Here is a 208,530-nt window from a genome sequence, read left to right on the forward strand (position 1 = left end):
GGTGTTCATGTGTTTTCCCTTCATTCATTTTAACTGGAAAAATAACATGTTCATTGTTAAAGAAAAGTCAAGTCGTATAAAAGTGCACAGATTAAAAAGCAAATGATCCTGTCCATTCCTTAGAGGTAACAGTTTACTATTTACCCATCTGGATTTTTCACTGAAGAGTGTTTTAAGCAAGAAAGTGGCATGATCAGATTTTGTATTAAAAAATCACTCTTGGTACAAGGGAGCGGAGGGGGTGGCTGAAGGCAGGCAGACTCCCCCAGTGCCTGCGGCAGGTCTTTCTTTCAGAGACCACAGGAGCCTGCATGGAGGCGGTGTTGTAGAGTGGAGAAGAGGGCACCTGGCTCCTCATCGGTGGAAGGGTGACAGGGAGGAGTCAAGGATGATTCCTTGATTTTGGCTTAAATTAATGAGATTGGAAATATGGAAGAAACACAGGTTTGTGGGGGGAAATTATAATTTTGGACATGAATTTGATGTGACCATGGGACATTCAGGCAAGGAGGTCCCAGGTCTGGGGCTGAGGAGAGAAACCTGGTTTAAAAAAGCAAGTATGGAGAAGACTTCACGTGATGTGAGATCACTCAGGGAGAAGCAGAGGAAGGCATACATGTAAGAAATGCTCAGAGATGGGGGCCTTCACAAGGAGATGAGGAGGAGCCGACCTCGGACGGGAGAGAGGAGGGCTGTGTCGCAGTAGGTGAGGCAGGACAGACTTCAAGAAGGATCAGAAGTGTCCAATGCTGTGAGGGAACAAGTCATCTGACTTAAGTGAAAACGAGCTTTGGTCACCATAGTAATCAGGGAGACTTACTGGAATGGGTTCAGTACATCATTCATGTATATTATTAGAAATGAACAGAAAGGAATACAACACAATGTCAACAGTAATTATTTCTGAGAATTGAGATTATGGATGATAGCTATTTCCTTCTCCTCCTAGAAAAGAGACGAGGGGTAAGGGAGGAAGAAGAAGATGTAATATTCATTTTGCAACATGCAAAAAAGGAATAACATTTTAAAATTATATTGGTGAAGCAACTTTATTCAAAATGCTCAAGCATTTAAAGTCATAAGGGAAGTCGCCAACTTTATGGGGAATATGGCAGAAAATAATATTGCTGTTACATATTACTAACTGCTGTTTTGTAAAAGCGTCCCATGAAGCATGGCGGGAAGCTTTTTGGTTCCCCCAGACATGCCACAAAGCTCAAAAACCCGTGGCTCAAAAAGTTTGGGTGGTCCCCAAACTTCAGCCATTTAAGTCCATGATTTCTGTCAAATCCCTTTACCACTAGTCTTACTATTTAATTAACATTATACTTAAATAGACTCATTTTTTAAACTTAAATGGATCCGTTTATAACACAATAGTAAATAGAAAATAATTATCATAATACACAGACGGTAACCGAAAACTAAGTATACTGAAAACAAAACAACTGTTAGTAATTCTAGCAAGATGCTCCAGCCTGAGGCCCGAACCAGCTCTCTGGTAATAAGGAGCGTGTCTACGAGAAACAGCGAGGAAACCAGTAGGGCTGGTGCTCAGTAAGCAAGGGGAAGAGCAGTAGGAGATGAGCCAGAAAGTCAGGGGTGGGCGGGGACCACATAGGGCCTTGTGGACCGCTGTGAAATTGTAAACTACTGGAGAGTTCCATGCAGAGGAAAGACCTAAACTGACTCAGGTTTAAGAGGATCCCTTTGGCACCTTTGCATACAACAGGCAGAGACAAGGAGACCAGTTGGGAGGCTGTTGTCAAAATCCAGATGAAAGATGATGGCAACTTGAACCAGGCTGGAGAGGAGTAGGTGGTTCTGGTTATACTCCACAGGTAAAGGTTTGTAGATAGACTAGATATGAGGAAATCAGGGAAATATAAGGGTGAATATAAGGATAAATTTAAGGTTTTTGGCCTGAGCAGCAGCAGAACAGACCTGTCATTTCCTGAGACAGAGAAGACTGTGGAGAAGCAGATTTGGCGAAAGACCAGAAGTTGGGTTTTGAACATGTCAAGTCTCAGATACCCATCAGACACCCACATGGAAAGTTTGTAGATGCTGGATGTGCAAGTCTGTACGTTAGGGGCTAGGTCTAGGCCAAAGATTTAACTAAGAGTTGCTGGCCTCTACAATGTATTTAAAGGCAGGCTGGCTGAGGTCATCAAGGGGATGAATTAGATAGAAGAGCAGGGGCTGAGAGGCTGAGCCATGGGGGCACCCCACCAACTAGAGGTCAGGGAGAATATGGGGAACAAGCAGAGGAGACCCAGGAGACCAGGAAACCCAGGAGTGGTGGCCCAGGAGACCAGGAAAGAAACAGAAGCTGATGTTATCCTGGAAGCCAAGTGAAGAAAGTGTTCAAATAAAGAGTAATCAGCTGTGTCAAATGCTGATGGTGGTCAAACAAGGAGATTGAGAACAGACCATCAGATTGAGCAGTTCTGGTGGAGAGCTGGGGTCAAAAGTATGTCCACAGTGTGTTCAAGAGACAATGGGGAAGACGAATGTACTTAGATTTGCCACTCTCTTTCTGTTGATTTTAGCATTGTTTAGAACCAAAAGAAAGGTCTGATTTTTTTTTTCCTGACAAAATTAAGTATAATTGAATATTAGTTCTGCTCAATTTATTAACTGATTAATTCAGGTTAATAAAATAGCTTTTTCTTCAACAGTAGGGTGTTTTGCCTAAGATATTTAATAATTGGTTTAATTTTCTGCTTTACCTTTTACATGAACAAAATATTAGCTGCACGCTATAATATGTGTAGTATATCTGGTGAATATTCCACATCTGTAGTCTCTGTGGTAAGCAGCTTGTACATAATTTACATAAGTCAGTAAATACATATCTCCTGTTCCCTTTTGGTGAGGCACCAATACTCTAGAAGATAGGAGAAAGGAGACAGTAGGAAGAAGAAAAGCAAGCAATACTCCTGAATTATGTCCAACCTGATGATGGAGCTAGTTCCATTTAAATCCAGTATCTCGACACAACGGATGAACATAAAAGTAACATTCATCCGTGCTCACAGTGTAAACAGCATCAGAGGCTGTGAGCATAATTACTGACTCACACACAATGTAAAGAAATAAATGTATGTATATATATGACTGAAACATTATGCTGTACACCAGAAATTGATGCAACATTGCAAACTGACTAAACTTCAATATAAAAAATTAAAAATAAAACCTATTTTTAAAAATTACCAAAATAAAGAGAAATTGCTCTTTCCTTTTAAATTAAATGTGTCATGTTGATCTGAAAACAATCCTGACTTTTTAAGTATATAAATGAGTTATAATGTCTGCAGTATCATTTTTATTTGATTGTAAATTCTTCCTTCATCTTACCGAGACCAGAAGAAACTATGAGGAAACAGGATCTCACTCATCCCCTGGTTAACTAGAAGTGAGAGCAGCTGTACTGAAAGGATCCTAGTCCTAGTCCTAGGCTAGAAATGCAATTATTGTTGTTTTCTGTATTTCTTTTTCTTCTTTTTTTTTTTTCTTCAGGAAAAAAGGAGCAGAAAGAGATGGTATATCTGAAAGAGTTACTTCCATAAGATGTTTCTCCCATAGTGCTGGGAACCATAAGATAACAGTCCTGTATTCAAATATGAGAGGCAGAAAATGTAATTTACTTCAAGCATTATGTGAAACAGAATAGGCTTTAAAAAAAAATAAACCACAGTAAGCGAAAAATTCACAGTAACTAATACACAATGTCCATTTGTTTTTCAAGTTTTTTTCACTTAATCAAAAAATAAATAGATATAATGATGGTGATTTTCATTTAAAGATCATTTTTGCTATTGCTATTATTGGAATAGTGAATATAATTAATTATAGAGCATTAATTCTTACATGGAAAACAAATACCAAACCTTGGTTTACAAGTGAAGGGGCGAAACAAAAGAGAGTATTTAGTTATTAAGTAAACTTCTTGTTTCTTTTTCTCAGATTCTAACTTAATTCTAATTGTTGCTCTCTAAATGACCTTCTTATAGAAATGAATCTTTTTTATTATCTCAATTTTCAGCTCAATTATAATTTGTTACCTACACAGACACTATGCAAAGGTGTTTCCTACATAGGTGACTCCTTCTGGCGACCAATTCACCACCTTGGGCACCAAATCATCCTTCCTATCAGTTTTTAATTCCCTTCATTTTCAGGAGTCAAACTATGAAATTCTCATAGCTCACCAGTGGAAACAGTTTATCAAGTGATTTCACACCACACATGCTGCAGGGTCCCTGCGGAAAGGGGGACAGATGAAAGGCAGCGAGGAGCAGACAGCAGCTGTGGGGCGTTCTGCAGTCACACCTGGACAGAGTCCTGAGTGTTGTTTTCACATGATTGTTTTTATTTCCCTCACAGCATGCCACGTCTCTCTGGACTACCAGGATAGTGATCCAAGAAGTTCTGACACTTAGCTAAGAAGTCGTCTGACCTGAACCATACTGCAGTTCATTCCACAGGCCTCTTTCGGACAATTCTGACCTGTTTACTGCTCAGATAGTACTGGCATGGGCGTTTGAACCCATGTTTAAGTTAATGAAATTTTCCCCTTCCTGGAAGTCTAGGTTTATCTTCATGTTAGAGAAGGAAAGAGAGAGAGAGACAGAGAAGACAAGAATGTCAACTATTTCACAATAAGGGGAAAAAACATCAGACTACATCCCGTCTCTATATTTTAACACTTCCCATAAGAAAAATCCAGGAAATGTGCTTTTTTCCCCCCCAACAAGTTCAGTTTTGTGCCACAGCCAAGAAACCCTCCTTTTTGCTGTGTTCAACTTCATGTATACAGTGGACTAGATCAGACAGAAGCCAAAGGAATGCTAAGCTCAGCAGGCATGTGCGAGGGGCAAGCACAAATCTGCTGTGTTGCTGTGCTGTGTTTCTACACCCACAAAGATCCTCACATTCCCAATCCTCTGGGATGAAGCTGCCTCTGGAACTCACCCCATCACCTCCTTCTCAACTTACCCTCCCCAGTCTCCTCCCTCAAACATCCACGTCTGGAGCACCCAAGCCCTTTTCTGACTGTTGTGTCTGTTGGGACCACAAACATCATTTCATCTATTGCATTGAAAAACAATTTGCAATACAGATATTTCAATGAATTCACTTGGTCGGTGTTTCAATTCAGCATTTCTCTTTTTAAAAGATAAACTTACTTTTTTTAATTAAGCTTTTTTGGGGGGATTAGGTTTGTTTGTTTGTTTTATTTTGTTTTATTTTATTTTTAGATGGAGGTACTGGGGATTCAACCCAGGACCTTGTGCATGCTAGGCATGTGCTCTAGCGCTTGAGCTATACATTCCTCCTGCAGCTCTTTTATTTTTAAAATCTTCTTCATCATCTTACATTTTAATATTTTTATCTTCTTCTTCTACTAATATTGATTCATTGCATATAAATGTTTTTAAAAGCACAAAGAAGATAAAAACCACCCATATATCTCCACCGTTCAGAGAAAACTTCAGTCAGGATTTTAGTGCCTACACTTATGGGTATATTCAGTAGACATCGTGAGTGCCCGCTATGTTGCAGGACTTGTTTTAGGCACCAGGTATACTGTGGCAAACAAGACAGTGCCCACCCTCATAGACTTACATGCTAATAAATGATATGTACAGAGGGATTTTTAAAATAAGGCAAGACTGTACTTATTCTTTTATGATCTGCTTTTTCTGCTTAGCAATATATCACTAACATTTCTCCAAGTGAATAAAATTTTTACAACATCATTTTCACAGCTGCATAGTGCTCCACAGTACAGCTATATTAGAATTAACTTAATAAATCCCCCAGTTCAAACAACTAGAACTTTCAAAGTTATAACCTACATTTCTACAAACATCTCATTAAGAGTCTTTTGAATATATCTTTCCTGATCTTCTTGCTGGCAAAATAATTTCAGGAATCATTGTTAACATAATTGTTATCCCTTAAACACCCTTCACTTTAGTGGTGGCATCAGTTTAATCCTTAATTCTCTGTACTTTTGATGAAAGAATCTATAGCTTATTTTCAAAGTCACAGTAAAAGATGACATGTTCATGTACTTATACCCAAGTAATGCCTCTCTACTACAAAGGTACATCAAGACCTTAAAGTAGATACCTCACCATAAGATTCTCTACCCATTTCTTTCAGGAAATTACTCTGCTCTCTTTATTGCATAAGGGTTTAAATCTCTGAAATGGCTGAAATGATCTTTGCAACTATAAACCATCTGCCTAAGCCTAAGGCTAATGCCCCATGAAGGTATTCTAGTTGAAAACTCCAGGCACAGGACAAAAGGAGATTTACTGTCCGGCCCATGTGTGGCCAAGAAGCAACTGAGGAAGCAGAACTGAAAGTGAAGTCTGGGTGGGAGTGGGAGCTCTCCACGTTACATATTTCCTGACAAACCTTTGATCCTAAAGAGCTTCGAGTTTAGCAGTTTTGCAGTCATTCTCAAAAATATGATATAGAAAATCTTCAACTTACGTATCTCCCAAAGTTCAATAGTAAATCTATTTAGAACGTAGAAAGATACTCAAAGAAACAATTCAGGAACACACTTGAACTACAACTATTCATTGAGCCCCTATTTTGTGCAAAGCACTATTACGGTACACTTAAGATGACGGATTACAAGTTCAAACTAGTTCACAGACTTATTTCACCCTCCAATGAAGTTGAAAGTCTGTATTTGTCATGAAAAATAGTATATAACATATTGTTATAATATTCTTTGATACATTTTTGATCATCTACTGTTTCAAGGGAATTGTGCGAGGTACCATGGGGGCTACAAAGATGAACCAGACAAAAACTTGTCATTAAAGGGCTGACAGATTACAGCTGCAGCCGTGTTACTACAGATGTGCTACTAAGCCCTCGAAATGGGGCTAGTCTGACCTGAGAGTGCTGTCAGTGGACAGCACACCAAATTTGAAAAACTTAGTATGAAATAATGTGATGTCTTTCATTAATAAGTTTTGATAATGACTACATGTTGAAATGGTGATGTTTTGGGTATTTGGGTTAAATAAAATATATTATTAAAATTAATTTAACCTGTTTCTTTCCAGCTTTTTAATTTAAAATTACATATGACTTCATTATACTTGTGTTGGCAGTACTGATCCACATAATTATAGCTACTGCCCATTCAGTGTTCATACTATGTGCCAGGTAATTTTATACCAAATGTAAGTACCTTATTTCCCATAAGGGATGTATTACAGATGAGGACCCAGAAGGTTCAAAGGTTATATGAATTCATTATGCAATACGTATCTAGTACATTTTCTGTGCCCCAAGAACTGTTGTAGGCATCGGGGATACAACAAAACATAGTCCCTCCTCTCACTGAACTTACATTCTAGTGGGAGAGAAAGGTAATACATAAGTATAAAAAGTATGGCCAGCAGTGAGAGTGAGGAAAGATGAAGCCTGTAAAAGATGGAGAGTACCCAGAGTTAAGGTGAGGTGAGGGTGGGCTACTTTTTAAGATGACAAGGTCTGGTCATCTGAAAAGAAACATGAAGGAGTGAGTCCTGCCAGTATCGACCTGGCCAGGAGTTTCTGGGTAGAGGCAACAAGTAAAGGACTGAGCGTGTGTGTGTGCGCGTGCGCGCACGTGTGAGCATGCATGAACACTTTACACACTTCAGGAACAGCAGGAGAGTCAGTGGTCTAGAGAGCAGTGAACAAGGAGTAGAAGGCAAAGCTGAGGAGCCAGTTCATGTAGTGACCTGGAAGCCACCATGGCAAGGAAACATTCAAGGAGGGCTTTGGCTGCTCTGTGACACATGGACTGTTGTGGGGCATGTGAGGAACCCAGCAAGAGTGGAAGCCAGAGGCCAGCTAGGAGGCTACTGCAATAGTGAAAAGAGATCTTACGAGGGCTGTCTGACTCAGCCACTGGAGATTTGCTGTTCCTGCAACACAGAGTAAAATAATCTAAAAATTATGCAGAGAATTTGAATGGCAAAGGTCAAATATCTGGATAATTCAAGCCTCAAAATTAATTTGGGAGTCTACAGAGTTATCTGAACTGGCAGTCAAAAATCACCATCAAACTTCAGAGGACAGTAATTTATCTCTGTCCCTTGCTTTCTGCCAATTTAACCTAAGGGAAGTGGACTTGAGATCTGTAATTGGCAGAGTGGGACTGCAGGACCTTAAAGTCAGATTCAGATCAAGCAAACTAGCTTTATTTTTGCCAAAGAAAAGTGTTTCGTTGAGCCAGATGACAATTTTGTAGCCTAACCTATTTGCATTGGCTCTGTCTACCTTCTGAATTACTCCCATAATTGCTAATTCTGAGTTTAATTTAAGCATAGCTGCACATGGAAGACAGAGCTAAGGAAAAACTAGAAGCTGTGTCTTGAATAAACGTATAAATTAGTCTAGAAAACTCCACTCAATTAGGCTGCTTTTATAGACAGAAGTATTTCAAGTAAAGAAAGCATCCTCAAGGTCAAATGTTATGTAGGCCAAGTCCCTCCTTCTCTGAGAGGTAAATGGACGTTTGAAGTAGGCACCGAGTTTCAAATGAAAATAAATAAAAATCAGTCACAAGGACCTCCAAAAGTCTCATCTTGATAAAAAGGAGGCTCAATCCTGACCCTCCAGGTTGGTTTATTTACTTTGATGGAACTCACTGGAAAATTGTTCGACTCCATGCTTCACTGTGCCTGTGTAGATGTGTTTTCTGGGCATTGGATGTAGTTCCTGTCAGTCAGGCACTTTCCTGGAGCACTAAAATGTACAGATTACACACATCAAAGGCAGGCTGCAACCACTGTAGCTGAAATTTACACAAATCTGTGCTGCAAGTAACTGGATAAACAATGAGACTAATGACCTTGTTCTGCATTAATCTCCATATGGCTCTGTTGGTACTGCTCTTGCCTTCAGGCAAGTAGGTTGTGGCTTTGGCTTCTAGCCTCAGACCAGGGATTAGGCGCTGGCCCAAAGCTGACAGAGCCCAGAGCCCTGCCCCTACAGCCCAGGGAGCCTGAGAAGACTACAGAGGCCATCCATCTTAAGTACACTTACCAAAATTCAAGAAACATCCCTATTACCATATTCACTGAGGAAACAGACTTGTGAAAATAAGAAAAATCCTTTAGCCATGCCTCCCCCTTCAGAGAATTTATTTTCTTTAGGAGGGCCCAGGATACTCCTTGAGTATTTTCAGGGCCTCCTCACTGTCCCCCAAAATAAGACAGAACCCCCAGTGTCTTGGTCCATGTTCTTCTTTCATCCAAGGATAAATTTCATAATGGCTGCCATCTATAAAGAAGAGTGAAAGGAAGGACTGAAGTTGACTGGTAAACTTGATCAGCAATCACATCTAACCTGGGACATTTGCAGAAAGATATGATAAAAATAGAGGGTCCTCTCCCTACCCGCCAAGTGCTGCTCCCCACCCCACCACCCATTGCTATAGAGTCCCTTCAACACTATTTGTGAAATCTGCATGTTGCTGCTAGCAGAGGCAGCCAAAAGAGCTGGAACATCTCAGAAAGATTCTGTACTGGGCAGCTTTGGGCCACAGTAAAAGGAGACCGGAACACCGGAAACCACCCCTTACTCTTGCTTTCATCACCTTGTACACAGGTCACAGTGAAAAGTTTATACTGGGAGGTGGAGCTCAGGAAATGACTCCATCAAGGGGGTTACCTTAGGTTAGAAAGGATCACGCATGAAGCACATGCAGCAAAACGCCCTAAGTGCTACACATGTGGTACTCCTGTCACTTCACACCCGGCCCCAGCCATCATCTTCACTGCCTTGTAAACCTGAGATGCCTCAACCTAAGGGATATAATCACATTCTATTCTGAAACATAAATTCTGGTGGGATTTACACAGTCTTAAGGAATATCTTTTATACACCTTTCTAGTCACTCCCCTGTGTTCTTATTTCTGTTCTTGTTTTGAGTATTTTATCCATACGTATATTACTCCTTTCACAGGCCATCACATTCCCAATGCTGTTCACAGAGTTATTGTGAGTTGTGTCATATGCCTCACAAAAATTATTCTACACTCAATGTCATTTTTATTCATTCATTTATCAATTCATTAAGAGCCTATCATAAACATGAGGGACAGTTAAGGCACATTCTCTCTCTTTCTGGAATGTTCTTTCTCTCATCACAGTCTGGAGGTGAGACAGGAGGGAAGGGGACAGGGCACAAACAATGAAGGAATGACACAGCAATTGAGGACAAGACAAACTGGTTATAACCAAGATGGTGGGAAATTTGACTCCTAGTAGACACTGAGCCTCATGGCACACCCATAAGGTGCCTTGACAGTTCCTAGGTTGACCATAAAGGCCAAAAAGTAGGCGGGCCCAATTCCTGGAAATCTCTGCCCCTTTCCCAATGTAGCTGGAATAATCCTTTCTACTCATTAGCATATGAAATTATCAGTCATAAAAACTAACAACCCCACACCTCGTGGTCACTCTCTCTTGCCTTCTGAGATGGCACGCACTCTATTGGGTGTGTATCTACTTTTACTATAAACCAAACACACCCACACCTCTCAGCCTCTCTCCCTCTTGCCTTTTGAGATGGCCTGCATCCTACCTATGGAGTACGTATCTTCTAAGCCAGTTTCTCTTCTGAGTGAGATGGACCCCACTCTGTCTACAGAGTGTGTATCTCTCTACACAAACTTACTTTCACTTCACTATGCCTTGCTCTTGAATTCCTTCCTGGGTGAGGCAAGAACCTATTCTCCAGCAACAGGGGTAACAAATGCTAAGGTGATTTTTGTGCCTTTGTAACACAAGTGTTGCAGATGTGGAGATGGTCACAGCAATGAATGAGTGTGAAACTATCAGCATTTGCTCCTGTGGTAAAGATTCCTAATGCTTTAGAAGCTTTTTGTTTGACACCTACAAGTCTCCATAAGAATCATCGTTGCTTCCTACCTTACATTTGTACATACTTTCACATGCAATATCTCACTAAATTTTTCTAACAATCATGTCAAGTAGGCTATTATTACACTTATTTTGCAGAAAGGAAACTGAGTCTGGGAGAGGTTAAAGGGCTTGCCTGAGGTCACCACAGCGTGCAAGCAAGTGGCAGCACCTACCTTCAACCCAGGATTTCTGATTTTTTGCATTATACGATTTCAAAGCTGTCTCTTTACATTGGTTACTTCTGAAACAACAGAATATTGCTCAAGAAGTGTATGCAAGGAGAGGCCTTAGAGTTATTTTTGTTTTGTTTTGTTTTTTACCATAAAGACAGAAACTTTCTGGCTAGTCAGGGTGTAAGAGAATATTTCCAAAGTCTGTCAATCAGATTTCAAATCATAAAGACCAGAAGTGACAACTAGTGCTTTGGTAAAAATAATCTTAACACTTGTTTTCCAGATTTCTGTGCAAGGAAACTAAGCGGCACACCTTACGGTGTGTAGAAAAAGCAGCACTCTACACAACAAACACGTGCACATGTGTTGTATCAACGTTCTTTTCCCAAATGTGGTCGCAGAAGAAAGTGTGAAATATACTGAAATAAGACAATATTTATGGCTGAAGAAATTCGGCTTCACATAATGGTAATTATGAACAAGATATTTTCCCTAATAAAATTACTGCAAAGTAAAATCTGGAGAAACTAAGTGTTTCCCTATGTCCTCTTTACTTTATTCCATGTGCTCAAGAATAGTTGCGGGAGAGTATAGGGAGCGGGGCGGGGGTGGGGGGGGGAGTTCTAGAGAGACGGCCTCTGCTGAGGGTTGGTTTTGCTTTAGAAACTGGAATGTGTCCAGGCTTGATTTTTATTTTCAATTCACATTTCAGATCCAGCTCCCCAAACTCTTTGATCTTTCTCCCTGTCTCCTTACCCGGAAGAGAACCCTTGGCCTTCTCAGCTGGGAGCTGGGAGCACACGTGGAAAGACTGGCTCGGATCCATATTCTTGCCAAATTTAGTCACACAAAGGGGCCTGCAAGGGAAAAAAGAAAGGATGAAAGCGGCAGCCGCCGAGACTTCAAAGGCCACGCCGCCGCGCCGGGCCCTGCGCAGGCGCCGCCCTCCGCGGATATAAGGTGCGGCTCGCACACGCGGGCGGCCTTTCTGCGCTGGCGACCCGCGCGCGTCCTCGGCCCGAGGGTGGATGGAGGGGGGACAGGCGGCGGAGGGAGGTACCAAAGGACGAGCCGCCAGGTCTGCGCTACCCGCCGCAGCCCGAGGCCGGTCCGCACGCCAAGTTAAGGAGCCTGAGAAAAGTTTTCAGAAAGGAGGGAAATGAATTTCACGTCCAGCTCGCTAGGCGAGCCGTCCTGCGGCCCGCAAATGTATTCCAGCTCCCAAATCCATTCCATTCCAATCTGGGATCCCCTTCCAGACATAACGCCGGCTCCTCTGCACGGGAGCCCGGGTTCCCGCCGGGGGTTGACAGGGGTTCCCGTCGCCGAGCCGTGCGGCGAGGGCGCGTGGCGGAGCTCACACTGGCCCGTGCCGCTCCTCTGAGTATGCCCCGCGTCCCCTCCTTCCTGTCCGCGATCACCCCAACTTGCCTCCTCTCCCTCTGGGCGCCCTCGGGACGTGGGCCCTCTCCTTTGGGTTGGCAGAGGGTCAGCCAGCAGAACCCACAGGATGTAGGGTGGGATGGGGCCCTCTCTTGCGGGCCGCCGTGTGAGGACCCGCCCCCTTGGACGGGCGCGCCTTGGCCCTCCCAGCCAGCGAAACGCGGGCGCCGAACGTCCCACTCGCACGAGCGCGGGAGAAGCCGCGGGAGGGCTGGAGGGGCGCGGCGGGATCCGTGGGCGGACCCCGCGATACTCTGAGGAGCTGCAGACGCCAACCGGCGCCGGCTCGCGGAAGCCCGGCGTCCGCAGGCGGCCGGATTTGGGAACTACATTTTCACGGTCCCACGAGTTCTCTGTTACCCCCCGTGGGTGTGGGGGTTGAGTTTGTTTGTCTTAGGTGGGGGCAAGAAGAGGCGGAAGAACCCCTGGGACACAAACTGCCATTTCCCTCGCCCCCACCCCTCCCTTTCCGAGAAGTCCGTTAAACTGAAGATGCCCACAGCTTTAGTCCCCTGGTGATGCTGGAGTGGGAAATCGAGGGTGCAGGAGTTCCGTCTCTGGAATCACATTATTCGTTTTTCTAGTCCTTCACCCTCGCTACTCTCTCTTCCAGCATTCTCTTCCGTAGGCCCCCTCCATCTCCTTCCTTTGTGATCCCACCAAAGTTGTAGCTGGGAGAGAGTCCAGGCGACACAAAGGGGGAGACCGGGAGCCTGGGCGGGGGGTTAGGACCAAGGAGGCGGAAAGGGCTCTGAAGGGCACCGCGCTTTTCCCTCCTCCCTGTAATTAAGGACTCACTTGAGTGTCTGTAGCTGACTTGACTTGGCAGCAAAATCGCCAGGGGGAGGGGTCTCTGGTGTGTGGGGTGGAGAAGCGGGTTGTGGAGGGGGTCAACCTCCTAGTTCCCCTGCCGGCACCCGTGGGGGGCTGGGCCGCGTTTACCCTTCGGGCTTCGAGGCCTGTGTCTGCCGCCCCCTCTCCTCTGTTCCGGCGCGGGGTGGGCGCCTCGCCCCCCACGCGCAGCGCGGTTGACGGCGCCCGGCGCAGAAGGAAGTGTTGATATAAAACAAGTCACTGTTCGCTCCCAAACTGAACCCCAACCAACCAAAGCCACCAAGAGGGGAAAAACCAACAGCAATCCAGCCAGCCCCTGGCAATTGTTTCACGGTCGGAATTAAATCACATCAAAACGCCCCCTGATACCCACATCCTGAAGGAGTGAACCTGCAACAGCCATCCTCCAGTCGTTCGCTCGAGTTCACACGAACAACCTGCCTTTACATCCGAGGGAAGGGGGCGGAGGGCGGCGGTGTTTCTCCCGCGCGGCACCCACCACATCCCGGACTTTGCGCCCCAAGAGGCGGCTGCATATGTTAATAGAAGCCCCCACACGAATTAGAAGAGACTTCCCCGCAACAGAAATACCTTTGCCTGGAACTTCGCCGAACCTGTAGGAAAGGAGGAACGTCTTCCCAGGGTTACTTCGCCCCTCCCGCGGCTCACAGCCTTTCCTCCCTGGAGAGACAGACTTCACGTGGAAATGTCAATCTCCCTCCCAGACCAAGCTTTAAAAAAATGTTTTCTAGGAAAGCACCTTTTAAGTGCATCTCATCAGACGATTTGCAGCAATGCTAAGGACAATCAGCCAACAGCCCGCATGCCACGAGGAGGGAAAACAGCCACGCACATAGAATAAGGCTCTGGGTGATTTCGTTAGAAACAGTGTTTCCAAAGGAGATTTGCCGCAAAACACAGAACGCAGCCACCTACTCTCGGCCCTTCTAGTAAACGGTCCCCACTAGTTACTGTTCCAAAAATTCCCATCTTCTCGAACTCCTAATCTCCAGGACACCTGGAGCTGAGCTCCAAATGACTCAGGGAGTCCAGATAATTAATATGAAGGAGTAAATGGGATTCGAATTAGTTGCAACACAAACAGGGGGGTATAGGAGTTGTCATTTAAGCTCTCTTTGACTTCTAGAAAATACCCTCTGGCCATTCTGAATGCCGCCCTCCCCCCCTCCCCCCCCCCCGTTTGATGAAAAGGAACTTCTACTCTGGTTGCTTTGGTGAAACAGTTTTCCAGTTCTTTCTACTCTGGTTGCTTTGGTGAAACAGTTTTCCAGTTCTTTTCTTATCGGTCAGATTGGCGCATTTGTGGGAGAACTTTTGGCTTTGTTTTCCATATATCTTTTAGAACAGAGGGTATAATGTCTGACACAGCTACATGTTCACATCTCTGGGACATTACACGGAGGAAGTTGCATATCGCTACCAACCAAAAAATAAAATTGAGGTTCCCCCCCCACCTTTTTAATATTGCCTTACATATTTTAGCAGATTATTCTTTTTGTTTTTCTTCTCTAAGGCATAGCATTATCGGCTATTTAAAGTGGAATTAATGTTTCACTCTTCCTGGGTCCCGTCACCAGCCCTTTAATTTTACCCGTCCCCCCCAGATAGAATTTACTGTGTGACCACTGGCCACACTCTATGTGAGCAACTTAACCCTTTAAATGATGTAGTTTTTAAAATTGCTTCCTAGTGAATTCCTATCCCTAGCAAGTAATTATCAGTAGGCGAAGTTTTGAGTGCTCATTTGGAGCATTGTTAAGATCTTTACTTATACAGTATCTAGCAGCTTGCAATTTCCTCCTTAGGGAAAGAAGAGGGATCTTTGCATGACGATTCCTGTATAATGGAGCTAAAGTCTGATTCTGTAATGTTTTTCTTATTTTCAATTTAAGAGAGATGGAGACACATTTCTTCCTGCCCCTTGTTTACTGTTCTGAGGTTTTACAGATGGCTACTGTATTGAGTATAATAATTTTGCCTGGATTTTTAACTGAGGAGGTTTGAGAGCCAAGGAACAAAATGTAATGTGTTTTCAAACTTCAGCTTTGCTCATACTGTAACTTTCACAAAGCATCTCCTTAAAAGTCCTGTCCTTGTACAAAAAGTATCAAAGAGACGGTGGAGGCTGGGGAATTTTTGAGGTTGGATTCGGATTTGCATCTTCAAGGGTCCCTTTGAGCGTTCAGTCTGAGGTGCCAGAGACTGCCCTGTCCTCACTCCTACTGGCTTCGCTCTCCTGAGTCCTTTTGCCTTCTCTTTCCCCTCCTTGGCGTATATCTCCGAAAATTCATGAGAGACCTAGCATTACTCGCTGTGATTCCCATGGTGAGGAGGTAAGGAAAGAGATCTTGCTTAAAAAGCGGTAATTAAGACCCAGTCTTGAGTTTTTTCTTCGTCGTCCTATTTTTTTCGGTAAGCCCGGAGATTGTTTTTGCTAGCATGTATTCCCTTGTCCTTTTACAACATATTTAGAAAAGCCACAACTCTCTTGTTCTTCTCGCTTCCGTTTTCTCATATTAGTTGAGCAATGTGTTGTTCCCCCTTTTCCTTCTATCCTCGATTCCCGCCTCATCCCCTCTGTCAGAGCATCTATCAATGTGGTGTCGATCACAGCTGCGGCGGCTTCTCTTTCATCTTCTTCCCACTGCCAGAGTAAGGGAGGGTGAGAGGGCGGCGGAAAGGAGGTGGGGGAGAGACTGGCGGAGGAAGGGGGGTGGGTGGGAAGGGACAAGAGAAAAGATACTTAGATGGTGAAGTTAAACCATTAGGTCAGAGTTTCTCGTCAATTTCACGTGGGCAGCGCGTGAAAGCTCAAGAAGCGTCGGGTCCTTCCTTCCCTCGCCAAGTTGCCTAAATTTTTCCTCTAGCGCGCGCGCGCGCGCGAACACACACACACACACACACACACACAAACAACTAGGACTCGTCCTACAGGCTCTGGGAGAAGAAAAAAAAAGTCCTCAATCACCACCTCCTCGCGGTCCCCCTCCTCCCCCACAGCGGGCAGCCAAGGAGAGCTGGAGGCGGGGGAGGGGAAGGGGAGGAGAAGCGACGCAAGTGGGTAGCTTTTCAGCGCCGGCGAGGCGCGGGAGGAGGAGAAGCAGTGGGGAGGCGCAGCCGCTCACCTGCGGGGCAGGGCGCGGAGGAGGGACCAGGCTGCGCGCTCTCGGGCCGAGGAGCCGGGACGCGCCCGCAACCCCGCACGCGGCCCAGCTCGGGGCGTCACCTCCCCCAGGCTCGGCGAACCCGAGGGGTGCAGTTCTTTGCTTTGACAAGCAGCCCGACGGAGGCGTGGAGAGCGGCGAGCAAGAGAGCGAGCGAGCCAGACTGAGAAACTCGAGCCGGGAACAAAGAGGGGTCGGGTTGTGTGTGTGTGTGTGTGTGTGTGTGTGTGTGTGTGTGTGTGTGTGTGTGTGTGTGTGTGTGTGTGTGCGCGCGCGCGCTCGCGTGTGTCTGTGTGTGTGTCGACTCCAGCTCCCGGCAGAAGCATTTGGGTCCAAGGCCCCTGCTGTGAATCCCCAAGACCCAGCCGTGCCCTCCACTGCCGACTCCCTTCGCTCGCCGGCACAAACTTTATTCTTGGCAAACTTCTTTTCTTTCTCTTCCCCTCCTCCTCCGCCCCCACCTTCTCCTCCTCCGGCAGATTAAATGCGCCAGGAGAAGGAAAACCGAAGCGAAAGGGAAGGAAATAAGAAGCTCTAAAACGGACATCTCCAACCCGGGTGGCTGGTTTTTGTTCGGTTTTGTGGTTTTTTTGTAATACCCTCCAGGAAGTGGACATTTCGTTGTCTTCAGATTCTCCTTGCACCGTCTCTATTGGGGCAAAGGGAGTCGTTTTGCCCAGCTCCCTTCTTTTCTCGGAAAACAAACTCCCAGATTGGCATCCAGGGAAGCTAGGGTGGAGAGGTTTGCGTAGAGACACGCCAACGGACCCTCCTGTGCACTTTGGAGAGTCGAACCTCCTCCGGAACCGGCGTCCACCGCGCGCAGACCCGGGAGACGCTGGTGGCGTGGGGTGGCCGCTGCGGCAGCCTAGCCTAGCCTAGCGCGCGCCGCGCAGACGCCCCCAGAGGCGCCGGCTGCGGCGGCCCTCGCAGTTCTGTGTCCTTTGGCCTCGGGGACGGGCGCCGGCGTTGGTCTCGGCGGAGTGGGAAGGCGCAGGCGGCTGCCCGGACTCGGGCGCCGCTGCAGCTGCTCTGGTTGTCGGCCGCCAGCCCCGTGCTCGCCGGCCCGGCTTCCGCCCGCCCTCCTCCCTCACGCATCCTTCCAATTCTCCTTTTCTTCCCCCACCTTTCGTTGACCCATTCTCTTTTCTGCTGTCGCCTGTGGTGCTCCCCCAGCGGAGCGGAGATTACAGAGTGGTCGGGATGCCCCAACTCTCCGGGGCAGGCGGCGGCGGCGGGGGGGACCCGGAACTCTGCGCCACGGACGAGATGATTCCCTTCAAGGACGAGGGCGATCCCCAGAAGGAGAAGATCTTCGCCGAAATCAGTCACCCTGAGGAGGAAGGTGACTTAGCCGACATCAAGTCCTCCTTGGTTAACGAGTCCGAAATCATCCCGGCGAGCAACGGACACGAGGTGAGCGGGCCGCTGCCCCGAGCTCCAAGAGGCGTGGCGGGTCCCGGGAAGAGCAGAGGGAATAAAGGAGGGAAGGCACCCAGCAGCCCGGCCTGACTGGTCCCGAATAGGTCTGCTGGGAGCAGGGTGGGAGGATGGGGGTAGATGATGGGTTCCTAGTCAACGTTATTCGTGTGTGTGTGTGTGTAGAGGGGTGTAGAGGGAAACATTACAAGTGGATCAGTTTTGGGGTTCGGAGATTAAACCGTTGGTTTGCGGCCAGGAGAAGCTGCCTTTAACCCGTAACGTTTCACCTTCGGACTTTTTTACTGGGGTTGAGAGGGTGCGATGCCTTAAAGCGAGGATGAACAGCACAACTGAGAAGTTCTTCCGTAGAACGGAAAACAAAGTGCACGCGCTCTCTCTCTCTCTCGGTAGATGTCTCTGCAAAAGTGCGTTAAACCACCAAAGGTTTAGGTAGAGACGAGCAGAGCCGCAAGGCAGAGAGGAAGGGGAGGCGGGCGTGGGCCGGGGACAGGCGGGGCCGTCCCAACCGCCGCCAAGCCGGGCTCGCGAGGAGCCGGCCGGCCGAGGGGGCGCGCGCTCGGGCGGCGGGGGCGGTGCGGGACCGGGTCCTTGCGGCCGCTGGAGTTCCAGCGCCGGCGCAGGCTGCCGGGAGCCGTGGGAGCGCTGAGTCGAGCCACTTCTTGGAGGCCCTGGCAGTACTGCCCGCCACACTAGTTTTCTCCAACCACCTTCACTTAAAGAAGAAGAAGAAAAAAATACCACGCTTCTCTCTGGGGTTAGTTTGAGCCAAGATCAGGCCTTAAATCTATGCAGAAGAAAGGCGAGTCAGAGTCGAGATGCGGCGGAAGCCAGGGCACCCACTCAGGGGAGGGTGGAAAGCGCCTTTATCAGATCTCCTGGCCCGCTGCGGGCGATAGCGCTGGTAACCCGAGTAGAGTAAATAGAGACACGTGGGTGCTGGCGAGAGAGAGCCGCGAACCGGACCGCGCGGAACGGCTATTTCAGGCCGCGAGGAGAGCTTCAAAAGATGAGGGGTGGGGGGAGCGGATGGACCCTGATACCCGACACTCCACTGGCCACACTTGTTCACAACTGGGCAATGCTTTGGAGGAAATCCGGTAGAAAAGACCTGACATTCAGATGATTTCACCAACGCTTTTTCCCTCCAAAGAAATTTGGAGGGTATACCCTTTTTCCTTAAATGGCATCCTTCTGCCCCCAAAAAGAAAGCTTGTGGTTTTGAGGGCGGGGACATTTTGGGTTTTAAACAGCAAGTTTAAGAACACATCAGAGTTAACCTTCTTTATCCCAATGGCAGGGGTGAGTACGCATTTTGGAAGGCCGGGGACCTGGGTTCTGAGGAGAACATGGGGGTGTTCTCTATCCCCTGAATCTTTCATCCCAACATGCCTATTCAGGGACAGCTAGGTTGCAGCCAGCCCTACTTGAAAGGTGTGTGACCATGTGTGTGTTGTAGGAGGAGGTCACTGGGAGGACGTATGTCCAAGGAACCAAATAACATCCCGAACACTCGAGGCCAAACTCAGATTTGTAGAGCAGCCTTTTGTTTTGTTTTGTTTCTAGCCATTTTGCTTGTCCTTTCTTTTTCTATAAATAAATTTGCCAGCCACTTACCATTTTCTGCATGTTTCTGCCCTGCGGAGAAGGGCCCTGCGTTTGAAGCCCAGAACCCAGGTATAAGGGCTGTGTTAATCTTTGCCGGTGGTAAGTGGGCATGGGGCAGGCCCAACGAAGATGGTGAAGGGGTAATACCACTGATTTGCACGTGGTTAAGTCTGGGTGGATGGTGGTTACCAGAACTGATATTAGCTGGGCTACCTTTTAGGTGTCTATGACCCAACTCTCAAATTTTCCTCCCTTTAACCACAGAATAGTTCACTTTTCTCTTGTAAGCTTGTAGTCAGCTAACCATGGTAGATTAGGAGGAGTGGAGCTCCTGCTTGAACTGGTTTGGGACAGTTGCCTAAGACCCTCATTTGTCAGTAGTGGGCTTGTTTTTATTTAAAATGTCATTTTCAGTTGCAAAATCGTTCTTCACTTGTTTAATGAGTTCTGATTGAAGTGAACAGTGGTTGAAGAAGCTATCAGAACCATCAACCCCATTAACTCAGATTCCTATCACATTGGGCATCCAAGTAGCCTTGATGTGTTTTAGCGAACAGCATACGGACCGTCCCCAAATTTGTTTTTATTATTATTTATACTTTCTAGTCCTGGGTAGATAATTCTCAGAAACACATGTTGAAAAGGAAAAGATTTCCCAGTACTCAACCCTAGCCTATTCTCTAAGATTAAGAAAACAGGCAGGTTGAGTTGCACCTAATCTTCCTCCTTTGAGTTACCAGTGGAATCACACTTACTTTGGTATTGTCATAAATTCTAAGGTGATTTCCTTTCTTTTGGGGGTGGGGAATTGTGCTGTTAGGTGGCCAGACAAGCACAAACTTCTCAGGAGTCCTACCATGACAAAGCCAGAGAACACCCTGATGAAGGTAAGACACTAACTCTACTTCTCCCAGTTTTATTGTTTAACATGTGCAATTTGTGAATATAGAGATGTTTTTTATTTTCGTCCAAGAAACCCAGATTAGATGTAATATGACATTTGTTAAAATGGAAAAAAAAAAAACAGGAAATTTGTTGTTTCTCCATAATGTGTGTTTACAGTGTAAAAACTGTGAATTTAAATGAGTGAGGGGCCTTTGGATTTCAGTTGGCTTCCAAATTCTTTGTGGAAGAGAAATGTCTATGATGAGTTTTCGTCTTTTCCTCACTTTACCTAAAGTTCTAATTATAAATAGATCTTTAGTATTTTTTTCCTGAATTGTTACAAAGTAACAGTCTACATCAATTTATTTTCCAACAAGAATAGTTTCAAAAGGATTTTCACTTGTAAAATTGCTGTTTCTTGTTATAGTGTATGTGCATACTAAATATGGCTCAGTAAAGAAGAATCTAACCTTTAAAAATATAAAACTTAATTCTTAAAGTTAGGAATGATGCATACAGAACATGATAGTCAGACTTTCTCCCCATTTCTTATTCTTGCTCAAAACATTAAAAATTATGTATATATTTTAAGATTTAAAGAGAACTCTCTGTGACTTTAAAAGAATGTGTAATCTGTAGGGTTCCTTTGTTGAACAGTGTCCATTTCTGTTCTCCTTTAATTACTCACAATTGGCCTGACCAGAATGAAGTGTTCACATGTACAACATGTCAGCCAGGGGAAGAAGGAAAGAGAGTATAATATCAGGCTTCCTTCTGAGCTACAAAGTAGTTACACAGATTGAAGAGAAGAAATGTATACACTGAATACACACAAGTTTCTTTGGCAGAATGATGTAAGTGTAGCACATAAAATTAAGTCTCCTGGAGTTAATCCTTCATGAATTTGGATAGTTTCCTGTACACTAGATACAACTCTCTCACTCAGTAAAATGTAGGCATTTTCTAGAAACCTAGAAGCACAGGTAGAATTTTTGAGTCTGCCTGTAAGCTGGAGCATAACTTTAAGTAGAGTAAATGTATACGTGTGTGTAGAGCTGAATGGCCTAATGTATTTATATTACAGCTTTATGTTTGTGTGTCTTCTTTCATCTGTCTGTATTTCTTAGTCCAGTTTGTTAGTATTAGAACAAATTAAGTTAGATGGATAACACTTATTTTTGTAAAAACACCAGTCAGTAGTGGAAGTAAATTGAACCACATGTTTTTAAAACATCTGGTTCACTGCTAAGCCATTTAAGAGAATAAATACCGTCAATCTAAAATAGAGCATAATAATCCAGTTACAATATTTTGTAAACAAATCTTTTATGTAAGGTCTGATTTGTCGTAGAACCATTAACTTTTCAAATGAAAAATACAGTGATATAAAAAGGAAGTCAATGTGTCATTGATTGTTCTTTGCATTCTCTCAGGAAAGCATCCAGATGGAGGCCTCTACAACAAGGGACCCTCTTACTCGAGTTATTCAGGGTACATAATGATGCCAAATATGAATAATGACCCATACATGTCAAATGGATCTCTTTCTCCACCCATCCCGAGAACAGTGAGTAACATGCTGATGTTGCAAATTATTTTCAGAAGTGCAAATTAACTTATATTTTGGCAAAAATGTTTGTTTTTTTAAACACACTGGAAATGCTTTCATTATATATGTCCGGTCATTGCTACATAAGACCTGCTATGAGGAATGGTTGCCTTAAAATTATGCTACGTTTGATGTTTTGCACTTGGAATTTTAACTTTTGGCTTATTAGTTAAGATTAATAAAAAACAGATCATGAGCTATGATGAAATCAAATGAATTTAAATCAGCAAATTCATGATTTTATGAGTATTTGCTTTCTACTCTGTTGAAAGAGATTGATTTAGTCTTTCAATTAACTAAGTGCTGTATGGCTCTCACTGCCCATAAGCTGTCTAGAATCAGAACTCCTTTGGCTCGTTTGGAGCTGAATGTTCAGAATGTTACTTCAGCTTTCTAAAGTGTCTCATTTGATTGTATTAGCTAATGTTTCTTTAAAATCGGTTTGGCGTGGGGTAGGGGAATGAGCTGTTTTTACTTTATTGTGAATTGTTAAGAAAGTATCACCTGAAGATTACTCTAATGAAAACTGTTCTTTTTTTTAATCTCGGAGTTCAGTTAATTTTTAAGTTCTAAAAATGCAGTGGCATTGTAACTGCGTTCTGCATTATGCAAATGATAACACTATGAAGAATTTTAGATGTTATTTGATGATATTTTCTCTTTTGCTGAGAAGTGGAAACCTCACTTAGGCAGGAAGAAAACATGTAAAGGGTAACTTGTGTAGAACATGTGAAGTGTGCTGGTGGTGGAGTTCTCCCCGAGAATCAGCTCTTTGAAGGTGGTAATGGAGTTCTACTGATCCGTCAATATATTTACCTTTCTGGCCTCGGTCTCCCACCACCACGCAAACCCCAATGAAAAACTCATACGTTTGGGCCTTGGAGGTGAGGATTTCCGTCTAACTGGCCCTCCTGGGAGTTGAATCTAGGATTATAGGATGGAATTTGTAGTCCTTGCCATATTTGCCCAGAGCTTCTACCAAGTGATAAAAATCAGTCACAGATGTTTGGGCACGTACTGTTGTTAATACCTCAGTGAACAGAATGTGGGAGCAAGATGCTCCAAGTAGCAGAGAGGAGTAGCTCCCAGTCAGTCATCAGCAAACAGTATCTGTGGTTATCTTGATTATCTGTGGTTCTCAACTGTTGAAGTGATAGGTCTATGAAGTAAAACCACTTTAAGTGGGCACTCTGATTTAGAAGTTATCGTAATTTTTTCCCACAAATTTTGGAAAGATGTTTGACCTTTCAGGTAGGGGATAAGATTTTTCTAATTTTCACATAACAGCTAACGTGGAGATCTTGGAAGTCTTGTGATGGTTGTTATAGGAAGTAGCGATTTCACATTATATTTTAAAAGGCTTTTCAAATATTTAATGATAGAAATGTCTATGTGGTATGTATGAATCTCTTACCTAAAAAGTGGATGAACTAGTAAGAGCAAATATAGATTAATATTTAGAGACCACCCAAATAAATGCTTCTGAGTTTTCAAATGTGTAGGAGACTTTATATCTGTTTGAATTAAACATGCGTACATATCAGGTATTTCTTTTAAGTTGGGCTGTTTTTGTTTTGCTGGTATTTTGGAATAGATACATCTTAGACAAGGAATAATTGAAGATTTCTGCTGAAGGCCTTTTAGAATAACAAAGAATCTTTACAACAAATCAAATTATAATCTCTGACTTTGTAACAACAGAAAATACCGCTAAGATAATCTTACACTTTTTGGCAGTGTATACAGTTAATGCTTAGTAAGTAATTGTGGAATTTATTCTGTTGTTCAGCTGCTTCTCCTTTCAAAACAATTTTTAAAAAGTCAATATAATAAAAATCGATTGATATTTGTAAATTATCTCCAAGAATATTGAAAGTTAAGCTTCTCCCTCTTTAAACCAACATTTTCTGCCTTAGGTCTCTCTAGCCTTTTCTCCCACCCCCCCCCCCCATTTAAAATTACTAGAATGGAAAGTATTTATTGTTAGTGTACGTATTAAAATTTTGAGGTCAGTTAGTTGAACAGTCATTCATTGTTTAGGAAAGATCTGTGGCCAGAATAAATGTTGGTGGGTGCAGAGTGGAGGAAAGGGGTGTGGTGAGGAAACAGTTACCCTACCCTGTTATCTACTGCTTTGCTTTAGTCTGTTACATTTTAGGCACATTTTCTTGGCAATATTCTGCAGTTTGCACAGTTCCAAAAGCTTTTCAGTTTTAACCACAAGACTACCTTCAATTTTTTCTTCAAGGGTCCGACCGAAGTGAGTTGCAGTCTTTGGTTTTTAATACCTAACAGCTGTTTTTAATGTGTCTAAGACCCAAAACACTTTAACCGGAAGGCAGCCTCTCCTCTTCACCCTAACCACACTTCTGCCTCTTGCTCTAATTTAGCTCTGTCCTTAGCAGGACTGAGTGTTTGTGTAACTGACATCCACGGTGATAGGTTGCATCTAGGGTGTCAGGAGCAGGGTGACCATTTGTGTTTTGGCCTAGGGTGGGAGCAGGAGCAGTCCGCCGGCATCCCTGTTACTTGGATTTCCATTCCAAACAACTGCTTGTTTACTGCATCTGCTGCCCTCAGGTGTTAGAATTGAAAAAATATCTGAGGGTGGGGGAGGGCCCTGCCTGCCCCTTCCCCACACAAAATCTTCTGTTTAGATGCAAGTGCAGGTAATCCAGAGAATACCAGCTGTGGCCAGCTGGCACACACAGAAATGTTTCTGCTGGTAGCTCGTGGTAACAATTCTATATGCGTTTGCTCTTTTTTAGACGAACACTGACATACGTCTGCACGCACAGCTTTTACCTATGACCTGAATAGAGTATTGCCTACACAGGAGAACAGCTTTCGCCAATCAGGCTTTTTTTCTTTTGAAGGGAAATTTTAATTGGCCAATTACATACTTACAGAAATTCTTAGAGGTGTATCTATACCATAAATCTTATAAATGAATGTGTCAGAGAATTTAAAATAAGAATTCTTAGTTCAGATGAATTGGGCCTAAGGAGAAAGCACCTTTATATAATAATAGCACATTTGGTGTCTGTGAATTCTTAAAGTACAGTAAACTGTGGCTTGAATTCTTGTCTTCTTCTAGAGTGAGAAGATGCAGAAGCCTGTTAAATATTTCAGAGCAGGGGCCCTGGAGAGTTTATTAAAATCATACTCCCAAGACTTTCTTTCTCTGCGTCTTATTTATGAAAATTCTTGGTGGCCAATGGTTAAGTATTAAAAAAAAAAAAAAGTAGTTTGTTGCGTCCTGCGCTGGGTGCTGGCACTTGTGTGCTGAATACCGTGTGACAGTGAGCTTGGCTGGCTTTACATAGTGAAAGTTCCTATTGGCCTCATGCACTGTGGTTATTCATCTTAGGTGTCAAACTTCCATTTGTCCCTCACACAACCCAAATGTTTAACACCTCCAAAGTGAAAGATCTCATTTCTCTTCGGCTGCTCGGGGAGGGAGAAGCAGCAGACTTAGCGCAGGAAGCGACTGCAGACATTGCAGCTCGGGTCCCCCCAACCACAGTAACACCTGGTCAGAATAGTGCTGCTGCTGACTGTGTTGTTTGTTTCTGTCATCCTTCTGAGGATGGATTTTTAGGTGGGAAAGGACAGTTGTTTGTGTTCACATTTCATCTTCCTTTCTTATTTTTAGTAGACGTTGCTATTAAAATGTTTCAAGGGTATTTTTCTTCATTATTTTGAGCAACTCAAAAAAATATGGTTTTTACCTTAAGGGAATCAACATTTGGATTTCTGAGGAACGAAATTATGCCTAGTGTAACTTTATCTTAACCTCCCCCCACCCCACCCATGTTTGTATTTGCTGACAAACAGATAAAATTTGATTTTTGTCACTGCTCACATCTGGAATTAAGAAACGAGTTGGACATGTCTAATCAGTAAGCTTACCCTTATCCAGCTGTCCATCACACTGCTGCATAGCTTTGAAAATAATCACAGGAACAATAATTAATCCAAAGATAGAAGGAGACTATGCTTATTAATTCATTCAAGGGTACAGGGAGACTATGGCTTATATTTTAAGTAAAATTTTTAAGGTGGAGTGTCTTTTCACTTTACTGCAAGGAGCTACTTCTTTTGACTTACTGATAAATTATTTTAAATTTTCTAATCTAAGTTGTATACTTTTTGAAGCTAAGTATATTAAATTTTCCTCTTTGCCTCAAGTGCAGGAGAAGTTAAGTTTTAGAAGCGTATTCTATCTCAGATTGAATGTGGATGTCAGGAGAATGTGTGGGAAAATTCCTCAGAGCCCCAGACTCTTCTGTTTGATTCATCTTATTTAGTACTGCTACAAAGTTGGGAAAGGACCACAGTAAGAATAACTGGGACCAATGACATCCCCTCTTCAGATACCTTAGATATCTTATGACCAAACAGCATCCTAATTCAAGTGTCCCAAGTGTCCCAAGTGTCATGCTACACGTGACCCTTTAGGAGCTAACATTGCACTTGCATGACTTGTACGGCAGAATTGTGATCTTTATTCAGATAGGTTTTTTTCGAAATGACCCTAGACATTTCTTGTTCATTCATAAAGACAGAACAACCCAGTTTCACAAAAACAAAGGCAGTTGAGCCAACCTGCAGAAAATCTTGCTCTTTGAAGTCCCCCTCCCCCTCCCCCCATATAGGTCCTGAATTTGCTCTCATCAACCCCATTATTTTGACCCATTTTGGTCTTGCAAAGACTTGTGTAATTTTAACAGGACAGAGTAAGGGCCTCACAATTGGATCTGTCTGGACTTGAATTTATCTCACAACCATTCTTCAATAGTATCAACTGAGAAAATTTTGCAACTTATGAGTCTTGTTTTAAATAATCCTGTTAGTTCCTTGGACGGAAATGTTTTTGGTTTATGTGACTGACATGTTTTTAAGCAATCGGCTTGTTCCATTCCTCTCTGACTCCTTTACTTACTCATTTGTGTATCATAGACGTGATTGGAATTTTATCAACCTGGTTTTTCTTTGGTTTCGAGATAGACTTCAAATTTAAAGAGAAAATATACTAGCACCATCCATGGGCCAGCAGAAAAGCACATATATTTTATTCCCAGGCAAAAGTAGAGCTTGGCATTCTATAGGTGCTGCTATCATGGGACTGAAGGTTTTTTCAAAAGAAGGTATTCATTTAGAACTTGTATCTTTAAAGTCATTATTTAAGTGATTATGCCAAACTGAGCCAGTCTGTTGAAAGCTAATACTGTAATAGTCAAGAGACTTAGTACTGCTTTATACTGTCCCAGCAGGTCCTCGTACATTTGGAAAAGGCAGCCATTGGACTGTATTTAAATATTTTTTAAAACATATTTTAGATTGATGATCACTTTTTAAATATTAATTATAACCTTACGAAGTCATAGTATAGGAACTGTAGACTCCATTATCAGCTTTTAAGTCATTTTAGGTGTATAAATTAATCCAGTCTCTAAGATTTGGAGGTGCAAAGCCAGAAAATGATCTAGAGACCAACAACAAAAATGGGGAAGGGGACAGATCGAATTCATCAAAAAGGAGAGTCAGAAGTTGAATGGAGAATGGACAGGGAACAGGGATTGGTAACTCCCAGATTCTGATAATCTAGCCAATCTAGCTGGGACTGTTTGCAGACTATTATCAGGCTATTCAGAGGACTGTAAAGTCTCTATAAAACAGTACATTTATGCACAAAACCCACTCTAGCTAAACCTCTAAACCTGCTGAAATTATCCACTTGCTGTTACTCAGCTGCCTTCAATTTGCATGGAGAAAATTGCAAGGGCTTTACAGAGCAAACAAGAGTTTAGGTTACCTGTCCCCTTTCCCCCATCTGTAGGAGAAATATGACTGACAGAGATGTTACTTCACACAGGGTCTAGAAATGTGTTTTTGTAGCTAACCTGGAGCAAGTATACTCTAAAAAAACTTTTTTTTTTACTATTGACCATTGTTTCTAGCTATGCCCACAAATAATACTATGTGGAACTTGATGACAGTTTTGCAGAATCAAGTTTTGATCTTCATCATAGTAATTTATTGTTGATGTTACGTTCACTTTTAAAAAGAGGTCTTTTTTTTTTTTTTTTTTTTTTTTTACTGCTTTACTCAACATGGAGAAAGGTTGAATGAGGGGTAGGTGGCAGGAAGGCTCTAATATAAAAAGCAAAGTGGCTCTAGTGTAGCTTTAATTTTCTTTTCTTATTGTCAGCTTCTGAATGAAATAGTTACCAAAACTGTTAAAAGCTGACAAAGATATTTTTATAAGTCCTTTTATTTTTTTGAATCCTGAAAATTTTTGCAATAAAGCCTATCAACTGTGGATGATAGTTGATCCTCTGGTCAGTTGATCAGGGACTACTGATGAATTATGAGATAGTTACATATTATGAGTCAGCCTAGCACAGAATAGACGCTTCAGTAGATCTCCTGAATAAATAATGTGCTAGAAAATTTTCATATTTGTTTTCTGGATATTTCCAAATGATCTGTGTTTATTAAACCAAATGCGGTGTGAAAATCAAGATCTGAAAGTGTCTGCTAAATAATCCTTAGTATTTTATTATTTCACTTTTTCTCAGATTTGTTGATCAATGAGCATTAGACCATTGTGTTTAATGAGGACATCAGTCAGTCCTTACAGAATGTTGTTTCCAAGTAACACCTGAAAATAGTCAACTGGAGAGCTTGCTGCTAGAGTGAAAAGGAATGGGATTGGGTCCTCATATGAGGACTGGTCATAAAAAGCACTTACCTCTTACTTAGGTCCTAGAAACCTAATTGAAGAAAAGGAGATGATAGAAATGACTTTTTCAGAAGGGTGCTTGAGATGGAAATATAATAGTAATAAAAAGAAAACCGTCTTCAATTATGTTTCAGGATCATATGGTTAATGCTTTTTAATTCATTTTTATTCTTTCCCAGATAGAAAGGATATTTCTTTTTTCAGTTTAACAGTTGAGGTATTTTAAGATATTAAACAATTCTGCATATTCTTTCCAAGTACATGTGGTAGCATCCGTGCTGACTTTTCTAGGCCAGTGTGTATTGTAAATTGATTACACCCTTCTGCAGTGTGGAGAGCACAATTTTTGAGTTTTTATTAGGTGGAGGTAGGCACCTGTGAGCCCTGTGAAGGCTGAGCCTGTGGGGGAGGAAAGTCCTGGGGAAGATGTCCAAAGATCTGGAATCTAGTCCCACGTCCATGACTCGCCTCCAAAGCCTTGGGAAGGCATTAAACCTCTATCAGCCTTTGTTTTCTCATTTACTATGAGGCATGTTAATATCTGGCTTACCTACCTAATATGATTGATGTGAAATTCAGATGGCACAAAGCCTGTGAAAGCACTAAGTTTTCTAGATTAAAGGAGCAGAGCAGGAGTCTCAGATGTTGCAAGCCAGTGTCCTGGTCCCCACCTGGTTGGAATTCTGTCACAGGAGGGGCTTGGCTGTACCCTGGAAGCTCCTGAGAAAGGGAGGAGTTTTGGGGTCTTACCGTGCCACCATGCTAACCTGGAATTTGGACCCTGTGTGAAGGCCTTACATTAACCTTCAGAAAATATTTGCATCAGTAAAAGTTTTGGGAATTGTCACTATGTCCTTTATAGAGATAGCTTTCTTCTCTTGGGCTCTTTTTTCTCTCCCAGTTGTTAGGAGACCACCTGGTTTCCTCTTTAGCTCTCTTGTCCTCTACTAAAAGAATGATGTGTGTGAGGGAACAGATTTCTAAATTTCAGATTTGTTAAAAATCTCATATCCTTCTAATATTTGATATGAAATTGCCAGGTAACTCTTAACTCCTTGGATGGGGGTAAGAATCAGTTTTTATTTAGGAGACTCTTTTTTCCTTCATTCTTTAGGAGCTGGGTTTCTTCTCACTGCAAACATTATACCGAGAGGAGATTTAAGAGCCCTGTGGGTGTAGAGGACAACAGGCGAGTTATTTTTCCCCCATCGAATTTTCTTCTGACTCAAATCTTTCCAGCTTTCCTGGCACCTAAAAAAATCAGGTCCAAGGGGATATTTTGTCCAGGCAGCAAGGAGAAATCAGTGTTTTTCTAGTCTCATTGGAAAATTCCAGCTTTCATCCTTTGAAGACCTTTTTCTCTCAAAAAAACTCAGTGAATCTTAAGTATATTTCAGTGTGGAGTTAGCTTTCTTGGAACAGAATTCTTCAATTTTAAATATCATATACTAACCCTTGTAATAATTATGAACACATATCATCTTGGCACATTAGTTCATATGACTTGGATCAAGGAGGAAAGGTACTGTGATCTTAACTGTGTTAACCTTTGTCTTAGACTTCAGCAGTTAGATTTTTTAACGTCTGAAACAAAAACAAAACTACCAAAGTAAAAAATGTTTATTGTTTACTATGCCTAGGCTAACCGGTTAAATCGCCAGCAGGAAAAGAATCAAGTCTCCCAGACATTGCTTGAATTGCTTTTTGCTTTTTTTTTTTTTTTCTTTTTGATATATGTTAAAAGTTTAAAATGAAAATTCAAGAAAAATTTTTGAAAGGGAAAACAATTAACTTTCTTTTTCTAATTACTATCATGTGCCAGATACTGTGTTAGGCATTTTACATGAGTGCAAACTGTGAATAGGTGTTGTAATCTCCTGTGTGGAAGACAAGGGGCCCGTCCTCGGGGACAGCAGTAACCTGATTCAGTTTAGTAAGTGGTAGAGTTACTGCCCTTCCTAAGGTCTAAAAAGTTGTTTATTTTCATTTAAAATAACCATATTTGCCTTTCAGAACATAAAATACTTATTAAATTAATCATAATGTTGATTAAAATGTAAAGCACAAAAGTAATTTTTATTTTGAAGAGTTTTTTTGGCAGTTTCTTTTCAATAATGCCTAACTATTTTTATGAAAATAAAAAGAACTAATACTTTCATTTAAAAAGCAATACATGTTCACCAGAAAACTCAGATGAGCAAAAAGAATAATATTCAGTTCCCAGGAGCCTGCTGTCAGAGATGACCACTCTTAAAATTTGCCATGCAGCCTTTTAGACTTCTTCCTGTGCACATTTAGAAATACACACACACAGATGGAGGTTACAGCTCAATGGTAGAGTGCCTGCTCAGCATGCACAAGGTCCCTGGGTTCATCCCCAGTCCCTCCACTAAAAAGTAAATAAATAATAAATAAACCTAATTACCTCCACCCCAAAAAGAAAAAAATTGAAAACAAAACAAAATAACCAGAAATACACACATGCATTCATAAATAAATGTCATACATTCTTGGCAATGGGAACATAATATACCATTTTGTACTTCTTTTTCCCAGCATATGCAGTAGATAATCTTTTTTACTCTTCTGTAACATCATTCTTATTGATGGCCTAATTTATTTAATCAGTCTTTTCTTGGTGAGACATTTAGATGGTGTCACCTTTTTTCTCTATCTTAAGCAATATTGTGATAGAATGCATATTTTCTAAGTCTGTACAAATTCTATTTCTTTGGAGTACATTGCTAGAAGTGGAATTGTAGAGTCAAAGGCAGTTCACCTTTTTAAGGTGGGATTAATCCAACATTGCAATTTAACCTTAAAAAATTTTATTTAAGGTCAGTGTTTAAAGATATTACTTGTTTACTTTCACATTTGCTTATGGTTGGTGTTTTGAGGCTGATCATTTTGATGCCTTCCTCCAGTAAAGAAATTAGTCCAGGATGGATAAGAAGTCAGACACATGGGGAGCAGAATATCAGCTTAATTTTTTTTAATCGTAGCAGCTTAATTATTATTAAGGCTGGAGAATGTGACTTGAACCATGACACAAATTTGGACTTCTTTAGACTTCCCCAAATGGAACACACCACTAAGTCACCCAATAAGGGCAAGGAACTTCACCTCCTGTAGAACTGGAGATGAGAACAAACCCATGTTCAGGCAAGCTGGCCCCAAGAGAGAACAAAGGGTCAGTCTGCCCTTGCTCAATTCCTTCTCCAAATCTCCAGAGATGAGCTGCTCTTCCTTGTGGAATGTGAAGAAAGGGGTGGGAGAGACAAAGACTGTAGCCACTGCCAAGAGAGCAGCTCCTACTTTATTGGCCAAGCCAAGGAGGAGGGGAGAAGGAGAGCATGGTTACCTCCTTAGTCATTATCCTTGCTCAGAGTGATCAGACCGTGGGCCAAGGACAGTAATAGTACAATACGTGCCTGATTATGATGGAAGTTGCAGCAGAGCCCTGCTGTTGGGGCCAGAAGATCTAGATCTCAGTGTCTGCTGCTGACCAGCTACAGCCAGTTACCTACTCTCTGAACCCTGGTTTCTTCACCTGTAGCATAGACTGCCATCTCTTCTGCTTACAAATACACGGTACTCTGCATTAGTAGTGGTGTTTCTGGAAGGGGGACCAACTGCATCTGAACTTACTGGTGTTCTTGTTAAAAATCGCCCTTAAAGATCCAGACTAAACTGTACTTCCTCCATGAAGCTCCTCCTGATTCCACCACCAGCTAAGACTAAGTGCTCTTGCCTGTGGGTTCCCTCAGGACCTTTTTCATAACTGTTTCTACATCTTATAATAGTTGGTTCTCCGTGTCTGTTTGTCTCACTAGCTGTTAGTTCCTTTAGGATAGGAAGCTTGTCTTACTCATCTCTATTGCCCAGAACCTGTTATACTGCCTGGCATAGAGCAAGTTATTCCACATATATTTGTGGGATAAATAGAGCAGAAGTTTTAAAACTTCACTAATGTAGGGCAGTAACACCACATATCAATCTATATTTAAATAGAGACTCTAAAAAAAATATATACTAATGCAGAATCACAAACCTGAAACTGAGCTTAGAAATTGTCTAAGCATTAAGTATAGTACATGGACTAAATATTAGCTATTATTTTGAGTACTTAGTACATGCCAGGACTTATTCTAAGCACTTTATATGCATTAATGCATGTAATCCTCACAATAACCCAGTGATATCCCCAATATCCCTGTTTTACAGATGAGGAGACTGAGGTATAAAGAGGGTTGAGAAACTGAGACATAGGGAGTGTAGAAATGGTTAAGGACCACTGTAAAACCAGACCAAGAAGTGCTCGGTCAGATACTGTAGGTAATTTGCTTGGATCACACACTGGTAAGTAGTGGTGCCATGCTTGGACCAGGCCTTGATACCCACTGCAGGGTGCTTTCTGCAGCTTGTTTTCACTGCCATCACTGGCACACAGAAGATGCTCAATGATTGTTGAATCAGTGAATTTTTCATCAGGAAGATATGAATGATTCTTAACTATAGGGCTTTTGTGAGTATAAAATAAGATAGTATATGATTTTATAAATGTCTTTAACATTATTTTAGTAGCAATAGGTATGGTGTTAGCAGAGAACATGGGATTCAAAGGCAACAAGTTAGATACAGTTGGGGGGGTTAGAAGAGGGGGGAACATGTGGAAAAGATGGTGAAAGCTCTAGCCTGATGATGAGGGGAAAGTATTGGTAGAAATAATGAATTTAGAAAGAGGAGCAAGTTTTAGGACAGACATTTATGAGTTTGGCTTAAGGACCAGCCTATGTTTTCTCTTTTATCTTAAGAAAACAAAAAAATTAACCAAAATTAACTAATATCTGAAATGAGATATTTTACATTATGGACATCGTTTCAGTCCATAATTTATTTAAGTCAGCCATGCCTCACAAAATCACTTCACTTATCTCTGAAAGCTGCCTGGACCTTGATTAGAAGCTTCTGTGTGATTATGAAAAATAGAACTGCATATTACCATCGCTGAGGAGAGGAATAGTATTAATACACTAGCATGTAATATTTAATATTTAATGAATGCACTTTACATGCATTTTTCTTATTAGAGACTCACTGTACCACTATGAAGTGAATACTACTAGTCTTCCCATCCTTCCATTCAAGGAATTGAGGCACAGAGAGGTTATATGATTACTCTAGTCCCAAAGTTTAGTAAGTGGTAGAACTTGGATTCAAAGCCAGATAGCCCTGATTTAGGAGCTGGGACTCATTTCATAAAGTAGTTCCTTCTTCTAAAGGATGATGAGAATAATCTTTAGTCAATGTCAATAAATTACTTTGAGGATTAAAAGTGTCTGTTATGCTTATGTTTTATTAAAGAATGTAAACCGTTCAGCTTAAATAACATGTTCTAAGAATACTTCAAAATTGTCTTCTGGTTCACTCAGCACATAACCATGTAATTGCTCAATATATTCTTGAAAATCCCCAGGAAATATTTGTTTCTTGGGTATATCAGCCATATTTTGATAATGTCTAATTTTTATGGGAATTCATGTTGCTCACTTCTGGGGTCCCAGTGTCCTTAAGTCTTGAGGAGTAAATAGATTAATCAAATAGCCATGTGGCCAAAGGTTTTGGGAGTCTTGGAATCTCTGGTGAATGAAGGTGGCCCTTATTCCGTAAGAGCTGAGCATCTAGAGGCAAAAATCTGCTGCCACAGGATGTTCTTTGCACAATACGCAATTAAAATGTGCTTTGTTTTTAGGAGCTGTTTGTGGTGATTTTTGTGGTATCATGATGTCAGGTTAAGTAAGAGAAATTAGTTTAGGATTAACTGGAATTGTGATCATTCCTGAGAAGTTGCAACAGTGGGTTTCCTTAAAAAAATAAGGAAACTTTTTTTGTTAGGATAATTATTAGGAACAGTCTTCTCTTCTTCTCTCAAAAGGGAGTGTCTTTTTGTTGCTGGTTTTAATACAAGTATTTTTTATAAGTGGGCTCATAAGGTTATATTTTATTATAATTTTTTAAATTAAAAGTATGTTGTTGCTCATCTTTCCATGTGATTAAGTAAAGGTCTGTATCATCAGTTGTGGCTGAATACCATCCTATTATAAGAATATTTCAGTTTATTGATTTTATACTCAATTATAGATTTTTTGTTGTTACTTGTTTTAAACAATGCCAAAATTAAACCCTGTTACAAACACATATTAATAATTATTTTTATAGGTTATATAGATTTAAATAGATTATAGACCTAGATTCCTATTGAAGTAGATTATAGGTAAATATATATGTATATATATTTATGTTTGACATGTTTATGTGAATTGCTTGATCGTATCTTTCTTGATTTATGAGAGCTTTTTGTATATAATTCATATTAACCATTTTGATAACAAGAAAATGCTCTCCAGCATTATCTTGGCTTATTCTTACATTTTATTTCAGGAGAGATGTTAATCAAGCTCTTCTGACTCATGTAGGATGATAATGTAACTGGAAAAGCATTTCATTTCATTTCACTATCAGAAGAAGACACCTGTTGTTACAGCAGTCTCTGAATTAAACCTTAAGTTTAGGATTAAACAAATTTTTGATAGAACAAACAACGAAGAATGTTTGTTTCAGGGATGATTTGCCGTTCATCCCATAAATATTCATGGAAGGTACTTATTTTGAAAGTCATTGTGCTGAGCCCCATAGTTGATGAATGACAGTGAAGACAGGGTCACCACCCTCAAGGAGCTTACAGTTTAGTAAGGGAGAGAGGATTGTGCAAACACCCACAGCTGAATGCAGAGTGAGCAGGAGCTACATCAGTTAGCACAGGACAGGAGTGGGCAGGTCTTCCTGTAGCCATGCAGTTCCTGAGTGCTGCAGTTTGTATAAGTGCTTTTATATGTTTTTCTTTATTTGCTTTTAGTTCAGTGTGGAGCATTTGGAGTATTTGGTTTACTTGTTTCAAAATGTTTGTGTAGATAATTCTATTTGGGTAGGGCCAGGAAAGTTGCTTCAATAAAGATTTTTTTAATTAAAACATTATGCATAGTAAGTAACCTAAGACTATGTAAGAAAAGAACGTAGAACAATTTATAGAGCATTTTATTTTATTTATTTTAAAAGTGAAGTTAATACATCCATCATAAAGCATTTTAAATGAGCAAGTTTATAAACATCACTGCCAAGTTAACAATGGTTGGTAAGCATGAAGGCTAGAAGTTAGAGCCTCTGTTTAGTTGTTGATACTATGTCACTGTTTCATTGTACACCACCAGAAACTTTAACTTGTGTAAGACGTTTATTCTGTGTATGCTAACCACATTTTAAAGAGTCACTGTCAGGCTTGACCACAATTAGAATTAGGCAAATGGAAGGAATCTCAGGAAGGTAGACAAGTTTCCATTCATATATAAGAACACATGCCCTGGATCTTGAATGCCTGAGCCCAAATCCAGGATCAGCCCCTGGCTAGCTATCCAATGGCAAAATTACTCTTACCTCTGTTTCTGTTCCTTACTCACAGTTTGAAAATTTTCCCAATAGTTGGAAACACAGCAGGAGATGGCTTCTTTGAAAATGATGTTACTTAATTACCACATATAGGAAATATTTGGTCAAAATCCATGGCAGGGAATCACTACCTGCTAGGCATAGGTGTCAAGATACATCTGTGAATTGCAAGCCTGAGGATGTTTGCTTTCGTGTCTTCTATACCATTTATTGAATAGTTCTAAGCTAAGACCAAATTTAAATGATGTAAAATCGTATTAACTAGATTTCATGAGGGGTTTTCACATATCTATTTGGGGAAATTAGTCAAAGATTAAATTTTTCAAAAAGAAATGTTTCCTCCCAAGATAGAAGGAACAGACATCTCCTTGTAGTGGCAAGAGAAATGTGACGTTTAGCCCACGGCTGAGAAAACACAAACCCACTTCATAATTCAGGGACATCTGAGGTTTTATGTTATGTTTATTTGTTTTTTGAGTAGTTTTTGAGTGAATTCAATAACGTGTGTGCATTGTGAAGTTTGAAAAGTAGGCTACCTAAGGGAAAACAAATTTTAAAAGGCTTTTTTTTTTTAAAGTTCTGTTGTTGCTAATTTCATGGTGGGGGTAAAAATACTGACGTGAAGTTAGGCAGTTTGTTCACTAGCTGTGTGTCTTTGAACGAGTTCCCAACTTCTTCGAGCCTCGGTTTCCTTGTCTAGAAGTGGTAACAGGTGGTGGTTGTGTGGACTGTGGGAGGCATAGTCATGGTGGTGTGCCTGCCTTATTTAAAAGCCCCTGGGCTTCTTGGTGCCAGACCTCTGAGCCGCATCAGAGAAGGAAGCACATTTGCATTTCTCTCGAGTTGTTTTATCGGTACTGAGAGTGTCAAAATTGACCTCAGTGCTTTGGTAAAGGAGTTTTTCTGCTCTAGGGGCAAAGCAAGGTCTGATGGTATGAGGAAGGAAGAAAACTGACCCCGTGCTACTTTTGCCCGGCTCTGGAAGGGCATCTCATTGTGCTTTAGTAACTTCTGGGAGCACAAAGGTTAGACTAACCATACAGGTGAGACCTGGACATCTAATTTGAATGGTTCTGTGCAATTGACCTGCTGACCATTAAAGGTCTGCCTTCAGAAAACCAAGCTATGCCTATTTCTGCTTTTCCTCCTCTCCTCACACCCCAATGTATTCCTGGAATTTGTCACCCACAGTTGCCATCCAGATGCTGTATTTTTACAAGCAAACATTTTGCTGTTTTAAAGTCACAGGGTAGCCCTGTAGGCAAAGACTAAGTCACACAGTAGTTTTACTCAGAGAGATTACATCCAGGAAGGTTTTCTCTTCTGGCTTTTTTTTTTTTATTTGAGGGAGAGGAATTTACCCACTTGTTCAGCAAATATTTATTCAATGATTACTAATTTTTACATAGCTTTATCTGGATATAATTCATGTGCCATACAGTTCACCCATTTAAAGGGTATGGTTGAATGGCTTTTACTGTATTCACAGATTTGTGATTATCGTGACGGTCGGTTTTAGAACATTCTCATCACCTAAGAAAGTAAGCCTATATCTAGTAGCTGTCACCCCCACCCCATCTCCCCGACTCCCTCACCCCCAACCCTAGGTCTGAGTAACCACTAATCTATTTTTTGTCTCAATGATTTCCCTGTTTGGGACACTTAATAAGAATGGAATCATGACAGGTAGTCCTTCATGAATTGCGTCTTTGAGCGTAGTATTTCCGAGGTTCATCCATGTTGTAGCATGTATCACAACTTCATTCCTTTTTTCCTCTGGCTCTTCATGGCTGAATCGCACCTTCCAGAGGTTAGGTACTTTCCCTGGTGCAGGTATGAACATCTGTACAGTGAGAAAAGAAGTTGATTCAGTCTATTTTGGGAGGAGGGAAAGTTAAAGTCAATTGATATTTCAGATATACAAGTCAGTAGTGAGAATATTTTTGACCACAGAATGCTGCCAGTTAAAAAAATTGACCATTCTGTAATTACTTATGAACTATATACTTGAATTACTTATTTATCTAATAACTCAAGAGTATACCCTTAGGGCACTGTTCATGGGCATTCATGGAAGCTGCAAACTCTTACTTAAAATGAATACTTGAATACTTTGTTTAGCTTCATGTCACATCTCATAGATTTTAGCTCTAACGCAGACTCTCACAGAGTTATTAGAAATAAGGTCATTGTCAGCTTTGCCGTTTTCTTGAGTTTACCTGTACTTACATTATTAGCACTAACTTTAATTCACTCAGCACTCTTGCCCATCCGATATGCAGAGCAAAAGGGGGCATTTGCCCAATGACAATGTGCATATTAAAATACTTCGTTAAGCTTAAAGTTTTAAATGTAAAAATAAATGTTGACATTATAATGTTTTCTTCCTGCACCCCTGGGGGGTTATGCTATGTACTCTTTGTGTACTACGTTGTAACCCACTGCTCTGGGTTGATAGGGAAAGTAAAGAGAAGCTGAATCCCTGTTTGTTCCAATAAGGTACTTCTGGCAGTCTGGCTGCTGTGTGTTTCCCGTGAAGGTTTTTTTTTTTTTTTTTTTATGAGACCAGCTGATTCTGCAGCACAGAAATACTCCTTTTTGGCCAGTTAGGGAAGTTCTTTGCTGTGTAAGTTGTGGCCCAGCACCGCCTGGCTTTGCTGCCCGCTGGGCTGTGGGCCGAGGCTGTGTGTGACCCAGGTGTGGCCCAGCTCAGTTCCAGCATTTGAGGTTGTGCTTCACACCGCCCTTGTGGCAGCTCCTGTTGGCCCTTCTTGTGGCCCTGCCCTCCAGCAGCTGTGTGGGAATTCCGCTGCCTTCCTTCCCCTAGATTAGATGTCTGCACTGGGGTGTTGGCTATTTTAAACCAAAAATGTACAGTGTGTGCAAGTGATGAAACGGCTTGAAAAGAAAGCCCTCCGCTATCTGAAACGGTTCTCGGTCTTTCCTGAGCACATTGGAAATTGGGCACCGTCCAAATCTTGACGTGCTCTCATGGCTCTCAAAGGCACAGCTAGTCCCCAGAAGGACCCGCCCGATCAGGAGCTGGCCATTTGACTTGGAGAAGGCAGGAGGGCAGTTTAAAATCCTAAGAACAAGACTGTTTCTTCAAAACGAGCTTGTGACCAGCTTTGTTCTTCACTGAAGGAATATGCCAAGGAAATGGGCTTAAATTGTTGAAAGAATTTAGGTGGGAAGAATTACTTCAGAGGGAGGGATTAATAAACATGGGGATGGTTTATCAAGGAAGAGCATGGACTCTGACTATTTGAAGGTCTGGAGAATAAATGTTTGTTTGTGTGAAGCGATTGCAGTGCCTGCCCTGGAGGGATCTGGACGGTGGGCTGTGCCCGTCCCTCACCCACCTCGCCTCCCCAACTTGCCACCTCTGAGGTGCTTATGTGTTCTGTTCTTTCAGTCAGCAGCGTGCAAACCCTCCAGGTCCTCCGAGAGATTATAGTCTTTCCTGAAGGGTAAAGTAAACAGGCCAGCATGTAGATTCTGCTGTATAATGAGTCCCCCGTGTATTATCACAGCGTTGTCACTTCAGTTCGCAATGATGGCCATTTTTGCTGAGGGCAGTCTCAGGGGTGTGTGAGCCCACGGCTCCTGAGGGTCCGTGTGCTTTCAGTGTGTCCCTGCTTAGCTGCCTGGTGTCACACTCAAGGTGGGTGGCTGAGCAAAGGGCTCGTATCACCTCACGTCGTGTTCAGGTGACTAAAATTCTAAATTCAGATTTCTCGGAAGAGAGCCTTGAAGAATACTGGACTGGCTGGAAGGAGTCTAGGAAAAGTGGGCCGCTTGGTGGTGAGTGGGGCCTGGGTCCAGTCAGCTGGTCCTGACTGCTCTCAGGTGCGAGTGGGAGGCCACGGATGCTTCCGGTGGCTATTTTGCTGGCTTTCCTGGAGAAGGCTAATGATAGAATCATGAAAGAAATGGTTTTTGCCTGATAATCTGAAATTAGATTGGGGCCTTGGGGTACGGAAAATATGATAAGCTTATTAGAAATGCAACACAGAAAAAATAACTGGAACTTATTTCTGGCAATTTCTGAAAATGGTAAAATTAAGGAAAGACAGCACTTTTCCAAGAGAAAAATATCTAGCCTTTGAAATGCTATTACTTAGATATTCTTGCTGAATTTTGCTGTTGCATTGCACAGACTGAAATTCACGGAGTGCATTTGCACCCCTTTTCCCCAAACAAAACAGACAAAAAATGAACTCCAAATAAAACAAGCATCAAAACTGTAACCCAGTAAACTGAGGTAGAGTTGTCCAGTTCAGCACAGTTTCAGACAGATTTTTCAGAGAAAATTTACAGTCGGGGAACCTACAACCAGGCCTGTTGATTCAAAATCCTATCAAACAGACAAAGGCAGCTTTTGTTCACCAATTACTTGGTGTTTCAGAGCTAAGATATTCTGTATAGGATGAAAGGAGGCAGTTATTTCATAGTCAATTCTTCGATGTCAGTAAGTTTTAGAGCTTCTTAGACTTGGAAGAGTAAAAAACTCATGGTTCATTGACTAATATCTAAATACACAATATTAAATCTTTTTGAAAGGGGGCTTTAATAAATGAGATGCATTATTCACTTTTGTAAATTTTTAAAAAGTTCTACTTTCCCACTCTCTCCATCCTAAAGTCTTGTCTGTTTTCACATTTGGAGTTTCTCTACAGAGCTACAAATATAAGTTGGGACAGATATTTTCAAAAACAGAAACTGAAGTATTGGAATCGGAATGTGAGAGGGTTTTCTGATAGCTAGGGAGTGGTAGTTACAGGACCCGCACAGCACTGCGTAACCCTGGAGACAGAGTATAGTGATTTATGGTTGACCTGCTTGTTTTTTGTGTTGATTTTAAATGTAGTAGTGGATTATTTACACAGTGACTTATTTATAGTGACCAAAATGCCTTAATTTAAAAAATGAGGAATTCTTCACTCTTATTTGTCATTTTAAGAAAGAGTAGAATACTGGTGTTAATATACTTTGGTTATTGTATCCTTAAGAGTTTTTCTGCTATTTGGTTCCTTGAGGTTTTGATTCAAACGTCAAGGTATAATCATGGCAGACTGATGTGTGTCTGTGTATCTGGAGCCAGAATTGTAAACGTCCCCTGACTTTCCTGTTTTTTTTTTTTTTTTTCTTCTCTCTTGTTAATAAGGAATTAAGTACAGTTTCCCAAATGAGCTGTGATTTACTGCAGATGCAAATTTCAGCTCTCCTTAATAGAAAGGGGAGTGGGGAGGGGGCAGTTCTTGAGCTGCTGCACAGGTTCACCTTGCATCAGGTGTCTGCAAAGTCTTCAGACCCAGTGCATGTTAGAGTCCCTCTCCCAATTGGAATCACTTGCCCTATCATTTCATTTTACCCTTTAGGCTTGAAAAAGCATGTATTTAGCCATCAGTTCATTTTGTGTGGTCTGAGTTATAAAAATGCCCCTGCTGGTTTTTCCATATGAAAAACATGTTTTTCATTTGTGGAAACTTATATAATTTTTTCTTCTTGGCTGGGCTTTCTTTTGTGCTGCTTTAAATTAAAAGCAAATGTACTTCCCTCCCCTTCATTCTTGATTCCCCACCCCCATCTTTGCATGTTCCAATTACAGAGTTGTGAAAATAAGTCATCTTTCGGCTTTTGTTACTTTAAAACAGCTATCGGTGATGTCAGAGTCAATACTAAAAGCATTAAGAATGCTGGCAGAATGTAATGCAGCTGCAATCCAACATGATGCTGGAAATGGGGTTGAGAGCATAAAGGCTTTCCATATTCCCAGGGCGCACAACTGCTTGCGGCCTTGGCTTTGATCTCTTCAAAGGCTGCTGCCTCCTCCTAGTAGAGAGACTTGGCTGCCACTCGCTTGCATTGAAAAAAGGCAGAGGTCTCTATTCAGGCAGAAATCAATCACTGTGCAGAAACAATTATGTGTAATTCAACCATCATGAAAACAGGACGAGATTACGGGTTTGTTACCTGAGTGACTGTGTGGAGACAGGGAGCAGAGAACACTGGAGTCCTGCTGACATGCCACATCTCGATGACAATTATAGACATATGAATGATGCGGCGGGCGGGGGCGGCACAGTGACAAATGCTGGTCACGCTGTCCAGCAGAGCAGAAAATGAGGTTACAATTGGGAGATAATGTTTGCATATGTAACCGTATTTCAGCAAGCCGAACAACTTCGGGGAACAGACCCTCAAAAACTCTTGTGGGTATTTGTATGTATATATACCAGCATGTGAATGTGATACTAGCTGAATTAAGGCAAAAATCATCCTAGTGATTTGAGAATTAGACTAGAAGAGCAAAAGAAAGTGAACCTGGGGTTATTACATTTGCTGACACTCTGAAAACAACTAAGTTTCTAACCTCATATATGTGAGTCTGTCTTTAAACATTTGCTCATTCAAGAGTAACATTTTTATTTTAAATTTGTTAATCTACCTCAAAAAAGCATTATGTTTTCTCATCTTAATTTAAGCACTTTGGGAAAATGATTTTGTCTGTTGTTCTATCTTCCCTTGTTTTCAAATGTTATTTTTCTAAAGCAACCTTCTGAAATGCGTTGAAGTTTCCTTTCACTGTGAATAAAAGCCTTTTTTCTAGGTAGGAAATAACTTTTTGCTGTAAGTAGAAGTATATTTCATCTCAGAGACCTGGCACGCAAAGCTGTCGAGGCATTTATTTTTATTTTAACTTGCTCTTGTCACCTAACAAAGGCGTAGGAGTAACCTCACACTTTGCCAGCTAGCCCAGCTAAAGGGGGGAAAAGGCAAAATAAGATGAAAACCTAGATGGCTGATTATAAAATGGTATTGCTGCTGTTCAGCTTGCTACCCAGGCCCGGGTTTACCTTTTATGCCGCTCCAGCTTAGACATCAGAGGCGTGAGAGCTGCTTTGAGTTACAGATCTTCAAACAATAAGTCAAAACAAAAAATCAATCCCCTCCGGTCCCTGGGTGCAGTTATCGAAAGATAAAAGAGAAAAATAAAGTTATGCTAAAGCAGATAGAGGAAAGGAGCAGATACGCCAAGGAAACTCAGAGGACAAGTGCAGAGTTGAAGTGGGCCTCGTGTGAGCCAACATCAATGAATTTTTATCTTATCAAAAAGTTTTAGGGTTGCCAGTTCTTTTCAAACTGGATCCAGTCTGCTCCAGGGCTGCCTGGAGCATTGGCTTTAATAAAGTTGCTTTCCCACCCGCTCCTCCCTTTTAAATATAACCACATAGGAATTAGTGTGCATTTCACTCAAGGTACAAAACTTGCCACAGACTTCAACAGCAAATTAGGGGTTTCAATAATCCCTTGATATTTTGAATATAAATTGAGAGGTTTTTTTTTAATGTTTATTGAAAGCTGTAGATTTACATGAAAAGTAAGGGGCAAATCTCTATAATGTGTGTTCTTTTTTCAGGCCAAATTACTAAGGAGAACTGGAAAGCCCCCATGAATTCTTTTTGAGGTTAAAAAAAAATCTGTGTTTTTCCTGTTTCTTGTGGGTAATGTCAGATATTTTTGGAGATTAACTTTAACAATCTATCTGAAGCATTTTGGCCGGCATTTTGATATATGAGCCAGTATGTATAATTATGAATTCAAATGAGAGTTTAAAAAGGCTTATATTTTTAGATATTCTCATAGAATAGTGACCTATTTGCTCACTAATTTTATAGCTGTAAACATTTCTGAAATTATCCAAGATACAGTTCCTTCATTAGCTTCCCTGAAGGTATTACATACAATGGCAGCACAGATCTCATTCTTACCCTTCCCTTGGCTTCCCTGTTTTCCTCACTGATAGGGTGGTGTCCCTGAGCTTCTGTCTGAGGAGCCAGGCCCACATGCATCTCCTTAACCACGGTGGAGCCTGGGCTGCCCCTTGCCGGGTAATCAGTCTTCAGATTTTAAGGAAGAAAAAGATAGTCGGTGTTATAGAACTGGATGCCCTGCTATGTAAAGAAACGTGTTCTATATATAAACTGTAGTTTATCATTTGAGTAAAATCATCATAGCTTTCATTTGCATAGTTCAGATGACTCACTGTTTTGAAAATTAAATAAACTCAAATGGAAAACAACCACACACTGCGGGTTGCAACTTTTATTTCTTAGTATAGAGTTAATGAGCAGAAAATGGCAGAGCCGTTTGCACACATCTGAGGGTTACATTTTTTTAAGTATTAATAAATGCACTTTATTATAAACACTGAAGCTTACAAGAATGTGCTGTCGGCCCTGAGAGAAGAAGAGGGGTGAAGATTCTGTCTAGTCTCTTGTAATTAAGCTGTGGCCGAGAACTGCAGGCTGTGTTTAGGCCTTTGTCCTCTGACTCTCCTTCAGGCAGGGTTCAGCTTGCATTTCTACTCCAGTTCTCCCTTCCATTTCCTATCCTTAATCCCATCTTGTCATCCTTCCAGGCTACTTAGCGGATGTTATTATAAGTGCCTTCATGTTCACATGCAAGGAAGGAAAGAAGGCAGGAGGAAAACGGGGCAAGGTATATATGCAGCAGAGTTACCACACCCTAGCTAGCTCTGTCCTGGCCCAGGAGGAAGAACCTTTGAATTCCTGACATCCCAGCACGGAAGTCTGAGCTCAGATCTTTTACTCCCACACAGGCAGTAGCAGCTCCAAGGGGTTGGGGGACAGGGGGATGAGGGCGGGCTGGCCTCCGTAATCTCCAGCATTATCCTTAACCACCCCAAATAAACACCTGTGCTAAGTAAAAACATTCTTCAAGACAGAACCTCTAATCCCGTCTTCCAACTAGATTACTGTCCCTAAGCCCCTTTTCTGCAGAAATGTATATGCCAGATAAATTTTGGGGTGTATTCACCTGTGAGTGTGTATATACATATATACATGTACATATAATGCAGTGTTTAAAGCTGATGAATCAGATTGTCTATACTTGAATCAGCTCCACCACTTAATGGCTATGGGACCTTAAGCAAATTACTTAAGTATTTTAATCCTTCATTTCCTTATCTGTATAATGGGAGTAATAGCAGTAACAATGTGGGAGCTCTATGTAAAGGTAATGCAAATGCAAAGCATAGGTGACATTTAGGTGTTAATGTTAGCTGTTCTTGTTAGAAAAGAACACATCTGTTCTGCCCTCAATTGAAATGATATTTGCATTCTGTTACTAATTTATAAGATGTATTTATGTGTCTTTGATACTTGAGTTTCTTCATGACCCATTCCCAGAGTAGAGCCCAGACTGTGGAGGGAGATGTTAGGTCCAGCATGTCTCATCTAAGCCTGAATTTCTATTAAAGATGCAATAATAGAGGCATTTATTGCAGTGATCCTAATGGCTGCATCATCATGGGAGAAAATATATGGTTAATGATTTGTTTAACTCTTAGATTTTCTAATTTGGAATTGAGGGAAACAAAACCATAATTCATGTTCTTTGTACCCTTTTTAATATGCTAAAGGAAACAGCTTATCTCTCTCAAAGGAAAAAGAATTTTAATTACATACATGTTATATTTTAGCATATTTTATTTGTTAGTTGGATATATTCCACAGGACAATATTAAGTCTTTATTATAGTCTGTGCACATGTAATTCACTAGCACATGGGATGGTAAGAAGGAGAGCGACAGTCAAATATTTTGAGTTACAAATAAAAAATGGGCTAAGGACCTAGAATTTATGATATTCAGGATATGGTGGATGAGACAAACAAGATTCAGATTACTGGATTATTATAAATCCTCTGGAATAAAAGCAGACTCTGGGCAACACGGTAACTCACATCTGTCCTTCCTACACTCACATGCTCCTCCTGCCCACCAGCACGCACAGCCTCTTAACCATCACACCACAAGTCATCAGTGCTGCTTTACCTTTCTCTGCTCAGAAGTTGAAAATCTAAATCACAGTGTGAAGATAACTTTATGATATTTAAAATATTACTTGGACCTTATGTTTTAATAGGACATCTCCAACTTTGGTGATATGTTTTGTTTTTGTAAACAAATGTTGAAGATAACTTATTTAACAGTTTTGTTCCTTTTAACTTCAAAATTTTGTACAGTTTGAAGAGTAATTATTTAGGAGGAGGCACCAAAGTATATCTTAATTAAAGTTAATTAAAGTCAATTTAAAAATATTTAAAATAAAACCTCTGAATTTTTGACAAGCCAAAAGAATCTTAGTCTGAGTAAATAGCTTTATCCTGAGCAGAAAGGCCCAGACAGCCTCTCAGATTTTTTTCAAACTTATTTGAGGTATAATTGATAAATAAAAATTGTAAATATTAAAGGTGTACAAAATGATGTTTTGATCAACTTCTCAGAATTTTAAAGAAATACTCAGAGCTCTTAATTGTAGCTCTTTAATTTTCAGTGACTACATACCTATTTAGTAACTTCATAAAAATTATTGGCAGGTGTCTCCCATTTTGTACTCTTGGCTATTTGGAGTTAGAACATTCTTTTAGAATCTTACAAGCATAGCAGGGTAAACAATCACAAACATTTATGCTTTTGAAAGAAAAGTACAAGTCTTGTTGGAGGGCACATGAGCCTAAAGGATTTAATTGGACTCTTCAGGCACACTAAGAATCAAATACCATGTTTTATAATACATGTAAATCTTGCCTCTAGCTCTGCAGTTACAAAACTCCTAAAAGGCAAACTTCTGGGATTTGATCCTATGTATTGCTGAGCTTTTGAGATTTGAATGCGTTTTCCAAACCCAGAATGTTATTATGCAGCATAAGCATCTAAAGTTTTTTTTTTTGAAAAAAAGGAAATTAAGGAGATGTATATTATTTCATTAGAAGTATTTGAACTGGCAATTTAGCACACACACATAATGCTATAAAGATTAATGCTTCGATTTTAGAATGCTTGGTCATTGAATAGTCAGGCAACTCAAGTATTGAAGGTTTGGGGGGAATATGTATCGTAGAAGGACAAAGCAGAAATGATAGAAAGATAAAAATTTTATAAAATGCTAAACCAACATGGAAATTTTAAAGGTAAGAGTTCTTCATAGAACTCACATAGTGTTTGCTTGTGCACCTTAGAAAAGATGAACTATGCTTTATAATTTTAAAGGTTTTAGTATCTTCTGGAAATTATTTTGCATTTAAGTTCAGAATTTTTTTTTCTCTTGCCCACCATGTTTTGTTTTGTTTTTCTACCTGAATTTTAGCCTTTGAAGGACTTAAGTCTTTTCACCCCATGTCATCAGCTTCCTATGAGTGGTTGCCCTGCTTCCAAGTAAAATGAGACCAGGTTTTGTTCTATTGGCCTGTTTGATAATTTTGTGATTTACTTTCTGTATGAACGGGTAAGGAAGAAGTCAACCTAAGGAATTTTAAAAGGATGTACTTAATCCCATACTGTTTTGATGTATCTTTGGGTGGGGGTGGAGGGGAGTGATGAAGCCAAAAAGAAGAGATTCCTGGGAGCCAGCCCATGGGGTGAGTGGGAGGAGGGTAGAAGGAATTCCAGGCTTCGAGTGGGGTTAGCCCCTGAAGGATGTGGAGTGGATAATTACCTGCACTGTAGGGCTTGGGGAGGCCTACAAGTCTCTGCTTGCCTAAAAATCTCTCCGCTGCTGGCAGTGCATTGAAGTGTCACTCAGCCGGCCTACTGGCTCCCAATTCCCACTGTTACAGGTTCTCTACAGACAAAGCCGGGGCGTTGCTGCCTAAGGCCTCTGCTTAATGCCTGTAACACAGACACTGCGGATGGGGAGGGCCTTAGGGGTGGGCTGACCTAACATTCTGGCTGGTAGACACAGCATTGTGCCTCTCCCAGGTGAGCCCAGCCCTCTGCAAGAGTCCCCCCTTCCCCTCTCGTTCTCCCACCATCTTCCACCCCTGCTGGGAGAGGCACCTGCGTTTTAGGACCATCACTGAGAGTAAATGGAATCACTCCTTCACATGGTGTTGAGACTACTGTCATTTGCCTTCCTCTCACTCTTTTTCCAGACTAAACATCCTTAGTTCTTCCAAGTCTGTACTCTCAGAACTTTTGCTGTTCTGGTTCCCCTCCTCGTTTCATGCTTTGTTTTGGTTCAATAAAGGCTTGAGGTTTGAACTCCTCAGTGCTTCAGATTGAGTCTAACCACTGCAGCACTGGGCTGGTCTGTGGTGTCCCTCATTCTAGTTCTGTTAATGTAACCACAGGTTTTAGAGTCTTAATCACTTCTTGACACCTAGGCTTAAAGTTAATTTGGGGCAATTAAAACTCCTGTCTTCCTCCAACATGTTGGTGTACGGACATATCAACTTGTAGTTTTGTATTAATCCGTATTAAATCCCCCTTCTCAATGTCACTTAGTCATTTTTAGCCACTTTTGGTCATTTTGGATCCAATAATAGTGTTTTTTATTCTTCCCATTTTCTTGTCCTTTTGGAATTTGAAAGGCAGGCATCTTCATCCTCCTTAAAGTCATTAATGAAGATATACATAGAGGCAGGGCTAAGAACAGACTTACTGAGCCATTCATCAGTACCCTTTGGGTATTTTAGAAGAGTCTTGTTGAGACTTTGGAATCAGATAAGAATCCTGGTTTTACCTTTGGCTTGCAGTGCGACCTGGAATGATAACTTCTCAAGATGTTAATATCCTCATATATAAAATGATGATAACTCCTGCTTCATAGAACAGTTGTAAGGATTGGAGGTCATGTACGTAAATCATCTAACACAGTGCCTGGCACATAGTAGTGGTCAACAAAGATTAGTTCCCTTTTTTTCTGTGCTTTGGAATCACAGAGATAAAGTTTAATCCTTCATCCGTGGTCTTGTGTTAACTGAATCACTGTCTTGTCTGTTGGCTTCACAAGGCTTCTCTTTTCTAGGATTAAGTGCCACTTCCTTTGACTGCTCCTCCTGTGCCCTACATTACTGCACGTTTGAACTTTAGATAAAGAAATAAGTTTGCTTTGGATGAGTAGTTGACCTTTTACCTAGTCCTCTTTCTGCACTGGATTAATTTATCAGTCGATAATTTAGAATGATGACATGGAGGAGGAGGCATCGTGGGTAAAAGGGAGGTGTGTGATAGCTATCTTCAGACAGTTAAGGACTGCTGGTGTGGAAGGAGTAGACTTACCTTGTGTAATTGCAAAGGACGAAATTATACAGATCCACAGTCCTTTATAAATTTGGAATTGAAGAATACCTGAAAATTGTATTTTTTTTAAATAAATTTGGTGGCAAAATCTGACCCTAATTAATGTGAAGTTATTTATAAGCTTTATTACACTAAGTGTAAATATTCATATGCCTCACTGCAAAAATATGTTTGATTACAGAGTACTGTCCTGGTCCCCACTGAGGGCAATACATAACACACAGTATGTATGCCATGTTGCTTTTCTAAAATCTGAAAAATTAAGTTATAAAATATATGGTCCCAAGGGTTTTAGATAACCCTTGGGATTTAGATAAGTGATTGTGGGCCTGTACCAATGGGTGAACAGAAATCATAGCAAGACGAATACCAGTCTATTTTAGGAAAGATTTTCTCACATACTTGACAATAAAGTGGGATTATTTTCCAACATGATGACACCTCCAACACTGAGATCATTCGTGGTGGGGGTGAGGAGGTGCTAGGAAACCATCTCTTATAGATGTTGTCAAGAGAGTTTATAGAGTAGGAAACTGAGTCTATGAAGTCTCTTCCAATCCTACATGCCAGAGTGTGGGCACCTAAAGATGGAGAAGCCCGTAATTGCTTTACATTTATTACTTATGTCTCATGATTACATAGAATGCTATAGTCATTGTAAAGTTTAAATTCTAAATAAAGGTTGTATGATAAACTTTGATTTCATGAGGTTGATCTGACTCAGGGGTTCTCAAAGCTTGGTCTGGGCATCAGCAGCATCAGCATCACCTGGAAATTTCTTAGAAATGCAAATTTCTATTTCTATCCCAGATCTACCCAGAACCTGTGAGGTGAGGTCCTGAAACCTGTTTTATTAAGCCCTCCAGGTGATTCTGACGCATGCTAATTCACTAAGATTACTGAGTACTTTCCATGAAGAAAACACCTGCAGGGACCCCATGGGGCCTGCAATCCAGGTAGTATTTTGAAAAGGCTATAAATGAAACTCAAAATTCGGAAGAAGAGTAGGGGAGGAGTAAAGGAATTCTGATTGGGATAATGAGAAAAGGCTTATTGGGAAGAGTGTGCCTTAAGATGGGTAAGACTTTGGGGGTACAGAATGGGATAGTATTCCTGGCTCAGGAGAAGGAACAGTTACCTCCCCACTGGAGAACTCAGTTGTCTCTAGAATGCCAGTGATTGACATAGCACTCACAAGGGAGGGCTAAGACAATATATCAGCCAGACTACTGGGTTACATTTTTCACATACTTTGAATGTGATATCAATGCTTTTTGGACCCAAGTGCTGTACCTATTTTTTTATCCTTGTTAAATTTCATCTTGGTCGAATAGGCGTATCATCTAGTCCTGTAATGTTTTGGATTCCTGAATCTCTCACCTCTGTTGCCTAATTAAATCCTCATCCAAGTCATCAATAAAAATTTCAAATTTGCATTTGAAATCTCCCTCCAGGTTGACCTAAATGCTAACATTGTGTCAGTGCACTTGCTGAACTAGAAAGAAATAATTTTGATTTCCTGTGTGGTTTGTTTAAAAAAAAAAGTCCCATTGTTTTATCGTCATACCCTAGACAACACACTACTAAATTTTTTACTGGGGACTTTTTTATATTTTAAGCTTTTTATTATAAGATGTACTTTATACTATATGATAAGCTACCCAATGGCAGGATTTTGTCTAATTTTTAGCCTGTCAGAAACTACGTTTTTATTTTACTCTCTCCCAAGAGTCCATGCCTCACAGAAGCCACACTGGTGACAAGCAGCATGTGCTTACAGGCTTGTGTCGGCATCTACCCAAAGCAAAGGCGCACAGATGGGTCTTCCAGAACCTTCCCTTAGGCTGCTTAGGCAGTTTGTGGAAACTGACTTTAATACTGTTGCCTAAGAGTTCATGGTGTTTCCAGATGTCTTTCTTTTGACTAAAATTTTCTCTAATGATAGATGGAAGTATGTTTTTGTGATGGCCTCTTGCATGATTTTGTAGGTGTGATTTTGCCTAGGTACTTTGGAGTGGGTTAAGTTAGGAAAAACTATTTCTATATAGCACCCATCACCACAGTATAATAGTTTGATGTTGTTTAAAACAAACAAACAAAAAACCCCAAAACATACAAACAAAAAAATGTGTTCCTTATTTATTTTCTTTCTTCATTGGTTAAGGACGAACCTAAGCTCCAGGAAGCAACTGGGGAGGCGGGAAAGGGAACATGTTATTTTCACTTCATAGCTAATTAACTGGAAAGCCTTTTGATGAACAGTAAACAGTTAACAATATAATCATAGGCTGATAACACAGCATCATAGGACTGTCAACATAAGAGAGCATCCTTATGCCTTTAAGGATCTCAACATTATCCGGATAGATAGTTATCTGTCAAGCTCTTAATGGCTTCATTTTTAAAGAGAATCTTATAAGCAGTCCTAGTAATTGGTTCTGGTCACCTGTGTTTCAGGCTGTCCTGCCTCCTTTTTTTTAACCTCAATTCCAGCTGCTACTCTAAAAGTCCTTGTTATGAAGGGAGAGATTTTAAGGACTATTTTAACTCATTCCTAAACTCAAAAGGAGATGAACGAAGTACTGTTTTTCTGTAAGTGATCATCGGGACTGATGAGGTTATGGAAAAAAAGAAATGAAAACGGGATCACTATTGACTACCTCAGTGACTCTTCACTCTGTAAATAGCGATGCTACCTGTAAGATGGTTTACGGGGACAATGTTTCTTTCCTAAATTGGTACCATTTATTATTGGTACTTCAGACAGGCTGAGAAAATTGTTCAAAGAATACACCATGTGATTCCTAGGGTTACACCCAAGTGAGTGTCCAATATTGATACCATGTGTTTGTGCCTAAGATTTGCAGCTAGCTTGTCCTAACATAAGGTAAATTTAATACATTTCTAGCTTTATTAAACAGTTCAAGTGCCAAGATATGACCTGAATTAACTGGGAACAGTTTGTTGTTGGATAGACTTACAAAGAATGAGAAGATAGCTTTGTTGTTTGTCTGTTAAGTGGAATACCCAGAGCAGTATTTTTGTTCTATATCTGGAATTTTCTCAGAATCCAGAAAAGTGTTGTTTTACTTGGATTGTTCTGTCTCCTTCTGTCTCTCCATTATTCATGAATGACCATGTTTTTGAGAACAAAGCATTCAAAATTCATGTAATCTCTACATGGTTTGAGCTTCTAATTTTTTTCTTACCCCTCTTAAAAAAAAAGTGACTCTGAATCTTCAAGAAGCTATGATTCAGAGATATTTTTCCTCCTAAAGTTATAATTTTCTCTGGAATTCTAGTGCTCTTATAACACTAGAGGCAAAGAGAGCATTCTAATTCACCACTGGTTCTTGGGAATGGAAAGGGTTTGTGTTTTTCTGTCTCTTTCTAGTGAGCTGGTTGGAACTGACCAGAGTTCCATGTAATCAGAAAGACTGTGAAGACTGCACGGTGTTCAGGGAAACTTGGTTTTCTGTATTTCTTTTTCTTCTTTCCTTGGAAGCAGCAGGTTTGGTAATGTCAGGAATGGGAAAATGAACAGAAACAGAAGAGATGTCCTGATTCAGCTTTAGGAGTGGAGCAGAGGGAGGGGTGAAGGATAGTGTCCAGTGGACACTTTTGGGTTTCACCTGGCTTTATTTTCTAAAGTAAAGTAAAAATGGTGCCTATGATTTAATAGTGTGGGAAGTGCTCATTTATTTTATCTGTGATAATGTTTATTTGATTGCTACAAACAACCATTTATAATAGGCATTTTTACGGGTTCTTTTCCTCTTATTTTTATATTATTAAAGCAACAACAAAGGAAATAAAATGAGCTAGTTCATACACAGCCTACCACCCTATAATAAATAACTTTTTTCATTATTTATGATCTTTTCTATTTTTCAGTCTTTTGCCCGTGTACATATGTATTTTTGACATTTAAAAAAAAATCTCATCTGTTTAGATAATATATATCCTTTCAAAAAGAATGGGTGCTGTATCTTAACTGTATATTTATTGTCTAGTTAAAATGAATGTATTTCACAGTTTAGAAAAGAACATTTTAAATACAACTTTAAAATAAGTTAGGCTCTTAAAAACAAATTTATGGTTACCATAAGGGAGAGGCAGGAGGGAGCGATGAATTAGAAGTATGGGATTAACAGATACAAACAACTGTACGTAAAATAGATAACCGCCAGGGATTTACTGTGTAGCACAGGGAATTATACCCAATATCTTATAATCACCTATAATGGGATATAATCTGCAAAAAAAAAAAACTGAGTCATTATGCTGTACATCTGAAACTAACACAGTATTGTAAATCAGCTGTATTTCAACTTAAAAAATAAGTAATGTCTTTCTAAAGGGCAGAAAAAAAAAGTTCTGACTCTTTACTTTCAGTCAACAATTTATCCTTTAAAAAAAGTTCTGTTTTTTTTTTTCTTGAGATTTTAATCCTGCCTTGCTTTTCTACCAGTGACTGATTTCTTGTCAAGCTTTTATGGATACAACTTTTTTTAATGGTAACTAAACAATTTTGCTTATATTATAAACATTGACATTTAGGAGCTCTTGTTCTAGTTTTATTCATGTTTTTTTTTCTTGAACCCCTAACTTGTCTTTGGAGGGTAAGACTGAAGGTCCTTGTGAAGGTCCTGACTGCTGGATTCCCTCCATTAGTAAAAGGTCCTCTCATGGGAACTCCACAGTGGATGACCACTGTCACTTCTGTACTAGGACTTGCATGTACATTTCTTTTTGAGAGTACTGTCTCTTCCTGAGAACTGTACATAATTCACTTGCTGTTTTTCCCCAGCCATCACATACTGTGAAAACTTACTCTACATATGTTGCATTAGCAAACCTCCAGTGGCTGGAGAGAGAAAGAAGTAGGGCTTATGGGATTGAAATGTCCAGCACTGGACCCTACAGAGAAGATTCAGGGCCATGGTCAAAAGCCCCAGAAAAAAGGACACAAGGACAGACAACTGATCCTTGACCTCATTCTCGCTGCTTGGCCCCAGACACTTAAAACTTTAAATCCCTATTTGCCACAGTTCAGCCTTCAGTTGGTTTTTTTTTGTTTTGTTTTTTTTTTTGCAGATTATATTCCATTATAGGTGATTATAAGATATTGGGTAATTCCCTGTGCTACACAGTAAATCCCTGTTGGTACAAGTTGTTCTCCATACATCCATAAGTTCTCTGTGACCTCCTTTTTCCCCACTATGTATTTACTTTTCTAAAATCTCTGATTCCTGACAGTGGCAAGAGTGCTGCAATACATTTTCTGCTTCAGTAAGTGGGAAGCAGCTACAGTACATGTTCAGTTGAGTGGGATGTGCTGTAAGATCAGTTCCAGACGCTGCCTGTAGTCCCTGAGGTAGTTTGATGGGTGGTTTTCAAATCCATGGAGAAAAAGAGAAAACATGAAATTTACAACACAAGGGTAATTGTAAATAACTTCTTACCCACAGTGAACCTTTGGCTTGCTTCTTTCTACCTCCATTCCCTCCAGCTCTCTTCAGCCTCTCTCTCTGGATGTTCATATGAGATTCAGCTTCAGTGATTTATATAGAGTCTTCACGTGCTCAGCATTTCCTTAGGAACACAACTTTATAGATGAAGTAGCAATTTTTAGATGTCTTTCATTCCTTATCAGTCCCCCTAATGTGGAGGACTTTGAGGTAACATAAGGAGCCCTTCCGAAGGATAATTCAAAGAATTGCTTTGTCAGGTGGGAAGTTACAAGTGCAGTCACGAGCCTCTCCCAGGTTTCAGCGTGCTCTTCTTTCTGCCAAAATGCTCCCCCACGTGGAAAACTCCTGCTTGGCCACTGACCCTGCTTACATGTCACGTCTCCTAAGATCTTCTTAAGCCCTAGTTGGCCTTAATACACCTGTAGAATTTTTTTTTAATTCATGCCTCACTTATAACATTTTCCACATTGTACGGAAAGTTATTAATTTACATCTCATCCCTCTCATTAGACTGTGCACATATTCCTCAGGACAGAGACCACCCTTGTATGATTAGTCCCTAAAACTGAGCACATAAACACAAGTCAGTGAATGATAAATCAGTAAGTGAATGGCAGTTTTCACCTCGTTTTTTAAGAAGGATAAAAAATGAGTTGAGTATGTTGAGAAACTATTACAGTCTTGATTAATTATTCTAATTATGACTTAACCTAACTCTGATCCTTTTACCCACCTTTCTTTCATCCGTATCACACCTTTTTGTACATATCAAAAGGCACAGGAAGGTCAAATTCAAACTAATCAGTTTAGGACTTAATTAGATGAAAAATTTTGATTGGGAAGGTTGACATAAGTAACTTAAAAAACTTTTAAACACTTACTAAAAGTATCTATCATACCTGTTTTTCATTATTGTCAAAAATCTAGAACTTTTTTTTATACATTTGTGTATGAAACTTCTTACAATTGAAGAAACTTATAATTGGAGCTTTAAGTTCTTGGTAGAAAATGAGAGAATTCCAGAACATAATTAAGAGCACTGGACTCTGGAATAGGACCATTTCCTGAAACAAACAACAAAAAATTACCCCATTCCAATAAAGTTGTCTCATGTTCATCTAAGAACTTAAATCTTAAGAATTGGAGGTTATGGGTAGTTTTGTTGGTTTGGGGGGGTAAAAAATATGATCAGTGTTCGCACTTTTATGATTAGTAAGTTTTTTAACTTAGAGTTCTAAATAATACAGTATAATACATTTAGGATTACCTTATAGGTGAACTATGATAGATTTAATCAGCCTTTATGGATTACATTAAAATGGAAGTTTCAGGCAAGCCTTAGCCTCTCTTTAGTGGTAAAACTGCACATTCACTACTGAATAGCTAGCCATAGGTAATTTTCATTTAGTTCATGTCATACCTGTAGTTTTTCAGTGATTTCTGTAAAGAAACACTCCCTGCCATAATACCCAAAAGAATGCAACAAAAAAATTCTTAAAATACAATAATTAAATGTAAGGGCAAATAGTCTTAAATACTTCAATAAAGGGAATAGATAAAGAAAACTAGCACATTTACACTACTGCATTTAAACCATCTGTTGTAGGTCAGTTGTTTACAAAATTTGACTACTGAGCTATTTTCCAAATTCATATGCTTTAAAGAAAAAAAAGATTCTAAGGCGGTGTCATGCAGAAAACAAATGATTTTTCTGAAAGACCTCAAAGTTGCAAAATCTTAATACCATATAAACTATCAATAATATGTACATATCTGCTGAATTTTCACAGATTTTCAGTAGTTTATCAAGTAAATTCTAAAACACTAAACATTTCAACTGTAATAGTGGGAAATTTAAAAATGATAATGTGTGGCAGGATATATTTAAAAGAGAGCTGGAATTCTTCCACTGTAATATTGTTATGATAATGACTGAATTATATTGAACTGGTAAATATAATGAATACTCCTAAGCTCAGTGCATTAGTCTAGAGAAAAATAATTGCTAGTCTACAATGGGAAAATATGTTGGTATTTAGAATTCTAAATTGGAAGGAGCTAAATTCCATATGATTAGCCTCTCAGCAGATAATTGATTTCAGATTTAACAAGTCAAAAATAATGTTTCCCACAGCTTGGTACCAATAATGCTACATTAAAATACATGGAACAAATCTGGTAATACATAGAAAGGAATGTTAGAAAATCTAAGTTTTAGTCCTAGGTCCAAGTTGGATTTTGGACAGATTGCTTGCAGATAAAAGAGTGTGGAAATCCAGAAATGCATATCAATAGTTGAATAGATAAAGAAGATGCAGCATATATGTATATGTAATGGAATACAAATAACCCATAAGAAAGAAGGATTGCCATTTGTGGCCCTTCATTCACTTTTTCTTTTTCACTTCAAGAATAGAAATGATCTTTTCTAAATGAAAGTAAAAAAGAAAATTTCCCCATCTTAACAGAAAACAACAACAAATGATTTAGAACCCAAAGACTTGATTTTTTCCTCAGTATGTGATTTTCGGTAACCTGGTGTTTGAGTTTTCATTCTGAATGTGGGAGTTGGTCTTCACCTCTACAGACAGGGCTGTGATCACAACCTTTCCTCTTGGCCTTTAGACCTCAGAATTCCACAAGCACAATTAAGAGAGGTGGGAGTAGGAAAGAGAAAAATCATCTTACTGTGTATCCATACAATATTCTAGAAAGTAAAAAACCGTTAAGACTAGGAAGCCCACTTTTCTGCTGCACAGTTTGCATTTAAGATCTACATAGCTGATCTAATGAGAAGGCAAAGGTATTGAATAAAATCTTCCTTTTTAAATTTTATTTTCATGTTGCTTTCTTTGGTGTAAGTTACTTGAAAGTGATCACAAACCACATGCAGTGAAGAACAGCTCCCTCACGAGGGTGCATAGCGTGCGCATGCACACACACGTTTGGAAAAAAAAAAGTTGCAAAGTTTTTCCTTTAACCAAAAAGAAGCTTAAGAACAGATCTGATCCTAACAACAAATGTGTGTAAAACAAAACCCAGAAAACAGGTTGGGTGGATGTTGGTTGTACTGTCTCATTAAAGAAAATGAGTCAAGATTGATCTAATTAACTCACAGATCAGCACATTTACCCACTAAACCAGGCAGCAGTGGCCATCTCCTGCCACAGCTGTTTGTTTAACTTGCTTACATGAGTCATTCTGAGAAGAGACTCTGCCTTTAAAAAAAATAAGTAAACAAACTATTTGAAATCTTTGTCCTCTACCTGATAATCATCTAAGAGAAGCATGGTAATTATGTCCTTGGGAGAGGCCCTGGCCTGAGGCCTTTCAAAACCTGAAGCGGCCTAGAAGTTTAGAAGAAATGTCTTTGTATTTGTCATTCACTGGCAGCATCGTGTTTTATCAAGTCTGCCACCCTCCTTCCTAGTTCAGCCATAGCACTGCAGTTGGTAGTTCACATTTAGCCTAAACTTTACCCTCAAGCTGTTATCAGAACCATTATGTGAAATGTGTGGAGGTTGACTGCCATTAGATTGATCTGTTGAGTATTTTTATGTCATTGTTTAGCAAATGCCGAAATGTGGATTTGTAAAAAGATAACTAGAGAGATGAAAGCATGAATTCTTTGCCAGCTCCTAAATTAACAGTGAGTACTTAGACGGTCATCTTTTTAAAACCAGTGCAGTGGAGATAATAATTAATCACCCTTACAGTGTGCTTGGAAGGAGCCTGTACTCTGGTGCCAGACCTGGACTTGACTCTACTTTTGCCATGTACCAGTTGTTGGATCTTAGGGAACTCATTTCATCTTTCCAAGACTCATCGCTACCACCTCCTAAAATGGGGATAATTATAACAATCTCACAGGGTTGTCGTGGGGATTAAACATTTGTTTAACCCAGTACTTGGTGCAGAGTAAATGCTCCAAATGGTAGTAGTAGTAATTGTGGCTGTTCTTGCTAATATTAAGTTGTATTTCACAAGTACTGATTAAGTCCTGTTATCTTCTAGAGCCTTGGTTCTCTTATCTCTATAATGTGGGGTTGGTAGGCGAGCTCTAAGTAACTTTTCCAGCTGGACATTCTGAGTCTGGTTCAGGAGGTTGGCGCACTGCCCACTGGAGGGTCTTCCACTCTCCTCTGCTCTCCTCCCTCATGTCTCTTCTGTCCCCTGCAGCAGCCCCAGCCAGTTAGCGGCCAGTTAGCAGCCAGTTAGCTCCCGGCAGGAGGTTGCTAGATCACAGCCCTGCAAAAGGTTGGGCATTGCTGGCTTTGTGATGCTCAGCTGGCTGCAGCAGCTGCCCTTCCCTAGCCTGTACCACAGAAGCTCTGGCCACTACAGGGAGAGGCTTTTCTAGCACCAGGGCTCCTCTGAGCTGGGACGCAACCTAAGGGAGAATTCTTGTCTGGGGGTCACCATCAGAAGTTTTAACTCTTCGACTTTTGTCTTCTTTTGGGATATATAAAAGGTGAGAATAGGAAGGTAGAGGGCAAGTCTTATCAAAGATGTTAGCAAGTGGTAGGGGGTGGGGGGCATAGCTCAGTGGTAGTGTGCGTGCTTGGCCTGCACAAGGTCCTGGGTTCAATCACCAGTACCTCCATTAAAGGGAAAATTTAAAAAAATAATAAATAAAATTAAAATAAATATATGTAAAAAAGGAAAAAAATTTTGAAAAAATGATAACAAATGGTAAATTATGATACAAATACTGCCACCATTAAAAATGGTATCATAATACATTATCAGCTAAGGGAATATATTCACAATGTATTGAGTAAAAAACTAGATTACAAAACAACATCTCAGTTTTGCTTTTTAAATAACTGTATGTGTGTGAAAGCATAAGAGAGAAAAAAGATGGGAAGGAACTTTATCTCTGTATTAAAATGTTTTTTCTGGTTGCCAACATCAGGTAGTTTTGCTTCACTTTTATTTGGATTTTCTGAATGTTTTACATGAGTTGAGGATTCTAATAAAGAGAAACAAAAGCTGATTTTTTAAAAGAAAGAAACCGAATTGTCTTTCAGACGAAAAGGTTAACCTTTCAGAGAAAAGAGGATGTGTGAGTGTGACTCTGTGCAGCAGCACCTCGAAGACTTGTGTTGCCACCCTCAGGGGCTGTGGGCTTGGAGCGGTGCTCGGGGCCAGTTCCTCTCTTTGTGAGCACCACACACCCAGGGCCGTTCTCAGCACTCTGGATCTGTTAACTTCATGAAGGAGATCCCTGATACTTCATGGGAAACTGAGGCACAGGGAGGTTAACACAGCCAGGCTCACACAGACAGTGAGCAGGAAACCAGGACTCAGACCCGGTGCTGAGCTTCAGTCACACTGTCCCGGGTGGCCCTGAGCTAAGGCTCTCCCAGCGCTGCTGTTTCCAAGGTAGATTTTGTCCGTGCAGCCGTGGTGAGGTGAACTGGGGCACTTTGGGCAAATGCAGTTATCAGTGGGCAACAAAGGGCTCTTTGGACCCTTTTCTCTTACCTGTTGCCTCTCTATCCTGTCAGCTGAGTCCAGCCCACATCCTCCTGCTCTCTCCGCTGTTTGGATCCCAGTCCTGATTCCACAAAACCACTTTAGTTATCAGGGTATACTGTCTGTTTTACCTGAAGATCAAAATCCTACCTGGGTGTGAGCGCACGTCAGTGAGTCTATAGCTTCACTTAGAATTGCAGCCACCATTTCTTTTCCTTCTGTTGTAGTCAGTGACTTCAATTCTCCCTACGGAAAGAGCTCTTCCATAACTGCTTCTCAATAGAGAGAGGGAAAGCAGGGTAATGGAGAGGGTACCCCCTGGCCTGAGGTCTTCAAACCACAGGTGTACCTCAGCCATCTCTGTGTATGCTGCGGGCAGACTTCGTAACCTCTCTGGGCCTGTTTCCTCACTGGAAAAATGCAAGGACAGAATTAAATGAATTTCAAGGTCTCGCACTGCTCTGATTTCTTGAAAAGTTGCAGTGCAATCTTTCAGCATTTTCTGTTCCATATTGTTTCTTTCTAGTATATTCCATCAGCAGAGAGAGGTTGGAGTCTTGTGTATTTCAACAGCAGCCACTAAACCCTTTTCCTTTCTCTCTTAAAACTCTTCCAAATGATAAGTACCTCAGCTGTGCCCTGTCGTTTTGATAGCAATTTTCTTACTGTGGGCATCAGTTACTAATTTATTTTCCACGGAGAGCTCAGCATTACCAATTTTGGGGTTATTAGCAAAATTGTTTCTAGAAAGACCATTGTCTCCTCAAAGTAAGCCACTTTAAAATAATATTTAAATAGAATTTTCTTAAGGTTACAAAGCCAAGGAATGACCTGGCCACTGAGAGAGGAGGTAGCTTCCCAGTATTAAGCCAAATTGTATCTAATTTCTCTTCATTAGATCTTTTTACTGTTTCTACTTACTCCTGTTCCTACCCTCAGGGTAACACATACATTAAGCTGTGCCTGTTGGTCTGATCTATTTGGACAGCTCATTTCCAGAGTGTAAAGTTGGGTATTTGCATGGCCAGTAGAGATTTTCTGTCTTCAACGGAGGAATATATCAGTTACACCAGTGTGTGTATATATGTGTATATATAAACGGAAGGGGACCTTTCGTTGACGGCCTATAATCTAAAATGGATAATAAAATAAATTGCTCTAAATTCAGCCTCTTGGACTTAGGTTGTCCATGACAGGCCAGAGGGAACAAGTCTCTCCCATCCCTTTCTTCCTAGACGGGAAGCCCCTGCCCTCACGATGCACAGGACTGCTGAGAGGCCAGTTCACAGAAAAAGCAGTTTCTTTGATAAGGACAAATGATATATCACATATGATGTGTGCCTCTGACAGAGGTCCTAACTGCCCCTTGTAAACCCTTCTCCAGGGCACAAGGTGTTTTCCTTGCCCTTTAGCCACTGCTCAGTCCTATTCAGAGTCTCTCCTTAAGCGTTAAATCCCGAATCTTTAGCTAATGGAGTTTGTCTGCTCATAGGCAACAAAATTGTCTCCAAGTTTCCTAGAGAACACTTGTTTTCCTATTACTTTGGGCTGTTTCCCCAAATTGTGTGCCTTTTCACATCTGTGCCTTTACTGTTTTCCTCATTTTGACCTTTTGTCTTTAACAGAGGACCCTTGGGGTGGTAGGGGTGATGAAAACCTTCCTGCAAAAACCATTTTCTGGAATGACCCAGTTTATACTTCTTATTATCCTGCTGTATGGACAACAACAACAATGATGATGGTGATACCACTCTTTGGCTCTGCATACAAATTGCTTTTTTTTACCTCTATCATTTAGGCAGGCTTGGTCCTCCTCCTTGCTTGGCCTTTCACGTTCCTTTGCTTAACTAAAAATATTTTTAAGGTTAGTTTGCCTATCAAGTGGGCTAACAATAAGGAGAAAGAAAACCTTTGAAAGACAGTTTTTTATGGTTCGTGTTTTGCTTGAATGCTTAATACTCTGGACAAGTTTGAATACTTACAACTACTGGCTTGAATATGCTGAATTTCTACAATGAAAAAATGGATTTTTGAAAACTTCTAATAGGTTAAAAAGTGTTGAGCATTTGAAGCTTCCTGACGTTTCCCAGCATGCTTGCCTTTTAAAACAAAAAGAGAAAGAAATCCAGACTGCTTTAAACTTACTTGTTGCCTTTCTTTTTACTCTGTCTTCACATAGTGGTTTTTAAATATGCTTAGTGTCCAGAGCTAAACCTGTTACAACTGAGAGTAGAACAGACCAACTTTCAACTGGAATCCGCCTTCTTTTATTCAAAATGATTATTCTAAGCCGTAGTGACAACGGCTGGCCAAATGGCAGAATGAGGGTGTACTGCTTCGTCCTCCCTGTGCACACACGCACCCACCTTGTATTCATGGCCCCGACCTCCCCCCGTGGCGATTGCTGTTTGCATCTGCCCTTCCTCCCATTTTAAAGAGTGCCAGGGAAATCTTGTTGAATTCTTCGAAGAGCAGATTTGTAGATGTCTTCTGTTTTGATATTTTGACAGCACTAGGTGCAGACTTGGGTTAAGGTGCTTGTGATCTGTGGCAAAAACAGGATGTTTTAGGTGAGCCTGACTGTACAGGCAGGGTGGGTGCCCCTGACTTTGGTCCCCATTTCCCCCTCCACGCCCACAACAATTCAATTTCTTCATGTGCAGGTTAGTTTTAGGACACGTCAAGGGATGGCAGCTCAGTAGTTGCTTCCTTGACCCTTTAACACAGTCTCCCCAGGTCCCCCGTTGTGCCACCCAAACCCGAGCGGCTCTCCTCCCCAGTGGCTTCGGTGGCCCGGTGGACCCCTCCCACCTGCCTCCTTTTTTGCCTTCATCAGAAAGGTTCTGTCCCATGTGTTCTTGCTCTGATTTTCCAATAAAAAATTCTCGGTTAGTGAACTTACTGGCTGGATGTAGTTCTTCGTCTTTGGTCACATATGACATTAAACAAAGAGAACGGTTTCCATCAGTATCACTAATTAAACATATGGCATATTTTTCACTTCAGTAACTAACCTCTCACAATTGCAGAGTAGACTCCAGTTCACAGCTCGTGGACTCATGGCAGCACCCAGCTTCCATTCCTGGGCTCCTGCCTCTTCTAGTGTTATTTCCAGTCCACTGGGGCAGTTTCTGACAGTTCTTTTTGATTTTGCCTAACTGTACTTTATGAGTCTCTGGAGTATGTCTTAGGGACAGAATACACTTTACCATGTGGAGTTAGATCCTGACTTGATTCTGCCTTTCTTTCTGAGAGGGCTGTTTCTGTACAAGGGTTTAGGTTTAAAGTGAGGAGGATATACTGCATTCACGTTGAGCCATTTATCTGTATTAGGTACAAGTCACAGTTGGTTACCGTGCAGCAGATATTGATTTATTTTTACACTTTTATCTACTTAACAATCATATATGTATGTCATTATTATGAACCAGGAACTGATCCACATACTTAACTAATAGTAGCTCATTTAATCCTTCACAACCCTGTGAACTAGGTAGTGTGATTGCAACCCATATTTTCAAATGAGGCACAGAAATAGCAAGTAATCTTGCCCTCGGTCATACAGTAAGCGACTGAGCTGAGATTCAGACCTTGGCAGTCTGGCTCTGGACACCATCTTTCACCACCATCCCATGGTTGTGTGCCTGCAGGTGGGTGGAGGTGGCCAACAGTCTCCTGGGTACCATTTCGAGATGTACATTCTCTTTGCCTGTGAGAAGCCAGGATGACAACACTCAATATAGGGGATTAGGGCACACAGTGAAAAAAAAAACTGACCTTCAGGCCTGAGGGCCCTTTGTAGGGGCACTGGCCCTTCTTGGGCCTCTTCTGATGGAAGCAGGTATCTCAGGCCCTCCTCTGACTACATCAGAACCATCATAGGCTCACAGAGTAGGGTCCAGGGATAGGAGTTTCTAAAGCCCTAGCAACCACACAGTGTGTACCAGTTCCTGAAATGTCAGCATGCTCTAGGTCGACTGGTGCCAATCCAACATTCCAGCACCACTGAACTGCTCACGGATCATTACCAGTTTTTGTCCATCTCCAAACAACCCAGCTTTCTGCCTACTCTGACTGCTAACTGCTGACCCCTGAAGAGAATTAGGGCAGGGCTCGATTTCCTGGGTCAGAAGCTCTAGTGCCAGCAGTTCACCTTAAGCATAAGATCTAAGTATGCCAACACCTTCTTGCTCATCTTGTCTTCCTCTGTCTCATCCTAAAGTCTCCCCCTTACTAAGTAAACTGGTGAAGATAAATGTCAGAGTCAGGGCTGGGAACTTATATTATAGCTGCAAAGGGGAGAGAATCTCTTTTTGTAGCCTTCTTTTGTTTTCCCTCCTGCCCTCTCCTCCACGGCCAGCCTGGCTGCTGACGGGCGGGCGACTTAGCCAACAGTGCAGTTTCCTGGCTGGGTCCCCAGCTACACTCAGCAGGCTTACTTTAAAAAAACAGCTGCAGGCCAGTGTGCTGGGAATCGAGATGAAAACACAGGACTTGTGAAGTCCTCAAAGCTTTAGCTACGTTCAGGAAAAAACAATGGGAAAGGAAGAAGGTGGAGAGTTGAGTCCGCCTCCAAGGGTGCAGCTCACAGATGGACACCCTTCATTTACCTTCATGGGGGTGCTACTCAGCCGTCCTCGTGAATGATCTCTTCTTCTTCATTTTGTGACTCATGTGTTCTTTGGTGCATCCTATGGAAATACTGGGTGATGGGATGTCACCCAGTAAGATGTCAATTAGCCCTGTATTCTGCTTAGGAAGAACTTGGAGGAAATTTGCCCAGTCTTTAGGAAATTCAGCATATAGAATGATGACCCATCTTTCTTCCAGTTTCGTAAATGCTCAATACAGACAGGGTTCAGAGACATTATGGTTGTAGGACCCATCCAAGTTTTTAAATAATATGAAGAATTGCCATGTACTATTGAACAGCTACTAAATTCTCTGTGTATTTTCCTTAATCCTTATTGTAACATTAACATTTACTGGTACCATTAACACTGATGTTGGATATAAACACTTCGTTTTACGGTGGAGGAAACAGAGAGGTTAAGTATCTAGACAAAGATGCAGAGTCAGGGTTTGAACTCAAATCTGTGAGCCCTGCACCACAGCAGGCCTGTATGGAGCACCCATGCAGTGGGTGGGTGGGGAGCATAGATTATCTGGGGTGACTTCCTGAGAGAAGTGGAGAGGGGAGCATTCTTAGGATGGTGAAGAAATAAAGAACGTTGAAGTGCCTGCCTCCTTACTGGAAAATAACCTCCCTTTTTAATATATATATTAGATGCCAGCAGCACAAGTGTCAATCCCAAAGACAGTTATAATCATCCTATTAGCAACCTTCTAGGCAACAGACGCATGGTTGTATCACCAGGGGCAGATTGAAGCTATTATGTTGTAGAGATAGTAAATGCCCCTACTGTGTGGTGCTTGTGAGAAATTCTGACTTCAGAGAAAAGAGCATAAAATAATGAAACGTGTTAATTTTAGAAAGTGAAAACATGCCCCATAAGGAAATGATTATAATACTTAGTGACCCCTGTTGCTGCACTCAAAGTAGCCAGACAGAAATATCTAACAACTCCGTACTGTTTGGAGATGTTAATTTTCTACCCAGAAAACTGTTCCACCAACACTACCACCTGCCTTTCTTCCCATCTCCTCTCCCCACTGGAGGCTCGGCACCCTTGCTGAATATAAACAATTGAAGGGAAAAGCAGTTCTGATACAAACCCTCATTACTTTCCCTTTCACACCCCTCCCCCAGTAGACTTTAAAAGTGATAATTGCTTGAAATACCAGGAGAAAGTAATTTGTATTGGTAAAGCTCCGGTGAACTTCAAACAAATCTGCATTCTGTAATGGTGACTTGTTTTTAATTATGGGGCCGGGCAGATGGGTATTTCTGTGGACCTGCTGCACCTGCCCCTCACCCCCACCCGAAGAGCTTGGGACTTGACGGAAAATAATGTGTCTGGATTTTTTAAAAATCTGTATGTATACAGTCGGGGGTCATAGTTTAAAACCTCAGGGAATGTCTTAGTGTTCAGGATCCTGAATGTTTTAGCTTCTGTTTTCTAGATTAAAATTTACATTAGACAGCAGTAGTAATATCTGATGCTTATCGGCCACCATTTCAAGTGCTTCCCATGCATGTAGTTTGCTCAGCACTGACATAGCACTTGCCATGAGCGGGGCCCTGTTGTAAGTGGTTTGCGCACATCAGCACATGTACTCGTCAGTCCTTCAGGGCTCCATTTTCCACATCCAGAAACTGGGCACATGGAGGTGGAGCAACTTGCCAGAGATCACCCAGCTGTTAAGTGGCAGAAGTGACAGTCCAGCCCAGGCAGTCTGGCTGCAGGGTCCACGCCTGAGCACCTCACTGACCCGGAAGACAGCTTGTTCCTCTTCCTCAGAGGCGTTTCAGGATGATAGTCTCCAGCAAGGGAAGAGCATTTAGCTTTCGTCTGTTAATTATTGAAACAAACTGGGCGCTGAGGAAGTGCTCAGGCTGAAAAACACTGTGGAGGAACAGTTGATGGCCATACAGGGAGTGGATTTCTTTCTTCCAATTTAATTGATTCTTCCACGCAGGTGCTAACTCAAATATGCCTAAAGATTGCATGCCCACAGCAGATAAGTAGCTTCCAGCAGGTTTAACAAATTATCCTTTGTCTTTTTTTATCAAAACTACATCCCTAGGTAGAAATGTAAGGTTTTTTTACATACCAAAGTTTGCATGCTAAGCTGTGGACATAGGAGGGACCTACTGAATTTCATATTTGGTCTGGATCCAATCCTGTATTCCTGGTTTGCAGATAGAAAATGAAAAACACACACAAGTCACCCCTAATTATTAGTAAGATCTTCGCTCCAGATCCTTTTAATGTAATTAAGAGAGTTAATAGGGGTAGGAGTGCGAGGGAGGAGAGAGAAACTTGCAGCTCAACAGGAAGGACTTGTTTGCTTGTTTTCTGTTTATTTTTAAACCTAATATTTAACTGTTAATCCTAACTTCATGCAAGTGGACCTTATAAATAAATTGAGAAGGTAGTGATTTGTATGGGTTCCATAAAGGATCCTGTTTACCTCATGGCAAAGAGCTGGTAAGGTGATGTGGGAGGCCTTTCTAGCCACGTGAGTGTTTCTCTGGACCACGTGACTGTTCTTATTTTGATGGAAGTGTACCTGGTTCCAAGGCCATGAGCCATCTCCCATTGTAAGGCGAGTTATTGTACACATTCAGAAGGCAAATACCAATTGTTATGCGTGTCGTTGCTGTAATTTGGGTAGGAATAACTGAGCCCAGTAAAACATTAGTGCTGCATCTCGTAACCAGATTAGGTTGCAAGAAGAAAAGGGGTACTGTGAGTGAGTCAAATCGAGAAGAAGTCGAAAGTAAGAAAGAGGTGCTATGACAAACTGATTGCAGATAAGATGATAAACTGAGACCTTTTCATTACCAGCACAATGTTATGGCTGGTTACACAACTGTCATCTCTTGCAAAGCACCAGAAGGTTGATGTGGAAAATCTGAGCCATTTGGAGAGGAAACCTCAAAGTTGAAGCACTCTGTTCTAAAGCCACGTATCAAGGTTGAGGTCCCCTGCAGCTGTACACTTTCCAGAGTGATTGAATAGATGATTGGGTCTCGTTGATACTTCCATCTCTCTCTCAAGTTCAGTGCAGATGAGTTTCACTTCACGACTCTGTCTCACCCCATCCCTGCCCAGGGGAGCTGTCCCTTGGCAGCAGCTTAGCCCTGTGGACGACTGGCTCTGAGCCATCAGAGTTGTGCTTTGTGAGGCTATCCTGGCTCCTGTTTATAAGACCTTCATGTGGTAATTGTCCTCACGAGTTTTGTGAATGTCCTGGGTTTTCTTTATCTTGTTCTTTCTCTCATCAGTAACAGAGGGGATGGCAGTGGAGACAGCAGTCGGAGAGCATAAGGAGTGAAAGTGGGTTCTTGGATTCCCTGATAGTCAGAAAGGTGCAACACCCAATTTTTTTTTCTTTCGATCAATCTAAAATGGTCTCAGAGTGTGTGTTTGTGTGATGATAATCATTTACTTGACAGAAACATAGGATATTTTGTGAAAAACCTAAAAATTAACATGTGAAGCTGACTTTAGTGGCTATCCAAAATAAAATTCAGCATAACATAAAATAGTATATAGTTTAAGCTCAAATAGCACTAAAATTTCACTGTGTTATAAAATAAAACTTTTTTATTTGATTATAAGGTTAATGCATAATATTCTTGGTAGAAATTTTAGAGCATACAGAAAAGTGCTAGAGACAAAAATCACCTCTGGTCTCACAAGTTAACATTGTGGTTAGCATTTTAGAGCATGTTTCCAGTCTTTTTTCTGTTCATAGATGCTATGTGAAATTTCACTTTTCCCAGAAGTAAGGCTGCTAAAATCTGTGTGATCTTAAAAAAAAAAAAAAAAAAAAAAAAAGCCTCTTCCCTCTCTGTGCCCATAAACTCCATCCATCATGTTTGCCTGCAGAGGCCACTGACCCCAGCCCCACTTCCAGGCATTCGTGGTGGAATAAAAATGACAAGAGGCAGAGAGAGTGGCTGTTTAAAGGCCGAGTCAGCCCTTCCACCAGGACCAATGGGCCTTTTTATCTTAAGAGGCAGTAAGATGTGGGTTTTGTTTTTTTGTTTTGTTTTGTTTTTAATGTTTTCCAATCAGGCTTGAGTTACCTACCCACTGCTGGACTCTGGCTGTCACACTGTGTCTGAACGCTGTCTGATTTCTACCCATCCCTCTTATTATGCATTTTTCAGCCGGTCCGCCTTCTCACTCAGATGGGTTTCCTCTCTCTGAGCATTCAACAGAAGTTAAAAGGGAATATAAGTATGTGTAAACTGCCCTTCATTATCAAGTGTTCTTAATGATCATGTGACGTTGCTTTTTCTTATATATTTTTTACCAACATGACTAAGTTTTGGAAAAATAATTTCTATTTCTGCCACTCCTCCTTGAAACTCATCTACTCTACAGGGAGCGTTATGGAGGAAAGGGTGCCCAGGGGCCAGAAGTCCAGTCCTGGGCCATCCTTGGAGTCTGGTGTTGGCTCTGCCACTTTCTAGCCCAGTGACCTCACGAAAGTCCCTTTGTTAATTTTGCTGCATGAAGTGACAACAACATGAATACCCCAACTGGAAGGTGCAGTCATGTGTGACAGGGGAGACAGCAGTGAGAGGCAACAGGGGTGGGGAGAGAAGTAAAAGTGGTCTGTTGGACTTCATGATAGTCAAAGGCCATAACACCCAATTTTTTTCCCCTTTAGTGGACCTAAAATGTTCTCAGAACGTGTGTGATAACACAGCCGTTATCATTCCTCAGCTGCCTGCCTACCCCATGCTAGTCCACAGAGACCCTCACCATTGTCCAAGGCTTCTAGTGTGGAAACCTGGAAGGCTTCTCCTGGCCCTTCCCCTCACCACCACACCCTTTCTGTCACCGTGTTCAGCTCATTGTCCTCTGCCTCCTCGGTGGCGCTCACGTCCGTGACCCTTCCTCTGTCACTGCCATCTCTCTGTCCTGTTACCTCCTGCTGGAACTGCTCTTCTCCCAACTCATCTAGTTTTGTTTTGAACACTCCACATTATAGGTACTTGCAAATGTGTCTTACCTCCTTGAGCAGATACCAAGTTCTTCAAGAACAGAGATGAGATTTTACTTATTTTTGCCCCCCTTGCCATCCTTCCTTATCTGGCCCTGCACCTTAACATGTTTGGTGCTCAATTTAAAGTTGAGTTGGGTAGAAGTGAACTGAATTGATTGGACTGTTTAATCTCTCTGAGCCAGGTTTGGGCTCACCTTTGAGAATTTTTGGTTGATCTGGTAATGGCATGCTGTCGTGAGGGGAGCATTGGATCTGGAGTGGGAAGATCCAGAGCTTGGCTGCAGACGATACAACCCCAGCTTCCCCAAACGTCACCTCCTCACCGACGGACTGAGGGTAGTCAGAATTCTGAGCCCTCAGGCTCCTTCCAGCACTCGAATCCTGCTTTAATAAACTGCTCTGCTCTTGATCACTTTGAAGTGGCAATTTCCCCCCTCTTATATGAGATAAAATGAATATTTCATCTCAAGCCCAGGAGTCATTTTGCACATATCCTGTGATGGGAGGCTAATGAGAGCCCTGGCAGAGACTTTTCTGTAGAAGAGATGTGATCATTTCCATTGTTCTAGCATAAGAATTTGGCTAGATCCTCTATAGAGAAATGAGATAGAGGATTTAAAATTTTCATTCGTAACAGTAAAAATCATGATTTGAACATTATTGAAGTTAATTTTGAAACCACTTGGGAATGGAAATATTTGAAATGAAGGTAATTTTTAAAATTCTAAGAGAGCAGCTTTTAAGCTTTGTATTCCAACCCAGGAGTCCTCTTAAGGAGTAGATACTACATAGAAGTGGATTCTTGACACACTTGTAACTTTGAAAACTCTCTGCCTTTTGAAGTGTAGAAAAGAATAGAAACCACGGTACTTAGCACTCCAGGTTACAAATGTAGAGTTTCCGGGGTTTGCTGCCTATAAACCCGGCCTGCTGGCTGGGCCAGCAGGGAGCCCTTGGAGCCCTTCCTTCCGTGTGTGCCTGGATTCCGGGTCTGCAAGGTATGCTGCCTTCAGTCCCCCGGGGCACACGCCCATCAGTCCACCTGGCAGCTGAGAAGACAGGGCTGGTTCCCAGGAAGTTTGCACACACTCGCGTCATTCTCTGGCAGGTTGGAGGATGCCTGGAAAATTCTCCAGTTCCCAACTGTCCGTCCACTGGCGGAGTCCGCAGAGTCAGACTGATGCGGTTTATGGACCGACTCCAGAGAACTCCAGTAACAGCCCCTCTGCCGGCTCCGTCTCCATGAGTTAGGCCCAGGAGTGAGCCCGCCAGGGAAGGGGAGGCTCGCTCCCAGATATGTCCGCAGTATACTTATGTGGTTGTCATCTGTGTCCCTAAACACACACATCCCTAAACAGTGTGTCATGCTTCTGCTGTGGGCTGTGCTTTGGTTGTATATAATCCCAAGTTTAGCCTTCAGAGATGCCTGTCATCACTACATGTAAATTACAAGGTTCAGCGATATAATACACACATAGAGTAAAATATCACTTCTTCTTGCCTTACATATGTAGTAAAATTAGCTGTCATTCAGTCCAAATCAGTTCTTGTGCCTTTAGTTTATTTTTTAAACTTGAGATATAATTCTTGTAACATAAAACTCATCATTTAGATTGTACAATTTAACGGTTTTTAGGATAGTCACTGAGTTGTAGAACTATTACCATCATCTAATTCCAGAACATTTTTATCACTTCAGAAAGAAATCCTTACCTATTAGTGGTCATTCCCAGTTTCTACCTCCCCTCAGCCCTGGCAACCACTCTACTTTCTGTCCCTATGGATTTGCCTGTTCTGGATGTTACATGGAAATAGAATCATGTAATATGTGACCTTTTGTGTCCTGTTTATTTCACTTAATATAGTTTTAAGCTTCATCCATGATCTAGCATATATCAGAGCTTCTCTCTTCTTTATGGCTGAATAATAGTCGATTGTGGGGCTATATCACAGTTTATTTATCCGTTCATCAGTTGATGGACATTTGGATTGTTCCATGTTTTGGCTGTTATGAATAATGCTGCTGTGAACATTTGTGTACACGTGTTATTGTGAGCACATGGTTTCAGTTCTCTTGCGTATGCACCTAGAAGTGGAATTGCTAGGTCATATGGCAATTCTAGGTGTAACTTTCTGAGGAACTGAAAAACTTTTTTTTTAATCTATTCTTTGAAATATTTTTAAAGGCCTAAGTATCACCTAGCTTAAAAATTTGGTGAGGGGACGGTACAGTTCAGTGGTAGAGTGCATGCTTAACATACATGAGGTCCTGGGTTCAGTCCCCGGTACCTCTATTAATTAATTAATTAATTAGTTAATTAATTTTCAGGGAGACAGATGTTAAACAAGTCAACATATTTTGTTAGAGAAAACACAACTGAATTAGTAATAAGCTGAGTTGGAAAATTTCAGGTTGTGTTAAATACAAGAAAACATTATTTACAATGATTTATGTTATCTCCACATTAAACTGGCTTAAATAGGGTTAGTGGAGAAAATGAATTCCCACGGATTTTTTAATAGACATATTCAAACTTTGGTGAAATAAAGTTTAATTATTTTCAAGAATTAGCAGTAGTAATCAAGGTTAAGAAGATATCCTGAGCATTGCTAATTAGTTGGAAGACTTGAGAGCCTGAAGAAATGACCATTATTAACATAAACTGGAAATTAAAGGAGAGGTGACAGATACAGACACATAGGCTCCTTACAGTGATGATTCTTAGTTTTATGGCAGGAATTTTCCAAATAGAGTGATAGCATATAGTCTTTTTTGACATTCCTTGGCTTGGGAATCACATTAATCAGCTTGGCTTGGGAATTAGAAGGCTTGTGAATAATGTACTGATTGATTATACTATTACTGTGTTGCATAATCATTTCTAAAACATAAACTCAGATGACAGCAATGAGTATTTTAGGAGGAGGGGAAGGTTCTGTGGTGATTTCTTATTTGGCTACACATTTATAGCTTGATATTTCTCACACTTGCCTCTGAGGCCCTGTGGCCTTTTCCAGCTCAACTTTTGAGATCAGCCTAGTAAGACAGGCTATCCGCCACTGGATAATCAGAAAATGGGCTGCATCATGGTTTGGGGAAGGAAAATAGGATTGATCCAGCCTTTCTTGCTAACTGGTGTTGGACTTTACTGAGATTCCTTGTCCTTGTCTGGAACATGGGGATACTAATACTTTTCTTTCCAGAGTGATGGTGAGATCCAAACGAGACAAGGAGCATGAAGACATTTTGTGAACATTTTCCTTGGAGTGGCTTATTCATAGCTAGATCAAACTTCCAGAGCTGCATCCTCTTTGCAGTAAAGCACTTAGTGGACACCTGGAGTCCATACTCCTGGAATAACGCAGGACTCTTCTACATTTGCTGCTACGTAGGACCATAGCTCTGGAGCCAATACCGTTCATAGCCCTTTCAAGTACTGAGCATCTCCTCACTGTTAGTGTAGGCTTTGGGCTGGCCTTTTTGTACATGTGCCCCCAACTTGGGGGGCTGCTATCTCCCTGCCCTTCGGACAAGGTATTGCCACTTCTTGGTCACAGACTAGTCCAGTTGGGTTTGTCTGTGAAGGCAAAGTGGTGGAGATTCAAGGCTTGGGGTGCGGGAAAACACAGTGGTTCCTGTCTTTGCTGCAGAAAGGAAGAAGCCCTTAGTGGAAATCTGGCAGGATGACCCATCTATCTGGAAGTTCTGTCTCTTGATCATGACTAGAGCAATCTTACAGGTCCTTGGACTGGGAGAAATCAGGTTTAATGACAGCTAACATGCTCCTGCCCGCTGTCTTAATGTCTGCAAGCTTTACTGATGTCCCTTCAGATTACTGGCACACACTGCCATCAAGCCAGTGCCCCATCAGCCATGTGACATTGACCCATCTTCAAACTGTTTTTTTTTAATGTTCAGATAAATAAGTCATCTCTGATCATATGCAGTTCTTTCTTTTGCCTTCCTGACCTTCCTTTCTCCTAGCTACCACTAGAATCAATAGAGAACCACTAGAACAATAAAGTATGGGAATTCAAAGCTTCAGAACCGTTGGGATCACAGGGCCGTTGGTGTTGGAAGATATTCGGGCCCACACTTTTATCTTTTGTTAATGGTAGGAATCCAATCCTCAGACTCACAACTTCAAATTGTTGCACCTTAGACTCTTGCCTGCCCCCTCCTCCGATGTATTTACCTTCCTTGCTGCCTCCTGTGTTTTAGACCATCTTTAGTGTTTGTCAACCCCATGGTGTATATATTCCTACTTTCTGTATTATCCAGTCAGTCACTACCTTCAAACATCATTAAAATATTGGTATTCAGATGAAGCAGGTGCCACATATTAAAGAGGTAAACTGAAATATCCTTCATACATTTAGATGGAACATATTATAGCATATTTGCATCATAGAAAAAAACATTTTTACACAAAGAAGTTATCTTAATAGGGAAGTAGAGATTTCTTTGAGGTTGCAAATCAGTAGTGAAACAGTGATTGAGAGGATTCTTTGAGGCCATTATTAACTGTTTCAGCAAATTTCTAAGCTAGCTTTATCTGGTATTCACTGAAATAATGCATGTTGACACAGGTAATAACTTTCTCAATGTAGGAAATGAGATTAATGACTTCTTTTTTTCCAAAGTAGAATTAATATTGTATTTACATAGTGTTTTACTACTTGCAAAGTGTTTTTCCATGCATGATCCCATTTGATCCTTATACAAACTTAGCTGGGGAAAATAACAGCCTCATTTAATGAGCAATCTGAAACACAAAAAGGGTAAGTCATTTGCATAAGTTCACACAACAAGCAACAGGTAGGACCAGGAATATTATCCAGGTCTTTCAACTTAAAATCCTATATGCTATTATTACTTGCCCGAGAACTGTCCACTACCACCAGCCTTGGTATGGAAATGCAGGCAAAAGCTTTGTTAAAACAAAGAGTAGAGCATCTTACAAATATTCTTTAATTAGCCCTTAAACTATTTTTGCTCCTTTATACCTCTCTGGAAAATTCGTAATTGCTTTCAGATATCCCTAAATTGATTCTCATATTCTCTACAGAGAATTTGTGTCATATTGCTTGAGTGAATGCACTACAAAGATATCAGCCTCTCATCTCCCTCTTTTTTCATATTTAGTCCAACTCCAGGTTCTGTACAGTTGGCCTGGATAATTGCATTCTCATATACTGCCCTCATGTTGGAAGCTGCATTCTTCAGTGCACATCTGACATAGTTTCAGTTGCTTTTCTCTATAAAATTCATTTGTTATGGATAACTTTCAAAAATAATTACATTAAGTATTTTGCACTTTTTTGGGCTACATGAACTGTTTCCTTGAGAAGAGGGAAGAAAATGCCAGTAAATCTTCTACAAGCCTCTTCTCCTTGCCGGCCAGCAGAACTCCTGTCTAGTGACTCAAAGAAAGTGGAGTTGAGGCCCAGAGGCAAGGAGCCAGGCAGAGTAATTAATGACCAATGGCCACACATTGCCCCAGGGTTAGCAGGGCCTGGGGGCATGGTTCAGGCCATCCGAGATCATGTCAAATGATAATCTTTGAAGTTTCTTATTCTGGAATGGTTTCAGACCAAGATCAAGAACATGTTCCTGTTGCTTATCAAAGAGAACTAAGGAAAGAAAAGTTTGTTTCACCTAGTCATTTAGGAAGGGGTTTAGTGTTTGCCAGGGGTGTGCTGTTTCATGTCTAACAACTCGCTTGGGGGAACTGGCACTGACTTTTCACATTTGCCAATTTCCATGGTGTAAATAATCCCACCATGGCCAATTTCAAGCTACCAACATAGTATTAACAGGCTCTCAAAATTCCTGAAAATTTAGCAGTCAGCTCTGGAGAGCTAGTACAAGCTGTCTTCCACACAGTGCTGTAAATTAAGGGCAACCTAGGTTGCTTTCGGAAAGATTTGTAGATGCGGCATTCAGTGTCTACCTCGAATTCTTCAGCAAGTTCCCCCACAAAAGGTACAAGAAAAAATTCAAAAAGGAAATTTCCTATTCAAGATGAATGCTACAAAATAGAGTTTATCTTTGATTTTATATTCACAGGAGTATCCTTTTTCACTAGCAGAGAATAGCTATTGTCATCTTTGCTGCTGTACCTTCCCGTTGGCTAAGAACATTTCTTTTTTATAATACAGACATAGAGTTGAGCTTCTAAAGGGTCTTTACATTTTACTTCTTCTTTTTATACCATTAAAACAAATATCTTCAAGGAGAGTTTGCTACTCTAGTTTGACTTATTTAGGGACTTTAAGTTGTGCACAATTACATGAAATCCTATTTATGTAATCTGCTTCATTTGTCATTCAGGTTTTTTGCCTCAGTTTCAACTCATTTCAAGATTTTGTTTTCAAATCTGAAACAAAAGGTTCTTTTTCCTTGACTCATAAGTATATCCTATAAATAGTGATAGCTGCAGCATCATTTTCACTGAAGATGAACTTTGGTGTTTGTTTTTTCAGGCAGTATACTCTGATGAGAGATGGGAAGGATGGTTACCTATCAAGGAATGAGTTCATCATTAATTTGTAATGAATCTGAAAGTGTGTATTAGGTGTTTTTAAAAGTATTTGAAGAAGTTGAGTGTAACTGCTGTGCAACACAACCATTTATTCGAAAGGGTCAGTGACCTGTAAAAGGTGGACATAATTTAGTAATTTCTTTCATACTATAATATGAAATGTTATGCTTTTATACTACCTGTCATGTAAATATTTGGTTTTAAACATATTGACTTGGCCCTCAGTATGGAATATTGAAATCTCGTGTTTAATTGCCAACTCTGCCACTAAACTTTTCTGATTTTCAGTTTCCTTATCCGTAAGTTTCCTTTTCCGTAAAAGGAACTTTTGTTAACAAACATGCCTCCTTTTTTGTTTTGTTTTAAGTCAGATTGAAGTACAAAAGAGAAAGGGGCGTTTTTACCTACAGATTTTCAAACTATAAAGCAGAGCTACCTGATAGAAATACAGTGCAAGTCCAGAAATGCAAGTCATATATGTAATTTTAAATTTTCTAGTAGCCCCATAAAACAGTAGAGATGGGTAAAACTAATTTTAATAATAACTTTTTAACACAGTATATAACCAAAATGTTATTTCAACATGTAATCAATCTAAAAGCTTCCTGAGATACTTTACATTCTTTTTTCCACATTAAATGTTTGAAATCGAGTGTGTCTTTTACACATATAGCACATCTATATTCAGACTGAACACATTTCAAGCCCTGAAAAGCTGGTGACCAACGGCTACCATAGTGGACAGAATAGCTCCTTAGAATAGCTTAGTGCTTATCTTACAGTATAAATATCATATTTATACATTCATAGAAAATGGTTTGCTTTTGTTAATAAACCTTAGCTCTCAGTTAGAGTTTTATTGTTAGGAGCTGAACCCAAAATAATTTGTACTTTTTTTCTTTTGAAAGTCTCTTCAGCAAATTCTATAGAAAAATGAGGATCCCCACAGACTGAAATGTTATTCTTTTCACTTTGCAAAACACCCAGTTTTAAGCAGAGACTGTTTTACACATAGCACTTATTAAAAGCAGAGACAGCTTGATGGGACAAAATTGGCACATATGTCTTCTTTTTCTTTTAAACTGAAGTACAGTCAGTTACAGTGTGTCAGTTTTTGGTGTACAGCACAATGTCCCAGTCATGCATATAAATACACACATTCGTTTTCATATTCTTTTTCATTAAAGGTTATTACAAGATATTGAACATAGTTCCCTGTGCTATACAGAAGAAACTTTTAAAATCTATTTTTATATATAGTGGCTAACATTTGCAAATCTCAAACTCTCAAATTTATCCCTTCCCATCCCCTTTCCCTGATAACCATAAGATTGTTTGCTGTGTCTGCAAGTCTGTTTCTGTTTTGTAGATGAGTTCATAGTGTCCTTTTTTTCTTTTTTTTTTTTGTTAGATTCCACCTATGAGTGATATCATATGGTATTTTGCTTTCTATTTCTGGCTTAACTTCACTTAAAATGACTATCTCTAGGTCCATCTATGTTGCTGCAAATGGCATTCATTATTTTATTTTTTGTGGCTGAGTAGTATTCCATTGTATAAATACATGACAACTTCTTTATCCAGTCACCTATTGATGGACATTGAGGTTGTTTCCATGTCTTGGCTGTTGTATATAGTGCTGCTGTGAACATTGTGGTGCATATAGCTTTTCGAATTAGAGTTCCTTCTGGATATGTGCCCAGGAGTGGGATTGCTGGATCATATGGTAAGTCTACTTTTAGTTTTTTAAGGAATCTCCATACTATTTTCCCTAATGGCTGCACCAAACTGCATTCCTACCAACAGTGTAAGAGGGTTCCCTTTTCTCCAAACCCTCTCCAGCATTATCATTTGTGAACTTTTTAATGATGTCCATCTGACTGGTGTCAGGTGATACTTCGTTGTAGTTTTGATTTGCATTTCTCTGATAATTAGTGATATTGAGCATTTTTTCATGTGCCTGTTGGCCATTTGTATGTCTTCATTGGAGAAGTGCTTGTTTAGGTTTTCTGCCTATTTTTGGATTGGGTTTTTTGGGTTTTTTTATTATTAAGTTGTATGAGCTGTTCATATATTCTGGAAGTTAAGGCCTTGTCAGTCTCATCTTTTGCAAATATTTTCTCCCATTCTATAGGTTTTTATTTTGCTTATGGTTTTCATTGCTGTGCAAAAGCTTATAAGTTTAATTAGGCCCCATTTGTTTATTTTTGCTTTTATTTCTATTGCCTGGGTAGACTGCCCTAGGAGACAGTTGCTAAGATTCATGTCAGATAATGGTTTGCCTATGTTTTCTTCTAAGAGGTTTATAGTGTATTGTCTTATGTTTAAGACTTTAAGCCATTTTGAGTTTATTTTTGTATATGGCATGAGGGAATGTTCTGACTTCACTGATTTACATGCAGCTTCCCAGTTTTCCCAACACCATTTGCTGAAGAGATTGTCTTTACTCCATTGTATATTCTTGCCTCCTTTGTTGAAGATTAATTGGCCATAAGTCTGTGGGTTTATTTTTTGGCTCTCTATTCTGTTCCATTGATCTGTGTGTCTATTTTTGTGACAATACCATGCTGTTTTCATTGCTATAGGTCTGTAGTATTGTCTGAAATCTGGAAGGGTTATTCATCCAGCTTCATTCTTTTTCTTCAGTATTGCTTTAGTAATGCTGGGTCTTTTGTGATTCTATATAAATATTAAGATTATTTGTTCCAGTTGTGAAATATGTCCTGGGTAATTTGATAGGGATCGCATTAAATCTGTAGATTGCCTTGGGCGGTATGGCCATTTTAACAACATTAATTCTTCCAATCCAAGAGCATGGGATATCTTTCTATTTCTTTATGTCATCTTTAATTTCTTTAATGTTTTGTAGTTTTCCACGTGTAAGTCTTTCACCTCCTTGGTCAGATTTACTCCTAAATATTTTATTTTTTTGGATAAGATTTTAAAAGGGATTTTTTTCTTTACATTCCTTTTCTCATATTTCATAATTAGTGTAAAGAAATGCAACTGATTTCTGTATGTTAATCTTGTGTCCTGCTACCTTGCTGAATTCTTTTATCAGCTCTAGCAGTTTTTGTGTGGAGCCTTTAGGGTTTTCTATATATAGTAACATGTCATTCACATATAGTGACAGTTTTACTTGTTCCCTTCCACTTTGGATCCTTCAAGGGCAATATTTAACATGAAAAATAAAGGCAACACTCAGAGGATTAGGGGTGTGGTGAAGGTGTTGTGAAATGAATCAAATAATAGGATGTTGCAACTTTACATAATTATAAGTCATTTTCCCTTTTACTCTGATCTTTCTCAGCTTAACCCTAGTTCCTCTGTTTATAGACTGCAGTTACCGAAAAGTATGGATCCCCTTTTAGCTCCCAGAGTGAGTTATTCCCTTTTGTTGCCACTCTTTTCAGCAGTTCACAGTTCATCTGGTTGTCAGGTAGGGCCACTCAAGCACTGTCTGGGATAGAATAGATCTGTATTTAATTCAGGTTCAGCCATTTACAGGCTAACCCGTGTGACCTTAACCTTTCTGAGCCTGTTTGTTTCCTCATTTAAAATGAGGGAATAAATTTGATCACAAGTGTAAAAGTATTGTTCATAGTTCCTAGAATACAGTAAATATTCAGTGAATGTCCCTTCTCTTGTCTTTCTCATTCAAGCAATCCAGGTTTTTAACTATTGCAACCTATATTATTTCTCCTCTATCATGTTTATTTCATACACCATTTAGTGCATTATTAGTGATTAATAAATGGTAAGACAAATTATATGCCCCCTAAAGTGTCAGATAATTAAAGCTTCAGGTTAGACAGAACCATGTAATAAAAGAGTTGTACTTAAATATAAAATAATGATTTGTCTGAAGATTTTCTTAAAAGGCAAACGATTGGCCAAAAGCAGACATATGCTGGTTGTTAATGTTGAAGAGAAAGCCAAAGCTCTTTTAAAATTTTCTTCAAAATAAATTTATTTGGAGCCTCAACTCTGTTTGGTGATGGCCCTTTCGCATTCTTTAAGCCATGACCCTGTAGTTAGCATGGAACTTTCCTTGCACATAATTCCCCTGATTTCCTGACGTTGGGAGGAGGGGAGGGGAAGATGTGCAAATCCTCTCCCGTCCCTTCCCCTCTGAGCCGCGACTGCGGTCAGCTCTGACGAGAGAGTAACACGCTCTGGACGATGTAGCCTCTGGATTAAAAGAAAGTAAAGAGAAAAACACAAAACTAAAGCTCAGAACTTTATAATGTAACTAGAATAACTATAACACCAGGTAATGACATTTGTAGTGGCATTTCATTTTTATCTGCTAAAGATTAATTGGTGATAACGTTTTGCAAATAGAAAAAATAAGAAACTGAAGTGGGTTATCTGTGTCTTAACAGATGGCGTCAGGTCCTGCAGCACCCTGAGCTGATCACAGCGCCTCTCCCACCCAGCTCCCATCCAGCTCCCATCCCCCCACTCTCACTGTTGGCTTTAGGAAAGAGTGATTATGGGGTAGGCCTGACATAGTCTCAGGGGCCCTTGGAAAGCAGAGAGGTTTCTCCAGTGGTCATGGATGAGGAGGTCAGAGATTCAAAGCAAGAAACATTTATTTGATGTACCATTACTGGCTATAAGTTGGAGGAGCTGCTTGTCAGGGACTATGAGTGGCCCCACCTGACAACCAGCAGGGAAATGGGGACACCACAAGCAACTGAATTACACTAACAGCAAGAGCGAGCTCACAGAGCCTCCAGACAGGAACTCAGCCCCGCCAACACCTGTGGTACCCTGAGCCAGGAGCCCGGTCACACCATGCTGGGGTCCTGCCCCACGGAAGCCATGAGACAGTACATTGTGATGTGTTAAGCTGCTAATAAATTTGTGGTAATTCTTTAGGCAGCAATAGAAAATACGAGGATCAATCCCTGTTTTTAATTTAAGGGTATGAATTCTTTCTTGAAAGGAGCTGACTTCTTAGTGTTGAAAGCCTCATTTAGACCATTAGTCATGAGAAGTAGGTATTGAATGTCTCCACTTTACCAGGACCTGTGCCAGATGCTGGCGATAAGTTACCAAGGTCTGACCTCTGTCATGTGAGAGAAAACAGATGCACAAACAAGTAGCAACAATACAGTGTGGTAAATGCATGGTGTCACGTCCTGCGGGTGCAAGCACAGAGCCAGTGGTGCTGCGTGTACCTGAGGGAGTTGAGAAGCCTTCTTAGCACCAAAGGGTGCAAATCTGTATTCCCAGCTATTGTGTATCAAGAATTCCTTTGAAGAAAATAATTCAAAATTGAATGAAAAAACACAAGTCTGGGGCTCTATATCAAGTTAAAGAAGTTGAAGGAGTATTTAAAAATTTAAATGTCATTTAAAAGGATGAGGTATATATTATTTTTGATTGTTTGCTTTTCAAATTTCTCTTGATTTGTAGATTTATAGCACTAGCAAGGAGGAAGGAAAAAAATGATAGCTTAGTACATCATGAAAACATTCCACCTTTGTAACTCATAAGTCAGTTTTCCTCTGAATTCAACTTAACTGAAATAATACTTTTCAGTTTATTAGCTTGGATCATCTACAGTCAACAACTGTCTCTGTACCATGACTTCAGTAAAGGCAGCAGTTCTCAAAGCGTTACCTGTGGCCCCCCAGGGCTCCATGAGGGTAGGGGGTCCACGAGGTCAAAACTACTCTCATGAAAACAGCAACACATTATTTGCCTTTTCCATTGTGTTGGCATTTGCATCAATGGTGCAGGAGCAACACTGGGTAAAACTGTTGGTTCCTTGGCACCAAATAGTACTAACAGTCATTGAGTTCTGCACCACTACACCCTCCCCAGAAAAAAAAAAAATGCCAGTGTCACTTAAGAATATCCTTAATGAAGCAATAAAAATTTTTAATTTTATTAAATCTTGACCCTTTGAAGAAAGGCTGACAAACTGTGGTTCTTTGGACTTTGGTATCTGACAGATGCTTTCTCACAAATGAGCAAAGTGAATTTCTCTCTTCAGTAGAAGCAGCTGACAGCATTTGTTACCAAGTGATAAAATTGGAGCTTTCAAGCAAAAATTAGAATTTTAGGAAACTTGTGTCCACCACTGTAGGCTTGATGACTCCCCAAATCCTTAAAGTTTTTCTGATCAGATGAGTGATATTAATGAATGTGAATTTTATATTGAATAACAAAATATGTCAACTTAGTGAACAGTTTTCCAAATGACCAATGCAAAAATGACACATGGGTAAATTCAAAGTGCAGATTAGCTCAATGGATTTTAATGGGAGAGTAGAAAAAGTATATTGGCAACATTTTTGACTCTACATTGCAGCTAGCCTTTAGGAAACTACCACTTGTTGAGTTTTGATTTAGTTTCAAAGAAGAAGATCCACCATTATCTGAAAAAAGCTGTTAAAATAATCCTTCCCTTTTCAGTAAAGTTTCTATGTGAGGTCAGATTTTCTTCCTATATTTCAACCAAAATAACAGCAGAGTGGAGATTTGAATGTAAAAGCAGATGTGAGAATCCAGCTGTCCTCTATTAAACCAGTTGCTGACGGGAGAGTTTGGTGGGTAAGTCATCTGAAAGAAGGCACAGTTCTAAATTCTAAAACTTACTGTGTCTTAGAGATGAGTGATTTGAACTTCTGGGAGCAGAGTAATTAATTTATGGGCCCTCTTTTCCCTTCCCTCTTTATCCATTCCACAGATTTGTATTGAACATATATGCCAGGACTTTAGATATTTTACTTGCTTTGTTCATTAATCATCAGTAATCTTGTAGGGTATTATTCCACCCATTTTACCCATGGGGAAACAGATCCTGAAAAATAAAGTGAATTACCTAGGCATAGCAACTCAGTGGCATTTGAATGTTTGGGATTTGAACTCTCTGTCTCCAGTTCCCATGTACTTGAATATTAAACTGTATTATTACTCATCTCATCCACTTGGCAACCAGAGGATGCCAGCACTGTCCATTTTGGGTTCCTCAGGAAATAAGTTGTGGAATTCAGAGTCACCGACTTGGGTTCAAATCCTGTCTCTGCTACTTAATATCCTGTGTGATCTTAGATAAACTACTCACCCTCTCAGAACGTTGGTTTTCTTTTGTCAAACATAAATCATAACTCCTAATTTAGGGATGATTTCAAGATTCAATGAGGTAGTGTATAGAAATCATCGCCTGACAGAGAACTGGGAACACAGAGGGCACTCCACACCTTTTCATCTTAGCAGCAGTTCCCGTGGCCGGTCTGTAGTCCTGCTGGTGACGCCAGCCTTCTCCTAGTGGCCCATTGTTCCCATCCAGACCCTTCATCACGGTGGAGCCTAGGGCAGGCCACGCTCAGCTGGCATGGTGGTTTGGAGCCGAGGTGGAAAGAGGAGCTGAGTAGTGAGCAGCATGGGGCAGGACGAGCAGGGACGTGGGGTTCCAACAGCACCTCACAAGCCCTCTCTCCGCGGTAATTACTTCGCCCTGTGTCCAAGGGGACTCAGCCTTCTCATCCATAAATGTGGAGGTGATACCACCCACCACGTGGATGATGCCAGAGATACAAAGGCACGGCCACAAGCACAGCACTTCCTGAGTGTCCAATCCGTGTGCATTCTTTCCCCTACGGCATGTCCCTTCCGCTTTTAGGGAGAGCTTCCCAGGCGTCCAGTGGAGACCATCCCTTTGCCTCCAGAGTTGGGCTCATGGAATATCTGTCCTTCACAAGCCTTAGAGTTTTGCTGCCTCCTGCTCTGGAAGCCTGCGGGCCTGGGACCTCGTCATTATCTGACAAGAGCTGCCGCATCACGACCAGCAGTGGTCTTACGTTTGAAAGCCACACCAGTCCTGTGTTAGGTGTTTAGCTCTGGTAGATCTTTGGAAAGATTTCTAGTACTAAGCATTACTTTTGAGTTCTAGTTAATGCAAGAATCGTTGTTATCTATACTTTTGAAGTAAAATAGATCTACTCCTCTTTCTGGGAAGGCTTGAGAAGCTCAGATTCTCAGGAGAAGAAGGGAAGGCATGATATGAAATTACACAGCTTCTGTTTCATGAACACCAAGGCTTCTTAAGAGTTTAATAAGAAGTAAAATGCCACCGAAACTATTGAGGCCAGATGAAATTCCTCATCTGAGTCAGCTGGTGGGGTGTTTAAATTCCCCTGGATTCGGTTATTACCAGGAGGACTACTGATAAATGCACAGCCAGTTAAAACGGAACTCCAGACCTTTGTGCACAGCCAGATCCTGTGCTGCGGCGGGTTGAGTGGAAATCTGGAGATGTGCAGAATGGGGACTAGCCACCGGGCCAGCAGGTTTCTCCCCCAGTTACTCCACTTACCAGCAGGCCATGGCCTTAGCCAGGACGGAGTGAACCACTTTTTAGTCCTTCCCAGAACCACATCCTCAGAAGCTGACAACATTCACGACAGCTCGAGTTAGTGCCAGCGGTGAGCGGGTCATTTCTGGGAAGGCTGCTTTGGGGTGGCTCTCAAGATCCCTAAGTGGCACCCACTTCGTGTCCACAGGAGGTGTGGGTTTTATTGGCTATGATGCCAAAGAAGTCCTTACCTGCAGGGACCAGCCTGGGTGGCAGCCAAGCTAGCTTCCTCAGCATGTTTTCCAGTCCTGGAGAGAAAGGCTGCCGTTGAGTCTGCAGCAATAACCGCTTCTCCTGAGATGCCTCTTTGTCTGATGCGATTCCTGTGCCGGGTACAGAGACCACACAGTCACTTTATGGATGTCACATACTGTTAGGTATGGCCCAGATGGTCAACCCAGTGTCCAAGATTTTATGAACTGGGCTCTTCATGGAGGCCTCATGGTATACTGGTTATGAATGTGGTCTTTAGAGCCAGACTTTCTACATCTGAACCTGGCTTCGCCACTTAATAGCTCTATGCCCTTGGGAAAGTTACCTCCTTCTCTGTGCCTCAGTTTCCTCATCTGGAAAAGGAGAATAATGATAGTGCCTGCCTCAAAGGTACTTAAAAGTTCTTAGTACATAGAAGTACTTGGTTAAGTATCAGTTGCTGTAATTATTATTTGCTACGTGGGTAGGATGGACTGATGGTGGTTTTTCCGGTTTGGGAAAGGATTGCGGGCTTCCTGCTGGGTAACTGTGAGTGGGTTCTGAGTATGGGCAGGAGAGCTGTCTTCTAGAATCCACCCTTGATATTCTCTGCCCCTTTTCCAGTACCTGTTCTTTCCACCTTTCTTAATTTTCCATTGCTCACCTGACTCATCACCTGCCTGAGATGTGGAGCTGGAATCAGAAGATCAGAGTCTGTGGCCTGGCTTAGCCGCTTGCTGCCACGTGAGCTTAGACAACTGACTGAACCTCTCTGAGCAGGAGTGGAAGATCTGGGATGACTTAAGGCTGCCAGGCATCTTGTAAAGGTGGAGAGGTTGTCTGTTTATCCCAGGAAGACAGCATGCACAAAGGACACATGTTGGGAACACCTGGTGGTTCTCCCCTGGAAGCTGAGACCTAACCTGTCTGGTACATGAGAATGAAAAAGAAGTGGTTTTTACCCTTCCTCCTGTCCTTACGGGGAGATGTGTTGGGAAAAGCTCCAGAGTGGGAGTCAGGAGACTTGGGTTCCATCAGGTGCAGTACTATGTGCACAGCACCCAGCACAGAGTAGGAGCCAAAAAGATGGGGCTTCTCTACTACTTGGTTACACGGCATTGAGTGCCCCAGGGGTTTCCATCCCCATTTTATTCACAGTGACCCTGTATTACTGGAGTTGTGTAGTGAGCAGGGCTGTCTTATTGTAAGTGCTGACGGTAGTCGTGGCTTGGTCACACATTCCCTGCTGACCTCTCTTCATCAGCTTCCAGTCTTAGAAAATAAGGATGTTGGACTAAATGAACTTTTGGTTTCTTACAGCTTTAATTTGATAGAAAGGCATATAATTAATGTACACTGTCCCTCCTATCACCTGGTCCTCTTCTTCATAGTGCTTGATGCCATCTTTTCAGATTTTGCTTGCTTTGTTTGTTTTGTTGTTTACATATATTTTTTGTCTCCAGGACCCTCATTCCCATTTCCAGGCCCCTAGAAAGGAACCTACATGAGGACAGGGACCTTATCTCTGTTGGCCATCTGAGCTAGAATGTTGCTTGGCACGTGTTAGGTGTTTAGTGAATATATACATATGCCCGCATCTACACGTGTAACCAGGCATTCTAATGTGCTTACGTAAGTTTGTCTATAGAAACTAGGTAGTCAGTTGGTTATTCCTCCCCTCACCTACTCCTCTCTCCCATATACAGCACATTATTATTGGAGACTGGAGTTAAGAATGGTTGTATTATCTGTCTTAAAACTTACATAAAGCAGCAGTGCCTGGGTTCTCGCCTTGTGTGTGCATGTAGTATTGGAGGACAGTAACTCCTGATACCAGACGAAGCCCACGATTTAGGGCTGAGGACACTTGACCGTGAGGATGACGTGCCAAGCGTCTGTGGTGCCCGTTGGATCTGTTTACATACATAGTGGAGGTGGTCGGCAGGAGGCAAAATATAAACCTTAGAATTGTGCTCACTCATATTATTGAGCTTTCCTATTGCTCTTATTATTTGGTCACAAAAATGGACATAATCCTTGTTGGCTTTAACACACCTACTAGTACTGCTTTCGCTATCCATCTTGCAAAATATAAGACAAGGCCAGAGCTTAAATTAAAATCCTTGGCTTCTTATCTCCTCCCCACAGGAAAGCAAATCTGTGTTGAAAACCGTAAAATTAAGAGGAGAGCAAGGATAGCATAATTTAGCAAAAATTCATGGCACCAGATTCTGAGCTATATGACTGGAGGGATAGGTCAGACATTAAGAAGATGCTGCCTGCTAATGCAAGTTCCTTAAGGTGGTGCTCTGAAAATAAGAAAGGCATGCAAAATATACATATATATTTCCAGAAGGTTTCTGCAGTGCTTACTCTTTTTAACTACCTTAAGAAAATATCTCTGTAGATTGTTTGGCAATTATACTTCTCATGAGACTTTTGAAATGAAACTCAACGCAGTTATTCTCAAGTATAGTTGAAATACATTCATTTTAGCATTTGGGTGTTGAGATTTTTGCTTCCATTTTTTAAAGGGTTTATAATAATAATATTCTCCTTTCCTAGCATCCCCCACCCCCCACTTGCTCTAGCATTCTGAATTCCTTGTATTTAAGAAGCTTATTCCGTGTGTTTGGCAAACTGTATCATTAACACTTGAAAAAGCACTGAAACATTTTTTTTTAACCTTTTACACATTTATATGCATAGATGTCTGTGCTGAGGTATATAGAGAAAACGTGTGTGGCTTTGATGATGGTGCTCTATTTAATAAACGCCAAGGGCGGTACGAGCTGCCCGTTTGCTGTAAGAGAAGAGCTGATAATTGTAAAACGGGGAAAGTGTAGTATGGATATTATATCATTATCTAAAATTGTGTGATTCTTTTCCCTTTGCTTTTTTTCCCTATAAGTTTCTTTTGGGTGGAGGTTGTAATGATGAAGTGGAGAGAATTACTATTACTAACTGGAAAGAATTAAGTGTTCTTAGGATAATTATTCCTGATTTTCCTGAGGATGGTTCTTCCTGTTGGAGCCACGTACTTTTTATACTTAATTTGTAAAAAAAAAACACGAAATACAAAATCAGTGTATGTCATAGGTGTAGCCACCACACACAGATGTGTCACGAGCTCTCAGCCGTTCAGATACTTGCCTACGTTTTAAGCAGTTTGCGCTGTGCAGTTTCAGGCACTTCCTCAATACAGGTATTTGTTTCTAGAGAAAGTGATTTCACATCATTTTAATCTGTAGTACAGTAACAGTCTCACTAATACAAACTAGTTACGGTGAAGGCATGTCTAACTAGTGAATTAGAGACTGTTTCGAATTCATTATAGTCTGTTCCTCTTAAATTCACAAGTTATTACCATAGTGTTTCTAAATAGAGATCTTCCTGAGACTGCCTTAACTAGTAGATGGGTTTAAAATCAGAAGCATATTTTTCATGTATGAAATTATGTTGAATTTACTTTCTTTGGGAGAGGGGTGTAGAGTTTCTTTAAAAAAACAGTCCCCTAATTAGGTTAAACTGCCTGAGTCTTGTTTATATGACTGATTTGCTTAGTAAGCACTTTCTTAGAGGGGGGAAAAATTCAACTTTAACCAAACAAAAGAATCCCAGATTTCAAATTGATGAAATCCAAATAAATAATCTGAACCTTTAAAAAGTGTTTTTGTCATGTAGTTTTAGAATTCTAAATTAAATAATAAAATTTACTTTTAAACAAGACATAATATAAATGCTAAATGTTAAAATATAAATGCTAATTTAAAGTGTTCTTACAAGCTATATTTCACATTATACAGTTGAACTCAAGATTGGAAATTCTCTTTTATCAATTAAGGCTTCTAGAAACTAGAGAACCTAATGATGAAATGAACGGGGCTGAAGCATAAGAACAGGTCACTGGCCATGTTTGATTGACAAAAGTATGAAACATGAAAAAATGGTATAATGTGGTTCTTAAAGATGTACAGCTCTAGAATTATGAATTCTGTAAACCAAGGGGATATCAATGCAGCAAATTCATATTTATTGAGTTGTTTAGAAACTTACCCTGTAAGTTGACAATATTTATTCATTTATTTGTTCATTCAGCAGTTTTTGAGTGCCTTTTTAAAGTGCCAGACATATGTAATGAATAAAGAGCTTGTAACACATTCATAACTTTTGCTCGAGTAACTCTTTGTTGGCTTTAACCTGAAGAGATAATCCAAAAGGGAGTGTTAATATGTATGTACAGAAACTGATGCCATGTGGAATAATAGTGAGCCACCTAAATCTCTGAAGGGGCCTTGGGTAAACAACTGCTAGTCTCTGAGTGGGATATTGTACTTGACAAGCATTTAAATGGGAAAATCCTGAAGATCTAAATGAGCACAGCATGTGATTGCAGTTGTCCAGGTCTGGAGAAGCTTCTTGGGTCATGCTGATGCCCAGTTCCTGCTGTTGTGTAACTTTGTCTTGGGGAGAGGAGACAGCAACTGGGTATCTGTATTAACTGTTGACCTTGTGGTTACTTTGCAGTCAAATAAAGTGCCCGTGGTGCAGCCATCCCATGCAGTCCATCCTCTCACCCCCCTCATCACTTACAGCGACGAGCACTTTTCTCCAGGATCACACCCGTCACACATCCCATCAGATGTCAACTCCAAGCAAGGTGAGAGCCCTGCCTCCCCAGGCCTGTTTGGATAAGCGAGGACACATGTCACCAGTCTGAGTGACCTCACAGGCGCCTTGCTCCTGTCACGGGGGCATCAACATACATTCATAGGAGACAAGAATAATTTATTTGATAGCAACTTTTTATAAGCATACAAGAACTTGTTATTAGCTTCTTTTACTTTTCAGGATTCAAAAAAACAGAAGAAAAGCATCAAACGGTCATTTTCAAATTGCCAGTTTTGAACATCTATGATCACAATATAAACCAATATGTTGTGCAGATATATTAAAAATTCAGCCTTCAGTGCCGCCTGCCGTATTCATTTATTTCAGCATATACTAGGTGTTGATGATAGTTGATGATAAAAAAAATTTAGAAAAGGGACAAAGTAGGACTTTTTTTTCTTCAACTTTTATCTTTTTAGTCTTTTGTGATTTCTTTCGGTTTCAGTTATATCCTCGTTGTGTTTTATCTTCTTTTTGTTGTTTACCAGCACCGACTTAGATATAAATGTAATTAGAGTACAAAATCAGCTCTGTCTAAAGTCAAAGCAACATGAATCGTCTTTTGCATCTCTGTATTACCACCAAGTTCTGCTTCCATGTCCTTTACAGAGAAACACGCATCGTAAGAGGTCTGAAAAATCAAAATGCCCAGTTTCTAACCCGATGGGTGTGAGTTGGTTGTCACACATGAAGCTCCTGTTCTCCAAGCCTCCTGGTCCCATCTGCTTAGAGGAGACTTTGAGGAGGAGTTTATTTACAGAATAGCCTCTGCGCTTTCCACATACATACACACTTGGACCTCAGCAGGCCCTGTAGAAGTTCAAAACAAAAGATCCTAAAGAATCATGTGAAGGCAAAAAATATGCAGGGCTAAAACGTGCCATCTCCAGTGCTTCACCCTTTTGTCCAGCCCTATCTTTGATTGATTGTGAACAACAAAATTTAGTGTGTAAAAAAGAGTTGAGTTCAGAGGCTGTGTTTTTTTCCACTACTCTGAACACTTCGGGTTAAATACAATCATCTTCATTTCCCAACATTGTTAAATAGGCATCTATTTGAGGACTTAGTTACTGTTGGACTTTGACTTGAGTGGAGCCCAAGCACCTTTACTTAGAGAAGGTAGGAATCACCCAGACAAATGTCTCCAGGTTTGTCTGTGTTTTATTCTTCATTTCCAGTCCTTCCTTTTCTCTACTTCCTTTTGTCAAAGACCTCCAAAGAATAGGAAACATCAAAGACAGGTCTGTGGATATATCATGAGAAAGGGAACCTAAGATAGGTGTCTCAGGAAGAAGGCTGAGTTTGAGAGGGGAGATGAAGAACAGGGCCTTGGTGGTGGCGAGTTTGAGGTGCCTTTGGGATCTCTGAAGGGAATGTGAGGGAGGCAGTTTAAATGTGAGTCACAGTCCCAGAGCCTGGTCTGAGCTGGAGAGACACATCTGGGAACCATAAGGATGCGGACGACAGTTTCAGATAGCTATAAATGCCCCAAACAAGCTATTAGCAAAAAGAACCCAACAGCATGTTTTATTTAAACTATTTATTTGTCTAACAATTACATAGCACTTACTCTATTCTAGTCCCTGTTCTAAGCACTTTGAAATAACTTATTTAAAAGAATAACATTATAAAATGTTTTTAAAGAATAATACATGATGGTTCAGTAGTTTTCCTCTCAAGAATTCTAGTACAGTTCAATTTTAAAAAGAGCCAATTTGATGATAGCTATCAGTTACATTTATACTTTGTCTTCTGTTTCCATATCTTATTGCTACCTTTCTTTATTTTACCTTGCTAATTGTTAATTTTTATTTCTCAAACTTTTTTTTTTTAAATAAACTCCCCAGAACTAGAGAGGGGACTAGCAAGTATGACCAGAAATTGCCTAAAAATTGAAATCTTTATTTTGGCCTGAAAATTTGTGTGACTTTTGCATTCTACTCTATACACTGTTTATATTTGTTTCAATATAAAGATCCTGGTTTTAGTTACTTTTTTGTCCTGGACTTTGTGTACTCCATCACCATGTAACACACTAAGGGGATATGAGACCTTGTTTTAAGACGAATTAATTGGCATGATTCTGAGTTTGTATCATTCCATTTAGGCACAGTCATCACCAAAAATAAGTATAAAGCTTACTAGATCTTTTACTGTTACTCCTTTTCTCTCCTGCCTGCCTTTTGGTTATATCATGTAGTGCATCTAGTTAGAGCATGGTGGTGCTGAGCGGCTGATTTCAAAGTTCCTGGGAGACTGGTTAGCTTTATCCAAAAATAATCCAAAATAGCAGAAAAAGAGTATCATGTATCTAACCCGAGACTGAATTATCCAGTAAACAAACTCATAAACTGTCAACAGAACCCATTTTCATTTGTAGGAAATAACTTTAGGTTAATTTCCTGTTAGGAAGCACATTCATTTCTACCTTTCTCTCGGTGTGTGACGAAGTGGGGTGGGGTACAGGGCTGTGGGTGTAGGAAAAGGAAAGGAAGCTAATACCAGCCATTTTGTTCCACTCATTATGTCTGATAAAAATGTTAAAAAGAAAGAGCTTTTAGGAAATACCGGGTTTACATACCTGTTTATATGTTTATATCCTTATAAATAACAACAAACACATTGCACTTACACTGCATACCAAGTACTTTTCTGTATTATATACGTGAATGTATTTATTCCTCACAACAACCTCTATTTCATTTTTATTCTAATTTCACACAACAATTAATAATTAGCCTCCTCAAGGATCTGTATAGCTAGTGAGTATGTATACTATATCCATACCGTCTGAGTCCAGAATCATTTTAGCTATATTTATAAAAGTTTAAAAATCTTTAAGGATATGCTGCATATATCCTCTAGCACATAGTAAGTGTTCAGTAAATACTCGTTAAATGAATGATGGGAAATGTGTTTTCAGTAGCACTGGAGTTGGAAGAGAGGCATAGGCTTCTAGGAGTCTTTGGAAATAGGATCTTAAAACAACAGTAAGCTATTTAGAAAACACAGATCCACTTTCTGGTCATGTAGTGACCTAAGCCACATAATGTCCTTGTGTGTACATTTAAAATGGTTTATGATGTTGACCCAGCATGAGGAATGGGTCTGTTTACTTTACTTGTTCATTTGTTCAGTCATTCGGAGGTGTATTCAGAGCCTCCTCGGGAGATAACCATAGTCTGATACACATATTGGGAAAACAGTCCCTTTCTTCCAAGGAGTGTATAAGCTTATGGAGGAAATCACGCACAAACTGTAAAATAAAATGAAGAACATCTTAAGTACCACATCAAAAGTAAAATAAAATGTTGTAGATTCAAAGAAGAAAGATTTCTCAGAGCTATAAAAGTTAGAGAATATTCCATGGGAGAGAGGTATTTGAAATATGATTAGAATTTTAATAGAAACAGTCAAATTAAATACCCAGCATAGGAACTAGCATGTGGCAGATGCTAAGTAAGTGGTAGTTCCCTCCTTTCTCCTCTGAGCAGTAAAGCCAAATCCAGCTAGTTTGTGTTTTTTGTTCTGTTGAATTACTCTCACACAGAACTACTAGTGCGGTGTTCTCAGTGTACCTAGAACATGGACTAGGATGGAGAGCAAGGTTTTAAGCTCATCTGCTTAGACACATGTGATTGGAAGCAGTTTACTTCTCTGTTCCTGGTGTAAGAGCCCAGGACAAACCATATTTTCTACATACCGAGTCACGTCACCTCTCTGACAAAGGAATTAAAGTAGACAATTCAGAAGGTAGTTTCTGACCTCTAAGCATAATTTTCAAGTTCAGATTTCCTCAAAGTTTCCAAAGTTCTTTTGAGTTGGTCTGGTTTTTGTTTCCAAAACGGAGCAGCCCCCTGGCAGACTCTGAGGTTTGGGGAGGTATCCAGATCTCAGGCTGAGGGAGGCAGCAAGTTGGAGAAACTTCCCTGTGATTCTGGTATGTTAAGAATCACCACTCTAGGCAACCCTGCTGCCCGAACCTCCCCAGACCCAAGAACAAATCCCAGGGTATGAAATTTGGGGTCCACTGTGCCCAAAGAAGTAGTATATCTAGCTTTAAAAAAGGAGATTTTAGACTATTCTTATAAAAAACAGCAAAACTTGAGATGATCTCATGTAGACTCTCTATTAAGAGATTAAAGACCTTTCTCTTTCCTACTTTCTGTGAGAGTTGAGAAATAGTTTGTCCTAACTTCAAAGTCAAATTAACATCAACTTAAAAGGCAATACTTCTTAAGCCATTCCCATATGCTCAAGGCCTTCAATATCTTTTAAGATCCAAATGAAATTCATAGGCATTTTAAATAGTAAAAAATCAGAATACTTAAAGAGCATTTTCCATGTACTGACCTAATTTTGCATACTGGCCAATATAATTACAGCCACTAAATGCATATTCTGAGCGTTAAACTGGGAATATGTTCATACATAGTAATGGTCTTTAAAGCCAGATTATCTGTGTAAAGAAACCCACATGGCTTTTTTCTATTCAGAATCACTTTCCCCCAAATATAAATCTAAGTTTTTATTTTTATGTATATGTCTTACCCCTTCTCTTCTGTACCCAAGGTAAGATATAAACAAAGAGATGTCATTTGGGACTAGGATTAGGTATAATCTTTAGGTGGTTTTTACAGTTATAGGGCAGTGTGCTCCAGGGAGTGTGAGCACAAGAAACAATTTGGTGGCACTCTCATTTTCTGTGGAATACAACTAATCCAGAACAGATTGACCTTGGAGCCCAGAGGACTCAACTTGATGAAGAGCTTAGTTGGAGCTGCAGTGGCAGAGACCAAATGAATCATATCAAGTGTGACCATTACGGGGCTGAAGATGATTCCTAATTAATCTTTGATCCTCTGAGGTATCACATTTCCCAAATCTATGTGTCCATAAGGGAGCCAGTGAAACCCTGAAAGTAGCAATTTACCTAATCCTTGAACACCATGGCAGGCCTTCTGCTTATGAAGGGCTGCCATTTTCCATTCTACACAAAAGCAATTGTCTACTATTTTCTAACCAAAGTGAAATAATGAGAGCAAACTAAATAATTTTAAAGTCTTACTTTGATGCTTGTTTTGCTAGCAGCATACTTACTCTTTAAAGAGGTCTTCAAGATACATATACTACCTTAAGACCTGTTTTCTCAGATGCTGAAATCTTGAGAAAAGCTAACAAAGTGACTTCTGTTAAATGGATCTGAAAAATACTGTTTCATTCCAGACCTTAAGTATTAATGACATAAAGCATTTTCTTGCCTTTCTCTTGAAGTCAAAAGTCCTATTGAATCTGAAAACTCTACCTCTTCGTTACTCTTTTTAATAGGCATGTCCAGACATCCTCCAGCTCCTGAGATCCCTACTTTTTATCCCTTGTCTCCGGGTGGTGTTGGACAGATCACCCCACCTCTTGGCTGGTAAGATCCTCCTTGCAACCTTCAGCCACAAATTCGAACACATGTTTTTCTACTTCCCATTCATGGGAAATTAGCTTTCTGAATGATAACATTTGTAGAGTTGGAGAAACTTCCACAAGCAAGGTGCTAACTTTATTTCATTTCAAATTAGAAGATTAAAAACCATACAGACTTTGAAATGTATTGAATCCGTTTGCTAATATGTGTAGAAAATGACTGTGTAGCATTTGCTTTGAAGCTTATAGTTTTATGGATTCAATTTCTGGCTTTGGGCATTTGCTGGGCGGTACAAAGTGCTCAGTGTAGTTTTTCTATTCTGGTTCTTTACGAACAATTTATATGTTTGAAACATAACCTTAGATATATTGAATAGTGATCTTTGCTTATAAATGAGTAAGTGAGGTAAACGACAACTAGAGAGAAGTTTAAAATACAAAAGTATCTTTTGAATGTTAATAAAGTAAGCACCAGTTTGAGTTCAGAGGAGTGGACTTTTTTTTTTTTTTTTTTTCAGAATCCAAAAGATCTCTATTTTGTTATTTCTAAAAAATCTATACCACTGCTTTCAATTTTTTTTTATTATAAAGGTAAAGGAAAAATGTATTTGGTGAAGAAACAATAGTTTGATATAGTGTAGCCTAATTTTGTCATTTCATTGTTCACACACAACTTTCCCTGCTCCCACTCCATCCCTTCTCCTCTCCCCACTGCTCACTCCAAGGAAACAGTGCTTCAACTTTAGCAGATGTCTTCTCTCCTTTCTTTATCCGGCTCTCTGTCCCTTCAGCCCCCATGTCAAGGCCCGGTCTCCCCACCTTGACATCCGTACATTATCTCTTCTTCAGCACAGAGTGGGAGGGCTCGTCCTGCCATGGACATTCCAGCTTTCTCTCTCCTCTTTAGCATTACATCTCTCAGTCAATAACTCTGTTTGCATTTAATTGATTATGCCAACACTTTAAAACCTACATCAGTTATTCTGTCTGAACTTAGTTACTTAGGGGCAATAATCTAGGGCTGAGTTGCATCAGTGGCATCTGGAAATAAAGACTGTAATGAAAAGGGTGAGATGTAGGAAAAAGTAAGAGAGATGGAATTCTCAGAGCGGAGAGAAAATAATTCCAACTAATTGAGCTTTCATTTCTTGACTGTAGCATGGGTATATGGGGGGGGGGGGAAGCACAGTGCTTTAAAAATATTTATTCATTTTTATATGAACTTTTATTTCCTTCTTCCCTTCTCTGAAATTCTCAAAGATTCTGATAAGGAATCCACTAGCCTGAAAGGAATATTTCACCATTCTCAGGTTCTTTTATATTCAGTAAACCCTGTTTACATGCCTGTTTTGTTGAAAGCATTCGCAGGGCTGGAAGGGGGGAAGGGGTAGAAGACAAGGAATTCACCGACTGCTGTGGAGGACCATGATGATGGTTGGATTGGGTGGAGGATAAGGAGGGGAAGCAGCTGGGTGACTGAAGCACTCACCCTAAAGTGGTAACACTTCCCAAAGTTCTGTTTGAATTCCTCCCTGTCCTCCCCTCATCACACTCTTATTGCTGGTTGGTAACTCGTGTTTTGTCATTGATGGGTTCCTTTCTTCTGTGACCTCAGGCAAGGTCAGCCTGTATATCCCATCACGGGAGGATTCAGGCAACCCTACCCATCCTCACTGTCAGTGGACACTTCCATGTCCAGGTAGGTGGAGGTGGAAACCGGGCGCTCCAGGACAGGATGCTCTAACGCGCTTGCCTCTTGTGCGCCTCTGCTTGCCTCTCGTTCAGGGGGCCAGGCGGGTGCGCAGCTCAGCCACATCTGTCTGCAGTGTGCCTGGCTCCCACACTAGGCGTCCTAGAGATTCCTGGGTAGGAGCCAACGACAGCACAGCACCAGCCACGCCCGTCAGGGAGATGAACTCAGTCACACTGGGAACCGTGCCTCAAAAACGTTTCACTGCTACCCAACTGTGGGATGGGAAATGTCCCCAAAGGGGACGATATTAGAAGAGCTTGTTCGATTCAAAACATGTTGGGGGTGGGGTCAGGGGGAGGGTAAAGACTGGTTTGGTCTCAGTTCTATAATTTGCTTTCTACAAGGAAAGTTGCATCAGTTTCATGTGACAGTGTTTGAAAATGCCCAGCTAGTCTAGAGCCTTCCTAGACCAAGGCTGTCAGAAAAGAAGCAGTGGTGCTTCTGGGCTGTCAGGCCGTACGGGTGTGTGTCCTAGTGTGTGACTCAGGCCCTGTGTGGACATTCTGGTGCCAGCGAAGCTCTGTGAGGTCTGCTGTGCCACACTGCTCTGTGTAATGCTTCTGCCTCTGGAAAGGATGGCGTCTGTGCCCTGTGCTCGATGTGCACACACACTTGCGGTGTATCATCTGTGTGTTCCATGTGGCTTTTTCAAGGGAGCCAGCATTATCACGCTGGAAATCAAACTGTTGGGTTAGTAACTGGTTGTGAATCTATTTTCTAATACAGGTATGAAATTCGCAGTTTTCTGTGGTGAATTTCAGCTTGTTAAAAAAACATTATTTTCTTTCAGTAAATTATAAATCTAGCTGGTTGGGAGGGTATGAAATTAATATCCTTCCCCTCAAAATATATTTTTATACTTTTTAACATTGTAAGAACTATGCGATGACAGGATTTTCTCAAAGGCAAATAACAAGCATCCTGTATTTTTGCAAATGGTACATTTAGCAAAGCATCATTATTTAATCAAATATTTGTATTTTTCCCATGCCTCCTTAATTTTTAAAAATTTCTTTCTGAGGTATTACAAATCTAATCAGAGTCCCTTCTTTCCTTCCTAGATGAAGGAATTAATTGTACAGGCTGTGATGAAAGACCTGAGAATGTTGTTTTTGTTGAATTAAATGTTTACTTTAAAACAGTTTGAAAAGCAAAAAGTTCTAAAGCATATCTAAATTTATCCAAAGAGTTTGTTGAAAGTACTGTCTTTATTTTATTTTTCTTGCACGGCAGTTTCCCTCCTTTGTGTTGGGTGGTGGTGGATATTTTAAGACTTTTTTTAATGCTCTGCAAGCATACTCTGGGAAAAAGCCTTTATTTTAACATGTGTTATTTTTACCTTGATGCAAAACTTTATCTTTCCCTTTAATTAAATCATTTCCCTTAATTTTGTTATCAATTTTCCATTCAGCTAGATCTCTCAAACATTTCTTTCTTTCTGTGTAGAAAATTATTTGGGATGATGTTGATGGCAAGCAACCTTATTAAATTGGGGACTGAACAAACCTTCTGCCCCATATTTTCTCAATCATTCTCTCCTGGTATTAGGAAAGATGCCAACAGGATGAGAAATGTGATGGTTTGCTTAAGGATGTAGACAGAGATTTCTAAGTGTAATATCTTTAGATTTTAAAATCATTTAAAAAGCTAAATCTTAATAAAGTGTTATATTTCCAGTAATTGCTCTTACTGAAATTCTTCTCTGAAAACTGCTTTGCAAGAAAAGTGACTCTTTTTTTTTTTTTAATCCTATGGCCTAGAGCCCTCCCAGGAAAAATGCCAGATTCCACTATTAGCTTGAAAAAAAAATTCTGTTACATGGTGAATAATTATACATATTTTCCGCCTGAATACAGAAAGGAAAGAAATTAATCATCAGCCTGCTCTCACTTATAGTCAATACTCCTGTGTAGGAAGATGTGTTTTCATTCTCAGCCAGGAACAGTTAGTGGGTTGTTTCAGAATTCCATTCAGCTTTTGCTACAGCAGTACATTTTCTTTTCTTGTCTTTCCTGCTTTTAGGTTTTCTCATCATATGATTCCTGGTCCTCCTGGTCCCCACACAACTGGCATCCCTCATCCAGCTATTGTAACGCCTCAGGTCAAACAGGAACACCCCCACACTGACAGCGACCTAATGCACGTGTAAGTGTGCCTCTGTTTTCACCTGCGTATGCCTTGCGGTGCTAAGGATTCAGACAACACAGTTATTCCCTGTTGTTGAATCTTCCCCTGATTATGAAAAGCAGTATAGCTCTGCCTTGAAAGCTCTGTCCCTGAGGACGTTAAGCAGCTTGATTCCCACTGCTCTGATTTTGGTTCTGAGATGGGGAAGGAGCACAGGCGTTAAAAGGTCAAGGGAACCTCACCAAAGGGGAGTGATCTTCAGAGCTTAGGGACTGAACAACTTGAGCTGTTTTAACCATTTACTACCAGGTTTTACTTGGGCTCTGACTGTTGGGGGAGCCCGGAGTGGAGTAGATTTTGGAGGGTTTAACGTGTTTCTTTCTGGAACTGCAGTGACCCTCCATCAAGGTTTCAAAAGCACAGAATTCAAGGGAAAGGGGCAAACCAAACCCAGGACTTCCTTTCGGGTCAGGGTTGTCTACGGCTGTTACAGCAGGGCTACATTCTCTGAAGAGATTGGTAATTGAGTTTCTTAATCTAGGGTTTGTCCTGGGATGGGAGGTTGGGATGGAGTGAGCACGTGCCATAAAACCCCTACAATTACAGGCAAAGCCAGCATGCATTTGTTTGGGGGAGAGAGTCTAAAGTTTCATTAACCCCTCAGAGGGGCCACTAACCCAAAAAAGTGAAGAACCTCAGTTCTGGCGGAAGATTGACCACCTGCACTATGTGTTCAGCTTTTCCCACCGTGACCAAGGAGCTCGGCCTCAGGGCTCTAGATGGAGCATCTTCACAAACCCGTGTCCATGTTGTGTTAAACACTTCAGTAGCTAGAGGTGAACTTTCTTATTCACACAGAGTTGGTGACTCACTCTTCAAAGTCGATGCTGTTCTGGGGCTTGCAGAGCCCAGGGCGGTCCCCAGCCTGAGTGGGACTCGGATGTAAACAGGTGCTCTGCTTATCTCCTCCCATCTCTTCCCTGTTCGTCTACCCCTTCCCCACCCACCCCACCCCTACCTTGTAGGAAGCCTCAGCATGAACAGAGGAAGGAGCAGGAGCCAAAAAGACCTCACATTAAGAAGCCTCTGAATGCTTTTATGTTATACATGAAAGAAATGAGAGCGAATGTCGTAGCGGAGTGTACTCTAAAGGAAAGTGCAGCTATCAACCAGATTCTAGGCAGAAGGGTAAGTAGTGGGATGCTGTGTAAATAATCATGGTAACCGTGGAACTGCTTCATTAAAATCTAACCCAAGGCACTCACCTATCAGGTGGTCATAGAATGCATTTGTATAGTCACCAGCTACTTGGGGAAGTAACAAGGAAGTAACATGATAACCTTTAGAAGTAAATGATTTAATGCATTGTAAGTTTATTTTTTTGGTGGGCAGGGGGAGGTAATTAGGGTTACTTTATAACAGAGGTACTGAGGATGGAACCCAGGACTTCGTGCATGCTAAGCACGCACTCTACCACTGAGCTAAACCTCCCCCTGATATATGCATTGTAAACAACTTAGATTGTACCTGGCACATAGGAAACTTCCTGGAAATGATAACTATTTTCCCTGTTATCATTCTTTACACAAATATTTATTGAGTGTCATTTATGTGCCAGGCTCTGTAGTAGGCATTAGATAATTTTTCTGAGTAAAATAGATGTAGTCCTTGCCTTCATGGAGCTTGAAGTTTTGTGACAGGATACAGCTATTAGACAAATAATTACCCAATTAAATATATAATTAAATTGTGATAAATACCGTGAATGTGAAGAGCAAGAATCTGAGAACACAGGGGGCTGAGAAGGGCCCCTCTGAGACAATAGCACTTGAGCTGAGACCTGAGAGGTGAGTGGGGAGGAAGCGGTGAGTGGGCCAGGGTGGGTGGACTCCCCCACACGGAGCAGCATGCGTGTGCAGACGCCAAAGCAGGAGAGCACTTAGCCCACTCAGGGGGCTACAGAAAGGCCTTGCGGGGCCAGCCACGCTTCTGGAGACCCTGGCAAGCAGAGGTGGCTGCCCCTGTAAGCAGATCGTTCTACGTTGAAGCTGTAAATGGAAGAATTTGTATGGGCCAGAGAAGAATTTGTATGGGCTCTCTGATTCTTAAAGTGTACATGTGCCAACTTTCTGGGTTGCCCCTCTCTTTTTCTTTTATTGCTTCTTTCACCAACGCTGAGAGCTTGTTCTGAGCGCCTGTCCAGTACCAGGCACGGGACTGCAGTTAGAACAGACCCTCTTAGATTTCTTTATCCGGCCACCAGCCCAAAGGCTGGTCAGTCCTCCCTGGTACGTACTGAGGGTTGAGATGGGTTTATTTAGTTAGGTAGCTGAAGGGTGGAAGAAGAAAACTGAATTTTTCTAATTCAAGTAACATTTTTCTTGTAACTGCATTGTAATTTCAGAAATGCCTCATCTTCCCTTGTCAGTGCTCTTCGTGTATGTGTGGTAGCCTCTTAAAATAGGACCTTGTGTATCTGTTTTTGCAACCTCTTAAATTCATGATTTGCAAATGAATATTCAGGAGGAGGGGCTTAACAACCTTTGTGAGACTTAGAGATCATGTTTTGGCTGTTGATGATAATTTTTATCATGTTTGTTACAAACCTAATACATTTCAGCATTTATAACAGAAAACATTCAGGAGATTTCCAGGCCATGTGAACAGATGGAGGAAAGGAGGCGTTCTTGTATTATCGATTCCTGTTGGATAGCATAAGGATGCAGCTATTTCCAATCTGCAGGACACCAGGGTTTCAGGGGTAGGGTGCAGTGGCAGATTATAGCTCTTTTGGTGCCCTGTGCACAATACTCTATCTCCCTGTGGATTCTTAAACACTTAATAACAATAATTACAATGATTTCCCAAGCGAGATCATTGCAGATGAGTGATTCCCATCATCTTTGAAGAACTCTGCCTTAAAAGCTTAAAGGCTGATGACCATTTCCCCTGACCCTTTAAAAGAAGTCAGAGGAAAAGAAGGGTTCTTATTTCAGCTTGTGTAAAACTCTTAGTTTTTTGGGGGGTTTTTTTGTTTGTTTTGTTTTGTTTTGTTTTGTTTTGTTTTGTTTGAATTAAAGGTCCCTGGTCCTCCAGTGGGATTTATTTTCCTGCTCAGGAAAGTAAGGATATGATATAGATGTACGCTTCCTATTTTTAATGCATGTTTCCAACAGTTGCTACTTTCTCAGCTCCCTTAACAATCCCCAGATCAGAGCATGTGTCCTCAAGGATGGTTCTCATTTGGGGTCTCTCTCTGTCTTTGATTTGGACACCTGTTTCTATTTATAGGCCTCTGAGATCTTTGATTAAGATCAGGTTTTCTGTCCTTTCATAGCTCCCCTCTGGCAGGGTAGTCCTTGCTAGTTCTTTAAAGTTCCTGGCTTTAAAATCATGAAGTTTTACGCTGGGATAATTAGACTTCTTAATAGTGGAACTGAAATTCATCCTGGAACATTTTATCTTTTGATTTTTATTCACCTTTGCTATATCTCTGGCATAGAAATGTTCATTCATATGCATGTGAATCAAAGTTTTCTTCTCTGTATTATAAATAACAGTATAAATAGTACTTTAAGCTTTTTCTTGTCAGACCTTCCAGGCTATTAGAGAAAGTCCATTTATTGGAAATTTATTGTTAGAATTTTTACATCTTGGAACTGTGTAAGTTTCTTCAAATTAAATGGGTATTTTGCTTCTGTCAGTAAGCAGAAAGGATAGAAAAGCATTTTCAGTCAATTGTGTTTCAGAAATTCCTGTAAAGAAGGACCATCTAGTTTGTATCAGACTTTATTTTTGTTTTCAATGCAAAACTTTAATGCCGTCATGTTACCTATTCTTTTACTCTGGTAAACGATGTTTTATTCTGAGTAGAGTTTGTGCATTCAAAATGCCAGGGAACTAAAAGCAACTGAAAATGCAAGTGAACAGTTTAATCTGTGGCCTGTTTTTTCCCTCTTGAATTTTGCTTAGTTTTGTTAGCTAGGGTCTTGTCAACCTGTTTCCTGCTATAACTGAAAAATTCCTGCTATAACTGAAAAATTCCTGCTTGTTTAACTGGTTGTTTGGGTAAAAAACCCAACCTCCATATGTATTTTTGGAGATAGTTTTCTTTACAATTCCCAGTTTTCTCAGCAAGTTATAAAGCTGTCATAATCATATGAAATTTTACTTTAAATTACTCAATTTTTTATATTATAAAAATACTTATATATAAATATAAAATATATTTTGCAATAATATGACAGATTAGCAAATGAATAAATTTACAAAGTAGGTCACATCTTTTTTCCCTTTAGTCTCCTTTTTTGTTCCTTTTTAGTAATGCTTTGCTGCTTGCCAATCACATTAGCACCAGAACTGTCTAAATGTTAATAGTCAGTCTTTTCTCAAAAAAAAAGAAGAAAGTGTAGGCTGATATTTTCTACTGTGCCCACCTTGGCTTATTCTCCCTGCGATGGTCTCTAGCACCAGGTCCAGGACTCAGATTTAGAAAAGCTGTCAGTTGACAGAAGCAGTGTGACTTTTCCTGCCTCAACGTCCACTGCTCCCCAGGAGTGGCTTCTAAGGTACGACTTGACTGTGATTACTCTGCTGATACAAAGAACTGTGTCTCAGGTAACTCAGGTTACTTTTTCAGAGTTTTTTTTCTTGCCACCTCATCTCCCTCAACTTTTTTTTTTTTTTTTTTAAGAAAAGCACATTACCTGATTTGCTTTAGGCTCTTAACTTTACAGTCTGCACTTCTAAAGCAATTAGAAATGAAATCATTTACCCTACCCGACACGGAGGCCCTGGCTTCCACGGAGCTTTCTGAAGGAAATGGACTCCGCCCCCACCGCGTCCGGAGTTTTGGGGAGGGTGGGTGCAGCCCAGGGCGCTGTCTGCTCTTCTCAAGATCAGGTTCTGGTTCTCTTAACAGACAAGAGCAGCAGGTGTTGTCTCCTTGAGGCCGCGCTCTAGGGGCCGCGTCCAGGCTGAGGACACAGACGGAGCCTCCGCCACGGCAGCCTTTCTTTCTCATCAGCCTGTCTCCCTTCCTGCTCCTTCCTTCCCCCAATCCAACTACACCTTTCTTTTCTTTTGGATTTATCATTTTTGAAAACAAGAACAAAATTAAAATCAACGTGGAGGGTAGACATGAGAAAGAATCACTCAGCTTTTAATGGGAAAGAAGAGAAATGGGCAGCAACACGCCCCAGGGCTGGGAGAGCTGGAGTGGGAGCCAGGCTGACCTAGAGTGTGCGTGCATGCGTGCGTGTGTGTACACTCACGCAGGTGTGCGTGGTGTGGGCTCAGGTCCACTCCTCCTGCAGCCATTGCCTCTGTGCTGTCACCTCTGGCCAGCGGGTCCCCCACGGTGCAGCCAGTTCTCGGGGGTTCTGAAGACAGAGAGAAGGGAAGTAGGGAACGTACTTGAAAACTGCCCATTGAGGACGTGGGGCAAGTTGTGTGCAAACACACAAAGTGCAAATTACAGGCTGCGGAAGATCCCAGATGGTGCCTTGCCTACATGAGCTGTTTTGCTCTGTAAGATATACATCAGTCACATAAAGGGAAATGGAAAGTTTGCAGGGAGTCAGCTGCTCCATTCTCCAAATTAGACCTGCAAGTCTCAAATTCTAGATAGCAAAATAAACTTAGATCCTGCTTCTTGCTTTCAATCAGAAGGAAGCTATAAACATAGCCATAAACTGTGCATGAGTGATTGTACAGTGTTATGAGTGTTCTTCCCTTTGAACAATGAGTGTTTAAATAAGTGTGAGGGGAGGGTGAAGAGACTGAGGCAGACTGACTTCTGCTGCTATAGACAGCATCATGTGATGAAGGTTTCAGACTATTCATATGACAGAGAGGGCCAGGATGTATCCGTGTGGAAGAAACCTTTGGACATGAGCTTATTTGCGTAAATAAATGATGCTTGGGCTCCGGTGTTGGCCTATGCTACAATCTATGAAAAAGGGCCACGTTGGGTGTTGAGTCTCACCAGTGAACATTCACTTCCATTTGTGTTGGAGAAGAGAAGGGGTGAGTGACAGGCCATTTCACACTACAGGTTTCATGTAATATGAGAACAGGATAGAGAAACCAAAGTTTGAGTCTCACTCCAGCCACCAGACTCCAGCTGGATTTCGGCAACACGTGGTTCTGCCATTTAAAAATAAATCAAAGTTTATATGCTTAATATTTTTATTCTTCAGTGTTTAAAATATGGACTATGTAATACTGTTACTATTTTGCTTTTACTTGATTTTCCCTCTTCCCCTCTATGTTTCAGTGGCACGCCCTCTCCCGTGAAGAACAGGCTAAATATTATGAATTAGCACGGAAGGAGAGACAGCTCCACATGCAGCTCTACCCAGGCTGGTCGGCCAGAGACAACTACGTAAGTGCCTCCCGCCCACCAGCCGCTCTCCCCTCACTAGTGCTCTTTCTTGCTCTTTTCAAGGAAGTGTGTTGTAGGGTATATCTAATGCTGGCGCTGTTTCCTATTTTTGAAAGTTAATGAACTTTATAATAAAGATTTCATGGATCTATTGAATTTTGAAAGCTTTGAGCTGTCATAATTTTTTTTATTGGCTATAAGTGCTACTGAATTTTTTTAAGTAAAATTTTTTAATCCCCCCGTAAATACTTTATATTAAAGTGTTGGTAAAAAAAGGTCTTATTAAAAGCCCATAATCTTATCATGTGAAGGCAGCATAGTAATAACTAATTACACTACCTTTCAGTATTTTTTCTATGCATGTGTTTTTATTTTTCACTTGGATATAAGTGGGTGAGTTGGTGGGTGAGTGTATACACACTTTTGTGTTGTGCTGCTTGCTCATATAATATGCATTTTTCTGTTGTGACATAGTGTTTCTATACATCAGTGTTAACAATACAATTCTATACAATATTTCTATACAATACAAATATTCAGATATACAGATATATAAATATTCTATACAATATTTCATTGAGTGAATGTCACAATTTACTTATTTTTTTCCTGCTTTTAGACATTTTCTTCCTACTTTTTTTATAATCAGAAATAATCCTGCAATGAACTAACTGCATAACAGTTTTTTCTATATCTAGGACTTATTTTTGTAGGATAGATTCAACTGGTGATTGTTGAGTAAAGGAGATAAATATTTTAAAGGTTCTTGATACATACCATCAAATTGCTTTCCAAAATGATTATATTATTTTACAGTTCTTTTACAATGTATTTAAATGACCGTTTTGCCGTAGACTACTCAGAACTAGATAAAAAAATTTGTTTGTTTCATATTAATGCACCCTGATGTCTATTATATATTTTATTCAGATGGAGTAGGTATTATCATATTTTTTAAGTTGTACTGATTTTATTGGCAAAAAAACCCACATCATTTATATTACTGAACATCTTACTCATGTAGTCTTGATACAGCAAACACTTTCTGAGAAAAAATATAAATGATATTAGTTTTATCATATTGTATAGAGAGGAGTGATTTTGATTATTTAGGCTCTTAATTTTAAAAACTGAAGATCATTTTCATGTTCCTTGTGAGACTAGCATTCAGAGTGCCAGCCAGGACAGTCTTCATGTGAAATGGAATTGTCCCTTTTAAAGAGGGCGAGGTGAAGCCATAAGTAAGTCAATACGTCAGTTAGTGTGTGGCCCTTGCTGTAGAGGGTCCACGGGGCTGCATGTGCGAGATCATACATCCCATGTAACGAGGCACCTAGACTTTTGGAATACATTCGTTTCCCGTAACGTGCTCTGAGTCACTACTGGTCAGGATTTGGAGCTTAAACGCTGGATGTACAATTGTGACGTGGAAGTAAGGGTCCTGCTGTTTGTCACTTGTGAGCAGCAGGTTCGTCAGCTCTCCTGGATTGTTGTTTTGGTTACTTAATAACTACCATATGCCGATTGTCAAGAACTGTCTTAAACGCTGTTATTTTCTAATTCTTATAATAAACCAGTGGCATAAGTAGCATTACATTTTACAGATGAGGGAAATGGAAAGGCCCAGAGATTGAGTAATTTGTCCAGGGCCAAGTAGTGGCTAAACTGCAGGTGACACCCAGGCCCCCTGACTTCACAATCTGTGCACGTTCCCTCCTCCAGGCAGACCAGCTCAGTCTTCCACGGCCTTCTTAGGAACACTGCTTTAGTTGAGTTTTCTCCCTGAACTGGGCTTCTGTTCTCTGGGCAGTAATTAGCATTATGTGGATAGAGCCTCTGCGGTGCCCTTTAAGTGGGAAGATCAGTCAGTCCCCTACCTGAAGGGTTTCAGAAGTGGCCTCCTCAAACCCTGTCCTGGGTCTGTTGGACCTGGTCGGTGTTGTCTTCTAAGGGAGAATGGCTTCCTTCTTTGATGCCTGGGAGAGCTTTGCTGTGCTGTGAATCTGCATAGACTGAGCATTGCATGCTGAAGTTTCTATTTCTGACCCTTAAGGAAAGGAGTGAGCTTTACTTTTAAAAAGAGATAAACACCTCTCTCTATCTCTCTCTCATTCTTTCCCCTTTTCTCCATGTGGAGAGTGGGAAGAAAGTAGTTTTAAAGAAAACCAGTGTAATGTGACTTTACCCTTAAAGATTTTCCTTTTTAAAACTTTTAAAGGAAATTGCATAACTTGATTTTAGGATCCCTTTGAATGGAGGGGAAATCCAGCTTTGTTATATACAGTTTTGATAATAATCAAAATAAGCCTCTTAATTACTAAGGCAAACAAAAGTCAATCAAATGGTAGCACTTTAGCTAAAGATATTAGTGTGTTTTTAAAATAAGGGTACAGGAATAGAGTCCAAACAAGGTACATGCTCTGTATCTTGTAAATGAGATACTAGCATTTATTTGTCAGGATGCTATCCTCATGTGCTCACTGAGAGCGTATTAAATATGTATCTCAATGGTTTAATATGAAAATGCCCTATTCTATGGCATCATAGATTTTATAACTTCAATTTGTTTTTATAACTTTCATTTTTCATAACAGAAGTTTTCATAAATCAACAGTGCATGTATTTTCTCAGGTGAGATCAGCCAACTACTTAGAGCTCTTATTTAGTTTTTTGTTTTTGTTTGGGGAGGGTAATTAGGTTTATTTTTTAAATGGACGTACTGGGGATTGAACTTAGGACCTCATGCATGCTAAGCACACACTCTACCACTGAGCTATACTCCCCACCACCACCACCACCACCACCCTTAGAGCTTTTAAATGTAGTGCTGAAAACCCCTGGACTATATATAATTTTAATGAAAATTTTGTGCATGTTTACCACACATGAATTTTGTTTTTGTGTAAGTTGACATATCCAGACTCCTTAGGTCCTTTTGTCTACCTTAAATGTAAGTTGTCTTGAAGCACTGGTTTATATCTAGAATATAGCCCCTCATAAAGGCAGCATCAGCCGGACACCTCCGGCCACAGTCGCGTGCCCCAGGCACGTCTGGGTGGCAGAGACGTGCTGAGACGCGGGCGGTGCGCGTGTGAGCTGACAGCCATGTGGAGAGGGGCCCCGGGACGCAGCCCGTCATGGTGCCTGTGAGGAGCTAGGTTACAGTGATGAGCTCTGCCTGGGGGTGCGGCAGGGTGACGCATAGAAGGCTCCTGGAGCAAATGACACTTGAGATGAGTCTTGAAGGGCAAATGGGAGCTAGGAGGAGAAAATGAGGATGAAGGTTCTAGACACATGGAACCTTATTGCACCTTCTGAAAAGCACAGTCACTGTATTTGAAAGGAAGACAGCAGTGCCCGTGAGAAGCGTGCTCTCCCTCTGTCCGCTGCCCTCCTCCTGGCGTGCCTTAATACTCTTGAAGACCACTCCATATTTTTGACATGCTGCTTCCCAAGGTCACTAGTATCTGCTGTTTGCCTTAGTGTTTGTGAGAACAGTTTCAGTCAACTTGCCAAAGACATAAAGCCTCAATGGTCCGGTCATGTGACATGAAGAAAAAATACTTCGAGGTGCTGAAAATATATACTTAAATATATTCCCACAGTATACTCAATATAATCTTATGGTTTTATTTTTTGTTATTGGTTAATGTGGTTATCACTGCAGACATAAGATAGAGATATTGGATGTGATATGTGTTCTGTTACACTTGTTTGAAACGACCATGGGACCAAACATTGTAAAATTGTGATTAAGATGATTTTGAAATGAGGCACATTCATGTTATTGTGTCTGTTTTAGGAACAAGATTCTTAACTGCCAGAAATGTCTTCAAAATTATCTTTTTGAGTTTTCTCAGGTTCTGCCTGAACATTTCTACTGCTGCCCTTTGTTATCATGCCTATGCCCTGGGGGCCAAGGGTCCTCAGTTAACATTATGGACTTTTAATTAGATGGTGGAATCCACAGGAAGGGAGATTTATCATGAACACTACCAGAGGTGGGCTCTAAGTTTGGTGGTTAGAAATAAAAGGAATGCCTGCTTAAGTGGGCTTTCCTTGAAGGGGGTTCTGTGGCCACAGCCCTAGGACATCATTAACCTAATGTGTGTATGAGACCACTGCTAGCGTCCGCACTAACCATGTTAAATATGAAGTGGTAGAGACAAGGGTCACAGAGAAGAATTCTCGCTCGCTCTTTTGCTCTCTGCTTCTAGGTACAGGTGGGGAGATAATGAGGCAACTTGACCTCTTGGTTGACCAACTGCCTGTCCTTTGTATCCCATTCACAATACAGTCTCTAACATGACGATGTGCCTGTCTTCTTGCAGGGTAAGAAAAAGAAGAGGAAGAGAGAGAAACTGCAGGAATCTACATCAGGTAGGCACCATGTGACTTTCCAGTCAATTCTCATGCTTCTGACAAACACCTTTTAAAGTAGTCGACACCTTTCTACACAGTGCTTTATTCTTCAGCTGTAACGTGTGATTCTGTAACTCTGCTTTTCTTCCTAAATTCTTTAAAAATGTTGAAAAGACCTTTCTTTTAAACGTGACTATGTGAAGGTACATCTGAAAACTCCTTTCCCAGACCCTGTGACCTGGAATCCCGGTTGTTAGCTGTGGTTGTTTTTTGGTTTTGTTTTTTATTGTCCATGTTCTCTTTGCTTTAACACTTCTGTTCCTCTCTCTGCGTAACTGCTTACAATACAGTTTCTTATGATGATTCTGTAATATACCACTTTGTGTCCCCTTGAGAATTGTTTCTGTGATTTGGGGTTATTTAAAAATGTAAAACATGGTAGGGTTTATCTTTCCTGTACATTAATTCAAGGCATCAAACCATGAGGCCCTATTTATTTCCCCGTTTTCTTGCATTAAAAATAAGGCCTCCACTTGTACTGCACAAATAAAAATGGCTGGTATAAGAACCATAAAAAGTAAAGCAAACAAGTCCACGTGATGTTGTAGCTACTACGTGTTTGGAATGTACAAAAACCGCTTCAGTAAAAATTTGTTAAAGACACAATTTTCTGCAGGTACAGGTCCAAGAATGACAGCTGCCTACATCTGAAACATGGTAAGAACGACTCTCTGGTCCTACTGCTGACGTTAGTTATAAACAGAGGCACTTGCTTGTGAATCTTCTTGCTCATACTGATGCAATTCAGCATTGCTCTTTTAAAGAGGAAACTCCACCAAAATCCAATCAGCGCTTTCAAACATCTGATGGTTTTTATACCGGCTATGTGTCTGCAACATAGTATGCGTATCTCTCTTCTCCCCTCTTTTGCCCCTTTAATCTTTCTCCATTCCCATTCCCCTAACTTGTCAGCCATTCCTTACTGACCAGTGGCAAATCTGCCTGCTAAAAACCAGACAGGCAACAAAAACCGGCAAAACACTATCTTACTCCACAGACCTGGGGCTGCATTTGAGGAGCTCAGGCCCAGACTAGCCCAGGACTCAGAAGCTTTTACTCTGTAGAGACTTCTCAATTGAGATGATAAATAGAGACTTAAAAGTAATAAGAAAAATAGAGATGCTTAATTTTTTCTATTATTTAAAAATATGGCGTGGGGACTTAATTGACTGTATTCTGCTGTAAAGGTCTTTACTGGTAACCATGGTTAGATCTCACTCTCATCTTTGTAGGTAGTATTTATTTCATTTCTTTTTATTGTAGTTATTTTACTTTTGACCACCAACGCTGGTGGGAACCTGGCTTTGTAAATTGCTGCAGTGTTTGCTCAGCTTGGAACTCACGTGTGTACACCTTCTCCCGGGGACAGTTCCTCTCAGAGGCTCTGCTCCTTCTGTTCTCTCTAGGAGCCCGCATCCCAGTGCTGTCAGCTCTAGCTTTTGGGTCTGTCTGAAATCTTTTCCACTCACCCTCATTGGTGCCACAGCCCCAGCTCAGGTGCTCAAACTTTCCATCTGGATTATTGTAATCCCTTTGGATAATTGTCCTGCCTCCAGACTTCCTTTCTGCCAGTTCATCCTCTGTGTCCCTCCCTGAGGGATTTGCTGAAACACGAACTGATTGGGTCACTTCCCGACTTAGAGCTGGTCAGTGCTTCCCTCTGTCTGCAGGACAAAGTGCAGACACGTTAGTGTGGGTCTGCCTCTGCCCTCTCCTGCCTCCAGCCAGGCCCTAGGAGTCCTGTTCTCAGTCCAAACAAAATTATTTGCCATCCCCCAAGATGACTGGGGCTGCTGCATGCGCTGCCCTGGTGCTCGGAAAGCCGTTTCCTGGGCCTCAGAACAGGATAGATCTGCGCGGTGTTTCTAAGGAGGAGAGCACTAGCCTGCGGGTCACTTGGTTCTTGACTTGAACCAGACGACCACTTAAGCTTTTAGAACTAATTCTGATGCTGAAATTTGAACAGACCTTCCCAGAGGAGCCTGCAGAGATTGTGGGTACCAAATAGAAATCAGCTGTTCGCCAGGACGATCTGCTTGAGCTTTTTAATCTTCATGTTCCACCTGTAAAACGGGACCAGTAACACCTCCCACCTCTGGTTCTTTATCTGGCATATGTGGCCTCCCTTCCTCCTTCCACCCACACCAGGACCTTACTCAGCTGCTCCCCCTCCTCTGTGAACCTTTCCTGATCTTCATTCAAAATTTCATCTTTGTGGTTTTGTGGTATCAGAAGTCTTCCAAACTAATGCTGAGAGGCAAGCTTTCCTCCCGGTGGAAAGAGGATCAACCCTTCACATAGGTGACCGAACAAGGGATCAGAAAAGGACCTCAGATGGCGTTCACATTTAATTCAGCTTTTAACAGCTATTAATTGAGGGCCCCTCTGAGCACAGGCCCTGCCCCTAGTTGCTCATGGAGTTAGAATTACTAGAAGTAATTCTAGTAGCAAGCACATGCTTTTGTACTTTTTTTGCATTTTTTTAAGACTGTTGTCCTTTGAATTTCTGAGCATTCAGGTACAGACAGCAGCCCTTTTATGCTCTGCCTCTTGAGTGGAAAACCCTGGTAAACGCAATGTGCTGAGGACCAACATTCACTCATTTACTGTCTGCTGTTTGCACCAAAATCTTTAAAACTGTTTCTATTAAAAATAACACAAAAATTCTACACTTCAGTTTGCTACTTGGTTTTCTGTCCTTAATGATGAACGTTATATAGTCTTTTAGATCAGTCAGGCTGAGTGCGTTTCTATCCTAGAATGTGTCCCAGGTATCTCTTTTTAAAAAATGTCATAGTGATCATTGTGCTTTCCTGTCACTTACTTGTTTTTTTCTAAAGGTCAAGGTGTCCCCTCTACCCTGTCCCAGAAAAACAAAACAAAGCCCCCCCACCAAAGAAAAACATTCTCACCAGTGGCCGGTGAGGCTCCAGCCAGCTGGGCTGCACTTAATCAGAGTCTCCAGTGTTCCTCTCCCGTCTCATTGCTGGATCAGTCATACGGCCTTTGAAGTTCTGTCCTCCACACTATCCTATTTTAGACAGCAGCACTGGCAGTCATTTGATAAGAATTACTAAGCAGAGAGGAGCTCAGATTTGCATTCATGAAGATTTCAGTAAATTGGGAATGATACTATCCCTGCTGTCTCCCCACCCCTTTGTTTTAGGAATTCAGAAACTCCTATATATGTAGTAGTTGACTTGTTCAGTCATTACTCAGCATTTAGTGAGCACCTAATAAATGCCAGTTAGTTCTGTAAGACCTGGAAGTCTTAAAATTAAAAATACAGGAAAGTATATGTCTGTAATAGAAATAAAGCAGGGAGTGACTTGAGGGTCTGGCTTTAGGTTGATGGTCAGGAAAGTCCCTCTGAGGAGGTGAGGCTCAGTAATTACCGGCTGTTACCTCTGGAGGGTGTTCTCTGTGCTGTTCTGGGACAGAGCAGTGGCATAGAAACGAAAGACCAGCCTGACAGAGCATCGTGGTGTAGGAGGAGCTCAGACTAGGAGCAAGGCCACCCAGGCACTCAGATTAGCCCTCTGTGCGCGCTGCGTGGCTGGGGCAGCTGGTTTAACCCTGGAGACTCCGGTTCTTCGGGCCAGAGTGGAAGGGCCCTGTCTGGCCTCTCAGCTCCCCTGTCTGCTTTGCTTCCGCACGCTGCACTGCCTCCCAGTGTTACTAAAGGGACTCGGGCCTCTTGTACGTTTACTAACATGTAGTCCTCATTCTAGGTCTCAGTGGCTCTAACCGTTAAGGCACCTGTATGATCTGGAAAATGACTTGTCCACAATGTGCTTGTTCTTCAGCTTCTGAGTAGATCAGCCCTGCCTCCCCAGAACGAGTGCTGCCTTTGGTTTGGGGGGTTTCACTCTCCACTGATGTGGTCACGTTTGCCAGACCTTGGTCACATGAGTACTGGCTTCACCTTAGCAAGAAGCTGAAGACAGATAAAATGTTTGATTAGAATTGATCCTGCAAATAGTGTGACGTGAAATCTGACAGGGCTCACTTTCAGTTCTGAGGGGAAGTTCAAAAGTCACCGCCCTCCCTTCAGGAAGGGAAAGCTAACGGAACGTAGTGCCCGGGCAGGGAAGATGCTGTGACTCCAATGTGAAGATTTTGGGGAGGGTTTCTCTGTGTACAGTGAAACTTAATGGTATCCTGGTGTCCTTAAAGAAAATTCCTATTAAACTGAAAAGATCTTTGAGCTTAGACGTCCACATTGTAGCTGAAATGCTAGAGAACTCTGGTTAACTCTGAACTAGTGTGGGACAGTGCGCCACAGGGAAAAATCCCACTAATAAGGAAAAGACTCTCCTCCATGAACAAAACAGCCCTCTGAAAACTTGTGTTTCTGCTCCTTATAAGATAAAAGTTTGGCTTAATACTTCCATTCTGTTGGTGGGAAATGCCACTGCAGTTGCCTCCACAGCCCAGCGTAGAAATTGGCCTGTTATGTAGTTGGTCTCACCGCCGTCTGTCTCCCTGTGTTTCTGCTTTTGACCATTGTGTAAGAATATTCGCACTGGTGAAGTCAGGTGAAACAGAGAAATGAGCGTTAACCCAGTCTCAACACCTTGCAACAGATTTTAGGATAATTAAAGTGGGATCCATAAAAGACACTCCCCCAAGTTAGAGGTGATCCCCAAACTCTACGGTCTTCTAAGAAATTCAGATTCATAAGGGAGAATCTGGACTAGCTTGTCCCTTGTGGTCATGCTGGGAGCCCAGGACCTCAAGCTGTGAGACTGCACACCTTCTTCTGTGTCTAGCTGGAAGGCCAGTATCATAAACGCCAATCATTTGTTCATTCACTCTGCAAACATCCAGTGAAGTGTACTCCTCCAGGTCAAGAACTGCTTTAGGCAGTGGGGGTTACCTGCTAAACGGACCCTGTTCCTTCCCAGGGGAGCTCCCAGTTTAAGAAGATGCAGGCATACAAATGGCTACTTATAAAATAATATGTTTTATGCTATGAAGAAAGTACATACAGTGTATGGTGTTAAAAAAAAAAGAACAAGAAGTATGTAATCGAGAGTGAGATCAAGGAAGGCTTCCTGGAGTAGGTAACATGTGAGCTGTCCAGTCATCTTGGGTTTGATAGAACAGTGATCAAGTTGCTATGAGTTTCCAGTATTTAGTATACATCTGATTTGAAATATGTAACGTCTCAAGAGTTTGTCAGGAGTCAGAGATTATCAAATACTAAACTTCCCTTTCTTCCTGACTTAAGATTCAATAAGTAATTAAAGAAGCAAAGAATTAAATTTTTGAAAAGCTGGAGAGAATTATTCTGAGTTTACTAACTTAAAAACAGTTCCACAAATTGGTTTACTAATACTTAATTTAGCAAAGCATAAAAAGCCTACCATCTTAAAATGTTAGAGATTGAAAAGATACTCTTATATAATCAAAGGAAATACAGTGAAATAGCGTAACTCAAAGAGCTAATTTAAAAGTAGAAACAAGCTATTTTTTAAAAAAAACCAAAAAACCTCTGGTTAAACACACTGAGATACACATGGATACAGATACCCACAGCACTCATATTATTCCTATACACTATGTTTTTGGCTTTGGAATAATCTTTACCTTGTACATTTGCTGAACTGAGAAATTAAAATGTGTTTTTTACTAAATAAAAAGTTTAGCCTTTATTTCCCTGGGCCAAGAAGTGTGTAGGAGAGGTAATTTCTAGTCCAGTACAGAATGCAGTGGTTAACTGTGTGGTGTTTGGATTTAATCTTTAAATTAAAACAACAAAAATTTTCAGCTTTCCATTTGATTGGACCAGAGTCCTCTTCAGGATTAGTGCGAGGACTGTGACCCTGAAGGTCTTCCAGGAGCCTTGCCTGATGCACGAGAATTAGCCCTGTCCTCTTGAGTCAGGGAGTGGTCTAAATATTTTCTGTAGTCTCCTTGAGAGAAACACTTATTTCATATAGTTCGTGAAGCTCGCCCTGGCAAGTGTGACACATTTGTCTCACCTTTGCTCTGAGCACAGATATAGTCAGCTACCACGTTAAGTATCAGTGAGCCTCTGGGCATTTGTTCCCAGGTTGGCACGTCTAGTTAGGAAGCAAAGCCAAGCACTTAAGTGATAAAGTTGGAAGCACCTAGAGAAATTGGTAGGCTTGTCCAAAGTCTCGAAATAAAAATGAGAAGGTGAAAAAATAACCCGTTTTACATTTTTCATCTTTTTTTGTCACATGCTTTGGGACTAAGTGTGTCAAGCACTTACGGAGCCCATGGCCTAGAATTGCCACTAACCAAACAGGAGACGGTGGAGGCTCAGCACTATGGGGAAGGGAGCCTGGGAGGCGCCCAGATCAGGGAGACCAGCTGGGGCACGGCCACCTGCACCCGGCTCAGCGCTGTCCCAGAGCTCCGCCGGAGCCGCCTCTGAACGGAGGCCCAGCCCAGTGCAGGACCGTCTGCCCGTCAGTCAGATCCTGATGGAAAGGACTGCAGGCGAGTCGTCTGTCCTGTCTGGATCACAGGTGTACTCTGCCTAGGGCATGGGGGTCTGTCTGAGTTGTTGGCCTCCCCTTGCCTCCCCTCTGTGTTTGTCCACAAACCCTCGCTAAACCTGTCACAGATTAGTAGAAAATCTGTAGAGAATTCACACAACAGTGACACTTGACTACAGTGTCCTTACTAGGGACTCAGTAGTGAGAATACTCAGTAAGGGAAGTTCAGACATTGACAGCAAGGCGGTCCTGGTCACACTGTCCTAAGTCGAGATGACTCTGTAACGGCACTGTGTGTGGACTGCAGGTGCTTGGCTCTAACTGTTCTCCAGTGCCTCATGTGCACTCTTGTGATGGGAGCCTTTTGATCACAAGGAGCACAAACAACCCGCGCCAGCTTAAGGAGCTCTATGTTAAGGATACAGGAGCATCTTGTGGAAGGTAAAGACAGAAGTGCCAGTAGGCGAAGGAGAATTCTGGGAGGTGGTCTTGGAAAACTGTCCAAGTGCTTTTCCTGCCTCTTCTATCCGCCTCTTCCCCCCAAATCCCATCTTCCCTTCTGTAGATTGGCCTCCTCAGTTCTTTGTTCCACGTGTCCATCTCCCAAAGAGATGATTATTGCAAATTGCAGAGAAGGGACACTGGCTAGCCCAGCTTAGGTCAGAATTCTACCCCAGTCCGTAACCAACCACGGCCAGAGGAGATGGTCACACAGTACAGAGCGACTGCCGGGGGCTCCCTGCTCCCACTGCAGGCGTGCTGGCATGGGGATGATCCAGAGGCAGGCTGCAGCCCAGATGTCCACCACAGCTCACTGACTAGCTGGCGGCAGCGCCTGTTAGATTAGCAGGCAGGTGATTCTATCTAGGCAGCTGTGCGTTAGTGACAAAGCCAGGAGAGGATCAGACTTGTGGTGAAAGCTTTTAAAATTTCTGCTGTGCTGCAGCATCTTTTCCATCAATCCCTTTTCCCTCTTGAATGGTCAGAAGAGCTAGAATTGTGTTTAAGTTGCTTTGGCAAACAGAAACAGGAAACTGGACCCTTGACTAGCAAGAGTGACCATGTGCCATTAAAAATCTCTGGCGAGGAAGGGAAGGGGGAGGCTCGTTGCTCTTGAGACACATAATATTTAGTATTGTTCATGAAAGCCCGTGAAGTGCAGTTCAGATCAGTGCACTTAAGAATAGTTCATGGAATTAAAAAAACATCTATTTTGGACAAATTTGGTTCAATAGAATGGTTTTCTCACTGAGCAATCTGGAACAGAATTATTCTTCCAGATGATGGAGTTTCCCAGAGAACTCAAGATTTACCTCTTTAAGTGTCAAAACATATAATTTTTAATTTTAACTCTTTTGGATGCACCTCTTTCTTCAAGACTACATCTAAATTAACTATTTCTTTATACCTCGCGCCATTGTTCTGTAGCGTGTACGATGTACCGTACGGTGTATGGCAACAAAGAACTGATGCTGTTTGACACTGTTCTAAATGATCTCAAATAATGTGAGAGTTTTAAAAATCTGCTTTTCCTAGTTTATTATTTTTTCTGTTCTGCCTGGGCTGGTACCCTTCCCTAAAGTAGTAAATATGTTCCTTTTGATCCATTTTGTAGATTTGGGAACCAGAAAACAAAGCGTATTTGAATAATACATAAATTAAAAGCAAATGGAGTCTGAGTTGGGGTATGAAGGGCACTCTGTTAAGAAGGGCACATGTGGGGTTTTTTTTAATGTGAATTTCTTGATACTCCTGTGAGTACTTCCATTTCCTCCACTGTGTCCCTAAGAGTAAAGCTGCCAGGTGACACACCCAGAAGAATGGGGATCCAGCTTAGAATGGCTGTGAGCCCTGAGGGAGTCACTGTGTTCTTCTGACAGAATGCGGGAAAAATGGGAGCATTTCAGTCAAACCGTACTGCCCACTTTCTTGCTTCAGTTTTAAGTCAAATCGAACCTGAGGTTTTTTCAATTTTTATACACATTCTCTGTAAATATAACACCAAATTTTCTGTTGCCCTCTTGGGATTACTTTTCTTAGCTATCATTGTGTTTCTGGGGACACTGTTTTATGAGATATTTTACAATATTTCGTAAGAAAGGTTTTACAGTATTCTCTATTGGTCTTAATTTTCCACCAGAAGTCCTGTAAGTAGAATGAATCTTGCCTTTACCCTGCACATGTTGTGTGAGATTGGAACAAGGGAAGTGGACTGTCGTTTCTGGACCGTAGTCTGTCCCAGGCGCTCTCCTGGAGGCCTTAAATCCCGCTCCCACGGCAGCCCTGTACGGGGAGGAATCTCTGCCCGACTGAGGGGCAAGGAAACGTCAGTAACTCGTCCGGGGCCAGCTGGCTGGTGTCCAGACCTGGGTCTGTTCTTCTGTCCCTCTTTGACTCAAGTCTCCACTCCCTGTGCCCTGTCAGATGCCAGGCACTCGCCACGCCTGTCACACGAATTGCCTCCTTTCAGCCCCTCAACATGCTTTGTAAGGTGTAGCGACTTATGTTTGGTAAGTTTAAGTAACTTGCACGGGATACCCCAAGTAGTATGATGGAGGTCAGGGTTCAAACCCAGCTGCAGACTGTCTGTTCCCAGAGCTCCTGCTCTGAGCCCACAACACACTGTAACCTCCCTGGGCCACCCGTACTTAGACACATGGACTCGTACACAGACACAGGTATGACATTGGACATCCTTGGTTCGGAAAAAAAAAATGGTGTGCACTAATTCTGTTGCCTTGCTTTTAGAAGCTGAAGTTGGGATCTTCAATGTAGGAGAACTTGTAGAGAGAAAAGTGAGTTGAATACAGAATTTGGAAGTGGGTAGATGAGTCTCCACAGTGACTATCCTCCTGAAGCACTTCAGTGTGCAGAGTTACAGTGGATTTTGAGGCCCCTTATTCAGAACCTTCCTCAAGGGCACTTCCCAGTGTCTCTAGCGGAGGTGAGCACCCAGTGGGTGAGACCCGCACTGGGAGGCCTGGCCTGCCAGCGAGACGTGCATCCTCACACAGGAGACACACAGGGCTGATCAGAAGGAGAAACTCCCCTAGAGCAATTTATTAATAGTTACAGGCCTGCCTCAGCGTCATCTCAACTTCACCAAGGTCTGCTTTCACTGCTCCTAATCCATTCTGAATGCCCACAGGGGAAGAAACTGCAGACTCAGTGACCGAGCCTCGGCCTGTGTAACCCAGATCCAAGCCCAGGCCCAGGCACCCATCAGAGCACCGACCCTCCTCCCTTCCTCTAGGTTCTGGGAATCCTGCATCAGAATGTGTGGCCCGGGGACTGGGGGACTGGCTAGTCTTGGTTGCTGGGACTAAGGACTAACTCAGCTGCAGAAAGAAGACTCAGCGCTAACCTTCCTAACCACGCGTTACCATTTTTCCTTTTTTTCAGATACTAAGGTTACTTTCAAGGAGCTGAAGTTGGCTCTTATAGGTTATACTTTCAATCTTAGAGATTTGCATTTCAAAGTTAATTTCTTATGCCCTTTGTTCTCTCATCCTGCTTTCAAACAGAGCATAGTATGTTGGGGTGGGCAGTGGTCTAGGTGGAGCCCACCTCCACAGGGCTAACTGTGCTGTTGACTAGTGATGGACAGATGGGTGCATGGAAGCAAGGCAGGTGAGAAGAGAATGAGTGATCGGTTAGCTGCAAGGGCTGCTGGGGAGAATTTGGGTTTAGGGCTCAAAAGCGAATCCTGCCAGCTGTAGGTTGGGTGACCGTAGGCAGGGCTTTTCACCTCACACGGCCCCATCCTTCTCTGTAAATGGGCTGGAATCATAGGAGCTGGTGTGATTGCTGGAAATTGTACGCGTGCCCGGCACAGCCGTGCTCAGCAGGCATTGTCCTTCCTTCCTCCCCACCAGCAGACCTACATGGAACCAGGGGCTTGGGGACCCTCAGACCAGCTACCGACGACTGAATGTCTTGGTTCCATCTAGAATGACGGGGCCAGACCAGCTCTTGTCGCGCTTGCTTCCTGCTCTGGGAGCCCGAGCCTCTCTGAGCTAGAGTTCCCGCCCTGACCCCACAGCCTTCTGTCGGTTTGCCCCGAGACGAAGCAGAAAAACCTAGGCAGTTGTCATGAAGTGTGTGGTGTGCTGCTGTGAGGTGATTTTTGGAATGAAAATCTCTCCCTCTGTTCATCTGTCACAAACTAAGTACTCTCTCCTCAAATTTCATGTCATAACTAAAAACACTTTAAAGTTCCTGCTCCTTGCTCATAATATTTGGGATGGGGAGGATCTCTTATTCTAACCCACCTTGTTGGGTTCCTCACCACCTCTGGACAAGGAGTGATGGGACCTGACACTACGGGTTGGGGGGGGGGGGGGGCTTGGCAGCTCTGCTGCTCCCGCTTGGCCTGCACAGTCCCTGCTGCCCCAGTGGGTCCTGAGTCACACGCCCACCCCCTCTTTTCCACCTTGACCTCGGCCTCACCAGTGGGCTGATTTCCTCGACCCTCCTGCTGGAGGACAGCCTGGGGGAGGGGGCTGGGGCAGCACTCGGCTTCCAGTTACAGCAAAGGAATTCCCCCTTTCCCCTTCTTCATGTCTCCTGAACCAAGGCCTAAAAAGCCCTAAGGCCTCAGTCTGTGCCCAGACACAGGTCCCTCTTGAAATCTCGAGATTTCCTTTTCCCACCTGGGCTCTTAATAAGTGACTCTGCCCATTTGGGTTCCTGGTTCCAGCTGGTTAGTGGGATATTTTATCAAGATTGGAGTTTGATCCAGGAGAGCTTCAGGGGTTTCGGCTGGATGGTGGTGGTAGGGCACTGCCTTGTGCCTCCTTCAAATACACTCAACAAATGGCCCACATGGTGACTCCTGGCAGAGGGAGCCCAAGCCTGACATGTGTGAGAAGGGTCTCGGGGCCCCCTTTGAAGCGGGAGCAGTAATTGCAGCTTTGATTGCACCGACTCCACCACTGGGTTGGGCCGCATTGGGGCTCGCAGGGCCAGCCCAGCCTCGGCCGCGCCCCCCACGTGAAGCCTTAGATGTGGGAAGTCTCCAGTCTCCTGAGCCTCATGCCTGTGGTTTCTTGAAAAGAATCTTAATTTGACTTGTTTTGTATCTGTAAAGCTGCATTGGAAGGCCCCCATTTCTCCCATTTGGAAGACTGGTCTGCCCTGACGACGCTGTATTTTAAAGCAGCAACCAAGTGCAAGCAAGGTGCCTCATTTGATAGTGAGACAGTTCTTTGCCGATTTCTTTAAATACCAGTTTGACCTTAGGAGAGTAACCCAGGTGGGGTGGAGTCACTTTTTGGTTGGCAGTGGTACGGAGCATCTCTGAAGCCAAATTGCAGGAGGATTTGTAAGAGGGACACTGAAATAATGAAATAACAGTGGGAAGACGTGACCACAGAAAGAAATGGCTTTATTAGGAAATGTCAAAATTCTTTCTATGGAAGCACATATCATCCTTGTGATAAATGGCCACTGTGGCCAGCCAGGACTGGTTTAGTCATCGTGATGTTGTGCTCAGCTCGAGAAGTAGGGAGGAGGCGGCACTGTGGGTGCCCTGGGGAGGAAGGACAACTTGAACAGCCAAGTGCAGGAGAGCAAGGAGAGCTGCGCAGGGTGCCTGAGGCTGCGGTGGGGACGGGCCCAGCAGAGGGACAGCTGATGCCCGGGAGCCGGCAGACACTCCCGGCTGCTAACAGCCAGTTGCTCCTGAACCACAGCAGTGGTCTCCAGCTGCTGGGCCCGTCCTCACCAGCAAGCGCAACCCTGACCACCTCTGCCCTCTGTGACGCACAAGCACGGTGGGAAGAGGCGTCTGAGGGCGAGGGGGCGGGCGCCCCCCACCCCCACCAGCTGGGCTCTGCTCCTTCCTCCTTGGAAAGCCAGGGCCCTGCCAAGCTCTTCCGCCCTCCGGTGTGAAGCATCTGAAATACTCTGCTTACATTTTAAAAAGCCACAGCACCGGTGTGTTTCCTGTCAAAGGGGCAAGGTCAATACTGCAGTGACGAGGAGCTGAAACTGCCACTGACGACCTTCGCGCTGACAACGCTCTGGCTGATTTTCTCCCATTTTGTTTTTGCTGGGTTTGTTTGTTCAGTAGCCACCCGGGTAAACAGACACTTTCTTCGCACTTCTGGTCAGCAGTCATTTTGAGGGACAACGCTGGGGGTAGCTGCAGTGATAATCAGAATGCTAACTTGCAGCAGAGCTCACTGTGAGGGGCTCACCGCGCGCTGCCCCTTAGACGCACCGGCTGAGCCATCCTCACGGCTCCCGGCCACAGATCGCTCTTCTCTGAACAGCACTTTGTAGACTGTAAGTCACCATCCAGAGTTTAGTTTTCATTGTTAAACTATTTCAGAGCTTCCTTTTATTTCTCAAAGTTCCCTTATACTTAAATAAAAAGCATAAAGGAACACACTCTACTATTTGGAATTAACTTTGTAAAGGAGACGTCTGCTGGTAACAAGGACACCACAAGCACAAAGCGCTGAGACTGGTCTGAGGCTGCCGGGGCCCCAGGCAGAGCGGAGCTCCCCTGCAGCTGCACAAGGCGCAGGGGAGGAGGATGCGCTCCTTAGAGAAGGAGTGGACTCTGCGATGTGCTCTCTCCTGTCTCTCTCATCTTGTACAATGTTTTATTTTTAGTCACTTCTCTAAATCTCAAGGTTATTACAGCTTTGGGGATTTAGGGAATCTCCTTTCTGGACGCTATTATCACCAGCAATACCTTTAAATATTTGGTGAGTGTACATTCCAAAGTGAACATTAGAGATCTTAGGTGTTACGAAGGAAAAAAATCTTGAGAATTGAAAAGTCTGAAGTAAAACTGGAGAGGCTTATGCACCTCAGACTGAATACGAGCGGACGGAGAGCGTCCCTGACTCCTGGGGCTGGCAGCAAGAGCATGTGGGGCACCGGCTAGCCTGAGCACGGTTCAGTCTCGTGTAAGTTCATACAACGGCTCCCCACAGTGGACTAAAAAGACCAAACACTTCAGAATGACAGATCTTTCCCTGATCTGGACATTGCCCACCATTACAATTCACGTTTGGCCATTCCTTCCTGATGTTTCTCAAACGAACGCTTTTCTTTAACCATGATCCAGAGTATCAGCTGTATTTCACATGGTAACCCTGTACATACATGCACATGAACCTGGAAACAAACTAAACATTTCAATAACAGTACACGTCTTCTCTAACGTAGTCTGAGGATTGGGGGCTGCTGTGGGGCAGTCTGTTTTAGCCATCACCAAATCAAAAAAGTGGATTCATTAAATGCAGAGATCTTAAGACATGTGCTGTATGCAGTAGAGGTTAAAATCTGTAAAGGTTTGTGGCAAATTCACATTAACAGCATTTTATTTGTTCCTTCTTGAGGTGGAAAACGAAGCTCATTCCCAACGTGCAAAGCCAAGGCAGCGACCCCGGGACCTCTTCTGGAGATGGAAGCTTGTTGAAAACCCAGACTGTCTCCATGGCTTGCCCAGTCCACCCCAAAGGAGAATTGACACCCACTTCACCCTGAGGTCACTGCTAGAGACGCTGACCCATAAAGACAATCACTGACAAACTCCCTTTCATCTACTGCAAGAGCCAAGTTCCACAATAAAGGACAGAAGGTTTTTTTTAAAAGAAAAATGACAAAGCACATGAGAATGCTAGCAGGCCCAGGGTCAGCTGAGCAGCTTTTCTCCCCTCATCTCTGCCGTGCACTTCCCAGAGCATCCTGCATCCATACCTGTAACCTTCTGGCAAGGACAGTAACTTGGCTACCTTTGCCTGCCCCGAGCAACCGAGTGGCAGCCAGCACAGCCAGCAGCATCCCCGCGGGGAACTTGTGGAAGAGTTCCCTCCTTGTTTCTGTCTTCATTTTTCTTTCTCTTCTCCTAAAGCTTTTATTTAACAGTGCAAAAGGATCAATTGTATGTTTGCTTCTTTTTTTTAAACTTGAATTTTTTTAATTTACACTTTTTAGTTTTAATTTTTTTGTTGTATATTTTGCTAGCTATGAGCTTTTAAGTAAAATTCAAAGATCTGGAAATGTTTGAAATAAAAATGAAATGAAAAGAAGCTTTTTTTTTTTTTTTGAGTGATATCTTGTCTGCCAAGTGGCTTCTCTGTGAATGACCTATAACAAATAGTGGCCTCTCCGTCTTTGTAAGGTGTCCAGTAGAGCTACATAAATGCAACAGCCAGTCCACTCTGTGGGTAGCAGCTGGCAATCCTCTTTCATTTTATTTTTCTTATGATCTTTTTTTTTAATGATAAACCTTAACAGATACTTTCAACAGACCAGTTTGCAGTGAATTTTCATTTCTTTCCTTCTCACCCCCTTGTTGTAAAAAGCCCAGCACTTGAATTGTTATTACTTTAAATGTTCTGTATTTGTATCTGTTTTTATTAGCCAATTAGTGGGATTTTATGCCAGTTGTTAAAATGAGCATTGATTTTTTTTTTTTAATAGCAAGGCACAGCCTTTGCCCAAAACTGTCATCTAATGTTTGTCATTCCAGTTTGAGTTAACGTGCTGAGCATTTTTTAAAAGAAGCTTTGTAATAAAACATTTAAAAAAAAAAAGTGTTTTTTTTTTTTTTTTTTAAAGAGTGAAGTTCCTGACAATCTGCAGTTGGTAACAGTGAACTCAATCCACAGGCAGAGCTGGCGTGTCCACGTGAGAGGGTGCGGCTGTCTCCAGGGGCCAGCCAACACCCTCCCCATCTCCTAGCCATGCCGTCCTCAGAGGTACTTGTATCACCTGGACCCCTGTCTCCTCTTCTCACAGGTGGAGATAGAAATCAGGCCAAAGGGAGGAAGAGGGTCACCAGAACTCAGACAGTAGTGATTCTCTTCCTTCCTGAGCACCCAGACAGCCTCCCGGGCTCCAGCCATCCGCCCTCACACCTCTGCAGGTGTGCCGGTGCCCTCTGGTCAGAGCTCACCGCTTCTCCCGCTGGGCTCCCCAAACCAAGGTGTCCCTGCACTTTAACACCCACACATCTCCCCAGAATCAACATTTTCCCAGTTTTGAGTTTGTACTTCGTAATTCTCCCTTAAATCAAGCTTTTGTTATACTAAAATAGAGCTATTGGATGTAGCAAAAACTATGCATTTTAAGTTTAAAACATCAATATTTCATGGTCTTCCACAAAGTTTCCACAATCCATTGAGCTAGTTTGAGAACCACTCATACTGCTGGTCTAGCTTCTGTCTCTTGCTGAAATTCTAGTTCCATTTCCTTTTTCCAACCTTCAATACAGCTGGGGAACAGCTGGCTACCATACTTGTAATAACCCTCCACATACTGCACTTGAAGATTGCCATTAAATCACCCCTCAAATTTCTCTTCTCCAGGCTAAGTAATCCCAATTCCTTGAACCTTTCATCATCGGTCCTTTAATCATTTTCATTACTATCCTCTGGAACCTCTCCAATTCTTCTTCATTTAGACCTAAACTTGAACCAGGGAAAAATGTCTATTATGTCCAGGGGACCTACTTGTTATAAAGGTTTCATATTCATTTGAAATTATCTCTCAGTTTTCTTAATGTATATGAACCAAGTTATAACTGCCTAAAACTGCCACTATACTCTTTTCAGGAGTAACAAGAACATCCAACAAAGTGGTGTAGGAAGTGACAGAAATAAATATTTAAGTGTTACTTTTTTTGGGGGGGCGGTGGGGGGGAGTTGTAGCAACACACTGATTGGCTCTTCTGGATCTTAGAAACTGATCAGTAATAAAAGCCTGTCCATCAAGTGAAGAGCAGGGATAGGAGGTTAGACTCGGGCCTCGGCCACAGCCCACTCAAGTCCCCCTCGCTTGCTCCTCTGCTGTGTTTTTATGACACAGAGTGAATCAACAATGCCAAAAGCAGCAGGCTGTTTGGATCCTCTGAGCCAGCTGCTCTGCCACAATTTGGTCCCTCCTAGTTTTCTACATTTCTTCCAGAATAACTTTCCCCAGATAACTTGGATGTCCTGGCACGGTGCTCATTCTTGGTGCATCTGCCCCAATCCTGCTTTCCTCAGGCAGCAGTTCTGGGGAAGGAGAGTCCAGAGCCCCTGAGAGCTACATACAGACCAAGGGACGTTCTCCTGGGGCACCAGGCAGAGGGACTCCCTCTGGCTACTGCTTTTGATCTTGCAGTGATTGGGCGTCCTTCCCCACAACGAGCTCACAGCTGGACTGTGTGCCAACAGGAGAGAACAGGCCAGCCTTCCTGCTGGAGCCCAGCCTTTCTCTGAGGTCACAGCTGGTGTGCTGGTCTTAGGAAGGGGTGCTTTTCTCCTGGCTTTACTTTGGTCGCTAGGGTTGCTGGCAACTACCTGTTTAGCTGGAAGGAGGCTTTGAACAGTTTCACAACTATAGCTGTCCAAGTACAATCATTTTTTCCTCTACAGTTTGTTCTAAGGCTGCAACAGTGTGGAAACCTCTGATCAGGGGCCCCTGAGCAGTAAGATGTCTGCGTGGCTTTCCTTTTAAAAGGGAGAAGTCACAAGGGAGTAATGCATGGTTCCAACAGAAAAGAGAAACTTAAATTCCACGTGACACAGTAGCGGTACAAATTACTATGTTTGCCCAGGATGTTACCTTTCACGCATAGAAAATTTTAAAAACTGCCATGTGAAACCTAATTTCTAGAGATACATACATACACACACAAAACTGGATCTGCTTTTTAATAGAAACTGAATAGTGTGAAGTTAAACATCTTAATACTGATAGAAGGACATGATTCTAAATGCTGCTTACTTACGTATTATGGAAAAAATAAGATGATTGGTTTTGCTGGTCATCATTTAGTGGATACCATTTTGGAAGCTGCTGTTTTAAACTTCTGTACCTCTCTGATGGGAAAGCCTACACCATCTTACACCGCAGCTGGGAGTGGTTCTGAGGGACAGTAGGAGAGGAAGGTGTACCAAGGGCAGTTATTTAAAAGAAACATTACTAGCATGAATCAACCTGAACTAGGACTTTATACATATTAGGTAATACAGAATAATTTATAGTAAAACGAACACAAGTGAAAACTGGCTGTTCACTCACTTGCCCTGTTGAAGAAATAATGCTCATGTGGTTCACTGTCAGCAGCATTGTGGGCACAGTAAACTGGCATTTAACAGAAATGGTCGATGTGCTCATTCAGTACATGTTTACTGAGCACCTGCCCATGGGCTGGGCTGAAATAACTGTCCACTAGGAAAGTGTTTCTACTGCTTGTAAGCTTGTTCACCACCAGCACTTGCTACAATGTGCAGGCATCCTTCTCCCTGAACAGTAATTTAAACTTTAAAAATCAGGTTCTTATATCAAAATGAGTATGTGTATGTATATGTATGACTGAAACATTACGCTGGACACCAGAAATTGACACAACATTGTAACTGACTATATTTCAATAAAAAAGAATGCCAAAAACAAACAAACAAAACAGGCTCTTATGTTAAAAGGGAAGGAGGCGTGCAGTAAGGAGAGCCCAGGTTTGGAGCCACTCCCAGCACGGGCAGCCCTTTGCCTCCTGGTGGGCCAAATGAAGATCTCACTGACCTCTAACAAGATACAGTGAGTGGAAAATGAGAGACACCTTGCACATACAAAATAACTTAGTAAATGAACTTCCCCTTGAATTTTTTTATAATTTGTTATTAAACAGGCTTTTTTTTGCCCAATGAGAAAAAAAGAAACTTTGTTTTTGTAAAGCCTATAGCCGTAGAACACATGGGCACATTTCTTCTGCCCATGGAAGCAGTTGGTAACCAGGACTAAACACTGTTTTGGCCCAAGGATCAAGGAAATACTTACAGAAAGGGGATGGGGTCATCTGCTCTGATGTGTTTATTAAATATTTTTCTAAATTTATAATAGCTTCAGATGCTACCAGCTAAGTTAATTTTTGATCTACATTAAATACATGGAGGAAATTGGTGGAAAATGTATTATTTGCCAGATGGAATGAGAACACTCCTACAAGTAGACTTAGTCACACAACTGTTTCTCTTCGTAGTCACAGTGGAATTAGTACATTAGTCATTTTCTCTCCTCTGTCCGTAACTTAACTGTCTCAGAATTTGAACTCAGTAGAATCACTGAATTATGGTCTAAGCCATCATGAGGTGTTCTCCCATCAGGAAGGTAAAGACAACCAAAGTAAAACAAAGCCCCACAGACTGGCCTGTTGTTACAGGTCCTATCAGGCTTGCTCGGCTGGAGAAGGGCAGCACATGGTTTTCTAGTCGAGCTGGCCCTCCATGCCCGGCTCTGGACACCGTGCAGCACACGAAGCCAAGCCTGTGAGGGGCTTGCTGGGAGACTCACAAAGGCCCAGAGGTGCTGCTGAACGATTTCATCTGCTCCCCCAAGTGCCAGCGTCTAGCGCAGGCTGGGCCTGTTCTAACTCCCAAGGTTACAATCAGTTGGGCTCTTTCCACGTCCCAGAGAAGTCCAACCCATCCACCCACCCCTCTCGGACTGGCCAGTTCTCATGAGCTTTCAACCTGATTGCCACACTCAGTACTGTGGCCACTACAACTCTTATTCTGAAACGTTGGATGACTGTCTCTATTCTCCCCTCCAACAGTAGGAAGGGAAAATTTCAAGTGGTATCAGAGACCCTGGAGGGCGGAGTCCCAGGGAGGCTGTGGTTCAGTGGGCAGGTGTGGGGGCCGCATCCTGTGAAGGAGAAGTGCTGGCCCCAATGACCCCCTCTCTCCTGCATTTGGGATTAGCTGAGATTTTAACAAAAGTACACTTGTTCTCTCTCCTCGCAAGTCAACCTCTAACATGCTGAAAGGTAGGACAACAGCGAAAACCAAGGCACGAGCATTAGCAACCTCACCTAGGCCTCTGACTTAAGAAAGCCGAGCCAGCTATTGCCAGGACCGCACCCCGCCCCCCGCCCCCCACCCCGACCCCACGAGCGCGAGTGCGGCGTGGGCAGCAGTCTCCCCGTAAACACCCCCACGCGCGGCTGGTTCGCAGACGAGGGCGTGTGGATGTGCTCAAGCCTCTACAGCTGTGCAGACCTCGCGGCGGCGGGCTCGTTCCACTTCCCTCCCTCTTGCACCACGTTTTCATCTGCTAGCTGAAGAGCTTCTCACCCCGGGCAGCGCGCGACCCGTCCGGGCTCAGAGGGCTGGCGGCGCCCCTGCCTGCCTGGTCCCACTGCGGGTCCATGCGGTGGAGGGGCGGGCGGTTCCGGACCATCAGCCTTTCACTAGGAATTCAACACTGAGGCGAAAAAGTTCGGGAAATCGACCTTCCCGGAAGTACGCGGCAAAACCTCCACCTGGTTTCAGAGTGAGACTTTTAGGGTTCAGTCCTGCAAACCACCCCAAGCAGAATACTTTGTTCAAATGTGCCTCCGTGCACACCCCCACGACCCCCCGTACGGGTTTTGGAGGCTTCTCAGTTCCTGTTTTCTAAACCTGGTAGTCAAGAGGAGGGAGCAGCAGGCAGAGTTCTTATTCCAGGGGATTTTCCCTTCTAATACCTGCTTGCCTGAGAACAGGCTACATTTTTCTAACCCCCACAGTGCATCTGCAGAAATGAGGCTGGGAGACCCACGTCGGACGCCGCGGCTTCTCGCACCACGAGGCCTCTGCCCTGACAAACGACATTATGATAGGATGAAGTTTAACTTTTCTCATGTTCATCCACCATTGTTTCCTGAATCACCATGTGCATTAGGAGACTCCTCTCCTATGCACTTGCTTTTTTCTGGGGTCTTAAATCACGCACAGTCTACCGCCCATACATAAACCGTAACTTACCTGACTGCCGCCGCCTCTCCGGCTCACCGGGACGCCTTCCAGCCTGCTCTCCCCTCCTGCTCAGCCCTGACCAGCCGCCCTCCGAAGGCTGGGTAAGAACTTCCGGAGCGGCTGCGTGGTGGGTGGAGCATGCAACTCCCGCACTTTTCCTTTTACCCAGGTGGCCCTAAGCTTCACTTCTAAGACTCTTTTACAAGGCTCGTGGGCCTGCTCCCAATCGTCAGCCCACTCCCCAGGTGTATGATGTTCAGGGCTCTCTGTAAGCCTGGAGGAGTTCACGAACTATGGCTCCCTTCCAAACGGGGCAACGAGGAAGGAGGTGGTCACAATCAGCCTATCGGGCCAGGTAGTGAGCTCAACACCTGACGCCTATCATCTCATTTGGTCCCTGAACAACCCTGCCAGCAGGTTCCAACTCTCTGCCCATTCTGCCAGGTATGCCCAGGAAACTAGTAACCCCCGAGGTTAGGGTACAGAGGTCAAGAGAGTGGAACTGAGCACTAGCACCCAAGTCTGTTCAATTCCAAAGCCCACAAACCATTTACCCCAATTATTCTGCAACAGCTACAGTTAATTTTAAATAAAACATTGAACAGACGTAGTGTCGATGGGATGTTTGTCCTTCAGTAGTTAAAATTTGTTCTGCCTTAGAAATAAAAACTGATTATGAAACATTGAGACCAATTTTGAAAACAGAATTTACACAACCAAATAGGTTGAAAGTGCAGCAATGCTTTCATTGTTCAAAGCATTTTTTAGATTACTATTTAGTACCATCAATGCCTGTTTACAGGAAAATTAGTCCCACAAAATTATAGCCACACCTTGTATTTTTGGTTAAGACTTAATTGGTTACTTGGGTTGAAATGTTAAAGGGATTAAACCAAGGTGGGACAAGACAAAAGCTTGTTTCAAGTGTGCTGAAAGTATAACTTACGAACTGAGAAAGTGTAATTAGTGCCTGTTGTAGAAGCAGTGAGTAATGTTATTGGTTCTACCCTCTCCAATGATCAGTGGTTGAGTCTCAAACGAGCTTCTAAAAGCTGACATGTTAAGAGTCAGAAAATTTACTATAGAACAGAACCGAGAGGGGAATCATTTTATATCACCAGATTTTATACTGCAGTTTCTCAGTTCCAAGATCTCGGCCGCCCACCCCCATGCTGAGCCATTTATTTCAGTCCCCACACTGGAAATATACCTGACGACTGATGTCAAGAGAAGTTAGCCAACCATATTCCCCTGAGAAACTGTTAACAGTGCATCTTGTGGATATTCAGGGCCACAGTTTTGATTTTACAAAGACACTTTCAGAAGCATTGAAAGTATTCTTCAGAGAAGGCCGTCTTGCAAAACGTAATTGAAGTCCAGGTGATGGCTATGCTCAGAGGCTCACTTTTCCAACAAGCTATTTCATCAACTGTAGTTTTCTTTTTAATCTCAAATTTTCTATTACCGGAACAAAAATATCACTAAGAAGGTAGGATGGGGACGGGGTGCAGTGGAGAAGTATCCTCTTGATCTAAAACCTAGTAGTTACTTTGAAGATGCGGTAAAAGATCCGTGGTTGCTGTGTGGAGATGAGTTTGGGGAGGGGAGGAGAGGCAGCCGTGGTGAAGTCAGGCCCACCCTCCCTCCTGAACAGGCGTAGCCAAACACAGCGGAGGCCAACCCAAGCCCCCTGGCATCCTGCTGAGGCTCAGTTTGCCAACAGCAGCAGCTGGCCCTGATTTGGAAGCAGAGGACCTGACGGATGAGACCCTTCTCCCCACGGAGCCCTGGGTGGACAGCGGAGACCTGAGCACAGGACTGAGAAAGCCGCTCCTGACTCCCGAGCTTGGAAGATGGTCTAAATTCCTCCCCAGCCCCAAACAAGGCACATGGGAGCGGCTTTCTGTAAATGATACAAGAATGTCCACAGGCCGGGTGACTTTCTGGTAGGCTGGAAACCCTCAGCCAGAAAAGACAGCTGCGACCCCCACGCTCACACCCCGGTCCCAGGCTCAGTTCTCTTTCCTGGAATTCAGTGGTCCAGAAAAAGCCCTGCCACTTCCAGGTCAAGGGCCCACGTCCTGCAGGCACTCCGGTCAGAGAATGAGAAGGAAAGGAAGCCCCGCTAAGCCGAGAGCTCATGTCAAAGGTCAAGAGCCAGCCCGAGCGTGAGCAGGGGGCTGTCAGACCACAGGGGAGCCACAGGTAATGGAAATGGTGGTGGTGCCACAGGTGCTTCCTTTTTTTCGTTAGGAAATGTTTTATAAGAATAACCTAAAAGTTTCCTAACCCAGGTCCTATATGCGGTAGAAATGTATGTGTGTATTTTCCCATGATGCTATAGTTAGATTCAAGTAAAAAAAAAAAATTAAGAAGCTCCCCTTCATTCATCATGAAAGGGAGGGGGGAAAAAATCTCTCAACCATCAGAACTGTGACCCAGGACACCAAACAAGGATGCCCATTTTGGGGACAGTCCTCTTTGAAAGTCTGGATTTGAGATTTTCAAATTTGCTATTTTGTATTTAATTTTATCATCAAAACCTAGTTCGAATCCTGGCTCTCTGCTACCAAATTTCTGGTGACCTTGGCCATATCCCTTCAGCTCTCTGTTAATGAAGCCACTGGACCTCAGAGTTTCTGATGTCTTTCCAGCTTCAAAATTCTATCTTGGAAGACACTTTCTCAAGCCAATGATTAAAGGAAGCTTATGTTACACTCTTTTTGTTGGCAAAGAAAAAACAGATGTTCCTTAAAAACTGTCTTCTGTGCCCTTATTATTGCTTTACTGGTAAGAAACCTGGAGTGACAGCTGCAGGCAGGCTGCACCTGAACACCTGCTCCCGCCGCTCCTTCCCCAGCGTTACTGCTGGAAAAATGACAACAGGCCAAAGGCGGGGCACTGCCTCGATGACCACCCTTTACTTTCACAGCCATTGAAGCAACGATTATTTAAAATTATACATATGTTTATTTCAATTCAAATTTTTACAGATTGAAAGACTACATTTTATTAATTTGCAGCAATGATTTCTCATGGAAAAAAAAAAACCAGACAATAATTATTCCGATTTCAGATGTGAATGAAACTTATTCTGGCAAACCCAGCACGTGGAGACATCTCCACCAACCCAGCAGCAGTGTTTTGGTGGTGAGTTGAATCAAGACATGACACCTTACGTCGCCGTGCTCAGGATGTAGGGTAAGGCTTGAAGCTGCAGGCGGTAAATGTTCTCGAAAAGGCGAGATGCTGGTGCTACCTGCGCAGCCCTTCACAGACACACCACGATGTGTCACTCACTCGTGACATTCCCGTGTGGCAATGATGGACACAGGTTCGAAAGAAATGTTTGCTCCAAGGCACCGAGGGTGTAAATAAAGCTTTTCAGAAAATACACAGAAATAGACTACAAAGGGAATTAGTTCTCAATGGAGGAATCAGCTACTACTGTTACTAGGGTAAATAATTAGTTCAGATAGATTACAATCAAAATGCATATCGAACAGATGGTGCTGTGTGAGGGAACGTCTGACCAAAGAACATTCCTGTGGGCACTTGGGGAGCTGCTGGTACGTGCTTATGGGGGCTTCTTCCCGGAGCCAGAGAAGCTGAGCATCATTTGTATTTGTAATATCCTTCTCCAGTCTTCTTGCCAAACTTATTCTCTGCCACCAGCTTATTCATGGATGGGCTAGGCTGAAACAAGGGGTTCTTGGAATCCATTTCATGCCACCCTATTGAGAGGAGAGGAGAGGGCTCAGGATGAAGTTCTGGGTTTATTCTGCATCTCAGCATCCCTAGGACAAGTCTGGAGACAGAGTTCAGGGGAGAAGGGTCCCTCCTCTGATGTGGGAGAGCCTCACGGGCCTGGAGCCACTCTGGCCCAAATGGCAGAGGCAGAAGAAAGGCTGCACATGAGCCCAGAAGTAGGTGTGCTCCCACAGGCCACGCTGCTCAAGGCTTGGCTCTACCACGGCCCTCCTGTTCAGCCAATCCCTTCCTGGAAACTGCTGATGCCAAAGATCCAGGTACACAAACAGAACCCCTTAATCTGGAGGCTGGTCCTATTAGTGGCACAGTGAGATGACTTCCAGACATGTTAAAGATCTGAATTTGCTGCTACTGGTATTTTGCATCCTCATGAAATCCAAAAGTTCATGTTTCAATTAGAACCCTCCTCGCTCCTCCCAAGTACATGAGTATTCTGTGTTGAGACTTGGTAGTATGAGCTACATTCAACTTCAGTACCCCCATTTTGGTTAATAGTTTTAACCCTGTCTTCAAAGCCACTACAGTAGAATGACTGTACCTCTTTAAATGGCTGTGTACCTTGAAGGCAGTGGTTATACTAATCAGCCTATGGGACAGAATGACTGGGTACCAATGTCAATCTCCTGGCCCTGATATTGTACTACAGTCATTATATAAGAAGGAACCATCAGGGGAAATGAAGTAAAGGGGAACATGGGCCCTGTCTACGCTGTATTTGAAACTTCCTGTGAATGTATAATTATTTCAAAATGAAAAGTTTAAAAAGAAAGTTGCTTTGTGAGACCAGGCAGCCACATTTTTCCTTCTGTCATTTGTTAACTTGACTCTTTAAGCTGGTGGGGCAACACTTTGGAAGGTCTACTAAGACTCTTAATAATTTGTTTTAAATAGGCATTATCATTTAATCCATAATTGAGAGAGACCACCTCAACTCAGTTAAAGACAGACTACAGAGAATTCCAACCCTTACCGTCCATGATGAACTTCGTAGTATCCAGCCCAACGTAATCGAGAAGCTCGAATGGGCCCATGGGGTAGCCAGCGCCCAGCTTCATAGCAGTGTCGATGTCCTCCTTGGACGCGTCACCTGCGGAGAAGAGGGCAGCACTAAGCCACACCGTCCTTCCCAAGGTCCTCCCTGTCACGCGTCGGTCCCTGAATCACCAGAGTTTTACATATTTGCACATTCAAAAACCATCTGGAGTCAGGATTTCTGGCTTGGATATGATTCTGTCTCAGGGGAACATGCCAAATAGGTCACAAGGTTCTCCAAGCTACCCCACAAAGTGACTGTGTGAGGTGGATTCCAGAGCGCTGCTGCCTTGCTCGCGGAGAGAGGCCCCAGCGGCCGGGGACACCGCTTACTTCCAGTGGAGCGGGATTCTCCAACTCTGGAATAATTTATTAAAATACCCTTTAAAGCGACAGCATATTTTTGATGGATAAATAGACCTTTTTATAAAAAAAAAAGAAAAGAACTAAGCTTTATATTTTCTGTGTATTGTATGTGTATTTTTCTTTTCCAGCTTTTTTGTTTTACAAGTAATGAGTATTCCCTCTGGAATCACATGCACATAAACCCTTTGGTTAAGATGATGTTTAAACAAAGCCCAAACCTGACTTAGAACGGCCATGCAAGTTTGAAAGTGTGCTGAGTAGACTAAGACAAGAGCCTGTGTACTTTTTCTTTGGAATTTTATGGAATCCTTCAGATACTGTCCTTGGGCTACAGAGGTTTTTACAGAGAACAACCTGTCCCCTATTCTCCAAAATCAGGAATGGGAATAGCCTGTAACAAGCGGTTATCTAGAATTTTGTTCCAAAGCATAAAGAAATAGTCAATTACATCAAAGCTTGGAAAAAAAAAAAAGGAAAAAAATGATAAAGTACTTGAGAGGATTTCATACTTATTATTTCAGATTTTCAGGCACAAGGAACAAGAACTACTGAAACATCCATAAAGACTATTTTTAAAAGCACACGAAGTCCTAAGTAATGCCAAAGGATTCAAGACAGTTCAAGGTGATTAGAAAGCAATCAGTTACTCCTTATGGGTGACACTATCAGTACTCCACTGGTGAGTCAGCCAGAGGATCCTGAGAACCATGATTTGAGTTTCAGGCCATAAGAGAGCAAAAGTGATCACATACGCATTAGCTTTATCAGGTGGCCTCATTCATTCATTCAACTTTAATTTATACCCGTTATGTACCAGGCACCACAGACTCAGAATGAGACAAAAACAAGACAAGCACTCAAGTGTTCATGATATAACAGGAGAATTCAGGTGAGTAAACCAAAAATGTCATCAGAACAAGTCCTCAAGAGTCACGAAGATTCACACAGCCGTGTGGGCAAAGATGGAGAGATTTACTCACACTGCCATAACTCAACCAAAACCACCACCCAGGCCCAGGTCCTGATGGTCCTGAAGAGAATCCCAAGGGAAGAGAGGGCAGGGAAGGGCATTCTGTGCAGCGGGAACAGCATGTGCAAAGGCAAGAATGAGAAAGAACACAGGAGCCGATAAGTGGATTCTGCTGAGAGGACTTCATTAGACTCCGGGGCTTCTGTGGTGTTGGGGCCAAGGTGCTGGGATGACAACCCAGCGAGCACCCCTAGCTCAGCAACAGCTGCTCTGTGCCCGGCACCCTGTCCTCAGCACCTGTAGACCTTCACTCAGTGTCACCTCCCAGAGCCTCCCCTCCTCTCTGCACATGAACTAGCAACTGTCTGGACTCCAGGCTAGGACTCCTGCCATCCCCTAGACTATTTATCTTTCTCAGGGATTACTGGTCACAAGCTAACATGTTATCTGTTGGTTCATTCACTACAGGCTGTCTCCCTTCATTAGAATATAGGCTCCCTGAGGACAGAATCTCAAGCATAATGGTTCCAACTTACCTAAAGCCATTTAATCAAATCAATATTCAAGACAGACAATAAACCCTAGAGTCAAGACTGTCATTCCGAATTCAGAGAATCACTTGACTATTTTATTTCAAAAAATTATATGAAGACATAGCATATCATAGAAAAAAAAAATCTGAACAGTTTTACCAAGTCAGCACAATCCTAAAAATTCTATTCTGAGTAATACAAAGCAAAAGAGGCAAAAAGTAAAGACAGAAATAAAATACAGATGGGTCTGCCATGTGAGAGTTAAATGTGATATCATGTTTTAGACCAATAATTCCTAACCTTTAGAGTCAAGCACTTCACTGAGAATCTGACACCTTCTCCAGAGAAAATGTACATAGACCCAAAATTCTGCATCAAACTTAGGAGGCTCATGGGACAACACCCCCCACCCCCCAGCTAAGAACCCCTAACTCTAGACAACAAAGAAAGGTGTCCTCAGTGAACTCCCAGCTCTTCTGCATGCCTGGGAACCCGGAAACTGCCTCAACAGGCCTCTTTTGCTGGCTCATCAGCACCACCTACCGACCATTCTTGGCATTAAAAACAAACAAGAGTCACAGCAACAAGGATCAGAGCCGCAGTGCAGCCACCATTCCTTTATTCAGGAGCAGCTACCTAACACCCGTCCTATACGAGCACTCTGTGGCATATAAAGATGAGGACCCAAATATGCCACAGAAAACAGGACAGGAGGAGAATAGAGGCACATGCCACGCAGCAGGGAGAAGAGTGGCACGTGTGCCAAGGGAGAGACAAAGTGCACAGTTAGGACAACACAGGCTACGTCCAGCCTAGAGCACTGGGGCCACTCTGGCGGGACCTTGTGAGAAAGGCAGGAGAAAGGTATGCGGTGATGATGGGAGGGGTGGCGGGTGAGGAGGAAGAAGGCTCCCCAGCAATGGCACTGTGGTTGGCAGGATACAACAGAACCACTACACGTCTTGAGCAGGGGAGGGACAGCGTGGCAGGATGTCACATGGGGGCTGGGGCACAGGCTCGTGGCACTCCCATGCGGGACCACCACCCTGCCAGAGCTGACCCTGACTTGTGTTGAGTGTTGTCCGACGGGGGCAGCTGCCTGCTACCAGGTGCCAGCCCGCTCAAAGGTCTGCTCAAAGGAGAGAGTCCTGACCCTCAGGGACGAGGGTGATTGACCCCACCAATCAGGCCTTGGTTACAGGCGGGAAGATGTGAGCAACAGGAAGGATAGAAGCTGCAGGACCCTGGGGAAGGGGGCCTGACACAGGAGACACGAGGCTCTCAGCACCGCAGAGCAGTGGTGTCAGATGGCAAACGCCGCTGTATCCCCCGGACAGCTGGCAGAAGCACCACTGGGGGCCTGCGCACTCTGGAAGCTGCTCAGCTGCCTAGGAGGCCTGAGTGGACGATGCTGGTGTTGGTTCTCTGCTCTAACGCTCCACACATCCCTCTGACGAGCCTCTACCACTCAGAGCAGCATCCTGCCAACCTGTCAGCATGGAGCAATCGCCCCAGGTGTATCAACAGTGTTTGTCATGGACCCAAATTCATGTGGAAATCCCACCCCCAATGAGATGATATGAGGAGGTGGGGCCTTTGGGAGGAATTAGGACTAGACAAGTCACAAGGGTGGAGCCCCCAGATCAGAGCTCTTCTCAGAGGCACGAGAAAGCTGGTCTCCTCTCTCTGCTCTCCGTCCCGTGAAGACACAAAGAGAAGTCGGCAGTCAGTCTGCCACGAGAAGAAGGCTCGCACCAGAACCCGACCATGCTGGCACCCTGATGATGGACTGTAGCTTCCAGAGCTGTGAAAAATAAATTTCTGTCACTTATATGCCACCAAGTCTATACTATTATTTTGTTACAGCAACCCAAACTGACCAAGACAGTGCTGAACAGAGATGTTCTCCCCAGTGAGTTCAGAGAAGGCTGAGCTAACCAGTGTCCTCATGACACATCTGCTGCTGGCCCGTGGTCCCCGCACCTAACTGTGCGGGGCAGGACAGCATGCACCATCTCCTCACCCTCCTGGACGACAGGACAGTTGAGGAGTCCTGTCTGGAAAAGACACAAGGTAATGTCAATTCCTTTGCTGCCAGAGGGAGCCTCACTAAAGGCAGGTTAACTGGTGCAGGGACTGGGGTGATAGGGAGGAATCACAAAAGTGACAAATTAACAGACACAGCAGGCGAGAGAGGGATAATCCAAGATGGCTTCAGGTTTCACAGCAGAACAGATGCATCTCAGAGCAGACAAGTGGAGACAGGGTGGCAGGTGTGCATGTGAGCACACCCCTGTACTGGCGGAATGAGGGCAGAAGCTCGAGGGGGCAGAAGGGACATGGTAAGAAGCCTGAGGGGTGACACCAGAATCCAGGCCACAGTGTGGCTCCCCGGGAAACAGCCCCCACCCAGACATGACACCCAGTGCCTGCAGAAGCAGATGCTCTGGCTCACAGGCCCTGAGAAGACCGTGGGGAAAAGGGCAAAGGAACGAGGAGTGACAGGGGGCTGAGGGCAGCACCAAGGGCAGATTAAGATCACTCCCCTGCGGGTCAGATCCCCCTCCCAGGTGTCTAGCAATGGTCAGGGTCAAAGAGACTCCATGTCTTTAGAAAGGGACCACTGCTGGAGGGAGAAAAGCAGAAGACAAGAAAATGGCTTTCAACGTACAAACTGATACATTGTGCATTTGAAAACATATCAAAGTGACAATATGTTTCACTGAGAAAAACACCATCAAGAGGTGAATCACCCACATGCTATTTCTAAAACATTACATTAAAGAAAAAAATCCCTGACTTTCAAAGTAGGACAAAACACTTCATGCTGTCTTCGAGGTGTAATTAGGCATATTTGTTGATAGATAAACACAGAAGTGTTGGTTTGATCTTGGAGCAAAAGTGAGGCAAATGCCTCCATAAAACAGAGGAAAGTTTTAATATTTAAAGCAGATTTTGAGGAAGCAAATATGCTTTCATCTCTCTGGAAGAGCTGGTATAAATGTTTTGTTTTAAAAATGACATTCTCATACAATAATAGGAGGAGATTTTAACACCCCACTCACATAAATGGACAGATCTTCCAGACAGGAAATCAATCAGGCAACAGGGATCCTAAATGACACAGTAGAACAGTCAGATTTAATTGATATTTTCAGAATATTATATCCAGAAAACCCAGAGTATGCATTCTTTTCGAGTGCACAAGGAACATTCTCCAGAATAGATCACATACTCAGACACAAAACAAGCCTCAACAAATTTAAGATAGAAATTATTTCAAGCATCTTTTCTGACCACAGTGGCAGGAAACTAGAAATCAACCACAGAAAGAGAACAAGAAAAAAATGATTAGATGGTGACTAAACAACATGTTACTAAAAACCAAAGGGTAAAAGATGGAATCAAAGAAGAAATTAAAATATACCTTAAGACACATGACAATAAAAACTCAACCACACAAAATCTATGGGATGCAGCAAAAGCAAGTTCATAGTGATACAGGCCATCCTCAAAAAACAAAAACATACCAAATAAACAACCTAGCCTACCACCTAAAAGAATCAGAAAAAGAAGAACAAACAAAAGCTAAAGTCAGCAGAAGGAAATAAATAAAGATCAGAGGTGAATTAAGTAAAACAGAGATTTAAAAAATACCAGGAAAAAACCAATCAAATCAAGAACTGGTTTTTTGAAAGGGTAAAACAAAATCGACAAGCCTCTGGCCAGGTTCACCAAGAAGAAGAGAGAGGACACAAACAAAACAAGAAATGAAAGAGGAGAAATAACAACTGATACCAAAGATACACCAAAAAAAATGAGAATAATATGAATAATTATATGCCAACAAACTGGACAACCTAGAAGAAATCGACACGTTTCTAAAAACACAGTCCACCAAAACTGAATCAAGAAGAAGTAGATAATTTGAACAGACCAATCACTAGAAGTGAAATAGAATCCATTTAAAAACAAAATAAAAGTCCAGGACCAGACGGCTTCAGTGGGGAATTCTACCAAACATACAAAGAAGAACTCATATCGATCCTTCTCAAACTTTTCCAAAAGGCTGAAGAGGAGGAAACACTCCCATACTCATTCTATGATGCCATCATCACCCTGATACCAAAACCAGACAAAGACACTCACTACCAAAAAAAAAAAAAAACCCCAAACCACAGGCCAGTATCTTTGATAAATATAGACGCAAAAATTCTCAACAAAATATTAGCAAACTGAGTCCAACAACACATGAAAAAGATCATACACTATGATCAAGTTGGATTTACCCCAGGGTCACAAGGATGGTTCAACATATGCAAATGTGATACACCACATCAACAAAAGGACCAAAACTACATGATCATCTCAATAGATGCAGAAAAAGCATTTGATAAAACTCAACCTCCATTCATGATAAAAACTCTTACCAAAGTGGGTACAGAGGGAACATATCTCAACATAGCAAAAGCTATTTTTGACAAACCCACAGCCAACATAACATTCAATAGTGAAAAAGTGAAAGCCTTCCTGCTAAAATCTGGAAAAAGACAAGGAGGCCCACTCTCACCACTTCTATTCAACACAGTACTGGGAGTCCTAGCCACAGCACTCAAACAAAGAAAAGAAATAAAAGGGATCCAAACTCGAAGAAATAAAAATGTCATTATATGCCGATGACATGCTACTATACATAGAAAACCCTAAGGGCTCCACACAAAAACTACTAAAACTGATAAAAGAATTCAGCAAGGTAGCAGGATACAAGATTAATTTACAGAAATCTGTTGCATTTCTTTACACAAACAATGAAATATCAGAAAAGGAAGGTAAAGAAATAATCCCTTTTAAAATTGCCATCAAAAAACATAAAATAGTTAGGAAAAAGCCTGATCAAGGAGGTGATCATTGAGAACTATAAAACACTGATAAAGAAAACTAAAGATGATTTAAGGAAATGAAAGATATCCCATGCTCTTGGGTTGGAAGAATTAATATTGTTAAAATGGCCATACTGTCCAAAGTAATCTACAGATTAAATGCAATCCCTATCAAATTACCCAGGACATTTTTCAAAGAACTAGAACAAATAATCCAAAATTTGTATGGAATCACAAAAGGCCCAGAATTGCCTACGTAATACTGAAGAAGAACAAAACTGGAGGCATAACCCTCCCAGACTTACAGACAATACCACAGAACTACAGTAATCAAAACAGCATGGTATTGGCACAAAAACAGACAGATGGATCAATGGACCAGAATAGAGAGCCCAGAAATAAACTTATACATCAATGATCAATTAACCTTCAACAAAGGAGGCAAGAATATACAATGGAGAAAAGAGTCTCTTCGTCAAGTGGTATTGGGAAAACTGGACAGCCACATGTAGATCAGTAAAGTTAGAACACTCCCTCACACCATACTCAAAAATAAACTCAAAATGGCTTAAAGACTTAAATATAAGACAAGACACTATAAACCTCCTAGAAGAAAATATAGGCAAAACATCTTCTGACATAAATCTTAGCAATGTTCTCCTAGGGCAGACTACCCAGGCAATGGAAATAAAAGCAAAAATTAACAAATGGGACCTAATTAAACTTATAAGCTTTTGCACAGCAAAGGAAATCATAAGCAAAACAAACTGAAAACCTATGTAATGGGAGAAAATATTTGCAAATGATGCAACTGACAAAGGTTTAATTTCCAGAAAATATAAACAGCTCTTACAACTCAGTAACAACAACAACAACAAAAAATCCAATCAAAAAATGGGGAGAAGACCTAAACAGACATTTCTCCAATGAAGACATACAGATGGCCAATAGGCACATGAAAAGATGCTCAACATCTCTAATGATCAGAGAAATGTAAATCAAAACTACAATGAGGTATCACCTCACACCAGTCAGAATGCCATCATTCAAAAGTCCACAAATGATAAATGCTGGAGAGGGTTTGGAGAAAAAGGAACCCTCCTACACTGTTGGTAGGAATGCGGTTTGGTGCAGCCTTTGTGGAAAACAGTATGGAAATTCCTCAAAGAACTAAAAACAGACTTACCATATGACCCAACAATCCTACTCCTGGGCATATATCCAGAGGAAACCCTAATTCAAAGAGACACCTGGACCCCAATGTTCATAGCAACACTATTTACAATAGCCAAGACAAGGAAATAACCTAAATGTCCATCGAAATATGACTGGATAAATAAGTTGTGGTTTATTTATACATTGGAATACTACTCAGCCATAAAAAGTGATAAAATAATGCCATTTGCAGCAACATGGATGGCCCTGGAGAATGTGATCCTAAGCGAAGTAAGCCAGAAAGAGAAAGAAAAATACCATGAGCTCACTCATATGTGGAATCTAAAAAAAAAAAAAAAAAAAAAGACAAATGAACTTACATATAAAACAGAAACAGACTCACAGACATAGAATACAGACTTGTGGTTGCCAGGGAGGAGGGGAGTGGGAAGGGATAAACTGGGTGTTCAAGATTTGCAGATACTGACTGGTATATATAAAACAGATAAACAAGTTTGTACTATATAGTACAGGGAAATATATTCAATATCTTGTAGCAGCTTACAGTGAAAAAGAATCTGAAAATGAATATATGTATATGCATGTATACAAATGTGTTGTACACCAGGAATTGACACAACATTGTAAACTAACTAAACCTCAAAAACAAAACAAAACAAAACCCTACAATGAGGTATCACCTCACACCAGTTGGAATGGCCATCCTTAAAAAGTCATGGCCATCATTAATAAGATGGCCATCATTAATAAGTCCACAAACAATAAATGCTGGAGAGGGTGTGGAGAAAAGGGAACCCTCCTATACTGTTGGTGGGAATGTAATTTGGTGCAACCACTATGGAAAACAGTAATGATATTCCTTAAAAAACTAAAAATAGTTATCATATGATCCAGCAATCCCACTCCTGGGCATATATCTGGTGAAAACTCCAATTTGAAAAGATACATGCACCCCATGTTCATAGGAGCACTATTTACCGAGACATGTAAGCAACCTAAATTCCATCAACAGATGACTGGATAAAGAAGATACAGTAAACATATGCAATGGAATACTACTCAGCCATAAAAAAGAATGAAATAATGCCATTTGCAGCAACATGGATGGACCTGCAGATTAATATACTAAGTAAATCAGAGAAAGACAAATAGCACATGATATCACTTATATGTGGAATCTAAAAAATGATACAAATGGACTTATTTATAAAACAGAAACAGACTCACAGGCATAGAAAACAAACTTATGGTCACCAAAGGGGAAAGGGGGTGGGGGGATAAATTAGGAGTTTGGGATTAGCAGATACACACTACTATTTATATAAAATAGATAAACAACAAGGTCCTACTATATATAGCACAGGGAACTGTATTCAATAGCTTGTGATAACCTATAATGAAAAAGAATATAAAAAAGAATTTTATACACACGCACACACACATATAAATAACTGAATTACTATGCTGTACACCAGAAACTAACACAACACTGCAGATCAACTATACTTCAATAAAAAGAAAATAAAAAACAAAGATGACATTCTCAGGAGCAAGCATTTGTGAATGAAGTAACTGAAAACTACATTTGCTTTTCACCCAGTTCCATCTGTTTGTCTTTGAAGCAGAGCAGACATGAGTTACCTTTCCAGCAGTATGGTAGGGAAGTTAGGCAAGAGGATATACCCAGAGATCCAGAATATACCTCTGTGTTGGCCACATGACTGCTCTGACTGGGACTGTCATGGGGCATCCTAGAGTCAGCTCAGGGGCCTCAGGGAATCCAGGGGCCCAGGAAACTCAGTGGAAAGGCACCCGACCCAGGGTCAGACTGATACACAAAGTCAGAAAACAGAAGCCCCTTCCCTATTCCACATGGCCTGGCCCTTCTCACAGGACCTGCATGAGAACTCCCAGAGAGCCTGCCAGGGCCGAGACCTGCTGCTCCCAGCCTGGCTCAGGACAGCTACCTCGTTCATACAGCCGGACTGCTTCCATGAGGTACGGCACCAGGAGACGGTTGACAATAAACCCAGGAGTGTCCTGTCAGAGGAGAGAGACAAAAAGAAAACAAGTGAAATTTCACTGAACTTTATCTTTTGTGAAGTCACCAGATCGCTCCTTCTAACCCTGGGTTGTTACCCACATTTATCTAGCGCTACATTTTCAAAGTACCAGCACAGCCTCACTTCTATCTTACATGACAATTTATCCAGCAACTCTAGTACCCCAGAACCCTCCACTGCATGGGTCCCAAAATAAAGGCAGATCAAGCAAGGCAGAGGAGTCACTAAAAAGAGCACAGCTTTGAGGACAGGCAGATCTGGGCTCAAATTCTAACAGTCTCTGACTCTGTGTCACTCAGAAACTCAGTTTCATCATCTGTGAAATGGGAATAGTACAGTAACTTCTACCTCACAAGTTGTGAAGATAAACCAGGAAACCCATAAAATGCTGTGCATATAGCCCTCCACTTCTCTCCTTTCCCACACCCCTTTCAGGAGTCTAGAAAAAGTAACAATCCTCACAGAGGCACTACTTCCTGGCTTCAGGAGTTTCTCACGCTCCGGCAGCGGCACAGGATGGTTGAGTTGGGAACAGGTGCCGCAACAAACAAGCAGGTCTGGACAGACTAATGGCCTTTCACAGCTCACCACCCAAGGCCCTCTACCCTGGACAACCCCTGTACTGCACACTCTCTCGTCATTTCCCACCTCATTAAAATGCTTAACCACCACTCCTGCAGGCCAGGTGTGGGCTCTGGAGTCTACCTACTGCTCTCTTTTGTTGTGAAGCCGATTTCCACTAAGTAGGGGAGGCTCCTCTTTGAACATTCCCTGGTGATCCTCCTGCAGGCAGAACTCCTCACCCTGGCCCCAGGCCTCGTGTCCATTTCTAACACACACTAGGCACTCCATCAACATCCGAATTAAAGACGACCAGCCTCCTGCCCTGCTCCTACAGCTGACCTGGCTGCATGCTGGAGCTGCAGGATCTGTACCTCCGCTCCTTCTGGACACGGTGAAACCTCCCCTACCCCCTCTCCCAGGAGTACAGAGATGCACAAAAGAGTTTTATCAGTTTAACCAAGACTATGTTACTACAACAATGTTGAGTTTACAACCAGGGCAAAAATGCTTTCTAACTTCAAAAAGTTTACTGTAGAAATTCGGGATAGGGTAGGATAGTGAAATATATGAAGCATATCATATACAAGGTTAGAAATCAGAAGGCAGTCCAGGAAAAATATTTTCTCCAATTATAATATATGGGTTTTTATATAGACAATTTCATCTACAAAAAGCGTTCATAGAACTCAACAAGGAAAAAGTGCTGAAACTCACAAAATATTTAAACTCACTAGTAATCAAAGAAATATTCATTAGAATGAAACAGCATGTTGCCAGTAAGATTACTGGTAGCAGGTTTTCCCCATTATAACAGCCAGTGCTGCTGAGGATGCGGAGACAGATACACTCATAACGCTGGCGGAATGGAGAGAGACACAGTCCTTTAACAGGGCAATTTAATTTTATGTAATTGTTCACCTTACATTTTTCATACACATTTATTTACTAAATATATTTTATCTCTGTACTTATCATACGCCATGAACTGTGTTGTTCGAAGTGTTTTACAAACATTAATTCATTTATTCTCATAATAACCCTGTGAGACAAATACTAATATTACCTCTATGTGAGGTAGAGGACACGGAGGCACAGAGAGGTTAAGTGCTTGCTCAAAGCAACATAGCTAATAAATGCCAGAGCCAAGATCTGAACCCAGGCAGGCTGGCTCCAGAGTCGCCTTAACCTTTCTATACCACACTCTCCTCATGAAGTCTTAGTATGACTCTGCTGCCAAAGACCATCCCTGCTTGTTCCTGCACCTCCATTTCACACCTCATTTTTCATTTACTGCGCACTGATGTCCTTTCTAACCCATGACTACCCGCTGCCACGAACAAAGCACAAGCTGATAAGAAAGTGCAACCATACCCTCTGCTTATTAATGTGATTTTTTTTTTAATCCAGATGTTTTAAAACCACAAAACTAAACAAACAAAAAAAACTGAGTGTTAAAAAATGAGACTCCTTAATACAACACCACAGTTCTGGACAGGGAAACTGGCACATGGAAGTCTGTTCTCTTTGGCTACTGGGGTCCACAGCAACAGGTGACTTTTCCAGATGATTCTTGAACAATTTGAATTTTCACAGGTTAACACAATGCTATGAGTTCAAACTTGAGAATATTTCAGAAAGCAAAAGTATGCTATGAGAAGAACCACAATGATATTTAAGATTATGGTCAAAAAAGTAGATCATATATTTATAAAAATTTATAATGGCCACTTTGTGATAAAACTAACTGCCCCTTTAGGAAGATCTGCCAAGTCAGAAGCCAAGTCCCTAAGTTTTATGGGAACTAAAGAGGAAATGGAGAGATTGAAGATAATCAAAACAAAAGCAGGTGATAGCAACTGGGATAATTTTACAATCACTGGTATCTTAAAGGGAAAAAGGCTAGAGGCATGCTTTCCATTCAGCCATGTTTCTTACTGAAAAACAAAACAACACAAAACAACCATAACGCAACATTCCACCGAGAAACAGTTTGGTTAACGCTACCTTGGGCGGATGGGCTTTTGCCTCTGTCTCTCATTTCCCTAACCACCTGCAGTGTTCCTTCCAAAACTGAAGCTCTAGTTTTGTTTGGGGTACGTGGGACATCAGGCCGTGCCTGACACACAGGCTTCTGGCTCCCCGAGGCCCAGCAGAAGCTTAAGCTAATGGGGTAACAAAAACCATTTATGGAAACACAGCTGCTCACCGACAGAAAAAAGGCAAGGCCCAGAGGGAAGTCTGAGTTTTCAATTTAGCTGAAGCTGTGGGCTCCATTGGGATGTCAGGCTATCCACTGCTGGCCTTGGGCAAAATTTAGGAGTCTGATTTTCCTGCTGTAGGCACAGCTTGCCCTTTACAGCCTGCAGACAGGCCTGCAGTAAAAGTGACCCATCTCCCACATCATTTCTACTATGGAAGAATTCTACCTGGACTAAGTCAGGTTCCAAGGAAAATCACCCCCTTAGCAACCTACCCATACTCTACCTTGCAAGAAACAGGATGCTTTCCCAGGGCTTTGCTGAAGTCCACCAGAGATTCAAATGTCTTCTGGCTAGTCATTGGTGTTTTAATGACCTGGAAATGCAAAGCAGAAAAGACGTATAACCAGAGAGTCAGCAAACAATATCAATAAAACAGTTCAAGGAAACACTGACCAAAAGCAAAGATAATTTTAGTTTTAAAATAGAAGGATCTCAAGCCAGAAACGAAGATGTCTACTCTAAGCACTACATCTAAGTCTGCTACTCTAAGATAGCAGACTACAGCAGAATATACAAAATCAAGGCTTAAAATATAAACATGTATGTGCGTGTGCAGGAGAGCTTTACAGGCTTTGTCACCGAGACAGACCTGGGTTCAAATCCTGGCACATCACTGATCAACTCTGTGACCCTGGGGATATTTCTTAAAACTGAAATGGCATTGAAATCACTGTACCTACCTCAAGGGCCTGAGGTGAGAATAGGATCAGATTAAGAAGGTAAAGCATTAAGGGCAGCTCCTAGGAGGACTGAAGTGCCCAGTAAATGCTGACTTTTATTCGTGCAGAGTATAATGACCGCCCTTAAAGTACTCTGCATGGAGTCCCACCTTCTCTCAGTCTATAGATGAGAAGAGCCCCCAGGCACATTGAGCGATATGCCAAGTCGCAGGGTCCCGTGGACTCTGAGCCGAGTGCTCCCCCCAGTACTCCACCCTCTCCCACACAGGTGCCCCAAAGCCCAGCGGCTCCCTTTGCCTCAGGACAGGCTCATCTCAGAGGAAGGCTTTCACTTCCAGCTAACAGGGGCCCCCAGCCGGGGCGTGCCGCCTGCCAGGCACTGGGGCAGGCTCCGGGCCACCCTCCTGACTTTTGTGTGAGGGGCAGCACAGGAGTGCGAGTGCTGCCCCGCTCACAGTGGGCCACTGGGATCCACAGGAACTGGCACCAAGCCGCATACCTGGCAGCCAGCCCTCAGGAGAGAATTCACCTTGTCAGGAGTGAGACTTCTGCAAGTGGAGAGAAACCCAAGTGACTTTAAACTTAAAATATCTAGATTTATAATTTAAATGCTAGTTAAGGGACTTCAACAAGAGTTAAAGCAAACAGGCTTGGCTTCTACATGAGACCCTTTACATGAGCTTAGGCAGGTCAAATCAGCTCTCGGTGCCTCACCTCTCTTCTGTGAGACAGAGGTGATGATAGTTGACAAGTCCTCCCTCTTGTAAGAGGGCTGCGGGGCCTAATGAGCTAGTGTCTGTGCAGGATGAAAGGTGCTACGTAAATGGAGAGAATCATTATCATTCGTGTTTTAATGTCGTCACAGCTTGGGAAGTGGTGGAATGTTATGGCACTAAGGGAAGTAAGTGAGTGGAAACAGAAAAAAGAACCAGGAGGATGGGGACAAGGCATCAGATGAGCTGGGCCAGAAACTGCTCTGCAGGGGTCACAAATCAAACTGCAACCTGAGAATTATTCCTAAGGTGGTGTAAAAGTCTCCTTCAGAACCATATAGACTGAGCTAGGGAACAGGCTGCTAATTACAGAGTTTTAAAAATCATCTGTTGGCTTAAAGGAGTCAGCAGTAAAGGTTTTTTAATAGGAGGGAAGAATATTTATTCAGTCATTCAACAAATACCAAGTACTACAGATATTCTGTTCTAATACAGAGCCTGAAAAAATACACATATACGTGTATATAAATGAGAACAATCCCAAGTGGAGCCCATCAAATCATGATTACTTTGGTGCTTACCACCAGTGACACAGACACAAATGCTCAAGTTAAAGAATAAAAATTGTATAAAGAAGAGCACTTTTAGAAAACATTTTCTAGAAATGGTAACATTTGCCAAGCATTAACTGTTAACAATCAATGTGCCACACTTCCAAAGACATAGATGGACATTATCAGATAAATGCAGTTGAAAACTGTATTGAAGTTTGAAGTTAACCTATAAAATGTGTCTTTATTTTCAAAACCCATATGTACATGATATAGTAACCAAAAAGGTAATTAGTCCCTCAGTCCTGAAATGTTGGAAATTCCATTCCACTTCCTTGCTCTTTCCTGCATAAGGATAAGTACTGTTTCTTCTATTTCCTGTGGGAGGTGGAGGAAATGAGGGGATGGGGGAAAGAGGCCTGGAGGGGAAAAAGATCCCCCACACTCTCCCAGGGAGCCCCAGCCAGTCTGGAGGTGTGCTGGCTCCACATCCCCCACACTTTGCACGGCAATAACTCCTCAATCTGAGAACAAATGCCACTTTAATAGCGGCTGCTCCTCAGACCCTGTAATTAGCCCCCCTTTAAAAGGCAAGTTGCCACATTTCAGGTGCAAACTGTCTATAGTGACTCCATCTCCCTCGTACCCAACTCTATGAGCAAGCAAGCAGAAGAGGCCCAAGCAAGATCACTGGTGGCCCTCCCTAGCCACTTCCCACCACCTCCTGGGTTTGTGGTCACAAGGTTCAAGGCTACCAGGAGAGCTTTAAAAGCTCTGATCACAACACATGGGAGATGTGCCTCCTCTGTTACCTGGGGCTGAATTCACCACAGTAACAGTGGACAGGGTATCACAGTGATTCCTGTGGGAAACTAGGCTGATAAAATTCCACATCCAGCCTTAACAAACCGACCTCAATGAGACAATATGAACACGGTGGCTCTCCCTTTGTGGTCTCATCAAGCCAGTGGTCTCTAGTGCTGCCTTCCCAATCTGACGCCTCTCTCTGCACTGCCCATCAGCTACGGCGCAAACAAGTGACATTCCACAAGTTAGCAGCCCTTCTAGTCATCGTCGGTCAGAACACAGGGCTGCGAGGAAACAAAGCACAGTGACCTTCCTGGGTATCAGGCACTGTTTCTTCCTTTGGCTCTGAAAGGACACTCTGGCCAGAGAAACACAAGCACAAGGACAACCCTCCACCCTCCCAATAAAGTCCACCCAGTGCAATTCCCGGTGGCAGGGCAGCTGCGACTCAGAGAAGCAGGACTGAGAGCTCACAGAGCAAGCACACATGCACAACAGACACCCACTGACCTCCACAAGTTTCATCAAGGGCACTGGGTTGAAGAAATGGAGCCCGGCGAATCGGTCCTGTCTGGTGGTGGCATTGGCTAGGCTTGTGATCTGCAAAGAGGAAGTGTTGCTGGCAAAGATTGTGTGTCTGTGGAGAGAAAGATGGTGGAGGATTGAAATGAGTCCCCTCTTTGAAAACAGTCGTGACTCCTCGGGTGCAATGCACGAGGTGACTGCTTACTGCCCAGATCCGCCATCCTGACCCTAGAGGAAGTCAGGGAAAAGACATGACTTCACACAAGAGGCTGAAATCAAGTGACCTGTTTCATTTAAATTTTGAAATTTGAAATTAAGTAATTTGAAATGTTCCAAAAGCCTATTTAGTCTTTACCAATCCTTCTTTAATTTTAGGGAGCAGGATTTCTGTTAGCTACTTGTATTATTTAACTCTCATGGTATGCAAGATAAAAACAAGGTAAAACATCAGTCACAAGATGAAATTCTAAGTGAACAAAGACTAAGGAAAAACAGGATGCATCACAGACACTCAAAATAAACAAAAAACTGAAGAAACACCTGGATCCTCAATGAGAAACATATGATAGAAACATGAACTACAATCTTTTCCCCTCAAGTGAAAAGCTTTACTTTGCCATTGAATGGGAATAAAAATGAAAATTGAAGAAAATCAACATAGTCCAAAAGAAGTCCAAAAGGTTACACTGGCAGATGTGGGGAAGAAAGGATACGTGTATATAATGATAACTGTAGTTCAAGGTATTCTGCTTATAAACTCTCCTTAAAAAGCATCTTCTCCTGTGTATATAAAATAGTAAATGATTAATTTAAAAATCCATACTGACTTTAACCAAATTTGCTTTTTAAGACATTAGCAAAGTGGGGTGCCAAAGGCATGGCAGGCAAATCTTTAATCAGAGACTTCTCTGCTTCCCTCAAGGATGAATATACACAGACTGGCACAGCGCCAATTACAACCACGAGGGCCCGGTCACAGCGCAGGAAGGGGACTGGTCCCTTATAACCAGACTGGAGGTTCCTGCTTACCCAAAAGGCAATACTACAATCTGCCTGGAATCGCAGGAGAGGCAAGAGGGAAGGGAGAAGAAACTAGTCACTGGGAAAGAGGAGAAGAATGAGGTGAAAGGAGCCCTGTGGCTGGGTGGCGGGTGCACAGAGGCTGAGGGGAGACCCCTCGTGTGCTCGGCCCAGGAGAGCACTTCACTTTCACGGCACAAGAACACCAACTTTTCTCAAACAGCTTCCAAGTTGGTCAATTTAAAGGCCAGGTAGAGGGTCTTCTCCTTTAAAAAAAAAAAAAAAAAAAAAGACCTTTTTTAAGGTTTAGAATTCTAGTTTTCAAAGTTTCTTGCTTTCTGGTCTAGACGAAATACTGTAAGCCAGCCTGCATCACAGAAGGCAAGGAGACCCTTGCGGTAACCAGGAGTGGGCCAACGCAAGTGTTTCCTAGCCACCCGCCCTCAACCATAGCCGCAGGGCCACGGTGACGCAAGGCTGGGCCGGCAGGGGCTCCACACCCTGCTTAAAAAGGGGGTACTTCAGAGATGAGGGTTATACTCGTAGTGTGGTGCCTTCTTATAGGGCACCTGAAGGGCAACTCATCTGCAAAAAGGACAAACAAAGGGACACTGACTGGAGAACACGTTTCATCAGTGAAGTTACAGTTGGCCCTCAGGATCCGTGGGTTCTGCCAACCAGGATCAAACATATTTGGGGAAAAAAATCCAAAAAGTACTAAAAAGCAAAACTTGAAATCTCTGTGCGATTTATAGTATTTACGTTGCAGTAGGTATCATGAGTACTCTAGAGATGGCTTAAAGTATACAGAAGGATCTGTGTAGGTTATATGCAAATACTACCCCATTCTGTATTAGAGGATTGCACGTCCTCAGGTTTGGACCCAACCCCTGCAGATACAAATGGAAGACTACATCAGGGCCCAGTGCTGAGTGTCTGCAACCCAGAACACTCCCAGCACACATTTACCAGAAGGAGAAAGATGTCTCTTCCCAGCAGAGCTCTGCCTCTACCTCTCCCAGTCGGTCAGGCTGGCTCTGACCCTAACAGCATCTCACGCTGCCTTCCTTCAACACAAACACAACGTATATACGTATTAAACACACACGGCTGTCTTTACCTTCCATCAAAAAGCACACTCTCACATTTTCCTTGAAACACTTGACTCTCTAGGACCATCTTTTGTTTTTCTTTTCTGACATTCAGGTACCAAAAAAAATTACTTTCCTCTCAAATGTACCAACAGAAAATCGGCAGCACAAGCATGATGGTCCATTTCAATGCCCCCAGGCCCCCAGTGAACACTAGAGCGGGTGGTGGGGACTGCAGTGGGAGGGAGTCCATGCTTTGTCAAAAGGGGAGAACCAGGACTCAGCTGGGGCAGGCTGGAGGCCTTGGCAAAGCTTTTCATCTGCACTTCTAACGCTGCAGCTTAGGGAAGTCACGTTCTTACAGGATGCAATCATTTCATCAGGGTTTCCAACTGGAACTTAAATCACTAGACCATATTTTCATCTCCCAGTATAGGATCTAACTGCAAAACTTGGCAGTAAAGTATCTCAGTCAAACTGTTTAAAAAACACACACACACAACTGGGGAGGGTATAGCTTAATGGTAGAGTGTGGTGTGCTTACCATGCACGAGGTCATAGGTTCAATCCCCAGTACCTCCATTAAAAAATAAATAAATCTAACCCCCCTCAAAAAAAAAAAAACCTACACAATTTAGCAAACATCAAATAATGGTGGTAATCTAAAATGAAAGTAAGAGTGTGGAGACAGGTGGCTGTGACCAGAAGTAAAGTCACACCTACGGTGCGCCCTTTCACACATCACATCTGTCTTATGACACGAACTTAGGTGAAAGAGCCTAGCATAGTGTCTGCCATACAGCAGGCTCTCAGGAACTGTGAGCTGAATTACAGCAGCTTCCTGACAACCCTGTGCATTAGGTGCCGCTATCCCTAATTCGCAGGTAGGGAAACTAGTTGTAGAGTTGGAACCAGGAAGGTCTTGGCAATTATTTCCCCCTAACCCCTCAACTCAAATTACAGATGATAAAACTGAAGGCCAGAGAGGGTTCATGACTGTAGAGGGTCAGAGGGGGAAGTGGTGAGGGCCCAGCACCAGGCCGCCTGATTTTCCCCCAACAGTCCTCCCATTACTCGACACTGACATAAGAAAGCAGTCAGACCTGTCACTGTCACGAGGGAGAATGATCAACATTTCAATAAAGGCCAAACTGCTTGATAATACTCCCTTTCCTGGGGTGGGTGCTTTTCCATCCTAGAGGGCTTCCTGCTAACTTGGAAGCCAATACCCCTACCTGGAGAGTCTTCTGTTTCTGTCAGATGGTGCCACAGCCCTTAAATGCCAGTGTAAAGCATATGAGTGTGCTGATCAGCAAAGTAACATACAGGTGACAGAAGGACAGGGCAGGGCCTCTCTGGCCACAAGGCCATATAGCTCTGAGGGCTGAAATCTAATAGGCCAGTATGCAAGCGTCTCTCCTTAGCCACTGCTCACTGGTGGCTGCCTAAGAATTACCATTGTCATAAAACATATTCTGACTTCCAGTTCCAACCAAGAAGGGTAAAGTGTGGCTAAGCAAGCCACAAGGAGAGCATAAGTGACTCAGTCAGGTGTCTCAATCGCAGGAGCCACACATAAATCCACAGTAGCATGTGAGAATAGCCTAGTAATACTGCACAGATGGTCCTGAACCCGGGCGCCCCTGTGTCTGACCTACGTGGTGCTGGCTCTCCTTTCCCACCCTCTGCCAAGAAGCCGAGTTAAGAACTCAGTGGTCCTTAAACGCTCCCAAGAGTGTTTTGATTTAACCCACTGAAGGCTCAAAGCCAGAGAGCCCTGGGAAACTGTGTAGATAGAGGCATTCCCTTCAACTACACCATTCTGTTGGTTCCACTCAAAAGAGGGGGCACATCAAATTGCCCTGAGGTTGCTCAGCAACATTTAAGGACATGGCCAAGTGCCTTCATCCTCTGGCCCGGGAGGGTCCATGACCCAGATGCTGCAAGAGATCAAGGTCTGGCCCTGCATGGACCCTCTGTTTTACATGGGAAATTCTACCCTTGTTTGGGGACAAGGACCAGATCAGGGCAGCCCAAGCTTTGGGGAGCAAATTGGAATAGAAGATAGAGAACAAAGAAAACAGTGTTGGTTCTTCTGGAAACAGCTGTGGGTAACAAAAAGAGAAGTCTTAGTACCGGGCGCCAGGGAGGAAGCCCTCAGACCCAACAAGATCTCCCAAGGGTTACGTACTCGGCGGCAAACTTGTCCAGCCTCTTGAAAAGCTCGCTCTTCACCTTCAGATTCTCCATGATGGCCTCCACCACCAGGTCTGTGCTGTGGACCACAGACGCTGCGTCCGTGCTGGTCGAGATGCTGCTCAGGGTTTTCTCCACGAACTCATCGCCCGCCTAATGCAATGAAGGAAGGAGAAGGGAACAGTCACTGGGCTCACTGGAGAATGGTGTGTGATTTGCTGCTAAAGTGAGAGGAAAGAGGAGGGTGAGACCTGGCCAACACACCTCAGACACAACTTGACAGTGCCCTAAAAATCTGAGAAATACAACTCCCTACGTTTCTGCTTAGAGTGGACATCTCAACGTACTTTGGGACACCAGGGCAAGAATCAGCCCGTGAGCAATCCCAGCTGGTAGTCAACACACTGTCCTGTGTCAGTCATAACCTTCCAAGCTCTTGGCTGGCTCTGCTCCAGTTACTAAGTTGCTTGTTCACAACACCTGTGTCGGCCTGCTCTGCCTGTCCCTAGTGAACAGACTGCCGTGTACTCTTCATGACAGGCTTCCATGAAGCCTGGAATTTGACCTTTCAGAAAGGGTAAAAGCTTAGCTCAGCCCCAACCATGAGTCTGAGAGGCGGTGCTGACTATCCCCCTCTAACAGGAGGCAGGGAAGAGCTGAGTAAGGGCATCGAGGAGGGTAAGAAAGTTGAACTTGGCAGTCACCCATCAAATAATAATCGCCCAACATGTATCGGCAACTGGTCGTTCAAAAACATACCAGCCACAGCCTCTGCTCTCAAAGAGCTTGCGGTCCTATCTTTTCCTCATTTGTGCCTCCAGGTTTCCACAAATAGACTTCAGCTAGGGCAGAAACAGGCAGTGCCCCATCAGCTGCCATTTTATTACAAGATGTAACTTGCCCATGGGGATTCAAATGGTCACACTCAGCAAAGGTATCCAAAATTATCAAGGAATTAACAATTGTAAGAGCTGCTCAACAGAAACATAATGCAAGACAGGAGGTAATTTTAAATTTCCTTCTGGCTGCATTTTAACAAGTAAAAAAAAAAAAAATCAGGCAAAATTAATTTCATTTAACCCCAATATATCTGAGATATTATCATTTCAACACATAATCAATATCTTTAAATATCAAGATACTTTGTGTTGTTTTTCTATTCAGTCTTTGAAATCCGGTGTCTGTCTCACACTTACACAGTACATCTTGATTTGGACTAGCCAAATGTCAAGTGCACAATAGCCACCTGGAGCTAGTGGCTACTGCACTGGTCACACAGATGCCATCTTTTTACCCTCAGGGACCAAAAGCCTCGGCCCAAGGGGGACAACCTGCAGAAGTCTGCAAAGTAAACAAGTGAAAGCGCAGATTACCTGGGTTCAGGCTCGCCCTGTCCCTGACTCCCACCTCCCTCACCCCTCATCACAGCAGCCCTGTATCCGGTCCCTCTATCATTAAAGACATGGAGGACAGGAGAAGGTCTTAATCTGCTGTCATACTGCTTCAACTTCTTCAGGGAGAGAGTAACATTACCTCCTCCCCTGCCCTTCTGATATTTTAAAAGGTGACTATACGTTAAGAAAATGCAAGTCCCAAAATGACAGTGAGATACCACTTCATATCTCCTATGATGGCTATTATGAAAAAAATATAATAACAAGTGTTGGCCAGGTGGTGGAGAAACTGGAACCTTCATTCACTGCTTGTAGGAATGTAAAATGGTGCAGCCATTATGGAAAACAGTTCAGCGGTCCCTCAAAAAACTAAACATAGGATTGCCATATGACCCAGTGATTCCACTTCTAGAAATGAAAAGAGGGACTTGAACAGACAGTACCCCAATGCTCATTGAAGAATTATTCAAAAAAGCTAAAAGGTAAAAACAACCCAAGTGTTCTCCTACAGAAGAATGGATAAACAAAATGTGGTACATACAATGGAATATTGCCATAAAAAGAAATGAAGTCTGACACATGCTACAAGTACATGGATGAACCTTGAAGATATTATATCAAATTAAATAAGTCAGCTAAAAAAGGACAAATATTGTATGATTCCACTTATGTGAGGTATCCTGAATAGGCAATTCAGAGAGACAGAAGGTAGAACAGAAATCACCAGGGGCTGGGGGAGGATGGGAGTTATTACTTAGTGGGTATAGATCTATTTGGGACGATGAAAAAGTTCTGCAAATAGGTGATAGTGGTAGTCAAACAATATTGTGAAGGTAAATGCTAACAAACTGTACACTAAAAAAGCTTAAAATGGCAAATTTTGTTATATGTACTTTACCACAATAAAAAAAAATTCTAGGAGGCAACGAGACACACCACTGCGGATACCTGAGGTGAAAAACACAACAAAAACTATCTGCACTCTTCTCTACCTGTATGGAGAGAAATTCCAGCTAAACTCCAAGGAAATTAACCTTAAGCAACTTTAATAAGGTGACAAAGGTAAACAAAAATTCACTTGGGTGACTTCTGCAGTATTTCTAATTGCAAAGGTCCAATGAAAAAGAGAGCAAACTAGAGTTCCCAGCCTCCCAAGAGTTCCTCACATTCTTGTTCTTCACCTGCTGCTGGAAAGTGAGAATGACTCTCCCTATTTCCCTTAGGAAGTACATCATTCATAAGCATAAGACATTATCTAAGAAATCAAAATCTTCTCTCTAAATACAAAATTTACTATTATCATTTTCTTTTTAACTTGCAAGTATAAAAATTATCTTCGTGTTTCTTTCTCTTCCATCTCTTCCTATACCAAAATAGGTGTTCTTCAATTCCAAATTCTCAGCAGACAGAAAGTTCACTACCTGCACAAACTTTCTCTTCAAAACCTACCCAACAATATGGTCAGTTACGTCTCCTGTTCTGCCATCAGTCTCCAAGGAGTATTTAGTGGTTATGTTATTCTACTGGCCTAAGTTATGGGGAAATGAGTTTTACACAAACAAGCTGAAAAAGCAAGCAAAGGTCAGAATTCCCTCAACAAATGTGAAGTGGTCAGAGGACTGGTCTTGAGGACACTGATAACAAGAAATTACCTTGGGATTTTCTGCAAACTTCTTCTTGGCCACTCTCCTAAGGCTTTCCTCAATTCCCTTTCTAGATTTTGCCAGGATGTCCTCCGTTTGGTCCACCAACATTACTGTGTGACCAGTTGCTGCAGCAACCTAGAGCAAAAAAAAAAAGCAAGAAAACATGAAAATTAAAAAAAAAAAAAGTAGAGTTTCATATTCCACTTGAACTCTAACACAATTCCACTCAAAATACTGAGTAAACATAAAAATAAGCCAACATTAACTAAACACACACTTCTTGCCAGTTACTGCTCTAAACCCCTAACATGGATAACAACAAATTCTCAAAACAACCTTACAAGTTTAAGAAATGTGCCCATGGTCACACACAGGTAGTCAACAGAGCTGGGATCAGAATCACGCTTCTGAAGGCCACACCATAACCATGTCCCTGTGCTGTGCTACACAGAAGCCACTAGCCACATGTGGCTATTTCAATGAACTGAAATTAAGTAAAATTTAAAATTCAGCTCCTCAGTTGCATGAACTCTATTCCAAGGATTCAACAGTCCATTCACAGAGCACCTACCCCTTCCCTCCCCCACCACTCAATCATCTTTTTTCCTTAGAGCTGGAACATCTTGTGCAGCTTGACCCCTCAGTGCACCTCTTCTACAGTCCTTACATCAACAACAGGTAAGACTTTAATAATCGTGGCAAAAAGACTCATGTCCCCAAGGGCTAATCAGCAACAAGACTCCCATGACAGTAGGTCTCTGGCCATCAGTCAATTTAGAAGGACAATTCCCCTCCCTTCCCCTTGCCAGCCCTGACTGAATCCTGAGGGCACATCAGTGAGGCTGCCCCAAGTTCACACGGCGCCAGACTGGTTTAGCCACAATCAGTGAGAAGTCAATCCCCACTTCATCACACTTTGCCAACAGCTTTGGCAAAAACTGTGGAGTGGGTGAATAATTTTTTTTTAATATGTCATGAGGTCATACCACAGACAGGTGTTGTACTCAGTTCAAGTCATAAGTAAGAAGACACACAGGACCTAGTACAAACACAAATGATGCAAGATGCCAGCACAACTGAGATGTCCCTCAGTGCAGAACCCCCACAGAACAACTGGCCTTGGAACTTCTGTGGACCAAGGGTGGGCAGGAGGGGCAGGTCAGTAAAAATGAGCCTGCCCAGAGACAACAGTGAAAAGTAGGACTAAACTATCACCATGATGTGATTTTGAAAACCAGGCACCTAAAAACTCAAAAGTGAAAACCAAAGAGGAAAAGAAACAGAAACAGAAGAGCAAAAACTCAAAGGAGAAGAGGTTCAAATCCCAAAGAAAGATTTCCAAGGAACACTTCTAAAAATGATAAGACAGGCTTTCACTGGAAGTTAGCTACAACAGCACCTTGGTTTCTCCCCGAGAAAGCTGCACGCGGGGCTGCAAGTCTGAGCCTGTGGGGTCCGTAGGCGGCATCAGCACCGCCAGCGCCCCAGAGCCTGCCTGGGAACCAAGAGCAGGAAGCGCTGCCAGGACCAGGGCCGGAAGGTCTGATAACCACAGCAGGGCAATGGGAGTAATGGGATGAGTTGTCTTAATAAGAAGACAGAGGCAGCAGCAAACCTGCCCCGCTGGCAGAAACACAGGCTGCAGGCAGCAGCGGGTCAAAGTAAAACAATGTCCTGAGAGGAAAACACCCGTCAGTCCAGACCAGGTTTCTCCCTAAGTCACAGCACACCTAGGCCCACTGTGCCAGGGCCTCAAGTCACTGGACACAGGTTTGAAACTTCAAGTCAATAAATTCAACGTGAAAAGGCAGGAGCAAATTTAGAAACTGTGCAGAAAAGGCAACATGGTGGGCCTGAAACTGTTATCTTCAGGAAGGCTCTTAACGAGTGTCTGGAAACTTGCACTAGAAGTGGGTCTATGCTCACTGGACCTAAACCGTTTGTGCACTGTGGTTTACGCTCACACCTGCCTTCCTTCTGAGAGCCAGGAATTTTGGTACTTGCCAGGCAGAGAGTACCTATGTGACCAATCCCAGTAAAAACCCTGGGCTCTGGTTCTCTAATGAACGCCCCTGGCTGACAACATTTCACACGTGCTGCTAGAGGAATTACGTGTGTCCTGTGTGACTCCAGTGAGAGAGGACTTGGGAAGCTGGCACCTGGTTTCCTCTAGACCTTGCCCCATGCGCATTTTCCCTTTGCTTTCATTCTGTATCTTTTTGCTGTAATAAATTACAGCCATGATTATGACTATATGCTGGTCCTGTGAGTAATTTACCAAACCTAGAATAGTGTGGGGAGATTTGGTGAGGCAGTCTGACACAGAAACTAAGAAAATAAATTTCAAATTCCAGGCGCAGCTGGTGATAAAACTGAACTGCACTTAGGTGGGTACCCTGGGGAACAGCCAAAGAGAGGGGTGATGCCCATAGATGGGGTACATCATCCGCAAGGTGGGGGCAAGCAGAGGTACTGGCTTGGGGACCTTCCATTTTTGTCTTGGCTCCTCTGACAGTCCCTCTGGAATTAACACAAGTGATTTTCACCTTGTTCCTCTTAACCTCTGACCTAGGTCATCGTTTGAAAAGGCCAGACAGGATTCTTAAGATTCCTTCCTACCCAGGTCCCAATCCACTTTCCCCACTTAATCTCCAGCAGGCATGACTCAGGCTTTTTTGCTCAAGGGGCTGGGGAGGAATATTCAAGGACAAGATAGTTGTACAAGACAGTGCCAAAGCTGAAGGGAACAGAGACAAAAATAGAAACAGCGAGGACAGTGTCCTTTTGCTTAGGGACTTTATAATCCCACTGAGAAAACATAAAGGAAAAGAAAACAGCCGATAATATAAGGCTCCACATGTGCAATGGCAAAGAAAAAACAAACTGCCATGGTGAAGAATTCTGTCCAGCAGCAGATCTCAGAAGGCTGGATCAGAGGCGTACACCTAGAATAAGCCAACTTCCCAAAGAGTAGGCATTAACCCTAAAGAGGTGAGGAGAACAAGGAAAGGAGGGGGCATCACGCCTTCTCTCTAGAAAGTCACTTTCAGAGTCGTTATAAACATGTTTGATGGGGTAGTCACAGGGCATTTCTGGTTATGTTGCAGAGAAGCCATAATGCTATCCTTACGATTACTTTCTTTTACACTACAAGCAGAGCCAAACGTAGAGCGGAAGCACCCTCAAAAATCAAAGAGAACCAAGAGAGACATGCACTAATAAAAACACTAAAATTCAACCAAGAAAACCCCTGGCCAAAAAAACATTTTCAGCCTAAATGCTGATTTTCCACGCCTATCCAAAGTCCTCTGATAAACTCCCCCAGCTGCCCCTGTCTCTGCCCACAAGGAGACACTGCGCAATTCTCACTGCCTTGCTTCATCTCCAGCACACTGGAGACGACACATTATGCAGACACTGGCCAAAACCCAGCAATTAAATCAAGGCTCTCCAGGCAACATTCTAGGAGAGCTAAGTGCACATTTCAAATGACCATGTTAAAGTGACTGAGTGTGTAAAACGTTTGTCCATTTTCCCATCCCAACAGAAGCACAGGAGGTGCAAGGAGGAACAAACCTCAGAGAGGAAGACAGATCTCTCCCCATGTGTCACCGATCATATCCTCACTCTGCAAAACTTCCCTCAGCCCCCTAGAACCTCACTGGTCTAAAAGAGGCTGTTTTTGCGGGAACTTAGCTCCATTTTTTTTCCCTACCTCAAATGACTGGAGCATTTTCTATAATTTTGGGCTCTCTAAAATGCCTAAACTGGTATTTCTGGTCTAGTGAGTCAGCAACAATTGTATACTCTAAATAGCTATCCCTTTAAACACTTTCCACTTCAGATCTTCTTCCCTTGGTTAACTCAAAAGCCTCAGGAAAAAATGAAGGAAATCTTTGGTGTAGTCATTCCACAGACATAGACAGAAAAGGGCATTCTGGTTTACACCCAAAGTGGATACGGTTAGAACTGAAAGGAGAAAATACAGGCAAAAAAGAGAAATTTAAATTCTCGAAATATTTTCCATTTTATGGTGAAGCTCTTGGTTGCAGGTCACAATCAACTGCACAGCAATAAACTTATATTAGAGCACAACTTCAAGAGATTTCAAGTTACAGCAGCATTTTCATTCTACCCACCTACACAGAGCAACCCAACCTGATGCTCGAGTTCCTTGCAATCATTTCTTGCAGACACATCCAAGAGACACAAGGTTGGCAACACCTTGAAGGCAACTTCCTGTCCTATTCATCTTTGCAATCCCAGTGCCTGGTCCATAGTGAGCATTCAATGTATATTTGTTGAATAAATAAATGATCAAACAAACCACATCTAGCCTACTGCCCAATAGGTATTAGATGCCTGATGAAATTTCCACAGGATGAGTCCAGTGTCCTTTGATTCTATTAATCTACTCCCAGTGGGGCTGGTATCCCTATTCTACTTCTGTGTATCTGAATGGGCTACCAGCGAGATGGAGCAGGATGCAGGCAGTCTGTCCTTGCCCTCGTGCAATCCACGTCCAACCTGAAAGCTGCACGACTCTCAGCCCAGACTGGCTCAATAAGCTGAGGCAGCCTTAGCCATCACCAGTGGTTAGTTCTTCATTCATGGCTTCAGCAACACACTGGTTTGAAAGCTAAAAAATAGAACATGAAGTGCTGTGTTTTTCTTAGAAGCCAAGAAATTATACTGAGGTATACAAACAATCTGGACAGCAGGGAAGCTTTCAAATATACTGGATGAAAAATGCAGATTATAAGAAAACGTTTTCCACCAAATGACCAAAGGTCACCAACAAAAAATTGGCTCCTCAGAAGAGAGCACTTTGGAGCTCCCACCCCAAACCCTGTGCTCCCCTAGGGAGGGAGGGGAATCACCATTCAGAATGCGGTGCTGCGCATGGCTCCACATTCATTCTCTTTACTGACCGCTGCCTCCTGCTGACTCAACAACAGCATTGTGCCTGCTCTAGGCTCTGGGGTAAGGTGGTGAACAAAATAAATCCCCTGCTCTCAGAGGGCTTTCACTCCTCATAGATTACTCCATTTGATCTTCACAACAGCCTTTAGGGTAGGCACCGGAAGAGTAAGCGAACAAAATCCGGATGTGGCCATGCTTTGAAGCTGGGGCTGCCTGTACCCAGAGCTCAACCACTGGCTGTTCTTGACCCCGAAAGGCATGGCTGGGTCCAAGGGGAACAGTCTGAGACAGCTCTGAGCTAGGCAAGGGCCAGACTCTGGAGCCCATCTGCCAACTGTGAGACAGAAATATTCCTGAACCACCACAGGCTGCTTCCTCATCTGTGAAAATCGGACAACAGGGTTGTTGAGAGGATTAAACAAGTGAATACATGTTAAACACCCAGAACAGTGCCTGGCATATCACAACAGCTTAACAATTTTCTTCTAGACAGGCCCCTTCCTCCTTCTGCCAGTGTCCAAGGCCTAATACTGATCCAGGTACAGTCTCCAATGGTAAGTTATTTTATTTGGCTTTTGAAAATATAACTTCTGGACACTAATGAACTCATCTACAAAACAGACTTGCAGACATAGTTAACAATCTTATGGTTACTGGGGGAAGAAGGGTGGAAAGAGGTAAATTTGGGAGTTTGAGATTTACAAATATTAACCACTATATATAAAAATAGATAAAAAAAACAAATTTCTTCTGTATAGCACAGGGAACTATATTCAATATCTTGCAATAACCTTTACTGAAAAAGAATATGAAAACAAATATATATATGTATATGTATGACTGGGACATTATGATGTACACCAGAAATTGACACATTGTAACTGACTATATTCCTATTAAAAAAAAAAAAAAGAAAAGAGAAAATACATTTGCTGATCTCACAGATTGTTCCCTTTCTAATTTTCATTTTGTGGTTTTCCCTTCTGCGCCCTTCCATTTTTACAAACAGGCTGGGATCTCTCTTCATTTAAAAAGAAAGTTAAAAAGCAGGGGCGACACCCACAAGCTTCCTTAGCCACCTGAAGCCAGCCTTCGCTTCACCACAGAAGTCCTTCAGTTACTGGGGGGCACAGTGGAATGTGAAGCACATGTTCTAAAATTGAATGTCCTAGGTTTAAACCCTGGCTTAGCCAGTGACTGCGTGACTTTGGGCAAGTTATGCAGCTTCTTTTTCTGTGATTTCCTGATCTGTGATAAGGAATAGTAACAGTACCCATCTCATAGGACTGTAGTGAAAATTAAGGAAGTGAATGTGTTTAAAGTGTGCAGACCAATGCCAAGCACAGAGCAAGGTGCACAACGCTAGTTAGCTGCCAGCCTAGTCACTACACTTGGCGCTCCCACTTTCTCCCCAGCCACGCAATTCCTAAATCCAAGCGATGTGACTTGCTCCACCACCACTGCTGTATGGAAGTACAGATAATGCATCAATGGTCTTCCAATTGCTAAAGCCAAAGCCTGTTCCTTGGCTTCATCTTCTGATTTTCCATAGCCCTACACACTGCCAACTAAGCCTTCCTTTTTGAAAATCTCCAATTTCTTCTCTACTTTTTATCTCTATCTGTTCCTTTTAGCCAAATCAATTCTCTTAATCTTCTCAGCCTCTAAACAAAGGTATCCTTCAAGGTCCTGCTTTCAATATTCTTTTCTTCTGTCTTTATATGCTTTCTGTCTGGAATCTCAATCACTCTCATAATTCCAACTGTACCTGAAACCAACGTATTCTGTCCTAAGCTACAGTCAACAGCTTGACCCTAAAACTACTTTTCCTTGATCTTCATTAATGGTACCACAATTCTGAGAGTCACGATTTGCTGAATACTTCCTTTTTTTAAAAAAACCTCAACTCTTAAGTACATCCAAAGAAATTCTATCCATCGGTCAAGGCCCATTTCAAAAGCTACTCCCTCCATGAAGTCTTTTTCCAAATGAATGCCCTCTTTTCTGTTTTGAAACCTTAAAGCTAGATTTTCACTGTTCTCATCATGCTGCTTTACACCAAAGTCAACTGTGTCATGTGGGTCTTTGTCGTAGGATCTCTGCTCTTAGATTTGAATCCACTGATGGCACACGTTGACCTGGTTGTTGGATCCCCCAGCACTGATCACTTGCATGTGGTGGCTGTCCAGTAATAAGTGCTCAACAACAAGTGCCTGGAGCGGAGGGACCTGAGCCCGTGCTCTCCTCCAGCCACAACGCACTCCTCTCTCGCACTGCTTCACAGCCCCACACCCCTGCTCTTGGGTTCCCCCAGCCAGAGAGCTGCTTGAGGGAATCCAACTCATCCTTCATAATCCAACAGAGGCTCTCCCTCCTTCAGTGAAATCTCTCCCAACCTCTAGCAGAAGTAGTCTCTTGTCTGCACCTCCGCTGATTTACAGATACAGCAGATCTTTCCTGTAGGACTCCAAACACTGAAAGAAAATAGCGTGGAGCTTGTGTGAGCCACCAGCTACCAACGGCTGCCCAGTTACATGATGGCAGCCTGAACCCCAGGATGTGCATACAACAGATAAATCAAAAATGAACTGGTTGTAAGCTATTTCATGTTGTAAAATTCACGAATTTCAGAATAAAGGCCATTATCCAACAAGTATGTAGGAGAAATTCCAGATGTGAAAGGTAAATTAGACATGGAAATCTTAACCAACACTTTTTTTTTTTCCTTTCAACACTAACTTTTGATGATGAACCCAAAATAATACCTAGATACCTTTTCCAAAGAGCCACGGCATCATCCACTTCAGAGTCTGAAGTTGTTACCACAAACCCCAATATGGGGTAGTTCTGGCACACTCCTAACTGCAACCCAATGAGAATTTCCAGTAAATATAAACTTTATATACATATATGTAGTACTGTATATACATACGCCTTTTTTTAACATACTTGTTTAACATCCCTTTTTCCTTACCGTGAGAAGATATAGCCTATACATCATACCGATCTTAAGCATGTAAAAGACATACCTTAAAGTAAGGTATTTAAGTTGCTACAACTTTCATCTGTTTCAAGTGACATCCCAGATATAACAAGCAGGCGATCTGTGCCTTTATCACAGTTAGTTGTTCATACTTGTTCTTCTTCCTCTGGACAGTGAGCAACTCACAGGCAGCAACCACATATTACCTTTCACCCGCCCCAATGGCTAGCACAGGGGAACACCTAATATTCATGAAAAGAATGAATGAATGGTAGACCTATTTTTTTAAAGCCTCAACTTGTAAATTATCTTAGGAATAAGTTGTCAAAGAATTATGACCGGTTTTGTTGCTAGAAACATTTTATAACAAATTTTACATAACCAAGTTATTTTAGAATTATAAAAAACTGCATTACTAGTTTGAAAAGGATAGGGAAAAAGAGCTAATAACTGGAATCTTTAGTCAATTACCAAGTGGAAAAAAAATGCCACAAAAGTGTCTGTTATTTTGGTGAGCACTGGTGGTTGAGATCCCAGGCAAAAGGGGAACTGGAGAGCAACTGCTGTGTAATATGACCACCCTGTAATTTCAAAAGTGGATTTATGCTTAATTTCCTCCAGCATGTCAATGTATCCTGTATCATTTATCAAAAGGGGCTGTGGGCAAGGCCAGAGGCCTGCAGACCCTGTGTTTGTGCCCATCTCTGAGGGGCTCATGTGCAAGCCAGGACAAGGATGGCCACAGACACACAACGTAGGTTTCCCTCCAACATAGGTTTCTTCTCTATCATATATATTAGGGAAAGTTAGGCACCTTAATTTCTGAACTATTGCAAGGTCAGAGAGTGGCAAAGTATTTATTATTCAGCTTTATTAGCTACAGATAATCAAGATCATCAATTTTTAGAGCAGGAAGATCAGTGTGGTAGCTTTCAAACTTTTAAGCCATGAAATCCCTTTTCCTAAGAATGTATACAGAAGAGCCATATATAAAACACAGGTCAGGGAACAGGGGTTTGGGAACCACTAAGGAGATTCACTGAACCCCTACAGTCCATCAGGGCATAGTGTAAAAACCTCTGATCTACTCACATTCATTAGGATGGCTATTATAAAAAATAACGTGTCAGCAAGGATACTGAAAAACTGGAACAGTTGCACACTGCTGATGGGTAAAATGGTGCAGCCCCTGTGGAATACAGTGTGGCAGTTCCTCAAAAAATTGAAAATAATTGCCATATTATCCAGTAATTCCACTTCTAGGTACATACCCAAAAGAACTAAAAGCAAGGACTCTAACATATGTGTAGACCATGTTCATAGCAGCATTGTTCCCAAAAACCAAACAGTATAAGCAGTCCACGTGTCCATCAAAGGATGAATGGATAAACTAAATGTGGTATGGACATGCAATGGAATACGATTCCACTAAAAATATTCCAATGTAATTTTATTCTTTAAAAAGGAAGGAAATTCTGACACATGCGACAACATAGATGAAACTTGAAGAGTTTAGGTGAAATAAGCCAGTCACAAAAGGACAAATAATTGTACGATTCCACGTACATGCAGTCTCTAGAGCAGGCAAATTCAGAGACTGGAAGTGGAGCGATGGTTGCCAAGCGCTGGGGAAAGGGGAGATGGGGAGTTACTACTTAACAGGTATGTACTTCAATGCCACTGAAATGTATATTTTTAAGTGGTTAAAGTGGTAAGTTTTATTTTATGTACTTTTTACCACACACACACACACACACACACACACACACACAAACCTTAATTTACTGAGAAAAGAAACTAAAGCAAAAAAAATACTCCTAAGATCACACACAGGCACTAAAGCGTTCTATCCAAAATATAATTCTGTAGGAGATACTTCTGTCTATATTACTAACGCCATTAAAGTTTTCAACAGCTCCTCGTGAACACAGAATAAAAGTTCCTACACATGGCAAACAGGGTCCTCCAGGAAAGGGATCCATCTCCTCTCCAGACACACTGTTCACTGTTGCCTGTTACTCCAATAACCACAAGGCCTGTAGCTCTCCACATCTGCTACTGCCTCTAACCTCCATGCCTTCTCCCCAGCTTCACCACAGTAACCACGACTGAGTATCACTTCCAGATGCTTGGCATCCCCACCCCAAGATCCTCTTGGCCCAGGCACACCCCTGTACACCTCTGCATGACCTCACCACTGCATCCACCATGCTGTATTATGATCATTTGTTTAAGTGCCACATCCCCTACTCCAGGCTGCTGACTAAATGTCATTTACCTTTGTCTGCTGAATAAATAGACCCAGCCTGGCTATGGTGGGCCCTCAGGAAATGCTGACTGAACAAATACATCTGCTGGAAATGCCAAGATAAAAGTAGGTCTCCTGAAGGTCCAGGGCTCTTTTCACTGGGTGGCTTAGGGCCTCCCCCCATAATGTGAAAACATTTACACTGGAGTTCCGGTTTACAATGCACCATAGGAAGATCCTGAACTCACCTCCTCCCACAGACACACTGAGTCTACAGCTACACGTGGAACAATTTCCTCTTTAAAAAACCTAAAGACGGGCTGAGTGACAAGTTTTTACACAACAAGCAAAAAAGAAAATCACATCAAGGTGCAAGGTGAGGCTAGGACACAGTCTCATCATAAACCCTAACCCTGGTGCAATGTCCCACCCCCAGGAGGGATCTTGGAACCCGAAGCTTCTCCCTGAAGAGCTAAGGGTTCGCAATCACACTGAACATTCCAACTTTGGGGATGTATGCTTGACACGACCCCCCAGAACACCTGGCTATGAAAACCAACAGGGCTCTTTCACCTCACCAGACTCCAGCAATCTGAGAAGCTATACTTAAAAGGCTTGTGTGCTGAGATTCACACCCCAGGGCCCAACTCAGAGGCAGCTGATCAGGCCAGGTTTAACGTAAAGGAAGCCGACCTGCTTATACTAAAGTGTTGGCCTGAAGAGCCGGTATTTCATTTAACACACACATCTAGAAGCCTGTTGAACACTTTCCAGGGATGGAGACTGGTGGGCACCATCTCTGCACTCTCCCTGTGCCATGCTCCAGAGCACCAGAGTCTTCTGGTGGGAGGCTTTTGCACATTTCTGGTGTGCCAATTTTTGTGGCTGCTGCCTAGGGAGTGCCTCTTGATTGCCTGGCTCTGGAAGCCAGGTGAGCTTGCATTTCTGGCACCATGGGACTGTAATAATTGGTGTCTCCCAGAAAGGAGTTCATACGCTTGTCTGGTGCCCCAATTTTTGCTACTGCTGCCAGGGGACATCGCTACATTCCAACTTTTGGGATGTATGCTTGAAATGACCCCCAGTGGGGCCTATGTTCATAGGTTCCACAGGACTGTAACCAACATAGAAAGAGTTCTTCAACAGCTACCAGAAAACAACTTACACACTCATCTGAAGCCCCAATTTCTGTGTCTGCCACTCAGGGAACACATCCAGATCACCTGGTTCTGGTGGCCAGACAGGCTTCTGCTTGTGGTTCCACAAGACTGTATATATTTGGACACTTTTAAAAGCTGACGACTGAGGGTCTGGCTTCCAGTCACCCTGAATCTAGATGCTGATTCTCCCCTTTGGGACAGTTACAGGTCTTGGCACATCCTCAACTACTGAGAGCTATTGAAAATACACCAGTTGCTTGGAAAAGCACAGGGTTTGAGAGACAATCAGGAGCTGAGGCAGGGTTAAATGACAAGGTTCATTTCCAACATGAAGCCACTCCTTCAAGACTGGGAGACGTAGTTGTTTCATCGACTGTACAGAGAGTCAAGCAAACCAAAGAAACAAAGGATTATGTTCCAAATAAAAGAACCAGATAAAACCTCAGGAAAAAACCTTAAAGCAGAGATAAGTAATACACCTGATAAAAGAGTTCAAAGTAATGGCCATAATGATGCTCACCCAATTGGGTAGAAGAATGGATAAACACAGTGAGAATTTCAAGAAAGAGATGGAAAATAAAAGAAAGTACCAAACAGAAGTCACAGAGCTAAAGAATACAACAGCTAAACTGAAAATACACTCTAGAGATTCAACAGCAGACTGGATGAAACAGAAGAGAGTTCAGTCAACTAGAAGACAAGGCAGCAAAACTCAGACAACCAGAGCAGCAAAACAAGAAAGAAAAAACTGAAGACAGCTTAAGTATATTTGACAACATCAAATATACTGACATTCTCATTATGGTGTCCAAAGGAAAAGAAAGAGAGAAAGGGGCAGACTTATTTGAAGAAATAATGGCAAAAAGCGTCCTAACCTAGGGAAAGAAACAGACATCCAGATCCAGGACGCCCAGAGAGTTTCAAACAAGAAGAACTCAAAGAGACTCACACCAAAACGCATTATAATGAAAATGTCAAAAGTCAAAAATGATGAGAAAAAATTGACGTAACATTGTAAACTGACTATACTTCAGTTTTTAAAAAATGAGGATAAAAATTTTAAAAGCAGCAAGAGAACAACCACCTGTTACCTACAAAGGAACCCCCAGTAAGACCAACAGCAGATTTCTAAGCAGAAACTTTGCAGGCCAGAACGGAGTGGCACAATATATTCAAAGTGCTGAAAGAAAAAACCTCCAACCAAGAATACTCAACCTGGCAAAGTTATCATTCAGAATGAAGGAGTCCATCACCATTAAACCAGCCCTACAAGAAATGTTAAAGGAATTTCCTTAAGCTGAAAAGAAAGGGCTCTAATTAGTAACAAATATATATATGAAAGAATAAATTTCATTGGAAAGGTAAATAGTAAAGGTAGCGGATCAATTATTTATAAAGTTAGTATGAAAGGTTAAAATACAAAGGTAGTAAAAAAGAAAAATAAGCTCCAGAATGGGCTCAAACTTGAGTTGCTATCAAAGTAAAATAGACTTGCTATAGATACAAGTTGCTATATGTAAGCCTCATGGCAGCCACAGAGAAAAGTAAAAGCCAATGCAGGGAACTGGAGAAGATATTAATCAGAATCTATAAACATTTCCTACAAATCAATTAGGGAAAAAAAGGACAACACAACAGAAAAACAGGAATGAAATTAACAGCATGTTACTAAGACTGTATCTAAATGACCGATAAACATGAGAAGGGGCTCGCCTCACTAGCAAGCAGGGAAATTCTAATAACTGTACAATAAAAAGTCACTACCCCCACTAAAATGACTAAACTTTAAAGAAACAGCAATATAATCCTGTAGAGCAATAAGAATCCTCATACCCTGCTGGTAGAACTGTAAACTGTACAATCACTTTGGAAAAATGTTTGACATTATCCACTGAAGTTGAATATATTCATATCTTGTGATCTAAGAGAAATGTGCACATATGTTCATCAAAAGACAGGAACATGACGGTTCATAACAATGGCGCTGGGAGGGCTAGTTCCAGCAGGTCTACAATTAGCTCGAGCTGTTCTACTAAAGTTCCTGTATCACAATGACCCCTGGTGAAGGCATGAAATCTACTGATTCATAGCACTACCTTCCAACCATTAAGTCCAGAAGTTTCGGGGAGGGTTTATACCAGCTTATCAGCATTGTTTACTGATAAGAATGATACTGATGATTCACACTTAGTATGACTTTTAAAAATTACATTATTAAGTGCTCTTACTCAGAAAAAAATTTCATGAGTCTTAGATGCAAGGAAACCAATCACGCTAATTCTTCTCAAGTTATGCAATGAATTATTCCCAACTTCCTGAGGAGATGGTAGTGGAAGCGTGGATCACAAAAAGAAAGAGGCCTGTTTTCCTCCTCTTACAAGATGTTGTTTTTTTCAATAAACAGGGGGACTCTTCCTGGCACTTTAACTCAGGTGCCAGTAATGTGACTCAATCCATTGAGAACTCTTGTTTTATATGACAGTGACCTACACACTGTAAGACCTTGAGAACAAGCAGTCTGCAATGGAAAAAATTTATTTGAAGGCTATGCCCTCAGCTCCATGACTTCCCCAGCCTGGGTGGAAAGCAGGCTTGGCAAGAGAGAAGTATTTTTAGACAAGGGTGCTTCAGAGCTGTAAAAATAGGCCAAGTAAGTAGCACATTTATCAAAGCCACCGAGTACTCCAGCCACAGGGCCAAGGAAACATGCCAAGCCAAGGCATGCTGGATTTGTGTATTTTTGCAAGCGTATCACCAGATCTGAAGCATAACTTGAGTGGTGAATTTGTGAGAATTATATCAACTAGTCCAGTGAGGTGTCTCATATGCCCCTACACTACAGAAGGGCTGCATTTCATCGCTACTACATTCTCTCTAAAAAAAATGCAAGTTGTATGAACCCTCTGCCACACTCGAATTCTGACTTATTCCCAATCCCCAGAGTAGGCGCTCCCCCTAGAGTAAGTACACTGAGTCAGTGGTCTCCACAAGGCTGCTATGCCTTGGCATCGCGGCCTGCCTTTGGGTTCTCATTATTTGGTGCAGGGAGGGAAAAAGTTATAAATCACTTGCATATCTCAGAGCTGGCAAGCCTGCGTTTATGTTTATCTCTGGTTGTGCAATGCCTTAACTCTGCCGTCAACACAAGTTGTCTTAACTTCACCAATCAGAAAAAGGGCAATCTGTTGAGACTTCTGAGCACCACCGCCACCACCAAACTAACTGGTTTGTTCTTAAAACAGTTAAGTTCATTGGCTGGCCTCTTTTCTTAACTTGGACGTTTATATTTTTTGAAAAATGTCTAAAAAGCCAAGGAAATGTGCCTCCATTTTTAAGTGACTCTGTTAAATACATAATTAACAAAAAAAAAAAAACCTCAATAAGCATCTGGGTTTGGTAACGAAGAGAAAATAACTTCTCCCCCTGGACTCCCCACTTCCATGTCCCACAAATTCTTGAAAAGCGATGGGCTAACTGGACATGTCAGTGGCATGAACCAGCTCTTAGTAATATTCAAAAATCTCTGAAAGATGTTGCCAGGATGGACACTTTCTGAGTAGAGGGAAGAGATGCAAATTCAAACTGCTCTTTAGGGAGATTAGTATGGCTGTGTTCATTAGAATGAGTGGGTTTTTTCTATTAGATTTTGCTGAAATAAACCAATTAAGAGGCTTCCACACCAATTCAGGTATCAATGCCTTGTCTAGAAATTACAAAGGGACGAGCAGGGCAAACAGCCCTCTTCAGAGAGGAAAGCCTCAGAACCTTTTGCAGTAGGAGGACACTGTGACAGCGCCCCATCTTCAGAGTCCATGAAGTGGCTGGAAGAACAATGGCATTCACAGAGGAGGACACTCTCTGGGAAAGCTAGAGGGAGCACATAGGTCTTGCCAGGTGAGTTTGAGTCTATTATGGGCAGAAAGACGGTAGCAGAGGGTGGAGATGACCAGCAGGTGACTCTAACTTTGAATCTAGAGCTGAGGAGAGGTCAAGCTGATAGCTGTTGATTCCAGATTCCCGCAAAAGATCCCCTTGCCCATGGAAGCCACATTTCTCCCCAAAGACAGCAGAGGCCAGATGTGCAGGCAGAACTGTGCTTCTTTCAGTCTCTGGGATCTCCAGCCAGCAGAGCAGTAATCGAGAGATCCAAATTCCAGCCCAGCTCTGCCTCTGATCCTTGACCCCAGGTGCCATCTCTGCAGGGATGATTATTATAATGATCATATGCAGTGACAGAGACATTAAAGCACTTTGAACAGAATAAACTGCCACATCTGTAGTGTTTTCTAAGTGCCAGGCTCTGTTGTAAATGCTTTATGAGTATGAGCTCACTCTAATACCCAAATACGAGTAAACAGAGCACTAAGATTATCTCTCTCAACAACGCACACAATTACTCTTAAAATCTTCAGAATTGTTTGAACTCTCCATAGCTCCCTGTCTTATCTTCAAAGACAGTTAAGAGAATCTAAAATAAGAGAAGTTATGACTGGATTAGAGCTGATGGGTCTACATAAAAGCAGCTAACATTTGTTGAACAGTTACCACTGAACACGGTTCTAGTATGGTTCTACGCACTTAGCTCATTTATCTCCGAGAACACTGAGAAGAGAATCATTACTCCCTGATAAGAGAAGAAGCAGAGAGGTTAAGTGACTCGCCCAAGGTTCCCATAACCAGGATAGGAAGGGCTGGGCTCCAAACTCCAGCAGGCACCTCACAGCCTGCTCACTTTTCAAGCGCTAGACCACCACTCACTGGAAATTATAGCATTGTTAGCATAACCCTGGGGAGACACAGAACAGAGAGCAGCAGCGTTGTCTTCCTGTGGTCCCAGGAGAGCTAGGCAGTGCGGTATGTGCCTAAAGCAGGTATGGGGAGGAGGAGGAGGAAAGGAAATGAGAAACTCAAGAAAGGGGCAGGTAACAGTGAAATGGATATAGGACTTGACAGAGGAAACCCAAAACCTGACGGAGGTACCATTTCTGCTCTACAATATCCAAATATTCCATGGCATTCTTTTTTTGCCTGTAAGCCTTACCTCCTCTACAGTATCTCCAGCCACACCCCAAGCCCAAGGACTAATATGCTTGACAGAGGCTGACTTTATTGTCCCAATACATCAGAGAAGAGCCCAATAGGACAGGAAATGAGCAAAGGACTTCCTGACAAACACACATCCCATACCCTTGAGGACAAAGTTAACACCTGGGAATGAAACTATCCCCTCCATAAAGAACAGTCAAAAGGAGCGCTTAGAGCTAGGTGACTGTGCCAGGCTCCTGTGATCCTGGAGCTTCTCCAAGGCCACTGCACTGCTTTCAAGCAAACTTCAACAGAGACATACTGGCTGTACCAACAGAAAAGAACAAAACTAAACAATACAAAGTAACTCTGATCACTCTTCTACGCAGCTTCAGAAAAGTCAGACTTAGGGACAGGAACAAGAGATGGGTCAACAAAGTCAGTGACTCCAGAGAAGCTTTCCGGTCTACTTAAGTCCTCATCAAGCACTGCAGGGTAACACTCAGGGAAATGCTCATTTGTAGCTTAGAATGTGCACCACCCCCAGCCCACTCCCTGCCTTGTTTTAACAGCCTAAGGTGCTCTTCTCAGGAAAAAAGTACACATTTTGCTCTTTAAGGGGGACCAAAAAAAAAAAAAACTTTGGGTGAGAAGAACCCAACTCCAATCCCCTACAAAATACAAACTCTCTCACGTCCTCGGAGAAGTGCAGTGCACTAAAAGGAAGGTTCTGTCAGAGGCCTGACATGCCATTCCCAGGAATCCCACTGGCTCCTCCCCAGCTATGAGCTCTGGGCTCCTCATATGAAAAAAGGCAGTGCACAAAGCAAAGACTAGACTCACAAGTTGAAGAAATGCACAGCTAATACCTCTCTTCTCCTTTTTTTTTTTTTTTTTTTTCTCCTTTACAAAGCAAAAAAACAACCTGTCCCCCATTCAAGGGTCATTTACTGCTGGAAGCTTCTTTGCTGGCCTAAGTATCTGGCTGAAGATACATTAGCAATCAGACCCAAGTCAGAAGTATCTAACGGGCAAACACACAAAACAAGTTAACCTTACTTAAATATTAACCTGCAGTCTAAGGGATTTTTTTTTAAATTTAAAACAAACAAAAGAAATGACAGGCAAAGCAGATACTCTTGGAGAATACAAATGTACAAATGGCCTGTGATCTGATGAACTACGTATAATTGAACACAGACCTCACTTGTCTTAAATTGCCTAATTGCTTGAGAAATGTGTCAGGCTCCCACAAAATCTACTTAAAATTTTTTTCATCTTACTCAGCATGAACTGGAACATATGGCAAAAATGATAAATTTTAAAAATATTAAAATTGTAAAGAGAACTACACCTTGACTAACACTAAAACTGCTTCAGAAAGAGTTCAAGAAAGTGAAGCTAAATATGAATTAGTATCATAACTTAGATGCTAGTTTGTGCTTGTGTTTTTAAGGCTTTACTGAGGATCAGTCGTATGAAGGGAGGAGGGTAAAAAGTGTCTTTCCTCTTCAGAGGTCCCTGAACAAACTGCAGTGTCAACTGGCACCTGCTTTCAAGATTAAGGAAGATTGAACAGAATCACAACCACTATTCTCCATCTAAACATTTCAGGCCTACCACCGCAGCAAGGATCAGAGATGCGCGTGGTACAAGGGAAGAATGACAAAAGGACAAGGCTAACTTTGATGGAGGTAATAACCCGGAGACAGCTAACATTCTTGAGCTCCGACTAGATGCCAGACAATGTGCTAAGTGCTTTAAGTGTGCTAATTCATTCAATCCTCTCACACGCCTAAGAGTCTAGTACTAGTCCTACCTCAGAGGTTAGTGAAGGCCAGAAGTAGCTTCCCTTGTTAACAAAACCAACGTGAGACAGAGCCAGCAATACGGGCCATCCCAATTCCCCAGAATGAACTGGATCCAATCTACAACACATCAACTATTTAGTCTGCAGCACTCAATAAGCCAAGCACGTTGACCCTGTGCCAAAAGCTACAATCAAGAAGCATAAAGAATGAAGCAATACTGCCTAGAACTGCATGCTGCAAGGCAGAGTGCAAAACCTGCAGCTAAACCCCTGAAACCAATTGGCTGACAGTGGCACAGAAAGATGCTCTGCAGGAAAGCATGGTTCCCCTCCACAGGATCAGAGTTGTCAGTTACAGGGGTTGAGGCTCTTTTAAACCTTATAAAGTAAGGACGGAATTACCATTCCCTATCACTGTCCACTATTTAAACTTCTGGTCTTTATCAACTTCTTAAATGATAGTTCTATTATAATTCCAAGCTGTGGGGTAAATAGCTCTCTTTCAATCCTTAGGTTTCAAAAGGCACTCCCTGGTCCAGCTACTCAGGGAGTTGATCTACAAGTCTGAGTTCCCATCAATGTCAATCTCTTCCCTACTTTCTCAGATGAAAGCTCCAATACCAAGTCCATAATTCTAGGTGCTAACTCTGTGCCTCTTCATATAGCACAACACCCTTTTTTGGTCAATAATGGGTACAGTATTCCGAGAACTAAGCAAGCTGAATTTGTACAAAAGGTGAAGTGACACCTTCTACTCAGTTTCTAATCCTCTTCCACTGATGTCTTTAAGGCACCATCAACAATAGTTTCTGAACCCATTTCCTATATTGTTACTGGGGGCTTAATATCTTGTCACTAAGATGATGTTGAGATGTTTTTAAACAAATACACTATTTTATACCTGCCCACAACAAACTCACTCTCACAGCACAGATTTGGGTGGAGCAGGGAGATAAAAATACAATCAAGCTAAACCTTCTTTTGAGTATTGTGTGTGGAACATTCATGTTAAAGGGACTTACGCCTCCCATCTCACGAATAATAAAGATTACGGGGACACCATAAACTAGCAGCCAGCACATGTACACAATAAACAGAACAGTATGTGTCAAACATGATCTGAGAAGAAATGGGAGACTGTTAGAAGGATACAACAGTAATGAAACAGATTTTAGGAGAAAATGCAATCAAACTAATACGTTGCAAAGAACTTGCAGGGTGGGGAAAATTAAGATACATAATAACAGAAAAACATTTTTCTAAAAAGCAAGCATAGAAGCATGGAGTTGACTGGAAAAAGACACTAAAAAATTAAACTCTTTCATGACTGTAGCCACTGAACTTGAGTACTCTCCTAAGAAAAATAAATGCCTCCCCTGTCCAACAAGTAAATGCTAGTATAATCAGCTAGGCTATGCCAATCACGGTTCCCCAATACGAGCTGTAATGTAACCTCAAAAATAAATAAATAAATAAATAAATAAATAAATAAATAAATAAATAAATAAATAAATAAATAAATAAATAAATAAATAAAAATACAACTATCACAGTAGCTTGATAATAACTGCACAGCTGACCCTGAATCACTGCTCTACTGGAACCAGGCAGAGCCTTTAAGATGCACCATGAGATCAGCGACTCCTTCCAAGTCCTCAGCCCTTTACCTCTTCCTCCCACTCTCCCCAGAGCCAAAGGTCACTAGGTCAAAGACGCCTCGCGTTGCAGCTGTTGGAGTCTCAGCGCCTCACGAGCTCCGATTAGATAACTCTACAAAAAGCTACAAAAGTGCCGACCATCAATACTATCCTTTGTAACCCTGCAAGTAAAGGAAACATTCGGAGAAGGGAGAGACCACTTAGGACAGTAGAAAACTGCTGAGAACAACTGCAGAACTATAAAAAACAACAACTGATAAAGTTAAAACCAATCGCAGAAAACTGAAGCTCGGCCCAAGAACACCAGATCTTTGGGAGTGTGTAGACTCACAGGCCCAGAAATTTCAACTACACGGGGGAGGGACGGAGTGGAAATTCCCCTGGCCTCCCCTGGACGCTGGCCTCCCGGCGGGACAACCCTCGCCGGGTCGTGGCCCTCCAGCGCTCTCATGTCAGGGTGGGCAGCAAAGCGAGCGAGGCGCGCTGCCCGCCCGGCGGCCCACCTGGGCGATGCCGGCGCCCATCAGCCCGCCGCCGATGACCGTCACGTGCTTGATGATTATTTTCTTCGCCGAAGCCGCGGCGGTGGACGAGGAAGACAGGGAGCGCACGAACTGCCTGGTTACGAAAGCCATGGTGCACGGGGCGAAGGCGACAAGAGGGACTAAGCCTGGCGGAGAAGGCAACAGCGCGCAAGAGCTGCAAACCGACCTCTGGGGGCGGAGGCCCTGGCTGCCCTGCCGCCCCGCGCGGTCGCGGCGTCGCCGTGACGTCCTAAACGGCGGGGCGGAGACTTGCGGCCCGCCTTCCCCATTGGCGGAGGCCGCAGGGACGACGTTCGAACGTCGGAGCGCGGCGTCCAGGCCCTCGTGGGCTGGCGCAGGCCCGGTCTCCGCGGCGGCGGCGGGGCGGGGTGGCGGCGGGGCGGGGCGTTTAGCGCTTGGGTCTCATTTCAACTTTACACTGCTATCAATACAGTGGAACCTGTGGATAGTTTAAGGCCAAACAGCAGTCTTTGTGGAATGGAAAACCTGGGAAAGGAACGTTTTTCAAAGTAATGGAAGAGGACACCAACTAGGCCAATCTCCTCCCTCTTGTGAATAATTTCTAGCTACTGTAACTTAGTAATACGTAATTGTATTAATTTATTTACTTTCTTTCTTAGAAAATAATAAAAATAAGGACACAAATCAGCGTCCAAATTCCGTTCCCTCCTATTGGAAGTAACTTTCCTAGTGAATCCTGTGTTCATCATTCCTTTGCTTTGATCTAATTTTTTTTATCTAGTTCTGTAAAAGTATGGGAGACGCACTGTTGAGCACTCTGTTAGGCTTGTGACATTACTAAGGAGATCATTACTGGTGGAGAAGGCAGTGTCACATCCAAATAAAGTCCATTAAGAGCTCGAATTTGGCAAATGCAAAAACCTGTTGGACTAGAATTGGAAAAGGAAGGTTACACAGAGAAACTTAGTAACTTGATGAAATGAGTCCATTTGTGAAGACAAGAGAATTCTAAGCAGAGGAAGCAGCACATGCGAAGGTAGAAACATAAGAAAATGTTGCCACAAAAAGAAGGTGAGGAATTAGGTGTGGTTAGAGGTGAACCTATGATGGTAGATTAGGAGGTTGCCTAGATGATTCTTTGGTAGATTGTAATTTTTCATTCTGATTTACAGGTTGTGTCTAATGCAAGGCCAAACACACTCTAATTATAGTGTTGTCACTATATATATATATATATATAATTTTATTATTAATATATTATTAATATATTAATATATAAATATATTAATATATATATTTTAACTGTGTGTAATGTAAAATATAATGCCTGAATATTTGGCACCTTTTCAGATCTCTGATTTGTTTTCTTCAGAAAAGAAAGAATAATGACCGCAGTATTTTTTTAGCAATTCTCAAGTCTGAGGCCATCTGTATTATGTAAAGGTGCGGTGTAAAGAAGCACTGGAGTGAGAATTAGGAGTCCTGGCTTGGTCACTGGTGTGCATTATGACTGTCTGCAGACATCCTCGCTGGGCTCCAGGGTCCTCGTCTATCAACAGAAAGGGCTGGACAGATAACTTTCCAGCTGATTGATCCTGAGAGTCTCTCATTTACACTCTTCTGAACCAGGAGGGCCACACTGCCCTCTATTCCTGCCCAGTCCTGGTCAGATGACAGTTACAGTAGAATCATTCTTTTGCCAGAACTGCAAGTCTTTTCTCAGGTGTGACCTTGAGCTTTCAGGCACCCGTAACAATGTCTGTGGTCCCAGACTTGCACCTTCACCCTGTTCTTTGGGAGGGGCTTTGCCTCTATCTGCAGAAAGGGTGGAGTACTAGGAAACAAGATCCCGCTCACTGACCAACTCAAAAACAGCAAAGGAAAGAGCTGGCACAGAGAACAGAGTAAGTAATGACTGCTCTTATTTTTGTCTCATAAATGGGTAGCTGTACTACTTTAAAAAAATCGATATTAAAAAAGCAGTATTTGAAAATATACATGGTAGTGGGCTCTGAGAGCAGCAGAAGCAGGAAGTACAGTAAGTCCTCTGCCTCCATCAAAGCCTTCCTAGCCGACCCGCTTTGTGAAACAGGCAGGCAGAGAGACCTAAGCTGACATTCAGTCCTCACACTGTCGTGTGACAGACACGTTGACCAAAGGACAGGGTGTGTTAACTGGAGCGTTAATGGGGCCAGGGTTCATTGCGTAAGTTGGAATTTTCCTTCTATTTGTGGGAAATTAATGATTTCTGGCTCATTGGGGAAAAGGATGAAAAATTAATGCTGCCTCTCCTGTTCTGTTGAGCAATTTTGAGATTTCATATGTCAGAAAAACAGAGCTGTGGCTGCTCAGTGTGTTACAACAACAAAGCCCAGAAAGTTCAACCAAAAGCTTACCTACTGCAAAGTTAGTGAGAGTTGACATTGCCATGCTTGCCAGCAGTGTTTTCAAGGAAATAATAACTGATCTGCACAAACAAGACGTACATAGTTTGAGAAAGGCACAGTCATGTAGCTGTATATCCTACTGAATGATAGTCTCAAAATGACTTATAAAACAAGGCCAAATTTCTAATAGCACAACAATTTTACAAATAATTTTATCCTCTTAAGCTTTTAGAAAAAAATGTTATGATGGCCGACTTTAAATATGCATCTTGGCTTTTATCATGCTAGCAGTCATCCCAACACCAGCTGCTCTCTGCCTCCATTTTCTCCTCTACTTGGAAAATTCACTAAATCCTCACTGTAACCCTACTGGTAGGCACTAAGGGTACTCGTCTTTTATAGGTAAGGAAACTGAGGCCCAGAGAAGTTCAGGAATTTAGCCAAGATCACACAGCTAATGACTGGTACAGGCAGAATTCAAACCAAGGATATTCTATTTTCAGGGCACATGTTCTTGACTGTCATGTTGCTTTGCCTCTCTTCATAACAACCCTATGGCTACCACTGCTATCCTCCTCTAAAGGTGAAGAAACTGAGGTTCTGAGCAGTTAAATCATTTTTTAAGTTTAACTCACCTAATAACTGGCCAGACTCGGATTTGATTCCATTCTGACTTGAAGGCTCCCACTCCTTTCATAATTTCATACTCTTTAGAAAGAACTGCTGTTGCCAGAGGGGAAAGAAAAATTGAAGAGTGGTCTGTGGTAAACACATATGCCTAGATTTGGAGCTTTAACTATCATACTAATGTTATCATTAAAGCTAAGCAGATTAATTTATTTAGATCTTCCTACTAACAAACCCCAGAACTATAAGTTTTACACAGTGATTCCCAGTATTTACACCTGAAGACTCTCTTAGAGCTGTGTGTTTTGTACCACCTTGGTTTCTAGCATGCAGACTCACGTTTTTCAAACACAAACATTCATTTATAATTGTCTACTGATCACCTCTACTTGGAAACCCCTCAGCTACTTCAAATGTAACTTATCAGAATTTGAACCTATTATTTCCCACCTCCCAAATACCTTTCACCTCCTCTTGCATTCTCTGTCTCTGTTCATGATGGCCCCCAACCAAGGGCATTTTCCTTCCCCTTCACCACCACATCCCCACCCAGCTGATCAAATAGCATTGATTCCACCTTGGAAACACACAAGCTTCCTGCCTCCTTTCCCTCACTTATCTCTGTCCCTGATTATTGGCATTTTAGCCCAGCCCTTGTCTCCTGTGTAGATACTGAGGCCATCCCCAACGAGCCTTGCCGTAGCTAATGTCTGTTCATTCCAGTTCATACTTCACATTCTTCTCAGACTGATCTCTCAAGTCATAAACTGGATCACTGCACTCCCCTCCTTTTAAAAACTTCATCCACAGGGTTAAGACCAAACCTGTAAATCCTGGCTGCAACACTCCAAACTCACCTACTTCCTTCTACTCCTTCTTAAGGATCTTAATTTCTAGGCACAAAGAACCAAGCTGATTTCCTAACTTAGAAATTATCTTTCATAAAGACCCCAATATTAATAAATGAGTTGAAGGCTAAAATATATTTTGACTAACTACAGTTCTGACATTTTCAGAGCCAGATATTTAAGGAAGGCTGACAGTGACTTCTTGTTTTATTTTAAAAAGTAAAATCATTGATTTTGGAAATAACAAATTTTTCATTGCCATATGTGAGTAAGAAACATCACTCTAGATGCTGGAAAAGTCAGAGGAGACTAGAATGTAGTCTTTGCCTTTCAAGGGTTCATAATATAGTAGGAGAAATAAACATGAAAATAAGTCATGACAGTAATGTTTTAGGTGCTTTCCAGGAGGGAATTCAAGGGACTGTGGGAGGTGGTTAGCTGGGGAAGGCAGGGAATTAGCATTTAGTGAATGCTCAATTTACCAGACTCTGTATAAGACCAGCATGTAGTATGTATTTTCTCATCCACTCCCATCAGTTTGATGAAGTATGTCACTATTTTTATCCTCATTTTGCATGTGGGACAACTGAAGCTTAGAGAGGGAAATAACTTGTCTGAGGGGTGATAGGTGAGAACTACAGAGCCAAGTCTTGAGCCGCAGTCTACTTGAGTGCAAAGTTGTTGCTCATAACCTGTGTCCTAAACTACTTCATCATGAAAGATATATTACAGCAGTGTAGTGAGGATGATTCAAAAGTTTTCAAGCAGAAGTGTTATAAGGACATTCCAGACAGAGAGAAAAATGTATATATGGACTGTGAAGGAACTAAGAATAGAGAATAAAAGGTTTGGAAATATAACTAATGCAGGATAACAAAAGCACAGGGTCCTTTCAGGTGAATAAAGATGAGATTGGAAACACAGGCAGGGGCCAGATCAGAGTAGACCTTTTTATGAGAGTCATGATCACAATCACATTTAAATTTTTTTCAACTTTTTATTTTGAAATAATTGTATTTATAGAAAAATTGCAAGAACAGTGCCAAGAAACCCATATACCCCTTATCCACGTTTACCTATTGTAACATTTTATCAATTTGCTTTATCATTCGTTTTATCTTTATCTATTGTCTATATCTACCTATAACAGATAAAATAGATTATATATATGAATAATTTCTGAACCACTAGAGGGTAAACTACACACATCATGATCCTTTATGATACTTTGGTGCATATTTCCTAGGAATAGGGTGCGTCTGTTACATAACCATAGTAATCAACTTTAGTAAATTTAAGGTTGATACATTTCTATTCAGTTGATCAACCATATTCCAATTTAGTTAATTAATACAATAATGCCCTTTATAGTTTTTTTTCCTTCTAGTACTGAATCCAATCTATGGGCAGGTATGGCATTCAGTTACCATCTGTCATTCTGTCCCTCTTGAAAAATAACAGCTTTTTGAGGTTTTAGTTAATTTATTTTTATTTTTATGTTTAGGCACTGGCTTTCCATGAACATTATGTTTGTGTTCAAGGAAACCACATAAAGGATTTAAATATCCTTGGAAGACATCCTTCAAAAACTATAACTGACAACTCACTACAAACCTCTGCAGATCAGGTGGGAAGAGTTTGCTAAGCAACAAACTCAAACTGGAAAAAAATATGAGGAGGACAAATGCTGCCAAACAGAGTATGATGGGAGAACAGAGTTTCCACTGGTGGGATTTCCCGGTTTAGTGTCATCTTTTAGAATTAGAAATGGGCTGTCGCAGCCGAACCGGCCCGGGCGGGAACCGAGCGGAGAGGCGGGATCGTGAGCCCAGGAACGAGCACGAGCAAGGAGTCCGCGCAGCCGCCGCCGAGCTGGCCCCGAGGACATGGAGGAAAGACCGGCACAGACCAACGCCAACGTGGACGACTCGGCGCCCCGTCCGTGGCCCAGCTGGCCGCAGGTTTTAGGGAGCAGGCAGCCGCTGCAAAGGAAACACCAGCCAGTAAACCAAGAGAAGGAAACCGTGCTGCTCCCTCTCTGTTCCCCTCCAAGGTAGAGCTGGGTCAGAATGGTGAGAAGTCACCGACCAATGCAAACCACCTCCTAAAATCAAGGTGAAGAGCCTCTGACGGAGAAGCTTCCGGCCAATTTAGCCATTGATCCAGCGGCCCTGCTGCCTGGGGCCTCACCCAAGAGTCCTGGACTCAACCACCACACACCCAGAGAGAGAAGCAATTAAACCTATCAAAGTATCTCAAAAAAGAAAAAAAGTCCTGGACTCAAGGTCATGGTATAGCCGTTTCACAGCCCACCATCTCCCTGTAGCAGCCCTGGTGAACAGTTTCAGGCCAGCGAGCCAGAGGAGGTGCCCGTCAGCCTCGACCAGCCTCCTGAAGACAATCGTCTGCCCTGTTACAATGAGGTGCAGACAAGGGACTCAGTCAAAAGGCGCCCTCCCTCCAGGCAATTCCGAAGGTCCCAGTCGGGCTGTGGGGACCTGGGAGACTTCAGGGCCATGAAGTCCTCCCCAGAGAATGGTGCCAAGGAAGAGAATGGGGATGAGGCATTCCCACCCAAGAGCCAAGCCCCAGGATCCCCTCCTCTGAGGAGATGTCCATCAGGACAGAGAAGCAGAAGGAGAAGGGCAGGCCACAGGGAAGGCCCGCAGCACGAGGAGGCCGTGGGCAGCTGCACAGAGGGGGCCGGCCAGCGTCCAGCCCAAGCCTTCGGCCCAGAGGCAGAGAGTGGACACAGGAGCCCCACAGAGTAGAAACCGGTGGGAGAGCAGACAGAGGAGTCTACAGAGGTGAAGGAGAGGGCAGCCAGCCAAGAGGATGAGCCCGGACAAAGAAGCCAAGACATAAAGGGGCCGGAGGAGGCAGCTGTAGGGGAGGAAACCCCCAAAGTCCTCCCCGAGGAGTAGAGGGTGGCCACAGCCACAAGCAGGGGAAATGCAAGGAAAAGCAAGATGAGGGGGCCCTTCTCGAGTCAGGCTGCGACCACTGGCCATGCGCTGCCGGACACCAGCAGTGAGGTCCCCGAGACAGAGGAGAACCCCTCTGTCCAGGACACTAAAATGTGAAAAAGAACTGACTGTGCTTGTGAGGAAGCTGCTAGAGCCGTCTCTTTGGAAGTAGTCATAGCAATAGTAGCAGTAGCCAGCAGAAGCCATCACAGAAGCAGGATGTGCTGAGGCTCAGGAGTCAGCCTGAAGACACAGGGTGCCGTTTCCCCACCCCAACGCTGTCCCAGGCAGAGATTGGATCTGAGGGCAGCAGACTTCTATCAGCTTGAGTTTGTGTCACCTGATGGACAATCTACTCTGGTGACAACTCCCCAGGGATACTGGTCAACCTGCGGGCCTGGATGCTCTGCCCCTTCCTTGACGTATCTTCTTCTCTCACTGATTGGTTTGAATATTCTGGTATTAGTACAAAACTGTTTAGCAATTCATTACTTTAAAAGATAGTATCAACCCAGGAATAAACCCTCACATATATGGTCAAATAACTTTCGACAAGGGTACCAAGACCATTCAATGGGGCAAAGACAGTCTTTTCAACAAATGGTGTTGGGGAAATTGTTATCCACATGCAAAAAAAAAAGAAAGACCCTTACTTTATATCATATACAAAAATTAACTCCATTAAAGATAAACAAATAAACCTAATTACCTCCTCCCATAAAAAAATTAATTAAAAAAATAAACTGCAGTAAAACTAAAAAAAAAAAAAAAAAGAAACCGAGGATTTAAATTAAAAAGGTATCTGTAGAATGTGAGGGAGGCTCCAAAGGAAATAAACTGGACGAATCAGGGGGTGTTTTAGTCCATTTAGGCTACTATAACAAAAATATCATAGACTAACTATGTTATAAATGACAGAAGTTTGTTTCTCACCATTCTGGAGGCCGGAAGTCCAAAATCAAGGCGTCAGCAGATTCAGCGTCTTGTGAGAGCCCACTTCCTGGTTCGTGGGTGGCCATCTTCACACTGCATTCTCACAAAGGCAGAAAGGGCAAGGGAGCTCTCTGGGGTCTCTTTTATAAGGACCCTAATCCCATTTATGAAGGCTCAACTCTTATGACAATCATCTCCCAAAGGTCCCACCTCCAACTACTATCACATTAGGGACTAGGTTTCAATAAATGAATTCTGGGGGGACACAAACAGTTTATAGCAGAGAGTTCTCAGGAAAGGCCACTTTAGATAAGGCGTTAGTGGAAGCCTGCCCTGAGGAGGTGACCTCTGAGCTGTGACCTGCAGGAGGAAGACTGGGCCATGGAACAAGCTGGAGTCGGCTTACCTCTAGGAAAAATCCATAGGTTCAGGTGTTTAAAAAACTCTTCTTCCTGAGCTAAGAAGTGTTGCAGAGACAAGCACTCGACACATTGCCCCAATGGGCTTGTGTAGATTCATCACTCCCTCAAATAATGCTGGGCTTTGATGTGAGAAATAAGAAACGTGGGCTGTGATACAGTCCTGAGAGTAACTGTGCTCTGAGAGCGTATATTGAAAGAATTATCGTCCTGTGCAGAGATCATGCTTGTATATCAGTGGCTCTTTTTGGAGGGCTATTCCCTCTTCCATTTCCTAACTTGATATCTGGCAAAACAGAATTTTGTTTAGCAAAAACAAAACCCCCAAAACCAGACATGACACTATCTCATTTAAAATTAAAAGTTTAATAAAAGCATCACAAATTATGCTAAAGATGACTAAAAGGTAGATATTAGGCAGACTTACAAAATAAAGTACTATTATTTTTATATTTCAAATAAATCATAAAGTACAAAATCGTAAAACAACAACATGTACAAAGAAAGCATTAACCGTCCTTTCAGTGATTTGCTATATAGAGATGTTTGTAAAGTGCTACAGTTTTTAAGGCATTATATTGAAAAGTTTAATAAACATCTGATTTCAACATAATCTCACGGAAGAGTTGTTTTCCTCAAGTTAGCTACAATTGTTTGGTTAAGAGTAATGAAAATAAACATATAAATCGAGGAGTAATAAACTTGCTAACGCAAAGTTATTAGTGCAATTCCAAAGCATATGAAATTCCAGATCAGGACAGACTGCCCTGCTAAGGCGCAGGGTAATCCACACAGGCACCATCTGTCTAAGATCTAGACAACAACCTCTCCATTCACTTACAGTGCCTGGGCGTTTCATTTATTAATTAACAAAACTCCTCAAGGCACCTCAGGATTGGCCTGTATCTCATTTATCTATATTGAAAATGCAGAGGGGGAGACTGCTGAGCTCAGGGGGTGGCAGTAGAGAGAAGTGGTGCGGGAAGAACTCTCCAGTCACAAAGACTGGTGGGTCTGAAATAGACAGTGGTGCTTCTCAACCACGTGCCTTAACTCCGCTAAGCCTCAGCTTCATCAGCTACACCATGGCACCCTCTTACTAGACTTTCTATAAGAATCATGTAAGCACACGAGTAAAGCATTAAGTATGGTGCCAGCAATGAGGAAAGGCTCAGAAGTATAGTTGCTCACGTTATTATCACAATTCCTTCTCTAAAAGGAATATTCTAGAAGAATAAAGGAAAGGGCTGGCTGTTTTCAGAGCACGACCTTACTGGAGGAAATACTGGTATACTGGGTGAGACAGTTCTTCATTGTCTAGGACTGCTCAGACATTTAGCATCCTGGCCTCATGGCAGCAGAAAGGCCAACAGCACCCTCATCATTGTGATAATCAAAAACACACCCACATACTTCCAAACACTCCCTGAGAAAGGTCATTACCTTTTGTGAGAACTGCTCTTTTAGAGGGAGCTTATTTATTAAGAAATCATTTAGTTCTCTTAATACGAATAAGAATGCCTTCCTGTCTTTAAGAGTCTTCAGGGATGAGATACACTAGGCCTGGTGGCAGAGAACAGGGAAGGAATGTTCGGTACAGTTTGAATCCTTTCCTAATGAATCCCAAGTGTCAAAATTCCCCAGCTCACTATTCAAAGCTCAAATCAAAAGCTAGAGGTCCATCACTGCAGTAAACTCAGCAGAAAGGAATTCTGTGACGAAGTCACTTCTTCAGCCAGGCTCACTGGTCATGCAGTTAAAATAGAAGACAGGCACATAAGTCACATAATAACCTTTCCTCAATATACTGAACAGGGGTCCACTTCATCTCATGTCTACAAAAAGTAAAAACCAAAATCATAAACAAAAAGATAACGATAACAGAACGAGCCCTCCCAAAACCGACATATGATCTGTGCCAAGAAAAGCTCTAACTCACGGTCCCCTAAACCCACATTCTCCCCTGACAAAGCATCCAGGTCTGAATACCACTTTCATGCCATCAAGGGTCTCAGACAGGTAGTCTCCCTTCTTCTCCTGAATTTGTCCTGCAGAAGCAAACAGTGTTCTGGTGATGTCAGGAAAGACATGGGGCGTTTGACCTTCATTCATGCTGAGATATAGAGAGAAGGCAAGTTTTGTGACCCTCACTTTACCCATGGAATGACCGAGGCACTGAGGGCTGAGAAGGACATGCTCACTGGTGGAAGCCACTGGGGATAAAAATCCAGATGCCCTGCTTCCCCGGCCTAGACTTTGTCCCCACCCCGAGTCACACGCATGACTGAGACGGCTGGAGTATCCTGCTGAGGAATCATTCCTCCAAGATGGACGCTCCCACGCACTACCCTCTTTCCAGTCTCCCTCTGATCTGAGCCTAACCTAGATCTGCAGAGTTGCTGGATCTGCTGTCAATTACAGGAGGAAGAACCAGCTTAGAAGGACATGTATTTACATTCTGTGCACCATCTCTTCTTGGAGAGAAGAAATGATTGAAATTATTATATTTTATCTCTTTGAAATGATTATATTAAATGGATGTGGGGCTAAAGTCAGACCATATTTTCCAGTCAAAATTGGCTTCTTTGAGTCCTTAGGCAAAGCAAATGTGAAACTCTGCATTAGGCTCACGAACATCAGGAATAATTCCATCTTTGCCAGTTGCTCTCCCATACACACCCGCTTCCCTACAAACAAGATCAGAAAAAAGGTAAGGATTACAACAGCATCCCTTTTTCTGTCTCAAAAAGGACAAATTTATATGAAGTCCCTAAACTGGGTGTTTTAAAAGCAGACACAGAGAGTTTTGAAATAAAATGGACACATATACCCCACAACTTCCCATAGTCTATGCTGATCCTAATTTTCACATACCAAGTGCACATTTTAACTCCTACTCATAAAAATCTATCCTCATCCTAGACAGGAACTAGAGACAATCCAATAAGGCGGGCTACCTTCTCTCCTCCATACCTACTTATCTCTTTCCTTGCTCGTGCCTGGAAGACTAAAGAGAAAATACATCAGATGAGAATAGCAGGAGTATTCTCTTCCTGTAGAAAGAAGACACACACCCTAATCTAGGAACCTAAAGGAGGCACTGGTGAGATTGGAGAGCTCACCTTCTCACCCACCAGCCTGACAGGTCAAAGCTACTCTTAACTCCAGTAGTTCCCTGGGACTCAAACAATCACCTGGTAACTCAGAAAGGAAGATTTCTAGTCATATTTAATTATTTAAAACCAATTGCTTCCATTTTGTTTTTAAAATCTGAAATGAACACAGTAGAGATGTACTATCTAAATTATTTCTTATATTAGCTTGCCAAGAAAGAAACATTTTAAAAATAGTATCTTAAAATAATAAAAGATTCTTTTGGTTCTACTTCTTTTTAAATTATGCCATTAAGAAAATAGAAGTTGCCATACTAATATATATAAAATAGATAAACAACAAGTTTATACTGTGTAGCACAGGGAACCATATTCAATGTCTTGTAGTAACCTATAATGAAGAATCTGAGAACGAATGTATGTATGTTCCTATGTGACTGAAGTATTGTGCTATACACCAGAAACTGACACATTGTAAACTGGCTGTACTTCAATAAAAATATATTAAAAAAAGAAAAGTTGCCATAAAAGAGAATGAAATAATGCCATTTGCAGCAACATGGATGGACCTAGAGATTATCGTGTTAAGTGAAGTAAGTCAGACAAAGATAAATATCACTTATATGTGGAATCTTAAAAAAAGATAGAAGTGAACTTATTTACAAATCAGAAATAGAGTCACAGACATAGAAAACAAACTCCTGGCTACCAAAGGTGAAAGGGAGGGGAGGGATAAATTAGGAGTTTGGGATTAACATATATATATATACTATATATAAAATAAATAACCAGGACATACTATACGTAGCATGGGGAACTACTTTCAATATCTTATAATAACCAATAATGGAAAAGAATCTGAAAAAGAATATATATATATATACACACACACACATATATCACTTTGTTGTACACCTGAAATTTACATTATAAATCAACTATACTTCAATAAAAAAACTGAAAAAGAAAAGTTTAACTGACCTATCCCAAAAGGAATAAATGTTTCTTTTTTAATAACTTGTCCTTGATCATCCAGAAATCTACTGGGGTAGAAATCATCTGGTTTCTCCCAAACGGTGGGGTCTCTATGTACTGACCACAAGTTGGGTAATATTATCGTGCCTTTAGGAATGGTATACCCTTGGAGCACTAAAACAAAACCCAAAAAAACACAGTATTATTCAACATGCCTTTACTAATAGTACTCTTTAATATCACTATCTGAAAGAAAAAGAAAATTACATATCTAGCTTCTTAATTTGCTGAGACTAAACTTTGAGGTACTTGAGGGCGGGGACAAGACCTTATCAACTGGTATCCTCTCCACATCCCCCCCAAGACCCAGCCTGAGACAGGGCACAGGAGTTGCTCCAATGGATGCTGAGTTAATGAATTAAATGAAACCATAAAAATATGACAAGAGAAAACACTCAAACAGAAATCATAGGGCATTCCAAAAAACTTTCCCAAGGATTACAAATTCCTAATACTTGTATAAAATTTTACAGTTCATGGAGTCTTTTATGTACATACAGCAGAACAACGAGAAAGGTAAAGATAAACGGGCGTTCAGGGAAGTCAGTGCTGGCTCTTACCAGCTGCCAAGTGCACATGCACTTAAAACAATGCCCCAAAGATACTGCCACACCATGTATCTAATTTACACCAAAGATTAAGTAATCCAATGTCACTCAAAGTGACTGCCTCCTACAACCATATTCTAACTAGATTTGAGCCCATTTCATCATGGGCTGACTCCACAGAAGGAAAATTCCTTGTTACGAGGGATGTTTACAGAGGGTCTGAGCGCCCAGATGTCATGGATGCTATAGGTGGGAGGCTGAAACACGTGCCCTCAGAATCAGATGGGCTCTTACCTAATTCTTTAATACTTAACGCTTCAGTTTCAGAATTGTAAGAAATGAAGTAGGACAACTTCCAGTTAAAATCCCTAATTCTTTATTTAGAACTAACCCTTCTGACCTCCAAGAACAGGAGGACTGAGAGGGCCCTTCGTTAATTCTGGGGTCTTTTCTGTCAAAACAGCCACCTTAAATGGTGGCATAATCTGTTTGACCAGTGTAAGTGTGCACACTCTGAAGGCTATAGAGCTATTTACCCACGAGGCAGTGCCGGAACACGCCAGTGCCACGGATCAGGGACAACTGAGGCTGAAGCAGGCACCGGACATCTGACTACCCACAATGCCAAACCCTCAGAAGGACCAAGTGAGGTGATGGTCACCACATCCTCATCTCAACTCCTCTGGATTAAGGGGCAAGGCTTCCCTCAAGGGCGTCCACAGGAGGAAGACCCTGGACTTGCCTGTTTTCTCTGAGGTCATGTGAGGAATGGAGAGCGGCACCACAGCATTCAGCCTCTGCACCTCCATGATGGTGGCTTCTGTGTAGGGCATCTGGGCCTTGTCAGTGAGGGAAGGGGCGCGGTCGGCACCAATTACCCTTTCGATTTCTTCATGAACCTTTTCTATACAAAAACAGGAAAGCGTGAGAAGATAAGCCAGGAGAGAGTTGAGACTGTCCTCCTGTCAGCAGCACAGGCCTGCCAGCCTCAGCGAAGTCAAGCATTGCTCAGATATTCCAGAAGAGCCAGCTGGTCCCAGGGGCCCTGTACCCCTTGGGATTTTGAAGGAAGACTGCAGAACATAGAAGGGGGCAAAGGAGAAGGCGTCTGGATTCAGGAACACTGAATCATTCTCTCATGGATGTTGGACTGACTCTCTAAGACTTTTCATATGACAACACGGCCCCCAAGATCCTCACCTCTTAGAGTTCACATCTTTGCACCAACCCCACCCACTTTGTACCAAATTGGTCTATGTGATCAACAGAATAAAGGAGAAGTAACAGCATGACAGGTCTCAGCTTAGGTTATAAAAGACACTGTGGCGTTTGTATTGGCCACTCACTCTTTCTTGGGTCATTTGTTCACTCTGGGGAAAGGCAGATGCCAAGTCAAGCAGCCCTATGGAAAGGTCCAAGTGGCAAGGCCTGCAGCCAGTAGTCATGTGGCTGAGCCACCTTGGAAGAGGATCCTTCAGTCACAGTCAACTCCATGGATGTTTGTAGCCCCAGGCAACATCCTGATTACAATTTCATGAGAAATCCTAAGCCAGACCATCCAGGCTAAGCTGCTTCTAGATTCCTGATTCCTCAGAAACTATTTGAGATAGTAAGTAGTTGTTGTCTTAAGATGCTAAAGTTGGGGATAATTTGTTACTCAGCAATACTTAACAAATACTGGTAGGCACAATCCTATCTATAGTAGGCAGCGCCTGGTCCCTCAAGTGTGTCTACACTGTAATCCCCTGGAACCTGTGAATACGCTACCTGATGTGGTAAAAGGGACTTTGCAGATGTGATTAAATGAAGGACTTTGAGATGGGGAGATTATCCTGGATATTCTGCATGTGCTCAATCTAATTATATGGGTTTTAAAGCTGGAGAACTTTTCCCAGTGGAATTTAGAGTCAGAGGAAGGCGTGATTATGAAAGAACGGTCAGAGAGAGATGCAACATTGCTGGCTTCAAAGATGAAAGAAGGGGGCCATGAGCCAAAGAAGCTGGAAATGGCAAGAAACAGATTCTCCTCCAGAGCCTCCAGAAAGGAAGGCAGCCCTACCAACACCTTGATTTTAGCCCAGTGAGACCTTCGTCAGGCTTCTAATGTATAGAGTTGTAAGATAACACACTTGTGTTAAGTCACCAGGAGTGTGGCTGTTTGTTGTATGAGCAATGGGAAACTAATGCACTATTCCCCCTGTATTCTCCCTCTGTGCACTCCACTGGCATTCACTACCTCTTGGTATTGATGTGCTGGAACTAGCCCTGTGACCTTGTGAAAACCACAGAATGTCTCTGGGACTCTGTTCTGCATTTTCAAAACAAGATGAATGCGTTCAGATGATCATTATGATTCTCTTCGGCTTCTCAGCTCTAAAGGTCTTTCTCCATTATAGATTTCACACAGAATCTGACCTGTAGAGATTTAAAGCAGGTGCAGACAAGCTGTGACTTTAGTTCCATTGTCTAGAATCTTGGAATTTCACTGTTAACACCTTACCAGTTCCTTATGAGATGCAAATATTTTCATTTTGTTTTCCAGCCTAAAGATATTGTTTATTGATAGGAGCCACAGGATCACTGAGGTTGCTGACCCTGATTTAAATAAACTGGGTTTGCCGTGAATAAAGGAAACATCTATTTATTACCTTGGATGTCAGGGTTCAGTGACATATACAGAAGGCACCAAAGCAAAGAGTTAGTTGTGGTATCAGTCCCAGCAATGAAGAGATCTCCGATGATATAAAATAAGTAATCTTCATCAAAACTACTGTTGCTATTATTTTTGCTCTCTTCCTCCACGTGGAGAAGGTACATGTCTATGAAGTCCTGAGGGTTCTCTGCATCCAAAGACTCTCGATGGTCTTTGATGATTTTTTTAAGGAAAGTGGTTAAATCCTTTTCAATCTGTCTTAATTCCTTAAATGGTCCAAAAGGAAGGTAATAAAGCCAGGAGCATATGTTGACCAGGAGGAGCTGGTTGTTCAGACAGATTTCTAACGCTCGTGACGTAAAATTAAGCATTTTCTTAAACTCACTATTGGTGTAATCAAAGCGCTGGCCAAAACATAAAGAGCAAATGATGTTAGAGACGGCATTGTTGACAATGGGGAAAGGATTGAAGGGGTCTTCTCCATGCTTCTGCATTTCCTCTTTCACATATTTGAACTCCTCAATAATCTTGGGCTCCAAGCTAAGCTTTCCCAAGCCAAAATGACGAAGAGTTGAATGAGAGAACTTCCTCTGTTGTTTCCAGACTGGACCATAATGTGCAAATACAATCCCTGCAAAAGGACACCGAGGAAAGAAGGTAAGAAGGTGAGAGAGGGCAATGCTTGATAATACTAAACAGAACCAACCATGAAGTGAATTCATATTTCTCAAGTCACTTGTGCAAAGTTCATGTACATACAGATAAAGATCACCAGCCAAGAAGAATGATTAGCAAACTATAGTTATCAAGTTTGTTTCTAATAACAAAGGTCGTCTCCAATATGATTAGGAAATTTTACTATAAAGTTTATTATTATAGCTACTAACTCCTGGTGAAATGAAAAGCAATGAGTTTCAATTTCGAGAGTTAGTGTAAATTTCAAAATCTTTTTTTCATAAGGGTGGATTCAGATTTCAGGCTAGATGCATCCACATTCTAAAAACAGATTACACAGTAACAGATTGCACATGAGAGCAGGGACAGTATCTGATTTTACTCATCATTTAAACCCGAGCTTCTGGCATAGTTCTGCATGGAAAGGAGGAGCTTGTTAAATATTAGCTGAATAAATCAATAGCCCAACTGTATTAGGACACCAGCCATCAAAATTTGGATCGAATACCTGGCAGATAATCTAAAACGTCTGTAGCTGAAAACAGTCCTAACTTAAAAGCATCTGAACTCAAGGTCGTTCACAGCTACATCTTATTTGATTCTCATTTATGTTATACATCTTCCACCACCAAACCCAACAGAAGTGCTCCCAGATGTTGTATCAAATGTTCTCAGATATTCCTTGTTTCCAGTCACTTACTTCTTCCTCCTGTTTTCCATGATGTCCGTCATTGTTTCTGCCAGCTCTCCCTTCTCTCCCATTGTTCATCTACTTCCTTTCTGCCACCTTCAAGGACATGCTTCATTCATTTAACAAATACTCCTGAGTGCCTACCATGTGCCAGGCATTTGGATGATGTGAATACAGCTGAGAATAAAGACCTCTCTCTGTGATTAAGTCTCCTTGCAATCTTTAATATCTCTATAAAATGACTCTTAATATAAACATCCACATGGTCAAACGTATCGGATGATTTATCACTTCCATCTTCCTGCCTGGAATCTTCTGCTCAAGATTCTGATGTGGTTGTTTTCTAAGCCTGTTGTTCAGGTGTTTTGTGACTTCCATTTGTCATAATTTAGAAATTTTTAGAAAAATTTTGGACTCTCCTGTGTTGAATCCATTTTCTGGATTCTATGTCTTTTTCTTATTTTATTCCCTTATTTTGCTGAAGCATATCCTCTAGCAGTTTCCTGAGAAAGGATGCATCAGAGGAGAATTTCTAAAGATTTTTTAGAGAATGTATATATTGTAACTTTCCCACTGTCTTGGAATTTTGAAGACATTGCTAAGAGTGGATTGATGTGTAATAAAATATGTACATCTTCAATGTGACTAGACACTGTCAAATTACTCTCCAAAGTGGAGAATACACCAAAAGCGTACCCACCAGAAGTAAATGAACGTTCTCTTGTCAAATAGCTGCCATCACTTGGTGGTTGTCAACATTAGTTTTGCCAATCAGAGGGCTGAAATGTATCTCATCTGATTTTTATTTGAATTTCCCTGATTATTACCAGTGGGTTGGAGCAGCTTCTCAGATGGTTATTGACCAGGTTTCCTGTTTTGTGATTTGCACTTATTAACTGTGCGATTTTCTTTTTCTTACATATTCTAGATGCACAGCAGATATCTCCTATCATGTGAAATGCTTTTTCACTTTTTTTAATGCTATTATTTGATAAACAAGCTTTAAATACAAAGATAGTTGCATTTATCAGTCTTTTTCTTACTGATTGGTACTGCATATTTTAATTTAGAAATATCTTCCTACCATGAGTTCATAAATACATTCTATATTTTCTTGTAAAGTTTTAAAATTTTGCTTTTCCAACTTTAAGTCTCTGTAATCTACCTGGAATTCATATTTATGTTAGGTACTCCTATGTACTGTGAGGTAGGAATCCACTCTTTCCCCCCAGTTAGAAAACCTATTGTTCAAGCACCATTTATGGAATAGCCTCTCCTTTTCCCCACTGATTTACAACCCTGCCTCTGTCGTATGTTTTCTATACACAGGCAGGTCAGTTGATAAGTTTTCTAGTCTGCTATATTCTATACTGGTCTATTTATTTATCACTGTGTTTAAAACACGTTGTCTTAACTACTGTTACTCTATAATAAGATATAAATAGACTTTATAATAAGTCTTAATATCGAATAGGGAATTCCCCACCACCACCTTATTTTCCAAAATTCTTTTTGATTACTCTTGGTTCTTCACTCATATTTATAAAATTGCTTTATAAAATTGTTAATCAGCTTGTCAAGTTCTACTTTTACAAAAGCACCTTTGAGATTTTGATTGGAATTGCATTTAATGTATAGATTTGTTTGAAAATTGCCTTCTCTATGATAATTGGACTTACTTGCAATCCAAGAATAAATCCAATTTTGGTTATGGTATTTCTATGCTCTTTTAAAAAACATTGTTGGATTTGGTTTTCTAATATGTTAAGTTTTTTAAAATTCATATTAATATATGAGAGTGGACTACAAATTTGCTTTCTCGTAATGTACTTTTCTGGATATACTGTCCTCCTAAAATGAGCCATGATGATCCTTTCTCTCTGAAAGAATTTGTCTAAAATTATAACGGCATGTTCTTCTTTTTTCCTTTAAGTTTATTATTTTGTTCTTTTCAGATAAATAAAATCGGCTATCTAAGTCACTAATTTCCAGGCCTTTATCCTGATGAATAAATTAAGGCTCTACAAGTTTCTCTGGGTACCACTTCAGCTGCAGGCTGCAAGCACTGATGCGTGCATTTACAGTGCATTTTAAGTAAAAATTTTTTTATTTCTGCTTTGATTCTCTTTTGCCACCTCGGTTAACTTGGCTTATACTGATTTTTGACGCTGATGAGACTTTTTAACCTAGTATGTGATCAATTTTAATAAAATTTCCAAATAAAGTTCAGAAGAGTTTTTATATATGCAATTGTTGGGTATAGGGTGCTCTTTCCAACAGAGAAGGCGTGATAATTGTTGGAATCAAATCTTCTATATCCTTATCAAATTTTTATCTGCCTGATCTCTCAACTATACAAACACTTATGTTAAAATATTTTGCTATAATGGTGCATTTGTCAATTTCTTTTTGTAGTTCTCTAAGTTTTTGTTATGTGTAGCTAACCATCACAGCTATATAGACATTTATATCTATATCTATGTGTCTATCTATGTTTTAGGTACCTATTTATGCTAGACAACATTATTAGGCACATTTAAGTTTAGAATTATTTTATATTCCTAGTTAAAAAGAAAAGGCTCCTTTTATCATCATGTAATGCCTTCCCTATTCTTAATAATGCAGCTTGATTTAAAGAATATTTTGTCAAAAGTACATCAGCTTTTCTTTTTAAAGTATTTTCTTGGTATAATCTTTCCCTTTCTTTTACTTTGAACTTTAATGTACCCTTATGTTTAGGGTATGTATGTTTCTTTTTTGTGTGTGGGACATGTCTCTTTTAAAACAACACATATTTGAATTTTTTAAAATCCATTCTGGCAATCAGTCTCTTAGCCAGTATGTTCAGTCCGTTTACAGTTAATATAATTATTCATTTATTTCTATCATATTAGTTTGAACTTTCTATTTGTCCTTCTGTGTCTATTCTTTTCCCCCTTCCTTTCTCACCTTTTTTTTTTCGCATTGAGAGAAACAGGCTGAATGCTCACCCTTAAGTTTTTACTTAAGCATACTACAAGTGGTCAGCAAACTACAGCCCACAGGCCAAATCCAGCCTGCTACCTCCTTTGTATGGCCAGAGAACTAAGACTAGTTTTTATAGTTTTACCTGGTTGAAAAAAATCAAAAGAATATTTTGCAATAAGTGAAAACCAAATGAAATTCAAATTTCAGGGTTTGTAAGGAAAGTTTAACTAGGACACAGCCAGCTAATGAGCCACTGATCTTCAATTACATACAATCTATGGCTGCTTGTGCACTAAAATGGCAGAGTAGTTGCAACAGAGATTAGAGGTGAAGGGAGAACATTTTCTCTGCCAGAGTTCAGGCCAAGACAAGCAAGTTTCCTTGCTTTCTTTTTGGCCAGGCTTGTTCGGTGTTCTCTGTCTAATTCCCACTCAGAGTGAGGCTCCTCAGGAGCCCCTCTTCATCTACAGGCAACTTTTCATCTTGCGTGGTACAAGCTTATCTCTCTGCCCCTGTCACCCCCATTTCACATCTCTGGCTGGCTAAGAGGTCACTAAATTCCAAAGTTCTCCAGAGCATCTACTTTCTATTTTCTGCAGGGGAGAGGGTGGTGATAAGGAACTGGTCTAACTATAGTTCATATGTACTTCAAGCAATAGCTGTTTTCAGCCCTCTGGCTCACCCCTGCCTCCTGTGATCCCTGGTACTTCCAATTCCTGAAACTTTTGGGGTTCTTCAGGGCAAACTGTCCCATACCCCATTAGTACCTCTCTCTGTAGAAACTTAAGGGTGGTCACCCTCTATTCTTTAAAGTCATTTGGGCCAATCCTATGTTTACTTTTTGTCTTCAGATATTGTTGTACAGGATTGCAGATTTATTTCAACATGGATAGTGTATGCACTTCTGTTAAAAGTCTCTCTGGTTTAGTGTGTGATTGTCAAGAGAAAGAAGGAATTGAAACATCTTAACCACTCCTGAAACCAGAACTCTCCCTTTGTTTAATAAAGTCCCATAAACCATTTCCTCAGCAACCATAGCTCATTCACTCTTCCTGTCTTTAACCATGGCCACGTCTTTTGCTGCTTTCAGCATTCAGATGCTAAGTGTCTATGGGTCCCTTTTTCTTTTCTTGGGAAGATATGGTCTCTCACTTTAACTGCAGGATTTGAGACTAATTTTAACTACTGTCTAATTTAAGGTATCACATTTGACATCTCTGCTCTGTCCTATTTCTCAAGGAGCTTTATTCCTCTGTGAAGTCCTCAGTCTGTGTCATCTAATCATCATCTTTTAAACCACACATTTGGGTTTTAGAAACAGTTTATCTAGCCAAATGCCCTTTCTTAAATTCAGTTTTCCAATATTTGTTTAGAGTCCCCTATGTGCCAGATACAAGGGCACGCAGATTTCAAAGACACAGTCCCTGTTCTCAAGATGCTTATAGTTTTATGAGGAACTAGACAAACCAACAACCCTAATCCACTACTGTATGTTGGACTGTATTGAAGTTCCATATCACATTGAAAGTTGTATGGTGAGCTGTACTGAAGTTGCACAGTTGGAATGCATGGCACTGAATGTTGCATTGTTGGGCTGCATGGTATGGAATGTTGTTACGCTGGACCGTACTGAAGTTGCAGTGTAGACAGAGGAAGGAGCACTGTGTCAGCTGAGAGGCAGTACTTCTCAGAAGAGAGGACATCTGAGCGACACTTCCTTTGTAAATAAGATTGTGTATGAAGGCACATTTTAGAAAAATAAAGAACATGAACAAATTTAAAGAAGCTATTTTTAAGAAGAGCTGAATTATCTTGAGGGAAAAGCCAGGTTCATAGAAGGCAAGGAAGTGGAGGGAACTTCTCAGGAGAGGCTGATATTTGAGCGGCGGTGTATCTGATGACAAGCTGACCGGTAGGAAGTGCAAGGCAGAAGAGGTGACCAAAGAGTCAAAGAGGATGCCGGGCGGGGGCACCGGCACGATTAACAGCCTTGGGGTTTCAGACTTTACAAAACAGCCCCGGTGAGAAGCCACAATGGCTTACAGTCTGACAGTGTTTGGAAGAGGCTCTAGCGCAGCCTGCAGTTGTTGACATCTCCATTCTTAGCCCTGAAAAGCAGTGGTGTCCATGGGTGCATACAAAGACTTCATCTCAAGGAGGAGAATAACACTGAAAAATAAAAATGGCTCCAAAGCAAAAATCAGGACTCTTTTGTTCGCAAATGACAAAAATATACCCTCAAGTTAGTTTGGCAAAAAGGCCAGTTAGGTTGTGGATGGAACCAAAAGACAGGAAGCGCTGGCTATTACCACCTCAGAGAAGGCTAAATGCTACAGACCTCCTTCTCTCTGCACCTGTTTTTCACTCCTTTCTGCCTGACTGACTTCATTCCTTCCTACTGCAAACCAGCTTTTCCAAGAATCTGGAGCTATCTCGAGATGCCCATCCTCCCATTTCCACCACTGGAGAGAAAAGCCCTCTAAAGGCCTCTTTTCTCTAGTTCAACCCGAAAAATGCTAGGGAAGGATTCAAATGCTTCAGTCAGTATTCCACAGTGACACCAATTTGCAACACTTTAAGTTTATTTTGTGGCTTGAGGTTTCCACACTATGCCACAAGCATCAATTCTTACCCTGTGAGGATCGATCCATAGTTATGAACTTGAGTTCTTTACCCAGCCCACAGACTAACCACCACAAATTAGTGAGATATTCTGATCAAGTCACCTTTGATCAGGGGTCTTTGCCCTGACTAATCACCGCGGCCAGAGAGGGGAATTCATATAACGATACAGCATCTCCTGTTCCGACCACACTTAATGGATACAAAAGGGTGGTGGGCACAAATAGTTCCTCAGAAGAAGGGGTGTTCTTGTCAGAAGAATAAGTGCTATGACTATGATACATTCTCACAAAGGAATACTGTATAGCTCTTAAGAACTTTGCAAGAGAATATTTAACAATATGGAAATATATTCACAATACTTTAAGTGATAAACAACAATTTTAGCGTGAAGAATATGATTTTATTTTAAGGAAGCAAATATATTTTCAAAAATACCTGTACATATACAAAAAAATACTAGAAGGTTGCCACAGGCTGAATGTTTGTGTCCCTTCAAATTCATACGTTAAATCTTAATGCCCTGCGTGATGGTATTTGGAAGGGAGGTCTTTGGGTGTGATTAGGTCAGGAGGGTGGAGCCCTTGAATGGAATTAGTGCCTTTATAAAAGAAGCCCCAGAGATCTCCCTTCCCCTCTTTCGCATGTGAGGTTACAGACAGTTGCCTATAAATTGAGAAGCTGGCCCTCACCAGACACCAAATCGGCCAGCACCTTGACCTTGGACCTCTCAGCCTCCAGAATTGTGAGAAATAAAATCTGCTGTATATAAGCCACCCAGCCTGCGGTCCTCTGTTATAGCAGCTCAAATAGACTAAAACAAAGGTGGTACGTAAGAATGCCAACAATGGCTATCTCAAAATAATAATGATCTCAGATGGTTTTAATTCTTTTTGAAAAGAATGAAAAGGAACTCTTTTATTCCTTTTCCATATTCCATAGTTAAAATACATTAAATTTGATGTAGTTCTACATTGATCACATATGTTTTCTTCCTCTTAAAGCAGAAAAAGTATTATCTATTGATTATATCTGCCCTTTTCTTCCACAAGGTCACAGAAGTATCCTTCTTAGTGGGAATGCAGGCTTTCTTGACACGAGCACGTAACTATTTCAAATACCTTCTTCACTGCATTTGCTACAAGATTCAGTTATCTTATTTTTCTCACTCATTTTCAAATTCTTCAAATGAACTTTCATTTTCTATTTTTATTTCCTAATTTCATTTGTATCCTGTACCCCTTTGAGGTGCTCAATACTGACTGATCTATCCTGTACTTTTTAAACTTCAAAACTTCCTTTTGCATCCCACTTTTATGTCTTTGCAATTTGCTTTGACTCTTGCTCTAAGTCTCCAGCAATCTCTCAAAATTAGAAGTAATCTCATTTCTATCAACAGGGAAATAGATAAATCAAAAACTACAAGTAGAAAGATACTTTAAATATATGACATTGGCAAGTTTTTAAAAAACATACCAAATAAATCTATGTATTGTTTATGAATCTGAAGCAAATGTGAATAGTGGATGAACGAGTTTATATTGTTCTCTGAACTTTATATTGAAATATTTTATAATAAAAATGTGATGTGCACAAACCTTTTAGAAGAAATAGACCACACTTAGAGTAGAGTCCTCCTTTGGTAGAACTGGCTCTGACTTTGTAACACTTTTTTAAGTTGAAGTATAGTCAATTTACAATATTACATTAGTTTCAGGTATATAAGACAGTGATTCAAAATTTTTATAGAGTATACCCTGTTTAAAGTTATTATAAACCATTGGCTACATTCTCTGTGCTGTACAATATATCCTTGTAGCTTATTTATTTTATACATAGTAGTCTGTACCTCTTAATCTGACTTTGTAACTTTATTAATCATTTCTGGTCAGGAACAGAGTCAGATGGAAGAACATGGCAGGTGAAGCTAATGCAGAACACCTTTATGGCCTCTGAGCTTCCCGTAGTTTTTATGGGCTTAAGAAAATCAACTTGTCTAAGCATGATATTTTGAAAAACTCAAATACAAAAAATAACCTCCCATATTCTAGAGCTTGTTGGCAATGAATTAAGTGAACTATTTCCAGCACATCACTGCTTATGAAACATTTCTCCTCTGCTAGACACCAACTTTAACAGCAAAATTCTTTAAAGATATTCTGTAATAAACATTTAATAACAGTATAGGCCTCCAGTTCCTAATATCCCTTCTCTTTCTCTTATAGTCTACATATCCTGCTTCTGGACAACTTCACATTTTACAGTCCTGCCACTGGAAACAGCACCAAAGGTGGCTCGGGGACTCCTCAAGTCTTGCTGAGCTCAGCCGCTCAGCCTTTGGGTCCCGTGGCCTCTCTTCTTCAGGCTCATGCTGCCCATTTCTTAACCTGTGAAGTCTCCTCAGAACTCATCTGCTCCTTCATCCTTCGATGGGCATCTTGAAATAAACTCACATTCTCCCCATTTATTCTCCACCCTTGAAAAAGTTCCCTGAAAAAATTCCTCAACTATCCATATCTTCCTATTCAGATGATCTGTTCTCTAGTCCAAATTAAATCCACAAGCATTTTCCTTGTGACACATGGTTCCTGCTTTTTCTTCTCCAGTCAATCATCTTCACCAGCTACAGAATCTTCTCTCAGTTCTTTCACAGCACATTTGCCCAACACACACACACCAGAATACCAGAGCAGCATCACCTAAAAAGTCCTGTCTCTTGGGGAAATTAATGCTTTAGTTGAGATACTAAAGCACCAAATTACCCCAGGCTTCCCATCCTTTCCTAAATAAAGAGGGATCCAATAATGAGCTGTGATGCAATTAATATTTAGAACCTACCTTATTATAGATTCTTTACCAAACCATACACCCACCAAGAAGGACCTCAAAGAAGAAAATCTAACTCCTACCTTTAAAAACCAGCAGGAAAAGGTAGACACACAACAACAGCTACAATACAATGTGGTGAGGGCGTCAGTAGATGCTGGTATGCACGCATTCGTTTCTTTCTTATTACCAACTCTGTGCCAGTTAACGGGGATACAACAGTTAACAAGATGAGACAAATCAATGCCCTCATGGAGTTCACATTCCAGTGGGGGCTGGGGTTGGTGGTAACAGGCTAAATACTTTCAAAGTGTTTAGTGAATGAGTTTAATGAAATATGAATGAGATAAAATAAGTTGTGATACTGAGCTGTGTCTAAAATAAGAGGAAAAGGTGACAACTGGCCTGAGAGATGACAAGAAGTCAAGTAAAAAGCTATTCTGGGCCCAAGGATAACAAATCCAGTAGCCTGGGGCAGTCACCAGCTTGGCAGGAATCAGCGTAGTGTGTCTACAGCAGGTTGAAATGTACAGGTAAAGGGAGAGTGGAAAGAGGTAAAGCCAGAAAGGCAGGAAGGGACAGGATCTGTCAGGGCATAGCAGGTCAAGTATGGAGTTGGAGGAGATCGGTTTCAGTGGGGATGGGGCAGGGGAGGGAGACATGTTTGTTTTGATTCATGATTTTTTATACAAGACATCCCTTTGGCTGCTATGTGGATAAGAGACTGGAGCAGAAGCACACAGGCCAGTTAAGAGGCTTCTAATGTATCAGATGAGAAACTATGGTAGCTTGGATGAGGGTGCTGACAACGGAGAGAAGTGGATAGATGCACAATGTGGATGTATTTGCAGTAGGAACTGACAAGACTTGTTGATTGACTGGTAGGGGATGAGATGGGGGTTAAAATTAAAACAGTGGCATCATAGAGAAAAAGATAGTTCACTTCTACCTAGAGGGTACAGAAGTATGTCAGGGAACACATGCTCAAAGAGGTGACATTTAAGCAGGTATGAAAAAACATAATAAGTGTTGGTGAGGATGTGGAGAAACTTGAACACTGGAACACTGGTCACTGCTGGTAGAAATGTAAAATGGTGCAGCTGCTATAGAAAACGGTTTGGCAGCTACTCAAGAAATTAAACACAGAATTACCATATGACCAAGCAATTCTACTTCTAGATATATATCCAAAATAACTGCATGCAGGGACTTGAACAGATATTTGTAGACACGCCATGTTCATAGCCACATTTTTTTTTTCATAATAGCCTAAAGGTGGAAACACCCAAGTGTCCATCAGGAAATGAATGGGTAAACAAAATGTGGCATATGCATTCAGTAAAGTATTCACTCTTAAAAAGGAAGGCAATTCTCACGCATGCAACAACATAGATGAATCTCAAAACATTATGCTAAGTGAAAGGACAAATATAGTGTGATTCCACTTATGTAAACTACTTAGAATAGTCAAATTCATAGAGACAGAAAACAGAATGGTGGCTGCCAGGGGTTAGAATTTTTTGATGTTTAATAGGGTTTTTGTTGCAAACAAAATTCTTTTTATTACATTGAGGAAGATGACTTTTTAGTGTTTGTTTAATGGGTGCCAAGTTTCAGTTTCACAAGCTGTAAAGAGTTCTGGAGATAGTGGTGATGGTTTCACAACAGTGTGAATGACTTAATGGCATTGAACTGTACACTTAATAATGGTTAAGATGCCTAACACAACATTGTAAATCAACTATACTTCAATAAAAACAATAACAATAATGGCTACGATGGTAAATTTTATGTTATATGTACTTCACCACAATTTTTATTTAAAAGAGAGAGAAAAGAAAAGCAGACAAGAGTTCTCCAGGAGGCCCTGAGATCACAGAATTCCAGGTTGCAGAAGCAGCATGTGTGACGGCATGGAGAGGGCAAGGTATGAACTGTGACATTTGTTTTCCAGCGGGACATTTATATATTAAGATCATCATTACTCTTCATTTAAAAACCTGATGCAAAACTCTGGCTTAATCAGATTCTAAAAAGCCTGGATCTCTTTATGTCACATTCCAGGAACGTGAAGTAGTAGTTCCACTTATTTAATAAATAGTTACTGACTCCTACTACGTGCCAGGCAGGACAAGGAATTACTCTGTCCTCCCAGATGTCAGTCTAGTGGTGAAGACTCACATTCAGGCCCAAGGTTACAAAATGATGAAGCCTCAAGACTGATACGTGCAGGTAAGGAAAATTACTTGCGCAATGAAACTAGTTCTAACAAGGGGGCCTAACTTACCTGCAGAAGTGAGGAAAAAAAAAACTCCGAGGGAAGGACATTTAAATTAACACCGGACTGAAGGGGAGGAGTGACACAGACCACACACACACAAAAAAAGTCTGGAACCTGTGCCGGCCAATAAGACAAAGGGGAAGACCGATAAACAAAGGGCAAATGTGACAGTCCACTGCAGTAGATAATCATGTTTACCAACCCTCAGAACTGCCCGAGGTAGACTTCCATAAGCAGGAATCACAGAGGCTACAAACCCAGTGCATTAGGTTTGCCAGTAGGCTCCTGTCATGTTTTCTGGACTTTGTATCTTATAGGAAAATCATTTTCTTATACTCCTGCACTCAAAACTCAGAAGGTGAAAATACCCCTCTCTTTCTAAAGCCGCCAAAGTTCTTCCTAGGAACACAGCCCGAAGAGGGAGGCCGTGTTCAGGGAAGGCGCTCGAGGGGATGTCAAAGGCACCAGGAAAGGAAGGCGGTGCCGCCCTCCTCCTTGGCCTCAGGATGCAGGTGTGAGCCGGACTGGGTGCGCGTAGCTGCAGCGGCACAGGACCCGCAGCGGCACAGGATCCACAGCCCCGGGGCACCTGCAGACCCATCCGCGCGTTCACACGGCCTGTGACCCCCAAACCTCTGGCGGCCGCGGCCCAGCTCACCCTTCCCCTTGGTCATGATGGAGATGAGCGGCACCCGCGGGCGGTCGCTGAAGACCTCGGCCTGCTGCACCAGCGCCTCGCGCACGCTGTGGAAGTCGCTGAGGACCACCACCAGGTAGTGGCCGATGAAGAAGCTGCAGATGTTGCCGTACTTGTGGGCCATCTCGGCCAGAAGCAACTGCGCGCCCAGGCCCGAGAGGTTCAGTCCTCCGGCCTTCGCCCGGCGGTACGGCCAGCTCTTCCGTCGCAGGAAAGGCGGCAGCAGCACGTAGCCGAAGTTGCCCACCACGGGCCAAGGCGTGGGCCCCGGGGGGATGCCCCGCGCCCGGCGGCGCCACAGCCAGCTCCAGCCCAGCAGCGCCGCCAGGCCGAGCAGCAGCAGCGCGCCGCCCGTGCGGTCCAGCAGCAGCAGCCCCGAGGGCGCGTGCAGGAGGCTGAGAGGCCAGGGCGAGCCCTCGGCGGAAGGCTGGGGCAGCCCCTGCGCGGCCATGACCTGTGCGCCGGCGTCCTCAGCCCTGGGCTCCTGACCTCAGAGACTGCACACAGACATCGGTGCCCGGCCTCAGTGCCAGCTCTCCCTTGAGCCCGGGGGCGGGAGGGGAGCAGCGGAGGACGCTCCGGATTGGCTGCGCCCACTGTCTTCCCCCCAGCCCCTCCAATCAGCAACGCCGCAGCGGAAAAGGAGACGCGTTCGCAACCGCGCAGTGGAGATCCGCGGACCCGGCTGGGCGCGCGATTTGAGTTTGCCCCCAGAGCTCAGTTGCACCCGCTGCACTGGGTCGGGCTTCGTAGTGACTGCCTCTGAGAAAAGATGTTCGCAATGCATCCTTGCGGTCTGATTGGTTGTCGGATTTTCTGTGTCACTTGTTTGGCAGTTGAGTACAGAAACCGTGCCAGGTCCACAGGCCCCTCACACGACTCAGCCTCAACACCAGTACTTCTAATCTGTGGGAGAGAGAGGTCCCCGCCCCCTCCCGGGTAGCAAAAAGACGGGGCTACTTCTTTATTCAAATCGGGATTTGGAGGAAGAAGTGACCCGTACCTCTATCCAGAGACAGCAGGATGGTGGAAAGGCAATGTGTAGAATTTGTAGGCGTAGGTGGCCAACGCTCCGGAAAGGATGTGCAGGGGATAGAGGGGTGGGTAGGGTGATGGAGTAAAGCTCTTAGAACTTACTTTAGACAGGAGTATCTCTTACGCGGCGAGTAAAAGCACAGCGTCCATTTCAGTGTGTGGCCTGGATAAAGGAGAAGATAATCCAGGAATCTGCTTGGAGGATTTAAGTAGCTAACAACATTAAAATATCAGTCAGTGAGAAGGTGTCACAATGTTATTATTAGTATGAGACCAAACCTGAAATGCTGAGATCGAGAGATTAAGAATTGTATAATACTTTAAATACAAAGTTCATCAAAGTGATTTATGGCTCCTAGGCACTTTCTTTTTTTCTCTCTTCCACAGGGTAAATCGTCTGGTTTCTCTTTTATGTTAGGTTGACACACAGAACTGTCGATATTAAGCCATTTTTTAATCTA

At 42.1% G+C, this 208,530-nt stretch overlaps 3 protein-coding genes and 1 pseudogene across 8 annotated transcripts; 2 read left to right on the plus strand and 2 right to left on the minus strand.

Moving 5' to 3' along the window:
- The first annotated feature begins 16,454 nt into the window (after positions 1-16,454).
- LEF1 (lymphoid enhancer binding factor 1) lies at positions 16,455-124,500 on the plus strand. Of its 6 annotated transcripts, none has more exons than XM_010953642.3 (12): positions 16,464-18,010; positions 20,463-20,529; positions 21,961-22,094; positions 89,737-89,869; positions 95,209-95,299; positions 96,911-96,994; positions 99,071-99,193; positions 100,201-100,363; positions 105,453-105,560; positions 109,892-109,940; positions 110,599-110,639; positions 123,808-124,500. In XM_010953642.3, exons 1-11 carry the CDS (start codon positions 17,798-17,800, stop codon positions 110,631-110,633), a joined length of 1,200 nt encoding a protein of 399 aa, XP_010951944.2. In that variant the 5' UTR covers positions 16,464-17,797; the 3' UTR covers positions 110,634-110,639; positions 123,808-124,500. The 6 variants fall into 6 exon arrangements, with proteins under 6 accessions (XP_010951945.2, XP_010951946.2, XP_010951943.2 ...); XM_074342602.1 differs by lacking the exon at positions 16,464-18,010 and adding an exon at positions 18,106-19,336; XM_010953644.3 differs by lacking the exon at positions 96,911-96,994 and having other exon boundaries at positions 16,460-18,010.
- Positions 124,501-133,141: 8,641 nt separating this feature from the next.
- HADH (hydroxyacyl-CoA dehydrogenase) lies at positions 133,142-178,995 on the minus strand. Its single transcript, XM_074342628.1, has 8 exons — positions 178,744-178,995; positions 158,440-158,568; positions 155,389-155,546; positions 151,072-151,198; positions 148,034-148,123; positions 144,890-144,962; positions 134,936-135,052; positions 133,142-133,928 (listed from the first exon to the last, which is right to left on the minus strand). The coding sequence occupies exons 1-8, from the start codon at positions 178,873-178,875 to the stop codon at positions 133,810-133,812; spliced, it is 945 nt and encodes a 314-aa protein (XP_074198729.1). The 5' UTR covers positions 178,876-178,995; the 3' UTR covers positions 133,142-133,809.
- A 5,196-nt stretch (positions 178,996-184,191) lies between these two features.
- On the plus strand, positions 184,192-186,820 carry LOC105067943 (capZ-interacting protein-like; annotated as a pseudogene).
- Positions 186,821-187,273: 453 nt separating this feature from the next.
- On the minus strand, positions 187,274-207,682 carry CYP2U1 (cytochrome P450 family 2 subfamily U member 1). The gene is made up of 5 exons (XM_010953639.3): positions 206,996-207,682; positions 194,271-194,906; positions 192,365-192,526; positions 191,021-191,188; positions 187,274-189,613 (listed from the first exon to the last, which is right to left on the minus strand). The coding sequence occupies exons 1-5, from the start codon at positions 207,483-207,485 to the stop codon at positions 189,435-189,437; spliced, it is 1,635 nt and encodes a 544-aa protein (XP_010951941.3). The 5' UTR covers positions 207,486-207,682; the 3' UTR covers positions 187,274-189,434.
- Positions 207,683-208,530: the final 848 nt, after the last annotated feature.

This window comes from Camelus bactrianus, chromosome 2 (genome assembly GCF_048773025.1).
Source record: "Camelus bactrianus isolate YW-2024 breed Bactrian camel chromosome 2, ASM4877302v1, whole genome shotgun sequence".
Taxonomy (NCBI): Eukaryota; Metazoa; Chordata; class Mammalia; order Artiodactyla; family Camelidae; genus Camelus; species Camelus bactrianus.

What these genes read in the sequence shown, in the direction of transcription:
- CYP2U1 (XM_010953639.3), bottom strand. Translation starts at nt 207,485, where the DNA reads ATGGCCGCGCAGGGGCTGCCCCAGCCTTCCGCCGAGGGCTCGCCCTGG. An exon ending in ACTGAACCCTGACATCCAAG is followed by an intron (nt 192,527 to 194,270) that starts GTAATAAATAGA and finishes GTTTTTGTATAG; the next exon opens with AAAAGGTTCATGAAGAAATC. An exon ending in ATTTATTCCTTTTGGGATAG is followed by an intron (nt 189,614 to 191,020) that starts GTCAGTTAAACT and finishes TCTTGTTTGTAG; the next exon opens with GGAAGCGGGTGTGTATGGGA.
- HADH (XM_074342628.1), bottom strand. Translation starts at nt 178,875, where the DNA reads ATGGCTTTCGTAACCAGGCAGTTCGTGCGCTCCCTGTCTTCCTCGTCC. An exon ending in CCTTGATGAAACTTGTGGAG is followed by an intron (nt 148,124 to 151,071) that starts GTCAGTGGGTGT and finishes TTGCATTTCCAG; the next exon opens with GTCATTAAAACACCAATGAC. An exon ending in AGCATCCTGTTTCTTGCAAG is followed by an intron (nt 144,963 to 148,033) that starts GTAGAGTATGGG and finishes CTCCTCTGACAG; the next exon opens with GACACTCCTGGGTTTATTGT.
- LEF1 (XM_010953641.3), top strand. Translation starts at nt 17,798, where the DNA reads ATGCCCCAACTCTCCGGGGCAGGCGGCGGCGGCGGGGGGGACCCGGAA. An exon ending in GACAGCGACCTAATGCACGT is followed by an intron (nt 99,194 to 100,200) that starts GTAAGTGTGCCT and finishes CCTACCTTGTAG; the next exon opens with GAAGCCTCAGCATGAACAGA. An exon ending in GGTCGGCCAGAGACAACTAC is followed by an intron (nt 105,561 to 109,891) that starts GTAAGTGCCTCC and finishes GTCTTCTTGCAG; the next exon opens with GGTAAGAAAAAGAAGAGGAA.